This window comes from Cryptomeria japonica, chromosome 3 (assembly GCF_030272615.1).
Source record: "Cryptomeria japonica chromosome 3, Sugi_1.0, whole genome shotgun sequence".
Classification (NCBI taxonomy): Eukaryota; Viridiplantae; Streptophyta; class Pinopsida; order Cupressales; family Cupressaceae; genus Cryptomeria; species Cryptomeria japonica.
Genome location: NC_081407.1, coordinates 961,724,302 through 962,012,659, shown reverse-complemented (window position 1 = coordinate 962,012,659; position 288,358 = coordinate 961,724,302). Strand labels below are relative to the sequence as shown.

At 38.4% G+C, this 288,358-nt stretch overlaps 4 protein-coding genes across 5 annotated transcripts; all 4 read right to left on the bottom strand.

Moving 5' to 3' along the window:
• Positions 1-44,536: 44,536 nt before the first annotated feature.
• On the bottom strand, positions 44,537-47,228 carry LOC131035558 (aldo-keto reductase family 4 member C10-like). The gene is made up of 5 exons (XM_057967272.2): positions 46,882-47,228; positions 46,227-46,402; positions 45,844-46,141; positions 45,063-45,242; positions 44,537-44,975 (listed from the first exon to the last, which is right to left on the bottom strand). Exons 1-5 carry the CDS (start codon positions 47,104-47,106, stop codon positions 44,748-44,750), a joined length of 1,107 nt encoding a protein of 368 aa, XP_057823255.2. The 5' UTR covers positions 47,107-47,228; the 3' UTR covers positions 44,537-44,747.
• Positions 47,229-49,952: 2,724 nt separating this feature from the next.
• On the bottom strand, positions 49,953-62,478 carry LOC131035555 (aldo-keto reductase family 4 member C10). Its single transcript, XM_057967270.2, has 5 exons — positions 62,212-62,478; positions 51,230-51,405; positions 50,895-51,144; positions 50,456-50,635; positions 49,953-50,368 (listed from the first exon to the last, which is right to left on the bottom strand). The coding sequence occupies exons 1-5, from the start codon at positions 62,335-62,337 to the stop codon at positions 50,141-50,143; spliced, it is 960 nt and encodes a 319-aa protein (XP_057823253.2). The 5' UTR covers positions 62,338-62,478; the 3' UTR covers positions 49,953-50,140.
• Positions 62,479-96,788: 34,310 nt separating this feature from the next.
• Positions 96,789-99,903, bottom strand: LOC131035557 (non-functional NADPH-dependent codeinone reductase 2-like). The gene is made up of 6 exons (XM_059217822.1): positions 99,753-99,903; positions 99,152-99,246; positions 98,092-98,267; positions 97,712-98,009; positions 97,281-97,460; positions 96,789-97,193 (listed from the first exon to the last, which is right to left on the bottom strand). Exons 1-6 carry the CDS (start codon positions 99,901-99,903, stop codon positions 96,966-96,968), a joined length of 1,128 nt encoding a protein of 375 aa, XP_059073805.1. The 3' UTR covers positions 96,789-96,965.
• Positions 99,904-114,144: 14,241 nt separating this feature from the next.
• Positions 114,145-238,641, bottom strand: LOC131035559 (non-functional NADPH-dependent codeinone reductase 2-like). 2 transcript variants are annotated; one of them, XM_059217054.1, is made up of 9 exons: positions 238,473-238,641; positions 238,136-238,285; positions 237,674-237,849; positions 208,927-209,170; positions 208,655-208,834; positions 115,340-115,515; positions 115,005-115,254; positions 114,572-114,751; positions 114,145-114,484 (listed from the first exon to the last, which is right to left on the bottom strand). In XM_059217054.1, exons 2-9 carry the CDS (start codon positions 238,259-238,261, stop codon positions 114,257-114,259), a joined length of 1,560 nt encoding a protein of 519 aa, XP_059073037.1. In that variant the 5' UTR covers positions 238,262-238,285; positions 238,473-238,641; the 3' UTR covers positions 114,145-114,256. The 2 variants fall into 2 exon arrangements, with proteins under 2 accessions (XP_059073037.1, XP_059073038.1); XM_059217055.1 differs by having other exon boundaries at positions 114,356-114,484; positions 114,594-114,751; positions 238,473-238,637.
• Between the last annotated feature and the right edge of the window lie 49,717 nt (positions 238,642-288,358).

Here is a 288,358-nt window from a genome sequence, read left to right as displayed (position 1 = left end):
CTCTTCTCTCCATAAGAGGAAGGAGGAGGAACTGCTCCATATAAAGGAGGAATATTTGGTTTAGGAAGGAGACCAAGTCCATCATGACGAGGAGGGATAGGTCTACTTTTAGGAAGTTTATTAGATATAGGCATAGTCACATCCATAGGGATGGGTTGGGAATCTTCTTGAGGAAAGACATTGGTTTTATCTTTCAAAGGAAGAACTTCCTTCTCAAGAACGATAGGAATATCAAGTTTGGGTGTTCTAGGTTCACTTAGAGAAAGGATCATATCTTTTTTCCACTTTTGATAAGATTTGAAAAGATGATCACTTCGCGGAGGAAGGGGTTGGAATTCTTTAGGCCAAAAGTAATCAAGAGGAATGCTAGAAGTTCTTTCAGCTGGTTTAAAGAGACTATGATTGACAGTAACAACTTCACCATTATGGGGAAATTTCAAACACTTGTGAATAGGAGAAGCAATAGCTTTCATGGAAGATAGCCAAGGATAGCCAAGCTTCACACGAAATTGTTCGGAAGATGGAATAATAGCAAAGTTCACATCAAGGGATTTGTTACGGACCTCAATAGGTAATGTAATAGAACCAATTGCAGGAGAAGAAAATGCATCAAATAGTTTTACAATCACATCTGTTTTGTCATAGACCACTTGATTCAATTGCAAAGTAAAAAGAAATTCTTCAGTAATGATATTAACCATGCAAGAAGGATCAATAAGCACTCCACGGCAAGGTGTATTTTTGACTTTTGCAACTATATATAAAGGACCATCAGGTGCCCTGATAGTTTCACTGGAATCAAATGTGATGGAAGGTTCTTTAGGGATTTTCTGTTGCTCTACAAAGTTAATCACATTCGGAGTCATAGACACAAGATCATCAGGTGAGACAGAGGAATCAGTAGTATCAATCGCATTAGAGGTATGAGAAGGTAATGGATCAGTAAAAATCTTAAGATTTTGGTTAGGAAGAGCTACAGATTTGTTACCTTTATCATTCACACCAGAAACAGAGATAGTATTATTATCAATCAAATCTTGAATTTTCCCCTTTAAAGCAAAACATTTTTCAGTATCATGCCCAGGCTGACGATGAAATTGACAAAAAGATTTGTTATCAAAATAAGGTGAATTAATCTTCGCAGGATCTATTTGCCTCATAGGAGGAAGAGTAAGCACATTTTGTTCCAATAACTTATTCATAATACTATGCAATGATTCATTCAAAGGAGTAAACTTTCTTTCTCTCTTGAAAAACTTAGAAATAGGAGACACACCTGATGCTGCATTCACATTGTTGTTGATGATGTTTTCATTGAATTTAATGGACTCCCTATTCGGTTTAAACTTCCCAAATGGTTGTTGACTACTATCACCCTTATCACTCGGAGCCATAGGATGTGATTGTTCCATTTGACTCACAGTCAGTTGATAATTGTGAAGAGTTGCGCACAACTGTTGGAAAGAAGTAAACTCAGAAAATAGGAGTTTTTCTCTAATGTCTTTTTGTAAATTAGAAATAAAGATTCTTTGAATATCATTGTCAGGCACTGGAAAGGAAATTTGAGCATACAAATGCTTATATCTACCAATGAAATCAGTCACTTTTTCTTTAACACCTTGTTTACAATGCATTAAATCAATCAAAGTAACTTTAGGACTTATATTGTTTTGAAATTGTTGAATGAAAGCATTTGCAAGTTGTTCAAAAGAAGTAATAGAATAAGAAGGCAACAAGCAATACCATTGTAGGGATTTGTCTCTTAATGTTCTAGTAAACAATTTTGCAAGCAACCTTTGGTCATAAGCAAAATCAGTACATATTGTTTGAAATGTCTTAACATGTGTTAGAGGATCACCTTTACCATTATAAAGCTCCAAATGCGGAATTTCAACATGTTTAGGGGGGATAGCTCGAACAATGTCAAGAGAAAGTGGGCTCGCAACATCAAATGTGGGCACACTAAACTTAGATTGATTCATAGAGGCAATTTGTTGCTGTAAAGAAGAGACAGTTTGTGCAAGATTGTTAATGGTCGCTTCAGTCGAAGAGTTCATATTAGACGTGTTAGATTGTGATGGAGGTGTTATGTTATTGAAAGAAGGTAGAGAGTAAGGTGGTGGGACACTATGATAGTTAGTCATAGGAGATGATTGGACAGGAGGAACACTACAAGGAGGAATGGAATGGTTAAATGAATTGCCCCCTTGCATCATGTTCATTTGTGGTGATATAATAGGGACACGCATTGAAGGAATGAATGAAGAAGTTGGATTGAATGAAGGAAGAGGGTTGATTGAAGAAGAAGGATTGCCCCCATGATTAGTGATCATAGGAGGAATGTCTTGTGTTGAAGTAGTCATTATGTTTGATGTAAAAGTAGGTATACTAGCAATAGAAGTCATCAAAGGAATAGAATGATTGTCTTGAGTAGGAGGTTGTGTATAACCTAAGGTTTCGGCACAACTTTTCATAGGCATCACATTTGAATCCACAATGTGTGCAATACCACGCAAAATATCAATTCCATTCTTATCACTTTGAAGCATACGTTTTAGACCCTCAATTAAAGGAAGAGCTTGACTATCAGGGTATTCTTGAGACATCCATTGTCGAAAATCATCAAATTGGTTATCCAATTTTGAAAGTTGTTCTACAGAAACCTCATGGAGAGCTTCTTCATCATTAAGAGGATTAGAGGAATTACCCATGTCCTCGTTAAAAAGACCACTCAAATTAGGTTCCATCTCCTCAGTAATTAAACCTTGGAAGGACTTAATTCTAAGGCTTCGTCTAACGGGAATAGTGTAAGTAGGGCTTATTGTTGTAAAACTCATGCACTAAAGAAAAAGAGAAGATTTTGAATTTTAAAGGTAGCAAATCTCAGTAAAACCAGCCAATCTTCCAGATTTAAGCTGTTAAATACAATCAGGACAATCTCCCAAAATTTCGGAAAAAATGTCCGGGACCGTGGCGCTCGGAGTGCACACGGTCCTCGCAACTTTTTTTGAAATTTGCAGGGATGAAAGTTATGATGATTTTACAGCTAACCTGAAAAAATTGAGTGATTTTACGATCTGTAGATAGGCCAAATTAAAGTTGCAATCTCAAAATTGAACCCTACCAAGATTGTCGAAAAATGCAAAATTTGAATTTTGAATTTTATGATTTTAGAGGGAATACCAAAAGCAGTGCAAGTTTTGAAATTTAAAAGCTGACTCAATTTCACGCAAAATTCAATTTTGAAAGCGGAAATTAAAGTTGTTGTAATTAAGCACTTAATTTCAAAAGTCACAAACTGCAAGAATTTAAATAAAGCACTGAAATTTTTAATGAATGCAAACACACTTTTCAGATTTAGGACAGTAAGAACACAATTTTGACACAAATTTCAATTTCGATGATTTTTGAATGATTAGAAGCCTCAATCCAAGCAATCGCTAGACCAACTTTGACTGTAATTTTGAAAGTGTTGTAATTGATAAAATCAGCCAAATTTCTGGATTTTAGCAGAAAAATACAGTAAGATCTAGCTCCCGAAATTTTGGAAAAAATGTCGAGGACGATGGCGCTCGGAGTGCACACGGTCCTCGCAACTTTTTTCCAAATTTTCAGGGATGAAAGATTTTATGATTTTATGCTGGAATCCAAAGTTACAGCCGATTTGGGGATGTTTTGATCAGTGAAATTGTCGGACAAAGGTTGAATCAAGAGGGTTTCGAAAATTAGGGTTTTGACACTTAACCACTTAATTTTCAAAATTAAAGCACAGATATGAATTGATAATTTGTAATAGAAGGGTAAATCTGAAACAAGCATTAACAATTGAATATTTCACAAGTTCAAAAAAAGAAATTTTAGGGTTTTTATGCAATTAACCTCTAGAATTTGCAAAAGATCAAACATGGAAATGTAATCAAGGAATCCAATTTTCAAATCTAATCATGAATAATCAGAAAGGATGTTCACATCGGGTTCACCAAAATGTAAAGCGGAAAATCGCGATCGAACCCTAGTTGTTCTCCCCTCTTCCAACTCCGAGGAGAGAGAAGGGAGAGTCTCTAGGGTTGATGGTTTTCACTTAAGGGAGAGACTTTACATTCAAAAGAGGGGTTGAAACCCACAAGATCCAATCCCACACAAGGCAAGATTGGATGCTAAATGTGTTTCAAGGGTTAAGAAAGCAAGGCTACCCTCTTTTGTAAAGAATGTTGATAGAAGAATTAAGCTAGGAATACATAGAAAGTGATAAAGATTCGCTTATAAACTGAGATAGGGATATAGGATGAAGCTACGGACCTGGAATTAGCAGTAAAATGTCGATACGGCGTTGTCCTGCAAATTTGAGCAAAATTTGTCGGGACGATGGCGCCCAGCGTGCACACGATCCTCCGAAAAATCCGCGAAACGAAGGGGGATCTGTTCATCTCTGCACAAGGATTCCAGATCTTCAATTTCAGCCGCATACCTGCAACCTACACACAGAAAAGCGAAGACGATTGGGGGGTTAGGGATTAGGGGTTTGCCTTTAGGTCAAACCCCGGTTTTGGAATTAACCAAGAAATGAGAAATTGTTGTAAATGTAAATGTCTGTAATGTAAAACAAGTACTAATACCTTGTTGTAAGGATGTTTGTATCCTTATGTGCGAAGGTATAGATGTTGTTGTATGTTGTATGTTGTAGTAGCATGTAGTAAGTGATCTCCTCTTCAATGGTTGAATCCTTGTCTTGAATGCAACACTTAGCCTTGAATGGAGACTTAGAATGATCAATTGCTTGAAAGAATGCTTGAATGCTTGAATGCTTGAGTATAGTTTCCACACTTTTTCCATCATATCGAATGAAAGAGGAAAATGTAGTTTATATACTTGTCAATTAGGGTTAATAGACTGATTTTCCCGACCTTAGGCCGACCAGGAAAGATAATTTTCCAATTTGCAAACATAAAGACCCGAAGTCCAAAAGAGACCGGGCCCAAAATAGGACCCAGGGACCAGGGCACTGGGCGCCATGGTCCTGGGGGACCAGGGCACTGGGCGCTCTGGTCCCACCTCCTGGGACAGCAGGGTGCAAAGGAGGTTCAGGCCAGGGTGCAAGAAAATGCAGTTTTTGGTGTCATAATCAGGTTTCGGGGTCTCCATTCAGGTTCAGTGTTGCGTCGCCATCGTGAAGACCCAAATGCGGTCGAAATTGCAAGTGTCACAATTTTAGGACACTACAGACAGTACCAGTAAGACCTTGGGAGGATATAAGTATGGATTTTATACTTGGCTTACCTAAGACACCGAGAGGGAATGATTCTATATTCATGGTAGTGGATAGATTTTCAAAGATGGTTCATTTCATACCTTGTAAGAAGACATCAGATGCATTGCATGTAGCAGACCTATTTTTCAAGTGGTAAGATTGTAGGGATTACCTAAGAGCATAGTTTCAGATAGAGACACTAAGATTGTTGGCTATTTTTTTAGAACACTTTGGAAGAAGATGAAAATAGATTTGAAGTTCAGTTATACTTTTCATCCACAGACTAATGGACAAACAGAAGTAGTTAACCGGAGTTTGGGAAACTTGTTGAAATGTTTAATGGGAGATAAAAATGAGAAGTTAGGATTTTATCATTGCACAAGAAGAGTTTGCCTATAGCAATTCAGTGAATAGAAGTACTGGAAAAACACCTTTTGAGATTGTTATCGGAGTGCATCCTAAAGGAATAGCAGAATTGAGAGACATTAGCAGTGAAGACTGGAAGAGTTCGGAAGTAGAAGAATTTGCAAATCACATAGCAACATTGCATATTCAGGTTAAACAACATTTGGAAGACATGAATAGAAAATACAAGGAGAAGGTAGATGAGAAGAGTAGACATAAGGAATTTGAAGTTGGTGATGAAGTGATGGCCTATTTGAGAAAAGAGAGATTCTCGGTTGAGACTTATAATAAGTTGTAGATGAAGAAGTTTGGACCCTGTAAGATCTTGAGAAAGTTCAGGTCTGGAAATGCATATGAGGTGGAGCTACCAAATAGTCTGATTATTTCACCTATATTCAACATTAAAGATCTTCATGAGTACCATGAACCAGAATTCACTGAGGACAGTATTGCAGACTTGGAGAAACAATTGCCCCAGAAGGAACCAGATCAGATTGAAGAGATTTTGGACAGTAGGATTGGGTGTAGTACCCGAAGCAGCCAATACAAAGAATATCTTGTGAAGTTGAAGAACATACCAGTGGAAGATTCATCTTGGATTTCTCAGGCAGAGGTAGACCACCTTGGTTTCCCTCTGACCCCAGCAAAGTGAGAGGCTCACCTTTTTTTATTAACCCTAGATGTCAGATGCAAGAGCATCCCCAGTCCACAGCAATCTTGCATCAACCAAAAATATTTTCTTTTTTGTTTGCAGTTTTAGTTTTCCTTTCTCTGTGTCCCGGTTTTGGCTCACTGGTTCCTATGGAATTGGATTCTACTTGAAGACTTGACCATTTTTTATTTCTTTCAAACCGCATCTCATTTGGATCACTTTTCGACAAGATATCGCTACCGGTTTCCTTGATAGTTTCTTGTTACCAGTTGTTCCTTTGTTACTTGTTGCCTGAGAACTATTCTAGTGATCTACCAGAACCCATTCTGAAACTTGTGGAGCCTTGGACGTTGATCTCGGTGTTTCTTGGCGTGTGGCCGACCTTCTATGTTTCATCCTTTGGATTTTTTGGAGGAATATCTTGGTGCAGGTTGACCTTGTTCATTTTGCATGTTAGGTCTTGTTCTTTGGGTTTTGATCCTTTTTGGGCTGACCAAATCCTTTGGATCGATATATATACTTGTAATCATGCTTTAGAATGTAATCAACCAGAGAGAATCAAGGAGTGTCAAATAGATAAATTGTGCCTAGAAGATAGATCTTTCGATTCAAGGTCCCGGTGTGACATATTCTACCAGGCATGTGTGTCGGTATGTTGTAACCCAGTTGTTACTGGTTGGATGTAATTAACTTTCATGCAATAAAAATATCTGTTATGCATTGCCTCCATCATATCCATGTGTTTCCGTTGTGTTTACTCTTGCTGACCGATAAGAAGAACATAAGAAAATAGAGAAAAGAGGACGAGCATAATTAAGAGCTAGGAACACATGGCAGTGGAGTTTCCAAAGGGAAAGTGTAAGGAATTTGAAAAGGAATTGGAGAGTGTTTGTTTGAGCTAAGAGGCCAGTAAGAAGGCCATTCTTGTAATGAGATGATCAAGTTGTTTCATTTTGAGAATTTATGAATGTATTTTTTTTAATGCTACAATCTATTTCACAAGTGATAGAGTCTTTTCTTTGTTAATAGTCTTAGTGTTTGAGTTTTGTGTTTTGGAAACAAGAGGTGTTTTTTTATTGCATCATTCTTGAACCATTAGACCCAAAATTTATAAAAATTTGAAAAATAATGCAACATATTTTTGTCTCCTGCCAGATGCTCCTCATCGGATACAACAAGTAGTACAAATTTTGTTAGTATAACTCACAAAATGGAGTTAGGCAATAGAACTACGCTTTTAGGGTTACCTATAACAAACTCCACCATTATGTTAAGTTTACAAAATTAATTCTTTTTCTCCTCTTCCAACATCTAGCTAGAACATTCACCAATTTTCTCGAACAATTCTTCACTACACTTCTCATCCCCCTTCCTCTCACGGATTCATATCCACCATGAACCATCCTCCAAAAAAACTCTCCTCTCCTCCTTTGTGAGATACAACCCACCATTATTTGGCCTCCTCCACCAAACAATCTTTCCACTCTTCTCTTCTTTCATGAGTTTTGACCCACCACAAACCAAACACCTCCACCAAATTTAACTTGCAACATCCTCTACAACTTCTACATGCAAACATGCAACATCTCCACACCAATCTACAACTATAAAATTCATCTATTCCTTCCTTATATTCTCTTACACTAATTCCTTCTTATCCATCTCTTCTACATGAAATTCCACATCAAATTTCTCATCATGAAATTTAGAGAAATCAAAAGTTACCTCTTCATTCTCCGTTGCTCCAACATCTTCTTCTTCATCACTCATTGTCATTGTCATCTTCATGCTCTCCAAAGGACTCATCATTGCTACAACTCATTCCTTGTCTTCAAAGTCTACACCTTGATTCAGTTTCTCAATCATTGTGGCCAATTTTATTTTGCCTCCCTCTTTCATGCCTGCAGCAAAGCATGTTCTTTCAGCCTCACTCTTCTCTTCATCATCCTTTTGTACAAGGATCTTCTCAAGCCTTAGAGATGTAACTTTCCCTTTTTCTTCAACATATCTGGCATCTATCCACATGTTCCCCAACGGACAAATTATTTTTGCACTCACCTTCCTTTTTATCACAACTACAACCTCCAATCTTCTCTCCATCATGCTTTCACAAAGACATGTTTCAACTATGAACTCTTCCATCTTCTCTTTTATCCTTTTGCTTGACAATCTCTTCTTCAATGTCATAGGCTTGACACCTTGCTCCAATTGTTATCTTGCCTACAATCAAATCACTATAAAAATAATTATCAAAGTCAAGTGTCACCAATGGCTCTTCTTCATCTTCTTTTCTTTTGCAACCAATGGCTATGCTCCTCAACCTTCTAGACGAAGAACAAGGTAGACTACCAGCGATCTGGAGATGAAGACTAAAGACACCCATCAGAAGTAGGATAACAAAGACTTGAGAGAAGCTGCTAAGGCTATGATGATCCTGGTTAAGGACGTAGAAGAGTCTACAAAGTTTTTATCTGAAATGTAATATTGGTCTTTGGTTCCCAGTCTCTTGTTGGCTTTGTGTTGTCCTTTTCCTTAGCTATTGTTTTGTCCACTGGTCTTTTGCAGCTTTCCTTTCTATGTACTATTCTCTCTAGTTTCTTTCATGATTTTCTTCTCATTATGTAAGCGGGTTTTGGGTCCCTTAAAACCTGATTGTCCTTAATCAAAAACATCCAATAAATTTTGGATTCTCCTCATCTCTTCCTTCAACAAGGTTTCATCCTTGTCTTCCTCAACCTCATCAACAAACTTGATACCATTACTATCCATAAATTTGGTCTATAAACACTCTTCATCTGCTTTACATAACCCACATCATTCACATGTTATCATTTCATTTTGTGCCTCATTATCTTCCCCACTTGTGTGGGCTATCCCCACATACTTATCCCTCCATTCAACCTCTACCAAAGGGCCGGAAAATACCTTCTCTCAACTTTTCTTTTAACTATCCTATTTTAAGAGAACACTCTTCTTCTCAAATCTGTTTACCTCATGAGAGAGATTCACTTCTTCACACTCATTCCAATCATCATCTCTTGTCTTGGGATTTCACTATATCCTTTATGTGTGTCATTCAACTTCACACTTATCATATATTGTCCAACCACATATACATGATCCCTTCACATACATTTTCTCATCAATTTCAGCTCCTTTGGTTTGCCCACCCTCAAGGGCATCAATCCTTTTGTCAATTTTCTTCAATTCTTCACAAAGCCTCCCTAATTCTTCATGACACCTTCTATTTTTCACTTCTTCCCAATACTCTTCCCAAAATAGGATTATCACTAGTCTCTTCACGACCCATCTCATCCTCCTATTCCTTGATGACATCTCACTCACCAAGGTATTACCTACTATTATCACAGGTAATCCCTACAACAAGCTCACTTTAACAATCTCATTCAAACTCACGTGCCTCCCTTTCTATCCTCTGTAGTCACAGGTCCTCCTTGCAACAAATCCCTCGAGGAATCAAGCCCTCTGTAGTTATAGGTCTCCTCTCACTTGCAACAAATTATTTTAGAACTCATCCTCTACAATTACATAATCCTCTTTTGCAACAAACTCTTTCTAGGGATTTATTGACACACCTTAAAGCTTCTTCAACCCGCGGGTCTTGGTGGATTCTCTCCACTCTTGGGATCTTGTGGCTCTAATAACAAAAGATACAATCGGTCTAGGGATAAGTTCATAATCCCAACTACAAACTCACAACTTCCCTAACTACATATCCAATCACATGAATTCAAATCTACATTTAATAATTTCATAAAACAGTCCATCAAAACTAATCCATTTTCTACACAAATTCCTCTTTCCAATAACATACAGAGAATCAAAAGTATTTCAATATCAGATATCAAGATTACTCACAATTACAAAAATGACATTATAAACATATTTTAAATTTAATCATCTGTATTTGTTCACACTCCACAAAACGATGTGTTATTTCTTTGTTTTTAATCTGACTTCTCTTCTTGCCTACGAAGTCTCTGCTCTATCTTCACATGATCTCCCTTCCTGAGTTTTCTCATTTCCAAATCTACAATTTTTAAACTTCTCTCACTTTGCACCTTTTCTTTTCTATTTTCTCCACATAGTAGAACTCTGCAGCACCCTTCTCTATTCATGCATATCTCTTCTTCTCTCTTATTTCAAACTCCGCACTAATACTTTTCTTTCCTATCTGCATACATTTTATGTCTTATGTACTTTGCTTTCTCTCTCTATTTTAAAGGCCTCTCCTTTGTTCTCCATCAACACAATCCTTATCATTTTCCTTCCATTAATATTAAATTGCAAATTTCTTTTGAAGAAAGAAAACACCACTGGGGCATCCACAGGGAGGAACCCCAATCTGAGATTACCGTTAGATTTTAATTGCTCATGGTTGGGAAGGGGGGCTCCATAAAGGTTCTAAATTTAGCAAATGTGAAATGATTCTGAAAAATAACATAAGGGATGGATTGGTGCATATAAAGTTTTTGGTGATTGCTTTTGGAAGAGAGGAATTGTGGCATTTCTGTGTGAGTAGTTTTGATGTGGAGTCCCAAAATAGCTTGAAGATTCAAGCATTCCTAGTCAGTCTTTCCTATTTCATTTATGATTCCATTTATGGCCTCTTGGATACTCCCATTAGTATTTCAAATGGCATCAATCATACAGTAGGTAGAGGGGTTTATTTATTTATTGGAGGAATATCTTATGGGATGGTGGGTCTGCTAAATGGGGAAGTTTTTATGACTGTGTGGACTGTTTTTGTTTGAGAAGTGAGATCCTAGGGAGAGATAAAGTGTTGGGGATTGTTTTTAGATGGAAAAGTTTAATTTGTTGGCTATAGGTGTAGCTTCAGGTTGAGAGTTTGAACAAGGTTTTTGGAGAAGCCATTTGCTACTTTAATACGTGTTGTTGCAGGTGTATGTGCAGACACAAATCAGATTGGGATAATGAAATGTGAAGCCAATAGGCTCAAATTTATGTACTGAAAAATTGATTACATTTTTTATAGAAAATCTCAAGTTTTTGTTTACTCAAATTTAATGTTCATTTCTTAATAACTCTTTTTTTAAATCAGATTTGCATAGTTCTAAAAGTGTGTTTCAGGTGGTTGTTGAGTGGGTTGGTTACCCACTACATCAACTAATCCCTGGAATCTCTGGCCAAGCTCATTACTTATGCACACTTTATCTTTTCCATTTACCAACACGTGTCTATCCATAATTCCTTTCTTTATTTCTTTATTTTGTTTCTCTATCTAATGCACCCTTCACCCTTCTCTTTCCTTTACATATAGGTGCTCCATATTTCTTTTCAACCTGAAAAAACATACAACGTAACACTTTCCTCTCTTTTATTTTGTGTGTTTTTTTTAATTCTCTTCAATTCCCAATCGCACACTCATACCCACGCCTCATATTCTGACTTTCGTATTTGTTGCTCAAACTTTCTTCTCTCAGGACCAATGTGCACTGTTCATTATCTCCCAAACCATGTGCATCTTCCTCATGCACTTACTTCTTCCTCCTCACTTTCCTTGCGCTGGTTACTAATAACTCAATGATGAACCACTAGTACCAAACTGGTACTAAGAGGGGGGGTGAATCAATAAAAACACAAATACAGTCCAAAACTGGTTTGACAGCAAATACTCCAAACGACTGGCAAACATGAATACCTGTTCAACACAAATTGCAACCAGTAAAGCCAAGAGTGTCTAAAACAAGCATTGACCGGTTGAACACTTAGCTTTTCATTTAACTCAAAAAAACACTACCATTTCACCCTCATGCATGAACAGGTAAACTATCCTCTGATTGTCATAACAGTTAGTTCAGTATGCTTTATAGACAAGCATAAAACATAGAACCATCATATGCTCAACAAGTAATAACAAAGCATCACACATGACACACATATTTTTTTCAAGTGGAAACCCAACTGGGAAAAACCACGGTGGGGATGAATACCCACAAGATGCTTTTGAACTCTTTTGAAGTCCGCTCTGTTAGGAGCCTTGTCCGGTTAAAGACATTACAATAGGTTTTGCTAGGAACCAATCCTGTTAGGGATCACCCGGTTAAGGATTAAACATGGTTAGGGTTACCTTGTTAGAGGATTTCTAGAACTCAATAGCTAAAGGATCTCCTGAGCTCTATAGCTTCTCAGAACTCATTAACCTCGAGTTACCCGGTTAAGGGATTTGAATCAACCCTGTTAAGACCACCCTGTTAGGGGATTTTGCATCAAGCCAGTTAAGGCTACCCTATTAGGGTATTTCACAACTATTGAAGTGGTTAGAGATCAACAGGAATTACAGTGATCTGATAACAACACTCAATGCTAATGCAAATCCGTTTTGGCTCCTCTTCTCCTTCTGCACATTTACTTTGCAGGTATCTCTTTTCTCCTTTGGTCTGGAAAGAATCATGTATCTCTTCCCTTGGATACACACTCACAACTTGTTCCAACAACCTTAGAAAGAAACACAACATCGACCTTATAGGAAACAGACAAGTCGATAGCAAAAACCCTAAACCCTAAATCTGTTGGGTTAAGCAATTCAAGCGGTTCAATCCTGACCGTTGAATCATATTGCATTAAATGCAACAATCTTGAATCGATTTCAAGACATTCTCCATCATCCATTTTCCACCAATTTCATGGCAGCTGATAACCCATCACGCGTTATCACCATTTGACAGACTTCGCATATTCCCAAGGTAGATAGGAATAATCTTCTTCATGCTAGATCCTTCACGCGCACAGAGCTTACATGGCAACATGATCTATTCTCCATTATACTGCTAACTCATCACACAAAGATCATCGATTGAGTCACACAGGCTTGAGGTGCTCCAACCGGAAATCCTTAAGTCTAAACTACCTACCAACCGGTAGTAACACAGTGCTTCCATGTGCCGGTTCCCGTAACTGCATGCCGGTTCATCTTGAACAAATATGCCGCTTCACTTTGGCATATAAACCGGTTCATACATATGCCAGTTCCTCTCTCTTTTCACCTATCACATGTGCTAGTTCACACCATGTCTCATATTGACATCAATGACAACATATAATATCATTATGTCTTCATGCCGGTTCACATAATGCCAACAATCTCCCCCTTTAGCATTGATGGCAATATACAAAGATATCTTCTCCACTTCACATCTTCTCCCCATTTCCTGTAGATATCTTTTCGCTTCACTCCTTCTCCCCCTTTGACAACAATGCCAAAGTGGAGGTACAAGCATCTCTGTTCCATCATGCTGCTCCCCCTGAGGAGTAGCATCCTTCAACACATCAATCAACAAAAAATTGACCTTGCAATACCTGACTGATGTGGAGCAATTACTTTTAGTTCACCTCCTAAAGGGGTAGTACCCCCAATTCACCTCTTAAATGCACAAATGTAGTCTTTGGGAGAGGCTTGGTGAATATGTCTGCTAACTGCTCCTTATTGGACACATGCTCCAGTGCAATCTCTTTATTCTGAACCTTTTCCCTCAAGAAATGATACTTAAGCTCAAAATGCTTGGTTCTAGAATGTAAAACCAGATTCTTAGATATATTGATAGCACTTGTGTTATCACAGAATATACTTACCGGTTCAGATACAGGGATTTTGAAGCCTTCCAGTACATGCTTCATCCAAATTGTCTAAGTGCAGTTCATGAAAGCTGCAACATACTCCACTTCTGCTGTGGATTGAGAGATACAACTCTACTTTTTACTCATCCATGAGACCAGTCTACCACCAAGAAAGAATGCACCACTGGTTGTTCTCTTTTGATCATCCACATTACTTTCCCAATCAGCATTTGTGAACACTTTTGGATTGAAATCATTGTTGTATGGGTACCACAATCCATAGTCAACTGTTCCCTTCAGATACCTAAGAATCCGCTTGACTGCAATCAAGTGGGATTCTCTTGGACTCTTCTGGAACCTTGCAGTAATGCCAACTGCATGTGCAATATTCGATCTGCTATGCACTACACAATGTAACTTACCAATCATTGATCGGTATTCCTTCTCATCAACCAGTGCGGAATCATCCTCTTTTGTCAATTTGCAACCGGTCACCATCGGTGTACCAGCCGGTTTGCTATCTTCCATGCCAAAGGTCTTCAGTACCTCTTTGACATATTTGGACTGAGTGATAAAGATTCCATCTTCCATCTATTGGATCTGCAGTCCAATGAAGAACTTAATCTCCCCTATGAGTGACATCTCAAACTCTTTCTTCATCTCATTAGCAAACTCATGACTCATCTTGTCATCTCCTCCCAAGATAATGTCATCAACAAAAACCTCACAGATCAGGATCTGATCTCCTTTAGACTTTAGGTAGATATTGCTATCTTCACTTGTTCTCTCAAATCCAATCTTCAAAAGATGGGAATGTAGGCGCTCATACCATGCCCTAGGTGCTTGCTTTAGACCATATAATGCTTTATGTAGCCTGCACACCATATCACTATCTTCAGATAGGGAAAACCCATCTGGTTGCTCTATATATACCTCCTATTCAAGTACACCATTTAGGAATGCAGATTTTACATCCATTTGATATACTTTGAACCTTTTAAAAGCTGCATATGCAAGAAGCATAGGAACTCCTTCCAATATGGCTACAGGAGCAAAGGTTTCTCCATAGTCTTCTCCTTCTTCTTGAGCATATCCTTTGCATACCAATCTAGCTTTATTCCTAATCACTGTGCCATCCTCATTCAACTTGTTTCTAAACACCCATTTGGTGCCAATGACATTTTTATGCTCAGGTCTAGGTACCAAGGACCATGTACCATTTTTCTCTATCTGATCAAGTTCCTCTTCCATTGCCTTGATCCAATCTTCATCTTTATGAGCCTCTTTGAATGATTTAGGCTCAAATTCAGAGATCATACATGAGTTTTCTTTGATCTTTCTTCTTGTAAGGATTCCTGCATCCTTATCACCTATGATCTGCTTAGGATCATGATTCAACTTGACATACCAAGGAATGGTCTTAACTGGTTCTTCTTGATTTTCTTCTTCATCCTCATCTTCATCAGTATCAACATTCACTAGTTCAGGGACACTGTTACTGGTACTTGGTTGGCTAACAACCGGTTCCTAGAAGGTTGCAACTAGTTCATTTACAGCTTTCTCACTACCGGTTTCCTCATTTTTCTCAGAGGATTCATCAACTCTTACATTGATACTTTCCATAATTATCTGAGTCCTATTGTTGTAGCACTTGAAAGCTTTACTCTTGGTGGAATATCCTAGAAATATTCCCTCATCACATTTAGCTTCAAATTTGCCCTGATGTTCACTCCTCTTAATGTAACATTTGCTACCAAATACCTTAAAGTAGCTAACCACAGGTGTCTTACCGGTCCAATACTCATAAGGAGTTTTGTTCTTACCATTTTTGATGAGTACTTGGTTCATAGTGTAGACTGTAGTGCTCACCGCTTCTCTCCAAAAGGTGTGAGCTACCTTTCCTTGAATCAACATGGTTCTAGCTGCTTCAACCACAGTCTGGTTATTCCTCTCTGCTAGGCCATTCTATTGTGGAGTCCATGGGGCAAACAGTTGTCTCTTGATGCCAAATTCTTCACAATACTTGTTGAATTCACCGGAAGTGAATTCCCCTCCTTGATCAGTTCTGAGACACTTGATCCTTTTACCACTTTCCTTCTCCACTAATGCTCTGAAAGCTTTGAATTTCCCAAAGGCTTCAGACTTGTCTTTCAAGAATGTGACCCACATCATTCTTGAGCAATCATCAGTGAGGATCATGAAGTACCTATCACCCTGCATGTTAGGAATAAGGTGTCTCAACCTTGGATAATTCCTATTCTTATTATTTTTTTTGTAAAATGTATTTCTTGCAAATAATGTAATTAAGTGTGAGTGTACATGTCTAGCTGGCATGTTGATGTGTCACTCCACTTGATGTGTCAGCATCTTGAATTGTGTGTAAGGAGATCATGGCTGAAACAGTTATGACGGATTCATATGACACGTAAGAGCTATTTCTAGGAGATTTCAATGACGGGTGAAGACATGCAAGACATGTGGCAACTGATAAAGTTGAGTACTGTACACTCTTCCTTAATCGTGGGGTTCCTATTTTCTCGAAGAATGGTAAAACCCTAATACGACTATCTTTGGAAGTTGCCCTAAAAAGGAAAGCGCATAAGCATTTTTTAGGGTTACAGACTGTGATACGAAAAGAGTGTATTGTTGATATGATATCATGCTACTAGATTTGTCTTTTAAGTGTCGATTATCTCCTCAAAGAACTTGCATTGCAAGTGTGTTGTACCCGTTGTGTTGAAGATAATACATTGTGCAGGTTTTGGAGTGCTGGGGCTTTTTACCAAAAGGTTTTCCCCAAGGTAAATCATTGTGTCATTCTCTATTTTCTGTATGCATGGTATATGGCTGCAATATCTTTGTTAAAGTAAATAATGAATCTGAAATTGTAAGGATTTAAAAGAATTTGCACAATACTTTCCTCTAGAGATTAGTGTAGGAACCTGTTTCCGCACCTGTATTTCCTTACACTGCACACTCCTAGTTTTCATAGGACCACACAAATCAGTATGTACAAGATCAAGCAAGTTGTCAGTAGTGAAAGATTTACCTTTAAAAGTTGAGGAAGATGTTTTCCCCAATTGACACTCTCTACACAAGGTATTATCCAGTTTGTTTAGCATCGGCAACCCTCTAACTGCCTTGATCTTACTAGCCTTTAAAATGTTATCAAATTTTACATGACAGAGTCTCCTATGCCATATCCAACTATCATCAAGTTTAGCCATAAGATAGGTACTTACATTTGCATTCAATTGAAATAGGTTACCTTTGGTCTACATTCCAATGGCCACCAATTTACCATCTTTTCCTTTGATTCTGCAAACTCCATTCTTGAATTGCAGAGTGAGGCCACTATCATTTAGCTGGGCAACACTTAGAAGGTTGTGTCTGACCATCAACCTAGTACACATTGTCAGCATTGCTCTTTCCATTCAAAGAGATGGACCCTCTACCTTTGACCATGCATGGTGCATCATTGCCAAAGCGAACCACACCACCATCATACTCCTCCAAGGATAGAAACTTGCTTCGGCCACCATTCATATGGTGAGAACAGCCACTATCAATGATCCACTCATTTGAATTATCAAACTGGGAGACAAGAGCCTTCTTGTCTGCCACATCTTCCTTTACAGCAACAAACACAATGTCTTCATTCTCTTCATCTTCTATTTCCTCATCTGTGACACCTTCATCAGCTGCACAAAATAGTTTCTTCGGTTTCCTCCTTTGAATTTCTTGAACCTTTCTGGTTTATCCTTGTTGTCGCTATTAGGACAGTTCATAGCAATATGTCCTATCCGGTTACAGGAAAAACATTTCAAAGGTAGCTTATCTTTGTATTTACCAGTTCCTTTTGAAAATTTCCTGGCAAGAAGAGCTTCAAATTCCATCAAAAACTCTTCATCATTCATTTCTCTACTCTGATTAGGTTCCCCACTAGTGCTAGCCTCTTTTCCTTTTCCGGATGGTATAGTAGAGGCTTTAAATGTTGATTCTGTCTTTTGAACACTGCCATCAAAACTATTCAGCTCATAGGCTATCAACTTGGCTATGATGGAGTCCAAGGACACCTTAGACTTGTCTATTGATCTCAACTCCTGAATAGCAACGACCCTTATTGCATAGACCAGCAATAGGGATCTCAGGACTTTACTTACCATAGTGGAATCTTCTATTTTGCCACCTACACTCTTGATTTCTCCAACAACCATTTTGATTCTTATTTCGTACTGTTGAATGGTCTCTCCTTCAACCATCCGCATGTCTTCATACTTCCCTCTCAGGATTTCTTCCTTAGCCTATTTTACATGCTCATCACCACCATAGATATTTTCAGGAGCATCCCATACCTCTTTGGGATTTTCCTTGTCCTGAACATCAATAAACTCAATGTCAGACAGACTATTGATGAGGGCTTCCATGACTTGCCCATTTTCTTGTATCTCTCTCTTTTGGTCATTGGTGAGAGTACTAGTAGGAACAACATATACATTTTCAACATAACTCCAGTGTTGAACACCCATGCTTTTGATGAATATCTTCATCCTGTCTTTCCATATACCAAAATTTTCCCTGTTAAACTTTGGACCTTCCCTCTGCATCATTTGACTAGGATCTTTTCCTCAAGTGGTTAAGCTTACAACATAGAGGACCTGGAGAGCTCTAATACCAATTGATAACTCAATGATGAACCACTAGTACCAAACTGGTACTGAGAGGGGGGGGGTGAATCAGTACAAACACAAATACAGTCCAAAACAAATTTGACAGCAAATACTCCAAACGACTAGCAAACAGGAATACCTTTTCAACACAGACTGCAACCGGTAAAGCCAAGAGTGTCTAAAACAAGCATTGACCGGTTGAACACTTAGCTTTTCATTTAACTCAAAACAACACTACCATTTCACCCGCATGCATGAACAGGTAAACTATCCTCTGATTGTCACAATAGTTAGTTCAGTATGCTTTATAGACAGACATAAAACACAAAACCATCATATGCTCAACAGGTAATAACAAAGCATCACAAGATAAAAGCATCACACATGACACATATTTTTTCATGTGGAAACCCAACTGGGAAAAACCACGGTGGGGATGAATACCCACAAGTTTCTTTTGAACTCTTTTGAAGTCCACTCTGTTAGGAGCCTTGTCTGGTTAAAGACATTATAATAGGTTCTGCTAGGAACCAATCCTGTTAGGGATCACCCAGTTAAGGGATGGCTATAATACCCGGTTAAGGGTTAAACCCAGTTAGGGTTACCTTGTTAGAGGATTTCTAGAACTCAATAGCTAAAGGATCTCCCGAGCTCTATAGCTTCTCAAAACTCATTAACCTCGAGTTACCCGGTTAAGGGATTTGAATCAACCCTGTTAAGACCACCCTATAGGGGATTTTGCATCAAGCCAGTTAAGGCTACCCTGTTAGGGGATTTGACAACTGTTGAAGTGGTTAGAGATCAATAGGAATTACAGAGATCTGATAACAGCACTCAATGCTAATGCAGATCCGTTTTGGCTCCTCTTCTCCTTCTGCACATTTACTTTGCAGGTATCTCTTTTATCCTTTGGTCTGGCAAGAATCATGTATTTCTTCCCTTGGATACACACTCACAACTTTTGCCAACAACCTTAGAAAGAAACACAACATCAACCTTATAGGAAACAGACAGGTCGATAGCAAAAACCCTAAACCCTAAATCTGTTGGGTTAAGCAATTCAAGCGGTTCAATCTTGACCATTGAATCATACTGCATTAAATGCAACAATCTTGAATCGATCTCAAGATATTCTCCATCATCCATTTTCCACCGATTTCGTGGCAGCTGATAACCCATCATGCGTTATCACCGTTTGACAGACTTCGCACATTCCCGAGGTAGATAGGAATAGTCTTCTTCATGCTAGATCCTTCACGTGCACAAAGCTTACGTGGCAACATGATCTGTTCTCCATTATACTGCTAACTCATCACACAAATATCACCGATTGAGTCACACAGGCTTGAGGTGCTCCAACCGAAAATCCTGAAGTGTAAACTACCTACCAACTGGTAGTAACACAGTGCTTCCATGTGTCGGTTTCCGTAACTGCATGCCGGTTCATCTTGAACAAATATGCCGCTTCACTTTGGCATATAAACCGGTTCATACATATGTTGGTTCCTCTCTCTTTTCACCTATCACATGTGCCGGTTCACATAATGCCAACAGTTACTTCTTTTTCCTTTGAGTTGCGTGGTTTTCTCTCCCTTCAATGCCCTTACTCCTCTATGCACTACTCCATGTCTCTTTTGATGTTGCACATCTATCCCTATTTTCATACCTTTCTCATTTCTTTCTCTTGGGTTTCATCTTGATGAAAGCTTGGTGGAATTTAAAAGGCCTTTTTGGATTATTTAAAATGTCCCAATTTTAGCGAGATTTAGTGCCCAGTTCATTTCTCGCCTACCGCATATTCCTATGAAGACAAAGAAAACTCCTCCTAATTTACACATTCCTTCACTTCTTCTCTTTTGCCACATTGTTGACTTTAGGATTGTTCAATACTAGGAATCCAATGAACTATAGAATCTTAAATTTTTTTAAAGATTCTTGAACCATGGTTCATACCGCAAATTTATTAAAATTTAAGAACTTATGTAAATTTGTCTTTCTCCTAGATGCTCTTGCATCAACATAAGTAGAAATTTTCTTTTAGTAGAACTCACAAAATGGAGTTAGGTAATAAAACTACCCTTTCAGATTGTAAACTTATAATGAGCTCCATCATTAGCACAAAATATATTATTTGTCCTCCTCTTCCAACATTTGGCTAGAACATTCACCAATTTTCTCCAACAATTTTTCTCTACACTTCTCTTCCCCCTCATATCCACCATGAACCGTCCTCCAAAAAAAATTTACCTCTCCTCCTCTCCTTCATGGGATACAACCCACCGTTATTTGGCCTCCCCCACCAAACAATCTTTCCACTCTTCACTTCTTTCATGGGTTTTGACCCACTACAAACCAACCACCTCTACCAAATTTCCCTTGCAACATCCTCTACAACTTCTACATGTAAACATGCAACATCTCCACACCAATATGCAACTATAAAATTCATTTGTTCCTTCCTTATATTCACTTGCACTACTTCTTATCCATCTCTTCTACGTGCAATTCCACATCAACTTTTTCATCATACAATTAAGAAAAATCAAAATTTGTCTCTTCATTCTTTGTTGCTTCAACATCTTCTTCAGCACCCATTGTCATTGACATCTTCATGTCCTCAAGGACCCATCACTACTGCAACTCGTTCCTTCTCTTCAAGGTCTACACCTTCATTTGGTTTCTCGATCACTGCTGCCAATTTCATTTTGCTTCTGTCTTTCGTTCCTCTAACAAGGCATGCTCTTTCCACCTCACTCTTCTCTTCATCATCCTTTTCTACAAGGATCTTCTCCAACATTAGTGTTGCAACTTCCCTTTTTCTTCAACATAGATGGCATCTATCCACATGTCCTCCAATGGATAAATTATTTATGAACTCATCTTCCTTTTTATCACAATTACATCCTCCATCATGCTCTCACAAAGACATGTTTTAGTTGTGAACTCTTTTATCTTCTTGCACAAGGATCTCTTCTTCAATGTCACAAGCTTGATGCATTGCTGCAATTATTCTCTTGCCTGCAAACAAATCACTATAAAAAGAATTATCAAAGTCAAGTGTCACCAATGGCCCTCCATCATCTTCTTTTCTTTGTTCAACGGTCAACCAATTTCTTCTTCTCCATCAACCTTTCAACTTCAACATCGAATACATTTTGGATTCTCCTCATCTCTTCCTTCAAAAAGGTTTCATCCTTGTCTTCTTCAATCTCATCATCAAAATTGGGACTATTACTATTCATATATTTGGTCTACAAACACTCTTCATCTGCTTTACATTACCCACTTCATTCACATGTTATCATTGTAGTCTGTCTCATTAGCTTCCCCACTTGTGTGGCTTATCCCCACATACTTATCCTTCCATTCAACCCCTACCAAAGGGCTGCAACATACTATCATTGTAGTCTATCTCATTAGCTTCCCTACTTGTGTGGGTTGTCCCCACATACTTATCCTTCCATTCAACCCCTACCAAAGGGCTGCAACATACCTTCTCTCGACTTTTCTTTTCACTTTCCTCTTTCAAGAGTACACTCTTCTTCTCAATCCACTCTACCTTGTTTACCCCGTGGGGTGTGTTAGTAATATTTCATATCAACTGTCAGATAATAACCATAGAATAGAATAGTGACCAGAAACTTAGAGCAATGCTTTCATTAATGCCAAAATGTCTAGTACAATCATCATTCTTTGCATCCGTGTATCCAACAACAAGTACAAGAGAATATAAAAGACACGGTCAAGGGTTGCGGTTACCACCTGTGGGGAACCATTGTGCAATGGACAACAACCCTCGATGATACTAACACACTTTAACCAATGTAGCTTAACAAGTAGTACAAAGCCCATTTTACGACCAACATCATCCCCCCCCAAGAAAAGTCATCTCCGGATGACAAGGACAAAAGGTTGGGACTAACACAACAAAATGGGGATGAGTACAATGCTACACAGAAGAAAATCAAGAAGGAGGAGGAGGAGGAAGCGTCCCTAATGAAGAAGGCCTAGACTGCTGCTTAGTAAAGTGCCTCAAAGTATACTCTGCCTCCAACTGGCGTTCCCGAGATCTCTTGACCATAAACAAAGCCTCCAACAGTTTCTTCTCCTTCGCATCCAATGCCTCCTGAGCCGTCCCCAACTGGGTCTCCAACAACATCCAAAATTCCGTCTCCTAAACCAACACAACATCCAGCGCCAACCTAGATTCCCTCTCTCTAGCCAACTCCGCCTCTAGCACCAATCTGGACTCCCTCTCGCGAGTCAACTCAGTCTCAATAGACCGCCTAACCTCCACCGCAGCTAGTCTCTCAGCCTCTATAGAAGCACCTCGATGCTGAGCCCACTGCAGGGATAAGTAAGTATCTCGAAACTGCTACTCCATCTCCTACACCAGGGAGTACATCTGGTGGCTACCCAGAAGTCATGGAGTATGCCAAGCACTTACCATCTCCAGTGTCTCTACGGTGGACCATTCCTGAGAAAGAAAACATTGCTCAAACTCCTCCTCACACTACCCAGTAAGGACTTATGCTCGCCTGAATAAGGCTCCTGCAGCAACATCCATCTCGGCTGCCTGCATACTCTCGGCCAGCTTATGGCCCTATTCCAATAGTGACTCTCCCACCTAAGTAATGTGTGCCATGTATGCACCCATGGAGCCAATCCACTGACGACCTCTGGCCCGACCTCAATATCTAATGGAGACCTCACTCCAAAGCGGGCATTCACATTGTGGGTGTGTACCTCTGCCTCTTGTAGCACCTCTGTCCTATTTGAGATATGTACCTTGTCCCCCATGAGCTCCAGACCCGCGCTATCCTCCAACTCCATGACCTCATCGAGAATGTGACAACATCCCAATAAAGGAGGAACTCTGACCGGGTGCATAGGCTACATTTCCCACTCCCTAAGCCAGGCATATGTGGTTGCATCCACAGGCTCTCCCAACATCCTGCTATCCTGCCCCATGGTGACGCTCTTAATGTGCGGAATCTCCTCCGTGTCCACATGCCGAACTGGCTCTGTCACTCCTCTGGCACTAACGGGCTCCCCTGTATGCACGACTAAGGCTGGCGCTACCCCTGATGGTGTCTCGTGGGCTGGGCTGAAAGTGATGGTTGGTCATAGTTCCCCAAATGCAGGGCCAAGGGTCCATGTCCTCGCATCCATAGGCAAAGTACCCGAAAGAAGGGCAGGTGAAAAAAGAATCTTCCCTATGGGAGATACAACTTGTTGTGTGCCAGCTTGCACCATGCCCCCACGACCATGTCCCTACTCTCCCATGGCTGGTCCCATGCTCTCGAACTCCTCGTGCTCTATAGCCTCCGTGTAGAAGGCCTCCGTCGCATCCTCCTCTAAGCTGTCACTTCCCATACCATCGTCCCCATCAGATTTAGAGACTACTAGTTGTACTTTTCTTTTCTTTGAAGACGACGAAATACTGTTGGGCCCAGAGCCCAACCTGTCCAAATGCATCCAATAGCAGACAGGTGGGTGTGTATCATCCACTGTGGTTTAAACTCTTTGTCCTCCAGTGGGACCTGGGCCATTGTGGCCGCAAGGAACAAAGCAATGGCATGGTGGGGCATATAAAAAGTTTTGTGTTGTAACAAGAGAGATTCATCCAACTTATCTGCTAAGACAACTGCCCACTAATATTGTATCCCATTACATAGCTCATCCATGAGAAATATGTGCTGGGTAGAAATGTCTAAGGCACGGCTGGAACCGATGAGCCTGCTTTTCACCACGTCCATTAAGAAACGCATGTCGCCCTCAATAATGAAGTCCTTCATCACGCCCCTCTTCTTCTATGTGTGAGCTACGTCTTCCCATTCCTTCTGCGAAAGCTGACGAAAAACTAAACCCAACATATTTTCCTTGTCCTGCTATGAGGCCCTCTTCCATACCTCATCGATTTTCGTGGCTCCTGTGGCTGGAAGACCAAAAACCCAGGCAACCTCTATTCTGGAGAAGGACACAGTGAGCTTCCTCCCATAATAATCAATTACCGAGCAATGCCCATGGCTATCATAATTTTGAATCATGGCTCTAAGAGGCCCTTCGAATTCCTTTATCTGAAAGATTGACATTTAGATAATCCATTGTACGCCCGCTCTCCTCAAATTCTTCTTCACCGAATAGTTTTCCATTGTATCACTTCACCATTTTCTATAGCTCAACCCATGTAAACCCTCCAACATCACAGTGTCTGTTGTTATCCCCCATGGGCCTGCTGCAGCCTTTGTTCGGAGCTTCTTTTTACCAGTACTTATGTCCATGCCTCCTGCAATCCTTACTCCTGATGGTAAAACCCTTGTCATCTTGTCCAAGTCTGATAATTGTGCTCTCCACTGGTGCTTCCCTGCGGAATTCATTTCTCTACCAACGGTTATACCGTTACTTTTTCCTGGGGTAGTGCGGCTCTGTCTCTATTCTCCTGTAGGCTTAGCCCTTTCTCTATTCTGGCCTAGTCTTCTATTTTATATTTTTTATTCTCTCACGGCTTGGTTATGGAATTCACGGGGGTTCACAAGGTTGTGGTGGTGTTTTACAGCTTATGGCATTCACTTCTGTTAAAAGGTAGGGGTTTGTGTAGTGGTTTTCCCCACCACACGATGGTCCCACTACACAGCGGTCCCACCATGGCCACGTTGTTCCTTTTTTTAAAAAAAATATTATTATTATTATTATTTCCACTTAGGACTTGCTGGTGCGGTCGTCGCTCATGGTATGACTTCAATTTGCGGTCGTTCATAGCCTAGGGAACCTCTTTTCCATCCAACGTTGTCAGCCAGATCGCCCCATTGGCCCTGACGTTGCCAATTCAGAAGGGTCCTAGCCATCTCACCTTAAACTTCCCTAGTTTGATCTCATTTTTGTCGTTGTATTTCAAAACTAGTTGTCCCTGAGTGAATTTTGCATGTTTTAAATGTTTGTCATGCCATACTTTTCTTTTGGCTATGCGACCTCTGTGGCCCATTGCGCTACCATTTGATGCTCGTCCAGCTTGTTCAAGTTGTAAAGCCCCTCCCGCAGGCTTTCCATGTCTCCGAGTCTATTTTCAATTGCTATTCACAAACTTAGCACCATGAATTCCACAAGCACCACTGCTTCCTAACCATATATTAGTTGAAATGGAGTTTGATCGGTGGTCACCTTGTAAGTCATTTTGTAGGCCCATAACATGGAGGGTAACTTCTCCTCCTAGTCTTCCTTTTCTACCCCGCAGGACTTGTACATTACCAACACCAATATTTTATTAGTGGCCTCAACCTACCCATTCGCACGGGGGTAGTATGGGCTCAATAATGAGTGGAAAATCTTAAACTCTGTGGTCAATAGTCGTATGACATGGTTCACAAAGTGGTCCCCTCTGTCACTTGTCAACTGAATAGGTATGCCATACCGCATAATAATTTGTTCATAGATAAATTTAGTTGTACTTACTGCATAGTTATCTGGTAGAGCCCTCACCTCCACCCACTTAGTCAAGTATTATGTCGCGACCACAATGTAATGGCACCATTGTGTACGACTGGCCTTAAGAGGCCCTACAAAGTCGAGTCCCCATCGTTCAAAGAGTTCTTGTGCATGCGAAGGGTTGAGGGGCATGAAGTCCCACTTCAAAGGTTTACCCACCCATTGGCAAGTGTTGCACCCCTCGACCCACTCCCTAGCGTCGTTGTGTACGGTTGGCCACCACAGCCCTACCAACAACACCTTGTGTGTCATAGTGTCCAGGCCCATATGTCTGCCTGCAGGGCCTTTGTGTGCCTCCCTCAATACACTGGGGACTTCCTCCTCCATGACACAACACCTTAGTACCTGGTCTGGTCTCATTTTGTAGAGTAAGCCATTGATTAGTGAAAAGGTCTTGCTCCTTAATACTAGCTTCCTTCGTTCCCTTGGAGGCATGTCCTCTGGGAATCAGGACATCGACAGGTACTCTCCAATATTCTTGTACCACGAAGGGAGTAGGGCTATTTGGAACAAGTGCGCATCCGGGAAGTCATCATTTACTCCCTCTAGAGGTTCCCCCGACTTAATCTAAGACAACTGATTGGCTATGACATGGCTTCGTCCTGGTCTTACCATAATTGTAAACGTGAACTCTTATAGTAGCAATAGCCAACGGCTTATCCTTCCTTGAATAATAGGCTTGTTTACCAAGTACATTAGTGCCTGGTGGTCTACGTAAAATGTGAATGGTGTAGCGAGTAGGTAATGTCAGAATTTTTGTATGGCATAGACCATGCTGAGGGCTTCGCATTCTATGGTACTGTAGTTCTTTTCAGCCTTGGAGAGAAACTTGCTCGCAAAATAAATTGGATGGTCCAACCTATGTCCCCCCACCTGGGCTAGTGTAGCCTCGATGGCATAATTTGAAGCATCCATGTGAACGTGGAATTCCTTATCCCAGTTCGGGTTTGCGAGTATGGGTGCTCCCATCAATCTCCTTTTTAGCTCTTCAAATGCATCGCTCTGTTGCTTTGTCCAGAAGTATGGCTCCCCTTTCCGTGTTGTTGTGATGCATTCACACATCGCCCCATTGCAAATGGAGACCCCTACTTTTTGCCTTCTAGGGTTTGTTTTCTAGGCCTTTTATGGTTTTTTTGTTAGCCTTTGCATGTTGAGTGTTGCTAGAGGGATCACTAGGATGGCGGGCTCTACTTGAGCCAGGGTGAGTCCACAGGGCCCCAGAATTAGGGTTTCTTTGAGAATCTTCCTTAGGGCCTGATTTTGCTCTTGTTGCTAATTGTGTCTTGCTTCGTGAGTGATGAAGTTTGGAATGTCATCCTAATCTTCAAATACCCTGAAATTTGGCTAAGTCTGGAATGTCTTCCTGATCCTGAAATTTGACTAAGTCTGGAAAACTGAAGAATCCTCCAAAAACTAGATTTTGCATTCTAACTCCTAGAGGTCCGAAACCACTCTCAAACATCTTGATAGTATATATGGAATATAACTTAAAGTATAAGTGATCACTTATACTTAAATGTTATATTCCATACATAAATACTAACAGAGAGACCAAAATGTCAAATTTCGCTCCTGACCCTTCCAAAGGGTCCAAAGTGAAATTCTCCATAAGACATTCTACATTGCCCAAAGTCATGAACTAGCTCATTCCCAGGCATTTTTGAAGGCAAAACACTTATTTGGAGTGAATAAATGTGAAAATGAAGTCAAGATTTGAGCCCAAGGATGATTTTCGCTCCTGACCCTTCCAAAGGGTCCAGAGCGAAATTCCAAGAAGACACCTATTCTTCACCTTGTTTGCACTAAAAGTCTTGTTCCTTAGACATGTGGTGAAGGTTTTGATATGTTATTGCCTAAGAAGTGTTTAAAATCATTAAAAGATAAAGATTATGAACCAAGACATGAATTTTTCTCCTAACCCTTCCAAAGGGTCCAGAGCGAAATCTACCTTTTTCTCCACTTTGCTCAAGGATATGACCAAAATTGTAGAATTTTGAGGCATAGATGACAAGGTTTTGATGTATATTATCTTTAGAGAGGAGGTTTTAGACCTTGGGATGATGAAAATCAACCTAAAAGGAGAATTTCGCTCCTGACCCTTCCAAAGGATCCAGAGCGAAATCTTCCATTTTGCCTTCCTTTGGCCTTAAAAACCTAGTTTGACCTTGCCTAGACCCAGTTGGATGATGGATTGTTTGGATTGTGATAGAAGGAAGTTGAATTGATCAAGTTTGGAGGAGAATGGGATGAAATAAAGTGAGAAACTAGCCAAGAGTGAGGATTTCGCTCCTGACCCTTCCAAAGGGTCCAAAGCGAAAATCCTTGAAGACCTCAATTTCTTCTTTGTCCAAACCAATTTCCTAGTTTCTAAGGCATGTTTGGAGGTGTTTTTGAATGTTCTAGCTTTAGGGAGTGAGTAAGGTGGAAAAGATGAAGGATTCTAGCCTAAAAGGTGAATTTTGCTCTTGACCCTTCCAAAGGGTCCAGAGCGAAATTCTTGAAAACACTCATTTTCCAGTTAGACAAGATCAGGACCTTGGTGGAGATGCAAGAAGAATGGTTTATGTTTGCCTCCCAAAGAGGATTGGAGTTGGAAAAATCAAGAATCAAACTCTAAAATTTGATTTTTGCTCCTGACCCTTCCAAAGGGTCCAGAGCCAAAATCCTTGTAGCTCTTATTTTCTTCCTTGTTTTGGCTAGGCATTGGCAAGTTGGAGGGTGAATTGGTATGTTCTTGCCTTGAGAGGGAGTTGGACGCTTTGAAAGATGAAGATTTTGCCCAAAGTATGAATTTCGCTCCTGACCCTTCCAAAGGGTCTAGAGCGAAATTCATTATAAACCTCATTTGCTCCCTTTTTTGGGCTTCAAACCTTGTTCCTTAGGTGGAGAATGATCTATGTTTGCCTCCCAGAGAAGATTGAAGTTGGAAAAAGGAACAATCAAGCCTAGAATATGATTTTCGCTCCTGACCCTTCCAAAGGGTCCAGAGCGAAAATCTACCTATAACTCATTTCCTTCTTTGTTTGACCAAATTTTGATATCCAATGCATGTTGAAAGGAAGAATGGACATGTTTTGCCTTTGGGAATGTTTGAAAGCATTGAAGCGTGAGGGCTTTAGCCTAGAAGGTGAATTTCGCTCCTGACCCTTCCAAAGGGTCCAAAGCGAAATTCCTTACAAACCTATTTTTTTAACCTTGCTTAGGCTTAAAACTTTGTTCCTTTGATGAGAAATGATGAAATTTATCTTGTAAGGAAAAATGAGATTGAAAAGATGAAGAATCAAGTCAAGAATGAGAAATTCGCTCCTGACCCTTCCAAAGGGTCCAGAATGAATTTTCTCAAAACCACCTTTTTTCCCAATTTTGTGCCAAGCCTAGTATAGACTAAAGTGAATTAAGATGGGAGGGGTCCTTGGGTGCGACTTTGACTTACCAATGATTATCAAATGTGAAGGAATTGAGCCAAATAGTGAATTTCGCTCCTGACCCTTCCAAAGGGTCCAGAGCGAAAATTCTACAATCACTTATTTTCCTTGCAAAATCAAGTCAAACTTTGTGTTTTTATAGCTTGGGTGACTGTGAAGAAATGTTTTCTTGCCTTTTGGACTTGATTGAGGTTGAAAGGATGGAGTAATAAGATCAAACAAATATTTTCACTCCTGACCCTTCCAAAGGGTCCAGAGCGAAAAACCCTAAAACCATCTTTTCTCCAAAATTTAGGTGAGAAAAGCTCTTTCAATTGCCTTGGAAAGACTTTTGATCACCAAAAATGCAAATTTTGAGCTTAAACATGAAATTCGCTCCTAACCCTTCGAAAGGGTCATGTTGATGTGTTTTTTATGACAGTGTCCAACACAGAATAAAGTTGCCCAACGGTCACTTCACTCTCTCTTGATCAAAGTGCGATTGCATGCTGATATTGTAGGAGAATCAGCCAATTGACTCCAAGGTTCCTTTATGCTATGGGTGTGACTCAGTTGGCTGATGTGAGTGCTGGTAATCCAAGGGGCCTTACGTATGTCGAAGAAATTTATGCGAGCTCAAGAATTTATTGACACGGATGATTTGCAATGAAGCTCTAAGTTTTAGATTTTTCAGAGTTTGAAATATGCAGAAAGTAAATAGGAATAGGGCAGATGAAAACTAAACTAAAGGGGAATCTAATCCTAGGAACAAGGAGACGGGATAACTTGCGCAAAATCCAACCACGCTTCACTTTGCCAGCAATGCACAACTACACGAAGGCGATGCAATCTTTAGGGGGTGTGTTTAAGGATTTTCATATCATCAAGAGAAACCATCAAATCGAACAACTGCTCTTGATAATCGAGCTTAAACTTACACATAAAACAGAGGCTCAGGCTAACTTTGCACGGTATGCAACAATCAGTTGCACACCAAAAGTATCAGCACGAATGTGGCGACAAGCAATCTGATCAAATCCAGTTCATCTAATAGCATGAAAACAAATCTAATCTATGAAGAGAACGAGACCATGTGAGTTCCAAAACAACATAAGAACACACCAACAATTGAACAATGTATTAAGTGTTTGCTTCAAAAACTCTTAGCAACAATCTTTGATGATAGTCTCTCCTGATTACAAATGAGGGGGTCACCCCCTTATATAGGCCTCAAGCCATGATTACATGCAAAACCCTAATTAGGGTTTGTCCTAAAGATTCCCCACTCAAGGTGCAACAAGGTGGGAATCTGCATTAAATAACCCATTATGCCCACTGACAATAAATTTAAAAGGGCCTAGAATAGTGCCCATGATGATGAACATGCCTAGAATGTAACTAAAAAAATCACAAATGCCCATCACTCACCAAGCAATGGCGACATGCAAGAAGAATCCATCATAAAACCATAATGAGAGGACGACATGCAAGAAGATTCCTTATCCTATGGTGGCATGCATTGACCAGTCCCACGCCTAGTCAATGATCCTTACGCCATAAATATGCATCACTATTTAGTCAAAAGACTTTCGTCCAAAAATGGACGACCATTATCTCGTTCATTACTGTCGAATGCAATGAACCTACCAATGACGGCCTCTAGTTCTCCGATGGAGACACTTGGCACATTCTCGATGTTGAATTCCATCAAGGCAATCTCCTCTTCACTGCTAGAAAAGAAAATTTCCCAATCTGCCATGGCTTCTTGTGTTTTCTTCATCATACCAGAGAATGAAGAAACATTTGCAAAGTGTTCCTTAAGAAACGAACCGACAAAGAAGAAATCATGCAACTAGGATTTCAAGGAGTTCACCATTATTCCTCCATTGCTGAGTTTCCTTGAAAATAAAGCTTCCATGGCACTGAGGATTTCTTCCTGTATCCCTCTGATAGACTCCTTCAAGGTGACAGAATCAATGCTGAATTTATCAAGGGTCTTCTTTCCTGAACAGATGGTGTAGAACCATCGGGGAAAGTCATAGGCTTCCTTCTCTTGGATCACTTTCCCGTCCACTAGTGTTTGCCATGGAGTCTTCGTCAGAGCCCTGAGTTGGGAAATGGTTAAGTCATGGTAGACATCATCATCTTCCCATAGTCCTTCCGTCGTTTCCAATCTACTTAGGAGGGTCACAAACCTCGAATGGAGCTGAGCTAGATCTTCTACAACTTTCCCTTCCTCAGCATAAACATCTTCTACCCATTCTCAGGAATTTTGTGCCATTACCTTCGTAAGTTTTGCATCATCAATTACTTCCTTGGGAAGGAAGGGAGGGGGAGTGGATGAAGGACCTGCTTCCCTAAGGGGCCTTTTGAAACCTCTGACGTATTCATGTAGAAATCTATTTTCCTCCTTCAGTCGCTTACATTTTTCCTTTGACTTCAACAACTTCTCCTTCATGGCAAATGAAGAATCGTCGAAATCTTCCATTACTTGACCGATGGAAGCATGGCCAAGATCCACCTGTCTGAAGATGTAATCTTCCTGTCTAATATCACTCCTATCCTTATCCACTGCAGGTTCAGCAATGTGCAAGGTCTGGGCTCTAGATTCTTCCCTGACTACCTTGGAGAACTTCTGGGGGGCCTTCCTTTCTAGCGGATGATCCATCCTCTTCAATAATTCTTCTAATTCCTGAAGAGGATTGGTCCCTACTTCTACCTCATTTCCCAATCTGGTGTAGGGATGGAATGGTTGTAATCCTCTGCATGCTCTCGTTCTTGAGATTCTTCTTCCATTTCCCCAAGGATAGTCTCTACGAAATTATCCTGGCCAGCTTCTTCCAGGTGCGGGGAACTTTCTTCCCTCTAACCTCTTGGCTGATGGCGACCCTGTGAAGCATTGATACTAAGTATGTGAGGTGTTGGAATGTTCCCTAGAAGTGGGCCTGTGGGATGTGGGAACATCTCTACTTCTTGTATGCTTGAGGAGCTAATTGGTGAATGCTCCCTTCCTATCCTCATTCTCTTTTGTGGGGGTTCCTCTTGTTGGGCCTCCTGTTGAACCTCGTGCGGGATTTCTTGTTGGGTATCCTTCATCTTTGTTACCCTTGGCCTCTTTGGGGCGCTCTTTCCTTTGTCCATCCGGGACTCTCATCCTACCTGATCCTGTGAAGAGCCTTCAGTTGCCTTGCTGTGAGAATCCAGATTTCCCATCAGTTGGTATGTCAGATGAGCTAGCCCATAGCCCATGATTCCTCTTGTTGGCAGCCCATCAAATCCTCGCCTTCGTGCAAGCATATAGAATAGGTAGGAACTCATGGAAAAGGACTGAGATCTTTTCTGTTGCAGGTTCTTCAATTATTCATGCAAGTAGTGGCTGATCAATCTAGCCCAGTTGATCAATGTATTCGAATTCAAGATCTTGCATATGTAGAAGAACATCCAAGGCTCAAAGTTCACCGAGTGTGAGCATCCCATTACTCTACTCAGCATCTTTATCATGTCCACATACTCCTCCTTGAACTCAAAGATTGTGAGATTTTTGGGCATCTTGGAGACGTGTACTCTAGGCTTCAACAACCACTGCTTGTTGATCAAATCAGCACATCTGGTGGGGCCTGCTTCATAGACTGCTTGAGCTCTGATGCTGGTCATGTACATCATGGAGTAATGTGAAGGGATTATGAAGGCTTCACCAATTGCCTCTGGAGTCAATGTTGCCAGTAACTTGCCTTCTGGCGTTGAGATTGTCTTCCGCTCTAGATTGTAATGTGCTACACATTCCAAGACTAGATATGGGCATTGAATGGCAGGAGGAAAGCCAGCTACTGCAACTATTCCACTTCTCACAATTTTGACAGTTGTCGGAGATGGATTGTGTCTTGCAATTCTGAACATTCTTATCTTAAGCAGCCCAGTTTAATGTGTCGAAGTTGGTATCGTTGATCTCTTCCCATCTTGAATTTAACCAAGAATGGTGAAGAAAACCTTTCATCTCTGCTTTGATCAATGCCTACCTGGAGATTGTAGCCACCTTGCTAGGTTCCGCCATCTTGGGAATACTTCAAAATGATGAAAAATAGAGACCAAGTATGAAAGCTCTTTTCTTCTTTACTCTTTCTTTCCTGAATCTTGCACGTGAAAAATGAAATGTTTTTCCCAACTTATATAGAATTCCCAAGAGGCATCAAATTAGTAATTGCGTTTATGGCACATCATACTTTCCTTAATTACTATGCCATGCAAGGCAATTTCCCATGCGTGTGAGTTCAAATTTAGAACTTTCCTTAAATGCTCCAAGTCATGCATCATACTTGGAAGATTCCTCCTGCCAATTCATTGATTTCATTCTTTCCAATTCCGAAGGATCTTTCTTAGGATTTGCTCGATTCCACTCCAACTTGATATTTCCTGCTTTAGAAGGAATTTTCATGCCTCTTCTTCACATCCCTATTTTTTAGGGATCTTCCTAAATTTTAGGAGTCAGGTTCATTGGATGGGGAATTTCGTCCTGATTCTGAATCTATAAAAATTTCCATATTTGGTCGAGATTTGATGTCTAAAAATAGCATAACTGAAAATTCACCTGAGGGGAATTCTACTTTTTATTCCTCCTTGACTCCTTGGATTCTGTGCCTTAGGCAAAATTTCAATTTTTTTGCTTGAGTGAAATTTTTTTACCACGCCAAGGATTCACGAATTTTCCTTCTGCTGAATGACTTATTGGATTCAGCGCCCCAGCCCTGACTTGGGCACATTTTGGCCATGTCCATGGAGAGGTGGATTTTTCCACTTGTGAATTCATTCTTGGTTTTAGCGCCCCAGCCCTGACTTGGGCGCATTTTCAACATGTCCATGGAGAGGTGGATTTTTGCACTTGTGAATGACTTCATGAATTCAACGCCCTAGTCCATACCTGGGTGCATTTTGGCCATGCCCATGGACACATGGAATTTCCTGCTTGTGAATGACTTCCAGACAAAATATATTGACCTTCCACTTCAGGGATGATTCTTCAGATTTAGCCATTTTAGACCCCTGCCTATCTGCTTTCAAATTTCCATATTTAGAAGTGATTGTACATGTTGATTCTTCGTTGTCAGCTAGCCTGATCCTGCCACAAATAGACTTTCCCGAAATAGAAACTTTCCAAAATGTCAGAGTTAGAGCCCAAGACAAGACGCGGGATGACTTACTAAAAATAGAAATTTACTAAAAATAGAAATTACTAAAAATAGTAAGTTTGATTTTTGGCAAAATGGTGGCATTCCGAAACCCGGAAAAATCCCTAAAAAATAGGGACTTTCTAAAAATAGAAAGTTGCTCCGTTTGGGCTCAAATTTCACTGGGAGGTCCCTTGAAGGATCCTGATTCCAGTCGTATGCTTAGTTTTCTGAAACCCTAACAGGAACCCCTAAAATCTAGGACAAAAGGCAAAACCCTAGAAAAAGGACGAAACAGGCCCTGGACCTCACAGAATTCGCTTGACAGAGAAGCAAATTAACCCTAACTGACTCCCAAACATCTGTAACGCGAAGAGATTGAAGAGATTGCCACTGACACACACAAAAACGAAAGTCAAATGACCAAAAGGGCCTAAAAGTTAGGGGGTCCCTATTTGGGATGGGGTGATGTGCGATTAGGTCACAACAGGTCCAGAGCGAAATTCTAGATAGGTCCTGTCCCTAGCTAGGTTTTTGAGCGAATTTTCCTTTTCAAGGCTTTTGAGGATTAAGTAGATGTTGCCAAGTTGAGAAGTAGATTCAAAATGAGGGAGCCTAGAGGAGACAAAGTGAAAAGAATGGAGCTAGGTAGGAGAAGACAAGCAAAACATGAATTTCACTCCTGACCCTTCCAAAGGGTCTAAAGCAAAATTCTTCAAACTACCTATTTCCTCCTTGTGTCAAGTCAAGACTTTGAGTCCTAAGGCGTGGTTGAGGTTGAAATGATGTTACTTTGCCCTGCAAGATGAATTGAAGTGAAGGAGATGAGGAATTGAGACCTAAAACTTGAATTTCGCTCCTGACCCTTCCAAAGGGTCCAGAGCGAAATTCCCAAAATCACCTAGTTTGTCCATGATGAAGGTCAAGGTATGAATTCCTAAGCCTTGGTGGAGAGAAGGCTAGCATGTTCTTGTCTTGGGAGGCATTTTGGAGTGGAGAATGATGGAACTTGAGCCTAAACTAGAATTTCACTCCTGACCCTTTCAGAGGGTCCAAAGCGAAATCCTTTGAAGCTCCTATTTTTCACCCTATTTGGGCTAGGCGAAGAGCTAGTTGAGAGATAATGTTGAAAAGAGTTCTAAATTGGCCAGGAATGCAAATTTTGCTCCTGACCCTTCCAAAGGGTCTAGGGCGAAATTCTTATAGGGCCTGTCCCTGGGAAGGATTTTGAGCGCACTTTATTTTGAAGTCTTCGTGTTGATGATTTAAGGTGGAAAATGCTTTGTTGAAATGAACATGTCATATGTACTTAATCACCTTTTGGTTTATTTTGCAGATGGAGAAAACTAGATCAAGGACAACCTCTTCCAGTCCAGCATCATCAAGGACGACCTCTTCCAGTCCAGCATCATCAAGGACAACCAATTCCAGTCCATCATCGTCAAGGACAGTCCACAGGCAAAAGGGAAGACTCAAGGTGTTCAAGGAACTGCCAGCTACCTCCAGAACCTTCACTTCGCCACACTAAGGAACCACAAGATAACAATGTAAGGCGTTGCCAGCATTTCAAGGACGGGCACACCATCCATCCATCATGTCAAAGACAGAGGAGAATCAAATAAGGTCAGTGCAAGGGTCCGTTGAAGAAACAGATAGCTTCAGAAGAGTTAATTAAAGTTAGCTTCTCAGCTTCATCAAATTGAACATCAACCAAGTTACAAGTGTCAGACAAGATGGCATCCCAGTCATCATTCCTCTAGTTGGATTGATCCACCTCAGCATGTCCAAATTCAATGTACCTGACTTATCAAGAACGACACAAACTTCGAGGCACCTACCCCTGCTTCCTATTGGTCCTCACTCTTGGAATGTAATTTTCTAATTGGCTAAGGAAGTTTTTTGTAACAAACCCTAATTAGGGTATCTATCTTGTAATCCTATCCATTGATTCTAAATCAATCAAAGCCATCTATTTGTAAAGGGTTTCTCTATATAAGCCATGGCTCCTCATTTGTAAAAGGTTAATAGTGGGCTGATAGAGAGTAGCTAGTTAATAGTTAATGGTTGGTTGATAGAGAATAGATAATAGTGAATAGTCAGAGAATAGGAAATAGTTAGAGTAGAGTAGAAAGAGAAGGCAAAGATTGTTGCCAAGATGTTGTTGTAAAGGACTTGTAAACTTCATTGAAGAAATGGTGAATTCTATGGGTCGATTCAACAATTTGCATGGTCTCCATACTTCTCAAATTTGATTTCATGTTATTAGATGAGTGGAAGAAATGTGTATGATCGATGGTGAAATTTGTATATCCATACTACTAGCAATTTGTTGATTGCAGACTTGCCTTGTGTAGTCAACTGGAATCATTCAGCTTAAGCTTAACTTCAATTGTCGCTTCTTCATTGATATGCATCAGCCTGATGGTATCTATGCCTGTAGTGGTGATCTGAACATCATAAAGCTTTCCTCAGAAGATCCCACTAACCTTGTGGAGATGGTCCTAGGATGTCAAAGCAAGACTTAGTTAGAATTTCATCAAAGGTCATTCATTGCTCCTACATTCTTAGTGTTAGAAATAGATCTCGTTTCAACCCTTCTCTTTTTCCTTTTTTCCAAAATCTAGGACCAGTAAAATCTCACTTTCCAGCAATATCCAAAGAAAATCAGACGTTCAGGCAATCAAACGTAAGTCCCCTTGTGATTCCAGCAAAATCACATTGTACCGCAAAGAGCTTATCCACACATAGAGAACCTACATACAAGAACCTTGGAGTTGCCTCAATTGATCCTTTGGTGAGATCTTCAGCAGTCGGGAACTTTGTTCAAGAGAGGATAAGGTACCTTTAGGTATTTTATTCTGTGTTTGCATGTGTACAAAAAACACATCAACACGTGTCAAACTATCCAACGGGTGGGACACCTCAACGAAGTTCTTGATGAACCTCCTTTAGTACCCTACATGACCAAGGAAAGACTTCACCCTAGTGACGTCTGTAGGAGCTTCCATTTCTACTATGACCTGAATCTTGTCAGGTTCTGTTTTCAATCCTTATTTGCACACAATGTGTCCAAGCAATCTTCCCTGTGGTACCATGAATCTACATTTCTTCGGATTAAGGGCCAGTCGTGCCCTTCGACATCTCTCCAGGCACTCCCCGAGGAACTTTAGGTGGATGTCCTGCCCACTATAAATAGACCAATCGTCCAGGAAACTTTTGAAGTTCCCTACGGACATCTTGTCGAAGATGTGCAAGATGATGCGTTGAAAGGTCGTCGGTGCATTACATAGGCCGAATGGCATTTGGTTGTATGCATACACACTGTCCTCCACCACGAAGGTAGTTTTCAACTTATCTTCCTCGGCGATGGATATATGGTTGTACCCAGAGAACCCATCCATGAAGGAATAGATTTCATGTCCAGCCACTTCCTCGAGGATGTTGTCGGTGAAGGGGTATGGGAAACGGGTCTTTAATAGTGACAGCGTTCAGACACCGGAAGTCTACACAGATCCGGATCTGATTGGCCTCTTTCTTGAGGGAAATCACAAAGGGAAACACCCATTCTCTTATCTGCACTTTGAAGATTATGCCCGCTTCCAACATCCGCTCAATTTCATCATTCACCCATGCAGCATAATTTTTGTTCATACGGTAAGGTCGCTTCCTTACCGGTTGGGCTCCTGGTACCAATGTTATGCAGTGTACACATAGCTCTGGGGGAACGCCCTTTAGGTCCTTGTACGTCCATGCAAAAACATCCTTGTATTCGAGGAAAATTTTGAAGGCTGCGGCCTTCAGCACTGGATTCCAATCATCTTTGACAAGGATGATCTTGGGGTCACTTGTCTCCCCAATATTTGTCTCCCTCAAATTGGCTTCCTGATATTTAATAGGTTCGCTCTTCAGGAACTAGTGTGTGGGAGTGTCATTCACAGAGGCCTCCCCTTCCTTGTACTCTCTGTATTTTGGAGGAAATATATCTGGTTCTTCCTCGATACTCAATACATTGCACAAGGGTGTAAACAATTCATAATCCTCTATTTGCTAGTGGAAGAGGCCATTCATGGAGTCCCCGTCATCTCTTGAGCATGCTTCCAATTCTAACACCCTCCGTCACTGGGCTCCATACAGCGTCCATCTCCATCCTCACTCAACTGGTCTCCCTCAGATTCCGACTCGGAGGAGAATACCAACTCCTCGCTCACCATCTGCATACGAAGATCGATCACGTACTTCCTCCCCGCGCTTTCCATTCCGCTTCCGATTGTGGTTCGCCTTTGTCGCAATGAGCCACCCACGTCCGAGAATGCAATCGTACCCTTTTTGCTTCAGTGGAATCACTACAAAATCTAGCACGAATGGTTGCGTGCCAATCATCACTCGATGGGCCATGAGGGTATCAAGGGGTTTAATCCCGTGTTGATCTGCCCCTAGCAGGTTGAACGTGGGGGACCACAATGTAGGCTTTCCCATTTTTTTCCATGTCTCTTCTGGGAGCACATTTACTCCTGACCCTCCGTCCAAAATGGTGTCCGTCAAGGTAGTCCCCAAGATGCCCATTTCTACCACCGTCGGGTGGCGTCCGCTATGAACTACTAACAACATAGGGTCGACCGTGGGGCTTACGACCTCCCTCGTTTTGGCTTGTGTGGGTACGGAGTTTAAGATAGCTGTTTTCAACTGCGGCATGGTTTCAAGGAGGTCTTGAATCTTCACGGATACCTCTATTTGCAATATTTGTCGTAGGATTCTCTCTTCTCCCCTCGTCCATGACGGGCTTGTGGCCTCATGGCTATTTTGTCCTTGTGCGGCAATTTCATTTGTGATCTCGACCCTTGCTTCTCGCACTCTCTCGATCTTCGTGCAAGGATCTAGGTATGTAGTCTTTTTGGCCTATGCCCTTGTGATTGTCAACACTTCTGCCTTCGTGGGTTCGATGTTCAAAAGGTTTACTCTTGGCTTTGGGCAATTTGCATCCTCATGGTCGCCTGGCCCACACTGTCAACCCGAGCGAAGTGCCCCCACTGATTGCAGGCCCTACATTGGATCATTGGTCGGCCCTTGGTGTCATAATGGATACGGCATCGGGTATTGTTATTGTTGTTATTCCTTCCGCCGTCGCGTCTGTTGTCTCGGTAACCTCCAGATGATGTCGTTGTGTTGGTTTGTTGGGTCGTACCCGCTGGTGTGGATGTTGTCGCCTTCTCAGTGAACAACACTTGTGTATTTCGGGTCTTCATATTTTATGGGCACTCCTTGATGGAGTGTCCCATTACTTGGCAAATTTTGCAAAAGGCCTTCTTCGAGCATGCACCCTTCGTATGTCCTTCCTCCTTGCACTCTGTGCACCACACGTCTCCTTCGGTCCGGCTAGTAGAGCCTTTCATTGCTTTAAATTCCCTCATCATACGCTCCATGTCCCTCTGCAGGGCCGTCACTTTCTCTTTTGACTCCTCGTTACCACTCTCATGAGAGAAAGAGTCATTTTCCTCGGAGGACTTCCTCTTTTTCTTGGACGTTTTGTATTCACTTTCTAAGTCCATAGCCCTATTGTATGCATCATCGTATGACAAAGGGGGGACTATCTTCATTTTCTTCTTCAAACTGGGTTTTAGGCCTTCTACGAACCACCTCTTCTTGAGTCCATCGGTCGGCTAACTCTCCATTTTCCCAATTAGCTCTTTTAGGTGCCTTCCGTAGACACGAACTGATTCCATTTGTCCTTGTTTCGTATTGTATATCTCTGCCACTATTTCATTATCATCCTGGAGTAGGCGGAACTCCTTCTCGAAGGCTTTCCACAGCGTGTCCCATGTGGCCACTGCAATTTTATCAATGTTCGAGTACCAGTCGATGGCAACTCTTCGTAATGTCGTTGGAAATTGCCTCGTCCATTCATCCTGGTCCGTGACACCATTGGCCATCCATATGGTTTCGCAGGTTCTGCAGTGCCATACAAGATCCTCCTTCCCATCGTCGGTGAATTTGGGCAGGTTTTGCCTATTGGCCATTGATGTGGGTCGTGTCCCCAAAGGTTGTTGTTTTTGTTGTGCACCTGCGCCACTCCCCCCCGCACCGATTGTGTTTCCTATTTGAGTGACTGGGGGTACTGTGTTTTGTACCTGTGTGCTTGGTGTGATGGGTCCCAAGAGGGGGTCCTGTCTATCGTGTTCCTGTGCCTCCTCTGCACCTACGGTCGTACTGTTGCCCTCTCCTCCGTTCTCACCCTCATCCTCTATTCCCTTCCTTCGATGGTCCTCCGTGCACGGTGTAAGGGATAATTCTTGAACTGGTCCCGAGTCTCTTCGACCAGATTTCTTCGTAGCCTTGTTTCTTCCAAAAATTATTCGTAGTTTTTCACCCTACGGTGTTCTGGCGACACATAGAAATCTCCTTCGACTTCTACTCCTGCACTCTCCGTGACACCTCCTTGGTTCCCTTCGGGCAACCCTTCGGCAAGTTGCCTCAACCTCCATCTACGTTCTACTTGTTGTTCCAGAATCAAGGCTCTTTGTGCGGCCTCCCACTCCTCACTTTGTGCCTTCTTATTTCTATCTTTATTTAATAAGTTGGGCATTAATTCCTGTACATCTTCATAAATAGCAACAACACAAAAAAAAATAGAACACTTCTTTATTAATTCATCCCATTGGATACAATTTATGTTAGTAGTATGACACCATTATTATAGTATAGAATGTTCTTTTTTCCTCCTGGAGGTTCAGGGTTCAATTCCCCCTTCGCCTCTTGCCATCACGCTCGGCTTCCCAGCGACGATTGTTTTCTTCGTACTGTCGGAGGACCTATTGGCATCGCTCCTGACGGGCAATCTCCTCCAGGCAGGCACATTGTGTCGGTGATGCCTGTGCAAGCAACCGGGGCAGGTGGTTCATCAACCGATTCGCTGCGGGGCTAACTTCCAGTGCTGTCCACACAGCACTTGTTGGGATTTCAGCCTTCATGGCCTCTCTTCGGACGTAGGTCTCAATGGCCGCTTAAAGCGGGATTGAGAATTCCCTCGTTGCAGTGTCCTCTCCCTAGTAGAGTTCCGTTCGTGCGTCGTCGGCCTCTGGGTTAATCTCACCAACGGGTAGGCCCATCGTGTCTGTATGCCATCCGCTCCTTCCTTTCCCGAGTGTGTCTAGGCAACGGCGCCAAATGTTTACCCCGTGGGGTGTGTTAGTAATATTGCATATCAACCATCAGATAATAACCATGGAATAGAATAGTAACCAGAAACTCAGAGCAATGCTTTCATTAATGCCAAAATGTCTAGTACAATCATCATTCTCTACATCCGTGTATCCAACAACAAGTACAAGAGCAAATATAAAAGACACGGTCGAAGGTTGCGGTTACCACCTGTGGGAACTGTCGTGCAACGGACAACTACCCTTGACGACACTAACATACTTAACCAACGTAGCTTAACAAGTAGTACAAAGCCCATTTTACGACCTCGGGAAAGAGATTCACTTCTTCAAACTCATTCCAATCCTCATCTCCTTCCTCAGGATTGCACGGGATTGCACTCTGTCCTCTATGTGTGCCATTCAATTTCACACTTATCATCTTCTATCCATCCACCTACACATGGTCCCTTCACATACAATTTCTCATCATTTTCAACTCCTTTGGTTTGCTCATCCTCAAGGGCATCCATCTTTGCTTCAATTTTCTTCAATTCTTCACGAATGCCTTCTATTTTCCCCTTCTTCCCAATATTCTTCCCAAAATGGGATTATCACAGGTCTCTTGATGACCCATCTCATCCTCCTTTCCTTGATGACATCTCACTCATCCCAAAATGGGATTATCACAGGTCTCTTTATGACCCATCTCATCCTCCTCTTCCTTGATGACATCTCACTCACTAGGGTATCACCCCCTATAGTCATAGGTGATCCCTGCAACAAACTCACTTTCACAATCTCTTACAAACTCTTGTGCCTCCTCTACCCTCTGCAGTCACAGGTCCTACCTGCAACACAAATCCCTCTAGGAATTAGGCCCTCTGCAGTTACAAGTCTCCTCTCACCTGCAACAAATTCTTCTAGAACTCAAATCCTTTGCAATTACACCTCTTCTGCAACAAAATCTTTCTAGTGTTTTCTTGAGACACCTTCAAGCTTCTTCTACCCACAGGTCTTGGCAGAGCCTCTACACTCTTAGGATCTTGTGGCTCTAATACCAAAAAATACAGTCGGTCCAAGGATAAGTTCGTACTCCTAGCTACAGACTCGCAACTTCTCTAATTATATCTCAAATCACATAAATTCAAATCTACATTTAATAATTTCAAAAGAGCACTCAATTGACAGAGTCCATCAAAACTGATCCATTTTCTACACAAACTCCTCTTTCCAGTAAGATACAGAGACAAGTCAAAAGTATTTCAATATCAGACATCAAGATTACTTACATTTACAAAAATGACATTATAAATAGATTTTAAATTTAATCCTCTTGTTTGTTTCACACTCCACAAGATGATGTGCTCTTTCTTTGTTTTTAATCCAACTTCTCTTCTTGCCAACAAAGTCTCTGCTCTGTCTTCTTCACATGATCTCCCTCACTGGGTTTTCTCATTTCCAAATCTGCAATTTTTAAACTTCTCACTTTGCGCCTTTTCTTTTCTATTTTCTCCACACACTTGCACTCTGCAGCACCCTTCTCTATTCACGCATATCTCTTCTTCTCTCTTATTTCAACCTCTGCTCTAATACTTTTTTTTCCTTTCTGCATACCTTTTCTTTGTCTTACGTGCTTTTCTTACTCTCTCTCTATTTTAAAGGCCTCTCCTCTGCTCTCCATCAACACAATCCTTATCATTTTCCTTTCTTTAATAATAAACTATAAACTCTTTGTGAAGAAGAAAAATACCACTCTGCAAACTAATCCTTGGAATCTCTGCCCAAACTCATTACTTCTGCAAACTTTTATCTTTGTCATTTACCAACACCTCTCTGTCCATACTTGCTTTCTTTATTTCTTAATTTTGTTTCTGTATCTAATACATCCTTCACCTTTCTCTTTCCTTTTCTCTTTCCTTTACATATAGGCACTCCATATTTCTTTTCAACCTGCAAAACCTTACACTTTCTTTCATTTTGTTTTGATGTATAGGTTATACCACCCAGATGTGAATGCATAATCAATGTGGATACATGAGATAAGACACATGCAGTACACCTCCATCAAATTAGAAATGTACAACCACAATGTTAAAAACATGTACAATCTATCCAAATAAATATCTATTTGAATAAATGTATCCTATCCTATATGCATAACTAAACAAGAAGGAAAATAAAATAATGCATTTACACAAACGTAAGAGAATGATAAAAATACTTTCCATGTGGCATCCATTAGGTAATGAAATGGACTTGCTTTATGTAGCTTGGGATAACTTTGATGATATGGAAGCTCCTCTATCTAAAATCTTTATAGCTCTTGTTGCTTAGTTTTTCCTTATTTTAATCACATTATGCCAATGCGAATCAGCTGTTTTCCTTTTGGGAGATGAGTTTGTTTTGTGCAGTTGTTTACTTTCCGAGACCAAATAACTCTTAACTCTTCTGTGTGGCTTTGAGATGCAATTCATTCAGCAAGCCATTCAGCACTAAGGCGTCCTTAAGCTATTTGAAACATAGTCTTATCAAAATAACAAAGTGGCCGAATCATTTGACCTCACCTCTTTACATGAAATAGCAAAACTTTATATGTTTTTTAATATGTAATCTAACCATACGTGTTGGTGACTATTTTGAACATATAATTGAAGCACTTTTAACCAACACACCTCTAAGCTGTTAAAAAAAAAACTACTACATGATAGCATCACAACCTGTTACCCCAGTTTAGACACTGAACTTCTGATATATTTTTGAACTATAATAACCCTATGAGATTCAATATTACTGAGATGAAACCAAAATCCAAAAATCATATTATGCATATAAAACAACATTTCCTTCATCCGTAAAACTTTGTTACCATCAATAAATGTTGTCTCCATAACATATTAGATCCTCACTCTATGTCACACCAGAGCTTAAAACAAAGGACTGTTCTTACAAGTAGCAAATGGTCTGTGTGACTTTCAACTTCTAAAGATTAAATCTCTCCATCCCATAATTCTTCAACAGTCTTGTAGGGGCTGGTTGTGTTATTAACAAAAGCATTCCCACGATATAACTTAGCCTGCTTGAGCATGCCGACCGTATCATGATCTTCCGGAGTCAAAGACCAATCAAATATTTGAAAATTGGAAAATATTCTATCTGTGTTATAGCTCTTGGGCAGCACACTCACCCCCTGTTCTACCCCCCACCTTAACATAACCTGCAGTGGCATGACAGTAACATGAGTTACCAGCCTAGGGTAGTAATCTCAAGAAAAATATCTAGAGACTCAAATATGATTGTATACCTGGGCTCTAGTCTTTCCATACTTAAGAGAAATTTCATGAATGATGGGGTCACCCATCACCAGATTTGAGCCCCATGGAGTATTTGGAGCTCCCAAAGGAGACCATGCACTCACATGAATGTTATGCTTGCTGCAATAATCTCTCAACTTCTTTTGCTGCCATTGTGGATGCATCTCTACCTGCAATTCCAATCCATAATCATCGCATATAGATAGTTACACATTACTATACCAAGTAATGCTCATGACTTAAAGAGGAGGTTTTGGAAACTGATAGAAATACAGGGATTTCAGAAGTAGATTTGTGTGAAGAATAATTAACCAGTCATCACATATTTTAAAAATCAATTAATAAAGCAAGCTCTTTAGCGAGTACTTTGGTAAGAAAACGGCAGTCTTTCAATGTGAGAAGGAACTAATGATCATCTATACGTTAGAGAAAACGCTTGCTAGAAATATTTTACATTTAGTAAATATATATTTAATCAATTCAAGCTAATCCTCATTCCATGGCAATTGAAACACATTGACCTTAAAGAACATCTAGACAACTTTGTTAGGATAAATTTAATATGAATGGCACATAATTCTGCATCGTACCATGTATTAGCAAAGATTCAATGGGAAATGGAGATTTGAATGATCTACATAAATTTTAATGATCTACATAAATTTTCTAAGTTCACTCACTGATTCACAAATACACAGTTATATTAAGGGAGTTTCAGATTAAGAAAGAGAAAAGAATATAAAACCTAAGAGGCGTATGACAACTCATTACCTGAACAACTGCTGGAGGAATCTTAGCATGACTCAATAAGTCTTCAATCTTCTTAGATGAAAAGTTACTAACCCCAATGGCTTTAGCAAGCCCCATCTCCAAGCACTGCTCCATACCCTGCCAAGTAGACTTCAAATCTAAGGGTAAAAAGTCTTCTTCTTTAGGCCCAGAATATGGATTCACCTCTGTTGTCAACTTGGTAGGGTTGCGGTCAAGGGCTCCGGACAATGGAGCTTCTTTTCTTAGTTTGATGGGCCAGTGGATAAGGTACAGATCAACGTAATCCAGTTGTAAATTCCTGAATATTACAAATAATTTGGAATATGAAGTTCTACAACATGGAGATAATATAGGAGACTGAAATTGTAATGAGGAAATCATACTCCAAACTATTCTTGATTGCAGTTACGGGGTCGTCATGTTGGGTATTCCATAGTTTCGTGGTGACAAATACATCTTCCCTCTTAACAAGTCCATTTTGAAAAGCCGTATTCAGAGCTTTTCCCAGTGGACTCTCTGAGTTGTATAGGCTTGCTGTGTCGAAGTGTCGATAACCTACCTACAAATATAATTGTCGAAAGAAACAACTCGATTGCATTAATGCTCACAAATTTCAATCCAATTTCATTAATGCTCACAAATTTCAACCCAATTTCATTAATGCTCACAAATTTCATTATAGGTTCATTGTGCTGCAAAAGAATATGTAGGTTAGAATAAAAATGGTACCATAACCTCATCAATGGTGAGCTATACAAAGAAATTAGGAATAGAAAAAAGTTCACATACACCATAAAATTAATCAGACTGAGCGATCCATCAGGATGAATGAAGATCAAATAGTGTACAAAGCATTAAATCAGCCTTCAAAAGCATCAGTCACGCTACCTACTAATTTCAATAGTGGTTCCAAGTCCAACTAAACCCAAATTGTAGAACTGGAAAAACTACAAAACAGAATTTACAAATGTACTAATCTGTTCAGTTAATAGGTTTTATAGAGGACAATTGTCTTATATTGTGGACAGTGAAATACACCTGGAGAGCTGTAATCACGGCTGCCTTAATTTTCTCCTCATTCTGATCAAGAGCAACAGTCCCCAGCCCAATCAATGGAATTTTGGCTCCTGTATTCAGTTGAGCAGTTCTTTTGAAAACTTCCATATTTTCTGCATAGCATTCAAAAGGCTGCACCCTTAAATTTGCATCATGTTCATCAACAACAGATTGAAATGGTAGATAATCAGTCTGAAAAATATACATAAAATTTTGCCATCTGTGTGGAGTAGCTGAGTAGAGTTGAAAAGGCGCGAGAGCTGAATGCCACGAGGAAGTCACAAATTCATGCCGTAGCAGGGGAATTCTAAATGATTTATTCGGAAAAACATTTTATTTAGTTTGATTTCTGTGGCGGGTCACCCGTCAACAGGACTATCATGGACAGATATATATTGTTTTTTAATTTTTAAATAAACATGCTTTTGACTTTCCACCCATTTCTACAAACTTTATTAAGTAGGTATTTGATTAATGACATTTAAAATTATTATAACTGTAGTGGCGAATCACTTTCCTCAACCGGCAGCTGCCTTCAAAGTTATTCATGTAACTTTTGGTATGGGATTTAAGAAATTAACTGTTCAATGGGATTTAAGAAATTAATATTATACATTATCTTCTTAAGATTGGCAATACTTTTGAGGAGGTCCATTTTAGACATATGCTCCGAGAAAGAAATAGAGTATCTGATGTGCTTGCTAATTGTGAAATTATAATTGATGGAATCAAGATTTGGAATGATTCTAAATCCATTCCAACACAAGCTAAGGGACTTCTTAGTGATGATTACATTTCTGGTTGGGAAAGACATTTGATGTGAAAAAATGATTAGGACAGAGGAATACACACCATTGTTCAATGATCTCATCTAGTATTTCTGATGATATTGAAAAGCTGTTTAACAATGCCTCTTCGGTGACTTTGAGAAGTACCAGTTTTTATTTATGAATACGGTAGCAGATTTTGGAGTAAGGAGGTGCTACGTTAGTTTGAGGAGAAGGATTAGGCCAAGAGTATAACAAAGTGGAGCCCCAAATTGTGATGGGTCCTGCCCTAAGTTTGGAATGTGGAGGGTGATTTAACTCCTTACTTCTAAGGATGAAGGCTAAAGGGTGGAAAAATAGGAAAGTTTATATTCTTTTGGGAATACTTTCTCAACGAGGATTTACTGGCCCACATTACGAGGTTGTCAACCAAAGGGAGGAAGGTTTTTAGAGACATGAAGGTCAATGAAGAAGCTATTTTTTTTTTTTAAAGATATGCAAAAGGGACAAACTGGTTAAGTTGCATTTAGCCTATGAGCAAACATCACTGTAACCAATTTGGGCTGCATCGGCAGAATGTCTTATGAGGTACATTTTGGTTGACAAAAGGTTTAGAATAGCGTATGGCTACCATTTCATCTTGCTTAATCATATTACACAAAGTGATACTCTCTTCCCCTTTCTTTTTTATGGCATTTTTGGAAAATTCAATAAAAAAAAATCGAAAAGCATTCTTATGTTTTTGATTGTGAATTATATGAAGACACAGGCTCCTGGTTGAAAAGTCCTAGGTGGTAGAGATTCTTTCGAGGAGGAGAGTAAATATAAGGTTGTGGAGTATATTAAGACCTCATCTTTTAAGTCTTTGAGCCTAGAACATATTTCGCAAGATGATGGTAAGGAAGGAATGGTGTCTGGAGATGCTTTAGGTGAATCTGTTCATGTGGCTCTAGAGTCCATCATTCGATCTACAATATAAAGTTTTTGAAGAGACGGTGATGCCCTACAAGAAAAAGAGAAAGTTCAAAGATGATATTTCTAAGCCTATCCATCAAGAAAAGAAGGGGATGCGAAGAAAAACATTCTTTGCTCAAAAGAATCTAAGACTAGGAACAAATGAAAAGGGTTTGAAGAGAGAGTTGGCAGAAGATAGTATCAAATAAAAGAAAGAAACCAAAAAAGAAATCATTTTTTATGGAACCTATGGTTGGGATCCTCTTCCTAGAAATTTTGAATCTCACCCCAGATATTCCCAAGGATTTTCTTGTCCTCATAGCTAATGCCTCTTCTAGAGAGGAGCTCTTTAAGGTTCATAATACCATAAAGGTGGTGGTTTCTTCCCAATACACCATGACCAAATGGCTTTATGTGGAAATTAACAGAATTAATATAAAGCTAGAAGCACTATAGAAGAGAATGGGGGTCAAACTTATTCTTCAAAGGAGGATGATATGAATATTCTACAAGGCTGGGAAGTATCCCTAAGACGGATTGGATCGAAAAAGACCTATTCAATATTAAAATGAATTTAAGGTTGAACTGTTTGCAGTGGAGAAGTGGAAACAAGATGTCATAACAAGGCCACCTTTATGGAGAATGAATTGACGACTATAAAAGAGACAATCTTGAGTGTGTTGAACAGATCAGCAAATGTACAATTAAAAATAGTGCAGCTAGAATTAAAATTCTTATTGATAAGCTTAAAGATCTCCATGAAAGTCATTTATTTTAATATATTAATAAAGCTGCTCTAGGGGATAAAAGTGGGCAGGTCAGGCCTAAAACCATAACCAAAGCTAATAAGAAGAAATCTCTTGAAAAAGAGAAGAAAGACTTGTAAGATTTGTTAGGATTTGTCCAATTGCATGATAATTTCTACTAGTCAAAGTTGGAGGCAATTGAAATCTTGTAGCATTTCTAATTGGGGCTCTATTTTGTCTTTCTTCTTGTGTATTATGTATTTTTTGGTTGCTTGTTGAATCTCTTTATGGTGGAATTATTGTTGTGAATGTTGTAAAGAATTTCATAATTCCATAAAAACCTATTTTGCCTTTAATCAATAACAATATTTTATTCATCATTGTCATATATTTTTTAATATGAAATATAACCATATATGTTAGTTTATTTTGAACATATGATTGAAAAACTTTTAACCAAAACACCTTTAAACTATTAAAAAAAACCTACTACATATAATAACATCAAAATCTCTTACACCAATTTAAACATTGAATTTCTAACATATTTTTGAACTATAACTACTCTACAAACATATTGCTGAGATGAAACCACAATCCAAAAAGCATATTTGCATATAAAACAGCATTTCCTTGATCCATAAAAGTTTGTTGCCACCAATAAATGCTGTCTCCAAACATATTACATCCTCCCTTTATATCACACCAGAGCTTAAAACAAAGGACTGTTCTTGCAAGTAGCAAATGTTCTATGTGACCTTCAAATTCTAAAGATTATATCTCTCCATCCCATAATTCTTCAACAGTCTTATAGGGGCCGGTTGTGCTATTAACGAAAGCATCCCCACGAAATAACTTAACCTGCTTAAGCATGTCAATCTTATCATGATCATCCGGAGTCAAAGACCAATCAAATATTTGAAAATTTGAAAATATTCTGTCTGTGTTATAGCTCTTGGGCAGCACACTCGCTCCCTGTTCTAACCCCCACCTTAACATAACCTGCAATTGCATGACAGTAACATAAGTTACCAACCTAGGTTCGTTATCTCAAGAAAAACATCCACAGATTCAAATATGATTGAGTACCTGGGCTCTAGTCTTTCCATGCTTTTGTGCGATTTCATGCATAAGGGGATTATCCATCACCTCATTAGAACCCCACCCCTTATTATGTCCTCCTAGAGGACCCCACGCACTCACATGAATGTTATGCTTGTTGCAATAATCTCTCAACTTCTTTTGCTGCCATTGTGGATGCATCTCTACCTGCCATTCCATTGCACAGACCTCAAGGAAATCTACACAACTTTCTAAGAATAAATTTAATATGAATGGCATATAATTCTGCACTGTACAATGTATCAGCAAAGATTCAATGGGGAATGAAGATTAGAATTGTCTAAATAGTTTGTTAAGTTCACCCATTGATTCACAAGTGCATATTTATATTAAGGGTGTTTCTGATTAAAAAAAAGAAAAGTATACTATATACAACCTAAGAGGCGCATGACAAGTAACTCATTACCTGATCAACTGCAGGGGGGATCTTAGCATGGGTCAATAAGTCTTCAATCTTCTTAGAGGAAAAGTTACTAACCCCAACGGCTTTGGTAAACCCCATCTCCAAGCATTGCTCCATACCCTGCCAAGTAGACTTCATATCTAAGGGCAAAAAGTCTTCTTCTTTAGGCTTGGACGCGGACATTGGAGCTTCTTTTCTTAGTTTGATGGGCCAGTGGATAAGGTACAGATCAACGTAATCCAGTTGTAAATTCCTGAATATTACAAATAATTTGGAATTAGAGGATCTGCGATATGGAGACAATATAAAAGACTGAAATTGTAATGAGGAAATCATACTTCAAACTACTCTTGATTGCAGTTACGGGGTCGTCATGTTCGGTATTCCATAGTTTGGTGGTGACAAATAGATCTTCCCTCTTAACAAGTCCATTTTGAAAGGCCGTGTTCAGAGCTTTTCCCAGTGGACGCTCTGACTTGTACATGCTTGCTGTGTCGAAGTGTCGATAACCTACCTACAAATATAATTGTTGAAAGAAACAACCCAATTGCATTACTGCTCACAAATTTCATCATTAGTGCTGCAAAATAATATGTAGCTTAGAAAAGAAAGGGAAGGGAAGAGGGTTCCAATAGGGTTCTATAGTGGAGCATTTTAGCTTTGCGTTTCGAAAAAATTTACTGTGGGTATTTTCAAATCATTTTCAATTTTATACATCAATTTATTTTAAAAGTTTTCTATTTAACAATTTGGTTTTGAGTTCAGATGTTCAAATATGATGTCATATCAGTATGTTTTTTTGTTCAGGTGTCCAAAATAGTCCAAAACAAAATAAGACTGATAATTGTGCACTAGATCATGTTTATGGTGTGCTGATATAGCATCACATAATTGATTTCTCATTTAGATTTTTTTTTTAATCAGTAAAGGCAGAGCCGAGATTTATATTAATTATGCATAATTACAGTATTAACATAGCTGAATGATGAAATATCAAAAAAGCTTAATGAGTGCTTTTGAAACCATTCTCAGCACTTCGAGAACGAGGGTTTCCAGGCAGGCAGAAAACCATAGGCTTCATAATCTATCATTCCAAAATCTAGCAAGATTATGTAGTCTAGGATCATAAAAAACTGTAGAAAGTTTGGATAGCAGATTCTCAACTGCCAAAATAACAGAGATTTTAACATAGTTATGTAGCCAAAATTAGCTATTACGAGAGTTTAGAGATAAACGACGGAAATGTCTTTAAACAGAACCAAAATTAGAAACCTAGCTTGCAATTTCATTCAAGGGTTCGGATTGAGAAGCAGAATTTCTCGCACTCCCACAACCTCTACCCGGAGGGCGGCCATGGTCACGACCAGACCCCCGACGGCCCCTGCTTGCACCACCTCGGCGATCCTATTTGGCCTGGAGCTTCTCATCTTCGGCTTTCAAAGGCAGGATTCCATTAAGTCTTGCAAATTGAAGAGGCTCTTCCTCTCTACCATGGTCTTCCGGGTTTTCCCCTAAGAATCGCCACTTGAGATATCTGAGACCTACTCCAGAAAAAACTCTATGTCTGTCCAAGTCCTTCCCTTTCAAGTCTAATAGGAAAGGGTAATATTCCTCATTCCACGGGGACACGTCCCCCCCCTTTTTGGGCTCGTCCCCCCGTCAGAAACGTCTCGGGGACGGGGGGACGGGGACGCAACGTCCCCCGCCGTCCCGCCACCGCCACCCAAGCGCCGCCGGGACGCGGAGACATCCCCGCGTCCCCGCATCTCCCAGGGAGATGGGGAGACCTGGAGACGTCTCCTTGGGAGATGTCTAGGCGTCTCCCAAAGAGACATGGAGACGCCTCCACGTCTCCTTGGGAGACGTTTGGGCATCTCCCCGTCCTTCGAGAGACGTGCAAACGTCTCTCCAAGGACGGGGAGACGTCCAGACGTCTCCTGTCGCCCCCACGTATATGCAATATTTAATATTAAAATTTTAAAAAAAAGTGACTTTTTAAGTTTTTTGAGGGTTAAGGGGTAACTCTAATTGGACGTGGGCCAAAAGAAAAATAACATCCGACGCCTTTAGAAAATAATAAAAGTATTTTTGGCCTCGCGGGGCGCTGCCCCTCGACCCCGCCCTGTATCGCGACAGGGAACGCGCAAGGGGCGATGCCCCTTGACCCCAACTTGGGGGTGCTGCCCCCAAACCCCCATTGAAAAATATAGGGGGAAACCGCACCGATAGAAGTAGGGAAAATCTAACCTCCGAGTCTGATTAGGCTCCATATAACAACACAACTTAGAAATCTTGGTATTTAGATTTAGTATTTCAAATTTCCTATAGTCTCATTTGAAATATAATTCTTACACTGTAATACTGTCATACATCTTTTCAAAACTAGTTTTTCAAGTACTATATGTATATGTATAACTATATCAGCACCACCACCCCCCCGCCGACGTCCCCCCCGCTGTCCCCCCCGCCGTCCCCAAACTTAGGCCCTTGGTTCCCCCGTCCCGGAAACGCGTCCCCCCGTCCCCAACGCCCATGGAACACTGGTAATATTTAATGAGCTCACCCTAGGCATTGAACAAAATCCTCTCGCTTGGCCGAGGAGCCCCTGAATCATGGCGTGCCTTATTTAGAATCTCTTGGAATTCCTGGATGATTTCATCTGGAAATAGCTTCTTGGTGAGGCTCCATACAGCTTGCTTAGCTAATATTAGGTCCATCAGAGAGGCAACGAACTTGGAAGAAATACTAGTGTTGTCTCAAGGATACTCCTCCCTATTCAAATGCCCACTTCCCAGAATCATTTTTACTGCCAAGATAACAAGAGACTCTGAGTGGAGAAGAAGGTGTTTCAGTCTCAAGTCTGTAATTCTTCTAAAGGATACTTGGCGCGTCGAAGCCGAGAGGGAAATGGGGGTGTCTTCTCTAAAGCAGGAAGTAGGCCTTGGATAGACGCTCATAATAAACCCATGAGGAGCCTCTGTCGACATGGTTGGCAATTGCGGAGAATTCAGACAAGAAAGGAATGGGCAGATTGAACTTTGGGATGATTCTGGCAAGATAAGGATGATAACGACTTGCAGAATACGCTAAGGCAAGATCATCGGATGCGCTCTTTAACGCCTAATTATGAGGAATAGCTTTGCATTAAATTCGCCAGCTAAGGTGGTGGAGTATATTTGTCCTGGACAAGCCAAATCTCCTTGGCTCAGTTAAGATGGCTACCCTACGGACAACACATACCTTGAGTCCTAAATGACGGCTCCTGCCAACTAGATCTCAGGAGGCGAGGTAAGGAAAAGGCTTGATTTGAGAATGCATTTAGATGACATCACTGGGTCCGGGCCCACTGTTTACCCGAAGTGAAGTGAAGTTTGAATTTAGAAAAAGAAATAACCGTTTCCCACTAGACCGCCAAAGATAGGCACTTAGACATTTGCTTTGAATTAAGAGGTGACTTTAACTGTTTTTTACTCTCCTCTATGAAATTCGTCACTTACACTCAAAAGACTTAAGGGGCATATTCCTGCTGATTAACCTGATCTGCTAGACCAATAAACCGAGCTCCTTGATCCCACCAATGAATGAAGGTTCCCTGAGCTGCTAATTTTGATAGGGCATCTGCCACTGAATTTGCTTCTCTATAGATATGCTTCGCTTCAAAATGCCCTATTCTAGCCAAATTTTCTATTATATTGTCTAAAATTGTCTGTGGTCTCCAATTTGGGGTTTTTTGCCTCTTAATTGCATTTATTGCTATCTCTGAGTCTCCCTCCACTGTAACATTTCTTAGACCATGCTTGATGCAATCCATCAATCCTAGCTGTAGTGCTTTGAATTCAGCTATGTTATTGGTGTCTGGTGGAATCGGCTTTGCCATTTTCCCTATAATCGATCCTAAGTGATCTCTGATTACATATCCTATGCCAAAGGGGCCTGGGTTGCCTTTAGAGGCACCATCAAAGTTTAATTTTAGCCAGCCAGGCTTTGGAGGGGTCCAGGTAGCATCCTTTCTGGAATTGGTTTTTTGCCCAAAGGATGAAGGAATCCTAATCCCTTGCCAGTTTTTCCTGATGCTCTCATCCCATGAAGAGAAAACTTTGGGCGGGTCCAAAGAGAAAGCTATTTTGCAATTTACTGTGTCCACTATTGCTGATTCAATTGAGTTTAGGATTGATTCTAGCCTTCTGGATTTGTCTTCAAATAGTCTGCGGTTCCTTTCTTTCCAAATTTCCCAGACTAAGCATGATGGGGACACCTCCATGATTTGACTCAATGTGCTCTCCTTAATTGGGAAAGGCCAGCTTTGAAATAGAGATTTTATGTCATTTGGTAGGGCTGTGATCAACCCCAATTTAGCACAGAGCCAACGCCAACATTTGGAAGCAAAGGGGCAGTTCAGAAGGAGGTAGTCCACTGTCTTTGCCTGAGCTTTACACATAATGCACCTTGATGGTCCTTCATATCCCATTTTTGTAAACTTTTTTTGATAGGCTAGCCACGCGAACCCTGCTTTTGGAATGATCTTGGAACTCCAAAACAACTTCGTCGAAATGTCCTGCTTGTCCTGATTTGAATTACTGACTAGAACGTTGTAGCCATCTTTTGAATTATACTGCCCTGTTTTGGAGGATGCCCAAATTAAAGAGTCTGCTCCTCTTCTACGATTGATATTTCTTGCTTTTAGTTGTTCTAAGAGTTGGTCTAGATCTTCCCCTGGGATTGGCAATCCTTCCATTGATTTCCACCTCCAACTTTGGATATTCGGCAAGCCATCCTCTTCCAAATAGTCTCTAACTCGAACACCCCAATGCTGTTTAAACAAGTGCTCTGTAATAGGAATATTGAGGGAGTTTGCAACAGGTGGATAACCACCCCAAGAGTTCTCCCAGAAGACACTAGATGATCTATCATGAATATCCCATGTGATTGATTCTGAGACCAATTTTGACAAGAGATGATAAAGTTCCAGGTTCTAGATCCCTTGAGACAATTGCCTGTTCTAAGAAGGTTGAGAGGATCCTGATCTGGTAGATACGTGGTTGCCAGCATTCTGACCCATGTGATATTAGGATTATTTATGAATTTCCAGACTAGTTTAGCCCCTAGGGCTTTGTTTTGCAATTTAAGATCCTTGATGCCTAATCCCCCCATTGTCTTGGGCTTGATTATTTTATCCCAAACAATTAAGGCAATTTTGTGCTTTTCCTCAATGTTTTGCCAAAAGAAATTTCTCATCTTCTTAATTATAAAGGAGTTGGCACTAGCTGATAGGGATAATATGGATAATAGATAAATAGGAAGGGCCGAGACCACTGATTGAATCATCACTAACCTTCCATCCCAGGAGAGCCACTTTCCCTTCCAAGAGTTTGAATTTTGTTCCACTTTTAACTTTAAGGGATCCCCAAATTTAGTGTTCCTTAGACCTCGGTCTATTGGGATGCCCAAATGAATGCAAGGGAGAGATCCTTCTCTGCAATCTAGAATTCTAAGGATCTTGGCCTATAGTAGATTTGAAGTAGAGAAAAAATAAACTTTAGTTTTATCCTTATTTCTTATTTGACCTGAGGCCTTTCCATAAGTTTCTAATATCTGGTTTAGGTGGGTTGCTTCCTTAACTTTTGCTGCCCCCAAGAGGAGATTATCATCTGCAAACTGCAGATGGGTAACTGCAAAAATTTTGGTTACTTTGATTCCCTCTAAAAGGTTATTAGAATAACTTGCTTTGATTGCCCTTCCCAAAGCCTCCCCCATTATAATATAGAGGAAAGGAGATATAGGATCTCCTTGTCTGATACCCCTTGTGGAAGAAAAGAAACCTGTTGGCTTTCCATTTATCAGAATTGAAAATTTAGGAGTTGAGATGCATTCAAAGTTTCAAACACCCAGTCGATCCATTGTTTGGCAAAGCCGAAGGCTTGCATGATTTTGCAGAGAAAACGCTAATCTACACTATCATAAGCTTTTGATATGTCTAATTTTATTATCATACCTGGTCTGTTTGTGCTTTGAAGGGTGTGGATTGCTTCTTGCGCTATTATCATTGAGCAGCCTGAGACAAATCCTGACTGTTCTACTGATATAATACTTTCCATGAGGGGCTTCATTCTATTTGTCATGACTTTTGAGAGGATTTTGTAGACTGTATTGCATAGGGAAATGGATCTGAAATCGCCTAGATTTGATGCTTTTTCCTTTTTTGGGATGAGCGCTATAAACGTGTTATTTACTTCTTTGAGAATTCTCCCTGATCTTCTTGAGCATTCTAGAGCTTCTGAAAGGTCCTAACCTAATATATGCCAGCACTTCTTGAAGAAGTCCGCAGGGAAGCCATCCGGGCCAGGAGCCTTACTAGAGGGAAGTTGATTAAGGGCTTGGAATACTTCCTCCAACTTAATTCTCTCATTTAGTTTCTGGTTTTGCTCGTCTGAAATGATCTTGGGGATCACTTCCAGAAACTTTTTTTGTTTGGGCAATTGAGATACTTCAGTGATATTTAAGAGATTAAAGTAAAAGGAGGTGATCTCTTTCTTTATCTCATCAGGGTCCCCTTTGAAATTTGGTTATGCTTTGTCTCCAATTTTGATATCCAATTCTTGCTCCTTCTGAGCTTTGTTACATTATGGAAAAACTTGGTATTTTTATCCCCCATTCTGAGCTAGTTCTCTTTGGACTTTTGTTTCCAGAAAATTTCTTCTTTTGAAAGAATATCCTCATACTCCAAAAGGAGGTTCCTTTCTTGATGAAAGGATTCTTGATCCATTCCCACCGAAATGATCTTGTCATTTAGAGTTGTCAATCTCTCTTCTAGTGATCTTTTTGTTGAAAAAGTGTTTTTGAAGTGTTGAGAATTCCATTGGAGCAATTCCAGCTTTACTAATTTTTAGCTTTGCAATAAAGCAAAAAAGTTTTGATCCTTCAAATGATCCTTCCTTCCACCAATTTTCTATCAAGGTAAGAAAATTTGGATCTTTCATCCACATATTCTCAAACCTAAATGGAGCTTTGGAAATTTCCTAATTACCTTGCAGAGAAAGCAAAATGAGGTAATGGTCTGATCCTGAGCAAGGAAGAGCAGCATAGGAGAGAGAAAAGGGAAAGAGCCTCAAGTCACCTTGCCAGAAGAATCTATCTATTTTTTCAGCTATATTGTTGTAACCTTTCCTTCTATTTGTCCATGTGAAGGTGTCCCCTGAATCTATTTCTAATAGACCATTCCTTTCAATCCAGTCATTGAAGTCCTGCTGGGATCCACCTAAGCGGGTGATTCCTCCCCTTTTTCGGAAGCAGTCCTAATGGCATTGAAGTCTCCCCCTATGAAAAGTTGATCCTCAGTCAAAGAAGACAAGACTCCATCTAAAGAGGACCATAAGAGGCGCTTTTTGTGAGGGGACACTGGGCCATAAGTATTTATAACAAAAAAGGAAGTATTTGACTAAAGGTGAGTAATTTTGGCAAGAAGCCAATTCTTGCTAGATGCAATACCCTCAGCTTTGACTTGGGAAGGCTTCCAAACAATCATTAAGCCTCCAGATGCCCCTTCTAAAGCCACTGTCAATTGTAGAGATGCCTGGAACAAAGGACTAATTCCACTTCCAAATGAGACTGCATGCTTACACTCCAATTTAGTTTCTTGCAAGAGGATGATGTCTGCACTGACCAAAAGAATCCTTCTTTTGATCACCCTCTATTTGTTAGGGGCATTGAGACCTCTAACATTCCATGAAAAGAGTTTCATTGTTGTTCAGGAAGGGGATTTCCCTTCCCTACTTTCCAGAGATCTGATAGTTTTGATTGATTCTCCATAGCACCATCCTGGGTTCTAGCTTCAATGAGGGATTTGCGACCCTTCTTAGGAGGGGAAGATCCAAAGTCTAGATTCTCCAATCCCTCTTGATTCTGATGCAGCCCTAGTTTCCTTTTTTCCTTAATCTGAGAGTACAGTATTGCTAGAGGAGTCTATAAGATTGAGTCTAGGTCCTCATCCTCTATCAAAAAATCCTGAAGAAGATTTTGGGGTTTCTGATCTATAGACAAACCCAGACCTTGAGGCACCATAGGCGGAGAAAACAGAAGTGGGTAAGGAATTTCTGCCGAGAGATTAAAATGTTGGTTTGATGGGGGTAGATCTGAAGAAGGAGAGATCTCTCCTTCAAATAAGTGTGGTTCATATTCCTCCTCCAGATCAGCGTTAAGGTCATTTTCAATGACATCCTCTTCCTGTAGGATTTTTGCAAGATGCATACGTTTTCTTTTACTAGATTTTATTAGCTTATGGGTTCCCCTTAGATTCTTTCGCCTTAAACTATTCTTCCTTTTTGAAGCCTTAGCAAGAGGTTGGGAGAATATGTTGAAAGCTCCTCTGCTCAGAGAAGGAGTTTTTTTTTTACCAAACAAACTCCTAACAGCCTTTTGAGATTGGATCTTAACAATCGGGGATAGAATGAGAGGAGGACAACTTAAAAGAGAAGGCAGAGAGATCTGAGGAACCTGACCTGGATTTGAATGATTCAGCTTGCTTGGCTTATCTCTTGAAAACCGATGAATTCTAGAAGTATGAAGGCACTGTGAGTCTGGAGGAGCAGGAGAGACAAGTGGAGTAGCTAAAGCTCTATCTTGAGACTGCTGAGAAGCATTCTTGCTTGCCTGGGCTGCATCCAAAGCAACTGGCTTTGAAAGGTTTTCCAAACCCTTGACCATCTTCTGGAAGTCTTGACCAGCGGTGGTTAGCTCTGAAGGCGGATGAGATAGGTTGAGAGCGCCCATTGAAGCTGCCAAAGAGCTGTTATTGACTATTTGGTTTCGGAGAATACATTTGCCAGGGATTTCCTTTCCCATTCTCATCACTTTTTGATTCCATCTTCCCATTTCTAAAATAATTTCTAAATCGCTATAAAAGCCTTTCTTAAGGTCAATCTCAACATAAATGTTAGCTACATCCCCTTTGAGGCCTTTTAGGAAATCTGCCTCAATCCCCACTAAGGATCCTAAAGCATTGCCGATCTTCAACACAGCCTCCGGACACCAAAACTCAGATGGGAGGCCTACTAAAGACAGCCAAACTAGAGTTTTCTCGAATCTATGGTGCACTGAGTCGAAGCCTAGTTTCCAATCTAGAAAATGAAAGGTTGAGCCTTGAAAAAACAAAGGACTACCTTTCGTGATTGCTTTCTTCAAAGACGAGTCAATGCATTCTAAGAAGAAAAAATCATTTTGAAGTTATCTAGCTGAAATCAGACCTGGAAAGGAAGACTTCCACCAGGCAATTATATCTTTGCTATTCCCGCCGCTTCCACACCATTGCGCAAAGAAAGCATTTTCTTTGAGTCGAGCAATCATAGGATTCAGGGACTCTGAAGGTAGAACAAACAATTTACTTCCCATGGACTTCCTATTCCATTTTTGATCCTTGCAATCAAAGTTAGGAGTTGGCCACGAGGGGAAAGGTTTTTTGAAACCCGAGGCCCTCAAACCCTTGTAGGGCAAGGAAGATGCAGCTGAAGGGCGAGCTTGCAAATTTTGGCTATGAGAGTGCTGATTATATGACAGGGTTTGCTTGGGAGGAGCAAGTCTCTGATCCCTAGCTGAAATAGGGATGCTATTTGAGCCTATTGCTACTTTCTTAGCCCAAGAGTCTAAGCTTTGGTGCTTCACAGCATCGTTAAACCAATGATTTCGATTACTTGCTTGTTGATCAATGCCAGACCGGCGAGGAAAGACTGTTCTCTCTAGTGGGAAGCTTGCTTGAGGACCCAACCAAGAATGTCTTTGATAGTTCTGGTTCTTATGAAGCCATTGAAATATGTGGTTCTTCTGGTAGCTCGAGGGTTTCTGGTGCTCTGTCCAGGTGTTCTGCCGCCTAAAGGAGCCCTGGTTAGAGTATTGATTTTGGAACCGCACTGATTTCTGAAAGATCTGATTTTTCTGAGTTCTCTAAACTTTAGACCTCAAATCCTGAGGTCTTGAGGGATAACCCTGAGGATTCATTTTTACCATGCAAATAATGCTTCTCCAACATCCGATTGCATTTTCTAGAAAAATTTTGTAACCCAACAGATCTAGATTTCTCATTTAGATTTAATGCAATCTTTTTTGAAGATAAATATTGACATGACTATTTGAATGCTCCAGTAAAAGACTCTATTTGATCGACTACTATCTCCGCTATAAAAACCTACTCCACTATAAAACCCTCTCCCTACCATAACAATAGAAAAATCACCTACAACATAAAATGATATATCAAAATAACTAAGTACTAAAATGATACGTATGATATTACCCTTTAAAATCATCAATTACACTATCTAACGATGCTTTGCAAATATCACAATCTGCAGAAGCTGAATATAAGTGAAAACGAATTTGCCCAATGCCATAAATGTTCAATCACAAAGTCAATGCTAGATTACATAGAATAGACAAGGGAAAGGCTCTAATTTTTAAACCGTTCTGTGAAATACGATTTCGCAGAATGCCCCTAATTATTATATCAAAGTAAATAGTACTGCAACAGTTCTAACTTTATATAATCTGGAACAGGCAAGTGCAGAGCTCTAATTCTATTTATGATGGATTTTATATTATTAACAAGTTTGTATTGTTATTTGATATGGAAGTACAAGTATATATTGATATTTTTTATTAAAAATTAAGAAATAAAGGTTATATGTTTCACCTAAATTTTGAATCTGGGTAAATGGTCTAATCAAAGGACATGCCATCACCCTCATCAATTATGCTCAACCAATTGAAAGAGAACCCCTTTAATATCTGCAGTGAGCTTTAAAAATTAATAGTACAAAAATATTCACCCACAATTACAACTACAAAATAAAATGATAGAAATTGATCAATATTGTTTCTTCATTAGATTATATAAGAGTTTTTTAGTCAACATATAGGATCACATACTCTGATCCATCATGAAGATTTTAGAGAAATTGATCTGAAACATTGATTAAAAACTCTTACCCAGTAATCCTAATCCTAAAACAACATTGATCAATATCATGAATTGTGAAAATCTGACATCTTTATAGAAAACCTTATAAAGAACTATAAATTTTGTTTATACCAATGTTTTTGGATCAGACTGAGAGATCCATCAGGATGAAAGTAAATCAAATTGTGTATAAAGCCAATTAATCAGCCTTCAAAAGCATCAGTCACGCTACCTACTAATTTCAACAGTGGTTCGAAGCCAACCCAAACTGAAGAAAAGAAAAAACTCTAAAATAGAAGCTAGAAATGTACTAATCTATTCTTTAATTGGTTTTGCAGAGGGCAGTTGTCTTATATTTTGGACAGTGAAATAAACCTGGAGAGCTGTAATCACGGCTACTGTAATGTCCTCCTCATTCTGATCAGCAGCAACAGTCCCCAACCCAATCAAAGGAATTTGGGCTCCTGTATTCAGTTGAGCAGTTCTTTTGAAAACTTCCATAATTTCTGCAGAGCACTCTGCAAGCGTTCAAGAGGCAGTACCGTTAGGTTTGCATCTGTCCATCATCAACAGATTAAAATGCTACATAATCACTCTGAAAAGTAAGGAGAGACTTTCGCTATAAAGATGTCCAAATCGATGACGTTAGGGAAATATTAAGTAATTCATCTGAAAAGACATTTTATTTCGCTTGATTTCTGTGGCGGGTAATCCGCCAGCTGGACTATCATCGACAGATAATTTTTACTCTTTTGAGTTTGACAAGACTTTTTTGAGGAGGTCCAGTCTAGGCATGTGCTCCGAAAAAGAAAGAGTAGCTGATTTGTTTGCTAATTACAGAGAAAAAGAATAAATAAATTTAATGTCTACGAGTCTATGGGGTAGCACATCAGACCTAACCAATTTTCGCAAATCTGCTTGCTTTCTGTGTAAAATGCTGACAAATGGCCCCAACCTCTCAACAAAATCTTCACTGAAAAAATCATACCAAGATCCCGCAGTCAAGAATTTTTATACTTGTCCCTAACATTCTTGAAGGCGTCGCACTCTAAAATGAAGTGTTTTTCAGTTTCAACTTTCCCAGATGTGCAAAAAATACACACTCTTTCCTCCCAAGTTTCTTTTGGTCTTTTCCCACGACCAATTTCACTACGGCGCTGATGAGAGTTAGTTCTTAATTGAGCAATAATACACTTAGCTTTCCATGAAATATTAGCCCTTATATAAGATTTTTTATGATGATCATAAGCAAGATTGAACTCCATGATATGATATTTTTTCTTTCTCACTAACTCATTACCCCAAGCCCACTTGTGAAACTTATCCATAACAAAAGCCTTTATCTCTTTACTATTTGTGGGGTACTAATTTAGGTAGCTATTCCATTTACTCAACCATTTGATGTTTTGTTGCATCCAAGTCTTCTTTCTTTTACACAAGGTGTCATTGAAAACAGCTTTAGGTCAACTTCCTTCCTCCATTTGCCCAATTATTTTGAGATAACTAATGATGGCAGAGGAAAGAATGTCTACTTAGGAGAGGGGAATACAAAAGAATGGGCAGAGGGCATAAGAAAGTGGAGCTTTCCAATTGTGATTGGGTCTACACGATGCCCCAAGTCTAATTTTAGAGGGAGGTTTATCCTTATCTCGAGAGGTTAAATAGTCATGACCTTACTATAATGAAGATCTTTTCTAAAGGTAGAAAAATATAAAAGTTAATGCTTTCGGTTGGGAATTCTCTCTCTATGAGGATTTATTGGCCCACATTACGAGGATATCAACTAAATAGAGGAAGGCTATTAAAGTGAGAGAAGAAGCTATCTAATCTTTTTCAAGGGTGGTGAAAGGGACAAACTATTGAAGTTGCACTTACACTATAAGAGAACATCACTCAAACCAATTCAAACTGCAATAGCAGAATGTCTTATGAGATACATTTTTCTTGAAGAGAGGTTTGAATCGATGTATAACTACCATTCCATCTTGCTTAACCATTTAAGACAAAGTGTTAGTCTCCTTTCCTTTCTTTATTGTGGCATTTTTGAAATACTTGATAAAGGAGAATATTAAATCACCCAACATGACTTCTAATCACCAAGATCTCATGGTTTTTATAGTGAATTATATAAAGGCACAAACTCCTAGTCAAAAAATCCTAGCGAGTAGAGCTTCTTTTAAGGAGAGTAAATCTAGGGTTATGGAGTATTCTAATACCTTGTCTTTTGAGTCTTTGAGCCTAGGAAATATTTCACAAGATGATGGTAAGGAAGGAATGGTGTTTGGAGATGCTTTAGGCGAATTTGATCATGAGGTTGTGGAATTGTCCTTGGACCGAGAGTATAAAGTCTGTGAGAAGATGGTGACCTTGGCGAAGAAGAGAAAGTTCAAAGATGATAAGCCCCTAAGCCTACCCATCCAAGAAAGAAAGGGAAGGAAAATAAAATCATTATTTGGTCAAAGGACTATAAGACGAAGAACGAGAGATTTTATGAAGAAGATTTGGAAAAAGAGTTGGAAGAAGATAGTGTCAAAGAGAAAAAAGGCATCAAGAAAGGGAAAGTCATTTTTTGTGGAACCTAAGATTGAGGTTCCCTTCCCAAGGATTTTGGATCCCACCCTAGATATCCCCAAGGATTCCTAATAACCACCCTTTTGTTGCTAAAAATATTTTTTATTTATTACTTCACAAGTACCATCTCAATCACCCAAACTTCTTGTTCTAGCCTAGAAGTGGTGCCTTCATAATTTTTTGAATCACCATAGTGGTTACAACTCTACACAATCACTTATGCTTACTCTCAAAGGTGATAAGCTCTTGAGGTCAAGGTCCCCTTTAGATCTAGACCTATGTCTTGAGGGCTCATTCCTGATGACCTTGCCTATGTATCCCCTCAAGGGAAATCAAAGGATTTGAAGTTGGCCCCTGAGGTTAGAGGGAGCTCATTCTCTCCTCTCATTTCAAAACTTTGATCTCTTCTTTAAACTAGGCTTGTTTGTCAAACTCATACTAATAACTAATTGCCATCAAGTAGTGTACAAACATACAAAATTACACAAGGCTCATATCCTTTTATAATTCCCCAATTCCTTAGAGAGTGACTCAAATGCACATCACAAGATGAATGGATTGTACATATCACATATATATAGTGGCTATATCCAGCATACATCACATATACATAGTGACTAGCTCTAAAGCATGTCACATATATGCAGTGACTACCTCTACCATACATCACATATACATAGTGACTAGCTCCACTCTGTGTCATATACATAGTGACTAACATATACATAATGAGAGACTAACGTATCCACAATGGCTAACTATCACTTGCCAATAGTGCATCCTAGATAAAAGGAATGTCAGTGCATTGCACACTACACCATGCGTCACATTATTTTCCCCAATCTTCTACACAAAATGAGCAAGTGAGAATAGGATTTGATGTATCTCATACTACATCAAGTGTCCATCCTCATCCCAACAAGGTCAAGTATACCATTTTCACATTAAGATATGCCCAAATTATACTATGAGGTTGGTCCAATTGTTGCCTACATGTTCTTCATTAAAACTTATCTTCCCTATAGTCCATCAAATGACTAAGCAACCAAGGACATTCATTGTTGGCATGCTACTTGCCCCAAGGTCCACATACTCCTAGTGAAATTTGTCCTTCTATCTATGTGGTATGGTTAACAATCTGTGAGTACAATGTTCTCCTTGACTAGAATCATTCGCCAATGTCACTCCTTGACTACTGTCAATCTCAAGCATACATGTCTTGACTATTGTCAATCTCTAGCATTGATATGGTTATCTCTAAATTGGTAATAGGATTTCCATCAGTGATCACCTCAGATTGGGAAGGGTAGCCTACATATTAGACATATGCAACCTCTACATATGCCCTTGTAGGGCTCTTACTCCACCCATAGTGGCAAAGTTAGTGCTTGTACCCTGCTCAACACTATAATTGGAAGAGAGGTTCCTAAGTCAAAACAAGTAGATCACAATTGGCTGATCTAAATGCACAAATTCTTATAGGTCCACGTTTAAATTTCACATCACATGAATTAACTTTGAACCAACACAAGATGACCTCCACTCATCAAGTACAAATAACCAATATCAACCATAAGGTAGTCAACCCATTCACTTCATTCAAATCAATATTCCAAAGCACATTATGTATTAAATAAAAATTATCAACTTTTCTTCTTTCTTTCATAACCATCTAATACCCATTTCAACATCTGAAAGCTACTAAAGAGAGAAGGTCAAACCAATTAGGAACAACACCACAACTTGGGGTTATCCCCTCTAGACCCTCCCCCCTACAAACTTGAGGTCATGGGAGCATCCTTCACCCAAGGACCACCAACATACCCACTTCCAAACGAATCTAAGTTACATGCAGTTCTCCTTACTACGTCTCTCACAAATGAACTACACACATTCTCCATAATTAAGGTTTCATTAATCCAACATAATAATAGTTGGGAAATAATGACTAAGTTCATACTTTACCAACCTATACTATAGCACTTCCCTTTAAGGATATTGCGGGTTTCACTCAAAGTCCTTTAGTTATAATTCATAAACCAATTTGAACATCCCAAGGTTGGTTGATAGGGAGATTCTCACAAAAGAGTTGCAATTTTGGTTTATAGGTTAGAAAAAGGTGTTAAGGTGGGCTTCCATGTTTGTTTATGCCATGCTCTCCTCTTGAATCAATTCCAACACCTAAACTCCTTTGGAAAACTCTCTACCAACTAGATTTCTCTAGTTACTCAAGATCAAGGCTAGAACTCACTAGAGTAAGTTCAACCATCAAGATGTCAAATTCTATAACCTTCACTTGTAGGGGACTAGGAGGAGTCTGAGATGGTTTAACAACTCCTGCCATGTGGTTTTGTAGTTTGTTTCCCTTCATTTCTTCATTGCTTTCATAAGTTCCTATTTTCAAGGCCTAGTAGCCCTATGAGCCCCTTTTAGCCCTACCTTCACGATTTTTGCTCATTTTCTCAAGAAACTTCCAAAAGACCTCGTAAAAGCTTTTATGATCTGGATACCCATTTGGACAGTCTTTCAGATTCAAGAGGTTACATGGCCTGATATGTCCATACAAGTACGACCCACCAAAATGACACTTTCTAAGGGTTTGTGGTTTATATGCTTTCAACAATGCGTTTTATAGGTCTCCACATCCTGTCAAACCTCCACACTCACACTGAGGCTTTGCAAGACAACCATCTTCCATGCCAATCACTTGGCTCAATCAAATTTGATCACCCTTGCAAGAAATAGGAGAAATATCAGTCATGTTCCTAGTTGGGCTATGTTAGAGCTCGCCTAGGGCATGATGGTAAAGTGATCCAATACAACTTCCAGGACACAAAAAGGAATATTTACACTGTACACAAACTCCTTTACTTGAATCCCAAAGGCCATTGAGAAACCACAATGGGAATTCAAGTTGGAGCCATTTTTAGGGCCTTAACCCCTATGCTCAGACCGAGAGCAGTGAAAACAAGAAAGAATTTCTAGACACCAACTAAACCTACACAATGATTGAACACAAATACTTTCTAAGCATCACAACAACACAAACTAAGCATCCATGAAGGTACAATACGAAAATCAATCCATCTAGTACGGACTGCAATAAACAATTTTGCAATTTTTTGGAAACAAGAAAATGTTTGAAGTTGCTTATTGAGGAATTTGATTATCTATATCTTCCAACCACTTTACAATAATTTGAAAAGCCTCATATATGCCTACTCACTCACAACTAGCTACCCATCGGTTCTCTAACCACCGATTTGAGCATTTTTTAAAAATTGCTCACATTGTTGCAAAATGTTGTCAAGCAAACATGAAAACTTTTGCTCCACAATGCATTTTTGAAACTTGTGCATATCTACACACTCTAAACCCCCTAGGATGGTTTGCTAACATCAAACCTATTGGTGCCCAAAACCACAGATTGGAAAACCCAAAGACTTGCCAACTCCTTAGGAAATCCAATCAGCCTTGGCCAACGAACAGGGATGGTTTAAGACCAAATCCCTCTGCACTTCAGGCTCTACAAGACCTAGGCAGGTGTACCCTTCCCTCTCAAGCACAAAAGAGTTATTTAAATGTGGATTTAAGCCTCTAAGCAAGTTTACACAACTGGCAAATTAATGTTCTGCAACTATGCTATATCAGGTGCTTTAGCTGAATACTTTGAAAACTTAAAAATAAATATGAATAAAAGTGTATGTTAAAGATATTGTATATTGAAAATGAAATGCTTTCAGGACTTGAATGAAATCTGCAAGGATTGGTTCAAATACGATATGGAAGAGGGTGAACTCACAATAATGGTTCCCACTTTTTTGCCACTTTTGAGACTGAGATGTACATTTTTAAAATTATCTTCAACTTCCGAGAACTATAACTTTTAAACTATTAAAAATTTGAAGATGATGTAAATTAGTGATTTCTAGCATTTTGTTTGTAGATTCTATATACATTTTTTTCAAATTTTTTTGATGGATTTTTTTAAAAAATTTCCATCTCCCTCGAAAAGTAATTTTTTACAACAAACTACATTTTTTAAGAGTGAGGTGCCTCCCGAAACGTATAAATTTTTTTCTATAAATGATAAAAACTCAATTCTTTCAAATTTTGGTTTGTAACATCAATATCCAAGGCTTGCATTTGGTTTTATAGTGATATGTTCAATATTTTTCAATTTATAAAGTTTTGAAGTCCGACTAGTCATAATTTAGACATAGGTTTACGTTTGAACACATAACTTGTTCTATATAAATCGAAATTCAATTTATTTTTTTGTTAGAAAGAAGACATCAATACCAGGGGCATAGATATTTTTCAGATTTTTTTTGAATTAGTTTCTTTTTCTTCCCAATGCGTTGAACAAAGAAGTTCATGTTCGATGAAAAACCAATTTTCCATAAAATTAAAAAAAAAGAACATAATAAATTCAAAATATAACAAAATTATACTCGTTGGAAAGATTGCTCCGAGTACTACAATCTAATATTTTTGGGTTATCAAGATTATTTCATTCGTACTTTGAACCAGAGCTCCGAAGTCATTAATTCTTCAGAATTCTGAAAATTTTTGGGAGAAACCTCAAATTAGAGGGTTCGAATGAACAGTACTTCGATCGAATGGGGTTCGCTCAAATCCATTATGGTTCGAGCAAAACCCCATTCGCTCGAACCAATAGGCTTGATTTTGGCCCGTACAAAGTCACCTGTGGTTCGAGCAAACCCAGGTCCGCAACGTGGTTCGCTCGAACTCCCAGGGGTAGTTCAAGCGAATACCACTATTTCGCTCGAACACCTAGAAAATCGAAGTTCCCACTTTCGCCAAATTCCTTCGTTGGCAAAAGTGGGAACCAGCTTTGTGAATTCACCCAAGAATGTTTCTCTGTAAGGACCTTATGCATACAAATCAAAATCTCAGAAATAAATAACAGACCAGTGCCTCTATCCAGGAATATACACGCTACTTTGTGGACAAATAATTCAATTAAAATCTTGAGATAGTTTTCAGGCAACTTGTAACACAAGACTATCAATATAGAGGTTCTATTTAGTGCTATAAGAACATGAAGAAGCAAATCTTATATTCAATTATAACAACTTGTGGTGGCACACTGTATTAAACTCAAGAGGACAAAATGAAATTCATCAACACAAAAGTATACACGAATTCTGGAATTGAAATAGTGAATCTTGTATATTAATTTTTGGAGAGTGAATGCATACAATAGCTACACTTACAGATACTCCATTACACAGTGATTGCTCAAAATGATACTTCCATTCCTACAGACTTCTCCAATACAGACATCCCATAGCCCCTACTAGCAGCCTGAGAGATTGTGAATTGTTCTAGATCACTTTTCTTAATTGAAAAAGACTCCCTATAAATACCTAATCCAAAAGACATATGTGAAAGGACACACCCTTTCACATACAGGAGGGAGTTACAGACAATTGTTTTTCCAAAGGACACACCCTTTGGTTTACAGAGATAATTACATTTGAATCCCTAAAATACACACTAAATAAAGCTTCAATAATATATCCTTTATCCTCTGCTTTGATAATACTTCCCGTAAATATTCAATATCTCCTGCACATAAAATAAACCAATCAAATCCCTTATTAATTAAAGATTAAATATATTCCACTTTAGATTAGGCAATAATCATTTTACCCTATGTAAAATACTTATTTACAACAATTCACTTAAATCAAAGTATTAAACACTTGTAAATATTTCCGATAATGCTACAATACTTTCTCACCTTTTGGTAATCTTTAATTTGGTTCGGAAATATTATATCATATAAAGTAACCTTTGCAAAAACCAATCAAGCATTAAATGACTCACCCTAATGAATATGTTCAAATTATTTACCTAGGGTGAAAATAATATGTATATGGAAGGATCACTTAAATAAATAAATGCTTTTCATCATTTTACTTATGGTAAAAGTACATTTTCTCCAAAATAATAATAATCATTATTTGATCTTGCATAAAATCAACCCTAATATATACATGTTCCATTTTATTCACTTAGGGTGAAAAATATAAATGATCAAATGATAATATCAGAATGCGAAAATTTATTAGGTCATCAAATTAAAGAATTAACCATGGTAAAATAACTTATAAAATATATCCCTTTATAACCTCTCAAAAGGTAATTTCAAAAGATAATATTGAAAACTATTATTATCCTTTCAAATGTTGTAAACAAGATTTCTTTTGCCAAGGTGCTCCTGAAAATTATCAAATTATAATATCAAAACATTAAATTAAATTTCTTGAGTAAGGGATACTTCCTATTAATATGCACCCAAGAAATATAATTTTTGCCTATAGTATCCTGCACAAAACATAAAAAAAAATCAACTAGCTTGATAGGTCATATGTTCCTATTTCATAGGGATATATTTAATGAAATCATTGATAATATTTTCCCCATGGAGATAAAAATATTTTCCCCATAAAGAGACATATGATCTTTGCACACAATGAGGGTAAAATATTTCTAATAAAATATGATATTAACATAAAACTCCAAAAGTAAATGGAAACTTCTTGAGTAAACATTCAAATAAGGATATTAAAGATTTGAGAGTGTTTTTACTTTCACTTGAATAATTTCCAAAGTAACAAAGAATTTGCCATAATAACCTCTTGAAATTAATTTTACCTTTAAAATAATAAATCAAAAGCAAATGATTAAAACATACCTACCTCCGCTTGATAAAAATACATTACCTTGGCAAATATTCCAGAATAGATTTTCATCTTGAAGGCAAACTCAATTTGGTTGGAAATAATTTAGCACATGGGATGCATACTTCCAACAAACCAATCAAACCATTAACTACATAATAAGATGGTTTACCCTAATATAAATTATTCAATTTATTAACTCTAGGGCAAATAATATGCATATGAAATGATTAAAAATCCACTTAAATAAACAAATGCTTTTTATTATCTCCACTTGTGATTTGAAACATTTCACACCTTTGAAACATTTTTCAAAATAAGATCCATTTATATGAAATAACATTTTACCTTAATATATATTTTACCAATGTTTTAGGGTAACATATTTAAAAATGTATTTCCACATTTCAAGATTACTTTAATAAATTAAAATCTTGTGGAAATATTTGCAAATTATTATCCATAGTAATTTACCTTAATAAACATTTTGAAGTAATACAATAGAGCAATTGGTAAAAAAGGAGGGTAGGTATGGGTAGTTAGGAAGGTCGGGTTGAGAGGTTGAGTGTTCAACTCCCTCTCCCTGCCTCAATTACCAAGTTTTTGCCTGTAATTGGAGAGCAGACCATCATTTAAATTCTCAGTAAATACGTTCCAATTGAGATGTATTATCTCTTTCAATTATCGAGTCCCACTTGATTTTTCATCAGCATAGCTATGTCTCAAAGGATGCATTGTTTGCATTGTTTTAAAACTTTCCTCTGCTTTGAGGTTGTTGGCACCTCATAAACATGTAAATCTGTAATAAACTTATCTTTTATCCATGGGATAAGGTCTAAAAGTTTTTTTACAAGAACAAACAATCATTTAGAGCCCCAAAACAACTTCAAAACTCTACCAAAAAAATTAAAAACATGATTTCATCTCTTGAGCAACAACAAAAATTATTTACTGTCTATCATTTTAATATTTCACATAATGGATTACATTTAGATTTACATATGATAACGTAACATAATAATATCTGAAATGTAAACCAAAATGAGAATGTATCCTACTTTCAAATGAAACATTAGGGTTGTGAGAGAGCACACCTGGCATGATTTGAATCTGTGAAATATACACATACCTGGAGTTAATTGCCTGACATGTGAATCGGACTCGGGTGGCCCAAGGCCCCCACAAATCAACATTTTCTCTTTCCTCTATCAAATACCTAATTTTGGTTATGTAACAATATGTCCTTCCTGAAAATATTAACATTTGCTTCGCCATTCTTTAATATATTGTTCTTTTTCATTTGGATTGGAATATGATACACATAGTTTCCTTCACACTCCTTTATTCACCTTAATTTAGATAAATTATATCTCAATAATATTTTCCCTTACTCTGAAACCCTATTACTTCATTGTATCCCTTCTCTTTTAGGCAATTTTGGAAATCAACCTTGTCATCCCATGAGGAATTTACTTGCCCATGGTAATGAAAACTCTCAGTTTTATAAACTTGATTACCTTTTTCACCAAGCATAACATTTTTTGGAAGATAAATATTTGGTAAATTTCCTTTGCAACTTTGCTCTTTGGAAATATTTATGCCTCCCAACTTAATATCCAGATTTAATTCCACACAACCTTATTGCAGCATTCTAAAAAATTTATCCCTTTCAGATTATGTTCCATTATTTTGTTTTTACGGTATCCTCATTTTTGAAAAATATCTTATTTTCCTCAAATAGTAAATTAGGGCACCCATCACATATGATTTTACTATAATGTAAACTTGATAAAAAATTTATATCATCTTTAAACACATTTTCTTTTTCTTGTGTTTTGGAAATAACTTACCCTTTTCACATAAAGACTTAGGGCACATGTCCCTTTCAACAATGCCATGTAGAGACATTATTTCCTTTTCTCCCATAGTTTCACTATATAGTGTTGTTGAAAAATTAAAATTATTTCCAAATACGACCTTTTCTGTATTTTCTTTAACTGATTTATTTAAGAACATAGGAAAATCCTTCCTATCTCCTTGTGAATCTTCCCGTGCTTCAATATGTAAGAAATCATGCGGCAAATCACAATACATATCTTTACTGAAAGTATCTTCCTGAAAATCTTCATCATTGTGCTTTGCTGAAGCTTCTTCAAATCTATATACCGAATGTAAATCCATTTCATCTTCACATCCTAGATGGTAAATGTTTATTTCACAAGAGGGACTAAAAAAATATTCACATTTAGAGATTATTTCCTCACATTCCTGTGAAGTCTCATGATACTGAAGATTTAAAAAAATTTCAAAAGGATTTTCAAGCACATACTCCTTATTACACTCATCATTATGTATGTATTTCTCATTATTCTGAGAATCATCATTTGTTTTGTCCACAAGAAAACTATCTTCACTGATCTTTTCCTCTGATATATTATCTCCTTGGGAATCATATTTTACTTCATCAAACACATCCTGAATGTGCCCTAATCCATTACTTTTCTTTATTTGAAAAAAAATTGGACCATTTTTTCTGAACATACCTTTCATATTCCTTTTCTAACAGATAAGAAATTTCTTCTGTACTAAGAAATGGTTCTTCCTCCCCTTTGCATTTAGCTACACACATGCCCTCTTCCCTTTTTAAACCTGTATTTTCTACCTCATGTGGGGTCCAAATAATACCATGTCTTTCAAAAGATTTAAATATACTCTTTAATTCAGGATCATGAGATATCCCTAATTCATCCATTTTGTTTGAAAATGAAGGCATGCTATCTACGGGTATTTTTACATAAATGTTTATCATCCTGGTGAGCAATCCCGCTATAGATTCACCCTCGTATCTTTCTAAATCAAAGAAGGCATCCAAAGGGGATATGCATGATTCTTCTTGCATATTGCAAATTTGTTCCTTGTCCTCTTTATAGCAAATGTCATCTTCTTCATCATCTTCAACATGAAACTCATATAAGAACCATTGCTCAAATTCCCTCATTGATGAAATACTCTGTGTAGGTAATGATTCATAAGCTTCTCTCACATAACCCCATAATGTCCTGATGAAGAGCTTCATCACTAGATCCTCTGCATCGATTTCATAATCTTTTACAAATGTGTAAAATGCATTTAAATGATCAATCACCGATTCATCCCATCCTCCATGAAACTTTGGTACCAATGGTGAAAGTTTAGGGAGTATGCACTTAGTAGGGACACATTGAAATCCTCTGAGATCCAATGGCCTGATGCTATCTAGAATAAATGGTTTTCTTTGAAGTGGTTGTCTATTTCGATACATCCTAAATTAATTTCAACTAAAAACAAATTTTTCATTTCCTTCTGGATTGTCTCCCTTAGCAGAGTCACTTACTGAAATATTTTGTTGAATAGAGTCACCACCTCAAATTTGAGGAAAAACTTGTTCCTAACTTATCTGATCTTCTGGGATCTCTCCTCTAGTAGAGTCTGTTACAACACACCAGAAACTCTGAATAGTCCTTCTATGACAAATCCCCAGCAAAGTCGCCAATCTATTGGGTGACTCGTATGGGTAAAACAAAACTTATCAAATATTCAATGAAGAAACACCAGAGCTTCTAGGTGAATGTCAAACTATGTATGACAAATCCCCAACAGAGTCGCCAATCTGTTGGTTGTGGGACTCAGATGGGGAACTCTCAACTAGTTACTAATTCAATGATCTATCACCAAAGATTCTAGATTATATTTTACCAATATCTTTAATTTAACTCCCCAGCAGAGTCGCCAATTTGTTGGTGCCCAAAACCGCAGATTGGAAAACCTAAAGACTTGCCAACTCCTTAGGAAATCCAATCAGCCTTGGCCAACGAACAGGGATGGTTTAAGACCAAATCCCTCTGCACTTCAGGCTCCACAAGACCTAGGAGGGTGTACCCTTCCCTCTCAAGCACAAAAGAGTTATTTAAATGTGGATTTAAGCCTCTAAGCAAGTTTACACAACTGGCAAATTAGTGTTCTGCAACTATGCTATATCATGTGCTTTAGCTGAATACTTTGAAAACTTAAAACTAAATATGAATAAAAGTGTATATTAAAGATATTGTATATTGAAAATGAAATGCTTTCAGGACTTGAATGAAATCTGCAAGGATTAGTTCAAATACGATATGGAAGAATGTTTCTCTGTAAGGACCTTATGCATACAAATCAAAATCTCAAAAATAAATAACAGACCAGTGCCTCTATCCAGGAATATGCATGATACTTTGTGGACAAATAATTCAATTAAAATCTTGAGACAGTTTTCAGGCAACTTGTAACACAAGACTATCAATACAGAGGTTCCATTAAGTGCTATAAGAACATGAAGAAGCAGATCTTATATTCAATTATAACAACTTGTGGTGGCACACTGTATTAAACCCTTTATCAGATTTATCAAGAGGACAAAATGATATTCATCAACACAAAAGTATACACGAATTCTGGAATTGAAACAGTGAATCTTGTATATTAATTTTTGGAGAGTGAATGCATACAATAGCTACACTTACAGATACTCCATTACACAGTGATTGCTCAAAATGATACTTCCACTCCTACAGACTTCTCCAATACAGACATCCCATAACCCCTACTGGCAGCCTAAGATATTGTGAATTGTTCTGATCACTTTTCTTAATTGAAAAAGACTCCCTATAAATACCTAATCCAAAAGACATATGTGAAAGGACACACCCTTTTGCATACAGGAGGGAGTTGCAGACAATTGTTTTTCCAAAGGACACACCCTTTGGTTTACAAAGATAATTACATTTGAATCCCTAAAATACACACTAAATAAAGCTTCAATAATATATCTTTTATCCTCCGCTTTGATAATACTTCCGGTGAAAATGGATAACAATAATAACAATATTGAAAGGCTAAATGAATTCAACCACAAAACCCTAGCCTAACAATCAACAAAGATCCACCACAACATATGAAGATTACCTAAGACAATGCAAATCACATGAAATCACAAAGATTATACCATTACATGTCCAATAAGGTTTGGATCTCCATTCTTCCTATCTCCATTGATCTTGCTTGATATATTTGCTCTCAGATTTTATGTGCACAAGAGCTCAACAAAGAACGAAATGTGGTTGCAAGTAGGATCGTAGTGTAGTCAATTGCATAAAAGATGATTAGAATGCATAGAACGATTAGCATGCATGATTAGGGTTTGATAATGAAGGAAGCATCTCCTTATATAGAAGACACTATATGAAATGGAGGGATAAGATTGAGAGGTGTAAAAGGAGGTCGGCTGTGATTAGAGGGTAGGTAAAAGAAATAATAAAATAATGAAAGGGGTAGGTAGTGTATGAATTAAGAGATGAATGACATGTGTCATAGGTAGAAAAGGCTAATGAATTAATTAAATAAATAAAGATGTATTTAATTAATAGAAGAAATGAGATAATTAAATAAATAAGATATTTATTTAATTTAGGAAAAGGATAATTTAAATAAATAAATGTATTTATTTAAATGAGAAATAAGGCTAGAAGAGGATAAATGAATTAATTAAATAAATAAAGATTTATTTAATTAATAGAAGAATTAGGCTTAGATAATTAAATAAATAATATTTATTTAATTAGATTGGACAATTTTAGGTGTCTACATTTTGCCCCTCTTTGAGACAATGCAGCTTGTCGCGTTGTTTCAAAGAAGATAAGATGAACTAATACAAATTTGCCCCAAGATGGGAATGATATGCCCCCTCGAGAGATTGGATGAAAATGTTTGAAAAGATTGCAAACAATCTCTCGATAAGAAAGACAGGATAGAATGGACTAGCCGGATAAAGTGACAGAGTCACGGGATAATGAAGACTGACTCGGGAGGCGAGGGCTAGGGCTAGGGTAGTCTATAAGATAGACCACGGGGGAAGATACATCCTCATTGTCATCTACACATCCAAGAGATTAAAGTGCAGAGAGAGAAAAGAGCAACAACAGTCAACAGCGATGGCCTTTGTTCACAGATTCGATCATGTTCGCCGATTCTAGAGGCCAGCGGAGGTAGGAGAGCCGGTGAGTACCACAAAACCTCCTCGTACTTTGATGCATTTATTGTTGTCATTAATGCATACTAGGTAATGTAATAAATGCGCATTTATGTCAGGAAAGCACGTTTGTGTCCAAAAATGTGAATTTTTGTCTTCTAGGTCAAATCGGCAGTTCTGTGATGAACATACGCTGTCGATTGGATATGCTGCTGAGAGGATACACTCAAGCAGGTCCTCTAGGGAAGACTAGGATAGATCAAGGCACTTTGTGATTAACAGTGAGTACCAAAATAGAGTACTTTGTGATGAACAGGGAGTACTAAAATATGAGCAGCACTTTGTGATGAACACATAATGCAAATGTGAGCAGCACTTTGTGATGAACAAGGAGTGCAACACACGTAGTACTTTGTGATGAACAGGGAGTACCACTAGGATAATCAGCAACACTTTGTGATGAACAGTGAGTGTCACTAGAATAGATAGCAACACTTTGTGATGAACAGTGAGTGTCACTAGGATAGAATGCCATATGCACTTAGATAGCGAGTAGCATTTTGTGATAAACAGTGAATGCCACTATAACTGACATGATTGAGTTGTTTGACTGTAGGAGTATTTGCCTATGCTGGAGTCACGGGAGAGATTCCCATCGACTCAAAGGTTGCGACCTGAGTTGACAGCCGAGGACCGAGCTGCGATTGAGGTTATGGGTCTGTGACATATTCTGTATGTGCCTGAGTTTCGGGCGAACATGGGACTGCTGACTGCACTAGCGGAGAGATGGCACTCCGAGACTTGCACATTCCATTTGCTGATGGTGGAGATGACAGTCACCCTGGAGGATGTATACAGGATTATGCGGATACCAATTGATGGGGAGCTGATTTTGTACGATCGAGACGGAGATAGGGATGCCCTTAGACGAGTGTTCTAGGATCCGGGACTGGAGATGAGGGTGGGACAAGTGGCATGGGATACCATGACATGGACAAGATTAGCACTACCAACAGTGTTGGCAGGAGTTATCAATGGGTTCCTTTGTATCAGTTTTGTACCATTTTATATGATGATGTAGACACCTGCGGGTGATTGTAGCCATGTGATTTTGACATCATTGTATCATGACATTTTATATATATATATATGAGATGATTCATCTTTGCGGCAGCTATATGCATGCGTACCTATGTAATGTATGTTTCTATGTGATGCTTATGATATGGATGCAAATATGTATATGATACAATGCAATATATTTTTTTTTTGTTCTTTTATGTTTTATATGTTATGCCAATGCAAATGTGAATGTATGAAATGCAAATGAATATGATAATGCAAATAATTATTTACATGATGAAAATGTAAAATGTGCTAATATGTGTTGTGTGCAGGATGTGATGCAGTTGTGATATCTATATGTATGTATGAAATGCTTATATGTGGTAATGCAGGTGCAACTACATGAAATGCAAATGTTTTTGGTGTGTCATTATACTTAGTCATGTGATAGCAGGCTACGCAGACTCGAGAAGGACGATGGAAGTCAATCAAGAAAGGGGGATGAAAGACAAGATATGAAAGTGAAAGAGCTTCTTGTGCGTTATCATCATTGAGCTTTATTATGGCAAGTAGGTTATGACAATCGAGGCATATGTTCGACCCAGAAAGTCATTGTACCTGTTTGCATGGAGATAAGACAGTCACAAACAAGGAATGCCCCAATTCATACTAGACTCACAGTGTCCTCATATCCTTGGACAAGTCATAGCATTACTAAGAGACAATCCACAGACAGAAAATACAAATAGGTGATGATACCCCATCCTCGCCTTTCTAGTCAAAGACATCCTGGAGATAGAATCTCTAGTCAAAGACATCCTAGAAAAGCTAAAAGACATGTCACCAAAAAAAAGATGAAATCAAAAGAAAACCAAGACTCGACACCAACATCCACTATAGTCCTCAAGTTTGTGTCTCTTGTCACTTGTATAAGTCTTATTTGATTGTGGTCACAATGTTTACTTTCACAAAATGGATAGATAGCACTGAACCATATGTTGTCTGAGTCTGTTGAAAGATTTGATTTGTTGAAGCCCATTGTTGCTGCTATGTCTCATCTGAAACTAACTGAATCCATGAAACTGATACTTTATTGTGGAGAAGATGAAACTTTATTGCGGATTTGTGAAGCAAATGTTGCTTTATTGCGGATTGTGCGCGAATAGATTGAAGGAAGCTGGAAGAAACTGTACTCCTCGAAACATGTGATGTTCTTAGTTCCACACCCATCACTAGACGCAGGATTTGCCTTAGCCACAAATAGGATCTGATTTATTATGGATGGAAAGGGAGGTGAAAAGGGAGATTTATTATGAATGGCTAACCAATCTTGGGTAGATCAATAACAAGCCATGATGGGAATGGGTAAGTTTATTATGAATGAATAGGTTGTGAGTCTGTGCAAAGTGAAAGGATGAAAGTGAATCCTGAAGGAGGGAGGAGCAATGTCTCTACACATGGCGTTGGTGACCCAATTTTCACCATGGTACTTGCCCAGGGCACCACCGAAGTGGTTTTCACCATTGGACGAAATTATTTCTCTTTACTTTTTTTTATTTTTTCAATGTTTTTGTGTCACAAGGCGCCTGTTTGCCAGGTTTTCACCAAGTAACGATTTTTTTGTTTTATAATTTTTTTTGTATTTTTGAAATTTTTTGATTTTTTTGTATTTTTGAATTTTGGATATTCCGAAGAGCTATGCGTAGAACCTACAAAGGTGCATGTTGTTGATAGGATCCTCCAAAGGTTACCTTCTATAGTTGAGAGCTGATATGCCCCAGATCCATATGTTGTTGTAATGATGTAAGGACCAAGCCAATTTGGTTCGAACTTGCCCTTCTTCTCTCTGTCTTGTTGATTTTTGGGATTTTCTCTGAGAACCAAATCACCTACCTCAAATGTGCGAGGCTTGACTTTGTGATTGTAGCTGCATTGTTCCTTGACTGAATGATATGTAGCTCAAGCGACTGTCTTCCTTGATTAGGGAACTGAGATAGAATTACTAATGTGTGGACTACACAGGCTCGTATGCGTGTCACCTAAAGAAGTTTGGGCATCCCTGATAACAAAGTCCCTTGAGGAAGCTCCATTAAAGGTCCATGATGTATCACCAGAAGGTAAAGGATGTGTGGAACAAGTGGATGATTGATGAAGGCTTATGATTGTGAAAAGAAGTGAAAGTAGGATAGCATGATAGAGACTTAGGATCAACAAGTATGCTTTTTGATTTAAAATTGTAGAACTTTTGCCCCCAGTTATTTTGATATTAGGGGAGATCAACTCTTGTTCTTTTTCTTTCATAGGATTTTTATCCTTGACCTTGATTTTTGCAGAGTCCAATAGCTTTAGATTTTGATTTGGACTAAAGGACTTTTCTTTATTTTTGACTTTTAGATTTTTCTTTTCAAAGCTTGATTCTTGATCCCCAATAAGTAAGGGCTTTTGTGATTCTTGTTGATCCAAGTCTGGAAGTGGAGTGGAAATGGAATGAGTGGATGAAATGGTAAGGCTATGTGAGCTCTCAAGAGGGCTGGCGATATGCTTAATAGATTCTTCGTTGGAACCACTCTTAGGAGTATTGATATCAAAAGTTGCTTGCACCACTAGAGGAGATTTGCATTCGGACTTAGTAGCCACAACACTAGGTGGTTCACACCCAATTCCTTGGCATTGCAAATTGTTTGTAGGTTGTTCCTATCGACTAAATACCTTAGGAGATAGTGGGAGTTGATCAACATGAAAGATATACTCACCACATCCCATGTCTTTAATCTTTAACTTTTCTTTTAGCTCTGTTTGCTTTGATGTAGAAGCTTTTAAGGATTCTGGATCCACATATGCTGAAGATGGAATAGCTTCTCGATTAGCTGGAATTGTTATTTCTGATCTAGGTCGCAGATTGTTGCAATATATGAATGGATTTGGATCCGCTTTGACGGTCACTTCAACTCCATTGTGTGGAAACTTGATACATCGATGATATGTAGATGGGACTGCCCTCATTTCATGAATCCAAGGACGTCCTAGCAATATGTTGTATGTGAGATCCAGGTCTAGGACTTGACAAACCACATCCTTTGTAACTGGCCCAACTCTAAGAGGTAAGGTGATTGTGCCCTTGGATGAACGCTCTTCATCGTCATATGCCTTGATGGTGATTTTGTTTGTAGAATTCACAGCTTTATCAGAATATCCCAATTGTTTAATTGTGCTCAATGTACAAATGTTTAGACCTGCTCCTCCATCTATCAGGACTCGTTTGATTCTATGTTTGTGTATGAAGGCTTCAATGTGTAATGGTGCATTATGTGGCTGACTTACAGAGGCACCATCAGCTTCTGTGAATGTAAGGGAGTGTGGAATGGAAAGGTATCCCACCATGGCTTGAAACTGGTCCACATTCAGATCAGTAGGAATGACAGTTTCTCTCAAGATTTTGTCAAGAATGGATTTATGTGTGGGGGATATGTCTAGGAGCTCAAGAATGGAGATGAGTGCGGATGTCTTCCCTAACTGTTCTACAAGGTCATACTCAGCTTTGGTTGATGAAGAAGAGGTGTTTTTAGCTGGAGCACCTTGCAAAGTGAATTTACCTCGATGAGTTGTAACATTACATTCAGAGGTAGGTTCAGAAGAAGATCCAACACCTTTTAAGACAATCTTGGGTCTCTGGGTAGAATTCTCAGGGTTTTTGTCCATGATGATAATGGTAGAGACGTAATTGTCCATCGAGATGTGATTGATAGTTGAATCATAGTTATAAGATGCTCTTGTATAGTTGGTTTGGTCATCTGTGGCTTTAGCTTTTCCCTTGTCATGTTTTGGGAATGGTTCCTTAAACATCTCATGTTCTTGATTGGATGAATGTCCCTCAATCTCAATATCACCTCTATCAATGAGATCTTGTATGATGTTCTTCAATCGATGACAATTTCCTGTCTTATGACCCTTGCTCTTATGAAATTCACAATACTCATCATCATTCCACCAATTTGGTTTGACCTTTGGTTCATATGGCGGGAAATCTGGAATTGTGATCACCTTGTTTGCCACTAACTTCTTGAAAACTCACTCAAGTGGTTCTCCCAACGGGGTATACTTCCTTCGTGATCTAGAAGTTGTTTGAGTATTCACTTGATTGTTTGTAGAACTTGATCCCGAAAAGATGAATTTGGGTCGCACTGTGTTGGCATCAACAACACCATCATTGACTGTGTTCTTGTTTTTATTCCAAAATCTTGGCTTGTCTTTTCCTTTAAAGTCATCTTTGTTTTCCTTGAATATCTTAATAATTCTTTGTTCAATTAGGACCTTCTCTGTTGCTAAGCCTTTTTCAATGACGTCCTTGAAGGTAGACAAACAAGCTTTCCTTAAGTCATAGCCAATGTCTTTGTTAACATTTTGTGTGAACATCTCTACCATTTGTTTTTGTGGAATTTTACAAGAGCATCTGCTGGCTAGATTTCTCCATCTTTGTAAGAATGATGCAAAAGATTCTCCCTCTTTTTGCTTGGTGTTGCACAAAGTAGTGACTGATATGTCTGTCTCTATGTTGTAGGAGAAATGTTGGATAAATGCCTCTGCTAAGTCACCCCATGACTTAATACCAGGTGGGAGTTGGGAGAACCATTCCATAGCTTGATCACCTAGGCTTTGTGGGAATAATCTAATCAAATATGTCTCTTCTGCTGCTACCTCAATGCAAGCTGTGAAAAACTGTCTTATGTGTGCCTTAGGATCCCCTTTTCCTCTATACTTATCAAATTTAGGCGTCACAAAATGTGCAGGAAATGGAGGCATTGGAATGCTCTTATCAAATGGATAAGGACACATGTCTCTCATTGTGTATGTTGGCTTCGGTGTATTTATGTCCTCCATTTTCTTTTGTAAGTCCCTGATTTGTTGTTCCAAACTGCTCTTAGGTGGAGATCGACTTCTTGGACCATATCCTATGTTTGAGGCACCAATTGGAGGAGGAGCATGTTGCATATATGGATGATATTGATCATACACATGTTCATATGGAGGAGGTCTATAGCGATGCTGCGTATATGGACCACTTGGTATTGATTCATGTTGAGGAATGAAATATCTATTTTGTCCATGTATACCATATTCTACAGGCATGTCATGTTCTATTGTGTTGCCCCCAAATTTGACATGAGGTTTCCTTGTGTCCAAATTTTGAGCATGCCTTTGAATATCCAATTGCTTTGGTGGTTGTTCCTTAGCATTGGTATGTGATTGAGCATATCTGTTTGCATAAGACTTCCATAATGGTCTATGAAAGTGAGTATCATATGCTTGACCATATGTATGTGGGACCTCTGGTTTTTGAAGCAAAGCTGATGGTGATTCAGGTACCATATGTGGTCCTCTATTTCCTCCACTATTAGGTCTCCTTTGATCCATATTGGAGTGAGGTTGTTGCAAAGGTCTATGTTCCATTATTTGAGACATGTCAAAATCATGAGGTATCTTGGCTCCACTTTGTGCCATCATTTGTAAGAAGTATTGTCTATCCCTCCTCATGATTTCCTCAACCAATCGATTGAAATGGGGATTCATAATGGATTCTTCCACATCTGCTGAATGTACTGAAAAGTTGTCCACATTGTCATTTTGTGTAGCATTGTTGTTTATAGTGTCCATGTTCTCAACATTTGGAATGTTTCTATAGGCATCCATGTTAGGTAATGTAGTATGATCAGAATTGAAAAAGATATCATTGTCTTACTCATAAGAACTCATGTTTGCGGACTCTTGAGCCTCTTTAGTTTCTCTCCTAGATTTTTGAAGACGGGTTTCAACCATGAACTAGGTATTGACCAAGATGTGTGAGACTAGATGAAAAATGGAAAGAGTATGGAAGACCAAGAGTTGAATGGAATGTAAATGAGTCTGAAGTGTACTTGCAATGCCCAAAGTGTAAGACCAAGTATGTATGTAGTAGAGTAGGTGTGACTTCCAAAGAGAGTATAGTTTCTCTTGATGAGGTAAGTTGACCTTGACTCTAAGTAAGACCAAATGAGACCCAAAGGTAAGAAACCTTGATGAGGGACCACTTAGCAAAGTGTTGTTGTATGTAGTGTGTTGACAAAGTATAGTGAGGACAAGCAAGTGACCTTTTGATTCAAGTTTAGACAAATGTAAATTTAATGCATGATGTAAAGCAATGATGGACTTTGTGAGACCCAAAGACAAGTTGAATGCTAGATGAACAAGTTGAATGCTCGTGTAGACAAGTTGAATGTTTAGACTCTTCAAGAAAAGTGTGTTGTTTGATGTAAAAATGTTTTGCATACACTTGAAAACACAAAAGACACAATGTTTTTCTATTTGGTTTTGAATGTTTTGAATGTTTAAAATAAGTCAAGCACAATTCTTATGGCTAGCCAAGACAATAGTTGTTGATCCCACATGGAGTTTTACCCCCGAGGCTACGCTATTCAGAGTGGATACTTAGATGCTTAACCTCACTGGCTCCACCCTCGGCACTCACTTCTCGGGTCAGCCAAGCATCAATCCCCACGAAAACTCCCCGTGGCGAACTTTGTATCTCTACTAAGAACCGTATGTGTGTGGGCCGCTACCAGAGGTCCGACCTCCTGCCCCAACAACTAGAAGGATTTGGGCTTCTAAAATAAAAAGGTGCTAGTAAGGGCATCTGCTCGTGTGGCCATACATGCGGCACTTTCAGCTTTGTAAATACAGAAGGCTCCCAGCCGATAGGGGTTACGCCTTACAAATGATCAAATAAATTTGATCAAATGGGTTTATGGGGAGACATAGTGTCGGTATGAACTAATCAGCACACGTTATCCATAGTTTTCACCATGAATACAGTTGTTTATAGTGGTTCGGAAGAGGTGGGTTTTCCTCTCTACCACTTGGGTCGTTCTCTTCTCACTAGTAGTCCTAATGACCACACGGGAAGACAGGCCCTCTAAAGATTAAACAAAAAGAGCCTATTGCTCAAGACACAAAAGACAATGATTCAATTTTAGTGCACCAATTGAAGTGTTTGCTAGTCTATGAAAACAAGGCACACAATAAAAATCCAAAAACCCTTGCCAAGGACCTACAACAAAGATTTATTAGTAGTTTGGATTGTTTGAAATAATCACCCCTTCCTGCAAGCACACAAGTTAGGTAAATTTTAGATCCAAAAGACTTTGTGAAATAGGGGCCTTCAACAATGCGTTTTGTTGACCAATTCAAAGATTTGATTCATCATAAAAAAAGACCACCTGTAAAATTTCAAGAGATTTCCAGAAATGTAAGAAAATCCAAAAAATTTGGTAATTTGCTCCAAAAATTAATTTTTTTATGAAAAATCATAAAAAATTCATATAAAATGCAAAATCGATCCAAAAAATCTGAAAGTTTTACTGGAGAGACTTGATGGTCTTCCAAACCTGCACAAAAATTTTTCTGCAACAAATCCAAGCAGTTTGTGAGATATGAGTAAAATAATGCAAAACCCTAATTTTCAAAGATCTGATTTTTGAGGAATGATTTTGCATCAAATTTAAAATCACAAAGAATAGATCCTGTGTATAATTCTGAGAGATTTCCAAAAATATAAGAAAATCCAAAAAATTTGCTAATTTTCTCTCAAAATTAATTTTTTATGAAAAATCATAAAAAATTCATATAAAATGAAAAATCTATCCAAAAAATCTTAAATTTTTATTGAATCTTTCCGATACTTTTCCTGACTTGCACAAAAATTTTTATGTCACAATTCGAAGCCGTTTGTGAGATCTGATCAAAATAAAGAAAAACCCTAATTTTTAAAGATCCGATTTTTAAGGAAATATTTTGCATCAAAATTAAAATCCCAAAGAACAGATCCTGTGTATAATTATGAGAGATTTCCAAAAATGTAAGAAAATCCAAAAAATTCTCTCATTTGCTCTCAAAATTAATTTTTTATGAAAAATCATAAAAAATTCATAGAAAATGAAAATGTGCTCCAAAAATCTGAATTTTGGATTGAGAGCTCCTGATACTTTCTTCAACCTGCAAAAAACATTTGGTGCAAAATTTCCTATCCGTTTGTGAGATATGATCGAATCTCTCCAAGATCTTGATTTTGTGTCCAAAACCCTAGCTGCACAAGGTTATTCTCCAAATTGTTTTACAAAATAGCAATATAGGGTTAGAAAAATCTGCAAAAAACATAGATCTAAGAAAAATCCATGTCCCATGGGGCGTGCCAAAATGTATATGGTGAAAATGGATATGGTGAAAATGGATAACAATAATAACAATATTGAAAGGCTAAATGAATTCAACCACAAAACCTTAGCCTAACAATCAACAAAGATCCACCATAACATATGAAGATTACCTAAGACAATGCAAATCACATGAAATCACAAAGATTATACCATTACATGTCCAATAAGGTTTGGATCTCCATTCTTCCTATCTCCATTGATCTTGCTTGATATATTTGCTCTCAGATTTTATGTGCACAAGAGCTCAACAAAGAACGAAATGTGGTTGCAAGTAGGATCGTAGTGTAGTCAATTGCATAAAAGATGATTAGAATGCATAGAACGATTAGCATGCATGATTAGGGTTTGATAATGAAGGAAGCATCTCCTTATATAGAAGACACTATATGAAATGGAGGGATAAGATTGAGAGGTGTAAAAGGAGGTCGGCTATGATTAGAGGGTAGGTAAAAGAAATAATAAAATAATGAAAGGGGTAGGTAGTGTATGAATTAAGAGATGAATGACGTGTCATAGGTAGAAAAGGCTAATGAATTAATTAAATAAATAAAGATGTATTTAATTAATAGAAGAAATGAGATAATTAAATAAATAAGATATTTATTTAATTTAGGAAAAGGATAATTTAAATAAATAAATGTATTTATTTAAAAAGAAATAAGGCTAGAAGAGGATAAATGAATTAATTAAATAAATAAAGATTTATTTAATTAATAGAAGAATTAGGCTTAGATAATTAAATAAATAATATTTATTTAATTAGACTGGACAATTTTAGGTGTCTACACTTCCCGTAAATATTCAATATCTCCTCCACATAAAATAAACCAATCAAATCCCTTATTAATTAAAGATTAAATATATTCCACTTTAGATTAGGCAATAATCATTTTACCCTATGTAAAATACTTATTTACAATAGTTCACTTAAATCAAAGTATTAAACACTTGTAAATATTTATTCCAATAATAGTTTTTATTAAATAACATAAGGTAAAATATAATGTATAGTAAGTAAAAGAAAATACTTCCCTTCCGATAATGTTACAATACTTTCTCACCTTTTGGTAATCTTTAATTTGGGTCAGAAATTTTATATCATATAAAGTAACCTTTGCAAAAACTAATCAAGCATTAAATGACTCACCCTAATGAATATGTTCAAATTATTTACCTAGGGTGAAAATAATATGCATATGGAAGGATCACTTAAATAAATAAATGCTTTTCATCATTTTACTTATGGTAAAAGTACATTTTCTCCAGAATAATAATAATCATTCTTTGATCTTGCATAAAATCAACCCTAATATATACATGTTCCATTTTATTCACTTAGGGTGAAAAATATAAATGATCAAATGATAATATCAGAATGCGAAAATTTATTAGGTCATCAAATTAAAGAATTAACCATGGTAAAATAATTTATAAAATATATCCCTTTATAACCTCTCAAAAGGTAATTTCAAAAGATAATATTGAAAACTATTATTATCCTTTCAAATGTTGTAAACAAGATTTCTTTTGCCAAGGTGCTCCTGAAAATCATCAAATTATAATATCAAAACATTAAATTAAATTTCTTGAGTAAGGGATACTTCCTATTAATATGCACCCAAGAAATATAATTTTTGCCTATAGTATCCTGCACAAAACATAAAAAAAATCAACTAGCTTGATAGGTCATATGTTCCTATTTCATAGGGATATATTTAATGAAATCATTGATAATATTTTCCCCATGGAGATAAAAATATTTTCCCCCTAAAGAGACATATGATCTTTGCACACAATGAGGGTAAAATATTTCTAATAAAATATGATATTAACATAAAACTAAATGGAAACTTCTTGAGTAAACATTCAAATAAGGATATTAAAGATTTGAGAGTGTTTTTACTTTCACTTGAATAATTTCCAAAGTAACAAAGAATTTGCCATAATAACCTCTTGAAATTAATTTTACCTTTAAAATAATAAATCAAAAGCAAATGATTAAAACATACCTACCTCCGCTTGATAAAAATACATTACCTTGGCAAATATTCCAGAATAGATTTTCATCTTGAAGGCAAACTCAATTTGGTTGGAAATAATTTAGCACACTTGTGATTTGAAACATTTCACACCTTTGAAACATTTTTCAAAATAAGATCCATTTATATGAAATAACATTTTACCTTAATATATATTTTACCAATGTTTTAGGGTAACATATTTAAAAATGTATTTCCACATTTCAAGATTACTTTAATAAATTAAAATCTTGTGGAAATATTTGCAAATTATTATCCATAGTAATTTATCTTAATAAACATTTTCAAGTAATATAATAGAGCAATTGGTAAAAGGGGAGGGTAGGTATGGGTAGTTAGGAAGGTTGGGTTGAAAGGTTGAGTGTTCAACTCCCTCTTCCTGCCCTTTTGTAAAAATATATTTTATTTTTAAATCATTTATATGCAAAATATAATCACATTGCAAAAAATATTCTTGGGTAAGATATACTCCCTATAGAATAATTTTTTGATTGTGCAACCTGAGCAATCTGGTTATCAATTACCAAGTTTTTGCCTGTAATTTTAGGTTCCATCAAAACCAACATTCCCAAAAGCCTTATGAGGCCTTACAAGGAGTTTTACCCAATTTTGCTAAATGATGCCATTTTAGTCTTACAAGGGCACATTGGCCAAAACTGAGAAAATAAGCTAACACTAGAGACAATCAAACTACAAATAACCTTAAAACACACTTTTGGACCTTTTAATAGTCCTTTATTTACTCATTGACCCAATGAGGATCATTCACTCCAAAATTGTGAAAATTCATCAAGAAATCTAGGTGCTCCTGCACCATTGGTTTTGTCAATCTACGGGATAAACTTATTGCTCAACCTAAAACTACCCTAGTTTACACAAACCCATAGGAAAACACTTCCATTCAAATTTCACGTAATATATTTAATATGGAAGTTTTTCTACCCCATGAATCAATAGATATCTTATAGTCATATTATAGCATATTATTATTGCACTAAATGAGGAGGATGTCATGACATTAAAGGAACTTATCAAACGTGTGTACACTACAATAGATTTTCTCACGCTTAAGTGACCACGCAATTATATCTCATATTTTTTCCAACTCAAAAAGTTTATCAATCACATATATCCCAGTTTACAAGTACATAACCATTTAGAATTCCCCACAAGAGATGTAATGCTATATTGAATAATGCAAACATGTATATGATAATTATGTATCATCTTATGTTGAGGTCAATAAGATAGTGAGTTGCCTATATAATTACCTCACACACACGCGCGCGCGCGCGTTTCATATCCCACCTCATTTGGTAGAAGTCAAGCTTCATTGTTACTCAATTCATATAATATTTGAAAACATTATCATAATCAAACTATATGTAATAATATACATAACCTCATAATCAACAATATATATTGAACATATTCAAGCACAAGACATAAGTAATCAAAATATGATTTTATTGCAATAATTATGCAAAGCTTCGAATGACTCTATGAAGATGTCCTGCTATAACATGGTTCAATGATATTGATATCATATTTGCACTATGATATGACACTCTTTGAAAGACACTTAATAATATAATCTTACTTCTAGCATGAATAGTTCTTGATTTGAACCAAATTAAATCGATCAAATCACTATTTAAGGATGAACTCTTTCTCATTATATTAATAGAATTCTTATCCTTTTGATTTGTTTATATAAGGATGCACTCTTTCTCATAATATTAATAGCATTCTTATCCTTTGATTTGTTTATCCTAAGGTGTAACACAATAATCCTTTACTAAGTCAACCCATTTGAACAATCCATTTAAAACGTTATCCATTAAAAACATTATCAATAACTTATTATAATGATCATCTTACTATCAATTTGGTAATTTCATTATTGCAGTTGAGTATATTAAGCTTGAGGAACAATACTACCCTAACAAAGGTAAAAGCACGGTGATTGCTCTACTAGATGGATACATTTACATATGCCCTTGTGGGGCTCTTACTCCACCCATAGTTGTAAAGTTAGTGCTTGTACCCTGCTCAACACTATAATTGGAAGAGAGGTTCCCAAGTCAAAACAAGTAGATCACAATTGGTTGATCTATATACATAAATTATTATAGGTCCATGTTTAAATTTCATTTCACATGAATTAACTTTGAACCAACACAAGATGACCTCCACTCATCAAGTACAAATAACCAATATCAACCATAAGGTAGTCAACCCATTCACTTCATTCAAATCAATATTCCAAAACACATTATGTTTTAAATACAAATTATCAACTTTTCTTCTTTCTTTCATAACCATCTAATACCCATTTCAGCATTTGAAACTTACTAAAGAGATATGGTCAAACCAATTAGGAACAACACCACAACTTGGGGTTATCCCCTCTAGACCCTCCCCCCTACAAACTTGAGGTCACAGGAGCATCCTTCACCCAAGGACCACTAACATACCCACTTCCAAACGAATCAAAGTTACATGCAGTTCTCCTTACTACGTCTCTCAAACTTCAAATGAACTAAACACATATTCTCCATAATTAAGGTTTCATTAATTAATCCAACATAATCATAGTTGGGAAATCATGACTAAGTTCATACTTTACCAACCTATACTATAGCACCTCCCTTTAAGGATATTGTGGGTTTCACTCAAAGTCCTTTGGTTATAATTCATACACCAATTTGAACATCCCAAGGTTGGTTTTGTCAACCTACGGGCTAAATTTATTGCTCAACCTAAAACTACCCTAGTTTACACAAACCCATAGGAAAACACTTCCATTCAAATTTTAGGTAACATATTTAATATAGAGGTTTATCTACCCCATGAATCAATTGATATCTTATAATCATATTATACCATATTATTATTGCACTAAATGAGGAGGATGCCATGACATTAAAGGAACTTATCAAATGTGTTTCCACTACAATAGATTTTCTCACGCTTAAGTGACTACATGATTATATCTAATATTTTTTCCAACTCAAATTTTTTATCAATCACATATATCCCAATGTACAAGTATATAACCATTTAGAATTTCCCACAAGAGATGTAATGCTATATTGAATAATGAAAACATGTATATGATAATTATGTATCATCTTATGTTGAGGTCAATAAGGTAGTGAGTTGCATATATAATTACCTCTCTCTCTCTCTCTCTCTCACACACACACACACACACACACACATGTTTCATATCCCACCTCATTCGGTAGAAGTCAAGCTTCATTGTTACTCAATTCATATAATATTTTCTAACATTATCATAATCAAACTATATGTAATAATATACATAACCTCATAATCAACAATATATATTGAACATATCCGAACACAAGACAAAAGTAATCAAAAGATGATTTTATTGAAATAATTATGCAAAGCTTCAAATGGATCTATGAAGATGTCCTGCTATGACATGGTTCAATGATATTGATATCATATTCACACTATGATATAACACTCTTTGAAAGACTCTTAATAATATAATCTTACTTCTAGCATGAATAGTTCTTGATTTGAACCAAATTAAATCCATCAAATCACTATTTAAGGATGAACTCTTTCTCATTATATTAATAGAATTCTTATCCTTTTGATTTGTTTATATAAGGATGCACTCTTTCTCATAATATTAATAGCATTCTTATCCTTTGATTTGTTTATCCTAAGGTGTAACACGACAATCCTTTACTAAGTTAACCCATTTGAACAATCCATTTAAAAAGGTATCCATTAAAAAAATTATCAACAACTTATTATAATTATCATCTTACTATCAATTTGGTAATTTCATCATTGCAGTTGAGTATATTAAGCTTGAGGAACAACACCACCCTAACAAAGGTAAAAGCACAATGATTGCTCTACTAGATGGATAAATTTACATATTTTATGAGACCTCTATTGGAAGGAGTTTTGAGTGAGTATAAATGATATAATATATTTATTTATTACAAAAGATATGTGAGACACATATAATATAAAACTATCCACTCACCTCAAGAGCCTAATTTGAAAAGAAAACCATCTGACTTAATGGTTTACCAAAAGGACCTCTGCATAGCACCACATAATGTTGTACACCAAATGCCAACAATCTCGAGGATGCCCAATAAGAAAATTATAGTTTCATTTTTCTCTAATCACACTATGCTTGTCCTCTACCCTATCCAAAAATATTTGGATACCTCATCCCATGTTCCTACCATACTCAGGGAGAGAGATCTTTCTTCAAAATTACATACATTCGTGCATGACCAATGTTATATAGATCTCGAATGTGCTACATAATTAAAAATGATATTTAATGACATCTAAACTCAAATGGAGAATACTCAACTATGACCCCTTTTATAAATCTTAAGATACCTCATTCCATGTTCCTACCATGCTCAAGGAGATAGATCTTTCTTCAAAATTACATACATTCATGTATGACCAATGTTATATAGATCTTGAATGTGCTACATAAATAAAAATGGCATTTAAAGACATCTAAACTCAAAGGGAGAATACTCAACTATGACCCCTTTTATAAATTTTAAGATAGCTAAGCATTGTTATGTGCTATATTTATGAAAGAAAACTCAAACCTTGTCCCAAATTTCTCTACGAAAAATAGAACTCTTCACTTTGAAAAAAGAAGATCTTGGGGAGAGGACCTAATAGTTGAGCACCCTAACTTCATGCTTCTCAAAATCCTATATGGAAATATCAAATCACTCCCAATTTTTTACAATAGCTTATTTGGCTAGTCCCTTGCTTATAACTAAGATTTCAAGGCCATATCAACAAATATGATGCCACATAGGCTGCTGCGATGGTTTGGGTGAAGTTAAACGCTGTCGTTGCCACTGCGATGCCGCCTGTTTCCCTAAGGCCGAATGTCGCTCTTGCTGTTGCTGTCCAGCCTCGCCCAACGACTGTTGCGAATGGGAGATCTGTGGAGGATGTTGTGGGGGCTAGGAATGGGGGCTCTGGGGAGGTCTCTGTTCGGGCCTTGGCGGGGGGTCTGAGGGGTTCTTCTTCTATGCGGGCCTTACCCTCTTCGGGGTGGGTGTTGGGTCTGCTCTGAAACCCGGGGGCTCCCTTGCCGGCATGATGCTGAAGAATGCTCCTGTGGCTGCTCCTTGCAAGGCCAAGATTGTTCCTGTACCTGTTGCTAACACGAAGGCTAGTGATACGGTGCATTCGGCTATTGCGAATGGGAGATCTGTGGAGGATGTTGTGGGGGCTACGAATGGGGGCTCTGCGGAGGTCTCTGTTCGGGCCTTGGCGGGGGGTTTGAGGGGTTCTTCTTCTATGCGGGCTTTACCCTCTTCGGGGTGGGTGTTGGGTCTGCTCCGAAACCCGGGGGTTGGGTCTGCTCCGAAACCCGGGGGCTCCCTTGCTGGCATGATGCTGAAGGATGCTCCTGTGGCTGCTCCTTGCAAGCCCAAGATCATTCCTGTACCTGTTGCTAACACGAAGGCTAGTGATACGGTGCATTCGACGCCCTTTGATTCAGATCGGGATGCCCGTGGTTTGGGGCCTTTGGCCATTACCATTTGCAAACCATTGGCTTTCAGGGTGTCTATTGATACTGAATAGGAGATCATCCACAAGTCCTCTGTGTTTGAATCTCATGGTCTAATTTGCAGGTTTTGGGGCTTTTGGCCAAGCCTTCCTCAGCTGCACACTTGGATTTCCCAAAGCTGGGAACCGATTTTAAAAGGTTTAGTTAACATTTTTCCTTCAACCAAGGGCTTTTTCATTGCTAAATTTGAATATGCAGAGGATAGATCGAAAATTTTATGTACAAATCCTTTCAGCTGGGAGGACAAATTTGTTTTGATGGTTAAACCCTGGTTCTTGGGTTTTAATCCATCTACTGATTCATTTAATGAGATTCCTATCTGGGTTAGGCTCCCTAACCTTCCCCTTCATCTATGGACAGACTCTCTGCTAGAGGAAGTAGGGGAGGCTTTAGGCAAATTCCTAATGATTGATAAGGACTCTTACCAAATTTATCATTCTACTTATGCTCGGATTTTGGTTAACATTGATGATTCTAAAGGGCTTCCAGCTGAGATAGAAATTGAATCTTCCTTGGGATCTTGGGTCCAACCGCTTGACTTTGAGGGTATCCCCTTTAGATGTCGAAAGTGCTTCTAGACTGGACATGTTGTTGCACGGTGTGAATTAGATAAAAAGGAAAAGAGATTTGCTTCTTGGTGGAAAGGTGCCTCCTCTGAACACTATTTTGTTAAAAAAAAAAGCTTTTCCCAAGTGGCTGCGCAAGTTCCTCAAGTCGAGCCTCTGGCTGTTGCCTCTGTTTTTGGTGCTCAGGAATGTGGGGATGCTTGTGGTGGCATCCCAAATGATAGTTTGAAGAATGCTGGATCTTCCTCTTTGGTGGATGACCTTCCCACTTCCCAGATTGATGCTGGATCTTTGCCTGATTCTTCGATTTCTGCTGTCCTAGCCTCTCCGAAAGTTGGCTATATTCCTCCTGGTGATGGGAGGTCCTCTATTCTGGACCCATCCTCTTGGCAAAAGGTTGTTGCTAGGGTTGAGGAGGGATGGATTACTGTTAAAAGTAAAAAATCTAAATCGTCCTAGTCCTCTTTTGATATGACCCTTCAATCCCATAAGGGTAGCTCAAATTCTTGATCCGTCCTGGTTGGGTTGGGGATGTTGGTCTCTTGCAGCCGGCTGGTTTTTGTTGGGGGTCCTTATTGTGTTGTACCCCATCTTTGGTTTGGCTTTGTTGTGTCTCATTTGTGTTCTGTTTCTTTGAGTGGACTTTCAAGTTTATCTTTCAGTTCGAGTTGCAGGTCCTTCCAAAACCTGTCTTGTATAGGGTTTTGGGTCCCTTAAAACCTGTTTTTCCTTAATCAAAAACAAATATGATGCCACACCGACATGTTTTTTTGCCAAGGTGTCCAAAAAGGCCCTAAAAGAAAGTGGGATCACATGATTTGTTGCTTTTTAGATCTAAGGAATCCATTTCATTCAATTATAGGTAATCATCATCAACACTCATAACTTTAAAGTCACAACTATTGGTGCAACAAGAAGTGCTATAGCAACTATTGGAATTCACTCAACTAGTGGATCCTCTCTTCTAAGCAACACAATAAACTCATTCATACTTGGAATCTATCAAGGTAAAGATTTTAGGCAAATGGTTCCTATTTCAAATGAAACTCTTGTAAATAAATGATGTCAGTGTAAAAGAAATTGCTTTTACAACTAAATCAAATTAAGTGATGAAAATTATACCAAGAAATATGAATCGGAAGGAATGCAAAATACCTTGAATATAAGTCATGTAATTTGTTCTTTTTGTTAGACTTTTGTCTATGTACATTTGACTATTTATTAATTAATTGAAAGTAAAAAAAACTGATTTTTTAATTAATTAATTAATACATTAATACATCAAATGTACAATCCATAACTACATAGATGTTGCCTTTCCATGGTTCTATTTTCATGCCCTTCCTTTATACCTTTTTCTGCAAACATCTATTATTTCTTGCCTTCAAGCTATCCTAAAATCGCCCCTATCCCACCTTCAATATTAGTAGTGAATTTGAGGCTGAACTAATTGTGGACGAGTGGAAACAAGATGTCAATGATAGAGCCACCTCTCTGAAGAATGAATTGACGATCATAAAAGACAATCATGAGCATGCTGTGTAGATCAGCAAATGTTCGATGGGCAACAATATAGCTGGAACTAAATTTCTTACTGATAAGCTTAAGGATCTCCATAAAAGTCATTTATTTCAGGAGATTAACAAAGCTGCTCTGGGGGATACAAGTGGACATGCTGGGTCTAGCACCAGAACCAGAGCTAACAAAAAGAAATCTCTTGAAGAAGAGAAGAAAGACTTGCTGAGGTTTATCGAATTGCATGATAATTTCTTTTTTGGTGAGGTGGTTGTGAAAGTTTTGCTGTTAATCAGCCTCTTGTAAAGAGTTTTATGACCTCTTCAAAACATATTTTATCTCTAATCAACAATTAAATTTTAGTCATCATTGTCATATATTTTAATACGAAATCTAACGATATCTATTGGTTGCTATTTTGAACATATAGTTGAAATACTTTTAACCAGAACAACCTCTAAGTTATTGAAAAAAAGCCTACTAATGATAGCATCTCAGCTTGTTACCCCAGTTTAGACATTGCATTTCTAACATATTTTTGAGCTATAACAACTTAAATAATGCTGAAATGAAACCAAAATCAAGAAAGCATATTTGCATATAAAACAGCATTTCCTTGATCCATAAAAGTTTGTTGCCACCAATAAATGCTGTCTCCAAACATATTACATCCTCACTTTATATCACACCAGAGCTTAAAAGAAATGACTGTTCTTGTAAGTAGCAAATGTTCTATGTGACCTTCAAATTCTAAAGATTAAATCTCTCCATCCCATAATTCTTCAACAGTCTTATAGGGGCCGGTTGTGCTATTAACGAAAGCATCCCCACGAAATATCTTAGCCTGCTTAAGCATGCCAATCTTATCATGATCATCCGGAGTCAAAGACCAATCAAATATTTGAAAATTTGAAAATATTCTGTCTTTGTTATAGCTCTTGGGCAGCACACTCACTCCCTGTTCTACCCCCCACCTTAACATAACCTGCATTTACATGACAGTAACATGAGTTACCAGCCTAGGTTCGTAATCTCAAGAAAAATATCAAAAGATTCAAATATGATCGAGTACCTGGGCTCTAGTCTTTCCATACTTTTGAGAAATTTCATGGATGAGGGGGTCATCCATCACCAGATTTGAGCCCCATGAAGTATTTGGAGATCCCATAGGAGACCATGCACTCACATGAATGTTATGCTTGCTGCAATAATCTCTCAACTTCTTTTGCTGCCATTGTGGATGCATCTCTACCTGTAATTACATTCCATAGACCTCAAAGAACATCTACACATCTTTCTAAGAAGAAACTTACTATGAATATAATTCTGCACTGTACCATGTATTAGCAAAGATTCAATGGGGAATGGAGATCTTAAGGATCTACACAATTTGTTAAGTTTACCCACCGATTCACAAATACAAAGTTATATTAAGGGTGTTTCAGAATACAAAAAGGAAAAAATATATACAACCTAAGAGGCGTATGCCAAGTAACTCATTACCTGATCAACTGCAGGAGGGATCTTAGCATGACTCAATAGGTCTTCAATCTTCTTAGAGGAAAAGTTACTAACCCCAATGGCTTTGGTAAGCCCCATCTCCAAGCACTGCTCCATGCCATTCCAAGTGGACTTCATATCTAAGGGTAAAAAGTAGTCTTCTTCAGGCCCGGAATATGGATTCACATCTGTTCCCAGCTCGGTAGGCTTGCGGTCTAGAGACGCGGACATTGGAACCTCTTTTCTAAATCTGACAGGTAAGTGGATAAGGTAGAGATCAACGTAATCCAGTTGTAAGTTCCTGCATATTAGAAATAATTTGAAACAAGTTCTGCAATACGGAGATAATATAAGATACTGAAATTGTAATGAGGAAATCATACTTCAAACTATTCTTGATTGCAGTGACCGGGTCGTCATGTTGGTTACTCCATAGTTTGGTAGTGACAAATACATCTTCTCGGTTAACAAGTCCATTATGAAAAGCCATGTGCAGAGCTTCCCCCAGTGGACGCTCTGAGTTGTAACAGCTTGCTGTGTCAAAGTGTCGATAACCTACCTACAAATATAATTGTTGAAACAACCAACCCAATTGCATTAACGTTCACAAATTTCATCATAGGCTCATTGTGCTGCAAAAGAATATGTAGGTTAAAATAGAAACTCTTGTCTATGCAGACTGTACATTTGATCGTATTTATTTATAATTGAAAATAAATAAAAAATGTTTTTAATTAATTAATATGATTAAATGTGCAGTCTGACGGCTGTATAGCCGTTGCCCCCTTCACCATAACCCCTATCAATGGTGAGCTATATACAGAAAATAGGAATAGAAAATGTTCATCTATAACATAAACCTAGACTGATATATCAAAATAAACAAGATTATTAAAATGCTAATTATAAATTATATAAAAAAAAATAGAAATAGAAAATGTTCATCTATAACATAAACTGATACATCAAAACAAGCAAGATTACTAAAATGATACTCATGAGCTGCATAAAGAAAATAGGAATAGAAAATGTTCACCTATAACATATATGTGATATATCACTAAAATGATACTTAGTCCTTTAACATCATCAATCACACTACATAACAATGTTCTCAAACAGTCTCAATTTGCAGAAGCTGAATATAATTGAAAACAACATTTGCTCAATGCATGAAGTGTTCAATCACAAGTCAATGCTACTGCGAAAGTATATCTAACATAGAATAGACAAGACAAAGGATCTAATGTTTAAACCCATCTATGAAATACAATTTTACATACAATCTTTCATAAGTTTGTTTTTCTATTTCATTTGGAATCACAATTCTATGCTGATATCTTTTTGGCTAAGATTCAAGACTGGGGTATCTATTTCACAAAAGATGTCTATTTCACCAAAGTTTCCTAAGACACGATCTCATCCTCATCTCTTATATCATACTTCTGAGAGTTCTGAATCTTGATTGATGACATAATCAATGAATATCCCATTACCCTCATCGAGGTGCTCAATCATTGAACTGCAACCCTTGATATCTGTAATTAGCTTTAAAAATTAATAGTACAAAAACATTCACTCACAATTATAACTATAAAATAATATGATAAAAAAATGATCAATGTTTATCTGAATTAGATTGTGTAACAGTTTTTGAATCAATGTTTCAGATATACTCTATGATCTATCATCAGAATGCTAGATAGCTACAGAAGAAATTAATCTGAAACATTAATTCAAAAACTCATGCACAGCCCAACCCAGAAACAATATTGATAATATCATAAATTATGAAACCCTGATATTTTTAAATGATAGAAAAAACTGTACATTTTGTTAACACCAATGTTTTGGATGAGACTGAGCGATCCATCAAAATGAAAGCAAGTGAAATAGTGTACAAACCAATTAGCCAGCCTTCAAAAGCACCAGTCACACTACCTACTAATTTCAATAGGGGTTCCAAACCAACCCAACCCAACACAGAAGCCAGAGTGTACTAATCTATTTTGTTAATTGGTTTAATAGAGGACAATTGTTAAACTTATATTGTGGACAGTGAAATACATCTGGAGAGCTGTAGTCACGGCTGCCTTAATGACCTCCTCATTCTGATCATCAGAAGTAGTCCCCAACCCAATCAATGGAATTTGGGCTCCTGTATTCAGTTGAGCAGTTTTTTTGAAAACTTCCATAATTTCTTCAGAGTACTCTGCAAGCATTCAAAAAGGCAGTACCCTTATGTTTGCATCATGTCCATCAACAACAGATTGAATTGCTACATAATCAGTTTGAAAAATATACAGAAAATTTCTATCCATGTTTAGTAGGTGGGTAAAGTTGAAAAGACGTGAGAGATCAAATGCCACGTGGAAGTGACAAATCCAACAAGCTTAAACGACATACACAGGAAATCTAAATGATTTATCCGCGAAGATATCTTATTATTTTGATTTTTGTGGCGGATCACCCTCATGCTGGACTATCTTGAGACCCAATTTTTCCTTTCCCATTTTAAGTAGGCATTTGATTAATGGCATTTAAAATTATTCTAATTGCAATGATGAAATCTGTATATTTTATTATGTTTTGTTTTTATTTTGAGAGAATGAGTTAATATATTTGTGTATTGTACTTGCAATAATGAAATTTGTATATTTTATTATGTTTTGTGTTTATTTTGAGAGAATGAGTTAATATATTTGTGTATTGATAGGGAAAGGATCTAGTATGCGTTTCAATTGTTATGATAGAAGTTGTTGATTAAATACCTAAACTTTTTGATTTAATGTCTATTTTAAAAAAAAACATTGCACCAATAGCTATGACTTTAAAGTTGTTATTGTTGATGATGACTACCAATAATTGAATGAAATATACCATTAGTTGTAAAAAGCAATCAATCATGTGATACTACATCATCTACACAACTATTGGAGCTTCTTTTGCACAACTATTGGTCCAACCTTTTTTTTTTTGGTTGTTTTGGACACCTTGACAAAAAACATGTTGATGTGGCATCATATTTGATGATGTGGCTCTAAAACCTTAGTTATAAGGGGACTTGCCAACTAAGCTGTTGTAAAAAAGTGGGAGTGATTTGAAATTTCCACGTAGGATTTTGAAAAGCACAAAGTTAGGGTGCACAACTAGTGGGTCCTCTCCCCTAATTGGTAGGTATAATCTTGTATTCAGTTAGATTTCTTCCTTCAAGCTAGAATTTATGTATTTATATATTTCTATACATCTATTGTCATCTTATCTTCTAGACATGCATATTGATATATTCATCCAATGCGTTTATCATACGAATACATGTATTCTATACATTATGTTATCCATCCAATTTTACCATTTTCATGTGCTAGTCATTTTTGCAAGTACAAAGGTGAGCCCATAGTCACAGATTCAACCCTTAAAAATATTAAATTTTAAATTCAATTGTGCATGCCATAGTCATAAATTTTTCTCCTAAAATATGAAATTTAAATATTGGTTGTGTTGATGGGTGTTTTGTGACACTCTCAAACACGGAATAAAATACCAAGTATTGTATCCTCTCTCGAACAAGGAACCCTCGAATGTTAAACAATGTGATCGGTTAAGGTCACCCCAAGGTTCCTACCATCAAGTCTTGACATTAAAATGAATAGACTCAGTGAAATGATGTGATTTGTTGTTTACACAAAGGGACTTATGCTTTTCACTTCCACAAAACAACTAGAAATTGAACATCCGATATAGCAATTTAAGTGATGCTCTCTTCCTAAACTAACTTAAACTCTTTGAACAAAAGGACAAAAGATAAGGGTTTGGGAATCCAATCTAAGACCTATGAACAATGATGATAATGGATAGTGCTTTAGATAGATGGATCTCATAAATCAAGCTTTACTTCGACATGAGGAAACAACTACACAAAACTAATGTGATCTCCAAAGGTAATGAAAGGTTTTCATACTATAAACATCCACCTGAATACCCAATGTTGGCGCAATCCAAATGAACATCCACAATCAAACTATTGCTTAGCAAAGTTCAAACTAGCCATACACTGCAATTTGCAATCAACAAACTACAAATGGTATGAACCGGTATTCCATCAAACATCTTCACATTTTTCCATACAATCAATGAACTTCAACTAATACTTGAGAAGTAGAAACCATGCAAAATGCTGAAACAACACACAAGGATCCGCCCATATCTTCAATGAAAATTATGTATTTATTCCAACATAGTCTTGGCAACAATTTTTGATCTACTACTATCACTATTAACCTTTACAAATGAAAAGGTCAAGCCTTTTATAGACTTTGAGTTACAAAATGAAGGGCCCAAATTGATTCTAAATCAACGGTCAAGATAATTCAATGAAACCCTAAGTGGAGTTGGTTATAACTAACACCTCATACATTTAATGCCATCCAATGAGAAAATTACAAGTCCTTAAATGGACATCCTTTTGAGAAAAAAAAAGACCAATAAAAAATTAGTTGTAACGTCATATTAAATGTAATTCCACATGCCAATTTCACTCTTTGTAGGAGTTAGGCTCAATGAATCTAGACATGATAATCCTTGGATTATTTGATTGGCAGAGGTGAGTAGACACCATGTTAGTTATGATGGTTCATATTCCCAAATTTCATCATCTTGTGAACTTTCTTCTTCTTCAACTAACTTCTTTGGTTCAACTCCACTTCTATATCATCATATAGAAGTCTTTAATTTTTAACTTTGATTAACTCTTCTGAAACTTCAAAATGCTTTTCTTAATCTTCTCTTTTGCACTTCCATCCTCATCTTTGAAATACTTCTTAATGTTTTTTATCTTCGCATCCTCTTGCCTTTCAAGTTGTTCCATCTACTTCTTTGTATTGTTGAGTCCTTCATATTGTAATATCTTTCCTTGACATTTTTTATAACCTTGATCTCCTTTGCATTGTTAAGTCCATCTCCTTTATTCGCCATCATTTTTTTGGATCATTCCTTGCATTACCTAAAAAAGAAAACACCTTGAATCCCGATTATGAATAAAAATGAAATGCAAAAACACTGTGAGAGGAAAATGTTAGTTCAAAGTTTTGCACTTTAAATTCATTTGAAGAACTTAAAATTATTTCATGAAAATATCCCTCAAAACATTATGAAATGAATTGTATCTCAAACCCTCTTTGGATTTGTAAAATATCATCAAATAATGCCTCTCAAAATGACTTAAATACCCTCATCTTGACCTCATTTCCAGAAAAATGAATGTTAAGACCTGATTTCTCCTTTACAATCGGGAAATAACTTTGAAATTCTGGAAATGAAGTTTCAAGTCTAGAATTATTCAGTTTGGTGAGGAATTTGCTCAAATCTGGATGTATATGACTCAAGATTGCTTCCTCTAGCCTTCAATATCAAATTGTTATTGCCTTCCTATTGTGATGTAATCACGCATTGCCCATTGCAAATGGGGACCCCCTCTTTTTGCTTTTTAGATTAGGTTTTGGCATCTTAGCAGTTTTGTCTGCAGTCTCTAAGACTCATAAATTAGTCAAGTTGTGTGAAATTTGGAGGAGTTGTCAAAGTTAGTAAAGTGAAGGAATGGTCGAAAGAATGTTTTGATTCTATAGATGAGCTCAGATAGGTCGAAGGAGTAGAATTGCAATTTCTTAGGGTCAATTCTGACAACTTCCTATTTTTAGGAAATTTTTCTTTTTTGATTTTTCTAAATTTATAAAGTTTTATTTTTGACATTTTGGAACCAATCCAGGGACCTGCTTTTTTCTAATCATAGAAAGTTGCTTTTTACTTTTTTCGGGGCCATGTATGGTTTCGGGGTCAGAAGAGGCGTCAGGTTGGAAGAATTCATCTAGAGCAAACCAAGTATGGAATGACTTTCGAATCTAGAAGATATATTCTTGAAAAGCTAGTTGAAGATCATGACGAAATGGTTAAGTTGGAATCAAAATCAAGAAATTCCTTGTTCAAATCCTTAAGGTCACTTCGGAAAGAGGAAATTTTTCAAGTAAATATCAGGCCATGGTGGAAGTTTCCAGTCAATGATGAGCTCTGCCAAGGCATGAAGAAAGTTCCTCATCTAGACACAAAGTCTGCCTTGGGAAGCATCAAACTTTCCAATGCTACCTTGAAGTCTGCCCATGCCATGGAGAAATCTTCCTTGTGAGCATTGCAAGTCTGCCCTAGGTGATGTGAAATCTTTCTTGGCATTGTGCAAACTCCACCCAAACGTAGTGAAATCTTTCCTGACCTTGTGTGAAGTCTACCCTAGGAAGGGGTAAGAAAAGTGATGAAGTGTTGGGAAAAGGATAAGAATTTTTGATTAAGTAGGGCAATATCATGAAAATTTCCTATTGAGAGGTAAAGTCCACCCTAGGGAGGTTGGCAATATTCCTTGATCACTCACAAAGTCCACCACCTTGGTGTGGAAATTTTCAATTCACCATGGAGTCCAACCAAGGAATGGGTCAAGAAATGGTTAAGTGTTGGCATTTTAAAGGGAAGAGGTCAAAATTTAAGTCTACCTAGCAACATGACAAAATTCCTTGTGCCATCCCCAAGTCCACCCTACCTCATGGGAAAAGTTCCTCAATAGCAAGCAAAGTCCACCCTACCATATGCAAAATCAATTCCAAATCATGTGCAAAGTCCACCCAGAACTAAAATAATGGAGATCCATCAACCATGTGGATTTCATGTTTATTTTTCACTAAGGATTGATGAAGCTACAGGATACTCCTTTGGGGAGCAAGTCTGATTTAAAGTTCTGATTTAATGCTTTGTTATAAATTTTCTGATTTATGTAGCAGAGATGATGAAAGAGGCAACAACAAAATTAAAGACAAGTGATGCATTTACATTTTTGGCATTGTTGTCAAAGGGGGAAAAGAAAATAATAGAAATCAGATATGGCAGGCATGTGAGAAGTTGAAGATCAGATTGAGTGAAGCATTGGTTAAGAGGGAGATGACAAAAGGAAAATCGACAGAGATGTGATATCGACAAGCAAGTTGCAGATGATGATGTTATTCTGATTGTATATCTAATTAGTGTTGCCATCAATGCCAAAGGGGGAGGTTGTTAGCATTTGGCATAGCTGATGCAGATCAGGTGATGTAGTTGAAGTTGGATGACTGCATCGGTAAAGGATAGAAGTCTATTTGTGATGAAGAGATTGAGATTCTATGAATAGATGACATGATCAATTATTTGTGTTGTCATTGCTGGCAACTGATGTTCCTGATGTTTTGTTTTCTCATCTAAGCGATTTGGTTTATCAGAAGACAGGGTTTACCGACAATGAACTAAAGTTTTTGAAATAGGACTTTAACCGGTAAAACATAATTGTTTTGATTGGATCGGTTGATCGGCAATGACTGGTGATTTGTGGTTTGGATGGTGAACTTGTATAATGGAAAGGTGTATATGACCGGAACTAGAACTTGTAATGATTACCGGAAGGCATGTTTCAAATTTTTGATGAAGTTTTGCTAAGGTTTTAGTAGGGTTTAAGGACGGATGAATAAATCATCAAACCGGTAATGATTTTTGTTATGACGGCGATCGACAGCGAGTCTACATGAAGTTGGTAACATGACACAACTTGTGTGAAAGATTTGATAGTTGTTTTGGCGTGATTCAAGGAAGATTTTCTTGGGAATTAGCAAAACGCTTAGTAAAGTGTTTTGAGGATACAAATCGGATTCCCATGATGAGTTAAGATCAACCAACGATTGATATTGCATTGTAATTTGTTGTAATGATATGTATAACAATCTATGATGATCTATTGTGATCTAATTGTAAATTCATGATGTAATTAGGTTTTGTGGCCGACCTAGTTGAGATGGCTATTTAGGTTGACACAGTTGATGTTTATTGTGTCGGTGGTCCTAGAGAATGTGTTAAGCCATCCAAGTGAAGTGTGATATATTCCTGAGAGTTGCAGAGTGTTGTGTATATTTGTATCTGATCAAGCAAGCAGAGAAGTAAACAAATCATTTTCTTACTGTTGTTCCCTAATAGTTGCAACAGGTTAAATCCCTTAACTGGGTAGGTCCTAACATGCCTTAAACATTTAAGTCCCCTAACATGGCAACTCTCAAAAGAGTGTTAAATCCTCTCACGAGGTTGATCCTAATAGATCATCAAGCTCTTAATCGGGCTGCAAGGCAAATCCCCTAACCGGGTGGCTCCTAATAGGGCTAAGCTCCTAACATGGCGTACTTCAAAAGAGTACAAATATTTGTGGGTGCTAACTCCCATCGTGGTTTTTCCCTATTTAGGTTTCCACGTCAAAAACTTATGGTGTTCATGTGTGGAATGTTTTTCATGTGATGTTCCTGTTTATATTTCATTTCATGCATTATTTTTGAGACATCGGTTATGATGTTTTATCATAACTTTATCAGAGGTTACCAGTACTGATAAGAAGTTGTTTGAGAAAGTATTTGATCTTATTGATAAGGTTAATGTGTTGGTAAATGATCAAGTTTATATGATTTCTTTGGTGGTGAAAGTATTGGTAAATGATTCAATTAGTGTGTTGAGCAAATCTGATAAAGAGGTTATTATATTTGATTACAAAAGTTGAGATATTTGTTAAATGGTTTCAGATATGAGATAAGTTTGATTTTGAGTTAAAGTTTGAATTTGTCTTAATACAGATTCACCCCCCCTCTCAGTATTAACCGGATCCTCATAGGATTAACACTTTAAAATAGGTTTGTTTGTCAAACTCGGTCTAATAGCTAATTGCCATCAAGTAGTGTACAAACATACACAATTACACAAGCCTCGTATCCTTTTATAATTCCCCAATTCCTTAGAGAGTGACTCAAGTGCACATCACAACATGAATGGATTGTACATATCACATATCTATAGTGGCTATACCCAGCATACATCACATATACATAGTGACTAGCTCTAAAGCATATGTCACATATACTCAGTGACTACCTCTACCATACGTCACATATACATAGTGACTAGCTCCACTTTGTGTCATATACATAGTGACTAACATATACATAATGAGAGACTAACGCATCCAAAATGGTTGACTATTACTTGCCAATAGTGCATCCTAGATAAAAGGAATGTTAGTGCATTGCACACTACACCATGCTTCACATTATTTTCCCCAATCTTCTACACGAAATGAGCAAGTGAGAATAGGATTTGATGTATCTCATACTACATCAAGTGTCCATCCTCATCCCAACAAGGTCAAGTATACCATTTTCACATTAAGATATGCCCAAATTATACTATGAGGTTGGTCCAATTGTTGCCTACACGTTCTTCATTAAAACTTGTCTTCCCTATAGTCCATCAAATGACTTAGTAACTAAGGACGTTTATTGTTGGCATGCTACTTTCCCTAATGTCCACATACTCCTAGTGAAATTTGTCCTTCTATCTATGTGGTACGGTTAACAATCTGTGGGCACAATATTCTCCTTGACTAGAATCATTCTCCAATGTCACTTCTTGACTATTGTCAATCTCTAGCATCAATATGGTTATCTCTAAATTGGTAATAGGATTTCCATCAGTGATCACCTCGGATTGGGAAGGCTAGCCTACATATTAGACATATACAACCTCTACATATGCCCTTGTAGGGCTCTTATTCCACCCATAGTTGTAAAGTTAGTGCGTGTACCCTGCTCAACACTATAATTGGAAGAGAGGTTCCCAAGTCAAAACAAGTAGATCACAATTGGTTGGTCTATATACATAAATTATTATAGGTCCACGTTTAAATTTCACATCACATGAATTAACTTTACACCCCAGGATGGGAACCCCCTTATTGTTTTTTAACTTAGAAAAATTTCATGATTTTCAGGTGGTAGATGTCAATTGAGGAAGGGATTTCGAGAAAGGTGAAGATGAAACAAAGGAACCAGTTGAAAAGTTTTCCACAATGCAGGGAAGGACAACATTCATGCTTCAAGGTGGAATCCAAAGATGAATGGAACAAAGAAGAAGGACTTACACTCCATCAAGACATTCAAGAAGATTAAGTCATACAAGGATGAAAGACTCTACATTGCCCTTGGATTTCTTTTAAAAATCCAAAATCAAAAGAAAACAAAAAAACTTGTTACCAAGGAGCAATAAGTTCAAGACACAATGAGAATGAAGAAAATGTTCTAATCATCTTGAATTTCCTTCGAAAAACCAAGATTAAGGTATCAACACTTCTTCATGATGGGGAATGCAAGACAAGATGAGGTGGCATCCCAATCATCAATCAACCAATCCAAGGGTTCTAAGTCAAACATGTCCAGTTGCAATGAACCAGACTCAACAAGTGGAAGATATTAAATGGCTCCTATTTTCTCATTGGTTATCTAGTACATTGTAATTTTCTCATTGGCCAAAAGGAGGTTTTTGCAATTAATCCTAATTAGGGTTTTATCTGCTAATCTTGGATCAATCTGGGTCGTTGCTTTGTAATGGGGTGCCTATATAAACCCTCCTCTCATTTGTAAGGGAGAGATTTATGAGAAATTGTTGTAGTGATACTTCAATTGTTGGTGAATTTTGTCTACTTTTGCAAGTTAGCATGGTTTCTTGGCTCTTAATAGAATATATTTCATTTTCAAGTTATTAGATTGAATGAAGGATTTGATAGAATTTCTCAATGTAGAATGATGTATTCGTACTTTTGATAATTGGATGATTTTCAGTTATTGTGCAAAGTTAGCCTGAAGTAGTTAATGAAAACTTAACTTCTATTTCTTTATTCATTGTTCAAAATGTTGGTGAATATGGGTAATATGAAAATATTTTAAATTCCATAGAAGAATGCACCATTCTTGTGTAGCTGTTGAATTTGGTGAAGCAAGGATTGGTTTTGATTCTACGCTTGGAATTTATGTCTCCCAAGTTCATAGGATTAGCTTAAGGTTAGAATTATCTTCCTCAACTCTCATCTTTTGCCTTTTTTTTCAAATCTTAGTAGTAGGATTGAACTAGAAATTGAAAATCGTTCAAAAAAAAAAGTAAGTCAAGAAATCAGTAAAATCTTTAGATTGATTAACTCCTTAAACAATTGTGTAAGTCCCCCTTGAGATTACCAGCATATCACAACAAACCAACTGAGACTATCCGCATGAATCCCATCTATTTAGCCCATAGAAGATTTTGATCAAGAGAAAATAGAATATCTCTAGATGTTTTATTCTGAGTTGAAACACACCAACACTTCCTTATTTCACATGAGTTATAATATGATTTTCCTCTGCATCTCGCCCTTTCTGCTATGGATTCGCTGCTCTTCTTTCTTGAATTCACTTGTCTTCTGGTACTCTGATTTATTCCTTGACAAAATTCGCTTTTGTCTTGTTTAAGACTTGATTTGAATCTAATTTTTTTGGTTCACACTCACCTTCTCTGGAATTTGTCTTCTCTTCTACTGCAAGTTCACTTTGTTTCTGCCCTGCCTTAAATTGATTTTGAATTGGATTACAAAATAATAATGATTTCTCCTTTATACTTTTTAAGACAGTTGAGCATATATTTTTTTGTTATTGGGGATTCAGAATGTTCATGCATGGATTTTTTTGGGGATTTCATGTAATTGTGCATAAATTTTTTTTGCGTATTTTGAGTAGACTTGCATAAACTTTTTTGTGAATTTTGAGTAGTCTTGCATAAACTATTTTGTGAATTTTGAGGAGTCTTGCATTAATTTTTTCGTGGATTTTGAGTACCCATGTATAAACTTGACAAAAATCGCTTTTCCAAACAGATCTTGGACTTGTGTATGTATTCCTTGGCGAGATTAACATCTTTGCATGTATAAAATTTCAATAATGCAAGGTAGGGATATGGGTTATTCATGCATTGGAATTATAGTGTATAGCAGAGATAGCAAAGATATGCATTAACCAAGGATATTGAAACTCAAGATAATCTTGCGATGTCAATTGAAACTTCATCTTTTCTTGCAATCAAAAAAAAAATACAAGGATTTCAACACTTTCAAAGCGAAAAAAATGTAAGGAAGTTACACAATTTTGATGGGAGTTTGTAAAGGTTTCAACATTTTTGAGTGGATTTTTTTCACCTTACTTTGCATTTTAAGGCGTGTTGGTGTTGGAAATAAGCCACACCTGGATCGACAATGGACTGGTCTAAGAGGGGCTAGTAGCTCAGTGGTAGAGCACTCCAGTAGCGTATGGAAGGTCCTAGGTTTGAGTCCTAGCTGGTCCATGTCTCAACATGGTATCAGAGCCAGGTCCAGGCTAGGAGTCCCAAGCACACGAGAGGTGTGGCTTAAGGGGGGTGTTGGTGTTGGAAATAAGCCACACTCGGACCGACGATGGACTGGTCCAAGAGGGCCCAATAGCTCAGTGGTAGAGCACTCCAGCAGCGTATGGAAGGTCCTAGGTTCGAGTCCTAGCTGGTCCATGTCTCAACAAGGCAAACTTTTAACTCAATTTCAAATGAAATTACATGGAGGCTTACATGGTTTGGGGGAATGGCTTATGATCCTTGCAAGGATATCTTACAACTTTAACCAACACTTCATCCATTACTTGCAATTTTCACTTTCATAGTCTTGATTTTGCAATTTCATTCTTGGACTGACCCCTAGACTTGACAAAAAGTAACCCTTCTCATTCTAAGCCATAGACTAAAATTATCACCAATCTAAGCAAAACAAAGCTAAACAACTAAGACTAACAAGCGGAAAAGAGGGGTCCCCATTTGCAATGGGGTGTGTGTGTGTTTACAACACAACAGGTTGACTCATGTCTATTACTTCCCCACCTAGAATTGACTAAGCACATTTTTTGTGCAATTTATTTACATGCCCTTGTATTTAAACACCTTCAATTGCATTCATTTCACATCTCATCTCATTTCATCATTCACATTCTTGGTACACTAAACTACTCTAAATCTGCACTCATCCTGGAGTATTTATATGATTAAAGCTTGCTATCTTCAATTCCTCACACAAACTTTTAGAGATTGACCATGGAGAATATATCCCTTAGCAACATACTAACAATCCTTAACAAATATTTTCAAAAACCTAATCTAAATAGCAAAAGAAATAGAGTCTGTAGTCACACAAATCTGTCCAGATTAATTAAAATAAATATTCGCTATTTATTTGATTAAAAATTCACTAGCCATCAGTTAATTAAATAAATATTTAATTAATTTATTCCCAAACATTCTTCTATTAATTAAATAAATTATTCAATTTATTTTAATTAATTCATTATACCAAATTCACAATCAATTAAATGAATAAATCATATTTATTTAATTAAACCCCCTATTCCTCTTTTAAATAAATTAAATAAAACATTTATTTAAATCATTATCCCCCCCCCACTTGCATTTTCCTACAAATGCAACTTGCACACATTTATTGAAATAAATGAATTTTTATTTTAATAAAATCCCATTTTCCCTCACCCACCAAATCCACTTGCAAAATCTAATCCCCTTCTAGATTCTTCTAACCCCTTCCTAATTAGCCTAATCCATCCCCTAATTATTGTCACATTCCTAAGCAAAATGGAGTCACTTCTCAAAGACTCCAAAGTCTTTGAAAAACATTTAATGTTTTGTGTGTTCAACAAATTAACCCCCAAAGTCTTCAAAAACCACTAATGGCTCTTACATGACCATTTATGACTCTTACATAACCATTTATGGTTATTTCAAACTTGTCTCCCCAAAACATTTATTGTTTTGACCACATTTATCCATTTCACATTTGCACAAGAGTTTATCCATTGGATAAAAGTTTTATTCTTTGAATAAAGAGTTTATTCATTCAACCAACCTTGACTTTAGCTCCCAAGGTCATATCAAACATTTAATGCTTATTCCCTCTCCTCTCAACCTATCTCACATTGACACTTGTCATCCTGGGATTGGGTTGAAAGCCTTCACATGGATTTGAAATCATTCAATCTTGACCTTTGTTGAGATTGTTCAATCTCAACCATCCATTGCTCCATTTTTCCTATAAATAGAGCCCATTTCTTCACAATCTAGATCTTGAAAACTTGTATGCATTTAAGCTATAGGCATTTTTAGAGAGCATTTTAGCATAATTATCTAATATCTTGTCTTTTTGATAAAATAAATCATTTTAGTATCAATAGCATAGTATTAGCTTTTCATTTCACATTTAGAGCCATACTACAATCTCAATCCTCCATAAGCATCCATAGTGCAAAAAGCTGCTAAGAGCTACACTATTTTGGAACTTGGAGAGGAGAGGAACAAGGGAGAAAGAGTTAAGAGCATGTTAGGAGGTATTTGGAGATGCCTCATCATATTTGCTTATTTAGTTACATATGCTTGCATGTTTTTAGTGTCTCTCTTGGTATGCCTATTTAGATTAGTCTTCGATTGATTAACACTAACAGTTTTCTGGTTTCTTGTGTTGTTTGTCTCTTAGACTAACCTTGTGCCATTTAGCAGGGCATCAGAGCCAAATCAAATGAATGAGGAGGCCAAAGTGTTTTGACGGCCATATTGTTTCTATAGTTACATGGCATTTCTATGGGTGCAAATCTAACTCTAATCCATGGGCTTGATGCACAATAATGCAAACTAACAATTTGGATCCCAAGGTCATTTCAACCCTTGGCATTTTAAATTCAACATCTACTATAAATTCCATGTCCTATCTTCATACCTAGATCATTCTATTGCTATCTTCATACCTAGATCTAAGTGCCTTATCTTTCATATTTACTCTTCTAATTTATCATTTAATTTTTAATTTAATTTTATTTTCATTTTACATAGCTCAATTATCTAGAATAGTTTGTACTTTTACTAGTGTAAATAATACGATTAATAAAGAGAAAGTGTTCAAATTGACATTTATATTTTTGGTGAACCATATTGATCTTACACAACCTACTTTTGTTTTAGGATTTCTCATCCATGCTAGAGTTTTCATATCTAACATAGCTTTGATTTTATCGGAATTATGAAGGTTTCGAGTTTCATTTTGATGCAATTATGAGTGTAGAATCGAAGGAAATATTATCCAACCATACAGCCTAATAAACAAAAGCCAAGCTTTAAAAAAAAAACAATGATAACAACAATATGATTCTTATTGATTCACAATCTCAATTACAATTTGTTGCAAGTTCTTACAACATGAGGCCTATACCTTAAGAGATACATATAAAAACAACTATATGTGATTTACAGAAACCTCAAGTGAGATTGCAATATGATGTTCATGGTACTACTCCTATTAATTTAGTTGCTTCCAAATGATCATGTGTAGTGTTTACATACTTAGGGATGTTTTATGTTAGCCACAAGGAGGTGAAAAGCTCGATGCACAATGTAAAGTGTAGTTGGAAAATGTCTTGAGGAAACCTTTTGGAATGAATGTGGTGATGATGGTTCAGTGAATATTGATGTAGTTCATAGAATCTTTTGGGACCAATAAGTATGGAAATCTATTCCTTTATTGTAACACATTCTGGTAATGTATTGCAAGCTTCAAATAGTGAAACATGTCGTGACCCTTTCATGCCTAATGGTTTGTTTAGAATTCGAAAATTAACGGTGAATTTAAGGCTGAACTAATTGCGGTGGAGAAGTGGAAACAAGATGTCAATGATAGAGCCACCTTTCTGAAGAATGAATTGACAATCATGAGCATGCTGTACAGACAGTAAATGTACGATTAGAAACAATGTAGCTGGAATTAAATTTCTTACTGATAAGCTAAAGGATCTCCATAGATGTCATTTATTTCAGGAGATTAACAAAGCTGCTCTGGAGGATACAAGTGAACATGCTGGGTCTAGCACCAGAACCAGAGCTAACAAGAAGAAATCACTTGAAGAAGAGAAGAAAGACTTGCTGAGGTTTATCGAATTGCATGATAATTTCTATTAGCAGGAGCTGAGGGTAGATGAAATCTTAAAACTTTTGTAATTGGAGTTCTGTTTTGTCTTTTTTTTCTTTTGTATTTTATTCTTTTGTTGTTTATTTGGGTTTCTTTTTGGTGGGGTTGTCGTTGTGAATGTTTTGCTGTTAATCAGTCTGTTGTAAAGAGTTTTAAGACTCCTTCAAAACATTTTTTACCTCTAATCAACGATAATACTTTACTCATCATATATTTTTTAATATGAAATGTAACCCTATCTATTGGTTGTTATTTTGAATATATGGTTGAAATACTTTTAACCAGAACAGCTCAACTTGTTAAAAAAAACCTACTACATTATAGCATCTCAACTTGTTACCCCAGTTTAGACACTGCATTTCTAACATATTTTTGAGCTATATTTTTCTATAACTCTATGAGCTTAAATATTGCTGAAATGAAACCACAATCAAGAGCGTATTGCATATAAAACAGCATTTCCTTGATCCATTAAAGTTTGTTGACACCAATAAATGTTGTCTCAATAACATATTAAATCATCACTTTATATCACATCGGAGCTTAAAACAAAGGACTGTTATTGCAAGTAGCAAATGGTCTATGTGACATTCAAATTCCAAAGATTAAATCTCTCCATCCCATAATTCTTCAACAGTCTTGTAGGGGCTGGTTGTGCTATTAACAAAAGCATCCCCACGAACTAACTTAACCTGATTAAGCATGCCAATCTTACCATGATCATCTGGAGTCAAAGACCAATCAAATATTTGAAAATTTGAAAATATTCTGTCTTTGTTATAGCTCTTGGGCAGCACACTCACTCCCTGTTCTATTCCCCACCTTAACATAACCTACAATTACATGACAGTAACATAAGTTGGCAGCCTAGGTTAGTAATCTCAAGAAAAATATCCAAAGATTCAAATATGAATGAGTACCTGGGCTCTAGTCTTTCCATACTTTTGAGAAATCTCATGGATGAAGGGGTCATCCATCACCAGATTTGAGCCCCACGTAGTATTTGGAGCTCCCAAAGGAGACCATGCACTCACATGAATGTTATGCTTGCTGCAATAATCTCTCAACTTCTTTTGCTGCCATTGTGGATGCATCTCTACCTGTAATTCGATTCCATACACATCAAAGAACATCTATACAACTTTCTAAGAAGAAATTTAGTATGAAAGACGTATAATTTTGCACTGTACCATGTATTAGCAAAGATTCAATGGGGAATGGAGATTTGAATGATCTACATTATTTGTTAAGTTTATTCATTGATTCACTAGTGTACAGTTATATTAAGGGTGTTTAAGATAACAAAAAAGAAAAGTATGTAACACAAGAGGCCTATGAAAAGTAACTCATTACCTGATCAACAGCAGGAGGGATCTTAGCATGGCTCAATAGATCTTCAATCTTCTTAGAGGAAAAGTTACTAACTCCAATGGCTTTGGCAAACCCCATCTCCAAGCACTGCTCCATACCCTTCCAAGTAGACTTCATATCTAAGGGCAAAAAGTCTTCTTCTTCAGGCTTGAACATGGAAATTGGAGCTTCTTTTCTTAGTTTGACGGGCCAGTGGATAAGGTACAGATCAACGTAATCCAGTTGTAAATTCCTGAATGTTAGAAATAATTTAGAATAAGAAGTTCTGCAATATGGAGATAATATTTAAGGCTGAAATTGTAACGAGGAAATCATACTTCAAACTACTCTTGATTGCAGTGACAGGGTCGTCATGTTGGGTATCCCATAGTTTGGTGGTGACAAATACATCGTCCCTGTTAACAAGTCCATTTTGAAAAGCCGCGTGCAGAGCTTTCCCAAGTGGACGCTCTGAGTTGTAAAGGCTTGCTGTGTCAAAGTGTCGATAACCTACCTACAAATATAATGGTTTGAAAGTAACAACGCAATTGCATTAATACTCAAAACTTTCGTCATATTTTCATTGTGATGCAAAAGAATATGTAGCTTAGAATCGAAAGGGTACCGTAACCTCATCAATGGTGAGTTATATAGAAGAAATAGTAATAGAAAAATGTTCACCTACAGCATAAAATGATATATCAGAATAACTAAGATTACTAAAATTATACTTAACAATTACCATTTAAAATCATCAATCACACTACCTAGAAATGTTTCCAAACAGTCTCAACTTGTAGAACCTGAATATAACTGTAAAAAAACATTTGCCCAATGTCATAAATGTTCAATCACAAGTCAATCCTACTGCAAAAGTATATCTAACATAGAATAAATAAGGCAAAAAGGCTTTGATGTTGAAACCCATCTGAGAAATACAATTTTGCACCTCTAATTATTATATCAAAGTCGGTGCAGAAAAATCTAATACTAGGGTGGATTTTATATCATTTTCAAGTTTGTTTTGTTATTTGATATGGAAGTGCAAATTTATGTTGATATCTTTTGATTAAAAATCGAAGATTCAAGATATCCTTTCTGTCAAAATTTGCTGGCACACAATCCTAGTCTCATCTATTATATCATATCTCTAGGGGTTTTCAACCCTGATAGATGGCATAATCAAGGAACATGCCATCACCCTCATCAATTATGCTCAACCAATTGAACTCCAACTTTTTGATATCTGTGGTGAGCTTTAAAAATTAATGGTACTAAATTAGTCACCCACAATTACAATTATAAATTAATATTATAGGAAATTGATCAATAGACATTGCAAAAATTGTTGAATCAATATTTAATATCACACTTCAAGATTCATCATCAAAACACTACAGAACAACAAGAAAAATTGATCAGAAATTTTGGTTCAAAAATTGATCAGAAATTTTGGTTCAAAAATTCTTACACGGTCTTAATCCAAAATATTATCCAAAAACAATATTGACTACTATAAATTTTGAAAATCTGATATCTTTAAATAATAAAAATCTATTGTAGAACTGAAAAAACTACAAAACAGAAGCTAGAGTGTACTAATCTATTCTATTAATTGGTTTTATAGAGGGCAATTGTTAAACTTATGTTGTGGACAGTGAAACACACCTCGAGAGCTGTAGTCACGGCTGCCTCAATGACCTCCTCATTCTGATCAACAGCAACAGTCCCCAACCCAATCAATGGAATTTTGGCTCCTGTATTCAGTTGAACAGTTTTTTGGAAAACTTCCATAGTTTCTTCAGAGTACTCTGCAAGCATTCAAAAGGCAGTACCCTAAAGTTTGCATCATGTCCATCAACAACAGATCGAAATGCTACATAATCAGTTTGAAAAAAATTCCGAAAATCGCTATCCAGGTTGAGTGGCTGGGTAAATGCCACGAGGAAGTGATAAATCCAACAAGCTTAAATGACATACATCAGGAGAATTCTAAATGATTTATCCGCGAAGACATTTTATTAGTTTAATTTTTTGGCAGGTCGGCCACCAGCTGTGACCGCTTAGGTGGCTGTGAGCCCAATCCTTTCACATAACAATCCACTCCCATCCTTCCGTCCAAATAAACAGCACAGTTATTGTTCTAATTCGAACTGTTCCCGCGTAGAAGTTTCACCGAATGGAACAATCAGGTTTCCGTCCACATCAGTTTTTATTTGTAGCGTACTCCCTGCCTGTGCCAAAATGGGAGCTTCCTAAAAGGATAGACTTCCATCAAAGCATAACGAAAGGGTATATTACAGTCGGAAATGCTCTGGTAGACATTTATGCAAAATTTTGAAGCATAGACAAGGCACGTGAATTGTTTGACCGGATACCACAAAGAAATCTGGTCTCATTGAATGCTATGAAAGCAGGGGATATGCACAAACAAAGTTGTGATTAGCAGGTGTAAATCTCTGTCAACATTTCCCCGGGCTTTGCCAAAATTGGAACTTTGGAATAGGGTATGGACGTCATCACAAGATAAAAAGTAGAGGTATTTTGTCAGGTGGTGTAGCTGCAATCGCCCTGGTAGACCTGTATGCAAAATGTAAAAGCTTAGACAAGGCACGTGAACTGTTTAACAGAATGCCTAAAAGAAATATGGTCTCATGGAAAGCCCTGATTACAGGATATGAACAAAATGGATTTGATGCAAACGCTTTAGAAACTTCCAATCAGGTCTAAAGCTTTGCCAGCATCCTCCCACCCTGCGCTAAGATGGGAGCTCTGGAACACGGTATGAGCATATATCGTAGGATAAACAGTAGAGGAATTTTGTCATTTGTTGTAGCTGCAACTGCTCTGGTACACATGCATGCAAAATCTGTAAGCTCAGACAAGGCACGTCAACTGTTTGACAGAATGCTTCAAAGCGATGTTTATTCTCCAATTAATAGAGCATCTTTTCTATGTACATAGAATGATCATCATCAAATTGCCCTTAATTATTTTAGTGTTGCATGATTTAAAGTGTTGCATGAGTTAAACAATAAGAAACCAAGTAAAATAACCTCATTCTAAGATCAATTCCAACATTTTTTAGGATTTTTAGGATTTTTATGAGGAATCTTCAACTACTACATCATTTTTTGTGTTAATATCAAGCTTCATTCTCATGTTTTTAATTTGTATTAGAGATTGAGTGATTTATTTCATGTCTAGTGTTGATATTGTAAATTATGGATCTTTCTAAGATTAAGCCACTTTGTTCTTGAGAATTTTAAAAAGGGAGCATTATTTTTAGATGGTTCTTCGCTTAATTTGAGAGGATTTTATAGTGTTACAAAGAGAATTTTAAAAAAAAATCTATAAAAGATTCAAGGGAATAATTTTTTTTTTTGCCCTCTAGCCCTCGTTGAGCCATACACAAGGGCTAGAAGGAAAAAGAAATGTTTTTTTTTCAAGTGGCTAAAATAGACCAAATTTCATGTCAATTTTCATCTCTCAAGCCTCTAGATCCAATGGCAAGGTCCTTTTTTCCAGTGAGGGTCATGTGCGAAACTTCCCATATAAAAACCTCATAATGAACACCAAAGAAAAACATTTTTTCAACTTATATTCATATTCCCATATCTACAAACTCAAAACCTCAAATTTGCAACAAAAAAAACTTACACAAAACCATGATACCTTTCCATGTCTTCATTCTTTCTTGTAAAACCCTAGATTTAACTATGCACCAGATCTACTCATATAAGGGTTATACCAACCAAAACCATGTCTCTAATACCAAATGAAAGGAAATTTGCAACCAACTATGACAATTTCAACACAAGACAAATAGAGAAATCATCGTAAACAAGTATTTAGAATCCATATGCAAAATAACAACCAACATATCATCAAAGGTGACATAAGATATACCCTAAAAAAGCCCTCAAGAGGAAAAATCCTAGCCTCAAAAAGCATCCATCATCCATGTATTATTTAACAATGAAACATTACAATACATCTCCAAAGTCTCCATGAACACTTTTAAAACATCAAGTTCTCGACATGCACTTCATGTGAATAAGAATGTAACTACACATCCCATGCCATGTTTCAAACCCACATATGTGTAATCAAGAGATGCTCTCACAAGCGAACCCCTTAGCCAAAATAGCCAAAATTAGATAACTACTCATGTTTACTTTATAAACATAAGCTTCCGCAAAACACCAAGTGGTATTACATAAACCATGTGACTAATACCATGGGATTACAAAATCATTTTCCCCCTCATTTACTTTTTCATACTAAGTTTTTCTAATATTAAATTTTTATCCCAATGTGCTAACCCACATTAATTATTTAACCTATTATTACATACAACAAACAAATTTGCCCCAAGAATGTTAACCCCATGTGATGCACACATCCTTAAATCCCCTAGGTGCACTACAAATAATAGTAAATTACATTATAACATTATGCAAGGTGTAGAACACCTTTTACTAATATGAATGTGCACCAAAATCTTACCCATTCTAAGGGTTTTGTTAAGGTTTATGTTGTTCATATTGCAAAGTCCTAGGAGGTACTAAATGTGTCCTCAAATGAGACTAAGACATCTAGACCCTAGATTACCACCTGACCACCATTGTTGGTAGCCAAATCCTCCTATATCATTTTGGCTTTCTCAATGAGAACCTCTAACTTTTTTAGTTCTAGCACTTGAACACCACTACTAAAACAAGATTTTAACCCTCTTCGAAATCTCTACACAAGCAAGTCCCCATTCTCCACTAAGATCACATACCACTTAAGTTCAAAAAAGTGATTTTCATCCTAGGCAACAATCAAGCCCAACCTTTAAGATCATTGATCTCATTTGCATGACACTTACTAAACCTCTCCAAGAATGTTTTCCATGGGAATGTAGTAATATTTGACACTCTTTTTCCTCCTTATACAACCAAGCAGAAGAATTTTTTTTTAAGTGCATGATGGTAGATCGAGCCTTGACATTGCTATCATACAAATGCATCACAAAACATCTATTAAGGGTGAAGAGACAATAATTAGCCTCATATCCTTTATTATAATCTTTGAAGGTCAATAGATATTATTGTAGAAGATCTCTTATACAAGCCACTAACACATTATCCTCATCCACAAAATGCATAGCCTCTTAATGAGGTGGTTGCTTCCCTATTTTATATAGCTCAATCATAATTGTTTGATGTAAAAAATTTACAATTTGAACATGACATACAAAAAAATACAAAATTTTATGACACATTATCTAATGATGTATAACTTGAAAATACCAAGAAAGATTTTCTTTCCGCAAATTAAACTATCAAACATGATTTTAAATTTTAAAAATTATTTTTGAAAAAAATTTAAACAATTATAAATCTATAATTAATAATTAATTAATTTAATATGAAACCTTAAATTCCTATCTTCCAAAATTTATAAAATTCCCACATTTTGAGAATACCCTTAGATGCCCAAAATTCCAATGCACAAAAGAATTTTGCGGAAAAAATACCATAACCTTCTCCTTTATTGACATTTTTTCAAATTAAATAATAAATATGAAAATGAAAATTCATTTAAAGCAATCTTATACGAAAGAGGTCACGTGTCTCTTCAATTTTGGATATGAAAAGTGAAAAAACTTTTCTTTAATACATAAAATTAGGAGATTTTTCCTTGAAGCATAAACCTTCAACAACTTTTATAAGACCAAATCTAAGCTTTCTAATTTTCTTAAATCATTCTTTCAAGGAAGGATAGTGTCTTTTTTCAAAACAAAAATCATGAGCAAATGATGATAATTTTCTAAATCCTTTTGCATTTTTCTCTTATTTACCACTTGAAGGATACAACCAATAATGCCCTTTTCAATAATAAATATTTTTCAACTTAAGGTACTTTCATTATTTCATTCTTTAAAAAAAAATTAATAAAATAAATATGATCATATAAATTAAAGTAGAAATGGTTAATTGAAATAGAGAGATTGATTGTTTTTTATTAAAAAAATAATGTTATCTAGGGAGTTGACCTTTCACGTAGCCAAAAGGTTATCAATTAGCATACAACAGCATATAGGCGGCAAAGAGAGACAAACTAAGAAGGGGTACTAACTCCAAACAAACAAGGTCAAACAGACCAAACAAACCTGTCAAACCTGAAACAACTCAAAGCCCAACTCAAGAGTAGGGAGAAACTCCCAAAACTTGAAAAGGAGGGGTTTGGAAAAGGGGGGCAAACTTCCCCTTCGACTACAACAAACAATCGTCCAGGCAACATTGTCATTAAGAACATTCAAAGAACAATCAGGTGGGGAGGGCCCCATAGAGTTATTGCCAGGCTACTGCATAAGATCAACAACGAGTCGTTGCTACAAAACAACAAGAGCAGAATCACCAAGAGTAGAGTATAGTAGAGTAGAGTTACGGGGCAGGAGCAACATAAGTAGGAGCCATGGGGGCAGAAGAGGCCACAACAACAGTAACAAGAGGGTTAGTGAAGACTTCGTCAGTAGTAAGGGGCACCTCATATCAGGAGGAGACATCATCGTCTAGAGAGGAGTCCGCAGAATCAATATTAACCGTCAAGTGATCTTTAGTAGCAGCACCTCTGCAGCGAGAGAGAGAACAATCAAAATCAAAATAGAGAGATTGTTCACTTCTAGATTTTGGGAATTTTGTTGAGTACTTAAATTGGATATAATCTTGAGGTTAGTTAATCATATCATCCAAAGACTACTAAGAAAAGATTGAGTCAATCAAGTAATAGAAGACATGCTTAGAATTATTGTATAGACCACTAGCAAAGTGGGAGTAACTCTTACCACTTAAAGAATTTTCTTATAATAACTCATTTCATGCATCTCTTAAATAGAAATCTTTGTATTGGAGGAAGCATAGAACAATAGTTGGTTGGAATCATCTAAATAAATGGGTTGTGATTGGACTAAATGTGTTTCAAGAGTATGATATATAGATTCAAATTAGCAAGGAGATGCTAAAGAAATCTGTAGATAGAAAAAGAGATGTGCAGATCAAAAGAGAAGTTTTAGACCATTTTAAAGTTAAAGAGTGATTTTGAGAGTTGGACCTTTAAATTTTTAAATTAAGTTAAAAAATACATTATTTGAATTGGCTTCACATTATGTAGGACCTTTTGAGATCTTAGAAAATATCAATTCCATGGCATATTATCTAGCACTTGCACCTTTACTTTCTAGGATTCATGATGTTTTTCATATATCATTACTTACGAAATGCTTATAATCTTTCTCATGTGATTGAGTGGTAGGTTATTTAGATAGATTCACAAGATAAATTATTTTTCAACTAATCAACATTTTGGAAAAAAAAAATCATGCTTAAAAATTAAATATTAAATAAATAAAAATTATATGTGTAGACACCTAAAATTGTCCAGTTTAATTATCTAAGCTTAATTCTTCTATTAATTAAATAAATCTTTATTTATTTAATTAATTCATTTATCCTCTTCTAGCCTTATTTCTCATTTAAATAAATACATTTATTTATTTAAATTATCCTTTTCCTAAATTAAATAAATATCTTATTTATTTAATTGATCCCACTTCTTCTATTAATTAAATAAATCTTTATTTATTTAATTAATTCATTAACCTTTTCTATTCATGACACATGTCATTCATCTCTTAATTCATACACTACCTGCCCCTTTCATTATTTTATTATTTCTTTTACCTACCCTCTAATCATAGCCGACCTCCTTTTACACCTCTCAATCTTATCCCTCCATTTCATATAGTGTCTTCTATATAAGGAGATACTTCCTTCATTATCAAACCCTAATCGTTCTATGCATTCTAATCATCTTTTATGCACTTGACTACACTATGATCTTACTAGCAACCACATTCCATTCTTTGTTGAGCTCTTGTGCATATAAAATCTGAGAGCAAATATATCAAGCAAGATCAATGGAGATAGGGAGAATGGAGATCCAAACCCTATTGGACATGTGATGGTATAATCTTTGTGATTTCATTTGATTTGCATTGTCTTAGGTAATCTTCATATGTTATGGTGGATCTTTGTTGTTGTTAGGCTACGGTTTTGTGGTTGAATTCATTCAGCCTTTCAATATCGTTATTGTTGTTATCCATTTTCACCATATACATTTTGGCACACCCCGTGGGACATGGATTTTTCTTAGATCTATGTTTTTTGCAGATTTTTCTAACCCTATATTGTTGTTTTGTAAAACAATTTGGAGAATAACCTTGTGCAGCTAGGGTTTTGGACACAAAATCAAGATCTTGGAGAGATTCGATCATATCTCACAAACGGCTTGGAAATTTTGCACCAAATGTTTTTTGCAGGTTGAAAAAAGTATCAGGAGCTCTCAATCCAAAATTCAGAATTTTTGAAGTACATTTTCATTTTCTATGAATTTTTTTATGATTTTTCATAAAAAATTAATTTTGAGAGCAAATGAGAGAATTTTTTGGATTTTCTTACATTTTTGGAAATCTCTCATAATTATACATAGGATCTGTTCTTTGTGATTTTAATTTTGATGCAAAATATTTCCCTAAAAATTGGATCTTTAAAAATTAGGGGTTTTCCTTATTTTGATCATATCTCACAAACGGCTTTGAATTTTGGCATCAAATTTTTTGTGCAGGTCAGGAAAAGTATCAGAAGGATCCAGTAAAAATTTCATATTTTTTGGATCATTTTGTCAATTTATATGAATTTTTTATGATTTTTCATAAAAAATTAATTTTGAGAGCAAATTAGCGAATTTTTTCGGATTTTCTTACATTTTTGGAAATCTCTCAGAATTATAAACAGGATCTGTTATTTGTGATTTTAAATTTGATGCAAAATTATTCTTCAAAAATCAGATCTTTGAAAATTAGGGTTTTGCATTATTTTACTCATATCTCACAAACTGCTTGGATTTGTTGCAAAAAATTTTTTACACAGATTTGGAAGACCATCAGGACTCTCCAATAAAAATTTCAGATTTTTTGGATCGATTTTGCATTTTATATGATTTTTTTATGATTTTTCATAAAAAAATTAATTTTTGGAGAAAATTAGCAAATTTTTTGGATTTTCTTACATTTCTGGAAATCTATTGAAATTTTACAGGTGGTTTTCTTTTATGATGAATCAGATCTTTGAATTGGTCAACAAAACGCATTGTTGAAGGCCCCTATTTCACAAAGTTTTTTGGATCTAAAATTTACCTAACTTGTGTGCTTGCAGGAAGGGGTGATCATTTGAAACAATCCAAACTACTAATAAATATTTGTTGCAGGTCCTTGGCAAGGGTTTTTGGATTTTTTTTGTGTGCCTTGTTTTCATAGACTAACAAACACTTCAATTGGTGCACTAAAATTGAATCATTGTCTTTTGTGTCTTGAGCAATAGGCTCTTTTTGTTTAATCTTTAGAGGGCCTGTCTTCCCGTGTGGTCATTAGGACTACTAGTGAGAAGAGAACGACCCAAGTGGTAGCAAAAGAAAAGCCATCTTCTTCCAAACCACTATAAATAACTGTATTCATGGTGAAAACTATGAATAACGTGTGCTGATTAGTTCATACCGACACTATGTCTCCCCATAAACCCGTTTGATCAAATTTATTTGATCAGTTGTAGGGCGTAACCCCTACTGGCTGGGAGCCTTCTGTATTTACAGAGCTGAAAGTGCCGCATGTATGGCCACACGAGCGGATGCCCTTACTAGCACCTTTTTGTTTTAGAAGCCCAAATCCTTCTAGTTGTTGAGGCAGGAGGTCGGACCTTTGGTAGCGGCCCACACACATATGGTTCTTAGTAGAGATACAAAGTTCGCCACAGGGAGTTTTCGTGGGGACTAATGCTTGGCTGACCTGAGAAGTGAGTGCCGAGGGTGGAGCTAGTGAGGTCAAGCATCTAAGTATCTGCTCTGAATAGCGTAGCCTCAAGGGTAAAACCTCATGTGGGATCAACAACTATTGTCTTGGCCAGCCATAAGAATTGTGCTTGACTTATTTTAAACATTCAAACATTCAAGACCAAACAGCAAAACATTGTGTCTTTTGTGTCTTCAAGTGTATGCAAAACATTTTTACATCAAACAACACACTTTTCTTGGAGTCATTTTGAGTCTAAACACTTGCAAACATTGAGTCCTCATCAACATTGTGTCCTCTTGTCATGAAAAATAGTCAAACATTCAGATTTGGTCACAACTTCACAAATTGGAAAATTTTTATAGTCCAGCAAACAAGAGCAATCGGTTTCGGAATTTTTGAGCTTCCTAAGTTGTTTCTCCAGGTTTTCATCTAGCATTCAACTTGTCTTTGGGTCTCACAAAATCCATCATTGCTTTACACCTTACATTACATTCACATTTGTCTAAACTTGAGTCAAAAGGTCACTTGCTTGTCCTCATCATACTTTGTCAACACACTACATACAACAACATTTTGCTAAGTGGTCCCTCATCAAGGTCTATCACCTTTGAGTCTCATTTGGTCTTACTTAGAGTCAAGGTCAACTTACCTCATCAAGAGAAACTATCCTCTCTTTGGAAGCCACACCTACTCTACTACATACATACTTGGTCTTACACTTTGGACATTGCAAGTACACTTTAGATTCATTTACATTCCATCCAACTCTTAGTCTTCCATACTCTTTCCATTTTCATCTAGTCTCACACATCTCGGTCAATACCTAGTTCATGGTTGAAACCTGCCTTCAAAAATCTAGGAGAGAAACTAAAGAGGCTCAGGAGTCCGCAAACATGAGTTCTTATGAGTATGACAATGATATCTTTTTCAATTCTGATCATACTATATTACCTGACATGGATGCCTATAGAAACATTCCAAATGTTGAGAACATGGACACTACAAACAACAATGATACACACAATGATGATATGGACAACTTTTCAGTACATTCAGCAGATGTGGAAGAATCCATAATGGATCCCCTCTTCAATCGATTGATTGAGGAAATAATGAGGAGGGATAGACAATACTTCTTACAAATGATGGCACAAAGTGGAGCCAAGATACCTCATGATTTTGACATGTCTCAAATAATGGAAAATCGACCTTTGCAACAAACTCACTCCAACATGGATCAAAGGAGACCTAATAGTGGAGGCAATAGAAGACCACATGTTGTGCCTGAATCACCATCATCTTTGTTTCAAAAACCAGAGGTCCCACATACACATGGTCAAGCATATGATACTCACCTTCACAGACCATTATGGAAGTCTTATGCAGAAAGATATGCTCAATCACATACCAATGCTAAGGATCAACCACCAAAGCAATTGGATATTCAAAGGCATGCTCAAAATTTGGACACAAGGAAACCCCGTGTCAAATTTGGGGGTAACACATTAGAACACGACATGCCTGTGGAGTATGGTATACATGGACAAAATAGATATGGCGTTTCTCAACATGAATCTATACCAAGTGGTCCATATATGCAGCATCACTATAGACCTCCTCCATATGAACATGTGTATGATCAATATCATCCATATATGCAACATGCTCCTCCTCCAATTGGTGCCTCAAGCATGGGGTATGGTCCAAGAAGTCGATCTCCACCTAAGAGCAATTTGGAGCAACAAATCAAGGACTTACAAAAGAAAATGGAGGACATAAATACACCAAAGCTAACATACACAATGAGAGACATATGGCCTTATCCATTTGACAAGAGTATTCCAATGCCTCCATTTCCTACACACTTTGTGACGCCTAAGTTTGATAGGTACAGAGGAAAAGGGGATCCTAAGGCACACATAAGATAGTTTTTCACAGCTTGCATTGAGGTAGGAGCAGAAGAGACATATTTGATGAGATTATTCCCACAAAGCATAGGTGATCAAGCTATGGAATGGTTCTCCCAACTTCCACTTGGTATTAAGTCACGGGGTGACTTAGTAGAGGCATTTATCCAACATTTCTCCTACAACATAGAGACAGACATATCAGTCACTACTTTGTGCAACACCAAGCAAAAAGAGGGAGAATCTTTTGCATCATTCTTACAAAGATGGAGAAATCTAGCAAGTAGATGCTCTTGTGAAATTCCACAAAAACAAATGGTAGAAATGTTCACCCAGAATGTTAACAAAGACATTGGCTATGATCTAAGAAAAGCTTGTTTGTCCACCTTCAAGGACGTTATTGAAAAAGGCTTAGCAACAGAGAAGGTCCTAATTGAACAAGGAGTCATTAAGATATTCAAGGAAAACAAAGATGACTTTAAAGGAAAAGACAAGCCAAGATTTTGGAATAAAAACAAGAACACAGTCAATGATGGTGTTGTTGATGCCAATACAGTGCGACCCAAATTCATTTTTTCTGGATCAAGTTCTACAAACAATCAAATGAATACTCAAACAATTTCCAGATCATGAAGGAAGTACACCCCATTGGGAGAACCACTTGAGTTAGTCTTCAAGAAGCTAGTGGCAAACAAGGTAATCACAGTTCCAGATTTTCCTCCATTTGAACCAAAGGTTAAACCAAATTGGTGGAACGATGATGAGTATTGTGAATTTCATAAGAGCAAGGGTCATAAGACAGGAAATTGTCATCGACTGAAGAACATCATACAAGATCTCATTGATAGAGGTGACATTGAGATTGAGGGACATTCCTCCAATCAAGAACATGAGATGTTTAAGGAACCATTCCCAAAACATGACAAGGGAAAAGCTAAAGCCACAAAGGATCAAACCAACTATACCAGAGCATCCTACAACTATGATTCAACTATCAATCACATCTCGATGGACAATTATGTCTCTACCATTATCATCAAGGACAAAACGTCTGAGAATTCTACCTGGAGACCCTGGATTGTCCTAAAAGGTGTTGGATCTTCTTCCGAACCTACCTCTGAATGTCATGTCACAACCCATCGAGGTAAAATCACTTTGCAAGGTGCTCCAGCCAAGAACACCACTTCCTCATCAACCAAACCTGAGTATGACCTTGTAGAACAATTAGGGAAGACACCTGCGCTCATCTCCATCCTTGAGCTCTTACGCATATCCCCCACACATAAATCCATTCTTGACAAAATCTTGAGAGAAATTGTTGTTCCTACTGATCTAAACGTGGACCAGTTTCAAGCCATGGTGGGATACCTTTCCATTCCACACTCCCTTACATTCATAGAAGTCGATAACGCCTCCGTAAGTCAGCCACATAATGCACCATTACACATTGAAGCCTTCATACACAAACATAGAATCAAACGAGTCATGATAGATGGAGGAGCAGGTCTAAACATTTGTACATTGAGCACTATTAAACAATTGGGATATTCTGATAAAGCTGTGAATTCTACAAACAAAATCACCATCAAGGCATATGATGATGAAGAGCGTTCATCCAAAGGCACAGTCACCTTGCCTCTCAGAGTTGGGCCAGTTACGAAAGATGTGGTTCAGTTACGAAAGATGTGGTTTGTCAAGTCCTAGACCTGGATCTCACATACAATATACTCTTGGGACGCCCATGGATTGATGAGATAAACACACTCCCATCTACATATCATCAATGTATCAAGTTTCCTCACAATGGAGTTGAAGTGACTGTCAAAGCTGATCCAAATCCATTCATATATTGCAACAATCTGCAACCTCGATCAGAAATAACAATCCCAGTCAATCGAGAAGCTATTCCTTCATCAGCATATGTTGATCCAGAATCGTTGAAAGCTTCTACATCAAAACAATCAGAGCTAAAAGAAAAGTTCAAGATTAAAGACCTAGGATGTGGTGAGTATATCTTTCATGTTGATCAACTCCCACTATCTCCTAACACATTTTGTCAACAAGAACAATCTACAAACAATTTGCAATACCAAGGAATTGGGTATGAACCACCTAGTGTTGTGGCTACTAAGTCTGAATGCAAATCTCCTTTAGTGGTGCAAACATCTCTTGATATCAATAGTCCTAAGAGTGGTTCCTGTAAAGAATCTATTGAGTCTATCGCCAACCCTCTTGATAACTCACATAGCCTTACCATTTCATCCACTCATTCCATTTCCACTCCGCTCCCAGACTTGGATCAACAAGAATTACAAAAGCCCTTACTCATTGGAGATCAAAAATCAAGCTATGAACAAAAAAATTTAAAAGTCAAAAATAAAGAAAAGTCCTTTAGTCCAGATCAAAATCAAAAGCTACTGGACTCTGCAAAAATCAAAGTCAAGGATAAAACTCCTATGAAGCAAAAAGAGCAAGAGTTGATCTCCCCTAATATCAAAATAACTGGGGGCAAAAGTTCTAAAATTTTTAATCAAAAAGCATACTTGTTGATCCTAAGTCTCCATCATGCTATCCTACTTTCACTTCTTTTCACAATCATAAGCCTTCATAACTCATCCACTTGTTCCACACATCCATCCTCTTTTAGTGATACATCATAGACCTTTAATGGAGCTTCCTTGAAGGACTTTGTTATCAGGGATGCCCAAACTTCTTTAGGTGACACGCATATGGGCCTATGTAGTCCACACACTAGTAATTCTATCTCAGTTCCTTTATCAAGGAAGATAGTCACTCAAGCTACACATCATTTTGTCAAGGAATAATGCAGCTACAATCATAAAGTCAAGCCTCGCACATTTGAGGTAGGTGATTTGGGTCTCAGAGAAAACCCCAAATATCAGCAAGACAGAGAGAAGAAGGGCAAGTTCGAACCAAACTGGCTTGGTCCTTACATCATCACAACAGCATATGGATCTGGGGCATATCAGCTCCAAACTACAAAAGGTGAACCTTTGAAGGATCCTATCAACAACATGCACCTTCGCAGGTTCTACACAGAGTTCTTTGGAATATCCTAATTCAAAAATACAAAAAAATTCAAAAATTTCAAAAATACAAAAAAAATTCAAAAATTTCAAAAATACAAAAAAAATCATAAAAATAAAAAATCGTTACTTGGTGAAAACCTGGCAAACAGGCGCCTTGTGACACAAAAAACATTGAAAAATAAAAAAAGTAAAGAAAAAACATTTCGTCCAACAGTGAAAACCACTTCGGTGGCGCCCTGGGCAAGTACCATGGTGAAAACTGGGTCACCAGCGCCATGCGTAAAGACATTGCTCCTCCCTCCTTCAGGATTCTCTTTCATCACTTCACTTTGCACACACTCACGACCAATTCATCCATAATAAACTTACCCATTCCCATCATGGTTTGCTATTGATCTCCCTAAGATTGGTTAGCCATTCATAATAAACCTCCCTTTTCACCTCCCTTTCCATCCATAATAAACCAGATCCTATCTGTGGCTAAGGAAAATCCTACGTCTAGTAATGGGTGTGGAACTAAGAACATCACATGTTTCGAGGAGTATAGTTTCTTCCAACTTCCTTCAGTCTATCTGCGCACAATCCACAATAAAGCAGCATTTGCATCGCCAATCCGCAATAAAGTTTCATCTTCTCCGCAATAAAGTATCGGTTTCATGGATTCAGACAGTTTCAGATGAGACATAGCAACAACAATGGGCTTCAACAAATCAAATCTTTCAACAGACTCAGACAATATATGGTTTAGTGCTATCTATCCTCTTTGTGAAAGTAAACATTGTGACCACAATCAAATAAGACTTATACAAGTGACAAGAGACACTAAACTTGAGGACTATAGTGGATGTTGGTGTCAAGTCTTAGTTTTCTTTTGATTTTATTTTTTGGTGACATGTCTTTTGGCTTTTCCGGGATGTCTCTGACTAGAGATTCTATCTCCAGGATGTCTTTGACTAGAAAGGCGAGGATGGAGTATCATCACCTATTTGTATTTTCTATCTGTGGATTGTTTCTTAGTAATGCTTTGACTTGTCCAAGGATATGAGGACACTGTGAGTCTAGTGTGAACTGGGGCATTCCTTGTTTGTGACTGTCTTATCTCCATGCAAACGGGTACAATGACTTTCTGGGTTGAACATATGCCTCGATTGTCATAACCTACTTGCCATAATAAAGCTCAATGATGATAACGCACAAGAAGCTCTTTCACTTTCATATCTTCTGTCTTCCATCCCCCTTTCTTGATTGACTTTCATCATCCTTCTCGAGTCCGTGTAGCCTGCTATCACATGACTAAGTATAATGACACACCAAAAACATTTGCATTTCATGTAGTTGCACCTGCATTACCACATATAAGCATTTCATACATACATATAGATATCACAACTGCATCACATCCTACACACAACACCTGTTAGCACAATTTACATTTGCATTGTCATATTCATCCACATTTCATACATTCACATTTGCATCATGCATACACATATAAAACATAAAAGAACAAAAAAAAATATATTGCATTGCATCATATACATATTTGCATCCATATCATAAGCATCACATAAGAACATCTCATCACATAGGTACACATGCATATAGCTGCCGCAAAGATGAATCATCTCATATATATATCATAAGTGTCAAAATACAATGATGTCAAAACAATCATATGGCTACAAAGCACCCGTAGGTGTCTACATCATCATACAAAAATGGTACAATACTGATACATAGGGAGCCCTCTATGGCTATGATGAACTCCCTCCCTCGGAGCTGCCTGGCCTCGATGGAATCTGAGCCCCTGAAGGACCCGCCCCACGATCATCCTGCCTGTCCCCTCTATCTGGTGGTGGTGGAGGACCCATAACCCCACCACTCAATGCTTGTCTCCTCCGACTCCCTCTCGTAGCTGTCGCTATACGCGACGGTCTATGGAAGCTCCTCGTCCGCTGATCTGTTGGCACTGCACCATAATAGAGATCCCGCCAGTACGCAATCTCCTCCCCTGCTCATAAGACATAAGCATATCCTGCCCCTGTGTCCTCCGTTACCTGTCTCCCCGCCCTCAATGCTGTCTCAGCCTCTGTATAACGATGAATAGCCTGATCCCGCTCCCGCTCAGTATCTCTGAGCCTCCTCCTGAGCCGATCCCTCTCCCTCTCCAACTCCTGGATCTCATCTGCCTGTCCCTGGCAGATCTCCCTCAGCTCTATGAGCTCATCCTCCTCTGCGTCAGCCCCCTCCGCCTCTACCTGTGGCACCCCCTGTACGGGTGCCTGCCCCTGTGCCTGTACCTATACTGGTACCTGTCCCTGTATCTGTCCCTATCCCTGTACCTGTACCTATCTGAGACCCTGTGCTACTGGCACCTGTAGCGGCAAACCATCGCGACCCCTCACCACCCGAGCCTGTCTCTCATCTCCACCCTCCCTCTATGGTGCAACCCTCCTCTCTCCAACTACTCCCCTCCTCCTCCGTCGACCTCTGCCCCCATCACCTCCACCATCATCATCATCATCCCCACCACCATCCCCATCTAATGGCTCCCGGATCCGTCAGGCATGGGAATGGATGCTCTGCCCAGTATGCTGTGTACTCAGCATCCATGTCGGCATCCTCAATCTCTGGCCACATGTCCCAGGGTAGGGGCATCATCTCTACCAGCTGCGTAACTGCCTGATCATATGACAAAAGGGGCCCAAACTGTGCCTGATCTCTGACAGTCCGTGCATACATGCCTAAGCCCCAGGGCATCCTCTGGATTCTGCCAAACTATCGGCCAACTCTGTCCACTAGCTGCCTCTCCAGCACATAGGGCATCCGCCCAATCAAGTACCTACTTCGAAAAGTGTAGGGAAGCTCAACTGCATCATCCTCCCACTACTCGCATCCCAGGTATGGTCTCCATATGACCATGTCAATGTCATCTATCACTCGCCGCCAGTGCTCCAACCTGCCAATCCGTGGCTGCGACGTGATCATATCATACAAATGAACAAAACTACGTCCATGACCCCTGCCTCTGAAGTGTATCAGCCTCGTCACTGGCAGATGCTCATAAGCCCACACCTGCAGCAATGTCACCCCGTAGCCCAATCCCACTGATCCGTGGTATACAAACTGATGCAGCTCACAGTAGAGGTGTGCCAGCACACACGGTCCCCAAGCATATCTAGTGTGTTGTGTCACCAGTGTCTCCAGTGCTCCTCCCCAACCCATAGCCAACCCCCGTGTCGCCCTATTCGGACACAGGAACCCATTGATCGCTCCTCCTACCACTGCTGGTAGCGCTAGCCCTGTGGCTGTCATAGTGTCCCACACCACATGTCCTGCCCTCATCTCCAGTCCTGGGTCCTGGAATACTCGTCTCAGGGCCTCCCTATCTCCATCTCGATCGTATGGGATCAACTCCCCATCGATCGGTATCCGCAGAATCTTGTATACATCCTCAAGGGTGACTGTCATCTCACCCATCGGCAAAAGAAATGTACATGTCTCGGAGTGCCATCTCTCCGCCAGCGCAGTCAACAGTCCCATGTTCGCCCGAAACTCAGGCACATATAGAACATGTCTCAATCCCATCTCCTCAATAGCCGCTCGGTCCTCGAAGGTCAGATTAGGTCACAACCTCTGAGTCGACGGGAATCTCTCCCGTGACTCCAGCATCGACAAATACTCCTGCAATCAAGCAAATCAATTATCTCAGTCCTAGTGACACTCACTGTTCATCACAAAGTGTTGCTTCTATCCTAGTGGTACTCCCTGTTCATCACAAAGTACTACATGTTTGGCACTCCCTGTTCATCACAAAGTGCTGCTCACATTTGCACTCACTGTTCATCACAAAGTGCTGCTCATATTTTAGTACTCCATGTTCATCAAAAAGTACTATGTCTTGGTACTCACTGTTCATCACAAAGTGCCTTGATCTATCCTATCGTAGGGCCTCTTCTTGAGTGAATCCTCTTGAGAAGTTTCCTAATTGGCAACATATGTTCTATCACAGAATTGTCAATCCTAGCCCTATTTGCTATCCTAGTCTTCCCTAAAGGACCTGCTTGAGTGTATCCTCTCAGCGGCTTATCCAATTGATAGCGTATGTTCATCACAGAACTGTCGATTTGACCTAGAAGACACAAATTCATATTTTTGGACACAAACGCGTTTTCCTGACATAAACATGCATTTATTACATTACCTAGCATGCATTAATGACAACAATAAATGCATCAAAGGACGAGGAGGTTTTGTGGTACTCACTGACTCTCCTGCCTCTGCTGGCCTCTGGAATCGGCGAACGCGGTTGAATCTGTGAACAAAAGCCATCGCTGCTGACTGCTGCTCTTTTCTCTCTCTGCACTCTAATCTCGTGGATGTGTAGATGACAATGAGGATGTATTTCCCCCCGTGGTCTATCTTATAGACTACCCTAGCCCTAGCCCTCGCCTCCCGAGTCAGTCTTCATTATCCCATGACTCTGTCACTTTATCCGGTTAGTCCATTCTATCCCGTCTTTCTTATCGAGAGATTGTCTGCAATTTTTTCAAACATTTTCATCCAATCTCTCAAGGGGGCATATCATTCCCATCTTGGGGCAAATTTGTATCAGTTCATCTTATCTTCTTTGAAACAATGTGACAAGCCGCATTGTCTCAAAGAGGGGCAAAATGTAGACACCTAAAATTGTCCAGTCTAATTAAATAAATATTTATTTATTTAATTATCTAAGCTTAATTCTTCTATTAATTAAATAAATCTTTATTTATTTAATTAATTCATTTATCCTCTTCTAGCCTTATTTCTCATTTAAATAAATACATTTATTTATTTAAATTATCCTTTTCCTAAATTAAATAAATATCTTATTTATTTAATTGATCCCACTTCTTCTATTAATTAAATAAATCTTTATTTATTTAATTAATTCATTAACCTTTTCTACCCATGACACATGTCATTCATCTCTTAATTCATACACTACCTACCCCTTTCATTATTTTATTATTTCTTTTACCTACCCTCTAATCATAGCCGACCTCCTTTTACACCTCTCAATCTTATTCCTCCATTTCATATAGTGTCTTCTATATAAGGAGATATTTCCTTCACTATCAAACCCTAATCGTTCTATGCATTTTAATCATCTTTTATGCACTTGACTACATTACGATCCTACTAGCAACCACATTCCATTCTTTGTTGAGCTCTTGTGCACATAAAATCTGAGAGCAAATATATCAAGCAAGATCAATGGAGATAGGAAGAATGGAGATCCAAACCCTATTGGACATGTGATGGTATAATCTTTGTGATTTCATTTGATTTGCATTGTCTTAGGTAATCTTCATATGTTATGGTGGATCTTTGTTGTTGTTAGGCTAGGGTTTTGTGGTTGAAATCATTTAGCCTTTCAATATCGTTATTATTGATATCCATTTTCACCATATACAATATGAAAATAATTTGATAAAAATAGGTGCTACTTGAAAAAATGAAGCCCTTATCTTTCACAAGGACTATCTTTATTTATTTGATGTTTGGGTCTACCTTTTTTAAGAGAAGATTATGCAATATCCCAAAGTGTTGACCTCTTTGAGTTATTATTCTTTGGTTCATTTGATTATCATTTAGACATAGATCCTTATTATGTTATGCATGGATATTGTGTGGATTTATTGTTTATTTATATGATTGTATTTTATTGATCATGTATTTTAGTGTATTAATTAAATTATTTATTACTTGATGAATAGAAGTCTACTAATGATAGATTTGAGTGTGTGATATTTCAAACATAAATAATGTTGAGGTTGGTTGGAATTAAATTTCATTATAGGTGACAAACATTTGATCCTGGTTCAAGAAATAATATTTCAAAAACTTATAATTTAATATAATTTAAATAATAAAATTTATACATGATAATTTTAAATAAAATAAATATAATATAATATAATATTTGACATAGCTAAATTAAGTAATTAATTAAAGAGAAGTAAAGAGATAAATGCATTTCTATTTATCGAGAATTGCAAGAATATTAATTAAATATGTAAATGAGCATCTATATAAAAGAAATAAGAAAATATTGGGATGATTGCAAATATATTTTTTAGAAAATTGGAAATTATTAAACTATTAATAATTGAATATAAATGTTATATCTTTAGTTAGAAATTTTTGGAATGGACAATTTTTTTTATATATTAGATATCAAGAACTAAAGAGATCAAAGAGTAGATACAATATAAGGTGCCTACACTTAGCCATTATCCAAAATCAGTCCAGGAAGACTTATACTATCTACATAAATATCAAGTTATAGCCCAAAAGCTACTCAAAACACATAAAGCTAATAGTTAATCATACTTAGTTACAAAAAAGACAACAAATAATATCTAGCATTTAACTCCTAGCAACATTTCTAGTTGCTATTATTTTCATAGTAGTCCATTTCATAAAACAAGATTAACTTTCTCATATTTATTCAAAGTCTTTGACAATTTATTCATACATAATTGGTTTCTTGAACAATCTACTAAAATCCAACGAAAACTTTAGTGGCGAATATTTTGTATCGACCATTTCAAAATTGGTGAATAAGTTGGACCAAAAGGGGTGGTTAGATCGCCCTGACTTTATCGATTTTCAGTCAAATACATTTCAATTCGCCTTCATTTTTATTAATTATTTGTCATATTATGTCCTAATAGGTCTTATTATGTCATAAGACCCCTTAAGAAGACCTATTATGTCACACGACCCCTTAAGAGGACCTATTATGACATTATACCCCTTAGTAGAACCTGTTAAGGGGCATTATCTCATAACAGGACCTACTATGAGATAATAGGACCAATTATCACATAATAGGACCTATTATGACATGATAGGTCCTCTTAAGGGGTATTATGTCATAATAGGTCCCATTATGTCATAAGACCCCTTAAGAGGACCTATCATGTCATAATAGGTCCTATTATGTCAAAAGACCCCTTAAGAGGGCCTATTATGACATTATACCCCTTAGTAGGACCTGTTAAGGGGTATTATGTCATAATAGGACCTATGATGACATAATAGGACTTATTATGACATAATAAACCTATTATGTCATATTAGGACCTATTATGTCCTATTATGTCATCATAGGTCCTATTATGTCATAAGACCCCTTAAGAAGACCTATTATGACATTATACCCCTTAGTAGGACCTATTAAGGGGTATTATGCCATAAGACCCCCTTAAGAGGACCTATTATGACATAAGACCCCTTAGTAGGACCTATTATGACATATGTAGAGAAAGATAAGTTGGTAGGGAGAGAGAGAAGGTACATTTAGAGACATATAGAGAGGTCTATATAGAGAAATATAGGTAGGGAGGGAGGGAGTGAGGGGAGATGTGTAGAGAGAGAGGAGATAAAGAGTAGAGAGTTAAGGATGTGAGAGAGAGGTAAAGATATAGTTCTACATTTTGGGAGAGAGGGGACAAAGTGAGATAGAGGTAGAGAGGGGATAGAAAGGAAATAAAAATAGAGAGGGAATGAGGGAGGGGTGGAGACAAAGAGATGTTGGTAGGGAGGGAGAGAAAGGTATGTAGAGAGAGATAGGTAGGTATATGTAGAGAAATAAAGGTAGGTAGGCAATGAGGGGATGTGTAGAGAGATGAGATAGAGATTAGAAAGTTAAGGATGAGAGAGAGAGGTAGAGATAGGTCTAGATTTTAGGAGAGCAAGGAGAGATTGAGAGAGAGAGAGAGAGAGAGAGAGAGAGAGAGAGAGAGAGAGAGAGAGAGAGGCTGGTAGGGAGGGTGAGAAAGATACATAAAGAGAGAGGTATATATGTATAAAAATAGAGGTAGGTAAGGAGTGAGGAGAGGTGTGTAAAGAGAGGAGACAAAGAGTAGAGAGTTAGGGATGTGTGTGTGTGTGTGTGTGTGTGTGTGTGTGTGTGTGAGAGAGAGAGAGAGAGAGAGAGAGAGAGAGAGAGAGAGAGAGAGAGAGAGAACATAGTGAGATATAGAGGTAGAGAGGGGATAGAGGAAGAGTGCTATGTAGAGAGATGAAGAGCTCAAGGAAGATAAAGAGATCTAGAAAATGTTGATAGGAGCCTACCGATTACTGAAAATTGATTGTCTGAAAATTTATAAGATCTTCTAAAGTCTAGAATTTGCATTATAACTCCTAGAGATTTGAAACCACTTTCAAACATCTTATGAATATAGATATGGAGAGAGATGAGTCTAGAGCTCAAGGAAGATAAAGAGATTGACATGAAGAGGGCTAGAAAATGTTGAACTGTTGATTATTGAAATTTGACTAAGTCTGAAAATTTATAAGATCTAAAATCTAGAATTTGTATTATAACTCCTAGAGATCTGAAACCACTCTCAAACATCCTACCAATATATACATGAATTTTCCTTTGTCCTTTTACTTTCTCATACTTAAATGCTATATTTCATGTATATGAATGTTATTTTTAATAAAAAAAAGAAACGCAATCCTATTTAGTTTTCGAAACGGGACCCCGTTTTGTTTTCGAAATGAGATCTCATTTCCTAGATATAGGCTCAAGATCTCTACAAGAAGCTAGACTATGTTTCAAATTTTGGCTCAGGACCCTGAACCATAACAAGATCTCATTTTGTTTCTCATCTGCTTCGCGCAATTTGCCATTTTTTCTAAGTGTAAAATTTCCACACTAAGTGGACTCAACTTCTTGCACTTACCCTCTTGTTCAAAGAAGATAATTTCTTTAAGAGGAAATTAAAGGAGGCCATTGAAATCACCAACCACCCCTCTAACCTTAATCCTGATGAGGGGTGGAGTTTACGCATGTCTTGACAACCATTTCTTTCTAGCATCAGAAAGCTTCGTCATCTCCATCCTTGACCTTCTCCCTAGTTGGCTTTCATGTATCTCTTTCCTCCCCCTCTCCTCTCTCTCCCTTGTGTTTCCTTATCTCTAGGTTACCTTGCCCCTTAGGTTCCTGACTTCCCCTCCCCCCTTGGTTGTCAATATCTCCTAGCATTCAAGTTGGTATCCTCGACCTGCCCTTGCTCTTCGTTCTTGCTTTCTTTTTTGTGCTCTTGTTCTTATTATCCTATGGAGTCCCCCTCTACATTTGTTCCTTTCTCTTACCTTTTCTTTTTGCTTCGTGGTCGTTCTCCTTCCCCAGTTTCTTGGTTTCTCCTTTATTTTTTTCCTTTTTTTCTTTTCCTCTCAAATTTTCCCCTTCCCTTGTTGCTTTTGCTTCTCACTTTGTTATTGTTTTTCTTCATCTCATTCCTTATATTTTTTGTCACTGTGTGTGTGTGTGTACATACATATACATATACATATAATTTTCTTTTATTTTTAGTATTGTTGGCTCTTTTTAGCCTCTTCTTTTATTTCTTTGTGTGTTTCGATTTTTGACCTTTTTTATTCCTTTGTTCCTTTTTATTGGGTTTTGCTTGAGTGTGATTTTATTTTTTTGTTTTGAGTTATTTTTATTCTCTTGTTTATATGTATGTATGTATGTATACACACACACCCTTTCTTTAGTTTTACTGGTTTGATTTTTGTTTTTGTTTGTATATATGTTTGTGTGTGTGTCTGTTTATGTACATATATGTACACACACACACCCTTTCTTTAGTTTTGCTGATTTGATTTTTCCTTTTGTTCACACACACACACACACACACACACACACACACACACACACACGGATACATGGATACACATATATATACACATCCATGCATGCATACATACATACATACATACATACATACATACATACATATGTATCTTTAGTTTTTATATTCTTTTTCATCGTAGTCTTACTTTTAGCTTTTGAATTATTCATTAGTTTTGTGTTTTTCTCTTTACTTTCCTTGTTCATTTAGTTTATTTTCTTGCCTTAATTTTTAATTTAATTTAAATTATTTTTATTTTTATTTATTTATTTAATTTATTTTTATTTTTTCTATTATTTTTGGGCTTCTTGTCTTTTCTCTTTGTATTTTCTTCATTTCCTCTTTTTGGTGATCTATTTAATTTGATTCTCTTTCTTTTGTTGTTTTCTTTTTTTGATCCTTGTTGTCTCTTATTATTTTTATTGTATTATTTATTGATGTGATCTTTTTTATTTTTAACTTGTTTTTTGTTTTCATTGTCTTATTTTATTCATTTACTTGAATCCCCCTATCCTAAGTTGCCACTTGGCCTATCCTGATACCCTCACTCTCTCTCTCCAACTCTCTCACTCTTTTTAATGTGTCCAGGTCTGCAACATTATCTATATTCTTCTCCTTGTGGTCTCTACTATCATCCCGATTGTGGATCACAGAGTGTGATCCAAAACGTTGATGCAAAAAAACTCACACAATCAAATCCAAAAGCATTACAAACAGTAAAATACTAGTGAGCTAATTTTATAAATGAGCAAATAAATTAGGTTTTGGGTTTCATTAATAAATAAAGAAATAATTTCTACAATTGAACTTAAAATATCAAACTTAGAAGTAAATCTTGTATTGGAGAAATTTACTAAGAAAAAGGCATAAACTCTTGTTGGGAGATTAAAGATTCAAAATGATTGAAAACTAAAATAAAATTGGATTGTTGGATTTACAATTGGTCATCTTATATATGTTATATACATTATTTAATGCATGTTGGGTTAGTCAATTTTGGTCTTGTGACTTAAAATTGATTAATCTTTCGTTGTACTTGATTTTCTCACTTCATCATGATGTATATAAATTGGAATAACTAAAACCCTATCATTTTTATGGAATATTTGTGCCTGGTTAACATTATACTTTGTTCCCTGGAATTTATGATTGTCGCTTTTATAATTTTTTTTTCTTACTCCTATTATTTTTTAGGTCAAATTAAAATTATGGTATAAAGCCTAGTGAAAAGCCTAATGAATATATTGGGTAGAAATTTTCTAAATTTTTTTATTTCAAGACACTATCAAACTACACCGATCAACAATGAAATGATTGAGTTGCAACCAAAAACACTTAAGAATGATCAAAAGCTATCAAAATGACATGTCTCTTAATGAGTAATGCTATCACATTATATATGTCATCTATGATATTGGAATATTTTTGAATTGTATGATTTGAAGTCATTAGTGATTGTCTTTTCATTTGTAATGTTACCTCTGTTGGTGTAAATAATTATTCATCATGGATATTATTACACTTTACTTAAGTTTACTTAGGATAATGCATTTCATAGTGGTTTGGGTATGAGACACTTGGGTGTTTGTGCCACATTGGGATAGTGTGTGTAGGAGAAATTCCACCTTTTATGGTGTTGATCTTGTTACACTCCACATTTAGTTGGTGATCCACCTCATGTGGACTATTATATTATTTCTCCTACCTACCCACACCTATTTCCTACCTACCCTTGTTTCTTATTGAGCCACATGTCATGTTTGTGTGCTCACATATCCCTAGCCTTGCCTATATAAGCAAGCTCATCTACATTGTATGTAACTATGTAATTTGATATTATCGATCATTTTCTATTGATGAGAATACAGTTTATTCTTGTTCCATATTATGTCTCTATTTTGTACATTTCATTGAGCTCTTGATCTTGGCAAAATCTCACAACCTCTATCATAAAATAATGGGTGATTCCCATAATGGAATGTTAAAAATATACGAGGATGAAGTTAATATTCTTATTTTTTGGAATAAGGGGTAAAAATTTATCAATCAGAATAAATCATCATTACAAAAGAACATAAACCACCAACCAACAAAGAATACCAACAAACCCCCAAATACCAATTCCCATCTGACCCCAACCAACACATCCAACAAGAAACCATCAACAACTAGTCCTCAAACATCCAACAATCATTGGTTATCATAAAGAAGCAACCTTTCAAGCCTTTGAGAACACTTAGGAGGGAGTAGTTAGCATCCACCAACATTTCAATCGCCTATGTGTTTTGGCACCCATTTCACCAAACAATTAGCAACATTGTTCCATTCTCTCGAAATATGAACAAAAGTGTCTTAATAATATGACAGAAGACCAAAAAAAATAAAAATAAAGATCTCCTCATTAAACTTAAGTAAACTAGTGTGAATAGAACCTAAGAGGTAAACCAATTGCACAATTTTAGATTTAAATAATTTCATTACATATCAATAAGTTGAAATGAAGTCATTTCATATATAAATATTAATTAATTTATTTTTAAATCAAGTACCAAAATGTATAAGTAATCAACCAGAATGCATATATGTAATGAACACAATAAAAAATACCTAATAGCAATTCTAGAAAAAGTGTATAGATGGTGTTGGCATTGCATGAAGATTGCATTGATGTCAATAGTAACTGGTAATGAAGTTGTATTGCAACTAGTAATGATGCAGTAATGCAACCGATAGTAAAGCAGTGAAGGCAACTGATATTGGTATTGTTATTGAAGCAGAGTGATCAACCGGTAACCCTAACCTGTTGATAAGCAGAACCCTAACCGATGGAGCTTGGTGAATCGGTTGTGATGATCTATGGCCGCATGATGATCGGAGATGAAGATGCCATGTAAGCATGATGCACGTGATGAGTTTCAAAGTGGATTTGGCGCATGAAGATAACCGTTTATCTTGGGATTGATCAAATGCATAGCATGAAGTGGAAAATGCGCGGTGAGATACAAGATCCAATATGCGGTGATCCAGGGGAAGTTGAAGTTGTCTAGAACAATGTGTAGTTGATTGCTATGTAATCCAATAATTATAATTGAACCCATATGTTTGTAATCTCTATGAGATTTGTAGGTTTTGTGTTGTGTTACCAACCTATTGTATTTGTATTTAAGGGCGATGAGTTGTTTGTAATTGTGTTGGCAATTTGGTTAAGTGTGGTAGTGTGATTGTTGCCGAACCCAAAGGAGTGTCTACAGAATGTTGTGAAGGTAGATAGGAGAAGAAAAGGATTCGACTAAGAAAGGAAGTGCTATTTCCAGATCAGCAAAGAACCTGTTGTTCTCTAACTATTACAACAGTCAGATCCATTAACCGAGTAAGCTTTAACATAATTGGCGTTGTTTAAATCCTCTAACCAAGTGATCCTTCAGCTTGGATTTGAAATCATCTACCGAGGTTACTCCTAATAGGGTATTACCTTTAACAGGGTATTGTAGTCAATCCCTTGGTTGGGTGGTCTTTAACCGGATCTGTTCTTAATAGGACATTATTGTATAAGCTTCTAACAAGGCTTGGCTCCTAACAGGGAGAACTTCAGAAGAGTTCAAAATATTTGTGGGTATTCATCTCCACCGTGGTTTTTTCCATTTGGGTTTCCACGTGAAAAATTATTGCGTTAAGTGATGAATGATGTTGTGGATGTATTTTGATATGGTTGATATGATTAACTGGCAAAGCCACTTAGATATGTTTAGATGACCGCAAGTGATCTGAAATGAGCTATTATTGATGTTAGTAAAGTGATTTAATGTTTTGGTTAAATGGTATGTGAGTTTTAGATCTGTTGCATTGTATCATTGATGTTTTGGTCAATCGGTAAAGTTTGTCAGTGCAGTTCCAATTTTTGATACAGTGTCTAAATCGGTTAGTTTAGCAAGTTGTTTCTGAGTTGGAATTAAGTTTGCTGAAAGTTTAGTTTGTTTTCTATCTACTGATTCACCCCCCCCTCTCAATAGTTGACAAGATCCCTGTAGTTTCATCATATTATCAATTGGTATCAGAGCATTTCAGGTCCTCTTGTGTTTAAGCCTAACAACTTGAGGAAAAGATCTAGGAGAACATGATGAAGAAATAAGGTCTGAAGTTCAATAGGGAGAACTACTTAATCTGGAGTGATAGGATGAAGATCAATATCAAGAGATGAGGAAGTCAATAATGGGAACATGTTGTTACTAAATATAACTTGCCTACTGTGATTCTGTCAGATGATCAAAAGAAGGAGCAACATGAGAACAATCAAGCATTGGAGGCCATTATCAGTTCCTTGTCTGATTTAGAATATGTTGATGTTCATGGATTGAAGACTACTTATTAAGTATAGAAGAAACATGAAGATATCCATAGCGGTGATGAGCATGTTAAAATTTACCAAAGAAGAGAGTCTGAAAGGTAAATTTGATGGTATGTGGATGGCTGAAGGAGAAAACATTCAAGAGTATGGTCAGAGGATCAAGAAGATAGTCAAAGAGATCAAAAGTGTTGGAGGTACAGTGGAGGATACCACAGTGGTTAGCAAGGTGTTGAGAACCCTTCTACTGGTCTACACTATCCGAGTTGCAGCCATTCAAGAACTCAAGTCTATCAATAAAACAAAGGTAACTATTGACTCCATCATTGGTAAATTAACTGCATTTGAATTAAATGGTTTTGATGGAAGTGTTTAGAGATTAGAATCTACATTTAGAGACTCAATTTCTACCCCACCGGTAAGGAAAAGCAGAGAAGTGAGTCACAGTCATGAGTCTAGATCCAATAGAGAGGTAGATGATGAAGATAGTTTGATTGAGCTTGAAGCATTGTTGGCCAAGCGGTTACCCAGAGGTACCGGTAAGTACAAAGGTAAATTACCTTTGAAGTGTTTTGCATGTAACCAGATTGGACATATTGCTGCTAATTGTCCAAATGGACATAATGAGAAAAACATGAGAAGTATAAGAAGTATAAAGGCAAAGGTAAAAGTGATTGTCTCATTGCAGTTGATGGAGGAATTACAGATGAAGAATCTGAAGAAGATGCAAATGAGGACATTGTCTTTATTGCTATTAAAGAAGAGACATCGAATCAGAAGGCATTGGTCTCTTGCATGGATAGTTTAGATGACTGGATTATAGACAGTGGTTGTTCACAACACATGAACAGAGTAATTTTCTTACTTTGAGAGATTTTAATGGAGGTGTTGTGAGATCTAGGAATGACTCACCCTGCATGGTGAAAGAAAAAGAATCCATCTCTCTGAATGGTAAGAGTAGTGTAGATGATGTCTATTGGGTTGAAGGACTGAAACACAATCTTTTGAGCGTTGCTCAACTCAATGACAAAGGTTACCCATTGGAATTCAAGAATGGAGTTTGCAAGATTTATGGAAGCAAAGGTGAACTGATTGCAACTGGAAAACAAACCAGAGGTAACTTGTTTCATTTAAGCTCTAAAGTCAATAGTTGTTTAATTGCAAAAGTAGAAGATAGTTGGCTTTGGCATCGAAGATTCTGTCATGTAAATTCTGATAACATTGTAAAAGTCAGTAAGTCCAAATCAATAAGAGGTTTGCCACAATTAGACAAACCAGTGAATGCTTTGTGCAAGGAATGTCAGTTAGGGAAAATGACATCCTCAACCTTCAAGAGGAGATCTTTCTTAGCTAAACATTTGCTAGATTTGGTTCATACCGACCTTTGTGGACCAATGAGGACTAGGAGTATTCAAGGTGATCGGTACTTCATGATATTTTTTGATGATTGCTCAAGGATGATGTGGGTCACATTCTTGAAAGATAAGACATAAGCATTGAGCAAGTTTAAGGCATTCAGAGCCTTAGCTGAAAATGAAAGTGGAAAGAAGATAAAGTGCTTAAGAATTGATCAAGGTGGTGAATTTACTTCAGAGGAATTCACTAGATACTATGAAGACAGTGAAATTAAGAGGCAACTTTCTACACCTAGGACACCACAACAAAATGGTATTGCAAAAAGGAACAACCAGTCAGTTGTTGAAGCTACTAGGACTATGCTAATTCAAGAAGGTGTAGCTAAGACATTCTGGATAGAAGCTATCAGCACAACTGTTTACACAATGAACCAGATACTGGTTAGAAGAGGTAAGGATAAAACTCCCTATACTGGTATGGTAGATCACCTAATGTTAGTCACTTTAAGATTTTTGGTAGCAGATATTTTATCAAAAGAGTGATTATGTTGGTAAGTTTGATGTCAAGAGTGAAGAAGGCATATTTCTTGGTTACTCCACCAAGAGCAAAGCTTACAAGTGTTACATCAACCGGACCAAGAAGATCATTGAAAGTGTTAATGTCCGAGTTGATGAGTTTCTTGATAAATCAGGGGAAACCAGTAAAGAGAAGGATGAAGAAGAACCTTACACACTATTTTTTGAACCGGAACCGGTGAAGCGAGAAGTTGGTGAACAAATTAGAGAAGCCCCAGTTCAACTGGAACAAGAAGGTCCTGCAGAAGAAGAAGAAAGTGAAGAAGAAGTAGAACCTGGAAATCAAGATCATGTCATTCCAAGGTATGTTAGACTCAATCATAGCCCCAATCAGATTATTGGAGTCATGAATGTGGGTGTGTTAACAAGAACAAGCTTAGAGAGAACTCTTGTACGATTTCCACCATTCAGCCTAGAACTACTAAAGAAGCATTTGCAGATGAAGATTAGATCAAGGCAATAGAAGAAGAACTTGACCAAATAAAGAAGAATAATACTTGGTCATTGGTACCCAGACCGGAGAAAAAGAATGTAATAGGTACAAAATGGGTATTTAGAAATATATTGAATGAAGATGGAGTAGTGGTCAGAAATAAAGTCAAACTGGTATGCAAAGGATATGCACAAGAAGAAGGTGAAGACTATGGTGAGACATTTGCACCAATTGCAAGATTGGAAGGAGTAAGGACTTTACTTGCATTTGCAGCATACATAGGATTCAAATTATATGAGATGGATGTTAAGTCAACCTTCCTAAATAGAATATTGGAAGAGGAAGTCTACATTGAACAACCAGATGGTTATGCTTTAATTGTAGAAAAGGACATGGTGTGCAAATTACATAAGGCATTATATGGACTGAAGCAAGCACCTAGAGCATGGTATGAAAGATTGCACTCTCACTTGGTGAAGATAGGTTTTCAGAGAACCAATGAAGACAGTAACATATATCTCAAGCCAGAAGGAGATAAGATACTGGTAAGTCAGGTATTTGTTGATGATATCATTTTTGGAGTAAATGATGATATGTGTCATGATTTTGCTAATGAGATGAAGAATGAGTTTGAGATGTCACTGGTAGGTGACATAAAAAATTCATAGGTCTGCAAATCCAACATATGAAGGAAGGTATTTTCATCACACAGTCCAAATATGTAAAAGAAGTATTGAAGAAGTTTAGAATGGGAGACTGTAAACTAGTTGGAACACCAATGGTTATAGGCTGTAAATTGTCTAAGGATGATGATTCTACATCAGTGGATGAAAAGGAGTACAGGTCCATGATAGGAAAGCTACATTACGTTTTCCACAATAGACTGGGCATTGCTCATGCAGTAGGATTGGTTGCCAAATTTCAGAAAAGCCCGAAGGAGACACACATGGTAGCAACCAAAATAATTTTTAGATATCTGAAAGGCACAATTGATTATGGATTATGGTATCCATATGTAGGAGACTTTGATTTAAAAGTCTAAATAGATGCAGACTGGGCAGACAATGTTGATGATAGGAAGAGTACAACCGGAGGAGCATTCTTTCTTGGAGGAAGACTAGTGTCTTGGAGCAGCAAGAAATAAAGTTGTATCTCTCAATCAACTACAGAAGCTGAATATGTTGCAACATATATGAATTGTACCCAAGCAATCTAGAAGAAACACATTTTGGAAGGTTTCAAGTTGAAGATATCAGAACCGGTAAGGATTTTCTATGATAACACTAGTGTAATAAATATTTCTAAGAACCCTGTGTTGCATGCTAGGACAAAGCATATTGAGCCGAAGTATCATTTCTTGAGAGAGAAAGTGCAAAGTAAAGATGTGTCACTGGACCATGTATCTACTAAAGAACAACTAGCATATATCTTTACTAAACCTCTACCTAAGGCTACATTTGAGTATCTTAGAGGCAAGCTAGGGATTGTACCCCTACATGAAGTCAATTAAGTAGATGTGGAAGACATCAGTCCTGGAGCTTATTGAAAATCTTGAAGCAGGATTGGTGTAGAGTGGAGCTACTCCACAAGGGGAGCAACTAGTTGCAGATCGGTGAAGCATGGAATGGTTAACCTTCACTCTGACATTGTTGTCAAAGGGGGAGAAGAACTGTATATGATTGAATAGACTGTTACCAGCTAAAGACATGGAGATACAGTTGAAGGAGAGTATATGGGAAAAATGTAAACCAGGATTCTTATACCTGTGTATGTGTTTTACTCTTAATCATCACAATCAAAGGGTATTGATATGTGTATTGCCATCAATGCCAAAGGGGAAGATTGTTGGCATTGCATGGAGATTGCATTGATGAAGTATAGTGTTGTCATTGATGTCAATAGTAATTGGTAATGAAGTTGTATTGCAACCGGTAATGATGTAGTAATGCAACCGGTAGTAAAGTAGTGAAGGCAACCGATATTGGTATTGTTATTGAAGCAGAGTGATCAACCGGTAACCCTAACCTGTTGATAAGCATAACACTAACCAATGGAGCTTGGTGAATCGGTTGTGATGATCTATGACCGAATAATGATCAGAGATGAAGATGCCATGTAAGCATGATGCACGTGATGAGTTACAAAGTGGATTTGGCATGTGAAGATAACTGTTTATCTTGAGATTGATCAAATGTGTAGCATGAAGTGGAAATTGCGTGATGAGCTACAAGATCCAATGTGCGGTGATCCAAGAGTGGTTGAAGTTGTCTAGAACAATGTGTAGTTGATTGCTATGTAATCCAACGGTTATGATTGAACCAATATGTTTGTAATCTCTATGAGATTTGTAGGTTTTGTGTTGTGTTACCGACCTATTGTATTTGTAAATAAGGTCAATGAGTTGTTTATAATTGTGTTAGCAATTTGGTTAAGTGTCGTAGTGTGATTATTGCCGAACCAGAAGGAGTGTCTACAGAATTTTGTTAAGGCAGATATGAGAAGAAAAAGATCCGACTAAGCAAGGAAGTGTTATTTCCAGATCAACAAAGAACCTGTTGTTCTCTAACCATTACAACAGTTAAATCCCTTAGCCAGGTAAGCTTTAATAGGCTTGGTGTTGTTTAAATCCTCTAACCACGTGATCCATTAGCTTGGATTTGAAATCCTCTACCGAGATTACTCCTAAAAAGGTATTACCTTTAACAGGGTATTGTAGTCAATCCCTTAACCGGGTGGTCTTTAACCAGATATGTTCTTAACAAGACATTATTGTATAAGCTTCTAACAAGGCTTGACTCCTAACAGGGTGAACTTTAGAAGAGTTCAAAATATTTATGGGTATTCATCCCCACCATGGTTTTTCCCATTTGGATTTCCATGTGAAAAATCATTGTGTCAAGTGGTGAATGATTTTGTGGATGTGATTTGATATGGTTGATATGATTAACTCGTAAAGCCACTTAGATATGTTTAGATCACCAAAAGTGATATGAAATGAGCTATTCCGATGTTAGTAAAGTGATTTAATGTTTTGGTTAAATGGTATGTGAGTTTCAGATTTGTTGCATTCTATCATTGATGTTTTGGTCAACCGGTAAAGTTTGACGGTGCAGTTCCAGTTTTTGATACAATGTCTAAACCAGTTAGTTTAGAAAGTTGTTTCTAATTTGGAATTAAGTTTGGTGAAAGTTTAGTTTGTTTTCTATCTATTGATTCACCCCCCCTCCCCCTCTCAGTAGTTGACCGGATCCTTATAGTTTCATCATATTATCGGATGGCTAGGAAGATCTTCTCAATTCCTTTCCAACACCTATTCATTTTCTAAAAATGACATTCTAGGTCAAAGTTATGAGCTTGGATGCCAAAACGACAATATGAACTCCAATCAACAATATTAGACATTTGCAACAAAATCTAGAAAAATAACTTAAACCACTACAACATGTTGTTCAACAAATATAAGAAGCCTAAAATTCGACATGCTAACAAAAAGTTGTGGCTCCTAAAAAAACTACCCCTTTAGCAATGAAAATGGCCCCAACATTGCTCTAGTGGAATGATTGGGTGGCAACACCCTATTGGTGGTGGATTTATGCAATTCATTGGTGGCATGGTCACAACAAAGCAATGCATGAGTATGATAATGTTGGAGTATTAAAGTAGTTGGTAGATGTGTAGATATCCAATGAAGGAGTTGAGCATTACAAGATTAGTGGCAAACCTTGTTGTGCCACTCAAGGGTTGAGCCCCATAGAACTAGGAGTGACCATTCCCTTTAGTTACCAATGTTCAAGGCTAATCACTAAATAAAATCTCTAGTCTTAAACAATATTTTTTTATTAAAAAATGGTGTACCTTATATAATGCAAATAGTAGATGACATTAACGGGTATAAATTGTACATAATCTGTACAAGTGTGTGGAAAAAAAATGGTAATTTTTTTAACCCTCCATTGATATCCAGAAGAAATTGGCTCCCAAATATACTTTTTCAAACTATAGTGTTCAAATAGGAGTTTTTTCTTAGGTACATTTTTGGGTAAAAGAGATCTTATTGGACCTTCTAAACTCAATGATATTGATAAGATCACTTTTGCCCAAAATGCACCTAGAAAAAATATCTATATGAATCACACTCACATTTGAAAAAGGACTTGCAAATCTGAACCTTTGATATTATGTAAAAATCATTTAATAGACTCAAGCTCCTAGAATCACCTATATAACTAGAGATAATCTTTGGCAAGAGAGTAGCAAAATGATGAATTTTTCTGATTATGAATACAAATTGATATAATGATACCATAGATATATAATAGATACAAAAAATACATGGTGAACTTTGCTTCTATAAACAAAGTAACAAGATAGGACAACATAAGATTATGACAAGTGTCTTAATCATATGACATAAGACACAATAAATAACCAATGATGCCCTAAGTAAAGTTAAGTAAACTAGTATGAATAGAACCTAATATGTAAATCAATTAGGTAAATATACCCTATTCACACCAACAATTGCAAGTTATAGACCATGTTTTTGCTTTGTATTGATTTGATTATCTAATATTTTGCTTATTCTACATGTTGTCTTGAATTGTTATTTGTTGTCGCATGTTGCTCTATTGGATCAATTGTGATTTCTTATGTGATTATACAATATGTTTGATAATAAAAAGAATTATAATCTAAGCTAGATAAAAACTTTATAAATATTAGATGTTGTAACATTGATCACCTATTGATGGTTGGATGGATCAAGTTTCTATCAATTGTTGGTTCATATTACCTACTCACACAAAAAATTACTCAAAACAAATGGAAAACTTTTAAATAAATAAACACTTTAATATACTTAACATGCTACCATGATGCTACGTCTACAATATACTTTAATATACAAGCAATGGATCACACTATGATATGTTTGCAATGGATCACACTACCTTTGCTCACATCTTAGTGGATATTGACATCTCCTCGCCTCAACCTGAAGATTTGATTCTCATGGTTGGGGATTGGCCTTGGACACAACCATTGGATTTTGAGGGCCTCCCCTTTCGTTGCTAGAAATGTTTTTCTATAGGTCATCTTTCTTCAAACTGCTCCATTTCACGCCACAAAGGTGTTGCTACTTGGTGGAAGGATGCTACTGTTGATCATCTGACCATCCATGTTGCTGATCCTGGTTCGGATAGCTCTTCTCGGGGGGCTAAAGTGCCTCCTACTATTGATAATGTTGTGGTCGATGCCCCTGACTTGCAGCTATGCTCTACACCTATTGGTTCTGCTCTTGATGCCGCTATGCATCAGCTTGTTGTCTTGCAACAAACCCCTCGTGTTCGACAACAGCCTGCTGTTTTGCAACAAACCCCTCTTGTTCTACTACAACCGACTACGACCCCGCAACAACCTCATGTTGGCTCTACTTATAATTTCCAAACAGGATCTGAACTGCTTGGTCTTTCCCTTGATGGTCCCAATGACAATATCACCTGGATTGTTGTTTGTCGCACGCGAAAGAGGAAGTCCCCGCCCCCCAAGGCTCAGCTGTCCTTACCCCTCCTTGTGTTCGGTTTGAGTTGTTGAAGGTTGGATAGTTCTTTTTCCTTTATCCAACCTTGCTTGTACGAGGCTTGCTCCAATGTGTTTTTATTGCCTATGGGCTTTTTTCTCTGATATTCTTTGACTATGTAAAGGGTCAATGCCTTAGTTATCGCTATTTTTTTAATAAAAAACATACTACCATCGATGTTGTACTTAGTATAACTATATTGTATGTTGAATATTAATATTTATATAATCATACTGATTTATAATATATCTGTATAAAATGAAATTTATTATAGTATTTATATTTAATTTCTTTAAAATTTATATTGTAAAAATATTGCTTAATTATATTAAATAAGAAAAACATTAATTTTTACACTCAGACTAACTAAAGGAACATAGCTGACAGATTTGATCAATACCTAGTAGGTCAATAATGGATGATATAACACTATCTTTTGCAATCCTTCCTTTTACCGCATCCGATCATTTTCTTGTGACATTGGAATTTGAGAGAGGAACTTCGTCAGATAAGGGATGCATTAAGTTTGAGAATATGTGATGGAGGAGTAAAACATTGATATTAAAATTAAAAGAATGGTGGGAGGAGAGTAATATACACAATGGAATGCCCAACTTTTGGTCTTATGAAAAGATTGGCGTTTTTTAAAGATAAGTTAAAAATATGGAACAAATAAATATTTGGGAACATCTTTAAAGAAAAGGAGATAATCAAATCCCAGTTGGTAGCTTTGAATGAAAGAATCATAAGTAACATAATGTATCAAGTAAATGACCTACTAGAAAAGGATCTGAAAGAAAAACTAGAACTGCTAGCTTAGGAGGAAATATTTTGGAGGGACAAAGCCAAAGAGAATTGGATAAAGAAAGGAGATTCAAATACTAGATTTTTTCATGCATTAGTAAAATATAGTAGAAATGAAAAGAATAGAATCAATGGTATGAAATTGGAGGATGGATCATGGTGGAAGAACATCGTGAATATAGGAGACAGGGCAGTAGAATATTATCAGAACTTGTTGGGAGGAGGCAAGAAGACAAACAAAGATCTATGGGATTCAATGTTGGCATCAATACCAAAATGTTTAGATGATGTGGATTATTAGATGTTGACAACAACAATCACATTAGAAGAGATACAAGTGGTGACCTTTCAATTGCATCCTAAGAAACGCCAAGGACTAGACGAGTTCCACACTAAATTATACTAGGCATGTTGTAATTTTAAGGGAAAGGATACACAGTCTTGTGGAGGATGTAAGATGGAGTGGGAAGTTTGTCAAAAACTTGAATAATACAGTAATAGTGCTGATACCAAAAAAGAGTGACTGAGACCATGGCAAATTATCGCCCAACCTCTTTGTGCAACACTGTTTATAAAATAATTACCAAAACATTGGCAAATAGACTAAAGAAAGTCATAAATAAACTGATCTTGGAAGAGCAAAATGGATTTACACCACGAAGAAATATAGCAAACAACATCATTCTGGTGTTAAAGACCATACATTCGATCATGACAAACAAAGATCTAGGCATGATGATGAAATTAGATGTAAGAAAAGCATATGACAGAGTAGACTTGGATTTCTTAATGGAAGTTTAAGAAGATTTGGTTTCAAGGAAAATTGGATCAAGATTATTGAGGCTTGTATCTCTTCCCTGATATTTTCAGTTTCGGTTAATGGTTCTTTATTTAGATTTGTTAAGTCTACTAAGCAAGGTGACCCAATTTCCCCTTTCTTGTTTGTGTTTATGGATGAAGCAATGGGAAGGTACATAAAGAATCTCAAAGCTTACAAGATATGGAAAATAATTATTATAGACGACTCTTTGGAACCTATTACCCACACACAAATTGCAAATGATACAATCCTATTTGGAGAAGCATTGGTTAGGAAAGCAAAGATTATTAATAAAACTCTCAGCAATTAGACATGAGCATCAAGACAAGAATTGAACCAAAAAAAATTACAAACATTATTCCTCAATACTAAGAAAATGTTATAGACAAGAATTAAGAGGATTTTGGGGTTCCAAATTTTGCAGTTACCCTCAAAATACTTAGGGGCACCCCTCTTCACAGGAGCAAGTAGGATGACACATTGGGAGGAAGTTATTAATAAGTTTTGAACAAAGGTAGGGGCATGGAAGAATACATGGCTATCACAAGCAAGAAGGATAGCAATGATAAAAAGTGGCATTATCAACAATACCGATCTATATAATGTCTTGTTTCAGAATGTGAAGAAAATTTATATCAACACTGGAGGGTTATCTCAAGAAGTTCTTATGGGAAGGAGTGAAATAGGATAGAAGAATCTCCTTAATTCATTGGGATAGGGTGTTCTTGAAGAAAATGGATGGAGGTGCAAGATTAAGGAAAATGGATTTACAAAATTTAGCCTTGGGAGCTAAGTTAACATGGAAACTTAGTTGTGGTGTAGAGTAATGTAGAAGAAATATTTAGAAGAGGACGAGTCTAGTAGAATCCTCACAATGACAAATTCATCGGGTGGATCTACAATTTGAAAGTTCATTTGGGAAAGTAGGAAGATCATCACCAGTTACTTAACTTGGAAGATTATGAATGGAAAGAGGGCAAAATTCTAGCACGATTCTTAGAATGGGGAGAAAGCAATCATCAAACTAGTAAATGCATTGGAATGGTTGACAGAAGTGGAGCATAATTGCGGGGAGGTAGTGGCAGACTATGTAAAGGCTTCTCACAATAAAAAAAAATTACTCCGAATGGCGATCACTTGCGGGAACAAATATTCCAAAGGAGACAAGATAGAGAATATCAAAGATATTAAAAATAAGGAAAATCATGTTGTCAGAAGAAGATGAGATTATATGGTGTGCATCAAAGTTAGGAGAATACTTAGTCAAACTTGGATATGAAATTCAGAGACAAGTACAAAGCAAGGAATGACCATTGGAAATATTTTGGAACAAAAATATTGCTCCTTGAGCAGGAGCATTCCTGTGGATTGTTTTACATGGCCCCATTCTCACTAGAGATAGGCTCAAGTCAATTGGAATCGAAGGTCCTAGCATATGTCCAATGTGCTTTTCAGAGGAAGAATTAGCCAATTATTTATTTTATTGCTGCCCAAATGCAATACAATGCTGGGATTGGATACTGAATTCATTAGGGTGGTGTACGGTAAGGCAAAAGACCTGTTGGTGTTTGTTTTATCATCTACCAAACATTAGAATAGGATGCCCAAGGGCATTCTATCCTCTCCTGAAAAATCACTACTGATTCCAAGGTCTATATGTGCGAACAAGCGACTTTAGTAGAATAGCTTCTTGGGTAGTGTATGCTGAAAATCTAAAGGGGGACTGCTGGACTTAGATGGATTTAGCAATTTTAGGCTCTTCTTTTTTTTGGATTTTCTGGGAATTTAGACTTTCAAAAGAAAAGGAAAAAGAGATAGGGTTAAGAAGGCTAATCTAATCCTACGAATTCTGGAGACAGTATCAATTGGATTTTCTCAAGAAGCCAAACCTTGCTTCGCCACACTAGGGACAACTACACAAAGCTGATGCAACCTTCGATGGATTGTGCTTATAATTAAGATGTTGGGATGCACAGAGGGTGGGCTCAGACTAACTTTGCACGGTAAAAATGGAAATCATCCATTTACCAAAAGTATGAGTAGAGATACACCATCAATTGACACTTATCAAATCCTTCATTCAAATTAACAACACTGAAAGCAAATCTAGATTAATTTTAACTAAGTGTTGAGGAAATTGAAACCATGCAAATCATTCAAACAATAGGGATTACAAAGCAGCGCACATGCAATATATTATCTGGAAATGACCTTACGCAACAATACATCAAAAACCTCACCCTCTCCAAATGAGAGGAGGCAACCTCATATAGTTTTTCAAAATAAATGAATGGCCGAGATTAAACAGTGATCAAGGGCCAAGATTGAAAGTCCTAAACCCTAATTAGGGTTTCCCAAAACACCATCAGTTCGAGTGAATAAGAAAGTGACACATGACACAATTGCTAATCTCACTGGGGTGAGCGCCTACTTTCCTCCTTCGTAGATTCGATGTACCTGGACACAATGAGCTTGACCTCCTCCATGGTGACACTTGGCAAACTGCCAATCTGGAAGTCGATGATGTCCAGATCATCGGTACAGGTGGCGAGGATGCCTTCCCACTCAACTGCCTGGGCAAGAAAAATTTCATTGATGAAGAGAAAGTTTGTGATCTTTGAAAGATCGCCCTTGTCAATCATCCCTGAATCCTTGAAGAAGCTTGACTGAATCCTGGCTCTCAGGTTCTATGCCTGCAAGTGTTTCTCCCTTATACTCTCTTTCTTCCAAATCTCAGATGCTACACGGAACACTTTGCTCAAAGTCTCCCTGACACTCTCCTCTGTTTTAAAGCACTTGGTCTCGGATTTCTTGAAAACCTCAATCCGGGTAACCAAGGTGTAATACCAGGTGCTAAAGTCATACCTATCTTCGGTCTGTATGATACCTGCATCCACCAAACTTCTCTTGGACAAACCTCGGATAACCTTCAGATGAGGAAGTATTTCATCTTGAATCTCCTCCACGTCCTCCCAATTGGTGGCTAGATCCTGGATACGGTTGACAAGTGAAGAAGTCGACTCATGCGCTGACACTAAATTCTCTACTAGTATATCTGCACGTACTGAGGCATCTGAAAGCCATTCCTTAGCCTGTGTGAATGTACCCTTCATATCCTCATAATCCTTCATTGATCCCTACTGAAGAGGCTATGGCGAAGTAACCGGGATCTCACGGTTGAGTGGACTGGTAAGATGGAGAACATACTTTCTCCACTGTTGGTTTTCTTCTTCGACCTTCTTCCTCTTTTCTTTCTCCTGGGTGAGACTTGTCTTCAGAGCATTGTAAGAGTCATCAAAATACAGGACCTCTTGGTCTTGGGTGGGCTTACCCAGCTCTATGGTAGTGATCTCGTAATCATCCGCAGCGACATTGTCCCTAGTCTTTCCTTCTTTGGGCACCGCTATCTGGACTGTCCTGAACCCTACACTGTCTCTCTGAATTAGGGAAAAATTTCTGGCGAGCTTGGGTGGTTTAGTTATAGTGGGCTCATTCACCTTCTCCAGAAATGCAGCAGTGACCTCTACGGAACAGGCCTCCTTGGGGACCTTGGCCTTTATTCTTTCCCTCAGCCAATCCAGAATGGTTGATTTCTCTACAATATTCTGGTCAAACTCATCATCTGCCTCTCCTGGGTTTGCTGGTATGCCATCCAAGAAGACTGTAGGTGCTTCAACTTGCTTTTTGTCTGGACTTTGGATGACCTCTTCCACTACTTCCTTAACTAGATGAGAAGGCACTCTTACTTCATCATCAATCATGCAGATGTTCATCTCTTGCTCCCCAATTGCATTTTGATCGGGCACAATGGAAGCAACACTCAGGATGGAGTGGCCTTCGCTGGACTCCCTTCTTTCACCTACAACCCTTTTCCCTGTGACCTTTGTGGAGCTTCCAACCAACTCCTTCCTCTTTCGAGACCCAACACTTTCTGGATTTCAAGCATCACCAATAGAGGTACAAGGATTGATGGAGAGAGTATCATCTACTCCCATCAATTCATAGGTCAAGGTCACACCTTTGGCCTTTAACTGCCTTGTCTTTTCAGACATCCACCACCTCGAATACTCAACCACCAATCTCATGAGGTTTGCTAGATCTAACTTCTCCCCCTCTGTCCAATCTATTAAAACCAAGGGTTCATTTTTCATTTTTTCAAAGCCTGGCTACTAAAGCTCTAAGCTTTCCTCCACTTGATCGACAACTTTGAATACCTCTATTGCTCTCACCATGCTCAAAGGAATTCTTGACCAAAATCTCTTCTTGATTTCGAAGCTATCGGCTGCATTAGCCCAGTAATCTTCTAGGTCTGGTCTATGCTCAAACGTTGTTCCTTCGACCTTCTTTATCCTGTGGAATGGATTGCAATTCCTTCTTGCCTTGTATTGATAGAAGGGATACCAGGCTAGCTCCTTCTCAACGGTTGCAACAACTTGTGATGATGGACATGTTTCTAGCCCATCGCCAATTGTAAGTGAGGACGTTCCTACCTTCTTTTGCTTATCCCTTTGAATCACTATATACTCCTCCAATTGTCTTACAACCTTGAGCAACACCACTCGATTGGTAGGGTAAGTTGGAAGCTTGTATGGAGGTCCGGAGAATCCTTGAATTCGGAGGTAAGTGAACTTTGGATATTGGATGTACCAATATCCGAACCAACTGATGAAGTCCATAGACTCTTGAGAGAGTCTCTAGTGTAGCCCACCTTGCAGTGTCCGAGTGATGTGCATAAGGAAAGTATCATTCACTCTTTTGAAATGGAATTTCTCTTCCATGTGGAGTTGGGGATAGCAATCATACATTGGTAACTGGTTCTCCTTGTTCCCTTCTTCTCCTCTACAAGTAAGACCTCTATATTTGCAGGTCCTGGCCAAGGAATAAAACAGGTAAGAACTCATGAAGAAAGTCCTATTCGTCTTCAGGTTCCTCAGCTGGCTGCTGTCTAGGTTGTCGCTGATCATCCTGGCCTAGTCTATCATTTTTTACTCCATTGATTATTTCATTAATGAAATAATACATCCAGGTTTCGAATGGAGCTCCCTGAGGGTTTCCCATCATTCTATTGAGCAGGGCAATCATGTCCCCAATGTCTTCCTTGAAGTATGCTCGCACTAGGCTCTTCCTCTGAAGTTTGGAGGCACCCTTCCTTGGCTTGTCTAGCTAGGAATGGTTAACTATGACATCATATTCCTCTAGGTGGTCCTGATATAGATCGTCAACTTTGTCCTTTGTCATATACACTGTGTTGTGATACTCTGGGATCCTGAAGGCCTCTCTGATGGCCTCATCACTGATGTTCGCTAGTACCCTTCCATCAGGTGCAACAATGTCTTTACTGATGGGGTTGTAATGTTTGACACATTTGACTACTAGCTCATTGCATTGCATGGTGGGGACGAAGCCAACAACATGCACGATGCCACTCTTCATCATCTTTCACGCAATGGTGGTAGGCACAAGGTTGTCCAGACCAAACATTCACTTCTTAAATTCCCTCAGATTGATGTGTCTGAGGTTGGTGTCGTTGATGTTCTTCCATTTTGAAGTCATCCTCAACTCCGGAGGAGCATCTTTATCCACTTGAAATTTCATAATGTCCACAACTTGTAGATAAACAATGAAATTTTAAGTTAGAAAATAATTTGCAAAGTTTCGGAAATAACGGGGTTGCGAAATGGTTAAGTGTTGGAAAATTTTCATTTTTGTTCCCATACTTAGCCAAAAAAATTGAATTTTCACGTCAAAAACCCTCAATCTTAAGGTTGGTTGTGGTTACCACCAAGTGTCAAAACTTTCAAAAAATTTCATACTTAGCCAAAAAAAAATGATTTTCTTTCTCCAAAATTTTCGAAAAAATCATTTATTAAATTTTGGAAAATATTCAGAAAAAATCCATAAATCTACATCATGAATTTAGTTTCACCTTCGAATGGGTAGACGTAGGGCTAGAACTCTCTCAAAAACACTCAGAAAAATCAGAAAATAATTCTTCCTCATACTAGTTGCCCTTCTCCAAAAATCTGTGAAACTTTTGTCAAAAATGTTATCCAACTTCCAGCAATATCAAAATTTTCCCCAGATGATCTTCAAACTCAAATACTTTACTAAGCTCTCCTTAGTAACTTCGAACTTCTTGGTGTAGAAATGAAGTTTGTAATGAAGTATTTGTAAACAAGGTTAAATCCTCAAGTAGAAACCCTTAAAATCTTCCAACTCATATTTCTAATTTTAACTTCATTCTTTAGGAAAGTGTTGTCATGTTTCCAAGTTTAAAGAAAATATCTTTTAAAAAAACTTTCCATTATAGGTTTGAAATATTTACTAATCTTCCAATATTCTTTTTCAAAATAAACTTTCTATGTTGATTTAAGTTGGAAAATATTCAATAATCGTCAAATATTCTCCCAAAAAAAACTTTCCATTTTGGTTTTAAGTTCAAAATCTTGAAGGATTTTCATGACATCACTTGCATTCTTATTGATTTTGTTTGACTTTCATGTGTAGGCGGACTTTTGGTGACTCCTCTATCATCTCCTTGGATAGGGCAGAGTTTTAGCGTTACTTCCACATATGGCATGGTGGAGTTTTGGAGGCCTTCCTATCTTGGGCGAACTTCTATGATGTCTCCTTTGGGCTCCCTAATTTGCATGGAGGACTTCCTTGAAGGCTCCCCTTGGCATAGGGCAGAGTTTGTTGATACCTCCACCAAGGCGGACTTTTGTGTTACCTTCCCCTAGAGTGGACTTTGGAGGCTCTTCCTACCTTGGGCGGACTTTGGTGAGTCCTCTATCAAGCATGGCGGACTTCTATGACATCTCCCCAACATTTGAAGACCTTGGGTGGAGATTTGAATGTCTTCCATGTGGCTATAGCGGAGTTTGAAGACCACTATCAAGGCTTCTCCAAGATAATGGCAGACTTTGGAGTGTTGGCTATCATGGCGGACTTTGGTGACTTCTCCACCAAGGCGGACTTTGAAGGCACCTCCTTCATGGGCGGACTTCTAGCAAGGCTCCTCAAGGCGGAGTTTGAAGATTTTCCCTTGGATGGCAGACTTTTGATTGCACCCCTTGGGCAGACTTCGGAGGGTTCTCCTTCATGGCATGGCGGAGTTTGAACCTACCACAATATTTGAAGACCTTGGGCGGAGTTTTGAATGTCTTCCATGTGGCTATAGTAGAGTTTGAAGACCACTATCAAGGCTTCTCCAAGACAATGGCGGACTTTGGAGTGTTGGCTATATCATGGCGGACTTTGGTGACTTCTCCACCAAGGTGGACTTTGAAGGCACCTCCTTCATGGGTGGACTTCTAGCAAGGCTCCTCAAGGCGGAGTTTGAAGACTTTCCCTTGGGTGGCGGACTTTTGATTGCACCCCTTGGGCAGACTTTGGAGGGTTCTCCTTCATGGCATGGCGGAGTTTGAACCTACCACAATACTTTAAAACCCTTGTTAGCCAGACTTAGAAGAATTTTTAGAAAAATTTCAAAAATTTCACAACTTAATCAAATTTAACCGGATTAACTTGAAATTTGAAATCCATGCCTAGGTGGATCATCTGAGACATCATGCCCCCTAAAATCTAGGGATTTGGCTTTTTAGGTCAAAACTTGGAATTTTTGAGTCTCGGTCAAAGCTGGTCAGTGGTGTAAGTGCAAACCCTAGATTCCCATCCCGAAAAAGAAAAAAAGCAGGTATCCCTAAAAAATAGGAAAAACTTTCTAAAAATAGCCATACCAGGGATCGGGCCGAAAATGCCAAAAACAAAACTTCCTAAAAAATAGGAAAAAAAAACTTTCTAAAAATAGAAAGTTGTCCAAATTTGTTCAAATCAATTGAGATTTTCATCCCTTGGCCTTTCTAGGCACTATGGTGGTGTTCGTATTTTAGAATCACATAATTTGCAAAAACTAACTTTCAATCATCAGGGCCTGAATTGTTCAAAACTGGACAAGGCTTTGTGAAACTGAAGCAGAAGGCCATAGGACACTAACAAAACCATAGAAAGCAAGAAAAGAGAGGGTTCCCATTTGCAATGGGGTGATGTGTGAAAAAGGTCACAACAAGACCTTACTAGAGTTTCTGAAAATTTGGCCAATCTCAAGTAGAAGATCATTATAGGGGGCCATTTGGTTAGCCGCACCTTCAATGATTATGTGGCAGATTTGGAAAGAGAGGAACATAAGAACATTCAATTATCAAAGTCAAGAAGTTATAGATATTATCTTGAGGATAGAAGAAGGAATATGTGAAGTAGTGAATACAAAATTTACTAATAGGAGAATTGGATACATTTCAAAGTGGGATAACGAAATTAAGAAGAAATGGATAAGGATCAAACCTCTTGTGATAAATATAAATGGCAAGCAAAAAGCAAGGAAGGATGCAAATTGGATAACACCTAAATAAGAGAGATTCAAGCTGAAATTTGATGGAGTTGTGGAAGGCAATCCGAGAAAGGCAGGAATAGGATGTGTTAATAGAATTAGTGAGGGCAATTGTGTTTGGTATTTATACAAGGCCATGGGGATAGCCACGAATAATGAAGTGGAATTGGAAGCTTTGTACAAAGGCATCAAATTGTGCAAAGAAAAAGACATTTGATATGTAGAAATTGAAGTAGACTCGCAAATCATTGTAAATGCAGTGGTGAAAGAGCAAATAACAAACTGGAAACTAAAAGGACGGGTCAACAAGATAAGACGAAGTTTAAAGGAATTAAAAGACTATACCATTACCCATGTCTTCTGTGAAGCAAACAAGGCAACCGATTATATTGCCAATCAAGGAGTGGAATCAGAGTAGCAAGAAACAATTAGAGATTTTTTTTCATGATATTGCCTGAATTAGAAGAAATATTAAATAAAGATAAAGGGGAATCCACATAAGACAAAAGACAGGGTATTGGTTGAAGGGGAGAATTACTAATTTAAAGAGTGAGAACTAATGACGGTATCGAGGTTTTTACTCAAAATGAAACAGACTAAAGGATCAAAGACAACTCAATCTAGGAAACATCTACAAAAAGAAGACATTGATGACAAGAAAAGAAAAGATAGAAGAGCAAAATTGAAAATACGAGAGAGGGAGGAAAGGGAGGAAATCCCTAGGAGTAATAATGGGTGATGACTCAAATAAGGAGGTAATGATATAACTAGAAAACATGTTTCAAAGAGAGAAAAAGGAAAGATTTTTGGAATCGAAGAGGAACGGAGACTGTTCTTAGTCTCTTGAGTTTCAATGGCCATTAAGAAGGTAATAGGTTTGAATGCTGCAACTAGCAGTCACATGCACGATGGAGTGCTATTAGAAAGGTTCTTTGTTAATGAGACATAAGCCACTGTACTGAATTGTCGTGTGTGCAGAATTGCACACAGACTGGTGAAACAAGAGATCAAGAACGATGTTCTTTCGACCATTACAAACATTAATCCCACTCCTAAGAAAGGGTTCACAGTTGGAATCTTTGATGCCGAAGCTGTGGGAAAGAAAATGAAGGTTGTTGAGGCTCTCTCATTGTTTAGAGAAGGGTTTGCAAAGCATGATCTGCCTCCTTTTGCCAGCTATGTGGGCATTTATGGACATTTATTCTCTTCCTCTCAACTGGAGAGGATTATTGTAATGGCTGATGGAATCCTTGCTATTTTTCCCTGGATGTATTAAATTTTCTTATAGCAATATAAGGGATCTACCCCCTATAGTAGAAGCTTATATATCAAAAAAAAAAGAAAGAGATTAATTTAATTTTAAATTATTAATTGTCTTTTACAAAGTTCATCATAATATTATGTTGTACAAATTCTTTAAATCAACTTATGCTATGTACTAATTTCAATAAATACACATCAAAGAATAGTTGGATGTTATTGTAGAAGTATAAAAATGAACATATTCCTAAATGAATATTTAATGTTCATTTTATTTTCATTCCTCTATTTAGTTAAATCTAATTTAATTAAATCACTCACATTCTTTTATTTAATTAAATAAATTATTCTATTTATTTATTTAAATTCACTTAAGCCCTTTACATCATTTAATTGAATAAATCATTTTATTTAATTAAATCCCTTCTCCCTACTTTTTTAATTAAATTTACTTTTAATTGAATAACTTTACCCCAATTAAATAAATCTAGTTTATTTAATCCCCAACTTGCAACCAAATTAAAATAAAACAATTTATTTTAATTAAATCCTATTATCCCTCATCCACTTGCAAAATCCTACATCTCCCACTTGCATCCTAACCCTATTCCTAATTTCTTCTAGAATCCATCTAATCCTAATCAATTAGCCTAAACCCATCCATTATCCCTTTTCCCTAAATTTGAGGAGGTCACTTCTCAAATTTGGAGTAAAGTCTTCTAAAAGCATTAAAGCCTTTATGCCTTCAACAAGCTAACTTGTTGAATAACCCCAAATTTGGAAGGACTCTTACAAATTTTTCCCCAAAGTCTTCAAACCATTAATGGTTAACTAACCCTTAGTGGCATGGTTAGATACTTTTTGACTAACTTAACCCTCATCTAACCCAGGGGTCTCATCAAGAATTCATTGCTTTGACCATTATTATCCCTTTAACCTTTGCACGAGAATTAATCCTTTGGGTAAAAGCTTTATCCATTGGATAGCCCTAACCTAACCTTAACCCTTACCTTCTAAGGTAACCATGAGGTCTTCTCAAGCATTTAATGCTTCTTACATCTCCTCTCAAGCAGTCTTATATTGACAATTGGACAACCCTAACCTAACCTTAACCCTTACCTTCTAAGGTAACCATGAGGTCTTCTCAAGCATTTAATGCTTTTTACATCTCCTCTCAAGCAGTCTTATATTGACAATTGTCACCATTTCATTGGTGAAAATTGTAAACATAGATTGATAACTTTCAATCCCGACCCTTGATTAACTCTTTCAATCTTGACCTTCCATTGCCCTATTTTCCCTATAAAGAGAGCTCTCATTCCTACATTTCAAAGATCATCCAAGCTTTTAGTATCTCACTTATGCTCAATTTTATCAATACATCTAGCCTCTTTTTATAATAGGAATTAATCTAATAAGCATTTTAGAGTATTTATATTGTCATTAGCTTAAATCATTAATTAGTATATCATGTTAGGATAGTATTGCTACTAATCTTGTCATCTTTTAATCTAGTTTAACTCATTCATAGGATCATGCATAAATAGGATGCATTTCATGTTAAAATCAATCTAAAGCATCCCTCGTTCTTGCATTCGTCATCCCTAAGTCACTTTGCTCAGTGATTTGAGAGAAAAGGCATTGGCTTGAGGGATCTTGTGAGATAGAGAACCATAGAACCTACCTTGGGAAGTTGAGTCATTCTTCATGACTCCATAATTTGTACCAAGAAGTCATGTGGGTGTGTGGACAAGTCCCTTTGAACAATATTTTCATATTTTAAGTTTCATCGACCCGCTTTTCACGCACACATTTCTGATGCCCACCGTGGGGCTCAACCCCATTAATAAAATTGGTTTTTAAATCTAATCACTTTTGCAGGTTCGCGGGAAATAAGAATCGGCATGTAGGGAACATCCCTTAGCGCATCTGGTTAACAGTCCAGTGCATTCGGCTCACTGTTCGGCGTGTGGGACTCATTCCCTAGCACGTGCAGACCATCACTTAGCGCATAAAATTTATTAACATTTTTCCTGTAGGTATGGCGGGAGAAAATAACAGAGCAGCGCATTTAGAAAATAGTTCAGCGCATCACAGATAGAAAGCAAAAATAAAAATTATAACCAAGCTTAAATTTAGACTTGTAGAAGTCCACAAAATCCAAGACTTTTTTCTAACTGTTTTGATTGGTATTTTGCAGGATTTTTGACAGTTTGTTGCAGATGGAGCTTAGTTTTATTTACAGAATTACAAATAGTTTAAATTTTTACTTAGTTAAGTTAGTTAAAATTTAGAGTCTTTTTAATTCTTATTGGATAAAATTGAACTCACCTTATTTTGGGCAAATAAAAAGAACCACAAAAACAATCTTTTTTGCTTTTTCTAGGAGAAATTTTTTCACTTTGGGCTCTAAAAGGAACAAGGCAATCTTTCCATTTTTGCAAACAAAGGGGTTTAAAAAGAACTTCACCATCCTTTGGTGCATAAAGGATCCACTTAAAATTTTTACAAAGTAAAAGAATCACACATGTCCAAAGTCATTTAAAGAGGGAAGATCTTCCCCTTTTGATTGATTTCTTTCGTTGACCAAACATCGAATTTGTTTTGTTGACTAGGTTCTTTTCCTAGATCAGGAAATCATTGCTTTAAAGGGATAAAATAAACACCATGTTTTTGTGGAGCAAAATCTCCATATAGATTTTAACAAATCATTGCAATGAATAGCTAAAAAGAACACTTGTTTGCTTTGCTACGAAAGTGGAAGGAATATGCTCTCCCCTTAACTGGGTGATCAAAAGGCCAGGCCACTCTTACGCTTTTCGTGTTATTGTATTAAATCCTTTAGAAGGTCTGCCTTCCCGAGGGGTTGAAAAACTCTTAAAGGCATTCTTTGGTCGGTGTGAAGGGAACGACCTAAGTGGGGAACGACTTTGAAGCCAAGTGTTCCAACCCACTATAATCAAAAGTGGAAAGTGATGAAAGTCCTTTTCAACGGTTGCGCGCAGCGATTAGCCTTCCCCCAGTATCCTTGAGATACGTAAAGCCTTTGTTCTAAAGGTTGGGAAGCCTCCTGAGGGATTTTATCACTAATGGCCGAACAGGAAGCCTGATTATGAACTTTAGCATAGAAGCTTTGAGCCGAGTCAGTATCCAGACATTTGTAATATCATAGTGCAAGGGTGGGGAAGAATTCGCTCCCAAGATTGCTCACCATATATCTCCCAAGATAATTACTCAATTGTGAAGCAATTCACTTTGGGTTAATTTCTAGCAAAAGGCAAAAAAAGGGGCACCCCCTAAGGGGTGACATGGCTATTTGAGCTGACGGAGTATGGAGACTAGTGGGCTATGATATTACTTATGACCCTTGAATAAAGAGTTTGACTAAATTGCATGTTGTATCTAAACCTGTTAAAACATTGAGGATTTGAACACATCCTCGTAGAACATACACTCATTATTTAGATTAAGCAAAATGGTTGTCTCTTTTGTGTTGTTCTTTCATTTGTTACTTCAGAAAATCATCCATCATATTGAAAACTAAAAACAAAGTTCCAAAAATTGTAGAAAAATGACCAAGTCAAACTATCATGGCAGTTTAGTGCGTAAGAGCAACTTCTTAGCGCGTGGAAACCATCCTTTAGCGCATTTGACCTTCACCTTAGCGCTTTAAGTTTGAACATTAGCGCTTCATAAAATCCAACACTAGCAGTTTAAAAGTAGCACTTTTTGAAAACATCCTGGCGCGTTGAAACAACAACTTAGTGCGTGGGGATCAAGAATTAGCGCGTGGAGACCAACAGTTAGCGCATTAAAAACCCATATTAGCGCATAACTTTTTAAACCAAGACAAATCCAAGGCAAACCAGTTAGTGTGTCACTGATGACAGCTTAGTGCGTGGAATCTGTTCTCTAGCGCGTTGAGGAAATTCTATAGCGCATTGCGTTTCTGTTTTAGCCCGTGGCAAAAACTAAGAAAACAGGGGGCAAAATAGAGGCTATTTTTGAAAAATCTGAAAACAATTTAGGAAGCTTTCCTTCCTCAGCCTGACCTTCATCAAACAAAAAATCAAAATAGAGTATCAAAACTTATTCTCAAAGCAAGTTTTCCATAAAATAGAGTTGTCAAAATCTGAAAACTAGTCGCAAGATAAAACGCATCTCTCCTATAAAAAATCAGGAAACCTCATCGCAAGTATCAAACAGGTCCTTCAATCAAAAGGATTTCTATCCAAAACACACTTATTTCTAACACTCCAAGTTGTCAAATCGAGTTTCCATATCGCGAAAGCTCGTATTCCATATCATTTGACACGCTTTGTCATGAGGGGGCATCTAAACCTTCATTTGATAAAGTAAAACTTGAGTTTCCAAAATAAGCTAAACTAAATCCAAAACAAATCAAAGGAAACCATTGATCGCTTGTGCATGACTAATCCTCATATTCTGAGAAGAAAGAGTATTTATCATAACACTAAGTTGAGGAAACGATAACCCAATTCTCTAAAACTTGCCAAATGGAATAAATTTTTATACGTCAATCACCAACTCTTCAAATCTCATCGAACATTCCTTTGTCATATCCGCTTGTATCTTCAAGACAAAACCAATGAATTTGACAAAGAACCATTGAGGAGTAGAGCATTCTATCAAAAATCAGCATTCAGTCAATGCCTGAATCAGGGAGGAAAGATCAATCCGACCTTATTCCCCGAAGAGTGTATCACTTACAACATACCTCGATTTGAACCACCAACCCCTGAACAAAACATCGAAGAGGAGTTCGTTCCCTTTGTCACAGAAAGCTTCTACTAGATGCCTATTGTTACTCGCTCTCAATGAAACAAACAAAACAAAATGCAACTAGAGTCCAGCATGAATCGAAGATTATCAAATCCTTTCGAGTGTCCAAATCTAGAGGACACCAAAATTTCTGAGGAACTCCTCCAAGAGTGCCAAGAAAGTGCTTCATTTCAAAAACTTGTGGAAAGACTCATGGAAAACGACAAAGAAAAATATTTGCTCGTGCTCACAAGCAAAGGATTTAAACTCCATGAAGACTTTGACACTGACATATTTAGAACAAGATCTCAACATTATGACTATCAAGAACAACAAAGAGAGGAGGAAGCACGTGACCCTGAACAAAACATACCTGAGCAAAATCTACCAGAACAGAACTTGCCCGAGTAAAACATACCCCTGCACACCCCATTTCAGCTTAGAAATAATGCAAGGGAAGAACTCTTCCCTCGACAAAATAATGCACCTTTTATTGCTCTCACTCAACAAATGCAAATGTTACAAAGACAAATGCAAGACATGCAACAAGGGAAAACAGTACGGTACTCCTTAATTGAAATTTGTCCTTATCCTTTTGGCAGACGATTAAACATGGTGCCTTTTCCCCCAAACTCAGATATTCCCACATTTGACAAATATGATGGGAAAAGTGATCCTCGTGATCATGTTCAAGAATTTTGTACCATGAGCCTAGAATTTGCCCGTGATGACACCTATTTGATGAGGTTATTCCCAAGAAGCTTGGGAGGACAAACAATGGAATGGTTATCCAAAATCACACCTCCTGTCAGATCATTCGATGAATTAGTCAACAAATTCATAACTCAATATTCTTATAACATTCGACATGCTATCACTATGCTAGATGTCTGTAACACCAAGCAGAAAAAAAATGAAACATTCATGGTATTCCTTCAACGTTGGCGACGTATGGTTTCGAGATATCCTCGAGATGTGCCTGAAAAAGAAAAGATGAAAATTTTCATTGATAACTTGAATAGTGAGATGAGTTACATACTCAAGCTTCAATGCATACCATATTTTGCCAAATTAATTGAAAATGGCATCCAAGTAGAGGAAGCATGTGTCAAGAAAGGAACATTGAAATTGTTCAAAGAAGGAACAAGTTCATCCAATTACAACAACCAAAACAACAACAACTTAAACAAATTCAGATTCTGGACCAGAAACAAAAACACTGGAAATGAAGGAGGAAACAAATCAAATGATCCAAAATCCAAACAACCAGTGCTAGCGTTATCAGGTAATCCTCAAGCTACAAAGAATCCAAAAGGTGCTAACCAAGGCACTAACACTTATGCACCAAATACCAATCAAGATCAACTCAACACAAACAACGCCAACAATACCCAAAGCAATAACACCAATCGAGGACCTAATCCAAATTCACGAGGTAATGCAAACAACTTTCCAAAACGCATTTACACACCACTAGGACAATCCTTGGAGTTAGCATTCAGAGAACTCCCAGCAAACAAAATTATCTCCTTACCAGCAATCAACAAATTTGAACCACAAATCAAACCACCCTAGTGGAATGACTCACACTTTTGTGATTTTCATCACAACAAAGGTCATCAAACAAATGATTGTATGAGATTGAAAAACATTGTTCAAAACATGATTGATAGAGGCGATTTAACAATCGATGGTCTCAAGACAAATGGTGACCATCGAGCCTTTAAGAATCCTCTTCCAAACTACAACAAGGATGGAGCTTCAACCTCAAATGATAAACGTAGAGCTTGTATCAATCACATATACAATAACACCATCAATCATATATCAGCTGAGGACAATCAAGTAAACATCATCACCATGAAGGACAAGCGTGAACATGAATCCATCAATGTAACAACCAGAGCTCAAAAATATGTCTTGAAGGGGCATACGTCAACAACAAACACCATACCCAAAATTCAATATGATCTAGTCAGTCAACTATGTAAAACTCGTGCTCAAATATCTATACTGGAGTTGCTGAAACTTTCGCCAAAACACAAAGACATCTTGGAACAAGTGCTATTGGAAACAAATGTACCTCAAGATCTGGATGCTGACAAATTCCAAGCCATGGTCGCTCATATGACAAGACCTCATAACCTCACCTTTTCTGCACATGATAATATCTCATTAAGCCATCCACATAATACTCCACTCCACATTGAAGTCTTGGTCTACAAGCATCGAGTCAAAAGAGTATTAATAGATAGAGGAGCTGGACTCAATATCTGTACCTTGAAACTCATCCGTGCATTAGGTTTCTCTGAGCAATCTATTGATCCACGCAAAAAGATCACTATCAAAGCATATGATGATGAAGAAATATCATCTAAAGGAACAATAATGTTGCCAATTCAAGTAGGAGCAATACAAAAGGACACTATGTGCCAAGTCTTAGACATAGACCTCACATACAATATCTTATTGGGTTGACCTTGGATACATGAAATGCAAGCAGTACCTTCTACTTATCATCAGTGTGTTAAGTTCCCTTACAATGGACATGACATTTCTATATCAGCATATCATAACCCTTTTCAACATTGTAATGCTATGGAGGCAGCCCAAGACAGCTTGGTTCCACATAATAGAGAAAAACAAAGTTACCCAGCACCAGATCTTCAACACAAAAAGTCTAAATCACTATCTATGGATTTCAAGCAGAAAATGAAAATCAAAGAGCAAGGCATGGGAGAATACTCTTTGGAACCTTTGTGTTTAGCCCACTTACCAACATCGCCTAAATCTCAAGGATTACCTACAACATCAACACATCAAGCAACCCAGCCAATCACCAAGTTTGATGGCAAATTTATCCAACTAGGCACTCTAGCACATGAATCAGAGGAGAAATACATCCTTAATTGGATATACAAGGATGAGGAGGAAGACAGAGCGGCTACTATGGAGGTAGCTATACCAACATACCTATATGGAAAAGGCTACTTGATCATGCAACAAATGGGATACAATGGCAAAGGAACTATCGGAAAATGTCAGGAAGGCGTCACGAAACCATTAGACCCTCCTTCACAATTCAGCAAAGACAAAACAGGATTGGGCTATGAACACACTCTACCACCAAGGAAGACACTAAGCAAATAAAAAAAACCTCAATGGAAGGCAAAGAAGAAATACAAGGAGGACTCCTGGCAGGAGGCACTATTTGAGTCAGTAGAGACAATACGCAAAGAACGTGAATATCATGAACGAAAGCAACATCAAGAGAAGCCCATCGAACAAAAGAAGGACACATCTACTGCAGAAGCACATCATATTCAAGAACCAGTATTCGAGAAAGAGGAATCACCTCCTAGTAACATCATTCCTCCCCGAGGAGAGATAGTATATGAACAAATGCAAAGAGTGGAAGCAGGATCTGACACAGAATCAGAGAAAACTATCAAACTTATATCAATCATCAAAGACCTGTTTTCACCCTACAACATACCAGTCCATAGCACTGCTAGAATCTGGGATAATACCTCTGAAACTGAATCCAATGAATATGAATGGGGCAGTTGTTCTAATGTTACTGAAGATATTGGTGCAAATGATAGGCATACACCCATCTCTCGAGAAGAACACGACACAGAACCTAAATCATGATGATACGAGCAACGATGTTACGAGCAATTCTACACAGAAGACGATACCATCGAAGACCTCGATGAAATCCTTAACTTCTTTAACACCCCGGCCAACTACGATGATACCTCCATCCTGACACTTACAACAACTAAACTTGATCTGCCTAATGACTCCTTACCACTTGTCTTTCCTTACCTCATAGACCGAGACGAACCTGAAACTCATGACATACCAATTTTCCCAAATGATGAATTCGTTATCCATTACTTGTGTACCGTTAACCTGGAAACAGACTCTACCAGTGAACAAAGTAACGATATCTGCAATCAAGGGAGTGCCAAGTCTCTCAGTCGCAAAAATGAACAACATAAAGGATCTACTGCTGAAAACCAGTCAATGGCAACAATAGATCACACAAAAGTAAAAATAAAGGATGCATCTGAAGGTGAAAACCTTTTTAAGGCACCTAAAGATGGGAGACTTGACACTCTTCCTGAAAATTATCAAGAGCGATCACCCATATTGATTGAGCCCAATCAATCAATCAATATTGGTACAACAGAAGCAGCCAAAAACATACACCTTGCAGAATCTTTGACAGATGAAGAAAAATCAGAGTTTATCCAATTTTTCAAAGAAAAGCAAATCAACTTTGCTTGGTCACATGCAGATATGCCTGGGATTGATCCACAATTAATCATGCATCATTTGTCCATTGCTCGAGGAGCTAAGACAATCAAGCAAAAACTACGAAAGATGAACCCACATGTGGCACTCATGGTTAAAGCTGAGTTGAAGAAACTATTAGATGTCGGATTTATTCGACCTATTGACTATGTTGAATCAACATTGTACCAGTTTCCAAACTAGATGGCAGTATCAGAATATGCACCGATTTTAGAGATGTCAACAAAGCCTGCCCAAAGGATGACTTTCCTTTGCCCAGTATCGACATAATTGTAGACCTCACAGCAGGCCATGCAATTCTATCACTAATGGATGGTTTTTCAGGCTATAATCAAATCAAGATAGCCCCAGAGGATCAAGATAGAACAACGTTCACCTGTCCTTAGGGAACCTATTGTTGGAATGTCATGCCATTTGGCTTAAAAAATGCTGGGGCAACTTATCAACGAGCGATGACTACAATCTTTCATGACATGATGCATACCTTCATGGAGGATTATGTGGATGATTTACTAGCTAAATCAGGTACCAGGGCAGAACATTTAAGCATCTTAGAGAAAAATTTTGACAGATTGGAGAAATTCCAAGTCAGGCTCCACCCTAAGAAGTGTGTCTTTGGGATTACATTAGGCAAGTTACTAGGCTACATAGTTTCAGCTAAGGGTATTGAAGTAGATCCAGCAAAAGGTACAAGCCATAATGGAGATGCCACCACCAAAGAACATCAGCCGGCTCAGATCTCTACAAGGACGACTCCAATCAATCAGGTGATTCATCACTCAAATAGCAGATAAAAGTCTACCATTCAATCATTTGCTACATAAAAATGTATCATTTAGATGGGAAGCCAAATGTGCAGAATCATTCTATCAAATCAAGCAATATCTAATGAACCCACTAGTTCTAGTACCACCAATAGCAGGGAAGCCACTCATTCTCTACATTTCAACAACAGATATATCACTGGGGGCATTATTAGCACAAGAAGATCAACAAGGCAAGGAACAAGCTATATATTACATCAGCTGGACATTAAATGGATATGAACTCAGCTATACATTCATTGAGAAAGCTTGTCTAACGGTGGTATTCGCTTCTCAAAAGTTCTGACACTACATGCTAGCTCACACTATCAAGCTCGTAGCAAAAATTGATACTCTCAAATGTTTACTCAGCAATGCAGCTCTTACAGGTAGATTGGCCAAATGGGTCATGATTCTCAGTGAATTTGATATCCACTACACAGAGTGACAAGCTATCAAAGGACAAACAATTGCAGATCAACTAGCTGAAGCACCACTACTTGGAAAACAACCAATGGAGATCGAATTTCTAGATAGGGATGTTCTTTCTATTTCCACCAAACAATGGACCCTGTAATTTGATGGATCCTCTACTCAACATGGCTCAGGTGCTGGCATTCTGTTCATCACTCATGAAGGACACACCATACCAAGATCATATAGGCTCATGTTTCCATGCACAAATAATGTTGCTGAATATGAGGCACTAGTCATAGGCATCAAAATGGCCGTGGAATGGAGAATCACAGAATTAAAAGTCTATGGAGATTCACTACTAGTCATCAGTCAAATCAACAATGACTATCAAACAAAGGATGACAAGCTGCTACCATACAAAAGAATGGTGGATGATTTCAAATAATATTTTGTACACATCACCTTCAAACAAATACCAAGGTTGGACAACAGAGCAGCCGATGCAATGGATACTATCGCCTCACTATTGCAAATTCCAAAACAACAAAGTCGTTATGAGTTTCCGGTAGAGAAACTGTTCTCCTCAGCCTTTGACCATTCTGATTCCCATGTTATTTATGCCTTGATCGGTTCTGACTCTGTTATACGGATCGATATACGACTATCTTAAAAGCAATATCCTACCCATTGACCTATCTCGAAACCAAAAAAGCAACTTTATCCAGCAAGCCGCCTGTTATACTCTCACTGCTGATACTTTGTACTGTCGAGGTCTAGATGGTACTCTTCTTCGTTGCCTTGATCGTAATGAATCTAACTCCGCTTTACAAGAGCTTCACGAAGGTATCTATGACACACATTCAAGTGGACCTACTCTTGCTAAAAAGCTTCTAATAATGGGATATTATTGGCTGACAATGGAAAAAGACTTATCATTTTGCAAAGAAGTGTCCTAAATGCCAAATCCATGGCAATCTTATACATGCACCAGCACAGGAACTGCAACCATTCACAACATCCTGGCCCTTTTGCAAGTGGGGATTGGATTTAGTCGGCAAAATTCATCCTTCATCTTCAAATGGACACAAGTTCATTATAATTGCAACAGAATACTTTACCAAATGGATTGAAGCGGTCCCCATGACCACAGTGACTGGGAAACAAATAGCCTCTTTTATCCTTAATTATCTAATCTACAAATATGACATTCCAAGTTCCATCATCATAGATAATGGACGACCTTTCAAGAACCAAGATGTGCGAGAACTATGTGAAAAATTCAAAATCTAACATTGTTTCTCTACACCTTACTACCCACAGGGGAATGGTTAGGCAGAAGCATCCAACAAGACAATATTGAAAATCCTAAAGAAAACAATGAATGATGTCGGCAAAGATTGGCATGTACAACTCAATCCAGCACTTTGGGGCATACAGAACTAGCATCCGCACACCTACAGGAGCTACACCATATTCATTGGTATATGGATCAGAAGCAATTTTACCCCTGGAGGTAGCAATTCCATCTCTTAGAGTCTCTTTGAAAGGCCTAATTCCAGATGAAGAGTATCGAGTCAACCAACTGCAAGAGCTAGAACTTCTAGATGAAAGATGTCAACATGCCTACTTTCACCTCAAAGCATATCAGCAACACATGTGCAAAAGCTACAACCACAAGGTCATTCCCATAATTTTTTTAATTGGTGATTTAGTACTCAAGGAAAATCCTAGAAATCAACAAGACGAGAAAAGAAAGGGAAATTTGAACCTAACTAGTTAGGTCCCTATGTCATCATATCAGCCTATGGATCAGGTGCTTATCAGCTAGCAACTTCAGAAGGAGATGTGCTCGATGAACCAACTAACAACATCCATCTAAAGAAATACTACACCTAAGCAGTCTAATGCACGAAAAAGTCAAAAATATCAAAAATATCAAAAATCAAGAAAAAACAAATAAAAAGGTACAATAAAAGCAACTGGTGAAAACCTGGCAACGGGCGTTATTGTGAGAGGAGAGTTCCTCTCATTATATCCATAGCCTAGCACTATCGGCCATCGCCCGACATTTTTATCACATTATCCAAGACATACTTAGCGTAGTCACTATTTTGGTTTATCTACATATCCTTACACCGCATCTCACCATGGCTTCGTAATCACTGTACATATCCACATTAAGAGGAAAACTCAGCTAGGGGCATCATTGATCAGAACTTGCAGCAAATTCAAGACATCAAAACTGGCAGCAAACTCAGACAATCATATTAAACAAACAGATCAACAATCACAAAACCAAACATTGATCACTTAAAGGATTCACAAAACATGATGGATGATTTTCTGAAGTATCAAATGTTTGCATCTTGCATTAAGTTTGACTATTTTGCACTTAAACTTTTGAACTATTAAATCCTCTACATTTTCTCCACAATGCATTTGTAGGATTTTGCCAAGATCAAGGGCACAATGAAAAGCATAAAAAGAGACACAATAGAATGACAAGAACAAACTGTATTCTCATCAATATGCAAATGATCAACTGGATTAACAAATACAATGAATATAGGCCTTCTTATATAGGCAAGGCCATATGGATGTACAAGCACACAATCATGACATGTGGCTCAATGAGAAACAAGGGTAGGTAAGAAATACTAGGGGTAGGTAGGATAAATAATATAATATTCCACAAGCGGTGGATGACCCACCAAATGTGGAAAGTAACAACAAAACAAGACCACAAAAGGTGGAATTTCTCCTACAAGCTCTATCCCTATGTGCACACTTCCCTAAGTGTCTCAAATCCAAACTACAAACAGATACATTATCCTAAGTTAACTTAAGTAAAGTGTAATAATATCCATAATGAATATTTATTTACACCAACACCACCCCTTAAGTGCAACTTAGGGGAATGAAGACTCAAGTCAACAATGCAAGATGGGTCCCGGCTACTAGGCCATGATAGGTGCCCATGTACAATATGCAAATGCAAGCAAAACTATGCAAAGCAATCTCTCACAAACGGAGAAAGGGAGAAAACCCAATGCGAAAAAACTCCCCCCCAAAAGAGAGATGAATGTACAAAAGACTCTCAAAGAAGAAGGACAAAACCTCAAAGAGGAAAAAGTCCCCCCATAAGAGAGGAAGGAGAAGTCAGCTGACCCCCCCTAATGACACATCCTGCATCCCCAAGAGAGCTTGCAACTGCTGGAACTTACTCTCAGTGAAAGGTTTGGTGAATATGTCAGCAACCTGCTCCGTTGTAGGACAATATTGCAAATCACTGACCTTCTTCTGAATCAGCTCTTGGATATAGTGCATATGAATCTCGATGTGTTTGGTCCACTGGTGTTGGATCGGGTTCTTTGACATTGCAATAGCACTCTGATTGTCGCAATGTAGAATTGTCGACCGTGGAGTGGTGAACCCAAACTCTGTGAGAATCTGCTGAAGCCAAATGGTCTCACTTGCTGCATTAACAATGCCTCGATACTCAGCCTCAGTCGAAGAGAGAGCAATAGCATGTTGCTTCTTTCTCTGCCAACAAATGGGGCCTGAAACAAGGTGAAAACTATAACCTAAAGTAGACTTACAATCATCAAGATCGCCAAACCAATTGGAGTCTGTGTAACCAACCAAGCGAAGTCCTATGGCTATAGTGAATCCAATAATGATGTGTACCCTAGATGTAATGAAGGATGCATTTGGCGGCTTTCCAATGAAGCTCATGTGGTTCCTACATGAAGCAGGAAACCATGCCAACAGCAAATGAAATATCAAGGCGTGTATGAGTCAAGTAGACGAGACTACCCACAAGCTAACAATACAAAGTGGCATCAACTGGTGGAGAAGAACATTGAGCCTCAAGCTTGACTCCTGAAAGAAAGGGAGTCGATGCAGGCTTACAATCAGCCATATGAAAGCGTGCAAGTAGATCAAGAGCATACTTGGGATGCGATAGTGTAATCCCGGAAGGTGACTGTGAAATCTCTATCCCCAGAAAGTATTGCAAAAGACCCAAGTCAGTCATACCAAATCTGTCATGCAAAGCATATTTGACCTTGCTAATGATGGATGCGGTACTCCTTGTAATGATCAAATCATCAACATTGAGCAGAAGTATCAAGTGAGAGTCATCCTGTCGCAAAATGTAGACATTCGGATCAGAATGACACCTAGTGAACCCTGCTGAGAGAAGAAAGGAATCCATCTTGGCGTACCAAGCCCTGGGGGCTTGCTTAAGGCCATAGAGAGATTTCCTTAGTCTGCAAACCAAGGAAGTATCCTGGATGAAACCCCGTGGCTGCTCCATATAAATCTCCTCATCAAGATCACCATGAAGAAAAGAACTCTTCACGTCCATATGATGTACAACCCAACCATGAGTTGCAGCAATAGCAAGTCTCAAGCAAAAGGAGTTCATCTTGGCTACAGGCACAAAGGTCTCAGTATAGTCAACACCTGCAACCTGAGAGAAACCTTTCACAACAAGCCAAGCCTTATACTTATCCACACTACCATCCACTGCATACTTGGTCCGATAGATCCACTTACATCGAACCATCATTATCCCCTTAGGGAGATGGACTAAATCCCATGTGTTGTTCCTCATCAAGGAACTATACTCTTCCTCCATAGCTTGGTCCCACTCAGGAACCCCTGATGCTTCCCTAAATGTCTGTGGATCGGAAGCGGCAGAAATGAATGCATGTTGAAGATCCTGATCCTGTGATCAAGTTCTCCGTGTATCTAAAGGATCCCCAACAAGAGAGCCCGCGGACTCAAGTGTCTGTCGAGCCCAATGAGGTCTAGGTGGAGGTGGAGAACGAGGCTCCTCGACTACAAGTGGACCCTGCAGAGGTGTAATTCTGCGAGTCGAAGTTGAAGGAGTCTCATCATTTAATCACTAGCATCACTATCCACAATGGAGGAAGGTGGAGGAGTAAGAGAGGCTAAGCTAGGAGAGTTTTCCTCAAAGTGAACACTCCTCTCAATGAACACCTCATGTGTCTCAGAATCCATCAATCTATATGCCTTAACACCCTCAGATTATCCAACAAATACGCAAGGCCGACTCTGTTATTCCAATGCCTTGCGTTTCTGCAGAGGGATGCGAGCCCATGCTGGACACCCAAAGACTCTGAAATGTCTCACAGTCGGTTTCCTACCAGCCCAAGCTTCCAAAGGAGTAATACCTTGCAAAGCTTTGTGAGGAACCCGATTTTGGGTGTGTGGCACAACTGATAGCCTCTGCCCAAAAGGCGGCATCAAGAGATCGTGCATGAATCATATAGCTAGCCATTTCTTTGAGAGTTCTATTCTTGCGTTCTGCAACTCCATTCTGTTGTGGAGTGTATGCTACAAAATGCTGAAGATCAATCCCCTCAAAGGTACAAAAATCCTCAAGTCTCTTGTTCACATATTCCCTTCCATTATCTGTGCAAAGAATCTTGACCACTTTCCCGGATTGCTTCTCCACACGAGTCTTGAAGTCCTGAAATCTATCAAATACTTCACTCTTATGAATAAGAAAGTAGACCCAAGTGAAGCGGGAGTAGTCATCAATGAAGGTGAGGAGATAGCGGGCTTTGCTAAATGAAGGTGTTGGAAATGGACTTGCTACATCGTTGTGAACAAGTTGAAGAACTTCCAAAGCTCTCCAAGCTTTCCCTTTATCAAACTTCTCCTCGGGATGCTTGCCCATGGAACAACCTGAACATACAGCCTCTGAAAAACTGATTTAAGGTAGACCTGTGACCATGTCTTTAGTGCTTAGCTGTTGAAGATAGCGGTAGTTGAGGTGACCAAACCGCTCATGCCATAGCTTACTTTTAGGATTTGAATGAGTAAGCAAGGCCCTAGAAGGTGAACTTGGCAAAAAGTGGGAGAATGAATAAACCCTTGAGTTGTCACTGACTTGTCCCACTACTACCAAGGCATCATCATCAAGTTCTTTTACCACAACTGAATCTAGTGTACACTCAACCTTTTTCCCATTCCCATAGTGAGTGATTTGGTAGATAGAGAGAAGGTTGGTAGACAAGTTAGGAACATAGAGAACATTCTCAAAAGTTCCATCACTCATGTCAACTGAACCTTTCCCTTCAACGTCTACTTGTGTATCATCACCTATGTAAATATGTGGTACCTTAAATGGCTACAATGAGGAAAAATGCTCCTTTGTAGAACCCATGTGATATGAGGCACCTGAGTCAGGTATCCATTGCTGTGAAGAACTTGTTGTAGCCACAAATGCTTGCCCTTTTCCCTTAGATTGTGAGGAAGAGGAAGGAGATGAATCCTTCTTTGTGTAGGTGGATGGCAAGTTGATGTTGTTTTTCTTGAGAAGATTTGTCAACTCATCAACTTGCTTGGTGTGGCATCGATGCTTATCATGACCATACTTTTTGCAATATGCACAAGTTGGTTTATCCTTCTTAGGTGGTGTCCCCTTCTTGGAAGAGGATGAAAAATCAACTTGTGATGGAGAGGATGATTGTCCTTTTTCCTGTTGTGGCTTTGACTTAGATTGCTTCTCCTTCTCATTGGAATCTTTGCCTTGACCTCCTTGATTCCTTTGATTAGCCACCAAAGCCTTGGACTTTGAAGACTTGGGAAGCCGCACGTTCAACAACTTAGATTGTTCCAATATCAACATTTCTGTGAAAGCATAAAATGAAGGCATAACATAGGAACTCCCCACTGTCAAACGATGAGTTTCGAAGCTAGACACAAATGCTGCATATTCTGGTGCAAGCTTGTCCAATAAGTTGAATATCAACTATGCATCCTTTTTGTCAATACCACAATCCTTAAGCTTTTCTCTTAGCTGATTTTCTTTGGTGACATAATCTTGGATTGTATCAAAACTCTTGGGATCTAGTTGATCATTATTTTCATCTTGATAGAATACCATTTATTCCTATCATATATTTTGTCTCTCTTATTTGTGTTTTCCATTGCCTCTTCATGGTGACATAATCTTGGATTGTATCAAAACTCTTGGGATCCAAGTTGGTGAGATCATTGTCAATTTTGTAACCTCCGATTTCATCAACTTGAGCATACAATTTCTGAAACATATCACAAGCCTCTTTAATTATTGTACACTTCTCAATGTGAAAAATGAGGCCATCTGATACATATTTGCGCAAAGTTCCAAGAGCCATGCAAGTCTTAGTGAGCCATTCTAACTGAGCATTAGGATCAGCCTTAGGATCAGGTGGTGCTGCTATTGTTCCATCTATGTAATGTGTGAGACCTTTTTCCATTAATTTGCTCCATACTTTAATTTTCCATGATGCATAATTATGTGGAGTTAAAGGTGGAAATTTATGAGGACTCATTGCAACAAAAATGATAGAGCACAAGGAAAGAGAGGCACAATCACACAAGACACCCCCAAATTCACTCAATCAAAGAACCCCCCCCCCCCCAAAGTGATGATTTGGCACTTTATACTTAGTGCATATACAATGGGCCACTTGCAAAAAATGGCAAAGTGGGCTTCTGATTTCAATTTTACAACTACCTCAATAAGGCCAAAAGAGACTCAAACTAATAATGCAAGAGATCTAAACGAAGATCCAAGCACTTTACAACTACCAAATAGGCCAAATAAGACCAATATCTGATAGTACAACTTCTACTCAAAATCTTTGAAATCTAATCATAGATTATGAAAGTAGACAAAAAAACATGCTCTTTAAAAAAAACGGCACCTGAAAAGGAGGTCGTATGAGCTCAAACGAGGCCTTTGAAGTTGCAAAATTGAAAATTGGACAGGAACAACTGAGAGAATCTGAAAATTCTAAAAAACCTATGCACCAAAACGAGAAAATAATCACACCACTGCGAAGAGCACAAAAAATTAGCCCAAATTAAAAAAAATAGCACCCAAAAAGGAGCAAAATTGAGCAAGTTATGAACCTCCAAAGTTGGCCCAAAAAACCAAATAGCTCAACGGAGAGGGGTCTGTGAATTTCCAAAAAAAATTGACTAGGTGCTGACAGTGCAAAAAAAGCCAGGTGGTGCTGACTGGGCACTCCTGTTGGCAGTCACCGAAAAGCAGACGGTTGGTGGCCGGAAAAATTTCCGGCGGCAGCCAGAAGGCTGTGACTGGAGGGTCGTTTGGGAGACGACAGCAACAGCGAGGTCTAGAGGGGCTGGAAGTGGCGTGGGCAGCGACGGCGGCAATGGAGGTGCCTGGCAGGCTGCGCAGAGGTGTCTGGGCGGTGAAGTGTGCATCAGAGGTGCCGAGGTGGCGGCGAGGACAGTTGGCGGGGCCGGAAGGCAGGGGCCACTGAGGTCGGAGCTTCCGGTGGCCGGTGGTCACGGGGTTGTCGGAGCCAGTGGCTTCGGGGCTGCCGAAGCCTGTGGGAGCCACCGGTGGATTGAGCTGGTGCTGCACGGTGGCCTGAGCGGTCTGACAAACCTGCAAGAAAGGTATGGTGGGCAGGGGGGTTGCGGATTCTCAGTGAATTTGTTATCCACTACATAGAGCGACGAGCTATCAAAGGACAAACAATTGCAGATCAACTGGCTAAAACACCACTACCTGGAAAACAACCAATGGAGATCGAATTTCTGGACAAGGATGTTCTTGCTATTTCCACCAAACAATGGACCGTGTACTTTGATGGATCCTCTACTCAACATGGCTCAGGTGCTGGCATTCTATTCATCACTCATGAAGTACACACCATACCAAGATCATATAGGCTTATGTTTCCATGCACAAATAACATTTCTTAATATGAGGCACTAGTCATAGGCATCAAAATGGTCATGGAATGGAGAATCACAGAATTAAAAGTCTACAAAGATTCACAACTAGTCATCAGTCAAATCAACAATAACTATCAGACAAAGGACGACAAGTTGCTACCATACAAACGAATGGTGGATGATTTCAAACAATATTTTGTACACATCACCTTCGAACAAATACCAAGGTTAGTGTTGTCTTCAAAATCTGATTCACTTCAACATCATTAAAATAATATGATAACTCTGTACATAAGAGATATTAAAGAGAAGGAAACTTCCAGGACAACATATGACAAGGTTTGATTTAACCTTCTACACTTCGGACCTACTCTAAGTCTAGGCGGGTATACCTTTGTGAACTAAATTTACACCTTTTAAAAGACAAATCCACAACAAACCAGTCCAGAAAACCAGTGGATCTAATCACCTTAAACTTATTGAAACAAAGGAATGAAAATTGTACTCATATTCAGTATTTGACCTACAAAATATGTAATAAACAACCTTGATCTATACCAGTGCCTTATCCAAGGTCACAGAGTCACCACCCACTTCTATGGGATTTATGAAAACAAGCTTAGAATGAAATGCTGCAATTCCACAAACACAACGATTTTCTTTATAAATTTAAGCACAAAATCTGCTTCTGGATTCTTAATGTGACTTATCCCATACGGGTCACCACAATATGAATTAAATCTTTCTTAACCAGTGACTTTTAACAATTCATTTATTCCCCAGCAGAGTCGCCACTTTTGTTGTCTTCAAAATCTGATTCACTTCAACATCCTTATAATAATATGATAACTTTGTGCAGAAGAGATATTAAAGAGAAGGAAACTTCCATGACAACATATGACAAGGTTTGATTTAACCTTCTACACTTCAGACCTACTCTAAGTCCAGGCGGGTATACCTTTGTGAACTAAATTCACACCTTTTAATAAGATAAATCCACAGCAAACCAGTCCAGAAAACCAGTGGATCTAATCACCTTAAAACTTACTGAAACAAAGGAATGAAAATTGTACTCATATTCAGTATTTGACCTACAAAATATGTAATAAACAACCTTGATCTATACCAATGCCTTATCTAAGGTCACAGAGTCATCTAAATTCAAACAATACTCCCCCAAACAAAATATCTCTACACATCCCATTGGCTCGGCTTCTGTAGATCCCTATATATACCTGACACACATAAGAATTTATTCATATTACATCAAACTACTCTCATCAAGATTCAAAGTATCCTTCAAAGAATTTACTTGTAGAAATAATTCCTGCATATTTAATTCCCCTCCTGAAGAGAAAAGTTAAAAAAAATACCAACTGAAAGTTGCCTTACAACCTTATTCAAACAAAATAACCCTTGATTATTCAAAATGAAACAGTAAACACTTGCAAACACATTTGAAGACGACACAAAGTTTAAACTCAAAACTGATGGTCTGTATATTGATATAATCTTCAAGAAAGTATTACAAAAACTTTCAAATATTCTCCATTAAAACTTGGAAAAGCTCAGATAAATTTCTGTAGTGTTTTCTTACAATTCTTTGCGATCATTTTTCTACTAGTCCTGATGTCCATTTATAACAATATGGATGCACATAGCTTCAGAATTTCCTAGGAGAATTTGTTACAATCATTTCTTCTCAAGAAGAAGTTACAAAGATCTTTTACAAAAACGGTTACAAGTCTTTTTCAACCTCCACGACTTCTTCTACTTGTTGTCCCGTTGCAACCTCTTTTGACGGTTCTGCATCCTGAATGGCATATTTTCTTGTCCACTCATTGTATACATCATCAGTTGGCCACGCAAAGTTAATCATTTTGGCTTTTGCCTTGGCTAACCTTTTCCAGGAATTTCTCATCTTGTTAACCTCTAAATTGAGAAAACCGTAATGAGATTTGATTCTCTCTATCTCCTGAATTGTTACAACAAAAAAAGAAGCATCATCTAAGTCAACAATTCCTTTTATTCTAGCTGACAATTTGGCCTCTAATTCCTTAAGCCACACTTGTTTGTCCTTCAATTGATTTGGGCTGACAAAAACTCCTAGAATCAATTCAAAAACCTGATCAATGTACTCCTTTTTGTACAAGTTGATCTTCCTGTCAGCATTGTCTATCCCTTCTGCTAATTTTATTAGATCCTTTGTGGTGTCACAAGTGGATTTGATGATAGGATCAGCCCCTGATTCATCATAAGATACACAAATAAGCTCCAAATCCTGCTCTCTAGGCTTCTACTTGTCAAAAGTAGGCATCAAAATGGCCTTATCTCCATTAAGCTCATTCCCCATATCTAAAATAACGCTTGTGTTGTTATATAATAGTGAGGCCCCCATGGTGTCTGCAAAACTTGAAACGGTAGCCCTTACTCTTTCTTCATACTTTTTTGCATACAAGGCCTGAGCCTGTTTTAAATTCTCCAATTCTTGGGGAGTGATCTCAACCATTTGAGAACTAGAAGGTGCTGGAGATGGTGGGAACTCAATAATGAGACTGGTAGGTGGAGGTCTTGTAGGAGAAGAGGAGATCATCAGTGTTGAAGACTCACCTTGATGGTATTGTCCTGTCAACTGGCTTTGCAGCTTAGCAATGATGCTATCTTTACCCCTTACCTCTTCCTTAGCTCTGTTGTAAGCTTTCAAAATTGTCTCCAACTTAACTTGGAGGTTTTCTTTTTCCTTAGCCTCCCTTTCTGCTACTGCAACACTAAACTTTGCAGTCTCTAGCACCGTGCTAGCAGCTTCCACTACCTCTATGTTCTACACTCTTTTCACTATCATTCCACCGAGGTAACTTGACCCTGGGGTGTCCTTATTTCTCTTATTCTCATCTCTCTTAAGAGACCACATGACTAGTGCAGCATTGTCTTTGCTAAAAGTGACTCCCTCCATGGGTTTGGTTTCTTTTCTCACTGCCTCCAATACCAAGGCATCTGCTATGTCCCACTCAGGGAGAATGAGTACTCCAGCTTGTGCCATCATATCTCTTCCTTGCTCAGGAGTGATAGTCTTAAACTCATCTATCATTTCTTGCTTTATTTCCTCCTCAACCACAGCTGGATCTTTATCAGGCTGCTCACCTTTTCTCTTTTCACACCTTGCATTATATTTGTCAATGTTCTGCTTCCACACAAATTGCATGAATGCTCCTGATGTAACAAAGTTGTTGTCAGCCAAGAAGTCCTCACTGGCCTGTTTGATCTCAGGATCCCACTCCTGGCCCTTAAATTCATTGGTAGTGATGTTCATCTCAGCAGCAAGGGGCTCTTCTGGCATTCCCTCTTCTACTTCATCATATGTGTAATCTATTTCTCCCAGACTGCCTAACTATATCAGTTGTTCAGCTGCTGCCTGTTCATCTCCTATATGAATAGGGGATTGAGATGGAGAGTACAAGGGTTCATCAGATTGTATTTCTTTTCCTACTCTCTACTTCTTTGGGCTATCTTGGATGTTAATGACATCTTGTATCTTCCTCTTTCCTTTAGGGGTAGAGGGCTCCCCTGTTGTAGGCATCAACACACTATAATTAGACTTCTTGTGCAACGTATAGTCACCAGGAGGGATTGCTCTAGTGGAGGCAGACCTACTTAGAACCATTCTTGCATTTTCAGGGTTGTTTTTAATTACAACCTCCCTCTTTTCTTTCAAAGTCTGCATTACATCCTCAAAACAAAGAATTAGGAACTTTATTTTCTCCTCAAAAGGGTGAAAGCTAGACAATGGGTCATAGTTGGTATCAAACTAATGTACAAAGTCTAAGGCCTTTTTATAATAAGCCACCCACTTTTCTTTCCTCAGCTCCTGCTCATCTAGATCAAACTCATTTCTAATGAGGTCTTTAGAAAACTAAAATTGATGGGTCTACCTCTGCATATTGCCCTCTTTCTAAACATGCCATTGAAGAAATCTTCAGGATTGGCACACCTGGACACAACAATTGACAAATGATAAGGGTTAAGAAAATCCTCAAAACAGTTCCAACCTCCCTTGGTTATTACAAATTGGTAGGCTATAGTAACTGTAGGGAAAATAGTCCCTTTACCCTTGCCTGTTAGCTCTGCTTCTTGCACACTACCAATTTGTCTGAGGATTTCTGCAGTTCCCACTTTGAGAGGGACCTGATAGGGCAATAAAAATGGAGTACCTCTAAAACAAAATACTCTGAAAACTGTGGAGACAGGGTATAAGTAAATATCACCCCAATTATGGACAATTTTTATATTTTCTGCAAATTCTTTTGGTCTAATAAATTCCAAAAGAACCTTGGGGACTCTCGGATTTTCTGAACATAGGAGAGTTATAATCTTTGATGCAAAACATTTATCAAACTTTAAGAAACTAGCATCATCTCTGTCCCATGACAGCACTGTACTCCATTATTGCACTGACATTTTTTCTCCATCTTTCTCTTTTATAAGATCCATTCCACTTGCAAAATAATCACCATCCTTGAATAAAAATAGATGCATGAGGAGGGAATACCATCCAAAAGGTCTATCCACTTTCCCATTCTTTATTCCTATCAATCCTTCATGGATAGCATCAGTAATAAAGGAAGCATAATCAAAGGTTACTGCAAGAGAAGGATTCAAAATCTGAGCAATCATTAGCATGTAATGATTGGGCATATTTGCCTCAGCATCCTCTCCTAAAATCTGGCAAAGTGACCAATACAATCCCTTAGCCCTAAGGGTGAACAGATTCAATGAGAAGGGCTCTTCAGTGTTGGGTACTACAACTGTCAACCCACCTATCTTCACAAATAATTCTTTAAGAGGCCCATTTCTAAGGTGGTTCCTCTGCACACTGTATACCTGAGCTAATGATTTGAAATTAATAGGTTCTAGAAAATTAGTAAACTCATTAAGCCCAACAGCACTTCTGAATTCCTCATTATTTATTTCAATGAGGGCTTTCCCATTTATATCCCTAATGCTCCTTGTGACTAGATCATAATTATGTGCGATCTGAGTCAGGAGATCCATATCCATGAATACTCCTGGAACTACCAATTTTCCCACATCTAACTCCCAGATGCTATTCTGCGGGGCTGGGGAATTTCTCATGCCAAATCCAACTTTGAACAACCCCAACCCAGACAACCCAACCTGTGGGTCTCTCAACCAGTTACCCTTATCATTTAATCTCTCTCCTATTTTCAAGTGAGGAGCTCTTGGCACTAGTTCTTTCACCTTTCATGCTAGATTAGTTGACAATGTCAATTGTTCAAGAAAATCATCACAAATGGCCCTTTCCTGGTAATTAACTTTTCCTGAGAACTCTCTCTTAGGTGTCATCTTAAAATATGCAAGCAATTTAACTATTACCCCCAACTGGTTCTGTGACAAATCAAGACCTCAATTAAAACACACTGCTAAGAAATTGTCACACAAGAGTACAAGAAAACCTATTTTAGCTTGAGGAAATCTGCTCTGCAACTGAATAAGTTTGCTCTGTATTTGAAGAAAATAGCTCTGCAACTGCTTTCTCTGCAACAATTCTTTAGAATGATACCTTCATCCGATTGATATGAAATCATATATGATACTCAGGCTCTTAACTGCGACATTGATACCGCATGCTTCGGCCATCCCTTCAGAATTGAATTCATGAGAGAATTCGAAATTTTCGCTCCAACGGGTCACAACATGCCTACACATTTTTCCTTTTCGCTCTTTCACTCTTTTGCAGAGCATAACCTTCGAGCAATTTCATCAAACAAAATCACGCCAATCGTTCGATCAAATGAAACTTGATCGGTCTTTACACTGACTTAACAACTTTGCCTTAACAGCGGGCCCTACCTCCTTTTCGCCATTTCGCGGGCTTTATCCTCCGAGCACTTTTCTTTTGCGAAGCTCCGCCAGGAGTTAGATGGAACTTTAACTGCTCGGCGTTTAACTCTTACCGAGACCATCAGCTTCTTCATTAACCGCACCTCTATCTTGACGGCTAACGGTCTTTCGCTATTTCGCATAGCTTAAACCGCTTTCAACTTAGGGCCACGAAACAACGTGAAGTGTTGGATCAAATCGGAGATGACCATCCTTTAAGGGAGACCTTTATGCTTGCTTCACCTACGCAACTCTTTCACTGGTTACCGAATACCATGTGGCACTCAACCATTAGCTTAGGAAAACTCTTTGAGTTCAGTTCAAAGTCAGCCACGTGTCTTTCCCTTATAACCACCGGTTACACCTTGGCGGGCACTCAATTTCTTCTGAAACCATGTGTCAATCAACACGTCACCATGTAGCATTACACCTGGACGAACCTTCTCTTCCTTTCGCTATTTCGCGAAGCATATCCCTTGGTTGGTTCATAGCCACGAAACAACGCGAGCCCTTAGATTGAATTGGAGTTGTTCCCCTTTTAACTTCATGCTTTATATGTCCTTGGAGCCCCAAAACCTTTTCGTTGTTTCGCTGGTTTTAAAACACAAGCACTTTACCTTTGTGAACTCACGCGGGCCGTTAGATTATATTTGACTTGCTCGATGCTTAACAACATAATTGAATTCGGCAGACGTGGGCCCTCTGACTAAACTTCATCCACCTGGCATCTAGTCACTTTCGAACTGACATGTCAACCTTTCATTTGTTGAGAGAAAACATCGGATTCCACCTCATCCTTGCCACCTGTATTTGTCAGGTCACTTCTTATCCCACGACATGACTCACCTCTAGGACCCACTTTTTAATCCTTAGATCTGACTTGCTGACTATTTTGACCTTATGCCACATGCCATCATCTTACTCGCCATCTCGACCAACTGGACTGCTTACTTGGAACACCATGTCATTTCACTACTTCGCGAAAGCTAACTGTCGAGCATCTTCCTCCTGCGAAGCTGCGCTAACCGTCAAATCAAATGAGACTTGCGCATCTATTATGCTCTTATTAAAACTCCTTTTTCGTGGGCCGAAAAACCTTTTCGCTATTTCGCAGGGTATAACCTTCGAGCATCTACCAGCCACGAAACAACACAAACCGTCAATCTCTCTTGAACCTGATCACCTTTTAGCCATTTGAAAAGTCTTCGTTGTCGGGTCCCACCAAGCATTTTCACCATTTCACGAAAGGTATTTCACTTGCTAGTTTCGACTGTGAACTAACGCCAGCCGTTAGATCTTGAACGAGATGGAGCCCTTTTAAACCAGACCAAATGCGCACCATTGAACACGCTTTTCCCTTTCGCCATTTCACGAGTCTTAAACCACGCACAACTTCGCCTAACGAAATAGCGAAAACTATAGATCCATCTGAGAGCTGCATGCAACTTACTGGACCCAACAACATTAGGAAGAAAAGACATAAGGCATAAATTTTTACGATTAATTCAACAACCGCCTAGGCAAATGACATGGGGGGACACCTCATACGACCCTAAGACCCATTACTTAAGTGGATAAAGTAATGCAGGAATAGAAACCAGAGGGTTTTTGATCAAACATTGAGTGATTTAAAATTGATACCCTAAACCCTTAAGACCTAACACAGACTTGAAGCAGTTGATAGTGTGTCTGACTCAAAATTTCAAAAACTTAGCCAATTATGGGAAAAGAAAACCCATTTCTTAAACAGTGATAACAGTTAGCCAACAGAGCAGTCGATGCAATGGCTACTATCGCTTCACTACTGCAAATTCCAGAGTAACAAAGTCGTTACGAGTTTCTGGTAGAGCAACCGTTCTCCCCAGCCTTTGACCATTCTGATTCCCATGTTATCTATGCCTTGACCGGTTCCGACTCTCCGTTATACGGCTCGATATACGACTATCTTAAAAGCAATATCCTACCCATTGAACTATCTCGAAACAAAAAACGCAACTTTATCTGGCAAGCCCCCTGTTATACTCTCACTGCTGATACTTTGTACCGTCGAGGTCTAGATGGTACTCTTCTTCGTTGCCTTGATCGTAATGAATCTGACTACTCTTTGCAAGAGCTTCACGAAGGTATCTATGACACACATTCAAGTGGTCCTACTCTTGCTAAAAAGCTTCTAATAATGGGATATTATTGGCCGACAATGGAAAAAGACTTATCATTTTGCAAAGAAGTGTCCTAAATGCCAAATCCATGGCAATCTTATACATGCACCAGCACAGGAACTGCAACCATTCACAACATCCTGGCCCTTTTGCAAGTGGGGATTGGATTTAGTCGGCAAAATTCATCCTTCATCTTCAAATGGACACAAGTTCATTATAATTGCAACAGAATACTTTACCAAATGGATTGAAGCGGTCCCCATGACCACAGTGACTGGGAAACAAATAGCCTCTTTTATCCTTAATTATCTAATCTACAAATATGACATTCCAAGTTCCATCATCACAGATAATGGACGACCTTTCAAGAACCAAGATGTGCGAGAACTATGTGAAAAATTCAAAATCCAACATTGTTTCTCTACACCTTACTACCCACAAGGGAATGGTCAGGCAAAAGCATCCAACAAGACAATATTGAAAATCCTAAAGAAAACAGTGAATGATGCCGACAAAGATTGGCATGTACAACTCAATCCAGCACTTTGGGCATACAGAACTAGCATCCGCACACCTACAGGAGCTACACCATATTCATTGGTATATGGATCAGAAGCAATTTTACTCCTAGAGGTAGAAATTTCATCTCTCAGAGTCTCTTTGAAAGGCCTAATTCCAGATGAAGAGTATCGAGTCAACCGACTGCAAGAGCTAGAAATTCTAGATGAAAGACGCCAACGTGCCCACACTCACCTCAAAGCATATCAGCAACGCATGTGCAGAAGCTACAACCATAAGATCACTCTCGGAATTTTTTAAATTGGTGATTTAGTACTCAAGGAAAATCCTAGAAATCAGCAAGATCAGGAAAAGAAAGGGAAATTTGAACCTAACTGGTTAGGTCCCTATGTCATCATATCATCCTATGGATCAGGTGCTTATCAGCTAACAACTTTAGAAGGAGATTTGCTCGACAAACCAACTAACAACGTCCATCTAAAGAAATACTACACCTAAGCAGTCTAATGCATGAAAAAGTCAAAAATATCAAAAATATCAAAAATCAAGAAAAAACAAATAAAAAGGTACAATAAAAGCAACTGGTGAATACCTGGCAACGGGCGCTATTGTGAGAGGAGAGCTCCTCTATCTATCTTTACTACCAAGTCGTTATATCCACAATCCAACACTATCGGCCATCGCCTGACATTTTTATCACATTATCCAGAACATACTTAGCGAAGTCACTATTTTGGTTTATCTACATATCCATTCACTACATCTCACCATGGCTTGGTAATCACTCTACATATCCACATTAAGAGGAAAACATAGCTAGGGGCAGCATTGATGAGAACTTGCAGCAAATTCAAGACATCAAAACTGGCAGCAAACTCAGACAATCATATCCAACAAATAGATCAACAATCACAAAACCAAACATTGTTCACTTAAAGGATTCACAAAACATGATGGATGTTTTTCTGAAGTATCAAATGTTTGCATCTTGCATGAAGTTTGACTATTTTGCACTTAAACTTTTTGAACTATTGGATCCTCTACATTTTCTCCACAATGCATCTTTAGGATTTTGCCAAGATCAAGAGCACAATGAAAAGCACAAAAAGAGAGAATAGAATGACAAGAACAAACTGTATTCTCATCAATATGCAAATGATCAACTGGATTAACAAATACAATGAATATATGCCTTCTTATATAGGCAAGGCCATATGGATGTACGAGCACACAATCATGACATGTGGCTCAATGAGAAACAAGGGTAGGTAAGAAATACTAGGGGTAGGTAGGAGAAATAATATAATATTCTACAAGTGGTGGATGACCCACCGAATGTGCAATGTAACAACAAAACAAGACAACAAAAGGTGGAATTTATCCTACAAGCTCTATCCCTATGTGCATACTTCTCTAAGTGTCTCAAATCCAAACTACGAAGAGATGCATTATCCTAAGTTAACTTAAGTAAAGTGTAATAATATCCATAATCAATATTTATTTACACCAACACCCCCCTTTAGGTGCAACTGAGGCCAATGAAGACTCAAGTCAACAATGTAAGATGGGTCCTAGCTACTAGGCCATGATAGGTACCCATGTACAATATGCAAATGCAAGCAAAACTATGCAAAGTAATCTCTCACAAACGGAGAAAGGGAGAAAACCCAGTGGGAAAAAACTCCACCCCAAAAGAGAGATGAATGTACAAAAGACTCTCAAAGAAGAAGGACAAAACCTCAAACAGGAAAAAGTCCCCCCATAAGAGAGGAAGGAGAAGTCAGCTGACCCCTCCTAGTGACACATCCCGCACCCCCAAGAGAGCTTGCAACTTCTGGAACTTACTCTCGGTGAAAGGTTTGGTGAATATGTCAGCAACCTGCTCCGTTGTAGGACAATACTGCAAATCAATGACCTACTCTCGAATCAGCTTTTGGATATAGTGCATATGAATCTCGATGTGTTTGGTCCGCTAGTGCTGGATCGCGTTCTTCGAGATTGCAATAGCACTCTGATTGTCGCAATGTAGAATTGTCGGTCGTGGAGTGCTAAACCCAAACTCTCTGAGAATCTGCTGAAGCCAAATGGTCTCAGTTGTTGCGTTAACAACACCTCGATACTCAGCCTCAGTCAAAGAGAGAGCAATAGCATGTTGCTTCTTTCTCTGCCAACAAATGGGGCCTGAATCAAGGTGAAAAATGTAACCTGAACTATACTTACGATCATCAAGATCGCCAGCCCAATCGGAGTCTGTGTAACCAACCAAGCGAAGTCCTGTGCCTACTGCATAGTGAATCCCATAATGATGTGTACCCGGGATGTAATGAAGGATGCATTTGGCGGCTTTCCAATGAAGCTCATGTGGTTCCTACATGAAGCGGGAAACCATGCCAACTGCAAATAAAATATTAGGGCATGTATGAGTCAAGTAGATGAGACTACCCACAAGCTGAAGATACAAAGTGGCATCAACTGGTGGAGAAGAACACTGAACCTCAAGCTTGACTCCTGAAAGAAAGGGAGTCGATGAAGGCTTACAATCAGCCATATGAAAGCGTGCAAGTAGATCAAGAGCATACTTGGGCTGCGATAATGTAATCTGGGAAGGTGACTATGGAATCTCTATCCCAAGAAAGTAGTGCAAAAGACCCGAGTTAGTCATAGCAAATTTGTCACGCAAGGCAGATTTGACCCTGCTAATGATGGATGCGGTACTCCCTGTAATGATCAAATCATCAACATTGAGCAGAAGTATCAAGTGAGAGTCATCTTGTCACAAAATGTAGACATTCGGATCGGAATGACACCTGGTGAACCCTGCTGAGAGAAAAAAGGAATCCATCTTGGCGTACCAAGCCCTGGGGGCCTGCTTAAGGCCATAGAGAGATTTCCTTAGTCTGCAAACCAAGGAAGTATCCTGGATGAAACCCCATGGCTGCTCCATATAAATCTCTTCATCAAGATCGCCATGAAGAAAAGAACTATTCACATCCATCTGATGTACAACCCAACCATGAGCCACAGCAATAGCAAGTCTCAAGCGAATGGAGTTCATCTTGGCTACGTGCGCAAAGGTCTCAGTATAGTCAACACTTGCAACCTGAGAGAAACCTTTCGCAACAAGCCAAGCCTTATACTTATCCACACTACCATTCGCTGCATACTTGGTCCGATAGATCCACTTACATCGAACCATCACTCTCCCCTTGGGGAGATGGACTAAATCCCATGTGTTGTTCCTCATCAAGGAACTATACTCTTCCTCCATAGCTTGGTCCCACTCAGGAACCCCTAATGCTTCCCTAAATGTCTGTCGATTGAAAGCGGCAGAAATGAATGCATGTTGAAGATCCTGATCCTGTGATCGAGTTCTTTGTGTATCTGAAGGATCCCCAACAAGAGAGCTCGCAGACTCAAGTGTCTGTTGAGCCCAATGAGGTCTAGGTGGAGGTGGAGAACGAGGCTCCTCAACTACAAGTGGACCCTGCAGAGGTGTAATTCTGCAAGTCAGAGTTGAAGGAGTCTCATCATCTGAATCACTAGCATCACTATCCACAATGGAGGAAGGTGGAGGAGGAAGAGAGGCTAAGCTAGGAGAGCTTTCCTCAAAGTGAACACTCCTCTCAATGAACACCTCATGTGTCTCAGGATCCATCAATCTATATGTCTTTACACCCTCAGGATATCCAACAAATATGCAAGGACGACTCTGTGGTTCCAATGCCTTGCGTTTCTGCAGAGGGATGCGAGCCCATGCTGGACACCCAAAGACTTTGAAATGTCTCACAATCGGTTTCCTACCAGCCCAAGCTTCAAAAGGAGTAATACCTTGCAAAGCGTTGTGAGGAACCCGATTTTGGATGTGTGTGGCACAACTGATAGCCTCTGCCCAAAAGGCGGCATCAAGAGATCGTGCATGAATCATACAGCTAGCCATTTCTTAAAGAGTTCTATTCTTGCGTTCTGCAACTCCATTCTGTTGTGGAGTGTATGCTACAGAATGCTGAAGATCAATCCCCTCAAAGGTACAAAAATCCTCAAGTCTCTTGTTCACATATTCCCTTCCATTATCTGTGCAAAGAATCTTGACCACTTTCCCGTATTGCTTCTCCACACGAGTTTTGAAGTCTTGAAATCTATCAAATACTTCACTCTTATGATTAAGAAAGTAGACCCAAGTGAAGTGGGAGTAGTCATCAATGAAGGTGAGGAGATAGCGGGCCTTGCTAAATGAAGGTGTTGGAAATGGACCTGCTACATCGCTGTGAACAAGTTGAAGAACTTCCAAAGCTCTCCAAGCTTTCCCTTTATCAAACTTCTCCTCGGGATGCTTGCCCATGGAACAACCTGAACATACACCCTCTGAAAAACTGATTCGAGGTAGACCTATGACCATGTCTTTAGTGCTTAGTTTTTGAAGATAGCGGTAGTTGAGGTGACAAAACAGCTCATGCCATAGCGTACTTTCAGAATTTGAATGAGTAAGCAAGGCCCTAGAAGTTGAACTTGGCACAAAGTAGGAGAATGATTAAAGCCTTGAGTTGTCATTGACTTGTCCCACTACTACCAAGGCATCATCATCAAGTTCTTTTACCACAACTGAATCTGGTGTAAACTCAACCTTTTTCCCATTCCCATAGTGAGTGATTTGGTAGATAGAGAGAAGGTTGGTAGACAAGTTAGGAAAATAGAGAACATTCTCAAAAGTTTCATCATCCATGTCAATTGAACCTTTCCCTTCGACCTCTACTTGTGTATCATCACCTATGTAAATGTGAAGTACCTTAGATGGCTCCAATGAAGAAAACTGCTCCTTTGTAGAATCCATGTGATATGAGGCACCCGAGTCAAGTATCCATTGCTGTGAAGAACTTGTTGTAGCCACAAATGCTTGCCCTTTCCCCTTAGATTGTGAGGAAGAGGAAGGAGATTAATCCTTCTTTGTGTAGGCGGATGGCAAGTTGATGTTGTTTTTCTTGAGAAGATTTGTCAACTCATCAACTTGCTTGGTGTGGCATCGATGCTCATCATGACCATACTTTTTGCAATATGCACAAGTTGGTTTATCCTTCTTATGTGGTGTCCCCTTCTTGGAAGAGGATGAAAAATCACCTTGTGATGGAGAGGATGATTGTCCTTTTTCCTGTTGTGGCTTTGACTTAGATTGCTTCTTCTTCTTCTTGGAATCTTTGCCTTGACCTCCTTGATTACCTTGATTAGCCACCAAAAAATTGGACTTTGAAGACTTGAGAAGCCCCATGTTCAACAACTTAGATTGTTCCAATATCAACATTTCCGTGAAAGCATCAAATGAAGCCATAACATAAAAACTCCCCATTGTCAAACGATGAGTTTGGAAGCTAGACACAAATGCTGCATATTCTGGTGCAAGTTTGTCCAATAAGTTGAATATCAACTGAGCATCTTTTTTGTCAATACCACAATCCTTAAGCTTTTCTCTTAGCTCATTTTCTTTGGTGACATAATCTTGGATTGTATCAAAACTCTTGGGATCTAGTTGATCATTATTTTCATCTTGATAGAATACCGTTTATTCCTATCATACATTTTGTCTCTCTTATTTGTGTTTTCCATTGCTTCTTCATGGTGACATAGTCTTGGATTGTATCAAAACTCTTGGGATCCAAGTTGGTGAGCTCATTGTCAATTTTGTAACCTCCGATTTCATCAACTTGACCATATAATTTTTAAAGCATAGCCCAAGCCTATTTGATTGTTGTACACTTCTCAATGTGAAAAATGAGGTCATCTGATACATATTTGCGCAAAGTTCCAAGAGCCATGCAATTCTCAGTGAGCCATTCTAACTGAGCATTAGGATCAGCCTTAGGATCAGGTGGTGCTGCTATTGTTCCATCTATGTAATGCGTGAGACCTTTTTCCATTAATTTGCTCCATACTTTAATTTTCCATGATGCATAATTATGTGGAGTTAAAGGTGGAAATTTATGAGGACTCATTGCAACAAAAATGAAAGAGCACAAAGAAAGAGAGGCACAATCAGACAAGACACCCTCCCAAATTCACTCAATCAAATAACCCCCCAAAAGTGATGATTTGACACTTTATATTTAGTGCATATACAATGGGCCACTTGGAAAAAATGGCAAAGTGAGCTTTTGATTTTGATTTTACAACTATCTCAATAAGGCCAAAAGAGACTCAAACTAATAATGCAAGAGATCTAAACTAAGATCCAAGCACTTTACAAGTACCAAATAGGTCAAGTAAGACCAATATCTGAAAGTACAACTTCTACTCAAAATCTCTAAAATTTGATCATAGATTATGAAATTAGACAAATAAACATGCATTTTAAAAAAAAAGACACCTGAAAAGGAGGTCGTATGAGCTCAAACGAGGCCTTTGAAGTTGCAGAATTGAGGATTGGACAGGAACAACTGAGAGAATCCAAAAATTCCAAAAAAAAAGTTCACCAAAACTAGAAAATAACCTCACCACTGCGAAGAGCACAAAAAGTTAGCCCAAATCAAAAAAAATTGCACCCAAAAAGGAGCAAAATTTAGCAAGTTATGAGCCTCCAAAGTTGGCCCAAAAAACCAAACAGCTCAATGGAGAGGGGTCTGTGAATTTCCAAAAAAAATTGACTGGGCACTGACTGTACAAAAAAAACCAGGTGGCGTTGATTGGGCGCTTTTGTTGGCGGTCAGAAGAAAGCAGACAGTCGGTGGCCGAAAAAATTTTCGGCGGTGGCCGGAAGGCTGTGACCGGAGGTTTGCCGGAGGGCCGATAGGAGGCGCCAGTGGCGGCGGGGTCCAGAGGGGCCGGAAGAGGCGTGGGCAGCGGCGGCAACAACAACGAAGGTGCCTGGCGGGCTGCGCGGAGGTGTCTGGGCGACAGAGTGCGCAATAGAGGTGTCGGGGTGGCAACGACGATAGTTGGCGGGGTTGGATGGCAGGGGCCGCCGGGGACAGAGCTTCCAGTGGCCGGTAGTCACGGGGCTGCCGGAGCCGGTGGCTTCAGGGCTACCGAAGCCTGTGGGAGCCGCCAGTGGCCTGAGATGGTGTTGCACGGTGGCCTGAGTGGTCTGCACGGTGGCCTGAGCGGTTTGACAAACCTGCAAGAAAGGTACGGTGGGCAAAACTTTTCAAAGACTGAAAAAAATTTTAGAAAAAATTATATATATATATATATTATAGATCCAAAAAATCCGTACTGTACTGCCCAAATTGGGCAAAAGATTCCTCCACCCCCAAAAGTCTATTTTCACAAAAAAATGGTCGAGTTTATACTCGATTTTAATGGAAATGGCCTCCCGAACGCAATGGTGAGGTTGAAAATGCTCTAAGATGCCTCCAAAAAATGCTTGTTCCTCAGATCCGCAAATAGAAGCCTTCCAAAAATATCTCCAAAAACCAATCAATGAAGCCCCAATGGCTCTGATACCATGTAGGATTTTGCCAAGATCAAGGGCACAATGAAAAGCATAAAAAGAGAGACAATAGAATGATAAGAACAAATTGTATTCTCATCGATATGCAAATGATCAACTGGATTAACAAATACAATGAATATAGGTCTGCTTATATAGGCAAGGTCATATGGATGTACGAGCACACAATGATGACATGTGGCTCAATGAGAAACAAGGGTAGGTAAGAAATACTAGGGGTAGGTAGGAGAAATAATATAATATTCCACAAGCGGTGGATGACCCATCGAATGTGGAATGTAACAACAAAACAAGACCACAAAACGTGGAATTTCTCCTACAAGCTCTATTCCTATGTGCACACTTCCCTAAGTGTCTCAAATCCAAACTACAAAGAGGTGCATTATCCTAAGTTAACTTAAGTAAAATGTAATAATATCGATAATGAATATTTATTTACACCAACAACATCAAGCTAGAGAAAGTCATGGGGACTCCAATATTTTTTTTAGTTTTCTGTCTGTGAGGCGATCACTTGTATTGTGCAAATACTTGTCTCAAGACGTGATTCACAGGATATCACTGAAGACATGATTTCACTTTGCGCATACCAATGGTTTAATCTTGTCTGTTTATACGCAATCCACACTCAGGTCATCATGGTTCAATTATACCTTGGCGCTTGTGCTATCTTGCAAAATCAAAAATCGTGTAAATTTTTTTCAGATCATTATGGTTCAATTATACCATTATGCTTGTATAAATTTTCAACATATCCCAAACAAATCAATGCTCAATGATGATACCTACAAAGAAAGCAAAAACATGTGGCTATATAGAGATGACAAACACAGAATAAGGATGCTCCAATTAGTTGCATATCATTTTACAATTAAACAACATATCATATCATACATCTCACAGCATATCATATCATACATCTCATTTTCAAGATACCTCTCACAACATATCATTATCATACATCTCATTTTCAAGATACATCTCACAGCATATCATATCATACATCTCATTTTCAAGATACATCTCATAACATCATGCACTCACACATCATATTCATCACATATCAAAGCACATACATTTAAGCATTGCATCATCATCATAAAATAATCAAAATCATATAGAAAGCATCATCCATCACACATCACATGAGGATCAAGGAAAATGGTGTCGTATATATCTCAAAAAATGATCAATGTACAAAATGTCATGTCTGTGCCAAATACAAAATGATCAAAATACAATAGAGACAACATCTCTCAGGTATGACTATCTCCTGAGGGTGACGGTCTTGCAACAAATGTTCCAACATCTAGATCTCCAGGTGGATCCTGTCTAGGAGGCCCTGTCACGCCTCTGCTCTTTGTCCTCAACCGAGTCTCTCGGGATCGACTGGATCTCAAAGCTGTGAAACTCGGCACTCGGCGCTCCCTGGGCTTTGCATCCTCGTAATGCCTCCTTGGCTCTCAAAGCCACCTCTCTCAAGGTATCTCTCATTGAGCCACCCGTAACCGCTCTCTCCAAAGCCTCTACTCGAGCCTCAAATCGACCTAACTGCTCCAAAACTGTATCTTGCTCCATGGTCAGCTATACAATCTATCGCTGGTGCGCCAATAGTTGTGTCTACAGGTGCTACACTGATAACTGCAACGACCTAATATGCGCGTCCTCCCGGTGCGTCTAAATCCGCATCTGGATGGGTACCTGTGAAGTGGTACCCCCTATCCCTCTCCCTGTCCTCGGTACTGGTGGGGGTAACACATCAGACCTCCTCCTTTGAGTCGGTCGTCTAAACTCGTCAGTCCCTCCCACTACTGCTATCGCCTCTCCTACTCTCTCCTCACCCCCAACTCCAATAGCCAAACTTCCTTTGCCTCTATCCACCGCAGCTCGCCGCACTGCTCTCTCCACCCGAATCCCTCTGTCACCCCCACCATCTCCACCCCTGTCTCCTCTCCTCCCCCGATCTCTACCCCTATCTCCTCTCCTCCCTCTATCCACTCGTCGACCTCGGCAACCTACTCTACCATCTCCACCATCATCCCCTCCACCATCCCCACCTCCCACATCCAACTCCTCTCCATCCTCTCTCTGTCTCCCTAGCCTCTCGGGCTACTCATCATCCTCATCATCGTCAAAAAGCGGGAATCATCTCCATTGGATCTGATATCCTAGCCACAGCATGTGCCGCAAACAGTGTGGCAAACTCCTTTGTCATCCCTGCATCTACTACCCCATAGGCATAGTCCCATATCTGGTTGGCTAAGTGAAAGAACTCCTCAACTATCGTCGCGCTATCAATAGTGGGTCCCCACTCTGGTATATCCTGTCTCAGTCGAGCATACAAGCATGCTCCCCGTGGAACTCCCTGTTGGCTACCATACTGCCGCAACACTCGGCTATGCAAAAATCTCTCAATAACAAAGGGCGTCCGCCCTATAAAAAATCGGGACATATAGACATAGGGCATCTCCATCCCATCCTCTGCCCATACCTTGCACTCCATGTACAGTCTCCAGACGACCGTATCAATATCATCTAACACTCTCCTCCAATGCTCTAGTTTTCCCAGCTTATGCTAGACAACTATCCCTCGATATCCGTATGTATAAGCGCACCCAACAGGCCTATCTTTGTCCGCCAGTGGCTTGGCTGTAGGAATATGCTCTCACGCCCATACCTGTAGCAGTGTCACTCCAGCGGATAGACTGCTATACCCCAAGTACACCACTTGATGTAGATTCCTGTATAAGAGGGCCAACATAGTCGACCTCCATGCAAATCGGCAACCCTGTGTCACCATGTCCTCCAGGACCAACCCCCATCCTACAGCCAGTCCCTTTGACTTACAGTCGGGACATAAGAAACCACCTATGAATCTTGCCAGCACTGATGATAGAGGAGTGTAATCCAAATCAATGAATTCCTGCCAGAGGATCTCATATCCGCAAACTGTATCATCCTGTAGAATCCGGTGAAGTGCCTTTGTCCCGCCCTCCTCTGTCTACTCATAAGGTAACAATGCTCCTACCACAGGAATCCGCAGAATCTGGTCGCAATCCTCAGGTGTCACTATGATCTCACCTGTCGCCAAATGGAAGGTGTCGGTGTCGCTAAGCCACCTCTTGGCCAACGCTGTCAATAAACCTCGATTAATGATAAACCAGAGCATCTCTAACAAAGAGGATAAGCCACACCTCTCAATGATATCCCTGTCAGCCTGTGTCAATCGTGGTATCAATGACCACGGTCTCGAAAATCGCTCTCGCGACTAGACAACTCCAATACGCTCTTGTCACAAACAAAACAAGTCCAATATCAGTTTCCTCATCAAATCTATTTCAAATTCATATCAACTTGAAACATTGAAAATCCAATCAAGTTCCACATCATATCAAATCCATTTCCATATCAAATCATATCAACTTGTAACACAACTCAAGTTCCACAACCATATCAACTTGTAAAACAACTCAAGTTCCACAACCATATCAGCTTGTAAAACAACTCAAGTTCAACATATATATCAACTTGAAACAATGCATATCAAATCAAGTTCATATCAAACATCCATATCAAAATCCACATCATATCAAATCAACATCATATCAAAATCAACTTGAAACATTGCAAATCAAATCAAGTTATATTGGAACTCATATTGGACAAACTTATCAAAACAATAACAGTAGACACACAGACTGACAATTCACACCCATCCCAACAAAACTGGCAAAAACCTACCTATTTTTCTTCATCCAAAATCACACTTTACCCAAATTTTTCCGCTCATGCATTAAACAATCTTGTCTACGCACTAGCCTGCACCTATGTGCTACCCTGTCCTATCCACGCACCACCTAAACTACCCTCTGCGCTACTTCTAGCCTATGCGCTATCCTACTTGGTCCCTGCGCTGCGAACCTAACCTTACGCGCTAGGTCATACCTATACGTTATCCTATACTACCCATGCAAGCCCCGACCAACCCTATGCGCTAGGTCTTTCCTATGCGCTACCCTGTGCCCCCAATGCGCTAACCTATCTTTATGTGCTACTCTAACCTATTGCTGCACTATCCTAATCTACCCGGATGCTACCCTATTTCGTTAAACTCTATGTGCTACGCAACCTATCGTATGCACTACGGTTTAACCTCGACGCGCTAAACCGTTAAATTCGCGTGTGAAAATTCACAAACATGAATAAAAATGACAAAACAAAAATCCAAAAGAGGTAGAAAAGGATGACTTACCGGTGGTCCATACGTGGCAGGCCTCCGATACCTCCGAAGGCACTCGAATCGATGAGAAGCAAAAGAAATCGGCATTTTGTCTTTTTCTCCGAGTGTCACTTTCTCCAAAGTCAACAAGCACAAATGAGACAAACTAAATCATTTTTTACCTTTTTATAGGGTAAATGAAAATTAGGGTTGCGTGGACGAGCACATAAATTGCTCATGGTCTCATTTCTAACCCTAACAAACATCATTATCGAGAGATGAATCAACTTATCGCATTCAACATAGACAAAAATTTAAAATGCAACCAAATTTTCAAATTTTTGATTCATCTCCCGAGGGGGCATTATCAACATCATTTATCAAATCTGAGGCATCGTTTATCCAATCTAGGGCACGACATGAACATCTCGACACAACATCACACTTATCATAACCAAATCATGACGACACATTATTTTTCTTTGAATCAACATGTGCACACACGTCACTTCAAAGAGGGGCAAAATGTAGACGTATAAAAATGACCATATTCCTAAATGAATATTTAATGTTCATTTTATTCTCATTCCTCTATTTAGTTAAATCTAATTTAATTAAATCACTCACATTCTTCTATGTAATTAAATAAATTATTCAATTTATTTATTTAAATTCACTTAAGCCCTTTACATCATTTAATTGAATAAATCATTTTATTTAATTAAATCCCTTCTCCCTACTTTTTTAATTAAATTTACATTTAATTGAATAAGTTTACACCAATTAAATAAATCTAATTTATTTAATCCCCAACTTGCAACCAAATTAAAATAAAACAATTTATTTTAATTAAATCCTATTATCCCTCATCCACTTGCAAAATCCTACATCTCCCACTTGCATCCTAACCCTATTTCTAATTTCTTCTAGAATCTATCTAATCCTAATAAATTAGCCTAAACCCATCCATTATCCCTTTTCCCTAAATTTGAGGAGGTCACTTCTCAAATTTGGAGTAAAGTCTTCTAAAAGCATTAAAGTATTTATGCCTTCAACAAGTTAGCTTGTTGAATACCCCCAAATTTGGAAAGACTCTTACAAATTTGTCCCCAAAGTCTTCAAACCGTTAATGGTTAACTAACCCTTAGTGGCATGGTTAGAGACTTTTTGCTTAACTTAACCCTCATCTAACCCAGGGGTCTCATCAAGCATTCATTGCTTTGACCATGGTTATCCCTTTAACCTTTGCACAATAATTTATCCTTTGGGTAAAAGCTTTATCCATTGGATAACCCTAACCTAACCTTAACCTTTACCTTCTAAGGTAACCATGAGGTCTTCTCAACCATTTAATGCTTCTTACATCTCCTCTCAAGCAGTCTTATATTGACAATTGTCACCATTTCATTGGTGAAAATTGTAAACATGGATTGATAACTTTCAATCCTGACCCTTGATTAACTTCTTCAATCTTGACCTTCCATTGCCCTATTTTCCCTATAAATAGAGCTCTCATTCCTCCATTTCAAAGATCATCCAAGCTTTTAGTATCTCACTTATGCTCAATTTTATCAATACATCTAGCCTCTTTTTGTAATAGAAATTAATCTAATAAACATTTTAGAGTATTTCTATTGTCATTAGCTTAAATCATTAACTAGTATATCATGTTAGGATAGTATTGCTACTAATCTTGTCATCTTATAATCTAGTTTAACTCATTCATAGAATCATGCATAAATAGGATACATTTCATGTTAAAATCAATCTAAAACATCCCTCGTTCTTGCATTCGGCATCCCTAAGTCACTTTGTTTAGTGATCCGAGAGCAAAGACATTGGCTTGAGGGATCTTGTGAGATAGAGAACCATGAAACCTACATTGGCAAGTTGAGTCATTCTTCATGACTCCATAACTTGCACCAAGAAGTCCTGTGGGTGTGTGGACAAATCCCTTTGAACAATATTTTCACATTTTAAGTTTCATCGACCCGCTTTTCACGCACACACATATTATCATTATTCCCAGCATTAACGCGAGGTTATCTAGATAGGTGACCTACATATCTCATTTTATTGTTCAATAAATTATTGTCCTTCATGTTTTCTAAGTGTCACATTTTTATGTTAATAGTTTTATTTGGTCATATAAACATCTTAAATAGTTTAATTATGTATTCATGTAAGTATAATCTACCCTATTTAAGTCATTGAGTCTGTTTAATGTTTGATTGTCTATATAGTTTTATATTTATATAAATTATATTATAAAATGTAAGTTCTTTTGTCAATCTTGGTCTGCTGATGAAGTTGAAAAAATTTTAATGAGTCCACCAGAGATCAATCCTTGTTGAGTGCAAGGCTCTGACATCAAAAAGGGATGAAGCCAAGAGGTTCATGTGCCCCTGTATCAAATAGCAAAACTGAGTCCCCGTATCGGATAGCAAAAATGAATTTATGGACAAACCTCCATCAAAAGAAAAGTTCTTTCGAAACATGGGGACGTGATTTTGTTGTTTCTTGTGTGACTAATTGAAAAAAAAATAGTATGTGACTAACATGTTTTAAAATCTATCTTAATACTATGTGATTTTAAATTCAATTGATTGTTCATCTGTGATTAATCTGTGATTAGTAAGTTGTTCTATTGATTTAACTATTCTCTATTCTCCACCTTTTTTAAGAATGTGACTTCCATGTTCAATGTTTAATAGGTGTAGCGTCGTAAAATTGCGACACTTGCAATTTCGACTGCATTTGGGTCTTCACGATGGCGGCGCAACGTTGAACCTGAATGGAGACCCCGAAACCTGTTTATAACATCAAAAACTGCATCTTTCTGCACCTTGGCCTGATCCTCCTTGCACCCTGTTGTCCCGGGAGGTGGGACCATGGCGCTGGGCGCCCTGGTCCCTGGCCCTATTTTGGGCCCGGTCTCTTGTTGGGTATCAGGTCTTCAAGTTTGCAATTTGGAAAATAATGCTCCTAGGTCGGCCTAAGGTCGGAAAAATCAGTCTCCTAACCCTAATTGACAAGTATATAAACTACATTTCCCCTCCCAGAAAGGAGGGAGGAAAATGTATGTGTGCAAGAGGCGGAAGCGATAGACAAACATTCAAACATTCAAACATTCCAACATTCAAGCATTCCTTCAAGCAATTGAGCATTCAAGGCCTCCATTCAAGGCTAGGTGTTGCATTCAAGACAAGGATTCAATCATTGAAGAGGAGATCACCTACAACATACAACATACAACATCATTACACCTTCGCATGTAAGAATACAAACATTCTTACAACAAGGTATCAGTACTTGATTACATTACAAACATTTACATTTACAACATTCTCATTTCTTGGTTAATTCCAAAACCGGGGTTTGACCTGAAAGCAAACCCCTAATCCCTAACCCCCCAATCGTCCTCTCTTTTCTGTGTGTAGGTTGCAGGTACGCGACTGTAATTGAAGATCTGGAATCCTTGTGCAAAGACGAACAGATCCCCCTTCGTTTCGCGGATTTTTCGGAGGACCGTGTGCACTCCGGACGCCATCGTCCCGTCAACTTTCGCTCAAACTTGCAGGACAGCATCGTCTCGACATTTTACTGCTAATTTTAGGTCCGTAGCTTCATCCCGTGTCCCTATCTCCGTCTACAAGCAAATCTTTCTTACTTTTACATACACTCCTAGTTCAATCCTTCTATCTACATTCTTTACAAAAGAGGGTATCATTGATGTCTCAACCCTTGAAACTCATTTAGAATTCAATCTTGCATTGTGTGGGATTGGATCTTGTGAGTTTCAACCCCTCTTTTGAATGTAAAGTCTCTCCTCATTGAAAACCGTCAACCCTAGTGACCTCCTTTCTCTCTTCGTGGAGTGGGGGAACACCTGGGGTTCGATTTTCCGCTTTACAATAGGCAATAACGAAGCTAACTACTTAGCAAATCATATTTTAAAAATTTAGTTTTAGCAACAATTGGGTTATTGATGAAGTTGTTTAGCTTGCAAAGAGCCCACCCATATCTCACTCCTATAAAACTTAAGAATGTATTCACACCACTCTCAAGTACCCTTGTTTTAAATATTGGCATAAAGCATCTCCCTTGTATAGAACTGGAGGATGTACTTCCAGCACTCTTGATGAGTGCACTGGTGCTCAGAATGCTCTAATTTATGCATAAAAAGTGAAAACACATAATTTCTACAAGATAGAAGGATCTATTAAAAGAGCCTATGGTCCTCTCAGCTTTTTCTCAAAACAAATGATCATTTAATTTGTAGGTACTCCCACAATTATCAGATCTCTCCATAATGCCATCCCTGATTTGTTTATTGGCAATGTTGCCAAAGTCTCCGATGCTGATCTTTAAAGTCTACATACTTTCTAATGTTCCTGCTTGACACCCGATTCAAATTTAATGTAATTTGTGGCTCTACGGGAGATGACCCAGTAGTTGAGCACATTCCAATAATTGTTATAGTACTTGTTGATTTAATGTCTAATATTTTTTAAAATGTTGCACCAATAGTTGTGACTTTAAAGTTGTTAATGTTGATGATGACTACCCATAATTGAATGAAATGTATTCCTTATATTTAAGAAACAACAAATCATGTGTTGCCACATCAGCACACAAATAAAACATGACTTAGTGTACAAGTATTAGTCTCACTTTTTTTTTGAGCTTTTTTGGACACTTCAGCAAAAAGCATGTTGATGTGGCCCTGAAACCTTAGATATCAGCAGGGGACTCACCAAGAAAGCTGCTGTAAAAAAATGGGAGTGATTTGAAATTTTCATGTAAGATTTTGAGAAGCGCAAAGTTAGGGTGCTCAATTACTGGGTCCTCTCCCTAATTACCTGTAATTAGTTTAATGTTTTTCATGTTTCTGGATGCCATTTCAAGTCAACCTACAATGTTTTTTGGTCTATACTCTGCAAATTGTATTAATAGAATATCCTAATCTTTGACATAAATTGGAACATAGGGTATTCAAACCAATATTACTCTCTATAATTAAAATGACATTTCTATTATGAATCATGGTAATAAAATGGAAATTAAAGGTAACAGTCAGAATCTCGCTATCAAGCAAAAACCATGGCATATCACACAAGCACAACTAATCACCTAAGTTCCAACCATGAGGTGTCTGTCAATAGCACAAAGAACAGATTTATATCCACCATATGTTCATATAGAATAGTTAATATCTTCTTCTCATGAGGTTAAACAACATATCCTCTGCTGTTTCATGCTGTGAGCAAAGAAAAATCACTACTTAATTAGCTTATTAAATCTCGCCATCCCATAACTCTTCAGCAGATTTATAGGGGCTCGTGGTAGAGTTGACAAAATCCTCTCCCCTGTTGCCTTTCCTCTGCTCAAGGGTGCCAATTTTTGCATGGTCATCTGCAGTCAGAGACCAATCAAACACCTGAAAATTCTGATTTATTCTTTCTTTGTTGTAGCTCTTGGGCAGCACACTTACTCCCTGTTCTAATTCCCATCTCAATATAACCTGCAAAATAATCTAAACAATCAAAGAACTCACACAACAAAAAGCTTACAAGAGTGACTACAGAATCACAAGGACTCTTGTTAACCACTGGTAAAAACAACAATTTAACATAAACACCTTTCAAATATTAACAATCCCAATTATTTCGGAAAGTGTTAAGACCACTTGATGCTCCCAGGTAGATTCAATTTGGGATCACTAATGAAATCCAATAGCATGCCTTAACCCAAAATAGAATCGTTTTGATGAGTGGAAAATCTGAATATGAAATTTTTTGTCCAGACCAACAGTTTTCACATTGCCTAGTGTCTCTTTAGATTGGTTTTCCACCGTGGTTTTCAAAGCTTCCTGAAAATAGTCTTGAACTTAAAATACAAAATGGAAGCTAAATGAACATATATAACCACCTTGAAATGTATGAAAGATAGCAAAACAAAAAGCTTGAGAAATATATTTCGTCAAGGAGCTTGAGTGGATCTACTTTAACAGTACTGCCCAATAGATTCCAGTACGAGATCCAAATGCATAAAATACTTATTAAATATGCTTACTTAATATTACTAAGTGAATTTGTACAATTAATCTACCATTATAGTGGTGCATAGCCTAGCCATTATAATATTTTGGAAAGCAGTTTTTCAGCTATAATTCCTTAACATAATCAAACATTGGCTCCCCTCTGATCCAAGCCCAAACATTCCTCATAGACAAAGACATATATAGCTTGAAATCAGTACCTGGGCTGTAGATTTTCCATGCTTTTCTGCAATCTCTTTGATAACAGGGTGATCCATGACACTAACCGCACACTGAGAAGTGGGTGATCCTCCAAGAGGAGACCATGCACTGACATGAATGTTCAACGTACTGCAGTAGTCTCTAAGTTTTCTCTGCTGCCACATTGGATGCATCTCTACCTGTTCCAATAGTTTTGATATCAGTTCCCTTATTCACAAACAAAATACCAAAATAAATAGCTGAACCCCAACATCTTTAAAAAATTTAATACCTGATTGACAGCAGGGAATATCTTGGCATAGCTTAACAGGCATTCAATCTTCTTACTGGAGACGTTGCTTACGCCAATAGCTTTAGTGAGACTCAGCTCAATACACTGCTCCATTCCTTGCCATGTAGACTTCATATCTAAGGGTAGATAGTCTTCTTCCCTAGGGACTGGAAGTAAGGCTCCCTTTCTCAGGTGTACTGGCCAGTGGATAAGGTAAAGATCTACGTATTCCAACTGCATATTTCTGCATACAAAAAGAAAATAATGATAAAAAGGGAGAGCACTTGTTTGATGGATTGAGAGAGACAGCCTTATACCAGAGGGATTTGCACTGTTCACTCCAATCCCAGTGGGCTCCAATCAACAGCCTTTAGGCACTTAACAGGCTTCAGAATTCAAACAACAGGAAAGAGTTTAGATCAATACATTGAGCAAGATGACGTTTAGATGCTTAATGGGTTTTAGAAATTGACTAGAAAAAAGATCAATACATTGAGCAAGATGACGTTTAGATGCTTAATGGGTTTTAGAAATTGACTAGAAAAAAACTAACCATATTGATGTCTATGCATAACCAAAACAAAGGCACCCAATAGTCTTCAGAGCCAGGTCAACAAGAAGGTATGTACTTGATGAATAGATCAAACTAGACAGGTTTTATTCTCCCTTCCCTTCTCCCAAGGAAGAAAGAGTAACACTAATTGAAAAATAACTATATTGATGCCTATACATAACCAAAACAAGTCAATGAGATGTGAAAATTACAAAACTATGGTAGAAAATGAAGGGAAAGTCCAAAGAAACCCTTAAAATGGAAAGCATTCATATATTTAATATTATGTAAGAGAAAAAATTTAAATGCATAGCCTACCGTTTACCCTCTTGTTTTACACTCACTTTGGCCTTGTTGTACATACATGATCTTGATGCTCAGTTTGTCTTGTTTTGCACACAAGTTGTACCTTGTCCTAGAAACTATCAACCCAAATGATATCCTTCACCTTAAAAGGAGACTGGTTTCTCCCATCTAGGGCTTCCCCTTCCTAGACTAGAATGCAGATGCACTTGTGTCCCCTAGATAGGACTAACCACAGCCTTGTCCCCATAATTCAAAATCTCCATTTTTACTTCCTCAAGCCGACCTTTTCAAATTTATAACTGCTATCCATTGGTTTATGTGCCAAATACCTCAATCTGAGAACCTAGAGTTGTTTGCTTAGACAAACACTTGGACATTAATGATCATTAGAATTCATTATTGAAAGCTATCATCAAAGAACATCTAAAAATTGACTCAAATCATAAAGAATTATCAAAATCCCCACTTTTGCACAAAAATGCTATCATCAAAGAACATCTAAAAATTGACTCAAATCATAAAGAATTATCAAAATCCCCACTTTTGCACAATAGTGTATTGAATGGAAAATTAGGGTTTCACAAGTTAAGCCTTGCAAACTAGGAAATGACCTAGCTTTCCAAACAAAACATTAAAGGAAGGAAGAACTCAATCGATCCAATGCAAAAGGGTTGAATACAGATCAAGTTCTTTTTCCTTTGTTTAGTTGAAATTGATTTGAGTGTATTTGAATGCTTGATCTAGAATGAATGATAGAGAGTTGACATAAAACAATAGGAACAACAAGTTACAGATACGGAATGGAGACACAAAGCTAAGTCTAAACAGAAGAAACAAAGAATGTAATGTCCCCTTCTCCACAGTGATTAGTTCAATTGTCCGTTAGCCTATTTTGAAGGCTCGTAGGCTAGTCAAAAGCAGAAATTAGGGTTTCCTATTTTCTAGGAGGATTCTTTGGTATTTCCAGGGATGTATGTGGGAGTTTGACAGTTTGGATCCTGGATTCCTTCTAGGTTTTTAGAGAGCTTCAGGATAGTTCGACATGCATCTACATCGGGTGACTTTTTCCGGACTTACTATTTTTAGTAAGTGCGACAGCTACTCAGAATGTGGTTAAAATCACTTTGGAAACACTTACTATTTTTAGCAATATGCTATTTTTAGTAAGTACTATTTTTAGTAGTTCTATTTTTAGCAGGATGTCAACAGGCCTATTTAGATGGCTATTTTCGGCATGTCAGTTTGAGCAGTTGGTCTTCCAGCATTTTTGGTGCTATTCTTGGCAAGGGTTTTTCAGCTCAGTTCAGTGACTATTTCTGGCACGGCAATTCTCTCGGCTTGTTTCCCCATATCCTTGGAGCTTGTTTTGGCAGGTTCAGTATTTGATGAAAAAATGGTGTTTTAAATTAAATTATAACTTAAGGCAAAGGTCGGATGATTTATTTAAAAATGATAGCTTAAGTTATATTGATATCTAAGCCATTCCCTTAATTATATGTAGGCAATTTTTGGTTGAGGAAAATGTTTTATAAGTGAATTATTGTTAAGGCAAGATGGACACCTTAGGAGGAAAAATAAGACAATTTTATGATATAATTCACTTTATTCTTTAAACGCCATAATACACTTTATCAATGTATTTTTTATAAAGTGTATTTGCCACCAAGTAATGGGCGATTTTGGAGAAATGAAATGAAATGCAAATTAAGGAAATTGGAATGTGGTTGTTTAATCCCATATTGGAGGGAAAAGAAGTTCGACTTGAGGAGGAAGTTATAAATATGTGCCTTGGCCTTCATTTGGGACTATCCAAGAACAATTTTATAACAAAATGCTGTCGAGATGCAGAGTGAAAAATTTTGGGGAACGCTTACCTCCTAGCCATAGCTTGATTTCTTGCTTGCAATACAGCAACTAGCCCAGCCAGAGACTGCTCTCCATTCAGAGGAGTGGATTGAAGATAATGTTGCAGATTTATGTATTAGTTTTCTAATTCTAGAGTGTTGTGTGTGGATTTTCAATTTGCTGGTTTTGGTGTGGCTGTAGCATGTTTTAGTTCATAAATCTCAGTTCGTGTGTCAAGTCATTCTAGGTAGTGGCTCGTTCTCTTCCTATGCCACAAGCGATCAAATTTGTAAGTTTGTAGAGCTTAATGTTGAGTATTTATTTTTGAAATGCAAATTCTACTTCTTTCCTAGCCATACTATGTTGGGCTGCATGGAAATGTGTGCACAAATTCATTTGGAGTTTTTGGGTGTAGTTTGTTGGTTCTAATCTCATCGCCTATCTTGTATCTCTTAGATGCATCCGTTTGGGGGTCATTCTGTTGAGTGTGGATAGAGTTACGAGCATTTTTGTGAGTTTTTAGGTTGTTGGTCTGTGTGTTTTCAGCGTGTGGGTTGTGTTGTCACAAAAGTTTGCACCCTTGCTGGGCTATCAACTCAACAACCTTGTGAAACATGGAAATAACCCCGAAGTGTGGGACCTTGCGCAAGGGGTTGAATCTCCGGAGAAGGCCGGCTTCCTTCTCAATCCAAGTGCAGGTGTTGAACCAACTCAACACCAAGTTTTACTTCTAAACCTATCCTAATAGCTTGGAGAGGAAAAGGGAAGAGAGAAATGCTTAAAATGAAAGGAGGTGATGCACCAAGATAAGAGATGTTTCACTCCCCACCCAAAATGGCACAAAGAATCAACTGAAATACCCAAGAGATGCACAAACTTCAGTTGCATGAATGACCTCACCGCATGTATGGAGGTTAGAACTTGTTGAATGTCAAGAGGAGAGAAGGCTTCCCATAGGTCACACCCAGAAACAGGTTAACACAGCATATATGTGAAAGAAAGCCACAAACATACACTTACAATGAAGGTAAGAACACATACACAACATGCATAAGTTGAAGTAAGGCAAGAATGATGATTTCAATTCATTATAAGGCCAATGGCCAAACTTACAGTTGCAAAAATGCAAGATAAACACAAGTCTTCAATAGAAGTGAAAGAGCATAGAAAAGCTCAAGCCAGTAGGGAGAGAACCCTTTACAATGAGGCTTAACAACCTTTAAATAGAAAACTGGTCGCAGAAAAGAGACCATTGGTCAAGGAAGAGAAGCCTTGACCCTTGTGTGTGCAGGTAAATGTTAGTCAGGGAATGCAGGGAAGTGCATGCACCTGACATTGTGTACATGCAAGCAACCAAGCCATACCCTGACAACGCAATCCCAAGAAGAAAGGGACTTCCAAAAGGTGGATTGTCTGACATTCCAAAGTCAGAGCATGCAGGCATGATGTAAGTAACCACAAATAAGCATGGGCTTGTACTCCACCTAACAGAAATCCTGCAAAAATCATTGAATGCGCCCCTGTAGCTCCATGAAAGAAAGTGTACAAGTCGCAAGAGTTGGTGGAGCATTAAGAGCTTTGAGTGTTGATCACGCCATCTGGAAGTGTTGCAAGCCGTCAGAAGTTGGGAACCTCGGGGTTTCGGAGTTCCGAGGAAGAGGAAGGGAGGACTTAGGAACTTCGGGTTTCTGGAGTTCCGAGGAAGAGGACTTAAAACTTGGGAACTTTGGGGTTCCAGAGTTCCAGGGTCAAGGAAGGGAAGACTTAGGAACTTCTGGGTTCCGGAGTTCCAGGGAAGAGGACTTAGGAACTTGGGAACTTCAGGGTTACGAAGTTCCGGGGTCAAGGAAGGGAAGACTTAGGAACTTCGAGGTTCCGGAGTTCCAGGGAAGAGGACTTTGGAACTTGGGAACTTCGGGGTACCAGAGTTACGAGGTCAAGGGAAGACTTAGGAACTTCAGGGTTCTTCCTTCTGACAAGACAACACTTCACACTTCATGATTCCATTGTTTTCTCTTAGATCAACTGGGGCAACACTGGTCCTTAGAACATATATCTGATCGGTTCTCACTAATGAACCAAGGGTGTCATAAAATGACAACAGGTTGCATATCAAAATCTGAAAAATTGTTAGTTTGGAGTGTGTTCTTGGTGTGAAAGTTTTGGGTTGGTTTGGGAGTTAGCTTTGTGTGTTTGAGTTTGCAGAGTGTGGTGAGCATGGAAGTACTTATCAGCAGTGGACAATATCTTTTCTATTCTATGATTCATACTCCTCCATTGTAAAGTTGGTTAGTAGTACTGACAGCTATTTTCTAGATTGTCCATCTAACCCACTGAAAAAGTGGAAGAGGCTGGCTTGCCGCCAAATATTTGCAATTTGTAATACTATCCTCCCGCTGCATTAGCGGTAGAGGAGATTGTTTATTTCATTTCCAGTCCTCCTGTTGAATAAGCGGTTGAGTGATTGTTTGTTTCAATTTCTTGGCTTCTTCTTGGCTGGTTTAATGCCAAGTGTTTTTCAACATTCATATCACCCGTTGGATAAGCGGAAGTGGCTGGCTTGCCACCCAAGCATTTTAATATTTCCAGTTGTTTGAAGCTAACGATCCCCTCAACACCGTATGCTCTCACCTTCCCATATTGGGCACTTGGTGATCAGAAAATGGGAAGGGTTACAATTTCAGCATTATTATATTTTCATTTCCTAACCTTAACAAGTTCTTGTTGTGTTGTAACTGAAAATTAATTGAAAAAAATTGCGGGGACATTTCAAAGAAGCACCTCTGACAACTTATTCAGCCTGAAAGTGCAAGACCATGTGGTTTTGGGCGTCCTATTCCCTGATGTCAGATGCGAACAGACAAGAATCTTTCGAAATCAAGATGTTGCTTAGAATTTGTTTCCAAAAGTTGTCGGAAATTCTCGGGACCGTGTGGCATTGGGCAACCTAGTCCTTTAATTTTCGCCTTTGCAAAAGTCAAAACTGATCGTCATCATCTCCTCTGCCAGAATCTTCATCTATGGCTCCTAGATTTGTTGCCTACACACAAAAAGAAGGGAAAAAGTATTGTTGATAGGGGTTTGCCTAGGTCAAACCCCAGGTTTGGAATAACCCTTGAATTGAATTGAAATTGAACTTGAAATACTAAAGTAAATGTTGAATGGTATACCTCAGATTCTGTTGCAATTGATAATGGATGATGTTGCAATGCTCTTTAGATGTGATTGAAGTGTTGATGCAATAACATGACTTGACATAACATGAACATGAATGACCTAATCACACACACATGCTTGCATGAAGATTGATGTAGACTTGCTACTCCATGATGTTGATGTAGACTTGCTACTCCATGATGTTGAAATGCTTGAAGGATATGGTAGGATGAAATGTTGCCTCGAATACTTGATGCTTGATGTCGAAAGATAATGAATGCTTGCGATATGGAATGGATCCCAAAATGAATAGGAAGAATGCTCTTATATAGGGTTCCCAAAGTAATTTACCGATTAGGCCGATCTCCAACGATCAAGTTGAGACATCGAGAATCGAAATCACTGTGGTGGGGAAGTGCACCAACATATTTGAATTGGGTCATGTTAAAGGAGGACCAGGATGCCCCAGGTGCCATGGTCTTGGACCAAGATGCCCTAGGTGCGATTCATAGTTATTATAAAGTAAGACAAGTATGTAGGGGCATGAGACATGTCTTCTACCAAGAGACTTATCACTCCAAACATACCATATAAGAAGGCAGGTTCTATCATTCAGGGAAGCAATTTGGGAAGGAGACGGAAAAAAGATATTTGATACTGATCACAAGAATGAGATCAGGAAGAAATAAAATATCCATTGAAGTTAATATATTCATAGCCTATTCCTTAATCACTCGCTATAGCCCCTTAAGAGGAGAGTTTGGTGTTGTGTAGAGAGAGGCAGAGTAAATCCTCACAAGGTAGTTCCAAGATGGTTGAGGACATGTATTTCCAATGCCTTGAGGGAGAGTCCCGAGATGGGTATGAACATGCATTCCCAATGCCTTGAGGGAGCCTGCTTGTAGATGGTTTCCAAGAGCCCTATGACAAGTAATTCCCCATCCTCCTTCAAGTTGATGTTAGGAGAGAAGTAAGGAATCAGAGATTTTGTAGGTTAACTATCAAATGTATTATGGAACATTTCTTTTTTCTTAATTTAATATGATTTAAATGCATAGTGATGTATGTTAATCTGCAAATTGGCAACCTCCTAGTTGGAGACATTACAATTGGTATCAGAGCTCTACTCTTGCCAGCCCGAGGAACAAAAAGTAGTAAATGCAAGCTTACCGAACAAGAAGGGTTACATCCACCATGAGTGAACAAATTGCCAACGAGATGAGAACTTTCATGGAACAAACCAATCAAACCCCCTGTTAGGAGCAATCAAGAAGGAAGACTGAGAGGAGGGGGAGGGGGGTGACTCAGTCTTCACCGGATATAGAAAATTAAACTCCAAAACATAATCTGATAAACTGCATCAATTAAATAGATAAGAAAATTAACTACACAACACCAAGACTTTTGACGTGGAAAACCTGGTTAAGGGAAAAACCACGGTGGGAACCTATCCACAGTAAGATGATACTCTGCAGTAGTATGTGAAAATATTACAATGGGGAACGCACATGAATTCAGGCACACTGCCTAGAGCTCACTACTCAAAAGATATTTGCCCGGAAGGCTACAACCCTCAGGGAAGTCTCATTGACTTAAAATATGATTCAGACTACAATCCGGAGAAATGAACTACAATGATAGCAACTACAAATGCTTGATGACAATTCCGGTTAAGCACAATTGTCTGCTCTACAACACCAATCTCACCTCAACACTTCGCTGAATGATAAATTTCTTGTTCGCACATTCATCTCTCTCTGATAATGCAGACACAATACCAACAACAAAACTAAGTGAATAATTCACCTATATATGCAATTCATCAACCTTGATAACAAGGTCGGCTAAACCCTCAACTCACAAAATTACATTACATGATACAAAGATCAATCACCGGACCAATATAATGATTTAAATTACATAGCATGGACCTAATTCAAATTCCCAAACGATCACATCCACCAGAAATCACGCCAAGATCAACTGCAACACACTATACCACCAAAAATACCGCATAACACGAAAATCATCACTGGTTGATGAAAACCATCAAAAAATCGCACAACGATCAATGTGGATCGCTAAAACAAATAGGACACGACTAGGAAACACCAGCAAGAACATTAGAATCATCACCAACAACTGCACCAACACCACTTATCAAATCTTCATCGATCAACATCAAAAAGCCAAAAACACAACCAATCAGCAACTGCCATGAAGAAAGATAACTTGCAGGGCACCAAATCACGAACGATCTGAAATGAAGATACACAAGATCATTCCAAAAAATATCCCAAAACCTCAGCACAAGATCTGATCACATCGGAATATAATGGAGGAAATACCGGATTTTGCAAAACAGTGATCAGTAAAACCAAACTTCAAAACCGGATCAGAAGATCTCCCCAAACTCACCGGAATAAATCACAAAAATATGTTGACATCAATGACAACAACATATCCTAGCAGCATCAATGAACAACCATATCCAACAACTCCAACAATCTCCCCCTTTGGCATTGATGGCAACATATGAATGTGAAAAACAGTCAATGCAAAGAAAGAAGATATCACCAGCAAACTCCCCCTAAGATCAAGATAGATAATGCAGTTTTTCACATGATCTCTCTCCCCCTTTGACAGCAATGCCAAAGATCTTCAAAACAGAAAACCAAACTCTCTCCTAAAACAGAAACATGAATCTCTCTCCCCCTAGGATACACAACAAAATCAACAGACTACTCCAACAAAGGAGCAACACCAAGACACCAATCTAGATAAAAGAATAAGGCTTTGAAATCCACCGGATCGATGCAACTCAATGCATCTAGTTCTCATCAAGAGGGGTGGATACCCCTAACTTGTCTCTCAAGTAGACAAATGTATCTACGGGCAAAGGCTTAGTGAAAATATCAGCAATTTGTTCCTTTGTAGATACATATTCCAGCTTCACTTTCTCTACTGACTTGCTCTCTTAAGTAATTATATTTGATTGATATATGCTTAGTCTTTGAATGTTGCACCAGATTCTTTGACATGTTTATAGCACTGGAATTATCACAGTATATAACAGTAGGCTCATCATGAATAACTTTGACATCTTTCAACATTTGCTCATCCAAACGATCCGAGTGCAATTACTAGCAGCAACAATGTACTCAGCTTCAGTAGTAGATAAAGATACTGAATCTTGTTTCTTGCTAGCCCATGAAACCAACTTTTTACCTAAAAAGAATTCTCCACCAGTAGTACTCTTCCGGTCATCAACATCACCAGCCCAATCTGCATCAATATAGGCACACAACATGAAATCATCATTCTTCGGATACAATAAACCATAATCCACAGCTCCCTTTAGATATCTGAATATCCTCTTAACAGTTGTGACATGACTCTCCTTCGAATCAGCTTGATATCTAGCAGCCATACACATAGCATGCATAATGTCAAGCCTAGTCTGAGTAAGATATAGCAGTTCACCAACCATAGATCTATACAAACTCAGATTAGCTTTCGGAGATTCATCATTTTTGGACAATTTACAACCAGTCACCATAGGAGTTCCAACTGGTTTGGAGTCATCTAATCCAAACTTCTTCAACAGTTCCTTCACATATTTAGTTTGAGATATAAAGATACCTTTTCCTATTTGTGCAATTTGCAAACCTAAGATAAACTTCATCTCACCAATCATATACATCTCAAATTATTTATGCATATCACCGGCAAACTTCATACTCATATTATCATCACTACCAAAGATAATGTCATCAACAAAGACTTCAACAATAAGAATGTTATCAATTTCAATCTGAAAGTACAGATTACTGTCAGCAACACCTTTAGTAAATCCCAATTTCAACAAGTATTTGTCTAATCTAGCATACCAGATTCTAGGAGCTTGTTTCAATCCATAAAGTGCGTTCTTCGGCTTACATACCATGTCTACATCATCCGACAGTGAAAATCCATCAGGTTGCTCAATTTAAACCTCTTCCTCTAGATCGCCATTCAAAAATGCAGATTTGACATCCATCTGATATACCTTGAAATCTTTATAAGTAGCATAAGCAAGTAACAGTCTAACAACTTCAATTCTGGCAACCGAAGCAAAAGTTTCTTCATAATCAATTCCTTCTTGCTGTGAATATCCTTTGTAGACCAGTCTAGCTTTAAATCTGACTACTTCATCGACTTCATTCAATTTGTTCCTTAAAACCCACTTAGTACCAATGACATTTTTATCCTTAGGTCTAGGCACAAGTTCCCAAGTGTTGTTCTTTTCAATCTGATCTAACTCTTCTTCCATGGCTCTTATCCATTTATCATCTTTACAGGCTTCAGCAACATCTTTAGGTTCAACTTTAAAAATCAAACATACCTCTTCTGTAGCTAACCTTCTTCTAGTCATCACGCCTTTATTCTTCTCACCACTAATCTGATTCTCAAAATGATTCAATTTAACATACCTCAGAGTCTTTCGTTTGTTCTGATCCTCAGGTTCCTGAACATCTTCACCAGCAACAACAACATCTGGATTAACAGTCTCTACTGGATCATTCTGCTTAGGATCTTCAGGCTAAAAAGGAGCTAAGACAGCATGTTGACCATCATCATAAGCTCTAATCTCTTTCCCAAGGTTCTCATCCACCTTAACATTTGCACTGTCAACCATCTTTCTCGGTCTCTTGTTATAGCACCGGTAGGCTTTACTCTTTGTAGAGTTTCCCAAAAAGATACCTTCATCACTTCTAGCATCAAACTTTCCAATATCCTCATCTCTCTTGACATAACATTTGCTACCAAAAACTAAGAAGTATTTCACAGTAGGAACATGACCAAACCAAAGTTGATAAGGGATCTTACCGGTATCACCTTTGATATGAACTTTGTTAAATGTATAGACTGCAATGCTAATGGCTTCTCTCCAGTAGACCTTCAGAACATTTCCTTCAATCAACATAGTTCTTGCAGCATCCAAAACAGTACGATTCTTTCTCTCAACAACTCCATTCTACTATGGGGTTCTAGGAGCAGATAGTTGTCTTCTGATTCCATGCATCTCACAAAACGAATTGAACTCACCGAAACAGAATTCTCTACCTCTATCAAATCTCAGACATTTCAGCTTCAATCCAAACTCAGTTTCAATTTAAATTTGAATATCTTGAATTTCTCAAATGCTTCTGATTTTTCCTTCAAAAGGACAACGCACATCATCCTGGAATAATCATCAATTAGCACCATAAAGTATCTATCACCCTACACACTTCTAACATTTGTAGGTCCACACAGGTCAGTAGGCACAAGATCTAGTAGTCCATCAAATGTATACTGTTTATTCTTGAAAGAAATCCTTGTTTGCTTATTGTTGATGTGTCTTTTGTACACGACCAAACATAGAATAAAATACCTAAAGGTACCTTATCCTCTCTTGAACAAAGTTTCCCGACTGCTGAAGATCTCGCCGAAGGATCAGTCGGAGTAACTCCAAGGTTTTGATATGTAGGTTCTCTACCTGTGGATAAGCTCTTGCGGTATGATGTGATTCTGCTAGAATCACAAGGGGACTTACTTTCGATGACCTGAACGTCTAATTTGCTTTGGATATTATTGGAACATGGAATTTCACTGGCCCTTGATTTTGAAAAAAGGAAAAAGGATAAGGGTTGGAATGGGATCTATTTCTAACACTAAGAACGTAAGAGCAATGAATGACCTTTGATGAAATTCTAAGTCTTGCTTTGACATCCTAGGATCATCTCCACAAGATTAGTGCGATTTTCTAGGGATGGCTTTATGATGTTCAGATCTCCGCTACAAGCATAAACACCGTCAGGTTGATGCATATCAATGAAGAAGCGATAATTGAAGTTAAGCTTAAGCTGAATGATTCTAGTTGACTACACAAGGCAAGTTTGCAATCAACAACCCGCTAGTAGTATGGATATACAAATTTCTTCCACTCATCTAATAACATGAAATCAAATTTGAGAAGTATAGAGACCATGCAAATTGTTGAATCGACACGTAGAATTCACCATTTCTTCAATGAAGTTTACAAGTGTTTTGCAACAATATCTTGGCAATAATCTTTGCCTTCTCTTTCTACTCTACTCTAACTATTTCCTACTCTCTGACTATTCACTATTGGCTAACTATTAACTATTAACCTTTACAAATGAAGAGCCAGGGCTTTATATAGAGAACCCTTTACAGATAGACGACTCTGATTGACTGAGAACCAATGGCTAGGATTACAAGATAGAAACCCTAATTAGGGTTTGCTACAGCAAACTTTCTTAGCCAATTAGAAAATTACATTCCCAGAGCGAGGACCAATAGGAAGCAGGGGTAGGTACACTGAAGTTTGTGTCGCCTCTAATGAGTCAAGTACATTGAATCTGGACATGCTGAGGTGGACCAATCCGACTGGAGGAGCAGTGACTGGGATGCCACCTTGTCTGACGTTTGCGTCCTGGTTGATTCTTTTCTGTCTCTGACGTGATGAATGATGTACTTCCTTTGCTTGATGAGGCTTCCTTATTGTCAAGTCTTCCTTCGTCATCATGTGGTCCCTTAGCATAGCGAAGTGAAGGTTTTGGAGGTAGATGGCAACTCCTAGAACACATGTAGTCCACCTTTATGCCTTTGGATTGTCTTTGATGATGATGGACTAGAATAGGTCGTCCTTGTCTTGGTCTGATCCTCCTCCATCTGCAAAACAAACCAAAAGATGATTAAGGACAGATGATATATTTATCCCAATCATAGCATTTCTTACCTTAAATCATCAACAAAAAGGCATTAGAATGAAATTCGCTCAAGATCCTCCCCAGGGACAGGCCCTATAAGAATTTCGCTCTGGACCCTTTGGAAGGGTCAGGAGCGAAATTTGCATTTTAGCTCAAATTTCATCATCTCTTGCCTTGAATTTCCCTTGACCTTTGAATTGCTTTCTCCTGAAGACATCATTGATTTGACCTCCTAAAAGACCAAAAGAGAGGATTTCGCTTTGGACCTTGGCCAAGGACAGGACCTTTAAGGAATTTCGCTCTAAACCCTTTGGAAGGGTCAGGAGCGAAATTTGCATTTTAGGACAAAATCTTCACATTTTGTGACCACAACTTGCTCAAATGCATGTCTAAGGATGCCTTTAATCTCAATCAACACTAGGCTTGATGCGAAATTGGAGCAAAATAGAGGTTTTAAAAATTTCGCTCTGGACCCTTTGGAAGGGTCAGGAGCGAAATTCACATTCTAGGACAAATTCTATCATTTCTCTACTCCAAAATGCCTTCCAAGGCAAGCATACACCAGTCTTCTCTCCACCAAGGCCTGAGAATCCATCTCTTGACCTTCATCATGAGCAAATTAGGTAAAATTGAGAATTTCGCTCTGGACCCTTTGGAAGGGTCGGGAGCGAAATTCTTGACTTGCTTGTTTTCCTTCACCAAGGTCTATCCTTTTCACTATCTATACTTGGACTCTCATCTTTGGATCCCTCTTCCATACATGCAACACTTGCTTGACCCTCAAAATGGCTAAAAAGGAGAATTTCGCTAAAAATCATGGCCAAGGACAGGACCTATTTAGGATTTCGCATTGGACCCTTTGGAAGGGTCAAGAGCGAAATCCTTGTCCTAGTTCAAAATCTTGGCCATTGGTGGCCACAATCCATTCCAAGGCATGCCTAGGGGTCCTTCCAAACTCAATCTACCTCGATCCACACTTAGCTTGACACAAAAATGAAAGGAAAAGGTGGATTTTAGGAATTTCGCTCTAGACCCTTTGGAAGAGTCAGGAGCGAAATTCAAGATTTAGGCTTGATTCTTCATTCCCTTCGCCCTCATTCACTTCCTAAGGCAAAAACATGTTGATTTACTTCCAAACACGCCCAAGGGACTAAGATCTTGGTCCAAACAAGGAACAAATGGGTGTCTTCTTGGAATTTCGCTCTGGACCCTTTGGAAGGGTTAGGAGCAAAATCCTAGTTTTTGCTCAATTCCTTCAAATTTATTGATCACTAGCAACTCAAAGTCATTCCTAAGGACATATCCAATCCTATCTCACCCTGACCCACACTTGACTTGGCACAAAACTGGGAGAAAAGAGTGGTTTTGTGGAATTTCGCTCTGGACCCTTTGGAAGGGTCAGGAGCGAAATTCCTACTCTAGGCTTGACTCTTCATCTCTTCAACTCCAATCTTCTCTGGAAGGCAAAAATACATCACTCTCCACCCAAGGAACAAGGTTTGTAGCCTAAGCAAGGGAGCAAATGAGGTTTATAATGAATTTTGCTTTGGACCCTTTGGAAGGGTCAAGAGCGAAATTCTCCTTCTAGGTCGATTTCCATCATTTCATCACCTCAAATCTCCTCTCCAAGGCAAATATGCATTCAAGTCTTCCAATCCATGCCTTAGAAAATCCAAACTTGGTCAAGTTAAAGAGCAAAATAGAGGAAATATGAATTTCGCTCTGGACCCTTTGGAAGGGTCAGGAGCGAAATCCATGTCTTAGGTAAAAAATCTTCATTCCTCAATGCTTTCAATCACTTCCTAAGGCAAGAACATATCAATCTACCCCCACCATGTCCAAGGAACAAGGATGTTAGCCCAAACAAGGGAGAAAATAGTGTCTAGGGAGAATTTCACTCTGGACCCTTTGGAAGGGTCATGAGCGAAATTCACATTTAGGCTCAAATCTTGAGTTCATTTCTCACATTACTTCATCCAAACAAGTGTTTTGCCCTCAATAATGCCTAGGAATGAGTTAGTTCTAAGTTTGGGTCAAAGTAGAATGTCTTATGGAGAATTTCGCTCTGAACCCTTTGGAAGGGTCATGAGCGAAATTGAAATTCGCTTTGGAGTTTGGACCCTTTGGAAGGGTCAAGAGCGAAATTTGACATTTTGGTCTCATCGTCAGGATTCATATATGGAATATAACATTTAAGTATAAGTGATATACTTTAAGTTATATTCCATATATACTGTCAGGATGTTTGAGAGTGGTTTCGGACCTCCAGGAGTTATAATGCAAAATCTATTTTTTGGAGGATTCTTCAATTTTCCAGACTTAGTCAAATTTCAGGATCAGAGGGACATTCCAGACAGCCAAATTTCAGGATATTTGAAGATCAGGATGACATTCCAGACTTTATCACTCACCAATTTGACCTAACTCAGATCTTCAAAGATGATATTCACTCACCAAGCTTCATTGACCACCTCAAACTCAAACAAGACACAATTAGCAACAAGAGAAAAACTTTGTCCTAAGGAAGACTTTCAAAGATGACCCTAACCCGGAGCATCCACTGACTCACCTTTAGCTAAAATAGAGCCTGCTCTCTTAGTGATCCTCCTCTGTCTTTAATGTGCTTGATGAACGGTGTGCCTTTCTTTGACTCCCATGTGTCTGGTGAGGTTTCTTGACTGTCAAGTCGTTTTTCTCTGGAAGTACACCTTGCCTTGAAGTGTTGGCAAAGCCTTTCTTTGTTATCTTGTGGTGGAATGAGGTCTTGAGGCTAACTTGAACTCCTTGAACACTCCTAGTCATCCAATGCCTCAAAGCATCTTGAGTCTTCCCCTTGTGCCTATGGAACGTCCTTGATGATGATGGAATGGAAGTGGTCGTCCATGCCCTGGCCTGGTCTTCTTCCATCTACAAAATAAACCAAGGATGATTAAGGACACATAATAAATTCATTCAACATAGCATTTTCTACCTTAAAACATCAACAAGAGTTATCAAAATGAAGTTTGCTTGAGATTCCCCCACAAGGACAGGCCCTATAAGAATTTTGCTCTGGACCCTTTGGAAGGGTCAAGAGCGAAATTTACATTCCTGGCCAATTTAGACCTCATTTCATCATTTCATAATCTTAGGCCTAGCCTTCAAACTTCTTCTCATCATAATCTCACAACTAGCCCTTTGCCTAGCTCAAATAGGGTGAAAAATAGGAGTTTCAAAGGATTTCGCCCTGGACCCTTTGGAAGGGTCAGGAGCGAAAATCTAGTTTAGGCTCAAGTTCTATCACTCCTCCACTCCGAAATGTCTTCCAAGGCAAGAATACACTAGTCTTCTCTCCACCAAGGCCTGGGAATCCATCTCTTGACCTTCATCATGAGCAAATTAGGTGAAATTGAGAATTTCGCTCTGGACCCTTTGGAAGGGTCAGGAGCAAAATCCATTCTTTAGCTCAAAATCCTTACCTCTTGGACTCATAAGATATTCAAACACATGTCTATGGCCATCTTTAAGTCCAATCCACCTTGATCACTATCCTGGCCTAGCACAAACTTGAAGGAAAAATGACATTTTGAGAATTTCGCTCTGGACCCTTTGGAAGGGTCAGGAGCGAAATTCAAGTTTTTCACTTGATATTTCATTTACTTCACTCCAATCTATCTTGCAAGGCGAGAATACCTCACTCCACCTTCAACCATGCCACAAGAATCAATGTTTTGGCTTCACCCAAGGAGAAAATAGTGGATTTGAAGAATTTCGATCTCGACCCTTTGGAAGGGTCAGGAGCAAAATTCATATTTTGCTTGTTTTCTCTCACTCAACTCCATTCCTCTCACTTTGTTCTTACTTGATTCTTACCTTGGATCTATCTCTCATCATAACAACACTTGCTTGACCTCAAAATGGCTAAAAAGGAGAATTCGTTCAAAATCATGGCCAGGGACAGGACCTATCCAGGATTTCGCTTTGGACCCTTTGGAAGGGTGAGGAGCAAAATCCTTGTCCTAGCTTAGAATCTTCATTTTTGGAGGCAACAATCCATTCAAAGGCAATCCTAAGGGCTTCTCTCACCTTGGTCTAGGCCTGGCTTGGCACAAATTTTGGAGGATAGGATGGATTTTAGGGTTTTCGCTCTGGACCCTTTGGAAGGGTCAGGAGCGAAAATCTTGTTTTGAGCTTATTTCTTCATTCTTTCAACCTCAATCAACTTCAAAAGGCAAGGACACACCTCTTCACACCCATCCAAGCCATAAAAACCAAAAGTTTGACTTGACCTACAAGGAAAATAGGTGTTTTTAGGAATTTCGCTTTGGACCGGGTTAGGAGCGAAATTCATGTTTCTACTCAATTGCTTCAAGTTTGAAGATCACCAATAAGTCAAAGTCACTCCTAAGGACACTTCCAATCCTACTTCACCTTGAACCACCCTAGACTTGGCATAAAATTGAGGGAAAAGAGTGGTTTTGGGGAATTTCACTCTGGACCCTTTGGAAGGGTCCATTCTAGGTTTGGTATTTCATCTTTTCAACTCCAATATTCTCTGGAAGGCAAACATACACCACTCTTTCTCAAGGAACAAGGTTTGTGGCCTAAACATGGAAGAAAAAAGAGGTTTATCAAGAATTTCGCTCTGGAACCTTTGGAAGGGTCAGGAGCGAAAATCTTGTTTTAGGCAAAATCTTCATCTTTCAATGCGTCCAACTACTTCTCAAGGCAAGAACATACCAATCTACCCTCCAACATGCCTTGGACTCCAACGCCTAGCCAAAACAAGGAAGCAAATGAGAGTTATAAGGATTTTCGCTCTGGACCCTTTGGAAGGGTCAGGAGCGAAATTCCCACTTTGGGTTGATTCTAACTACTCCATCTCCTCAATCCAATTTTCAAAGGCAAGAACACATAAAAGTCCTTCCAACCATGCCACAAAACTCAAGAATTTGACCATCTCCAAAAGAAAATATGAGTTTCCAAGAATTTCGCTCTGGACCCTTTGGAAGGGTCAGGAGTGAAAATCTTGTTTAGGACAAAATCCTTCACATTTTTACATCCCATCACTTCAAAAGGCAAAGACATGTTAATCCACTTCCAAATATGTCCAAGGGACTGGAATGTTGGTCTAAACAAGGAAGAAAATGAGGTTTATGGGTAATTTCGCTCTGGACCCTTTGGAAGGGTCAGGAGCGAAATTTCTATTCTTGGACAAAACCCTCACTTTTCAATACTTTGAATCACTTCCTTAGGCAAGAACATGACCAATCTACCCTCCACCATGTCCAAGGAACAAGGATGTTAGCCCAAACAAGGGAGAAAATAGTGTCTAGGGAGAATTTCGCTCTGGACCCTTTGGAAGGGTCAGGAGCGAAATTCACATTTAGGCTCAAATCTTGACTTCATTTCTCACATTTCTTCATCCAAACAAGTGTTTGGCCCTCAATAATGCCTGGGAATGAGTTAGTTCTAAGTTTGGGTCAAAGTAGAATGTCTTATGGAGAATTTCGCTCTGGACCCTTTGGAAGGGTCAGGAGCAAAATTTGACATTTTGGTCTCTCCGTCAGAATTCATATATGGAATATAACATTTAAGTATAAGTGATAAGTTATATTCCATATATACTGTCAGGATGTTTGAGAGTGGTTTCGGACCTCCAGGAGTTATAATGCAAAATCTAGTTTTTGGAGGATTCTTCAATTTTCCAGAGATTCAAATTTCAGGATCAGGATGACATTCTAGACAGCCAAATTTCAAGACATTTGAAGATCAAGATGACATTCTAGACTTCATCACTCCCCAATTTGAGTTAACTCAGACCTCCAAAGATGATACTCACTCACCAAGCTTCTTTGACCTCCTCAAACTCAAACAAGACACAATTAGCAACATAAACAAAACCTTATCCTAAGGAAGACTTTCAAAGATGACCCTAACCCGGAGCATCCACTGACTCACCTTTAGCTAAAACAGAGCCTGCTCTCTTAGTGATCCCTCTGGCAACACTCAGCATGCAAAGGCTAATAGACAAAACCCTAAAAGACCTAAAAATAAACCCCAGAAAGCAAAAAAGTAGGGGTCCCCATTTGCAATGGGGCGATGTGTGAATACGTCACAACACTCTCCAATAGCTTCAATAGTCATGTTAACCAAAAACTTGCCGTTCGATGCCAAAATTACTCTTCTTTCAAGATTATAATGCTTTGCGCACTCCAAAATCAGCTCTGTGCATTGAATGGCTGGAGGGAAGCCGGCAACTAAGACGATTCCGCTCTTGACAAACTTGATGGAAAGGGCTGACGGAGCACGTTCGGCAGTTCCAAATATTTTGTTCTGGAAAGTACCTAAGTTGGTGTCGCTGATTTCCTTCCACTTTGAAATAATCTTGGACTCTGGAAGGAATCCTTTCATCTCATTCTTGATCTACGCTTGCCGGGAAGTGCTTGCAGCCTTGCTAGCCTTGCTAGATTCTGCCATTCCTCCATGAACAAGAACTTCTTAGAAATAAATAAATTCTTCGCTTCTGACTTTTTTCCACCTCTCTTTAAATTCAAATTTCTCCAATAACCTGTGTGAAATGAATTCAAATCCATCGTTTAAAAAGAATTTCCTTACCAAGTTGCTAAGTTGGTGAAAGTTTAAAATCGCCAATTGCATTTAAAATATGTCAGGTTTCCCTTGACAACTCACCATGCAAACAGGTCCCACGATCAAAGTTGAGTTTGAAAATGGAAATTGCCATAATTTCTTAAGTTGTGTCATAAATGCGGAATATTCCCTTTGCATGTCACCAACTCACTAATTGTGAAAATCTTTCCATTTTGGATTCAAAAGGATATTTTGAAAGATTTTCCTTCATTGATAGAATTTTGACAATTTAACCACTTCGATAGGAATCCTGTGCGTCTAGGTTTTCATAAAAGAGAAAATTCTTGTAGAAGGAATTTCTTTTTTTGGAAGAATTTTTTCATGTTTTTGAGTTCATCTTGTCCTGAAAGAGATTTATGATCAATTCATCACCTTTCCTAATTTTTAGGAATTTTTTTCATTCTAAACTCTGGAATCCAAGAGAGAGAAAATTCTCTCATTTGGTCAATTTTTCCTCTGCCTTGGAATTTCTTCATCTTGGGGCGAAATTTCATCTTGAGAAAGGAATTTTGAATTCTTTCCTTGCCTTGAATTCTTTTCATAATTTTGTCCCTGGAAGAAATTTCATCTTGGAAAAGTTGATTTTAAATTGAATTCTAATTTATGTTTCTAATTTTCAATAAGAAAGAGATTTGGGATTGTTAGCAATTTCTATAGGATAAAATGCTAATTAAAGGAACAATACAGATAGATAAGATCTAATTGGGGGGTACAAATAGAGATTCTTAAATTAATGAAAATTGAATGAAAGAAGTATCGCTCTAAATAGGGTCTAAAAATCCTATTTTATTTTTGGTATGTTTGGTTTCGTATAATAGATACCTACCTATTTTTTGCCCTTTTAAAAAAAGTATCCACAAAAAATCTTCCTCTCTTCTGTAGGTATTCATGTCTCGGAAGGAAAATTCCTTTCTTATACCATTCTAGCGCTCTACCTCCAGTTTGGGCGCCAATTTCATGTAGCACAGGAATTTCTACTTTGCACGAGGATTCCTTCACCACCTCATTCTGGCGCTCTCCATCCTTACTTGGGCGCTGAAACCATGTTGTGGAGGAATGTTTTCTTGAGAGAGGAATTCCTTCCTTGCCCCTGTTTGGTGCTCATGTTGTTTCTTGGGCGCTATAACCACCAAGAGGAGGATTTTACCATTTTCATGCTTTTCCTCCTTAACCCTCATTTCGTGCCCCCTACATCTTCTTGGGCGGAATTCTACCATCTAGAAGAATTTTTTTTGTCCAAGGGAAGAATTCCTTCTAAAGGCCATTTTGGTGCTCAGCTTCAAGACTGGGCACTAGAACCATATGCTTCAAGAATTTGGTCTTTAGACGAAAATTCCTCCACAAGGCCATTTTGGCGCTCTATATCCTGACTTGGGTGCTGTTTTCATGATGTGGAGGAATTTTAAGTATTTCTTGCTTTTCCTCCATGCCTTAAGTTTGGCGCTCTATACCTTGTCCTAGGCGCCATTTAGGTGTGGTAGAGGATTTTTGGCTCAAAGTGTCAATTCCTCCATGAGGTCATTTTAGCGCCCATGTACTGACTTGGGCGGATTTTGCCATGGAAGAGGAATTTTGGATTTCTTCTCTTAACCATTTTTTGATCTTTCCAGATTTAGATGCCACTTTTGGATTAAAGTGAATTTTCATGCCTTAGGAGATTTTTCATGCTTTTTCCACTTCAGGAAAGAATTCCACACTTATCCATTTCTCTTATCAATCGCCTGCTTTTTCAATTTTCTGGATTTAGTGATGGATTTTCAGGAATGCTCTACCTTTAGTATCGTGACCACTACCTAAAATGGACCTGCCAAAAATAGACTTACAAAAAATAGTAAGTACTTCAAAACATCGTATCTAGTCAAACCGAGATAGGGAGACACTAAAAATAGAACCCTGCTAAAAATAGTAAGTTTGATTTTTGACCAAATAAAGACAATCTGGGACGCAGTGAAACTTACTAAAAATATTAAGTGCTCAGAATTCATCAAATTTCATTGGAAGCTTCCTTGTAGAGCTCTAACTTCATTGCAACGTTCAAATTTTCTAAAACCCTAAGGAAAAAACCTCAAATCTAAGTCTCAAGGGCAAAACCCTAAAATAGACACAACAGGTTCCAGACTTAGCCAAATTCGCTCAACCGACTTGCAGACTTGATTAAATTTCATCAAAAACACTTGCAGACCAAGGAGACCAAAGGGATTGCTACAAAAAGACCCAAAGAACCAAAACCAAAAGACCAAGAGGACCTAAAAAGTAGGGGGTCCCCATTCAGAATGGGGTGATGTGATTAGGTCACAATAGATCCTCATGTTAGATGATGATAATTAGATGGACGGAAGATCTTTGTGCATGATTGATGGTGAAGCCCCTATGTTCATTCTACTAGTATTTCATTGATTGTGAAGTATCTTGTGTCGTCAATTGAACTCATTTATCCAAGCTTAACTTCAATTGCTACTTCTTCATTGATATGCATCGTCTTGATGGTGTCTATGTCTATGGTAGTGATTTGAACATCATATGCTTACCTTTGGAGATCTCACTAAACTTTGTGGAGTTGTTGCTTTGTATGGAAAAGCAAAGTCTAGTTGAGTTTCACCAAAGATTGTCCATCGCTCTTACATTCCTAGGCTTAGATTAGCTTTCTCTACCCTTTATCCTTTTGCTATTTTTTCAAGTCAAGTTAGTTTCCACATTCCAGCAGCATTTAAGATTCAACGTAAGTCCCTTGTGAATCCAGCAAAATCACATCATACACACTAAGTCTATCCAAGAGCACGTCAAGACCTAACATTTGGAACCTTGGAGTCACCCCATTTGATCACACAGTTTAGCACTTGGGAGGATTTTGTTCAAGAGAGGATATGATACTTAGTTTTTTATTATGTGTTGCATAGTGCATAAAAAATACATCAACAACATCATATGCTAACATTTGTCCTTCAGCAGGTCCAACCGGTGCCCTACAAGTTAATCCTTTATATTTGCAATATCTGGCTAGGTACCACATATGAGCTCATATAAAGAGTCTTTGTATGTTCTATGTCCCTCAACTGTTCATTCAAGTTGTCACTCACTAACTTAGCCCAATTGATGATCTTGGCTCTCTTTGCAATTTCTTCAATGTAATACCACATCCAATGTTCATATGAAGAAGCTTGGGGTGATCCCATGACTCAGTTCAGCATCATGACTAACTCTCCAAATCCTTCCTTAAAGTCAGATTTGAGAAGCTTCTTTGGTAACCTCTTATGTTGATGTCTAGGCTCTTTGATCCACTCATTGTTGATAATCTCAGCACATTTTTCAAGCTTGTTATCATATAATGCTAAGGCATCCTTCTTGCTCTTGTAAACCATGGCATCATATATAGGAAGATCAAATACTTCTGCCACTACTGCCTCTGTGAAGTAAGACAACACTTTACCATCGGGTGCCACAATTTGCCTTTTTTCTGAGTTGTAATGCTTGGCACACTCTACAATCAGCTTGCTACATTGAACTGCAGGGGGAAGCCAGCAATATGAGAGATGTCGTTCCTTGTCAACTTTCTTGCCATCTTGGAAGTATTGTACTTTCCCTTCCCAAACATTCAATCTCGAAAGTCATAGATGTCAACATGACCAAGGTTGGTATCACCAACTCTTCGCCATTTGGAGGAGAGCTTGGATTCAAAGAGTACTCCTCTAAATTCATCCTTCATTTGCACCTGCCTTAAGTTGCCTCCAGTCCTTGATCCCGACATCTATTTGTAAAACAAGTTACTTTGCGTTACAAAATTGATATTGCTTAGGGTTTTTGATGGTTAGATGATGACAAAAGTCATATTGCAAACCTCTTATGTTTTAAAGTCTTTAATTGAATTGCAATGAGCCCGATACAAGAAATATGAACAGAATAAGCCCTAATAACCCTCATGATATGAAATATGAAAATTGTCACAAGAAAACCTACGAAACCCAGGGACGCGTCCCCTACCTGAAAACCCCCGTCCCAGTCCTGGGGACATTTAGGGGACTTGGGGACGGCCAGGGGACGTCCCCCCCGTCCCCAAATTGTCATCACTTTCAACCTTCTACATACCTTGATCAGGATGAAAAACTAAAATTTTCTTTAAAAATCAGATTGCAAACTGGAAATCAGTCTGATATAATGAGATTGCAGTGCTTAGACAACTGAATCAGACCTGAGAATGATAAAAATGACTCAGACCTTTGATCTTATAACAAAATTTCAACCCTAAGGTTTCTTGAGATTCGTAGCAAATGATAAACTTGCCTTAGAATCGGGTCAGCAAATGAAATTTTAACCAGTGTTTATGATCTGATTTTGGTCAGGCTTGTCCTTAGGACTGCTACAGGTCTTGAATGTGAACTTGTTCCAAATCTTCCTCTTGATGCAAATTTGGGAATAGTCTTCCTAGAAGCGAATTTAAAACACTCTTGTATGCTGTGATTACACCTTATTTATTTGGAGTGAATTGGTTACAATCTTCCTTGTTTGCCACAATTTTGGAACAACTTCTTCTTGGTGCTATTTGTTGTGCGAATTTGGAGAAGCAGATCGAATTTGTCTTGAATTGCTTTTGAAATAATGTTTCTTGATATTGTTATATAGGCATCTCCCTTCAAGGATCAAACCCCTTCATCTTTTCTACACATAGCCGACTTGTATTTAGAGGAGCAAGTTGTTTCACCTCCCTATTAAGCGTTTTTTTTCTTAATATAGCCGACTTAGCAAATTAAAGCAAAACGTTTCATTTATGGACACCCCTTGCTTTGGGCGCATTTTACACATTCTATTGCACAAATGAAGGTGCAATTTACATGGTTATTTGCACAAGATTTATAATCTTCTATCCCTTCAACTTGGGCATATCTTCACCATGCATTTGCACAAGCTTCTTATTAGGGCAGAATTTTGATGTCCGTTTGCACAAGGGCGCAATTTCTACCTTCATTTGCACAACCTAGGGCATATTTTGCCCTTCCATTTGCACAAATGAGGCGCAAACCTCATGTTGATTTGTACAAAATTGTCTCTTCATTGTGTTTTATATGTTGAATTGCACAAAAAAACCTAAAGAGGGCGCATTATTCATGCTTGTTTGCACAACTTTGTTGCTTGATTGAGCGCATTTTGATCTTGCATTTGTACAAAATTTGTTGCTAAGGCACACTTTTGGCATGCATTTGTACAACTAGGGCAGCAAATTGGTGTTCATTCGTACAATTCCTTGCTAGGGCGCACTTTCATGGGTCATTTGCACAACTTGGGCACAATTTGAAGGCACATTTGCACAAAATGATCACTATTTGTCATTCTTGCTTAGCCAAATCATTCATTCAAACACCTAAGTTGATGCTACCCTTGCTCAATCCATCCTTCGCTTGGGCGCATTTCTTGCTTCATTTGCACAGTTACATAGCCCAGGGTAAGGACCATGACCTAGGCTAAAACTTGACTTAATCAAATTTTCCTTTTTCACCCTAATTCTCCAATCTTGACCCCTTACTAGCATTGTCTTAGGGTCTTGGAATTCTCGCTTCTCTAGCATGGACGTATTTCTAGGGTCCATTCGCACAAATTGCTCATGGTGAGCAAGCCGTCATCAATACCATGACCTAAGGAAAATCATGACTTAGTCAAAATTTTCCTTTTCAAGCTTTCATGAGTTCATCACCTCCACTCTTAATTATTTGGATGAATTTCATCATTGGAAGGTGATTCTTGACAACCATGCCTCAATCCTGACCTATGGTATCCTAAAACCCTAGAAACTATTCATGCTTTCAATTGAGATTCGGGTGACTTGATCACTTCCTAAGGTCAAACTTCATACTTGGAGCTTAAAATTGACTGCTAGCCATCTTAACCCTAGGAAACCAACGCGACGAGAGAGCAAAAAGAGGGGGTCCCTGTTTGTAATGGGGTGATGTGTGAAAAGGTCACAACAACACCCTATGATGAGTAATTCCCCATGCTCTTTCGAGTTGATGTTAGGAGAGAAGTAAGGAATCAGGGCTTGAGTAGGTTAACTATCAAATGTATTATAGAACATTCCTTGTTTCTTATTTTAATATGATTTAAATGCATAGTGATGTATGTTAATCATTAGGAATTGGCAGCCTCCTAGTTGGAGACATTACACCTATACAACATAAAAAAGATTATGTTCTTAGCTTTTTGCATCATTGCATGGGGGTCTACTCAGTCACACCCTGATGACTCCATTTTTGTCAAATTCACAATTCACATCCATTTGTCGTTCTACATTTGATTGATGTCATGTTTACTAAAAAGTAAAATGCAAAATGTCAATTATGATTTTATGCTATTAACATTGTATTGCAGAAGCTACTCATGATTTTGTGTGTAGGTTTGAGGAGATGATTTTATCAAAAACACAAAGAAAGCATGAGGTGCCATATAAACATGTATTCTTTTAAATTTGTTTGTTTATTTCAATTGCTATTTTCATTACTTTAGCATGCATGATTCTTGTAGATCACATGCATGCCAAAGAGGGGGCAAAATGTAGAGGAAAAAAGTGGATACCTCACCCGTTTTCTCTCATTTTGCATTCAGTTTTGCCATGTCATAGATACATCATCTAGATGGTCAACTTCTCTTATTTTTCACACAAAGTTGGACCTTATCCCTGAAACTATTACCTAAATCTCACATCCTTCACCATCAGATGAAAACCGGTCATTATTCTTTAGCCTCTTAGACTAAAATTTAAAAAATGGGCATCGTCCTGCCCACTAGAGAGAACTTCACACACAACCTTGCTTCCTTAAATCAAAGCCTTTTTTCCCACTTCCTCAAGCCAAGCATTACAAATTTGACCATTATCCATCAGCTTGCATGTTGAATGCATTGAATTGAGCACCTATGGTTGTGTATTTAAAGACAAGTCCTAGGACATTAGTTATCATCAAAATTCATTATCAAAGGGCATCATCTAAGAACCAATTTGGATCAAATAGCATCATCTGTACTTTCTGCATTACAAATGCTCCCCCCAGCTTATAGCAAATCTCCAAGGTGCTTGTCGACACCCATTTTGTCTGAGACACATGTATGGGCAGAGACAAGAAGAAAATGAAGGACATTTATCAAAGGATAAAACTGCATGTAGGCAAAGAGTCCAGAGACTAAACTGCACGCAAAACCCAGACCTGAGCAGATCCAGATTCATAGTTCCGATTCTTCACAGTCTGACAGGCATTCAATTCCAGAATGCTGATTTTGGTCACCAAGCGCAATACACAGCAGAATTCTTTCATTGTCATTCACAAGTCACTATAAAGCTGACTCGTTGAGCCTCTTGCAACCAATTTCATTTATCATTTACATATACTTTCTCACTTTATATTAATTTAGATCTGATTGTTATTAATCAATTCATCATTCATCAGATCCTAATTTAATTGTAGGGTGTATTTTATTTCCTTACAAATATCATTTTTTTTTTTTTTTTTTGACTATGCCTAGTAAACTTTTTAACATAACTGATGACGCTGGCATGACACGCCCTCTGGCTCCACGTTAACGCTTTTGACCCAGAGCTATGACGTTAACGCTTTTGACCCAGAGCTATGAACCAGTGAGACCACAAACGGAGGACTTTATCCCAAAGTTCCCAGACTCGGACTCGGCTCTGACTCGGCAAGGCTGACTCGACTCGTGACTCGGCTCGGACTCGGCAATGACTCGGCAACGACTCGGCAAAATAAGAAAACCCTTGAAATTTAGAGATTTTTAATGATTTAAAACTTGTTTCATACACCCATTATCAAATTAAGCTTAAAGACACTATAACATCATCAAATAGAAGCTAATTTGATCACATACATAAACATACATCCATCACATGCGTAGAAATGTAAATTGTAGTTGAAGGAATTAGAAAACATAGATATATAGAGTTATAAATGTTGTCCAATATATATAAAATCCACGACTTCAAATGTTCCCAAACATATATGTAACTCTAAAGTGTAAACAAAAACAAGTCTATGGCTCAGGCTCTGGCTCAGCCTCATCTATCTGCCTCCTAGAAAGGTATCTAAGGTAGGTCCTGGATGACTGAGTAGCCATAGTCTCTGCCTGTGATGTGTCAGTCTAAGTAGCCATAGGTGTTGTGCCTGATCGTGCTCTATCCTCCTCCTCTTCCATAGCCACAGCCTCAGCCTTTCTGTCTGCCTGGTCAACCCACTCAAGGTCCTCATTAGTGAAGACTGGATCGGTAGACTCAATGAGCCAATCGGACTATAGTGTTGCCCCAATGTGATTTGTGCAAGCTTTTTACCTCTTCCTCTCAGTTGGTTGCAAAACTATGGCTTCCTATTTTTCCAGTGTTCCATGGGCGTTGGGGACGAGGGGACGCGTTTCCAAGATGGGGGGACCAAGGGCCTAAGTTTGGGGACGACAGGGGGACGGCAACAGGGGGGTGGCGGTGGGGTGGTGCTGATATAGTTATACATATACATATAGTACTTGAAAAACTAGTTTTGAAAAGATGTATGACACTATTACAGTATAAGAATTACATTGTCAAATGAGACTATAGAAAATTTGAAATACTAAATCTAAATACCAATTACCAAGATTTCTAAGTTGTGTTTTTATATGGAGCCTAATCAGACTCGTAGGTTAGATTTTCCCTACTTCTATCGGCGCGGTTTCCCCCTATATTTTTCAACGGGGGTTTGGGGGCAGTGCCCCCAAGTTGGGGTCAAGGGGTATCGCCCCTTGCGGGGTCAAGGGGCAGCACCCCTTGCGCGTTCCTTGTCGCGATACAGGGCGGGGTCGAGGGGCAGCGCCCCGCGAGGCCAAAAAATCATTAAAAAATGTTATGTTTTGTTTTTTGTTTTTTTTACTGCACTGTTTTAAGTGACTCTGGCCGGGTCATGACCCTCAGACTCGGCGAGTTAGGGAGTCACTCGCTGAGTCAGGCGAGTCAGGCGAGTCACACCCCCTGACCCGTCCGAGCCCAGGTCAAGGTCATCGTGACCCGGTAGGGGTCACCCGGCCCGGTGACTCGCATGACTCGCCGCGAGTCACGAAACTCTGCTTTATCCCCACACTTCACTTGTTCAAATCCGCGAGCACAACAGCCCAGAGAAGGCACAAGGCCTTGCAAGTACAATGACCCAGCAGGAGTTTGAACCTTGGTGGCCACTTCACCAACGAAGTGTTTTAACCGCGACACTTTTACATGTCCAAAGACTCAAATATCAAATTATAACCATAAGTTAAAAGAATTAATTTACCAAGAACAAGTAACCCATTACCCTACAACCCTAACATTTTATAAATATGGCAAAGCAGTGAGTGTTTAATCTGTTCAATGCAACAATGAAAAATCCACTGCTCCTAGTTTTATGATCAACAGAAAAAGGGTTGCAGGGGTTATCAACCACTATATAGCACCATTACAGAATCTAATCTCACTGGAAAAAGCGAACCAGGATCAGAAGGAACCACCTACTTTAAACTTGTCTTCAACGCATTAACAGGATCTTCCAAATCTTCGCTCCACAGTTTAGTGGTGACAAAAACCTCATCCCTTGTAACAACCCCATTTTGAAAGGCCTCCTTGAGAGCGTCCCCTAATGCTATCTCTGACCCATAAAGGCTGGCCGTATCAAAGTGTCTATACCCTACCTGGAGATTCATATAAATAATTATCAAGAAAATTTTACTTAAATCACAAATTAAAAATAACTATCGTAATAAAGAAAAGAATTGTGCTAATGTCCACAAGGAGCAAAATAGGTCAATGGGCTGCATGGATTTAGTCTGTAAGGCTGGGGTTAAGCAGTAAATTGGAGGGGAGAAAAAGAGAATTTGGTTGATAACGCTGTTATTAAGTGTTCCTGTAGAATATAAATGAATTCTCTGCAGCCATCAAAAGGATATATGGAAGAGAGAGAGAAAACATAAAACTTACCTCCAAAGCTGCAGCTACTGCTCCCTTAATTTCATCATAGTTCTGTTTGTCTGAAGCGGTTCCAAGACCAATTAATGGTATTGTGGTGCCGGAATTGAGTTGAGCAACTCCACCTAAACTGCCCATTTCTAGAGAATATGTCTAACGGGTCTTCACACATTGTGTGTCCATGCAACAAGACAGAAATACATTACAAACTGAATTTCGTATTTACAGAGTAGTGGAAATACGTTTTGAAGCAGAGTTACCATCAATACACATTTGCCTTTCATAATGATATTCACTGAAAATTAAAGAATAATAGTGTGAATTGAACCGAATGAATAGAAGTATTTACCTGCAAAAATTCGTCTCGATGCTTGAAGGTGAATCTGTTCAAAGGCTTCGAAATGCATGCAGAGAGTGCTTCCGACCAGAGGTTTTTTGAAATATAATCGAGTGGAATCTGTGGCAACAGGTGTCGCTTAAAGATAACTGATATGACCGCAAACTGCTGTACATGAAGTCAGCATGTTCAAACATTTGGTTCTCTTTCATTAGCAGACGATTTCAATAATACAATGCGTGTGTACCTATTTGTCGTTATTTTATCAAACAGAGAATTGTTTTGGGAGGCGTGTCACTAGGTACCAAGGTGAGGATAAAACTTAGCTTAGTCAAAAGTTTCATAAGTGAATCAATTTTTATAAGTGATCTAATTATACGAGGGAGAGAGTATTCATAAGTTGAGCATCCTATCTTTTTGTTTCTTAAAATCTTAATAAAAAATTTCAAATCATTTCCCAAGTTTTCTTTAGGATCACATCATTAAATATGATATCACATAGCATGTGTTTTGTCAAGGTGTTCAAAAAGGTCCAAAGAAAAAATGAGATTGATATTTGTGCATTAAGTCATGTTTTATTAGTGTCGTGATTTAGCATCACATGATTTGTTATTTTTTAGATCTAAGAATACATTTCATTCAATTATGGGTGGCCACCATCAAGAGTAACAACTTTAAAGTCCAAGTTATTGGTTCAATATTGTTAAAAATGTGGACATTAAATCAACAAGAGCTTTAGAACATGCTCAACTACTTGATCTTTTCCACTAGTTGTTGAAAATAAATTTGAATTCGTAAAGGTTATAGGGGAAATGTATCAGTGGTCATTATCAGATTTCAACGAATTTTTGTTGGTGTCTTTGTATGCAACTTAACTACTTATAGCTATTGTTCTAGCTTCTGGGTAGTAATGATGCACAACATGGGATTCGTTATGCATGCAAGGGTCAAAAAGTGGTCATTTCAAAGTATCGCACAATACCTACTTAAAGATGCCCCAATAATTGTGCACTACAACCAACTCAAAAATGCCCAATACTTATACACAAATGCCCCAGTGTATATGGTGAAAATGGATAACAATAATAACGATATTGAAAGGCTAAATGAATTCAACCACAAAACCCTAGCCTAACAACAACAAAGATCCACCATAACATATGAAGATTACCTAAGACAATGCAAATCAAATGAAATCACAAAGATTATACCATCACATGTCCAATAGGGTTTGGATCTCCATTCTTCTTATCTCCATTGATCTTGCTTGATATATTTGCTCTCAGATTTTATGTGCACAAGAGCTCAACAAAGAACGGAATGTGGTTGCAAGTAGGATCGCATATGCCAAGTAGTCAATTGATCAAGTAGTTAGAATGATTCATTAGAATGATTGATTAGGGTTTGATAATGAAGGAAGCATCTCCTTATATAGAAGACACTATAAGAAATGGAGGGATAAGATTGAGAGGTATAAAAGGAGGTCGGCTATGATTAGAGGGTAGGTAAAAGAAATAATAAAATAATGAAAGGGGTAGGTAGTGTATGAATTAAGAGATGAATGACATGTGTCGTGGGTAGAAAAGGTTAATGAATTAATTAAATAAATAAAGATTTATATAATTAATAGAAGAAGTGGGATCAATTAAATAAATAAGATATTTATTTAATTTAGGAAAAAGATAATTTAAATAAATAAATGTATTTATTTAAATGAGAAATAAGGCTAGAAGAGGATAAATGAATTAATTAAATAAATAAAGATTTATTTAATTAATAGAAGAATTAAGCTTAGATAATTAAATAAATAAAATATTTATTTAATTAGACATGACAATTTTGGGTGTCTACATTTTGCCCCTCTTTGAGACAATGCGACTTGTCGCGTTGTTTCAAAGAAGATGAGATGAACTGATACAAATTTGCCCCAAGATGGGAATGATATGCCCCCTCGAGAGATTGGATGAAAATGTCTGAAAAGATCGCAGACAATCTCTCGATAAGAAAGAAAGGCTAGAATGGACTGACTAGATAAAGTGACAGAGTCACGGGATAAAGAAGACTGACTCGGGAAACGAAGGCGAGGGCTAGGGTAGGCTATAAGATATACCACGGGAGGAAAACATCCTCATTGTCATCTACACATCCACGAGAGCAGATTGCAAAGCGAAAAAAGAGCAGCAGCAGTCAGCAGCAATGGCTTTCGTTCACAGATTCGACCGCGCTTGCCAATTTCAGAGGCCAGCAAAAGCAGGAGAGCCAGTAAGTACCACCAAACCTCCTCGTACTTCAACGCATTTAATTTTTTCATTAATGCATGCTAGATAGAGCAATAAATGCGCTTAGACTAGGGTCCAAAAAGTGTCCAAAAACATCCAGGCGCATCTGCATTGGTGTCAGGCGCATCTGTTCTCGCGAGGCATGTCTGTGTTTGTGCCAGGCACGTCTGTGTTTTTTAGGCGCGTCTGTGTTTTTAGGCACGTCTGTGCAGTCTTCAAGCACGTTTATGTCAGGTAAGCGCGTTTGTGTTTTAAAAAGTGTGAAGTTGCGTCTTCTAGGTCAAATCGATAGTTCTGTGATGAACATACGCTGTCGATTGGATAAGCTGCTGAGAGGATACACTCAAGCAGGTCCTCTAAGAAGACTAGGATAGATCAAGACACTTTGTGATGAACAGTGAGTACCAAGATATAGTACTTTGTGATGAATAGGGAGTACTAGAGTATGAGCAACACTTTGTGATGAACAGTGAGTGCAAATGTGAGTAACACTTTGTGATGAACAGTGAGTGTCACACACGTAGTACTTTGTGATGAACAAGGAGTACCACTAGGATAGAAGCAACACTTTGTGATGAACAGTGAGTGTCACGAGGATAGATAGCAACACTTTGTGATGAACAGTGAGTGTCACTAAGATAGAATGTCATATGCATTTAGATAAAAAGTAGCATTTTGTGATAAACAGAGAATGCCATTATGACTGACATGAGTGATTTGCTTGACTGCAGGAGTATTTGTCGATGCTGGAGTCATGGGAGAGATTCTCGTCTACTCAGAGGTTGCGACCTGAGTTGTCCTTTAAGGACCGAGCGACTATTGAGGAGATGGGATTGAGACACGTTCTGTATGTACCTGAGTTTCGGGCGAACATGGGACTGTTGACGGTGCTGGCAGAGAGATGGCAATTCGAGACTTGTACTTTTCATTTGTCGATGGGTGAGATGAAAGTCACCCTTGAGGATGTATATAGGATACTGAGGATACCGATCGATGGGGAGCTGATCCCATACGATCGAGATGGAGATAGGGAGGCCCTGAGATGAGTATTCCAGGACCCAGGACTGGAGATGAGGGCAGGACACGTGGCATGGGACACCATGATAGCCACAGGGCTAGCGCTGCCAGCAGTGGTAGGAGGAGCGATCAGTGGGTTCCTGTGTCCAGATAGGGCGACGTGAGGGTTGGTTGTGGGTTAGGGAGGAGCATTGGAGATACTGGTGACGCAGCACTCCAGATATGCTTGGGGACCGTGTGTGCTGGCACATCTCTATTATGAGTTGCATCAGTTCATGTACCACGGATCAGTGGGATTGGGCTACGGGGTGACATTGTTGCAGGTATGGGCTTACGAGCATTTGCCAATGACGAGGTCGATACACTACAGAGGCAGGGGACACAGACGCAGCTTTGTGCACTTATATGATATGATCACGTCGCAGCCACGGATTGGCAGGTTGGAACACTGGCGACGGGTGATAGACGATATTGATGTGGTCATATGGAGGCCATATCTAGGATGCGAGCAGTGGGAGGATGATGCAGTTGAGCTTCCTTACACCTTTCGGAGCAGGTATTTGATTGGGCGGATGCCCTATGTGCTAGAGAGGTAGCTAGTGGACAGGGTTGGCCGACAGTTTGGCAGGATTCAGAGGATGCCACAGGGCTCAGGCCTGTATGCACGGACTGTCAGAGATCAGGCATAGTTTGGGCCCTTGCTGTCATATGATCAGGCAGTTACACAGCTGGTAGAGATGATGCCCCTACCCTGGGACATGTGGCCAGAGATTGAGGATGCCGGCATGGATGTTGAGTACATAGCATACTGGGCAGAGCATCCCTTCCCACGGTTGACGGATCCGGGAGAGCCATTGGATGGAGATGGGGGTGGAGAGGATGATGATGGTGGAGGTGATGGGGGCAGAGGCCGACGGAGGAGGAGGGGAGCAGTTGGAGAGAGGAGGGTTGCACCTCGGAGGGAGGGTGGTGAGGAGAGACAAGCTCGGGTGGTGAGGGGTCGCGGTGGATTGCCGCTACAGGTGCCAGCAGCACAGGGTCCCAGATAGGTACAGGTACAGGGATAGGGACAGACACAGGGACAGGTACCAGTATAGGTACAGGTACAGGGGCAGGCACCCGTATAAGGGGATCCACAGGCAGAGGCAGAGGGGGCTGACCCAGAGGAGGATGAGCTGATAGAGCTGAGGGAGATCTGCTAGGGCCAGGCAGATGAGATCCAAGAGTTGGAGAGGGAGAGGGATCGGCTCAAGAGGAGGCTCATAGATACTAAGCGGGAGCGTGATCAGGCTATTCAGCGTTATACAGAGGCTGAGACAGTGCTGAGGGTGGGGAGACAGGCAGCAGAGGACACAGGGGCAGGATATGCTTATGTCCTGCGAGCAGGGGAGGAGATTTCCTACTAGCGAGATCTCTACTATGGTGTAGTGCCAGCAGATCAGTGGGCGAGGAGCTTCCATAGACCGTCGTGTATAGCGACAGCTACGGGAGGGAGTCGGAGGAGACAGGCATCGAGTGGTGGGGTTATGGGTCCTCCACCACCACCAGATAGAGGGGACAGGCGGGATGATCTTGGGGCGGGTCCTTCAGGGACTCAGATTTCATCGAGGCCAGGCGGCTCTGAGGGAGGGAGTTCATCATAACCGTAGAGGGCTCCCTATGTATCAGTTTTGTACCATTTTTGTATGATGATGTAGAACCTGCGGGTGCTTTTGTAGCCATATGATTTTGACATCATTGTATCATGACACTTTTATGATTATATATATGAGATGATTCATCTTTGCGGCAGCTATATGCATGTGTACCTATGTGATGAGATGCTCTTCTGTGATGTTTGTTTTATGCTATGGATGCAAATATGTATATGATGCAATGCAATATATTTTTTCTTTTATATTTTTTATGTTATGCATGATGTAAATGTGAATGTATGTAATGCAAATGAATATGATAATACAAATGTAAATTGTGCTAACAGGTCTTGTGTGCAAGATGTGATGCAATTGTGATATCTATATGTATGTATGGAATGCTTACATGTGGTAATGCAGGTGCAACTACATGAAATGCAAATGTTTTTTGGCGTGTCATTATACTCAGTCATGTGATAGCAGGCTATGCGGACTCGAGAAGGACGATAGAAGTCAATCAAGAAAGGGGGATGAAAGACAGAAGATATGAAAGTGAAAGAGCTTCTTGTGCGTTATCATCATTGAGCTTTATTATGGCAAGTAGGTTATGACAATCGAGGCATATGTTTGACCCAGAAAGTCATTGTACCTGTTTGCATGGAGATAAGATAGTCACAAACAAGGAATGCCCCAGTTCACACTAGACTCACAGTGTCCTCATATCCTTGGACAAGTCATAGCATTACTAAGAGACAATCCACAGACAGCAAATACAAATAGGTGACGATACCCCATCCTCGCCTTTCTAGTCAAAAACATCTTAGAGATAGAATCTCTATTCAGAGACATCCCGAAAAAGCTAAAAGACATGTCACCAAAAAGATAAAATCAAAAGAAAACCAAAACTCGACACCAACATCCACTGTAGTCCTCAAGTTTAGTGTCTCTTGTCACTTGTATAAGTCTTATTTGATTGTGGTCACAATGTTTACTTTCACAGAAATGATAGATAGCACTGAACCATAATGTTGTCTGAGTCTGTTGAAAGATTTGATTTGTTGAAGCCCATTGTTGCTGTTGTGTCTCATCTGAAACTGACTGAATCCATGAAACTGATACTTTATTGTGGAGAAGATGAAACTTTATTGCGGATCTGTGAAGCAAATGTTGCTTTATTGCGGATTGTGCGTGGATAGACTGAAGGAAGCTAGAAGAAATTGTACTCCTCGAAACATGTGATGTTCTCAGTTCCACATCCATCACTAGACGTAGGATTTTGCCTTAGCCACAAATAGGATCTGATTTATTATGGATGGAAAGGGATGAAAAGGGAGGTTTATTATGAATGGCTAACCAATCTTGGGTAGATCAATAACAAGCCATGATGGGAATGGGTAAGTTTATTATGGACGAATAGGTTGTGAGTGTGTGCAAAGTGAAGTGATGAAAGAGAATCCTAAAGGAGGGAGGAGCAATGTCTCTACGCATGGTGCTGGTGACCCAGTTTTCACCATGGTACTTGCCCAAGGCGCCACCGAAGTGGTTTTCACCATTGGACGAAATTATTTCTCTTTACTTTTTTTGATTTTTCAATGTTTTTTGTGTCACAAGGCGCCTGTTTGCCAAGTTTTCACCAAGTAACGATTTTTTTGTTTTATAATTTTTCGTATTTTTGAATTTTTTATTTTTTTGTATTTTTGAAATTTTTGAAATTTTTGATTTTTTTGTATTTTTGAAAAAAAATTGTTTTTTTGTATTTTTTGAATTAGTATATTCCAAAGAGCTATGTGTAGAACTTGCGAAGGTGCATACTATTGATAGGATCCTCCAAAGGTTCACCTTTTGTAGTTGAGAGCTGATATGCACCAGATTCATATGCTGCTGTAATAATGTAGGGACCAAGCCAGTTTGGTTCGAACTTGCCCTTCTTCTCTCTGTCTTGTTGATTTTTAGGATTTTCGCTGAGAATTAATTCCCCTACCTCAAATGTGCGAGGCCTGACCTTGTGATTGTAGCCGCGACTCATTCGTTGTTGGTAAGCCTTGAGATGACTAAAAGCAGTTTGTCTTCGTTCATCCAATAGTTCCAGCTCTTGTAAGCGAGAGACCCTATAGTCTTCATCACTGATGATGTTTTGCAAAGAAACCCGTAAAGAGGGTAGCTCGACCTCAATAGGCAAGATGGCTTCAGTACCATAGACAAGTGAATAGGGTGTAGTTCTTGTAGGTGTGCGGACACTTGTGCGGTAGGCCCAAAGTGCAGGATTAAGTTGGATATGCCAATTACAACCAGCATCGTCGACTGTCTTCTTAAGGATTTTAAGGATTGTTTTATTAGACGCCTCAGCTTGGCCATTACCTTGGGGGTAATATGGTGTGGAGAAATGATGGGAGATATGGAAGTGGTCACAGAGTTCATGAACATCCTGATTTTTGAAGGGACGCCTATTATCAGTGATAATGGAAACAGGAATACCGTATCAGCAAATGATATAGTTAAGGATGAATGTAGCAATCTGTTTTCCAGTAACTTGTGTGAGAGGCATGGCTTCAATCCATTTTGTAAAATACTCTGTGGCAGTGATAATGAATTTATGACCATTGGAAGAAGGAGGGTGAATCTTGCCTATGAGATCGAGTCCCCACTGACAAAAGGGCCAAGGAGACGCAAGTGTGTGCTGGCGCATGTATAAGGTCTCCATGAATTTGACATTGCTTACATTTCTTGACAAACTGATATGAGTCTTTCTCCATATTGAGACAATAATATCCAGTCCTGATGAGTTTATTGGGCAAGGTAGGACCACTAGCATGTGAACCACATATCCCTTCATGCACTTCCCGTAACGCAATCTGAGCTTCGTCGCTTTCTAAACATCTAAGAAGAGTGCCATCTAGACCTCGCCGGTATAGGATATCATCTAAAATGACATATCAAGAGGATTGGCGAATGAAAGTGCGACGTTGGTTGTTTGATAGAGCAGGAGGTAAAGTATTGTCACGTAGGTATGTGAAAATGGAACCATATAACTGGGATTCGGGACCAACAATGCATATCGTCTCAGTAGGCATGATCTCATATGAAGGGACCAAAAGGTTATCCACCAAGAACTCATAGTGGGTCTCATTTGGAGGTAAATCAATAAGAGAAGCAATTGTAGCCATGGCATCTGCGGCGCGATTCTGCTCTATTGGTATCTGCTCAAAGTCTATCTTTGTAAAGTGTTGTTTCAGGTCATCCACCATTTGTTTATAAGGCATTAATTTCTCATCTTTTGTTTGGTAATCATCAGTTGCTTGATGGATGACAAGTTGGGAGTCCCCAAAAACACGAAGTTCCTGGATCTTCTATTGAACTGCAATTCGTAATCCTGTTGTTAATGCCTCATATTCCTTTATATTGTTAGTGCAAGGAAATGATAAGCGGTATGATTTTGGTATAGAATCCCCTTGAGGAGTTATAAAGAGGATGCCAGCTCCTACCCCATGCTGTGTGTATGAGTCGTCGAAGTACAATTGCCATGGCTTGGCATGTGACATTGTCAAAATGGATTCGTCTGAAAATTTTGAACTTCGAGGAACATCATCTATCATGGGAGCCTCTGCTAATTGATCTGAGATGGCTTGTCCTTTTATTTCTTTTCTGTCTACATACTCGATGTCGAATTCACTCAGGATCATTACCCATTTGGCTAGTCGCCCAGTAAGTGTTGCCTTATTGAGAAGGTATTTCAATGGGTCTATCCTTGCAACTAACTTAGTCTTATGAGTAAGCATGTAATGTCGTAATTTCTGCGAAGCAAAGACCACAGTGAGACATGCATGCTCAATTGGTATGTAGTTTAGCTCATATCCCACCAATGTGCGACTGATATAATATACTGCTTTTGCCTTGCCCTCAGCAATTTGTTGCGCTAAGAGTGCCCCCAATGCTATTGGAGTAGCTGAAATGTATAATAACAGTGGTTGATCTGGAACTGGTGGCATCAGAACTGGGGGATTTAAAAGATAATCTTTGAGCGTCTGGAAAGCCTATTGACAGTTATCATCCCATTTGAATTTGATATTTTTATGTAGCAGATGTTGAAAAGGATTACACTTATCTGCCAGTTGTGCTATGAATCTTCGGATGGACTGGAGTCTGCCTTGTAAGGATTGAAGTTGACTGATATATCTTGGTGGTTGCATTTCCAAGATGGCCTTGACCTTTGCTGGATCAGCTTCAATTCCCCTTTTGGATACAATGAATCCTAGGAGCTTCCTGGAGGTTACTCCAAAGACACATTTCTTGGGGTTTAATCTTTGTATTTTTCCAACCAATCAAAGACGACTGAAAGTATGTCCGAATGTGTATTTTTGTCTATTGATTTGCCCAAGAGGTCGTCAACATAATCTTCCACGGTTACGTGCATGAGATCATGAAAGATAGTAGTCATGGCTCTTTGATATGTCGCACCTGCATTCTTTAGCCCGAAAGGCATGACATTCCAACAGAAAGTTCCCCACGGACAAGTAAATGATGTTTTATGTTGATCCTCGGGTGCGAGTCTTATTTGATTATAACCAGAGAATCCATCCATTAATGATAACATTTCATGACCTGCTGTGAGATCAACAATCAAGTCAATATTTGGTAATGGGAAGTCATCCTTTGGACAAGCTTTGTTGATGTCTTTGAAATCTGTGCAAATTATGATGTTGCGATCTGGTTTACTGACAGGCACTAAGTTGGAGATCCATTCGGGATAATCGATTGGGCGTATGAATCCGACATCCAATAACTTCTCAAGTTCTGCTTTGACTAGTAATGACACTTGTGGATGCATTTTTCTTTATTTTTGTTTTATTGGTTTTGCCCCTGGTTTGACTGTCAAATGATGCATTACCAAATCCCGATCTAATCCAGGCATATCAGCGTATGACCAGGCAAAGTTGATTTGTCGTTCTTTGAAGAAACTTATGAATTTTGACCTTTCGGACTATGTTAGTGATTGAGCTAGGAATATGTTGTGTGGAACCTCTTCTGTACCAATGTTTGTTTTGATAGTCTCCTCTACCAACATGGATGACTTTTCCTCATATGATGCTGGGAGAGTGTCGAGCCTTCCATCCTCGGGTACCTCGGAGAGGTTTTCGTCCTCAGATACGTCCTTTCTTTTTACTTTTTTGGGGTTAGACAACGCCACAGTGTGGTTTTCGCCATAAGACCCTTGATTTGTTCTTATTTTCACATTTTTGCAACTAGAAGGTCTAACACCCTCACCAAAATATGCCACGCTATTGAGTTTTATAGTGTATCCTGCTTTATGGTCTCCAGGGGGAAGATCGTCCCGTATCCCCAAGTAGTCAATAAAAGCTTCATCGTTTTGGAATGTGTCAAACTGTGCAGGTCCTTCATGATCCCAGTCAATGAGTTGTTGGTGAACAAGGGGAAGGTCGTTAATGTCTTCGAAGTTAGCGGAGCTAAGAGTAAAGATGTAGTTATATTCGGGTATGTCAAGGTAATTATCGAGGTCATCGATGGCACTCTCCTCATCAGTCTCGATCACGAGCGAATCCAAATTATCATCACTAGTAGCACACTCTGGGACAGGTGTTCTCATCCTATGTGATTTCAACCTAGAACCTTGAGACAAGGACTGTGTAGACTCCTCATGGGTTGTTTCTTGACCAACTCTGAACTTGTTATACAATTCCTCTTCTTCTGTGGGTTCATCTGGCTCTCTGAATATCTCGGTGAGCTCGTAGTCACTGGAAGACTTGTCTGAACCCCATTCCCATTCGTTAGAATCTGTGGAATAGCAATCCTCTTGTTGCATTTTGGCAGCTTTGATTTGCAAAGCTTCTTCTGTCCTTTGGGTGTGGACCTTAGGAGTTAAGAAACCAAGTCCTTTCGAGCATTCCTTCTTGAAAGTCAATTCAGGTTGTAAAGGTTCAATGATGCCTTCCTTTCGTAACCCCAAAGGGCTTTTTCCATCATACCTGAATTTTTGTAGAATTTTGAAGCCTTTGCCATATTTCTCACATGGTAGATTGATGCGATCTTGTGTTTCCTCTTCATTGTCTCTGAAAAGCATTTGGTATAAATCTTCCTCTTTTAGTTCACCCCATCTTTGAAAGGTAGTAGGGTCCCATTTGAGCATCATGATGGAGATTTGTTTGTTAGGATGTGGTCTTCCATATTCTTTTGGGGAACTCATGACTTGTCGTAAGTACATGGTCTGATTTAAAGTATATTCCCCCATGCCCTTGTCTTGAAACTTGCCTTTAAGCTCACCTTGTTTTGATGTTGAAGGTTTTAATGACTCAGGATCAATGTATGTCAAGGAAGGAACAACCTCACGATTACTGGGAATCATGGTCTCGGTCTTTGCTTTCAGGTTATTGTAGTATATGAATGGATTTGGATCACCGTTAACTGTTACTTCCATGCCATTATGAGGAAACTTAATGCATTGGTGATATGTGGATGGAACTGCCCTCATTTCATGGATCCAAGGGCGTCCTAGCAATATGTTATAAGTGAGATTTAAATCCAGGACTTGACAAACCACATCCTTTGTAACTGGCCCAACTCTGAGAGGTAAGGTAACTATGCCCTTGGATGAATGCTCTTCATCGTCATATGCCTTGATGGTGATTTTGTTTGTAGAATTCATGACTTTATCAGAATATCTCAATTGTGTAATAGTGTTTAATGTGCAAATGTTTAGACCTGCTCCTCCATCTATCAGGACTCTTTTTATTCGATGTTTGTGTATGAAGGCTTCAATGTGTAATGGTGCATTATGTGGCTGACTTACGGAGGCATCATCGGCTTCTGTGAAAGTAAGGGAGTGTGGAATGGAAAGGTATCCCACCATGGCTTGAAACTGGTCCATGTTCAGATCAGTAGGAATGGTAGTGTCTCTCAAGATTTTGTCAAGAATGGCTTTATGTGTGGGAGATATGCGTAATAGCTCAAGGATTGAGATAAGCGCGGGTGTCTTCCCTAGTTGTTCTACAAGGTCATACTCAGGTTTGGTTGATGAAGAAGCGGTGTTTTTAGTTGGAGCACCTTGCAAAGTGATTTTACCTCGATGAGTTGTGACATTACATTCAGAGGTAGGTTCAGAAGAAGATCCAACACCTTTTAGGATAATCCTGGGTCTCCGAGTAGAATTCTCAGACGCTTTGTCCTTGATGATAATGGTAGAGACATAATTGTCCATCGAGATGTGATTGACGGTTGAATCATAGTTGTAAGATGCTCTGGTATAGTTGGTTTGATCCTCTGTGGCTTTAGCTTTTCCCTTGTCATGCTTTGGGAATGGTTCCTTAAACATCTCATGTTCTTGATTAGACGAATGTCCCTCAATCTCAATGTCACCTCTATCAATGAGATCTTGTATGATGTTCTTCAGTCGATGACAATTTCCTGTCTTATGACCCTTGCTCTTATGAAATTCACAATACTCATCATCATTCCACCAATTTGGTTTAACCTTTGGTTCATATGGAGGAAAATCTGGAACTGTGATTACCTTGTTTGCCACAAGCTTCTTGAAAACTGACTCAAGTGGTTCTCCCAATGGAGTGTACTTCCTTCGTGATTTGGAAGTTGTTTGAGTATTCACTTGATTGTTTGTAGAACTTGATCCCGAAAAGATGAATTTGGGTCGCATTGTGTTGGCATCAACAACACCATCATTGACTATGTTCTTGTTTTTATTCCAAAATCTTGGCTTGTCTTTTCCTTTAAAGTCATCTTTGTTTTCCTTGAATATCTTGATGACTCCTTGTTCAATTATGACCTTTTCTATCGCTAAGCCTTTTTCAATAACGTCCTTGAAGGTGGACAAACAAGCTTTTCTTAGATCATAGCCAATGTCTTTGTTAACATTTTGGGTGAACATTTCTACCATTTGTTTTTGTGGAATTTCACAAGAGCATCTGCTGGCTAGATTTCTCCATCTTTGTAAGAATGATGCAAAAGATTCTCCCTCTTTTTGCTTAGTGTTGCACAAAGTAGTGACTGATATGTCTGTCTCTATGTTGTAGGAGAAATGTTGGATAAATGCCTCTGCTAGATCACCCCATGACTTAATACCAGGTGGGAGTTGGGAGAACCATTCCATAGCTTGATCACCTAAGCTCTATGAGAATAATCTCATCAAATATGTCTCTTCTGTTGCTATCTCCATGCAAGCTATGAAAAACTATCTTATGTGTGTCTTAGGATCCCCTTTTCCTTTATACTTATCAAATTTAGGTGTCACAAAGTGTGTAGGAAAAGGAGGCATTGGAATGCTCTTGTCAAATGGATAAGGACATATGTCTCTCATTGTGTATGTTGACTTTGGTGTATTTATGTCCTCCATTTTCTTTTGTAAGTCCTTGATTTGTTGCTCCAAATTGCTCTTAGGTGGAGATCGACTTCTTGGACCATATCCTATGTTTGAGGTACCCATTGGAGGAGGAGCATGTTGCATATATGGATGATATTGATCATACACATGTTCATATGGAGGAGGTCTATAGTGATGCTGCATATATGGACCACTTGGTATAGATTCATGTTGAGGAACACCATATCTATTTTGTGCATGTATACCATACTCTACAGGCATGTCATGTTCTAATGTATTGCCCCTAAATTTGACGCGGGGTTTCCTTGTGTCCAAATTTTGAGCATGCCTTTGAATATCCAATTGCTTTGGTGGTTGATCCTTAGCATTGCTATGTGATTGAGCATATTTCTCTCCATAAGACTTCCATAATGGTCTGCGAAGGTGAGTATCATATGTTTGACCATGTGTATGTGGGACCTCTGGTTTTTGAAGCAAAGCTGATGGTGATTCAGGTACCATATGTGGTCCTCTATTTCCTCCACTATTAGGTCTCCTTTGATCCATGTTGGAGTGAGGTTGTTGCAAAGGTTGATTTTCTATTATTTGAGACATGTCAAAATCATGAGGTATCTTGGCTCCACTTTGTGCCATCATTTGTAAAAAGTATTGTCTATCCCTCCTCATTATTTCCTCCACCAATCGATTGAAATGATGATTCATAATGGATTCTTCCACATCTGCTGAATGTACTGAAAAGTTGTCCATATTGTCATTATGTGTAGCATTGTTGTTTGTAGTGTCCATGTTCTCAATATTTGGAATGTTTCTATAGGCATCCATGTCAGGTAATGTAGTATGATCAGAATTGAAAAAGATATCATTGTCATACTCATAAGAACTCATGTTTGCGGACTCTTGAGCCTCTTTAGTTTCTCTCCTAGATTTTTGAATACGGGTTTCAACCATGAACTAGGTATTGACCAAGATGTGTGAGACTAGATGAAAAATGGAAAAAGTATGAAAGACCAAGAGTTGGATGGAATTTAAATGAATCTAAGGTGTACTTGGAATGTCCAAAGTGTAAGACCAAGTATGTATGTAGTAGAGTAGGTGTGACTTCCAAAGAGAGGATAGTTTCTCTTGATGAGGTAAGTTGACCTTGACTCTAAGACCAAATAAGACCCAAAGGTAAGAAACCTTGATGAGGGACCACTTAGCAAAGTGTTGTTGTGTGTAGTGTGTTGACAAAGTATGATGAGGACAAGCAAGTGACCTTTTGACTCAAGTTTAGACAAATGTGAATGTAATGTAAGGTGTAAAGCAATGATGGATTTTGTGAGACCCAAAGACAGGTTGAATGCTAAATGAAACCCTGGAGAAATGTCCTAGGAAGCTCAAGAATTCTGAAACTGATTGTGTTTGTTTTCTGGACTGTAATAGTTTTTCAATTCTAGACACAGACGCGCCTGTATACTTCACAGACGCGGTTTCCTGACGCAGACGCGGCTCTATTTAACATAGACGCGTTTCTGAGATTATTTTTTTTGCAAAGTGTGATGTTGACTGTTGGAACACAGACGCATTTCTGCCCTTCACAGACGCAGTTATACCACACAGACGCTATTATGTCCGACACAGACACGTTTCTATAAAATTTGTGCAATTTTTTCCAATCTATGACCAAATCTGACTGTTTGACTGTTTTTCATGACAAGAGGACACAATGTTGATGAGGACTCAATGTTTGCAAGTGTTTAGACTCAAAATGACTCCAAGAAAAGTGTGTTGTTTGATGTAAAAATGTTTTACATACACTTGAAGACACAAAAGACACAATGTTTTGTTGTTTGGTCTTGAATGTTTTGAATGTTTAAAATAAGTCAAGCACAATTCTTATAGCTGGCCAAGACAATAGTTGTTGATCCCACATGGGGTTTTACCCTTGAGGCTACGCTATTCAGAGTGGATACTTAGATGCTTGACCTCATTGGCTCCACCCTCGACACTCACTTCTCGGGTCAACCAAGCATCAGTCCCCACGAAAACTCCCCGTGGCGAACTTTGTATCTCTACTAAGAACCGTATGTGTGTGGGCCGCTACTAGAGGTCCGACCTCCTGCCCCAACAACTATAAAGATTTGGGCTTCTAAAATAAAAAGGTGCTAGTAAGGGCATCCGCTCATGTGGCCATACATGTGGCACTTTTAGCTCTGTAAATACAGAAGGCTCCCAGCCGGTAGGGGTTACGCTCTACAACTGATCAAATAAATTTGATCAAATGGGTTTATGGGGAGACATAGTGTTGGTATGAACTAATCAGCACACGTTATTCATAGTTTTCACCATGAATACATTTGTTTATAGTGGTTTGGAAGAGGTGGGTTTTCCTCACTACCACTTGGGTCGTTCTCTTCTCACTAGTAGTCCTAATGACCACACGGGAAGACAGGCCCTCTAAAGATTAAACAAAAAGAGCCTATTGCTCAAGACACAAAAGACAATGATTCAACTTTAGTGCACCAATTGAAGTGTTTGCTAGTCTATAAAAACAAGGCACACAATAAAAATCCAAAAAACCCTTGCCAAGGACCTGCAACAAAGAGTTGTTAGTAGTTTGGATTGTTTCAAATGATCACCCCTTCCTGCAAGCACACAAGTTAGGTAAATTTTAAACTCGAAAGACTTTGTGAAAATAGGGGCCTTCAACCAAATGATTTAGCTTTCAAGACAAGCTGCACCAATTTTGTTAGCTCGATCTGAAAATGTTAGCTCAAAATAAACCAGATCTGAAACCCTAAATACAAAATCCGAAAACTGAATCAATAAAAACCCAAAATTTGAAACTGGTGAACACAGATGCGATTACCCTCAACACAGATGCGACTTCATGACACAGACGCGGTTCTGTGAGACACAGACACGACTACAGAACGCAGACGCGTCTTATGGACACAGACACGGCTAAAATTAGCGCAAACACAACTTTATAACACAGACGCATTTTCTTGGAACCTGCAAAATAAAATATTGCCAATAACACAGACGTGACTCCAGATGTCGCAGATGCGCCCAAAAATAAAAAATGTGATCCGAAAGTACGCAGACGCGGAAATATTAAAATGCTGCCGAAAACGTTGGATCTGCAACTTCAAAATACAAAATCTGCAACAAGGAAGTTAAATGCAAAAGGGACAAGAGTCCCACCGGGCGTGCCAAAATGTATATGGTGAAAATGGATAACAATAATAACGATATTGAAAGGCTAAATGAATTCAACCACAAAACCCTAGCCTAACAACAACAAAGATCCACCATAACATATGAAGATTACCTAAGACAATGCAAATCAAATGAAATCACAAAGATTATACCATCACATGTCCAATAGGGTTTGGATCTCCATTCTTCCTATCTCCATTGATCTTGCTTGATATATTTGCTCTCAGATTTTATGTCCACAAGAGCTCAACAAAGAACAGAATGTGGTTGCAAGTAGGATCGCATATGCCAAGTAGTCAATTGATCAAGTAGTTAGAATGATTGATTGGGGTTTGATAATGAAGGAAGCATCTCCTTATATAAAAGACACTATAAGAAATGGAGGGATAAGATTGAGAGGTGTAAAAGGAGGTCGGCTATGATTAGAGGGTAGGTAAAAGAAATAATAAAATAATGAAAGGGGTAGGTAGTGTATGAATTAAGAGATGAATGACATATGTCATGGGTAGAAAAGGTTAATGAATTAATTAAATAAATAAAGATTTATATAATTAATAGAAGAAGTGGGATCAATTAAATAAATAAGATATTTATTTAATTTAGGAAAAGGATAATTTAAATAAATAAATGTATTTATTTAAATGAGAAATAAGGCTAGAAGAGGATAAATGAATTAATTAAATAAATAAAGATTTATTTAATTAATAGAAGAATTAAGCTTAGATAATTAAATAAATAAAATATTTATTTAATTAGACATGACAATTTTGGGTGTCTACACCCAGTAGTCGTGCACTATGGGTACCAATAAAGTTGCACAACTCCTCCAATTAAAGTCCCAAACTTCTAATTGTTGGGGGGTAAAGTGGGCAGTTATTGGTTGTTAGTGTAGGTTTTTGTAAAGAACCATAATATCAAATTAACATAATCCACAAAATATGTGTATCAAGCATAAATTAATGCTACATGTTCAAATATACAAGATTAGAGACTTGAAATTATATTTTGATATAAATATTTAGTACATAAGCCAACAATAAGGCTAAACATAAAGAAACATATTCTTTTACAATAGACCACAAGGTTGAATACAATAAATACATAAGAACAAATAATGAAGACCACTATGACAGGAACTCCCAACATTTGTCTCCCTCAAGCACGCCATGAGTGAGAACATTGTCGAAGTGTGTATCCACCCTACAACAAAGTATTTACACTTCTGAGTCAAAATTCTTCAAGACATGATGAATATGTAGCCCAACGCGAGGAAGACTAGCAATGCAACTTTGACAAGAGTAAGAGAATTTGTGCAACATGAAATATCGGCATTCTAATACTAATCTAACGATATCATGGGCACACAAGGACATGTAACATAAATATGAAGATAGAAGCAAAAATCCTTGCTTAACTATCTAAAATCAATTCAAGATCTCAATTTCATCACAATCACATCTATTTCGAGAGGTAAACAAAGCATGAATTTATCTCAAACATGGAGAAAATACAATAATGCACCCATGCTTGCGTAAGTATACAGAAGCAACATGAATATTAGGAGCATATAAGAGCACATAATCATACAAGTGCAACCATATAGGCATATCCACAAGTCTACAAAGGCACTCATAAGCTTATAGAAGTTCATATCTATGCATTATCTTCTTTATAATAAAGTTCATAGGGTAAGTGCACCAAGATGGTGAACAAAAAAGGGGGTATAAGTAGCCACTCTTTATTTTTTTAAATTAGCTAAATGTGAACTTGGAAGAGCAATTTGAAACTCATGCACTCAAAATTTGAAGATGCCAAAAAAACAAGAATTGTAGTACTCTAAATCTAGTTTTTAAACTACTAAAGTTTTTCAAAAATGGATAAGATTAAGGGGGTCAAATCCTTCTCGCACACAAAAGTGTTCCTATTTTTTTTCAGCAAATCATAACATGGTGTTTGGTGTGTGGGTCAAAACAGTTATAGTTGCATTTAGTATTTTGAAAAAACCCTTGGTAGAAAGATAGTTAAGAGTGAGTACTAGAAGTTTTGTATCTTTTAAAAAAAAATTGTTAAGTATTTTTTTTATGATTTTTCGAAGTGCACACATCCTGAAAAATCAAATACATGTTCATGCATGTCACATAACTTGCACCAAAATAACCAAAAAAACATTTATTTATTTTTGAAAGTGTAAATAATGAAGTGTAGAACAATAATATATAATTTATTTTAAATTTGGAAAAGTAGATCAAAATTTATCAAAAAATGGTACACATGTCTTTTAGAACTATGGAGACATTGGTAAGACAAATTAAAATTAATATGTTAATGTTGTTCAAATCTGGGAAAAAAAGTACATGGTTAGAAAGTTGAGAAGACATATAAAATTATGGTGGTAATTTTACAAATACCCACTTGATAACATGTAGACCTGATGACGAGAAAGTTGAGAAATTAGATTGGAAGAAAAAAAAAAAATGTAAAAAAGGAGGGAAATGAAGCTCTCAAGCCTCAACCCTATCATCTAAGCCTAATTACAAGCCTTAACGCATACGTGTAAAAATTCATACACAATTTTAATTCAAAAAACAATGATCAGGCTTTTATATAAAAAAAAATCGATCGAGTTTTTATGTGTAAACAACTCGTACACATTATGTTGACTTAAAGTCATATATGTTGGTCATTTGGTGGAATTGATTATGTGTTGCATTGATGTTTTGTTATTGATGCCAACACTAGCTATTTGGATGTTTTACCGACACCCTTATGGTCTCGGTAGGTTGAGTGGTTTCTGGTTGGTTTGGATCTGGCATGATCTAGTAGGCTCTGGTATAGTTTGGTTATGGAATTGGCTTGTTCATGATACTCATGCTCATATTCAGTAAGTTGGTTTTGGTCTGGTGATCGGATGCTATCCTATTTGCTAGGAAGCTTGGCTTCTGGTTTCGATGAGGGTTTCACTGATAGAGCTTTTGTTGAATATCTTTTATGAATTGCATAAGTGGTGTTAGTGCGGTTTCTGGTGGAGTTTCAGGATGTTGATGGTGATCATGTTCGAGATTTGGCGATTGGAGATCATTGTTGTAGAGTGTGGACCTATACTGGGTCTTAGTTGATCTAGGTTATGGACCGGCCTTAATGTAATGTCTGGATTAGACCTCTTGATGTGTTTCTGGGATGTCTTTGATGGGGTTCACCTAGTTTGCTCAACACTTCACCTAGTTGGTGTTGCTCAATTCCACCAACTCACCAAGCCTAGTTGCTCTCTAGACCTCCAATTCCTTCTCAGTCTCTTCTAGGGCTTGATTCTTGACCATTCCAAGGTGTTTGTTTCAAGTGTTTTAGCTAGGAACCCTACCAATCTACAATGCTTTCCCATGTGCTCATTATGGATGTCTTGGCTTCAATTTGTCAAATTGACCTCCTACTGTCATGAGTTGATGCAGAGGTGTAAAGGTGTCTTCTAATATGTTTTGAATGCATTTAGGTTCCATTTGAGGTTTGCAACCATTAGCTTTCTTACCGATTTCAATATTTTGCCTAGAAAAGGGCTACAAGGAATTAGCCCTATTAGGCCTCCTAAATCCGATTTTTTAGGGCTTTAGTGGAAATGGTCCAAAAGACCCCCTAGAAAGTTTGGTTTTTCTTCAATGATTCACCTAACCTCAAGTGATTTTTGTGGTTTTGGCTCCTTATTCCCTTGTACAATATGCTAACCCCAAAATGAGGGTTTTGAAGGGTTTTTAGACCTTCTAGCCGGTAGTGACTGGTCAAGTTGGTGTTGTTGGCATATGTGCAAAAGTGTGATGACATGATGATATTGTATGTTGTCATTGATGTCAATATGTTGTAGTATGAACTGGTATATTGAAGTAAGCAACCTGGCAAGTGAACCGGTATGATGATGCAAGTGAACCGGTATGATGATACAAGTGAAGTGGTATGATGAAGTGTGGACCGGTATGATGGAATGAACCAGTATATGCAGAAATTGAACTGATATGTGAATGGGTATATGGAAAGTTTGTATTGGGGTTTCTGGTTGATGCATGCCAAGTCTGTGTGATTCAACCGACGACATCTTGTGATGGGTTAGCATTGAAATGAAGATCAAATCATGTTGCCATGTCAATCTTGTGCGCATGAAGGATTTTATTGAGGATCTTGCATGAAGAAGATTGATCCTATCTACATTGGGAATGTGCAAAGTCTTAGTAAATGATGGAGAGCGCGTGATGGGTTACCAACTTCCAGAAGCGGCAAAGAATAAACGATGAAGAACGTCTTGAGATCTGTTCAAGACTGTTTTATTCAATGCAATGTGTTTGAACGGTCAGGATTGGACTGATTGTATTGATAACCTAAATGATTAGGGTTTAGGGTTTATGCTACTGACCTATCTGTTTCCTATAAGGTCGATGATGATTTGCATTGTGAGGTTGTTGGCAAATGTTATGTGTGTATCCAAGTGAAGAGATACTTGATTCTTGCTAGACCGGAGAAGTGTGTTGATACCTGCAGAGTGTGATTGTAGAAGTAAAGGAACTAAAATGGATCTGTCTTGGCATTGAGTGCTATTATCAAATCAGTGCATTACCTGTTGACTTCTAACCATTTCAGCAGTTGGAACTGGGTAGCTTTAACAGGCTTTTTGTAAATCCTTTAACAGGGTGACTCAAATTCATTGAGTTCTTCAAATCCTCTTGTGAGGTAACCTTTAGCAGGGTTCTAACCTTTAACTAGGTATTTAGCCATCCCTTAACCAGATGATCCCTAGCAGGATTCATTCCTAGTAGAACCTATTGTAAAGTCCTTAACTAGATTAGGCTCCTAACAGAGCAGACTTTAGAAGAGTTCAAAGAACAACTTATGGGTATTAATCCCCACCATGGTTTTTCCCAGTTGGGTTTCCACGTGAAAAATTAGTGTGTCATGTGTGATGCTTTTTCATGTGATGATTAATGTTTTCTGTTAAGTGGTAATGCATGTTGATCTAGTGGTCTTTATATTTCTGATGTATTACTTGTTTATCCATATGGGTGAAGTAGAAATGAGAGATTAGGTGGTGAGAAGATCTAAGTGTTACCGGTTTGTGTGTTTCACAGTCTCACTGTGTTTTACCGGTAGTGCCCTGTTTTAGATCGGTGATCCTATTTACCAGTTAGTGCAGTCTTTGCAGTCAAAGTGGTTTAAGAAAGTTTTTGTCTATACTTATTCACCCCCCCCCCTCTCAGTATCTGTTGATTAATTACTGTATACAGTGAAAAATGGATAACAACAATGATGAAAGACTAAATGAATTCAACCACAAAAACCCTAGCCTAACAACAACAAAGATCCACCATAACATATGAAGATTACCTAAGACAATGCAAATCAAATGAAAGCACAAAGATTCTACCATCACATGTCCAATAGGGTTTGAATCTCCATTGATCTTGCTTGATATATTTGCTCTTAGATTTTATGTGCACAAGAGCTCAACAAAGAATGAAAATGTGGTTGTAAGTAGGATCGCATATGTTGGAAAGCGCAATGTAGTCAATTGATCAAGTAGTTAGTTAGGGTTTGATAATGAAGGAAGCATCTCCTTATATAGAAGACACCATAAGAAATGGAGGGATAAGATTGAGAGGTGTAAAAGAGGTTAGCTATGATTAGAGGGTAGGTAGAGAAAATAATAAAATAATGAAAGGGGTAGGTAGTGTATGAATTAAGAGATGAATGGCATGTGTCATGGGTAGAAAAGGTTAATGAATTAATTAAATAAATAAAGATTGATTTAATTAATAGAGGAAGTGGGATCAATTAAATAAATAAGATATTTATTTAATTTAGAAAAAGGATAATTTAAATAAATAAATGTATTTATTTAAATGAGAAATAAGGCTAGAAGAGGATAAATGAATTAATTAAATAAATAAAGATTTATTTAATTAATAGAAGAATTAGGCTAAAGATAATTAAATAAATAAAATATTTATTTAATTAGATATGACAATTTTAGGTGTCTACATTTTGCCCCTCTTTGAGACAATGCGGCTTGTTGCGTTGTTTCAAAGAAGATAAGATGAACTGATACAAAGTTGCCCCAAGATGAGAATGATATGCCCCCTCGAGAGATTGGATGAAAATGTCTGAAAAGATCGCAGACAATCTCTTGATAAGAAAGAAAGGCTAGGATGGACTGACCAGATAGAGTGACAGAGTCACGGGATAAAGAAGACTGACTTGGGAGACGAGGGCTAGGACGAGAGCTAGGGTAGTCTATAAGATAGACCACGAGGGGAAAACATCCTCATTGTCATCCACACATCCAAGAGATCAAAGTGCAGAGCGAGATAGAGTAGCAACAGTCAGTAGCGATGGCATTGGTTCACAGATTCGATTGCATTCGCCGATTTCAGAGGCTAGCAGAGGCAGGAGAGCCGGTGAGTACCACAAAACCTCCTTGTACTTTGTTGTATTAATTGTTGTCATTAATGCATGTCAAGTAGAGCAATAAATGCACTTTAGGATAATGTCAAAAAGTGTCAAAAACGTAGAGGCGCGTCTGTGCTGGTGCTAGGCGCGTCTGGGTTGGATAGGCGTGTCTGTGTTTGTGCTAGGCGCATCTGTGTCAGTAAAGGTGTCTGTGCAGGATGCGATCGCGTCTGCATTGGGCAGGCGCGTTTGTGTCTTTCAGGCACATCTATGCAGAATATAGACACGTCTATGTCTTTAAGGTGCGTCTGTGCAGAGAAGTTGCATTTGTGGAGTCTTTAAGCGCGTTTATGCAATGAAAGCGCATTTATGTCTTCAAGGTCAAATCGACAGTTCTATGATGAACATACGTTGTCGATTGGATAAGCTGTTGAGAGGATTCACTCAAGTAGGTCCTCTAGGGAAAAGTTAGGATAGGTTGAGGCACTTTGTGATGAACAATGAGTACCAAGATAGAGTACTTTGTGATGAATAGTGAGTACCAATATGAGCAGCACTTTGTGATGAACAGTGAGTGCAAATGTGAGCAACACTTTGTGATGAACAGGGAGTACCACTAGGACATAAGCAACACTTTGTGATGAATAGGGAGTGTCACTAGACGTAGTACTTTGTGATGAACAGGGAGTACCACTAGGATAGAAGCAACACTTTGTGATGAACAGTGAGTGTCACTAGACGTAGTACTTTGTGATGAACAGGGAGTACCATTAGGATAGAAGCAACACTTTGTGATGAACAGTGAGTGTCACTAGACGTAGTACTTTGTGATGAACAGGGAGTACCATTAGGATAGAAGCAACACTTTGTGATGAACAGGGAGTGTTACTAGAACAGAGTACCATACGCACTTAGATAAAAAGTAGCATTTTGTGATGAACAGTGAATGCCACTATGACTGACATAATTGATTTGCTTGACTGTAGGAGTATTTGCCTATGCTAGAGTCACGAGAGAGATTCCCATCGACTTAGAGATTGCAAGCTGAGTTGACAATTGTTGAGAGAGAGGCTATTGATGTTGTGGGCTTACGCCACATTTTGTATGTGCCTGAGTTTCGGGCGAACATGGGTTTGCTGACTGCATTAGCTGAGAGATGGCACTCTGAGACTTGCACTTTCCATTTGCCGATGGGTGAAATGACAGTCACCTTGGAGGATGTTTATAGGATTCTGCGGGTACCTATCGATGGGGAGCTGATTCTTTATGATCGAGAGGGAGATAGGGAGGCCCTGAGATGAGTGTTTTAGGATCTAGGACTAGAGATGAGAGCTGGACACGTGGCATGGGATACCATGACATAGACAAAATTGGCACTACCAGCCGTGCTAGCAGGAGTGATCAGTGGGTTCCTGTGTTTAGATAAGGCAACATGAGGATTAGCTATGGGCTGGGGGAGCACCTTGGAGACTCTGGTTACACAGCACACCAGATATGTCTGGGGACCGTGTGTGCTGGCACACTTGTATTACGAGCTGCATCAGTTTGTTTATCATGGATCCGTAGGATTGGGCTATGGAGTCACATTGCTACAGGTATGGACCTATGAGAATTTGCCTATTACCCGATCGATACACTTCAGGGGCAGGGGTCATGGATGCAGTGTTGTACATCTGTATGATATGATTACCTCACAGCCACGGATTGGCAGGTTGGAGTACTAGCGTCGAGTCTTGGATGAGATCGACACTGTGATATGGAGGTCGTACCTTGGGTGCGAGCAGTGGGAGGATGATGCAGTAGAGTTACCATACACCTTCCTGAGCAGATATCTGATTGGGAGGATGCCCTATGTATTGGAGAGGCAGCTGGTAGATAGAGTGGGTAGACAGTTTGGCAGGATTCAACGGATGCCATGGGGTTCCGGGATGTATGCTCAGATAGTCAGAGATCAGGTACACTTTGGGCCATTATTGTCGTATGATCAGGTCGTGACGTAGCTGGTGGAGATGGTTCCCTTTCCATGGGATATGTGGGCAGATATTGAGGATGCAGGTATGGATGCAGAGTACACTGCATATTGGGCTGAGCATCCATTCCCATGACTGACAGACCCAGGGGAGGTGATAGATGGAGATGGTGGGAGGGATGGAGATGATGATGGAGATGGTGGGGGGAGAGGCCGATGGAGGAGGCAGGGTGCATTTGGAGAGAGGAGGGTGGCTCCACAGAGAGAGGGTGGGGGGGAGAGACAGGATCGGGTGGTGAGGGGTCGCGGTGGATTGCCGCTACAGGTGCCAGCAGCACAGGGTCCTAGACAGGTGCAGGGACAGGGGCAGAGGCAGGTACAGGTACAGACACAGGCACCAGTATAGGGGGAGCCACAGGCAGAGGCACAAGGGGCCGAGGAGGAGGAGGATGAGCTGCTTGAGCTGAGGGAGATCTGTCAGGGACAGGCAGATGAGATTCAGGACCTGGAGAGGGAGACGGCTAGGCTCAGGAGGTGACTGAGGGAGACAGAGCATGAGTGGGATCAAGATATCCAGTGCTATAATGAGGCTGAGATAGCATTGAGGGCTAGGAGGTAGGCAACAGAGGATACAGGGGCTGGATATGCCTATGTTCTACGGGTAGGGGAGGAGATAGGTTACTGGTGAGACCTCTATTATGGGACAGTGCCACCAGAGCAACGGGAGAGGAGCTTCCGCAGACCATCGCAGACAACGACAGCTACGGGAGGGAGCCAGAGGAGACAAGCATCCAACGGTGGGGTTATGGGTCCTCCACCACCACCAAATAGAGGGGACAGGAGGGATGATCCTAGGGTGGGTCCTTCTAGGACTCAGACTCCGTCGAGGCCAGGTGGCTCTGAGGGAGGGAGTTCATCATAGCCGTAGAGGGCTTCCTATGTATCAATGTGTTGTACCATTTTGTATTATGATGCAGACACCTTCGGGTGATTGTAGCCATATGATTTTGACATCATTGTATCATGACACTATATATATATATATATATATATATATATATATATATATATATATATATATATATATATATATATATATATATATATATATATATATATATATATATATATGAGATGATTCATCTTTGCGGCAGCTATATGCATGTGTACCTACGTGATGAGATGTTTCATGATGTATGTTTCTATGTGATGGATTATGATATGGATGTAAAAATGTATATGAGAAAATGCAATATTTTTGTTCTTTTATGTTTTTAAATATGTTATGCATATGCAAATGTGAATGTATGAAATGCAAATGAATATGATAATGCAAAGAACTATTTACATGATAAAAATGTAAGATTGCTAACATGTGTTGTGTGCAGGATGTGATGCTATTATGATATCTATATGTATATATGAATGAAATGCTTAATATGTGGTAATGCAGGTGCAACTACATGAAATGCAAATGTTTTTGGTGTGTCATTATACTCAGTCATGTGATAATGGGCTACACGGATTCAAGAAGGATGATGGAAGTCAATCAAGAAAGGGGGATGGAAGATAGAAGATATGAAAGTGAAAAGAGCTTCTTGTGCATTATCATCATTGAGCTTTATTATGGCAAGTAGGTTATGACAATCGAGGCATATGTCCGACCTAGAAAGTCATTGTACCCGTTTGCATGGAGATAAGACAGTCACAAACAAGGAATGCCCCAGTTCACACTGGACTCACAGTGTCCTCATATCCTTGGAAAAGTCATAGCATTACTAAGAGACAATCCACATACAACAAAAGGAAAATAGTTGATGATACCCCATCCTCGCCTTTCTAGTCAAAGACATCCTGGAGATAGAATCTCTAGTCAAAGACATCCTGAAAAAGCTAAAAGACATGTCACCAAAAGATAAAAATCAAAATAAAACCAAGACTCAACACTAACATCTACTGTAGTCCTCAAGTTTAGTGTCTCTTGTCACTTGTATAAGTCTTATTTGATTGTGGTCACAATGTTTACTTTCACAAAAAGGATAGATAGCACTGAACCATATGTTGTCTGAGTCTGTTGAAAGATTTGATTTGTTGAAGCCCATTGTTGTTGTTGTGTTTCATCTGAAACTGACTGAATCCATGAAATTGATACTGTATTGCGGAGAAGACGAAACTTTATTGCTAACTGGCGATGCAAATGTTGCTTTATTGTGCATTGTGCGCGGATAGACTGAAGAAAAGCAAAAGAAACTGTACTCCTCGAAACATGTGATGCTCTCAGTTCCACACCCATCATGAGATGTAGGATTTGCCTTAGCCATAGATAGGAGCTAATTTATTATGGATAGAAAGAAGGTGAAAAGGAGGGTTTATTATGAATGACAAACCAATCTTGGGTAGATCAATAACAAGCCATGATGGGAATGGGTAAGTTTATTATGAATGAATAGGATGTGAGTGTGTGCAAAGTGAAGTGATGAGATGGAATCCTGAAGGAGGGAGGAGAAATGTCTCTACACATGGCGCTAGTGACTCATTTTTCACCATGGTACTTGCCCAGGGCGCCACCGAAGTGGTTTTCATCGTTGGAGGAAATGTTTTTTCTTTACTTTTTTTATTTTTCAATTTATTTTTTTGTGTCACAAGGCGCCTGTTTGCCAGGTTTTCACCAAGTAATGTTTTTTTTTATATTTTTGAATTAGGATACTCTGAAGAGATATGTGTAAAACCTGTGAAGGTGCATGCTATTGATAGGATCCTCCAAAGGTTCACCCTCTGTGGTTGAAAGTTGATATGCACCGGATCCATAGACAGTTGTAATGATATAAGGACCAAGCCAGTTTGGTTCGAACTTGCCCTTCTTCTCTCTGTCTTGCTGATTTTTGGGGTTTTCTCTGAGAACCAAATCACCTACCTCAAATGTGCAAGGCTTGACTTTGTGATTGTAGCTGCGACTCATTCGTTGTTGATAAGCCTTGAGATGATTAAAAGCAGTTTGTCTTCGTTCATCCAATAGTTCAAGTTCTTGTAAGTGGGAGACCCTATAGTCTTCATCACTGATGATGTTTTGCAAAGAGACTCGTAAAGAGGGTAACTCGACCTCAATAGGCAAGATAGCTTCAACGCCATAAACAAGTGAATAAGGTGTAGCTCCTGTAGGTATGCAGACGCTTGTGCGGTAGGCCCAAAGGGCGGGATTAAGTTGGATATGCCAATTGCGGCCAGCATCGTCGACTGTCTTTTTTAAGATTTTAAGGATTGTTTTATTAGACGCCTCAGCTTGACCGTTACCTTGGGGGTAATAAGGTGTGGAGAAATGATGGGAAATATGGAAGCGATCACAGAGTTCACGAACATCCTGATTTTTGAAGGGACGCCCGTTATCGGTGATAATGGAAACAGGAATACTGTATCGACAAATGATATAGTTGAGAATGAATGTAACAATTTGTTTTTTAGTGACTTGCATGAGAGGCACGACTTCAATCCATTTTGTGAAATACTCTATGGCAATGATAATGAATTTATAACCATTGGAGGATGGAGGGTGAATCTTGCCTATGAGATCTAATCCCCATTGACAAAAGGGCCAAGGAGTCACAATTGGTTGAAGTTCTTATGCTGGCAAATGGATGAGGTCTCCATGAAGTTGACACTGCTTACATTTCTTGACAAACTGATATGAGTCTTTTTCCATATTGGGCCAGTAATATCCAGTCCTGATAAGTTTCTTGGCTAAGGTAGGACCACTAGAATGTGGACCACATATCCCTTCATGCACTTCACGTAACGCAATCTGAGCTTCGTCACTTTCCAAACATCTAAGAAGAGTGCCATCTAGATCTTGAGGGTATAGGACATCGGCTAAAATGATGTATCGAGAAGATTGGCGAATGAAAGTGCGACGTTGGTTATTGGAAAGGTTAGGAGGAAAGGTATTATCACGAAGGTATGTGAAAATGGAACCATATAACTGGGACTCAGGACCGACGACACATATTATCTCAGTAGGAGTGATTTCATATGAAGGAACTAAAAGGCTATCCACCAAGAACTCATAGTGGGTCTCATTCGGAGGTAGATCGATCAGTGAAGCAATTGTAGCCATGGCATCTGCGACTTGATTCTGCTCTCTTGGTATCTGCTCAAAGTCTATCTTTGTGAAATGTTGTTTTAGGTCATCCACCATTCTTTTGTAAGGCATTAATTTCTCATCCTTTGTTTGGTAATCATCAGTTGCTTGACGAATTACAAGTTGAGAGTCCCCAAAAACACGAAGTTCCTAGATCTTCCACTGAACTGCAATCCGTAATCTAGTTGTTAATGCCTCATATTCTGCTATGTTATTAGTGCAGGGAAATGATAATCGATATGATTTTGGTATAGAATCTCCTTGAGGAGTTATGAAGAGGATGCCAGCTCCTGCCCCATGCTGTGTGTATGAGCTATCAAAGTAAAGTTGCCATGACTTTGCATGTGACACTATGAAAATGGATTCATCTGGAAATTCTGAAATTAGAGGAACATCATCTATCATGGGGGCATCTGCTAATTGATCTGTGGTAGCTTGCCCTTTTATTGCTTTTCTGTCCACATACTCGATGTCGAATTCACTTAGGATCATTACCCATTTGGCTAGTCGCCCAGTAAGCATTGCTTTATTGAGAAGGTATTTCAATGGATCTATCCTTGCAACCAACTTAGTCTTATGAGTTAGCATGTAATGTCGTAATTTCTACAAAGCAAAGACCACGGTGAGACATGCGCGCTCAATTGGTGTGTAGTTTAGCTCATATCCTACCAATGTGCGATTGATATAGTATAATGCCTTTTCTTTGCCCTCAACAACTTGTTGTGCTAAGAGTGCCCCTAGTGTTGTTGAAGTAATTGATATGTAAAGTAATAAAGGCCGATCTGGAACTGGTGGCATCAAAACTAGCGGATTCAGAAGATAATCTTTGAGTATCTGGAAAGCCTGTTGACAGTTATCATCCCATTTGAATTTGATGTTTTTATGTAGCAAGCATTGAAAGGGATTACATTTATCTGCAAGTTGTGCTATGAATCTTCGTATGGATTGAAGTCTCCCTTGCAAAGATCGAAGCTGACTGATGTTTCGTGGTGGTTGCATCTCTAGGATGGCCTTGACTTTTGCTGGATCAGCTTCAATTCCCCTTTTTGACACAATGAATCCAAGGAGCTTCCCGGAAGTTACTCCAAAGACACATTTCTTGGGGTTTAATCTCACTTTATATTTTTCTAACCGATCAAAGATGACTGAAAGTATGTCCAAATGCGTATTTCTGTCTATTGATTTGCCCAAGAGGTCGTCAACATAATCTTCCACAGTAACGTGTGTAGACACTTAAAAATAATTATTTTAATTATTTTTAATTCCTCGCATAATTAATTAATTAATTATGTTAATTCAAATTCCTCTCAATATTAATTAAATATAATTAATATTATCACTATAGCATATGATTGATTTATTTAATACATCAATCCCTTTCTTTATTCTTCTAAAAAAATCAAATACTCATAAATCTTCCTCTTAGCTAATTAATTTCAATTAATTAGTTAACCTGCATGATTCCTACAAATCATCTTCTTAATTCATTCTTCTAGAAACTCCCTAAACTCACTTAACATTATTCTTCTAATTTTTTATTCCCTCCACTCATTCTCTCTCCTAGTCAAATTCTCCTACAAATATTAATCCCACCTAACATTTCCTCTAATCTCCCTCCTAATGAGTTGTTAATGGTTAATCATCATGATTAGTCACAAAGTCAACTCTTTGTCTTTTTCATCCAGCCACTAGATTTAAATGCTCTTTTCCTAGGTGAATGTAAGATTTTTGAAATCACACATTCCTCTAGGCATCCCCTCTCCCAAGGAATTTTTAATTCTTTTTTATTCCTCCAATCCCCATGATATCCTTTTTTGAAGAATTTTTAATTCTTCCAATGCACCTTGTGGAGTGTGGAGATACGAAATGCCTTTAAGGCATATTTCTTGGTTTCCACACCCTCTCTTGGAGCTTGTGTGAGCTCACAAGTAAATCTTAGCCCTTCATCTCGAATCCATCCTAGCCATCCATTTTTCTTTCCTCTTCCTATAAATAGGGCTCCATCCCTTTATTCAAAACATCTTGAAATCCAGTAAGTTTATGGCGCCCTTTTGAGCCCAGGAAATCATCTTGGCAACTTGATCATCTCATCGTTATGATTTTTCGAATCCATTCCATTTGTGCACAATATTGGAGAGCCATCCACATCTAGCAATCAAAGGAGCATATCAATTGGAGCATTATCAAGGGGCGCCTTCACTTCATCAAGCTCAATCCGAAGGAGAAGGTAAAATAGCAAGGTGAAATGGTCTTTTCATTCTATTTTAGTATTCTGCATGTTTATTTCGCTAGGTTTTGATCATTTGACCTTCAAATCTATTTTTTCTTCTTCATTTTGGCATGCCCGGTGGGACCCACATCCCTAAGAACTAATATTTTTTTTTAGGTTTTTGTGAGTTTTGAGACGCAGGTTCCAGAATAGCACGACTGCAGAAAAAAAAAAATCTTTTTTGCAGGTTCCAAAATAGCGGCTCTGTATTTCTGCACAACAGTTTCTTTTTTGATTTTGTTTCGTTTTTGTTTCTGTTCTTTTTCTGTTTCTGTTTCAGTTTCAACATGATAGTTCTGTGATTAGCACGAGTGTTTTTGTGGGGATTTGAATTCCTATTATCTGATCTGTTATTTGCTCTGTTATCTACTCTGTTTAATTATAATCTGTGTGAAAGTAGGAGAGTATGCTCTTGTCTATATAGATAATCAGAAATCTAGACCTTTCACTTTTCTATTATGTTTAGTGCGACTGTATACTCTGACCGTAGGAAAGTGTGAAAATAAGAGAGTATGCTCTTGTCTATCTAGACAATCAGAAATCCGGACCTTTGACACTTTTCTATCTATTTAGTGCTACTGTCTGCTCTGTTAATTTGTTTGAAAATTTTAGGCGCTAACTGTAGTCTGCATTTCTTTATTTTTCATTTCCTGTTATCTTCTCTGTTTAAATATAATCTGTCTGACTGCAGGAAAGTGTGAAAGTAGGAGATTATGCTCTTGTCTATCTAGACAATCAGAAATCCGGACATTTGACATTTTTTTTATTCTGTTAAATTTAGGGTTTCTGCTCTATTAAATCTAAGGTTTCTGTCTGCTCTGTTAAATCTAAGGTTAATATCTCGACTCCATTTTCCTCCAAACTCCACTAGATTCTCCGCATTGCCATTTTCCACATTTTCTTTCTTGGGGGCCTTATCCCAAAAATCCACTTCTTGAAGCCTAAATCCCATATTTCTCTATTTTTAGAGTTTGCCATAACTTCTTCCCCTTTTATCCAATCACCTCCAAATTTTTCCCATATTATCCATCTCCAACTTTTTCTTCTTTGCCCCTCTTTGACAAATTTTCCCATTCCTTCATCTCTCCTCCAAAATCCCCATTTTCTGCTTGCCTATCCCTTGAAAAGTGGCAAAAACCTAGTCAAACCCCATTTACCCATCAAAGCTTTCTTCAAATCCACATTTGTCATTGGTAAAAAAGTTTTTATTCATGTTTTTCTATTCGTTCCCAAAAAATAAAAAAAATTAATATTTTTGTCATTTTGTTATTTTTTGCAGGACGCTTATTGAAGACTCTATTTTTCCAAACTACTAATCAAGTTGTTTTGCAGGACGCTTGTTGAAGACTCTATTTTTCCAAACTACTAATCAAGTTGTTTTGCAGGACGCTTTTTGAAAACTCCATTTTTCAAACTACTAATCAAGTGGTTTTGCAGGTTGCCTAGCCGATTCAACCAAATATTGTGCATTTATTTAAATTAGGCACCTAGATATTAATTAAAATAGAATGAACCATTGTCTTATGTGTCTTTAAGAAAAGCGTAAAGGTAGGAAAGTATGCTCTCGTCTTACTAGACGATCAGAAATCCAGACCCTCCAACCTTTTCTTGTTTAATTGTGTGTTTACCTCTAGCAGGCCTGCCCTCCCAACTTGCTCTTTGAGAAGGTAAGAGGGGAACGACCCAAGTGAGTACACCTAGACCTAGGGTTCCCAACTCACTATAATAAATAGGCCATTGACTATGAAAGGGTTAATGGTTGGGGCTATATGAGAGTTCACTCTCACATTGGGTGCTTAGTAGGATCCTAGAGATCTCAATCATGCTTGCATGAATACTAAGTTCTTGGTGCTTTGTTGGGCTATAGGCCTCAATTGCACTTGCACAACTTCGAAGGGTAGCTCCTAACGGGAAGACTTATTAAACACCTTGTTCATAGTGGCCAAAAATCTTCTAGTCATTGGTGTAGGAGGTCGGACCTCTGAAGCGGCCCATATTCTTACGGCTCTTAGTAGAGACACAAAGTTTGCCATGAGGAGTTTTCATGGGAATTGATGCTTGGCTGCCCCGAGAAGTGAGTGTCATGGAGGGGAGCCAGTGGGGTCAAGCATCTAAGTGTCTGCTCTGGGTAAACGTAGATGGGAAACCAATTGGGATTCAATGACTATTGTCCTTGCCAGCCTTAAGAATGTTGTATATGAGCATGAGTGTCTTTGATATAATATGCATTTGATCATTGTGTTTGCTTTGTTTGATACATACTTGCCAAGAGTAGACTAAAAACACATCACTATCCCCAAACACTTTGCAAAAATATTTGTCAAGACACAAACAATTGTCCAAGTCATTACCCACACAAAGTCCAAAATTGCGTCAAAAATCTGTCCGTCCCATTTTTCATAAGCCTAAGAGAGAAGCTAAGAGTCCATCAACATTCAAGTTTGTCCTTTGAAACACCAACTATCATCCAAATCAGGGTGGTCATATCCCTTCATACAACTTGCCATTCGAATCGATCCTTCATGTTCATACCAAAGACAACCTAGTTATCAAGTTTCTTCTAAACCATCACTACCATACCTTCTTCATCAATCATCCTCAAATTTCTTAAATCCTTTCATCACAAATTTCTTAAATCCTTTCATCACAAATTTTTTAAGTCCTTTCATCACATTTTTTCTTAAGTCTTTTCATCACAAATATCGTGTATGGTTGCAACTCGATCCCAAAAGAAAAAGATGGCTGAACAACAATATGACATGCCAGACATTGGTGTCCTATATGGAGATCTCACACAAGATCATACACAAATTGGACAACCTAGCGACCAAGATCAAAGTCAAAATCTTGACATAGTTAACCAAGATGAACTTTGTCCGGAAGTGCAAACTTTCCTAGTGGATTCTTATAACCAAGAGATGATGGAAAAATTTATTAAACACAACCCTACTGCACTTCTGAAAACTCTCCTTGAACATGGAGCTCAACTTCCGCCTGAATTTTATAGATCCACTCTCACCCAACAACCACAAGGAGACCTCGCTCCCACACAAAGTGCTGCACCTACTATTCAAACTCAATCAATTGCAGCCCCATCAATCATCCAGGCTCAATCAATGCCACCCACGGTACCTCCCACCATGGTCTCCATCCCACCTTCTTCCTCCTTACCATCCATACCACTATCAAATCCGATCTCATCCATTCTCCAACAAACTTCTATACCACCTCCTTCTATTCAACCACAAATTTCTATTCCACAAACTTCCCTTCCTCCCAACAATGTCACAAATTTTATCTGGGTCGTATTCAATCCCGTCACAACAGTTGGTGGACCTCAACCAACTGTCACTCAAACTCCAACGACATTGTTCATCACATCCCACATTCCCACCTCCTCATCATATCAATATATTGGTGGCGGTGCACCTTCTTTGGTCCATCCAATTCTTGGGGCAAATACACTTCATCATTATCAAAGCCCACAACAAGACCCCATCAAGTAAATTCAAGACATGAAGAATATCATCAAGGACATGAAACAAAGGACTAATAAAAGGAAAACTTACTCATTTGAAGAGTTTTGCCCTTGTCCTTACAACCCGTTTATATTAGTTGCACCATATCCCCCGGGATTTGAGATCCCTATTTGAGATCCCTAAATTCACCAAGTATGAAGGCAAAGGAGACCCCCGCAATCATGTTTGAGAATTCCACATCTTATGCCAGGAAGTCTCCTATAGTGACCTTTATCTTTGCAGACTCTTTCCCAAGAGTCTCACGGGAGACGCCTTGGCATGGTTCTCATCTTTACCATGAGGTTCCATTGTCTCTTTTCTAGACTTGGCAGAAAAATTTGTGGCCCACTATGCATACAACATGGGTAATGATGTTTCTATGATGGACTTATGTAATACAAAACAAAGGCCCGGAGAAACCTTCACCAATTTCCTACAAAGATGGCAACATCTTATCAAGAAATTCCAGTGGGACATGCTAGAACAACATCAAATTGAGCTATTCCAAAAGAACTTGGTGCCTGAACTTTCAAGACCTTTAATATCTCAATGTATCAAATCCTTCCAAAAATTGACAGATAAGGGCCTCGCCCTTGAACATGTCTTGTTGGAGGAAGGAACCTTGAAACATTACCAGAAATCAACACAAAGTTCTTCCTCTTATTATAAGGACAAGCCAAAATTCTGGTCCAAAAATAAAAATGTGGTCAATGATGGTATAACTGATGCAAAGCGGGTCCAAAATGTGGCCGCTCCCCCAAAATCCACCACCAACAATCATCAATTCAACAACCAAAATCAATCCCAAAAACCTCACAACAATGTCTCAATTCAGGAACGACCACCCCGATCGAATAATAGGACTCCAAGAGATTTCACTCCTCTGGCTGAGCCTATTGAAGTGGTGTTTCAAAAACTTGTCCAAGCAGGTATAGTGGTTTTTCCAATCACTCGCTTGTTTGACCCCAATCAACCTAAACCAAGATGGTATAATGAAAATGAGTATTGTGAATACCATCGTATCAAGGGACATGATACACAAAAGTGTATGAAACTGAAGATCTACATACAAGATCTCATTGATAGAGGTGAGATTGAGATAGCAAATACAAAACCTGGTAATAACAATGACAAACTCAAAATGTACCAAGAACCCTTCTTGAAGTATGATAAAGGAAAAGGCTCATCATCTAATGCAATGGGTTATGACTACGCTTATCACGTAACCGGTTTTGATTTTTTGGTAGGTCGCATTGAACCTGCAGACAATAATGTCAATGTCATAACCATCCAAGGAGTTAATCCTCCTTCCCAAAGCAGACCAAATCTTGCTAGGATAGTCATTCAAGGTGCCACGCCTTCCACATCCCATTTCCAGAATGACTGCAATGCAACTACACGCCGAGGAAGAGTCACCATCCAAGGAGTCCCTCCCCCACCAAACCCCCCACCCATGCCTTCTACCCGCCGATATGACCTCCTTGATCAACTTGGGAAGACACCTGCGCAGATCTCCATTTTGGAACTTCTCAAGACCTCCCCAGTCCATAAAGAAATTTTGGAACAAGCCCTTCTCCAATCACGTGTTCTAGATAACATCAACGCCACCCAATTCTAAGCCCTCATTGGAAACCTTGCTGCCTAACAACACATTGTATTTAACTCCAAAGATGCTCCCACAGATGAAGACCATAACAAACCTTTACACATCGAAGCTCTTATCCACAAGCACAAGGTCAAACATATCCTGATAGACAGTGGATCCGGGCTTAATCTGTGTACATACAAATTAATTAAACAATTGGGACTTTCTGAGGACCTGATAAACACATCAGGAAGGATCACAATAAAGGCATATGATGATGCAGAAAGTATTTCAAAGGGCGTGGTCACCTTACCTCTTCAAGTGGGCCCCATTACAATTGAAACTCTTTGCCAAGTACTAGATCTTGACCTCCCCTACAACATTCTCCCCGGGAGGCCATGGATTCATTCCTTGCAGGCCATACCCTCCACCTATCACCAATGCATCAAATTCCCCTATAACGAAAGAAAGATCACTATCAAAGGTGATCCCCAACCTTTTCAATATTGCAAACTATTAGAGGGGAAACATCTGTATCATTGCCCACTAAATAGATCCTCGCCAATGCCTCCATCTGACACATCAAATGTTGCCTCCACATCATCCCAACCAGATAATCAAATCAAGTTCTTGGACAATGGCTGTGGAGAATACAAATTGGAGGACGCCTTATTGATAGGAAATCTCCCTCTCTCTCCTAAGTCATTTGGCAAACCAAAAGAGATAAAAAAGGACCTAAAACCAATCATGCAATGCCAAAACACCACCTTCCAACAATTGGGCCCACTTGATAACGAGAGCCTTGAAGCAGATATTTCTTCATGGCTGTACCGAGAATAAGATGAAGATCCAACAAAAATATCCAAAGAAATGTACCCAAAAGCATCTGCCATAGTTGAAAAAATGGGTTACAAAGGACACAGCCTGGGACCAGAGGAGAAAGGAAGAAAAACACCCATAAATCCTATCTCCTACAGATACAACAAAGGCTTGGGGTACACCCCGGTGCCTAAGATCACTATCACTGGTGCCCCTTCTAGTCCTTCTTCAGATATCAAAAGCACCGACGAAGAGGAATTCTACAAAATGTCTTATGAATATGAGAAAGATATCTTCTTGGACGCTTACATCAATACCATCACCCCCGTAACCCCTCCCACTTCACATGAGCTACATCTTGTCCATCTTGAACTCATTGACTGGGGCCAACAAGACAAACCCACTTTAAATATCTGCGTTGATGATAATGCTCTCATTGCTCTCCTAACAGCGCAAAATATGGAAGATTGTAGTAGAATCGAGGGTATTAAACTACACGAAAAGGGATACTTTGGTAGTCAGGTCAAATCCCTTAGCCACAAAAAAGATAATAAAAGAAAAAGATATGATTCCCTAGGTGAAAACCTCCCTGAGGCACCTTTGGATGAACAAGAAATAAAAACAAAGGGCGTATCTGAAAGTGAAAACCTGGAAAAGGCACTTGATGATGAGGGATTTGACCTCCCTACCATTGGTTACCTTCCACATGACAAATCAAATTTGTTGATAGAAGAAACAGACAACATCAACATGGGCACCGAGGTCATTCCAAAAAATGTGCTCATTGCCAAATCCCTCACAGAAATCGAGAAACAAGACTTCATCAACTTCCTTACAGAGGTAAAAATCAATTTTGCATGGTCCTATTCCGATATACCAGGGTTGGACCTTGCCTTGGTGGTTCACAATCTCGTCGTCCACTCAGATGCAAAACCTGTAAAACATAAATTGCGCAAAATGCACCCACATATTGCACTCCTTCTCAAGGCGGAACTTCAAAAGTTGTTAGACGCAGAATTTATCAAACCAATAGATTATGCTGAATGGGTCTCCAACATTGTACTTGTCGGCAAACCTGCAAGGGCATCTGCATCTGCACAGATTTTCGAGATCTAAATATAGCTTGTTCTAAAGATGATTTACCACTCCCCAATATAGACATGATTATGGATCTTACAGCAGGACATGAAATGTTATCGCTAATGGATGGGTTTTCTGGATACAACCAAATCAGGATAACAGATGAGGATCAACGTAAAACTGCATTCACAACACCATGGGGTACTTTCTGTTATCAAGTCATGCCTTTTGGTCTCAAAAATGCTAGAGCTACATATCAACGTGCAATGACAACAATTTTTCATGACCTCTTACACAAAATTATGGAGGACTATGTGGATGATCTGCTAGGCAAATCTAAGACAAGACAAGAACACATCCCCATTCTAAAGTAGATCTTTGAAAGATTAGAAAAATACAAACTACAGTTGAATCCAAAAAAGTGGAGTCACATCGGGAAAACTATTAGGATTCATTGTTTCTCGTAGAGGCATCGAGGTCAATCCTGCAAAAGTAAAAGCTATCATGGAAATGCCTCCACCAAAAACTCTCAGACAACTACGCAGTCTCCAGGAAAAACTCTAGTCTGTCAAGCGTTTCATTTCACAGCTAGCAGACAAGTACCATCCATTTGCACACTTGTTGCGTAAAGACACAAAATTTAAATGGGATTGCCTATGTCAAAAGGCCTTTGAGAAATTAAAAGAATATCTAGCATCACCTCCCGTATTGATGCCTCATGCTCTTGGAAAACCCCTTATTTTGTATGTATGTGCTACTACAGTGGCATTGGGGGCATTATTGGCACAAACAAATGATCAAGGGAAGGAACACGCCATTTACTACATCAGTCGGACGTTGGTAGGATATGAACTCAATTACACCCCCATTGAAAGAGCATGTTTGGCATTAGTGTTCAGCACACAAAAACTACAACACTATATGCTAAATAATAAGACAAAATTAATTGCTAAAATTGATCCACTTAAATATCTCTTGTCCAAAGCTTCTCTCATTGGCAGAACCACCAAATGGGTCATGCTCTTAAGCGAGTTTGACATTGAATATGTGGACAGAAAGACAATCAAGGGACAAGTCATTGCAGATCAGTTGGTTGAAGCTCCACTTCTAGGCGACCATCCTCTTCTCACAGAATTACTAGATGAGTTCATTATGACTGTTACCACATCCTCCACATGGAAATTGTATTTTGATGGCTCCTACACTCAAAATGGATCAGGGGCAGGAATATTATTGGTCACACCTCAAGGAGATGGCATCCCCAAATCATACAAGATATCCTTTGCATGTACCAATAACATAGCAGAATACGAAGCCCTCATCACAGGTTTACACTTGGCTATCCATTGGAAAATAAAGGAATTACAAGTCTACGGCGATTCTCAACTCATCATAAAACAAGTCAATGATGAATACCAGACAAAAGATGATAAACTCCTTCCCTACCATACCATGGCTGAAGATCTTAAGCAACATTTCACGGCAATCAAGTTTGACCAAAACCCACAAACAAACAACAGGGTTGTAGATGCAATGGCCACCATTGGCCCCCTCCTTCAAATGTCAGCACACAGTCAAAAGTGCGAGATCTTGGTCGAGCAATTGTTTATACCGGCATATGACCTACCAAAGTCTGAAATGGTGTGTGTTCTCGTTGGTCCCAAGTCCCCTTGGTACCAAGAAATCTTTGCTTTCCTCAAAGACAACACCATTCCCCCACACCTCACCAAAACCCAACAGCAAACCTTCATCCCCCGATGTGCTCGTTACACCATCCTTGCAGACACCTTATTAAGAAGGCATTTTGATGGTTCCCTCCTAAGGTGTTTAGATAAACAAGAAGCAGAATGGGCATTACATGAAGTACACGAGAGTATTTGTGGGGCACACTCAAGCGGACTCACATTGGCTAAAAAACTTTTGAGAACAGGATACAATTGGCCTAAAATGGAAGAAGATGCATACAATTATGCGAAGAAATGCATCCCTTGCTAGTAGCATGGCGACAAGATTCATGCACCGTCACAAGAATTGCAGCCATTCATTACACCCTGGCCCTTCTCGCAGTAGGGGCTCGATCTCATTGGGAAAATCCACCCTTCATCTTCCAACGGACATAAATTCATTATCACTGCCATCGAATACTTCACCAAGTGGGTAGAGGCTATCCCTCTTACTTTCACCACCGGCAAGCAAATATCCAAATTCATCCTGAACTACCTAATCTGCCGATATGGCATCCCAAAAGTTATCATCACAGATAATGGTAAACAATTTAAGAACTAGGATGTCAAAGAACTCTACCAAAAATTCAACATCCAACACCGCTTCTCCACTCCATATTACCCCCAAGGCAATGGCCAAGCTGAGGCTTCTAATAAAACCCAAATAAAAATCCTCAAAAAGACAGTCAATGAAGCGGGCCGTGATTGGCACGTCTAAATCCATCTTGCATTGTGGGCCTACCGCACCTCCATCTGCACCCCCATAGGCACCACTCCTTATTCCCTAGTATTTGGTTCCAAAGCCATCCTTCCCCTTGAGATCGAGATCCTCTCTCTAAGGGTATCGCTACAAAACATCCTACCAGAGGAAGAATACAGAATTGCTCGCTTACAAGAGCTAGAATTGTTAGATGAAAGGCGCCTCAAGGCCTTGAATCATCTCCTGGTATATCAAAACCGTATGCACATGAGTTATCATAAAAAAGTCAGAACTCGGGAATTCCAAGTTGGTGATCTTGTCCTCATGGAAAATCAGAAAAATCTACAAGAAAGAGAAAAGAAAGGCAAGTTCGAGCCTAATTGGCTTGGACCATATGTAATCATAGCGAAATATGGATCAGGAGCTTATTAGTTGGCTACTCCTGAAGGTGATCCTTTGGATGATCCAATTAATATCATGCACCTCAAAAGATTTTATGCTTAGTCCTCAGAAAGTCTTAAATTGTCAAAAAAAAATAATTTAAAATCAAGAAAAAAAATTAAAAAATTAGAAAAAGATCCTTAAAAAATCGTCACTTTGGTGAAAACCTGTGTGCAGGTGCCAAGGTAAATAACCAGATCAATTGTCTATCATGTCGATACTACAAATCATTTGCCATCCAGCCCACCCATGCGCAACATTCCTTCTTTTCTGCCTCCCAATAAAACATGCGTATGATGATGAAGTCTTCGCCTGAGTCATGAACAAGGAATGTCCCATTGAAACTGACATTTTATGCCTCTGTGTGTAAGCTTCAAGAAGTCTTGAGAAACAATCCCAAGTCCATCCTAGTTCTCCTCTTGGCAAGAGGTATCATGTGGTCGCAAGGAAGAGACTTGTTAGATTTTGTTAGATCTTTTCATATAGGCTTGCATCTTTTGCCCTACGACTGCCACTATTTACGTCTGCCTGGGTTCATCCATATCCAGGTACGTTATGATAGGCACATATTGGGGCATATTTCATAGTATGGAATGTTTTGGATGCTTCTTGTATAAACTGACGACCTGGTACTAGTGTTTATCAACACTTACCTTCTCGTGTACAAGAGGTATCGGTGTGTTTGAGGGTTTCCTTGCATGAACCCACAACTCTATATTAGTGTTTCTTAACACTTGCATTATTGTGTGCAAGAAATTCCCATTTGTCTACAGAGTCAGTCCATGCCCTACGTTTCTAATGGCATCCTGATTTCTATAATCAATGGTGCAAGTCACTCAGGGCAACATCAAACTAGGTTGGCTCTCAACATTTGTTGTGCACAAAATCTCACCATCATTCCATCAAATCCTAAACTCAATAATCCCATGGAGTTCTCAATTGCCCCCATTTTCCTCCGTGGTTTCACATCTCGTATTCTTCTTTCCAAATACCTCACGACTGTTTCATATTTGTTACTCATCTATCCCTTCCACCTTAATTTTTCTTCCTCTATTTTTTTTTTCCTCACATAATCAATTCTGATTCTAATTCATGTCTTATACAGGATGTATCCTTCCTGAAACCAGACGCTTTGATCATGTCTTATACAGGATGAATCCCTCTTGAAACCAGATGTTGTGATCTGATCATGTCTTATATAGGATGAATCCTTCTTGAAACCAGACGTTGTGATCAGTTATGTCTTATACAGGATGTATCCTTCCTGAAACCAGACACTCTGATCATGTCTTATATAGGATAAATCCTTCCTGAAACCAGACGTTGTGATCAATCATGTCTTATACAGGATGAATCCTTCCTGAAACCAGACGTTGTAATCTGACCATGTCTTATATAGGATGAATCCTTCCTGAAACCAGACGTTGTGATCAGTCATATCTTATACAGGATGTATCCTTCCTGAAACCAGACACTCCGATCATGTCTTATACAGGATAAATCCTTCCTGAAACTAGACGTTGTGATTAGTCATGTCTTATACAGGATGTATCCTTCCTAAAACTAGACACTCCGATCATGTCTTATACAGGATGAATCCTTCCTGAAACCAGATATTGTGATCAATCATGTCTTATACAGGATGAATCCTTCCTAAAACTAGACACTTTGATCATTTTTGTCTTATACAGGATGAATTCTTCTTGAAACTAGACTGAATCTAGATCTTATCAATCAAATCAAATCAAATCTATCGGGATATCAATTTCACAAAACTCCAAAGATCAAATACCTCAATTGATCTCCCGAGGGGGCATCACCATACCATAATCTATCAATCAAGAGCCAGGGCATCCTATCAAACCAATATCAACATCAAAACAAGATTATTCTTTGAATCAATGTGTCATCACACCTCACTTCAAAGAGGGGCAAAATGTAGACACTTAAAAATAATTATTTTAATTATTTTTAATTCCTTGCATAATTAATTAATTAATTAATTATGTTAATTCAAATTCTTCTCAATATTAATTAAATATAATTAATATTATCACTATAGCATATGATTGATTTATTTAATAAATCAATCCCTTTCTTTAATCTTCTAAAAAAATCAAATCCTCACAAATCTTCCTCTTAGCTAATTAATTTCAATTAATTAGTTAACCTGCATGATTCCTACAAATCATCTTCTTAATTCATTCTTATAGAAACTCCCTAAACTCACTTAACATTATTCTTCTAATTTTTTATTCCCTCCACTCATTTTCTCTCCTAGTCAAATTCTCCTACAAATATTAATCCCACCTAACATTTCCTCTAATCCCCTTCCTAATGAGTTGTTAATGGTTAATCATCATGATTAGTCACAAAGTCAACTCTTTGTCTTTTTCATCCAGCCACTAGCTTTAAATGCTCTTTTCCTAGGTGAATGTAAGATTTTCGAAATCACACATTCCTCTAGGCATCCCCTCTTCCAAGGAATTTTTAATTCTTTTTTATTCCTCCAATCCCCATGATATCCTTTTTTGGAGAATTTTTAATTCCTCCAATGCACCTTGTGGAGTGTGGAGATACAAAATGCTTTTAAGGCATATTTCTTGGTCTCCACACCCTCTCTTGGAGCTTGTGTGAGCTCACAACTAAATCTTAGCCCTTCATCTCAAATCCATCCTAGCCATCCATTTTTCTTTCCTCTTCCTATAAATAGGGCTCCATCCCTTCATTCAAAACATCTTGAAATCCAGTAAGTTTATGCTGCCCTTTTGAGCCCAGGAAATCATCTTGGTAACTTGATCATCTCATCCTAATCATTTTTCAAATCCATTCCATTTGTGCACAACATTGGAGAGCCATCCACATCCAGCAATCAAAGGAGCATATCAAGTGGAGCATTATCAAGGGGCGCCTTCACTTCATCAAACTCAATTCGAAGGAGAAGGTAAAATAGCAAGGTGAAATGGTCTTTTCATTATATTTTAGTATTCTACATGTTTATTTCGCTAGGTTTTGATCATTTGACCTTCAAATCTATTTTTCCCTCTTCAACGTGCATGAGATCATGAAAGATAGTAATCATGGCTCTTTGATATGTAGCGCCTGTATTTTTAGCCCAAAGGGCATGACATTCCAACATAAAGTTCCCCAAGGACAAGTGAATGATGTTTTGTGCTGGTCTTCAGATGCAATTTTTATTTGATTGTTACCAAAGAATCCATCCATCAAGGATAACATCGCATGACCTGCTGTGAGATCAACAATCAAGTCAATATTTGGTAACGGAAAATAATCTTTAGGACAAGCTTTGTTGATGTCTCTGAAATCTGTACATATTCTGATGCTACGATCTGGTTTATTGATAGGCACTAAGTTGGAGATCCATTCAGGATAATGAATTGGGCGTATGAATCCGACATCCTGTAATTTCTCAAGTTCTGCTTTGACTAGTAATGCCACTTGTGGATGCATCTTTCTTAATTTCTGTTTCACTGGTTTTGCCCCCGGTTTAACTGTCAAATGGTGCATTACCAAATCTAGATCCAATCTAGGCATATCAGCGTATGACCATGCAAAGTTAATTTGTCATTCCATGAAGAAACTTATGAATTTTTACCTTTCTAACTCTGTCAAAGATTGAGCCAGGAATATGTCATGTGGAACTTCTTCTGTACCAATGTTTGTTTTGATAGTTTCCTCTACCAACATGGATGACTTTTCTTCATATGATGCTGGGAGAATGTCAAGCCTTCCATCTTTGGGTGCCTCAGAGAGGTTTTTGCCCTCAGATATGTCCTTTCTTTTTACTTTTTTGGGGACAAACAACGCCACAATGTGGTTTTCGCCATAAGACCCTTGGTTTGTTTTTATTTTTATATTTTTGCGACTGGAAGGCCCGACACCCTCACCAAAATATGCCACGCTATTGAGTTCTATAGTGTATCCCACTTTATGGTCCCCAGGGGGAAGATCATCTCGTATGCCAAGATAGTCAATAAAAGCTTCATCATTTTGGAATGTGTCAAACTGTGCAGGTCCTTCATGGTCCTAGTTAATGAGTTGGTGGTGAACAAGGGGAAGGCCTTTGATGTCCTCAAAGTTAGTGGGGTTAAGAGTGAAGATGCAGTTATATTTAGGTATATCAAGGTAGTTATCGAGTTCATCATTGGCACTCTCCTCATTAGTCTCGATCATGAATGAATCCAAATTATCATCACTAGTAGCGCATTCCAGGACATGTGTTCTCATTCTATGTGATTTCGACCTAAGACCTAGAGGCAAAGACTGTATGGGTTCGTCTGGGGTTGTTTCTTGACCAGCTTTGAATTTTCTATTAAATTCCTCTTGTTCTGTTGGTTCACTTGGTTCTCTGAATGTCTCGGTGAGCTCATAGTCACTAGAGGATTTGTCTGAACCCCATTCCCATTCATTGGAGTCTGTGGAATAGCGATTCTCTTGTTGAATTTTGGCAGCTTTGATTTGTAATGCTTCTTCTGTCCTTTGAGTGTGGACCTTGGAAGTCATGAAGCCAAGTCCTTTCGAGTGTTCATTTTTGAATGTCAATTCAGGTTGTAAAGGTTCGATGATGCCTTCCTTTCTTAACCCAAGAGGGCTTTTGCCATCATACCCAAATTTTTGTAGAATCTTGAACCCTTTGCCATACTTCTCACATGGTATACTGATGTGATCTTGTGTATCATTTTCAAGGTCTTTGTAAAGCATTTTGTATAAGTCTCCCTCTTCCAGTTCACCCCATCTTTGGAAGATAGTAGGGTCCCATTTGAGTATAATGATAGATACCTGCTTATTAGGATGTGGTCTTCCATATTCTTTTGGTGAATTCATGACTTGTTGTAAGTACATGGTTTGATTCAAAGTGTATTCACCCATGCCCTTGTCCTAGAATTTGCCCTTAAGTTCACCTTGTTTTGATGTCGAAGGTTTTAATGACTCAGGATCAATGTATGCAGAAGAAGGAACAGCTTCACGATTACTGAGAATGATGGTCTCAGTTTTTGGTCTCATGTTATTGCAATATATGAATGGATTAGGATCTCCATTAACTGTTATTTCAACTCCATTGTGAGGAAACTTGATGCATTGGTGATATGTAGATGGGACTTCCCTCATTTCATGAATCCAAGGATATCCCAAAAGTATGTTGTATGTGAGATCTAAATCAAGAACTTGACAAACCACATCCTTTGTAACTGGCCCAACTCTGAGAGGTAAGGTGACTATGCCCTTGGATGAACGCTCTTCATCATCATATGCTTTGATGGTAATTTTGTTTGTAGAATTTACAGCTTTGTCGGAATATCCCAATTGTTTAATAGTGCTCAATGTACAAATGTTTAGACCTGCTCCTCCATCTATCAGGACTTGTTTGATTCTATGCTTGTGTATGAAGGCTTCAATGTGTAATGGTGCATTATGTGGCTGACTTACGGAGGTGTCATCGGCTTCTGTGAATGTAAGAGAGTGTGGAATGGAAAGGTATCCCACCATGGCTTGAAACTGGTCCATGTTCAGATCAGTAGGGACGGAAGTGTTTGTCAAAGTTTTGTCAAGAATGGCTTTATGTGCAGGGGATATGTGTAAGAGCTCAAGAATGGAGATGAGCGCGAGTGTCTTCCCTAACTATTCTACAAGGTCGTACTCAGGCTTGGTTGATGAGGAAGCGGTGTTTTTGGCTGGAGAACCTTGCAAAGTGAATTTACCTCAATGGGTTGTAACATGACATTCAGAGGTAGGTTCGGAAGAAGATCCAACGCCTTTTAGGACAATCTTGGGTCTCTGGGTAGAGTTCTCAGGGGTTCTGTCCTTGATGATAATAGTAGAGACATAATTATCCATTGAAATGTGATTGATAGTTGAATCATAGTTATAAGATGCTCTGGTATAGTTGGTCTGGTCATCTGTGGCTGCAGCTTTTCCCTTGTCATGTTTTGGGAATGGTTCCTTAAACATTTCATGTTCTTGATTGGATGAGTGCCCTTCAATCTTAATGTCACCCCTATCAATAAGATCTTGTATGATGTTCTTCAGTTGATGACAATTTCCTATCTTATGACCCTTGCTCTTATGGAATTCACAATACTCATCATCATTCCACCAATTTTGTTTGACTTTTGGCACATATGGAGGAAAATCTAGAATTGTGATTACTTTGTTTGCCACTAGCTTCTTGAAAACTGACTCAAGTGGTTCTCCCAATGGGGTGTACTTCCTTCATGACTTTGAAGTTGTTTGAGTATTTTCTTGATTGTTTGTAGAGCTTGATCCCAAAAAAATGATTTTGGGTCACACTATATTGGCATCAACAACACCATCATTGACTATGTTCTTGTTTTTGTTGCAAAATCTTGGCTTATCTTTTCCTTTAAAGTCATCTTTGTTTTCCTTGAATATCTTAATGACTCCTTGTTCGATTAGGACCTTTTCTGTCACTAAGCCTTTTTCAATGATGTCCTTGAAGGTGGACAAACAAGCCTTTCTCAAGTCATAATCAATGTCTTTGTTAACATTCTGGGTGAACATCTCTACCATTTGTTTTTGTGGAATTTCACAAGAGCATCTACTGGCTAGAATCCTCCATCTTTGTAAAAATGATGAAAATGACTCTCCATCTTTTTGCTTGGTGTTGCACAAAGTAGTGACTGATATGTCTGTCTCTATGTTGTAGGAGAAATGTTGAATAAATGCCTCTGCTAAGTCACCCCATGACTTAATACCAGGTGGAAGTTAGGAGAACCATTCCATAGCTTGATCACCTAGGCTTTGTGGGAATAATCTCATCAAATATGTCTCTTCTGAAGCTACCTCAATGCAAGCTGTGAAAAACTGTCTTATGTGTGCCTTAGGATCTCCTTTTCCTCTATACTTATCAAACTTAGGCGTCATGAAATGTGTAGGAAAAGGAGGCATTAGAATGCTCTTGTCAAATGGATAAGGACATATATCTCTCATTGTGTATGTTGGCTTTGGTGTATTTATGTCCTCCATTTTCTTTTGTAAGTCCCTGATTTGTTGCTCCAAATTGTTCTTAGGTGGAGATCAACTTCTTGGACCATACCCCATGCTTGAGGCACAAATTGGAGGAGGAGCATGTTGCATATATGGATGATATTGATCATACACATGTTCATATGGAGGAGGTCTATAATGATGCTGCGTATATGGACCACTTGGTATAAAGTCATGTTGAGGAACGAAATATCTACTTTGTCCATGTATACCATACTCTATAGGCATGTCATGCATTTGTTCTAGCCTGTTGCCCCCAAATTTGACACGGGGTTTCCTTGTGTCCAAATTTTGAGCATGCCTTTGAATATCCAATTGCTTTGGTGGTTGATCCTTAGCATTGGTATGTGATTGAGCATATTTCTCTGCATAAGACTTCCATAATGGTCTGCAAAGGTGAGTATCATATGCTTGACCATGTGTGTATGGGACCTCAAGTTTTTGAAACAAAGATGATGGTGATTCAGGCACAAGATGTGGTCCTCTATTGCCTCCACTATTAGGCCTCCTTTGATCCATGTTGAGGTGAGGTTGTTGCAAAGGTTGATTTTCCATTATTTGAGACATGTCAAAATCATGAGGGATCTTGGCTCCACTTTGTGCCATCACTTGTAAGAAGTATTGTCTATCTCTCCTCATTATTTCCTCAACCAATCGATTGAAATGGGGATTCATAATGGTGTCTTCCACTTCTGCTGAATGTACTAAAATGTTGTCCATATTGTCATTGTGTGTATCATTGTTATTTGTAGTGTCCATGTGCTCAACATTTGGAATGTTTCTATAGGCATCCATGTCAGGTAATGTAGTATGATCAGAATTGAAAAAGATATTATTGTCATACTCATAGGAACTCGTGTTTGCAGACTCTTGAGCCTCTTTAGCTTCTCTGCTAGATTTATGGGAATGGGTTTCAACCATGAACTAAGTATTGACCAAGATGTGTCATACTGATGAAAATGGAAAGAGTATGGAAGACCAAGAGTTGGATGGAATGTAAATGAATCTGAGGTTTACTTGCAATGTCCAAAATGTAGGACCAAGTATGTATGTAGTAGAGTAGGTGTGACTTCCAAAGAGAGGATAGTTTCTCTTGATGAGGTAAGTTGACTTTGACTCTAAGTAAGACCAAATGAGACCCAAAGGTGATAGACCTTGATGAGGGACCACTTAGCAAAATGTTGTTGTATGTAGTGTGTTGACAAAGTATGATGAGGACAAGCAAGTGACCTTTTGACTCAAGTTGAGACAAATGTGAATGTAATGTAAGGTGTAAAGCAATGATGGACTTTGTGAGACCCAAAGACAGGTTGAATGCTAGATGAAACCCTGGAGAAATAACCTAGGAAGCTCAAGAATTTTGAAACTGACTGTGTGTGTTTGCTGGACTGTAAAAGTTTTTCAATTCTAAACACAGACGTGCCTGTATACTGCACAGACGCGATTTCCTGACACAGACGTGGTTCTGTTTAACACAGATGCGAGTCTAAGATTTTGTAAATGCAATGTTGATTTTGAGAACTCAGACGCGTTTTTTCCCTTCACAGACGCGGTTATACTACACATACGCTATTATGTCAGACGCAGACGTGTTTCTGCAAAATTTTTTGCAATTTTTTCCAATCTATGAAGTTGCTTTGTTGTGACCCAATCTGAATGTTTGACTGTTTTTTCATGACAAGATGACACAATGTTGATGAGGACTGAATGTTTTCAAGTGTCTAGACAAAAATG

Excerpts from the sequence above, each read along its gene's own strand:
- LOC131035558 (XM_057967272.2), bottom strand. The coding sequence starts at position 47,106 with ATGTATATTTTTCAGACTGATTATCTACCATTTCAATCTGTTGTTGAT. Across the intron at positions 46,142-46,226 it reads GCAATCAAGAATAGTTTGGA|GAATTTACAACTGGATTACG; the intron begins GTATGATTTCCT and ends TGTAATATTCAG. Across the intron at positions 45,243-45,843 it reads TTCCTCCAGCAGTTGTTCAG|GTAGAGATGCATCCACAATG; the intron begins GTAATGAGTTGT and ends TTGGAATTGCAG.
- LOC131035555 (XM_057967270.2), bottom strand. The coding sequence starts at position 62,337 with ATGGAAGTTTTCAAAAGAACTGCTCAACTGAATACAGGAGCCCAAATT. Across the intron at positions 51,145-51,229 it reads GCAATCAAGAGTAGTTTGAA|GAATTTACAACTGGATTACG; the intron begins GTATGATTTCCT and ends TGTAATATTCAG. Across the intron at positions 50,636-50,894 it reads TCCCCCCTGCAGTTGATCAG|GTAGAGATGCATCCACAATG; the intron begins GTAATGAGTTAC and ends ATGGAATGGCAG.
- LOC131035557 (XM_059217822.1), bottom strand. The coding sequence starts at position 99,903 with ATGGAAGTTTTCAAAAAAACTGCTCAACTGAATACAGGAGCCCAAATT. Across the intron at positions 98,268-99,151 it reads AAGATTCAGAACTCTCAGAA|GTAGGTTATCGACACTTTGA; the intron begins GTATGATATAAG and ends TTATATTTGTAG. Across the intron at positions 97,194-97,280 it reads ATGGAAAGACTAGAGCCCAG|GTTATGTTAAGGTGGGGGGT; the intron begins GTACTCGATCAT and ends ATGTAAATGCAG.
- LOC131035559 (XM_059217054.1), bottom strand. The coding sequence starts at position 238,261 with ATGGGCAGTTTAGGTGGAGTTGCTCAACTCAATTCCGGCACCACAATA. Across the intron at positions 208,835-208,926 it reads TATTCCCTGCTGTCAATCAG|GTAGAGATGCATCCAATGTG; the intron begins GTATTAAATTTT and ends CTATTGGAACAG. Across the intron at positions 114,752-115,004 it reads TCCCTCCTGCTGTTGATCAG|GTAGAGATGCATCCACAATG; the intron begins GTAATGAGTTAC and ends ATCGAATTACAG.